At 48.0% G+C, this 246,348-nt stretch overlaps 3 protein-coding genes and 2 long non-coding RNA genes across 18 annotated transcripts; 2 read left to right on the top strand and 3 right to left on the bottom strand.

Moving 5' to 3' along the window:
- Nucleotides 1-6,701: 6,701 nt before the first annotated feature.
- Nucleotides 6,702-10,129, bottom strand: ACTB (actin beta). Its single transcript, XM_026516332.4, is given in 8 exon segments — nt 6,702-7,496; nt 7,617-7,798; nt 7,887-8,001; nt 8,003-8,049; nt 8,052-8,325; nt 8,772-9,011; nt 9,173-9,301; nt 10,023-10,129. Coding segments are annotated over 7 exon segments (1,125 nt in total). The 5' UTR covers nt 9,296-9,301; nt 10,023-10,129; the 3' UTR covers nt 6,702-7,352.
- Nucleotides 10,130-28,266: 18,137 nt separating this feature from the next.
- LOC113267962 (uncharacterized) lies at nt 28,267-34,653 on the bottom strand. The gene is made up of 3 exons (XR_003320975.4): nt 34,211-34,653; nt 30,038-30,177; nt 28,267-29,076 (listed from the first exon to the last, which is right to left on the bottom strand). It is a non-coding gene; the product is annotated as an uncharacterized LOC113267962 (long non-coding RNA).
- Nucleotides 34,041-37,297, top strand: LOC130544300 (uncharacterized). Its single transcript, XR_008960476.1, has 3 exons — nt 34,041-34,296; nt 35,728-35,848; nt 35,942-37,297. It is a non-coding gene; the product is annotated as an uncharacterized LOC130544300 (long non-coding RNA).
- A 14,137-nt stretch (nt 37,298-51,434) lies between these two features.
- FSCN1 (fascin actin-bundling protein 1) lies at nt 51,435-61,078 on the top strand. 2 transcript variants are annotated; one of them, XM_026516331.4, is made up of 5 exons: nt 51,436-52,401; nt 58,528-58,684; nt 58,780-58,901; nt 59,090-59,257; nt 59,703-61,078. In XM_026516331.4, exons 1-5 carry the CDS (start codon nt 51,570-51,572, stop codon nt 59,903-59,905), a joined length of 1,482 nt encoding a protein of 493 aa, XP_026372116.1. In that variant the 5' UTR covers nt 51,436-51,569; the 3' UTR covers nt 59,906-61,078. The 2 variants fall into 2 exon arrangements, with proteins under 2 accessions (XP_057171329.1, XP_026372116.1); XM_057315346.1 differs by having other exon boundaries at nt 51,435-52,401; nt 59,090-61,078.
- A 10,386-nt stretch (nt 61,079-71,464) lies between these two features.
- Nucleotides 71,465-228,754, bottom strand: RNF216 (ring finger protein 216). Of its 13 annotated transcripts, XM_048224787.2 has the most exons (18): nt 228,566-228,633; nt 227,446-227,585; nt 198,837-198,972; nt 192,922-193,055; nt 183,904-184,590; nt 182,919-182,995; nt 174,940-175,042; nt 173,164-173,328; nt 165,799-165,913; nt 161,976-162,115; nt 157,941-157,991; nt 156,884-157,021; nt 155,171-155,319; nt 154,596-154,674; nt 97,566-97,663; nt 88,777-88,999; nt 75,111-75,180; nt 71,465-74,498 (listed from the first exon to the last, which is right to left on the bottom strand). In XM_048224787.2, the coding sequence occupies exons 3-18, from the start codon at nt 198,901-198,903 to the stop codon at nt 74,179-74,181; spliced, it is 2,616 nt and encodes an 871-aa protein (XP_048080744.1). In that variant the 5' UTR covers nt 198,904-198,972; nt 227,446-227,585; nt 228,566-228,633; the 3' UTR covers nt 71,465-74,178. The 13 variants fall into 13 exon arrangements, with proteins under 13 accessions (XP_048080744.1, XP_044246094.1, XP_048080745.1 ...); XM_044390159.3 differs by having other exon boundaries at nt 183,904-184,761; nt 227,446-228,754; XM_048224788.2 differs by lacking the exon at nt 228,566-228,633 and having other exon boundaries at nt 227,446-228,187.
- Nucleotides 228,755-246,348: the final 17,594 nt, after the last annotated feature.

Raw genomic sequence — 246,348 nt, 5'->3', positions numbered from 1 at the left:
AAGGAAGCATCCCTTCTTGCTCTTCCTAGCTTTGGGTGGTGGCCAGCAATCCTTGGAGTCCCTTGGCTTGCCTCGGCATCACTCCAAGTTCTGCCTGTGTCTTTGCAGGGCCATCTTCCTTTCTGCACGCGCAAGGGTATCCTTTCTTGTAAAGACACCACTCCTGTCGAATTTAGGGTCCACCTTAATCCAACATGACCTTATCCTAACTAGGGACATACGCAAAGAGCTTATTTCCAAATAAGGCCGCATTCTGAGGTTCTGGGCGGACACGAATCTTTGGGGGACACGTTCAACCTACTACATCAGGTTTCATATGCTCTCCCCAGGCCTCATTTACTTCCCACCTCATTGGGTTAAGTCTGTTAGTATCAAGAGGCCTTTGATGAGGTCCTTCTGTGGGTGGACCATCCTGGGGGCAGGTACAGGCCTTGCCTCAAAGAGTTAGTGGTTTAGTCAACAGTTAAATACCACTTCAGGCATAATAAACGTGAGTGTTAATGGAGGCGCCATTGTTTACAATCAAAGGCTTGACAATGAAGCCCAACTATGACCTAGGCAGGCGTCTGGAGTTCAGAAGCCCACGGTTCTCCTCCAGTCCTAATTCCTGACCCATTCCTTCTTTTCCCCCCCACAATCTGTAATCAGGTATGTTTTTCATCATGGGGAGGTGTTTATTTTCTGTCCCCAGGGAAGAGGCCGCTGTTAGGCAAACAGGCTTTAGCAATGGAATGTAGAAAGGGCCTACAGCGACCCCCTGGCTGAATACGGACAGGCCCCTCACGTGACACACCTCGGACTCTCCCTAGTGACACACCTCGGACTCTCCCTAGGCCCTAACTCGCCAATGGACTACTTACAACCGGGCACAGTTACCAAAAAAGGGAAAATGCCCTATGTCACCATACCTCCTCACCTTCCCCCTTTAAAAACAGCCCCCACCCACTGCCTCCTGGCAGACAGTCTCTGCTTTGCTGTCCTGCCTGCCACTCCCTTGCAGGTGTATTCAATAAACTTCTGTCTCCTTTGTTCTGCCTCAGGGGAATTCTTTCATGGCCTGTGCCACCGGCTTCCTCGCGATCTTCGCCCCACATCTGGGGGCCCCCATCCGATCAGGAAAGACACCACATTTAGACACCGCACCCCACAGAACAGAGCTTCCCAATAACAGGCCCTCGATAAACCATGGTCAACTAAATGACTGATGACACGAGATGATCCATTGAGTGTCCCACACAGAAGAGTGATTCACTAACTACAGAGAGTCCCACATTTCCTGGGTGATCCAGTTCTGAAGAGCATTTCGTTGGAGACCACTGAGCGTGGGCTCCCAGCAACCAAGCTGGGGAGGGGGTTCCAGCGGCCTCACTGTTCTTACGCCCTCAGGGGTGGTTTCCAGGTTTGGATGACACTTCCTCACAGTCTCTCAGAGAAGCCACCCCTGCAGTGCCTGGCTGGCCCCCGGCCGTGGGTTCCCCAAAAACCTGGAGTAGAGGCTGGAAAGGATGCAGGAAAGGTGTGATCTCTGTTATCTCTCAGCCCCTCCAATTCACCTAGATGTGGGGTCTGGGGAAAAGCTCTTTCCTAATCTCAATGACAACGGCCAACATTCCCCACACCAGCGCCTATCACTCACGCTTTCCACATGGGACCCTATTAGAAACATCACTGAAGCCTGGTGGGTAAACCCTATTATTACCCCATCTTGCAGAAGAGGTCGCAGGTCCAAGTGAGTAGTAAAACTGGGACTGGAGCCCGCATTGTCTCTACTTCAGAACCCAGGGACTTGGGAGAGGCAGAGCCAGTCCTCCAGTTCTAACTCCTTAGGCGTGTTGCAGGGAGCACAACCTCTGAGCCCCAGGACGCTTCAGTGAGGGGGTGAATGGAGCTGCGGAAGGTGGTCAAGGCGGGAGAGGCCCACCGGGAGAACCTCCACGCCTGCCCCAGCGCCAAACCTTTAAGAGGACCTCATCCCACCAGAAGAGTTTTTGAAGGGGCCAAATCTTCCCTAAGCTCCTCCCGCTGTAGCCAGAATGACCTTTTATTTTATTTTTAAAGATTTTATTTATTTGAGAAAGAGGGAGAGAGAGCACAAGTGGGGCTGTGGGGGGTGGAGAAGAAGAGGGAGACGCGGACTCTCCAGCGAGCAGGGAGCCCAACACGGGGCTCGATCCCAGGACCCCGAGATCACGACCTGAGCTGAAGTCAGATGCTTAACCGACTGAGCCCCTCAGGGGCTCCCAGAATGACCTTTTAAAACTGTGTGTGTAGAAGTGAAAAGTGAGTTTCGCAGATGGGAGCACACAGATGCTTATTGTAGCTTTCTTCATAATTTCCAAAACTTAGAAGTGACCACGATGACCTTTGGGAAGTGATGGATAAGTAAATGGCATTCCGTCCAGACAATGGAATTTTTTTTTTTTAGATTTTATTATTAAGCAATCTGTACACTCAACATGGGGCTCAAACCCACAACTCCCAGATCAAGAGTTGCACGCTCCACTGACTGAGCCAGCCAGGCGCCCCCAGACAGTGGAAATTTACTCAGCACTAAAAATAAGTGATCTATCAAGACATGAAAAGACACGGAGGAACCTTAAATGCACGAAAGGGAAAGAAGCCCGTCTGAAAAGGTTGCATATGGTATGATTCAAACTGCACGGCACTTTGGAAAAGGCAAAACTTTGGAGTCACAAAAAGAATCCATGGTTTCCAGGGGTCAGGGAAAGGGAGAGATGAACAGAGGGAAACATCAAGTCCAGGGCGCTTCAGTGGCTCAGTGGGTTGAGGGTCTGACTCTTGGTTTCAGCTCAGGTCTTGATCTCAGGGTCATGAGTTCAAGCCCTGCCTCGGGCCCCAGCATGGTGTCTAGTTAAAAAAAGTAAAAGTAAAAACACCAAAAGAACACCAGACCCATACAGCGTAAGCAGCAAGAGTGACCCCAACATCGACTATGGATTCTGGGTGACAGTGGAGTGTCCGTGTAGGTTCATCGGTGGGAACAAACGCATCACGCTGGGGGGGCCGTTGATGGTGCGGGAGGCTGTGCACATGTGGGGGCAGGGCGCACATGAGAAATCTCTGTACCTTCCTCTCAATTTTGCTGTGAACCTAAAACTGCTCTAAAAATTAAAGACTATTAGTATTTGTGTATTGAGTATAGTTGACACACAATGATGTTCCATTACCTCCAGATGTAAAAAAACCTCTCTTCATCTTAAAAATATTTTCTTTTTAAGTAATCTCTACACCCAATGTGGGGCTCAAACTTACAACCCCGAGATCGAGAGTCGCACGCTCTACCCACTGAGCCAGCCAAGCGCGCCTGAATTCTTCATTTTAATCAATTTGTTTATTTATTTATTTATTATTTATTTATTTATTTTAAGGTTTTATTTATTTATTCGACAGAGAGAGAGACAGCCAGCGAGAGAGGGAACACAAGCAGGGGGAGTGGGAGAGGGAGAAGCAGGCTTCCCAGGGGTGCAGGGAGCCGGATGCGGGGCTCGATCCCAGGACCCTGGGATCACGCCCCGGGCCAAAGGCAGACGCTTAACGACTGAGCCACCAAGGCTCCATTTTAATCAATTTTAATAATTTTGTTATTATATATATAAATAAATACATATAGAAATAAAATAAATTTTAATCAATTTAAATTTAAATGACCATGTGTGGCTGGTGGCCCCTGGGGGACAGGACCATAAGCTCCATGAGGGCAAACAGAAGTTGAATGATGAATGACCAAGTGAATAAGCATCAGGCACTTGCCAGGGGTCTCTGGATGGTTCCAGCCCCCACGTGCCTTGGGTGATTCCAGGCCAGAGCGGGCGTTCAAACCCCACCACTGCCACCCCCGAGCTGTGTTACCCTCCGAGCCTGTTTCCCCACAAGGAAGATGACTGCCCTGTGACCATGAACCGCAGGATCCAGGAAGAAATATCAGGATGAAGGGGAGGAACGGAGCCCCTCTACTTACCAGGACTCCCCTCCTCTCAGAGTGGCCTGTGGGGACCTAGTTCTGCCCAGGCAGGGCTGCTCTGCAGAGGAGGGACATTCCAGCGAGAAAGGTGAGCCTCGGTGTCAGAGCCGCCTCACGGGGGAGCCAGCCACCTAAGAAAGCAGGGAGCTTCCTGTCCCAGGGTCGGGCGAGCTGCAGAGAGGGCTGGGGTCAGCATGGCAGTGCGAGCCTTGGGGTGTCCGGCCCGCCGATCTGCCAGGCTTCAAAGGCATTAGGGCCCAGCTTTCTCACAGAAGGTCGGTGACCTGGGGCCAGCCGGTCGCCGTCCTCGTGGCTGCAGATTCGTCATGGGTGCACAGAGGAAGGCAGGAAGCAATGCAGCATCCTCTCACTTAGCCTGGCGGGGGCTGGGCTTCCTGGAAGGTGCGAGGCCTTTGCTCCAAGCCAGGCAGCAGATGGCCGGCTGCGCCTGGGAGGGAGAGAGAAGGGCCTAAAGGACTCTCAAGGTCCTGAGACACACGGGTGTCTTCCAGGGCCTTTCAAAGGAAAAGATTGATGGGACACCTGCTTACAACCATCTGAGGTGTTACTGATGTTCCCATTGCTCAGACACGTCCGCGGATGGGGATAGGACTTCCCAAGGCCACTAAGAGAAGACACGTGGCCCCAGTCACCTCCGTTCTGCCTCGGGGCTATGTCGCCATTCACCTGGTCTCCGATCCTGGTCAATCCACGCCTCTGTCCAAGATAAGCAAGCGCATATCTCCAGCTGCCCCGCTGACTCTGCCTCCCGGGCCGGCTCAGGCTGCCCTGCCCCCCTCCTGCTCCAGAGGGACAGCTCTCCGTTCCCCCATTCGCCCGGCTTTAGGGTCCTTCATTTTTATGTTCAAAAAAGACAAAATAATGAGTGCTTTTCCCTCCTTTTTAAAAAATCTGTATTTCTTAGTTGTTGGGGTTTTTTCCCCCCAGTTTTCTGGAGATGCGATTTGCCAGGTTTCGATGTGGGTGTGCACCTGCGACACCATCCCCCCGACCAACATCATGAGCACCTGTGTGCCCCTGTGGTCCCGCACCCCTCCTCACACGCAGCCTCTGCTCTTCCTCCTCGTCACAATCAGTCATTGTGCCTTCGCTCGGTGGCCTGATGTTTCCCAATTACACTGGGTGCCCCATGCGGGCAGGAAGCACGTCTGCTTTCTTCTCCACTGCACCCCCAGTCCCTGGCGCAGTGCCTGGTACAAGTAGAGGTTGGATAGAGGAAGGAAGGAGGGAGGGAGGGAAGGAGGAAGGGAAGGCCGGCTCAGCATACTCTGGGCCCTTAATCAATGCTTGTGAAGTGAATAAATGGCCCAAGGCGGAAACTTGCAGCAGAGAGCCCAGGGCACATCATTGGCCCTCAATGCAGTCAAAAGAGCTGGAACTGGCTTGGGGCGGGGGGGGGGGGGGGGTGTCTCTAAGATGGAAGCATCCTGGGCATGCTGCTATCCCAGCTCCTCCAGGCCAGCTGCCCAGCCGCGTGCAGGTCAGAGGTAGCCCAGGGCCCCCAAGGGACCGGGACTGCTTCTAGAGCCCTCGCCACACACCCACTGGGGTTGTTTTTTGTACTGACCCAGGGAAACCTGCCAAGGTGAGCTCAGGATCAGTCACAAGCTCCTGTTTGGTTTTGGAAGGTCTTAGAAGTCTCCTTCCCACTGACCAACAGTCACCTCCCACTGAGTAAAATTACTTGCGTCCCTCCCAACCTGCCACAATTCCATGAGACTTCTGCCCACGTGAGGGTCTCTGCTGTCTTCTGTAAGATGGGAGGCAGTGGGCCACATTCTGGGGGGACCACCGAGTGCTGGAGGGAGTCCTGTGTCCATGGGTCCCCGTTTCCCCCTCAAGGCCTCCTATCTAGGTTGGAATTGGATTCTGGGCCTCTTCCTCCCTCTGGAGACACGAGGGCAGTGGGCACCCTGGGTGGGGGGGTCCTCCCCCCACTTAACCTCCCAGTCATGGCTTCTAGCTGACAGCAGTCAGGCCAGCCTAGAAACACAGCATTAGATAGTCAGACCATGCCCCCCAGAGGCCCAGACCCTGCAGGTCCTTGGGAGGCCAACCCTGCACTTAACCCAGGACAGAGTGCACAGTAAGGGACCCATCACAAGGCACAATCCAGACCCCGGTAAGCCTCCCCGAGCTAACCGCAGCATTCTCTGCCAAACCAACATGCCCCCACCAACCCCAGGCCCTGGACACCAGCAGAGCTGGGCTGGAGTCCCAGCCCAGGGCCTTCTTCGGCTGCGTGGTGACTGACTCCTCCAGTGAGCCAGCGGCCGAGGTGGGACCACACCCTCAGCCTCACCGAGGTGGGACCACACCCTCAGCCTCAGAGTCTGTGTCCCAGGCCCATCAGGAAGGATGACGACAGCAAAGACCAAGGTCTATGTGGCCTAAGAGGCCCCACTCCAAGAGGACACCAAGCTCAGGTGCCCAGTGCCAGGTCATGGCACCTGGACCACCTGATTCCCCTTCTGCATAGCCCAAGCCCCCCACTTTTCTGAAGCATCTGGAACTCAGAACTTAGAAACAGAGGTACACAGTGGACAGGCAAAGGGCCAGGCCCCTTGATTCCTTCTACCCATCTCCCACCCTAGAACTATTCAATGTCAGGGTTCAACACACCCCGGGCCCCCTTCGAGGTAGGGATGGCTAGGTTCCCCGCCGCCCCACCCATCTCCAAGACACCCAAGAAGCCACATTTTTCTTTTAAGGTGTGCACTTTATTGAACTGGTCTCAAGTCAGTGTACAGGTAAGCCCTGGCTGCCTCCGCGCCTCCACCCCACTACCAGGGAGACCAAAAGCCTTCATAAATCGTAAATTGGAGGGGACAAAAAAAGGGGGCCATGATGGCAGACCATTCAAAATAAAACAAAAAGAACAAGTATTAAGGCGAAGATTAAAAAAAATTTGGACTACATAATTTACACAAAAGCAATTCTATCACCCTCCCGTGTGTGGACTCGGGCGAGGACTGGCCCTTCTCCTCAGAAATGGAGTGGCTTTTGGGAAGGCAAGGGACTTCCTGTAACAACGTATCTCACGGTATTTGGAATGACTATTAAAAAAAAAAACAACAAAAAAACAATGTACAATCAAAGTCCTCGGCCACATTGTAGAACTTTGGGGATGCTCGCTCCAACCAACTGCTGTCACCTTCACCGTTCCAGTTTTTAAATCCTGAGTCAAGCGCCAAAAAAAAAAAATAAAACAAAACAAAAAAAAAAAAACTGAAAAAATCCAAAAAAACAATTAAAAAAAAAATAAAGCCATGCCAATCTCATCTCGTTTTCTGCGCGCAAGTTAGGTTTTGTCAAGAAAGGGTGTAACGCAACTGAAGTAACAGTCCGCCTAGAAGCATTTGCGGTGGACGATGGAGGGGCCGGACTCATCGTACTCCTGCTTGCTGATCCACATCTGCTGGAAGGTGGACAGCGAGGCCAGGATGGAGCCCCCGATCCACACAGAGTACTTGCGCTCAGGGGGGGCGATGATCTGGGAGGGGAAGCAGACAGTGAGTGTGAGGATTCTGGAAACCACAGCCCCGGGGGAGGGGCCACGCCCCCAAGAGCCACCCCACACGCCCCCGCCAGCTCAGGCCAGCCAAGCACCCACCTTGATCTTCATCGTGCTGGGTGCCAGAGCGGTGATCTCCTTCTGCATCCTGTCGGCGATGCCGGGGTACATGGTGGTCCCACCGGACAGCACCGTGTTGGCGTAGAGGTCCTTGCGGATGTCGACGTCACACTTCATGATGGAGTTGAAGGTAGTTTCGTGGATGCCACAGGATTCCATGCCTGAGAGGAAACAAGCCAGACTTGGCTTCCGGGAGCAGCCAGGAGGGCGACCCTCTGAGGCAGGGGGAAGGCAGGGGGGCTCACTTACCCAGGAAGGAAGGCTGGAAGAGCGCCTCCGGGCAGCGGAACCGCTCGTTGCCGATGGTGATGACCTGCCCATCAGGCAGCTCGTAGCTCTTCTCCAGGGAGGAGCTGGAGGCCGCGGTGGCCATCTCCTGCTCGAAGTCCAGGGCCACATAACACAGCTTCTCCTTGATGTCACGCACGATTTCCCGCTCGGCCGTGGTGGTGAAGCTGTAGCCGCGCTCCGTAAGGATCTTCATGAGGTAGTCCGTCAGGTCCCGGCCAGCCAGGTCCAGACGCAGGATGGCGTGGGGGAGGGCGTACCCCTCGTAGATGGGCACAGTGTGGGTGACCCCATCCCCGGAGTCCATCACGATGCCAGTGGTACGGCCAGAGGCGTACAGGGACAGCACAGCCTGGATGGCCACGTACATGGCTGGGGTGTTGAAGGTCTCGAACATGATCTGTAGGGAGAGGAGCCAGGTCACGCGCAGGAAACCAAGAGGGGGTGGGGGGTCAGGCCAGACTGGGGACATGCAGAAAAGTGCAAGGAACACAGCTAAATGTGCTGGGGATCCCGGGATGGGGATTCACATCAGACCTATTGTGCACCTACTGAATACACTCCAAGGCCACTCGACACCAGCCTCGTCGGCTTGGTCACACGAGCCAGTGTTAGTACCTACAACCCACAGCATTTTATAACCTCAACACCTAATCAGAAAGGCAAACACGAGAAAAATGCCATCTGGGTAAAAGCAAATAGAACCTGCAAAGTTCCAAAGGAGACTCAGGTCAGAGAAGGAAGTCCTGGAGAATGGCAGAAGAAAGAACACGTGAGACAGGGCGTGGCACAGAAGAGCAAGGGAGGATGGGGTGGCCACCCACGGAAGGCCAGCGGGCCACTGACCTGGGTCATCTTCTCACGGTTGGCCTTGGGGTTCAGGGGGGCCTCGGTCAGCAGCACGGGGTGCTCCTCGGGGGCCACACGCAGCTCATTGTAGAAAGTGTGGTGCCAGATCTTCTCCATGTCGTCCCAGTTGGTGACGATACCGTGCTCGATGGGGTACTTGAGAGTCAGGATGCCTCTCTTGCTCTGGGCCTCGTCGCCCACATAGGAGTCCTTCTGGCCCATACCCACCATCACGCCCTGCGGAGGGAGGGGCGAGGAGCACTGAGCACGGACCCGGGGACACCGACCGCCACCCCGAAAGCCAAAGGCCAGGCCCTGCCCCCGAGAGGGAACCTGCTCCCGGGAGGGAAGGCCCCATCTACGCCCACCCCATGTCAGAGCCAAGACCGGCGCCCTACCTGGTGCCGGGGGCGCCCCACGATGGAGGGGAAGACAGCCCGGGGGGCGTCGTCGCCTGCGAAGCCGGCTTTGCACATGCCGGAGCCGTTGTCGACCACGAGCGCAGCGATATCGTCATCCATGGCGAACTGCGGAGGGAGCCGGGCCTTGAGCCGGGGGTCGGGTGGGGCCGCCCCCGCCCAACCCACTTCCGGCGCGCCGCGGCCTCGAGCCGCCAGGGGGCGCCGGCGCGCGCCCACATTGGGGACAAAGGCGGCCGGGCCGGCAGCGTTATTACCATAAAAGGCAAACGCTGGTTGGAGGCGGCCCCGCAGCGCGCGGCAGGAAGCCAGGCCCCCGCCCCCTCCCCACCCGAGCCTGGCTCCGCCCCCGCCCCGTTCAAAAAAGCCCCGGCCGGGCAGGCGCGCGGCGGCCACGCCCGCGGGAGCCGGCGGCACGGGAAGTGCGCGCAGGCGCCCTTGCGCCGCGGCGACCCCACCCCTTCCGGCCGGCCGCACCGCCCTCAACCCGGCCGCGGCTGCCGGCCCGAGCGCGCACGCGCAGCCGTGTCCCCAGCCCCCACTCGGCCGGCGGACCCGCCGCCGCGCCCACCCACCTTTCCACCCAGCCGCCCGAGCGAGCGAGCCAGCCGCACGCTCGGACAAAGACCCGCTGCCGCCTCGGCCCTAAATCAGTACGCCGGGGGCGCGCGGTGTGAGCGCAGTACCGGCCCGAGCGAGGGGAGCGCGAGCCCCCGTGCCGGTACCCCGCGGCTCTGTCCCGGCGCGAGGCCGGAGGCTGAGGGGGCAGTCGCCCGGAGGACTAGAAGGCGGGGGGCCGCAGCTCGCCCCGGCCGGCCCGGGAACCTACCTGGGGGTGGTGTAAACCGGCGGCGGCAGCGGCGGAGCGGCGAGGGCGAGAGGACTGTGCTCGCGGGGTGGACGCGGTCTCGGCGGTGGCTGCGCGTCGCGCCGCCGGGTTTTATAGGGCGCCGCCGCGGCCGCTCGAGCCATAAAAGGCAACTTTCGGAACGGCGCGCGCTGATTGGCCCCGCGCCGCTCACTCACCGGCCTCGCAGCACAGTGCAGCATTTTTTTACCCCCTCTCCCCTCCTTTTGCAAAAAAAAAAAAAAAGAGAGAGAGAGAGAGAACGAGCCGGGCTGGGAGAGAGCGAGAGCGAGATTGAGGAAGAGGAGGAGGGAGAGAGTTTTGGCGTTGGCCGCCCTTGGGTGCTGGGCCCGTGGGCCGCCGCCCCGCTGGGCAATGCCTGATCCGGCCCCTCTTGTGTTCTCCACTCCGGGACCCTCTGGGTGTGGACGTCACATGAGCAGTGAGCGCCCCGGTGGGCAAGGGTCAGCATGGATGCGAGGGTCCCTGGTTGCTGTGGGTGCATGCTTAAAGAGCACTTGCAGGGGAAGCATTGGTCCACATTAACTCCACTACCTAGAAAGCCTGGATTTGGGGGGGGTGGTCTCTGGCCAGGGGTGCTCAGCTTGCTAAGTGAGGGGCATTACTACTCAGACACCTGAGGCTGAAGGGTATGGTGTGGTGTGGGGGAGTCAGGGGTCTTGTGGTCACTTAACAGAGTTCTCAGGCCCCAGAGACAGGACAGGCATCAGGAGCAAGTGGCTGGAAGTGCCCCGTAAAGAGGGCTTGGAGCCTCCCCTGCTGTAGGCCTGGATAGGGGTGGGCTCTGTAGCACAGAGAAGCTGTTCCCATGGAGCCAGGCTGCCTCTAAGAGCTGCCTGGTCACACCCAGCCGAGCCAGGCCTGAGCCGTTAGCCCGTGACCCAGGCAGCTGCTGGGCGAAGGCAGGCAGGGCTGCTCAGTGCAGCTCTGGGACCCACCATCCATCGTCCGTCTGTCATGTGCAGCCACAGCTGAACTTCTGTCCTGGACCATCTGGAGCCTGCCAAGGACTCTTAATGCCCCAGAAATGAGTTAGGTTGAGGGGGGCGGGGTGGCAGGGACAGAAGCTGAAGACCAGCTGCCCTCAGAGAAGACCCTCTCCTTGTCACCCTTTCCTGCCCTGGGTCCCTCCATCAAACATTGGGCGAGATCTGGGTGCCCGGGAGTGTTCTGGGTGGTTCCCTTCTCTGAGAGCTGCCAGTCTGGCAGGCAGAGCCTGTACCCAGATGGTGGCCAACAATGATCAGTGTGTGGCAGACAGAAGCCCAGGGCCCTGGGGACCCCAGAGGGACGTCTGGCTCAGTCTAGAGGACCATGCACCTTCTTGGCGGTGGTGACAGGAAGCTGAATTTTCACACAGAAAACGGGAAGGGAGGTCTAGCTAGGGGTGCCAGCCTGTAGCCACCGGCCCAGGCCTGCCCAGGGCTTTGCTGCACGTAGTGGGTGCTCCTGCGCTGTGTGTTGAAACCAGTGACCCTTAGTCCATATATGGATGTGCGGTCTGGTCCTGCCCACCATAGGTGGCTGCTAGCAGGGCACTCGGAGTTGCAGAGGCCACAGCCGGGTGGGAAGGGGACCACCACCCAGTGCACAGCAGAACCCTCAGGCTCGGAGCCGCGCACCAGCATCCCCAGCATACTGCCAGGAGACTCCCTGCAGCTCTCCAATCACCGCTCCGGGCTCGGGGCAATGTTCCCAGCCCGTCCACTCCCTGCCTCCCGGGGACTGCCCTGTCCCTGGCCTTGCATCTCTCAGTCGTGGGCATCTGGCCAGCCAGCTGCCCTGGGGCCTACCAGCCCTGCACTTCAGGCGCTGGGGAACGACCCTCTTTTTGCCAGTGAGGGCTGCTTGTGGCTGTTTGCTGAGCCTGGAGGGCTGCTGGGCAGCCTGGGACTAGGGCTACAGGGCCGGGGACGGGAGGCTCTAGGATGGTTCCAGGCAGCTATGTGGGGTGGAGAGCAGGCCTGTTCCCCAAGCAGGACCTGTGCTGCCACCTCACCTCTTCTCCACCAGGGATGGGCTAAGGGGCAGGAGCACCAGCCCAACGTGACCTCAGACTGGAACACTCCTGGCCCTAGGTCTCCAGCAGCCGTTTCCTGGTGCTCTCCTAGGCATCCTTCAAGGCCCATCCCAGAAGGCCCCTCTGATCTGCCGCCTATACCCGCCTCCCACGGAAGACCCCTGCACTCGGATGGCCTTCACAACTCGGCCTCCCCTTCCAGACTGTGAGCCCTGGCACGCACCCCCTCCCACCGCACGGTCCCCGGGGCCCTGTGCTGGTGAATGAACAAGTGACTCCTTCGGTATCCTCCGGCCTCCGAAGAAAGGACCCTGGAGACGGAGGGCTGGGAGGGGGACTGGGCCACAAGCTTAGGGGGAGGGGAGGAGAAAAAGAGGAAGTGGAGCCGGCCAGAGGAAGGGGGAGGAGACATGCCGGAGAGGAAGTGAACAGGTTCTTGGCTTGGGAACTTTGCCCTTGCAGGGAGATTTCTGAGCTGTCACTAGGGCAGGCACACAGCCCCCGAGCCTTGGCCTGGCTCGGCCAAAGGGGACTTTACCTGCTTTCTGGTGCTTTTTTCCTTTTGTGGTTCCCCCACCCTACAAGGCGTCCAAGGAGGGGGCACTCACAGTCCTCCCAAAGGATCACTCCCTGGCCCTCTCTAGAGAAACAGCTGCCCAGCCTCCTTGCCCTGGGTGCTTGAGCCCCACTGCTGCCCTGTCAGGTGAGGACCCCAAGCTCCACTTCGCAGAGGAAGAAAGTGATGTGTGGCTTCTGGACCGTTGGCTCCAGGAGGGTCTAGATGCTGCACTCAGCAGGTGCTCCGTGAGGGCTAACTGATGAATGAGGGCACGGAACACTCTAGCAAACACACATCCTCTTTACAGATGAGGAAACTGAGGCAGGACTGGAGTCCAACGTGAAGGACACTAGGTGCAAGGCCCCAGGGAGCCTCCCACTGGCCCTCCCTGGTAAAGTGGCCCCTGTAATGCTCCAAAGGGACTGGGTCCAAAGGCTGTTCTGAAGTCTGAGTTCTCGGGTCCCACTTCCCTCCTCAGTGCTTATCTCCTGGGGTCCAGAGAGAACAGCCACCAGCCTTTGGTCACAGGGCAATGGGTCCTGAAGCCCTAAGCCTGCAGGCTCCTGCCACCTCTTTCCCCAGCCCTCCTCCCCTGTTCCTAGGATAGTCTCAAAAGGAGATTCTGGACCTCAGGGTTCCTCAGGGACTGGGCTTGGGTTTCCTGTGCCCCCTGCCCAACTTTTTGTATGCCTCCGGCACTCTGGGATGCCCTCACCAGGAAGCCTGTCACGATTTTCTCCTTCCACTACCGTAACAACAGCAGCTTTCCTGCTGAGGGGTGGTAGGGGACAACCCCACAGGGATCACACAGCAAGGGCACAGCCAGGTGCCAAACTTCCAGGATCACACTGCCCTTGCATCCAACACACGAGCACCAAGCAGCCAGGCGCGCTTCCAGAGTGCAACAGGACCGGGCACTGTTCTGAGCAACCCCCTGTAGAAAGCAGGTGTGAGCCCGGAGACAGACCTCAAATGAGAGAGCGAAAGAGAGCTTGCTCTGCCACCTACGAAGGAAAGTAGCAGGTTTCTTCGGGAAGGAGGGAGCTTCTTAAAGGGCAGTCAGGGAGCCCCCCCCCCCAGGTAAGCAGCCAGCTGAAGTGGGCCCCCCGGAGGCAGGAAGGCTAGGCTGGGCCCTGTGTGCTCTCCTGGGCAGCAGCCAGGGTCTTGGTCCCCACCCAGGCCTGGCCTCTAGCCAGAGTCTCCCAGGGCCTCAGCTGGCCTCGGGCTGCCCTGCTCCCCGAAAGTCATACCCCCAAGGGGGATCCCCGCCCTGGAGAAACTGGGAACTTCTGATACTTCTTCGGAGAGTTTTTAAAAATCCTTAAAAACTACCCATCTCTCTTCCTGTGCCCCAGGGCACTCTGAGAAAGGCCGGGCCCTCCTGGGAAGTTCCCAGCCTTGCTTACTCGAACTTGATTGAATTTTCAGAAATAGAAAACAAGGTTCCCTGGGCTCCCCCCCTTCTACACGCACCAGCTGAGCCCGTTCTTGCCCCAGACCAGCTGCTGGGAGGGCTTGCTGTCCCCATTCCACAGAGGAGAACCCCAGGCGACCCAGACAGACCCAGAGCGTTGACAGGGAGCCGGACCCTGGGAGCTGAAGACCCTCCCAGGCAAACTGGGGGTGTAGGGAGGCTGAGGCATCCGGCCTCCCCAGCAGTTGTCCTGGGAGGGTCTCGAAAACCACTCATCACCACAACTCCCCCCGAGCGGCTGGGGACCTGCCCAAAGGCACCTAGAGGCCAAGGTAGCCCTCAGACACCCGGCCCTTTCATTTTCCAGACCAGGGCCTGAGAAGCTGGTTGACAGAGGTCGGATCAAGTGGGGTGGGGTCAGCAGCAACTTGGAGGCCAAGTGGAGGCTCCCTGCGCGGCCCCCCTGGGGTGTGGGCAAACACACCCAGGAGGAATCCTGTCACTTCACGGGAGGTACTGCACACACCTTGCACCTTAGGCCTCTGTCCCTGGGCTGTGAAAAAAGGCAGGGGGGCATCTGGCACTCAGGGTGCCGAGCCCCCAGAAATCGGGTCAGTGCGGGGGCTCAACCCCTTCCTGGCTGGGTGGCCTTCTTCCTGCTGCTCTTCTGCCTGACCCAGGGGCCTGGAAGGCCTGAGTTGGGGGAGCAGAGGGGGCAGGGAGCGGAGGGGGGAGGGAGGGGCGCCCCTCCTGGAGGGCCCAAGGAAGTGAAAGGGGAACGTAGAAGGGGGAAGGAGGTGTTGGAAAGTGCAGGCGGGCGGGGCCGCTGACTCAGAGACCAGGCTCCCTCACCTCAGGGCTAAGCCTGGCCTCCCCAGTCCCCGAGAGTCCCTGAGGGCCTGCTCTGACCAGAGCCAGGCCTGCGTCACCACCCAGAAATCTCACCTCACCCCTGCCAGCTCAGCCGGAATCTCCCCATTTCTCAGACTAACAAACTGAGGCCAGTGACCACGGGACTTGGTCTTGCAGTTCGCAGTGCATCATGACCGGACCCCCACACTGCTGGTGGGCAGTGGCAGGCAGAGCCGGGCCCTGGCTGGCCGTGGGGCACACACTCAGGGCTCCACGCGGGGCGCTCCCCACCTGGCGCTGCACCTCCAGCCGCGGGGCGTGGGGCGCATCCAAGTGGAAACCCGATCAGTCATGGCCACGGAGCTGCGTCACCAGGCCCTGCCTACCCAGAAATCTCGGCTGCTGCCGGGCTGGCCAGCACCCTGAGCTGGCTGTGTGGCTGGGCTTCCTGACGTCTGCCTGTGCCTGGCCCTGTGCCAGCTGCTGGGGACACCGGGGGACCCCCTGGCCTGCCCTGTCCACTGGGGACACGGTCCTGCCTGGATGAGGTTGGTCCTTTGCAGCCCAGAGAAGGGACAGAAGTCGTGGGCTTCAGTTTGGTGGATCAGGCAGAGAAAGGGTTTCCCCAGCAAACTGGCCTCTGTGGGGGGCCGGTGGCAGCAGCCAGGGCTCCCCTTCCCCTAATTTCTGGGGTTCCTAGGGAATCATTTTGGCTGTCCAATGAAGTCACCTGGGCTGCTGAGACCCCTAGCATTGGCGATGACAGCGGGGGTGGGGGGTGGCACCCAGGTGTGCCCATAGTGAGGAAGGTGCAGGGTCGGTCCAGGCCCAGGTAAGACTTAGCAATAAGCCCGCTGCGCCCAGGGCTGAAAGGCCACGTGCTGTGCCTTCTTCGCGAGCCCCAGAGCAGGTGGGGTACCCCAGGAAGGAACATAGCATCTTCTCCCATCCATTAGGCCCCCCCCACAGAATAGTCAGCTCAGCACAATGTCTTATGGGGACCCCAGTCTTTCCTTCTTCAAACCACAGTGAGGCTCTGCGCTGAGATTCTGTTCTGTCACTCACCCATTGGACGTCCCTGGAAAGTGACTCAGCATCTCTGAGTCCACTGGGGTCCGTAAGACCATGTGTGGATGGCACTGTCTGGGTGGGCCTTCTGGGCCTTTCAGCAGCTTGTCACAGACACCCTCAAAGCTGGCCACCACTCACCCCCTTAACAAAAGAGAAACCAAGGCCCAGAGATGGGCAGAGCCTTGCCCAGTGTCACATAGCACGTGTGGCAAGCCAGAGCCTAGGCCTGGAAGGCTGGAGGTTTGCACTTTGCGTGCTGCTGGGAGGGCCAGGTGGGTCTGTCTGGAAGGGTGCAGGACTCTGCTCCCCGTGGCCGAAGCGATGACAGCTCCAAGGAGACCTGAGCAGGCCCTGGCTGTGTGGACAGCTCCCATGGCCACTTGCGGCCTGTCTGCCCAGGATGGAAGCTGCCTGCTCTGGCCTGGCCTTCTCTACCTGGCCAAAGCCAGTCCTGCCCACAGCCTCATTCCTTGTCACTCTCAGAGCACACGGACTTCAGGTCCCTCAAAGGGTCCGGCTCAGGAGGGAGTGGGGCCCCCCCTTGCTGCCCCCTACTTGCCCTGGGGTCCCCTCTCTTCAGGCTGGTGCATCGTGGCACTCAGCACCCAGCGGGCAGCAGGACTGCAGAAGCCGATGGAAAGTTCCAAGTGTCCAGCTCTGTCACTCCCCTCCTGGGGACACGGTGGCTAACCCCGTTGCGGCCTTGGACAAGTTGCTCACCTCCGGAGTGGCAGAGCTGTAGGGAGAGAACAGGAGAATGAACGGAAACGCAGGGCCTGCCCAGAGCAAGTACAGGGTAGCCACGTGCTGGTGACCTTGGGCCGGGCACACTGTGTCCCTGTGGTACGAAGGCCCTAATAGCTCTTCTTCATCCCAGGCTTGCGGAAGGGTCCAGGAGCGGAGCGGGGGGGCACTCACCAGCCTTGCAGCCAGCTCTTGGTTTGTTCCCCGCTGGGCCAGCTCCAGAGGCAGAGGGAGGGGAGTCCTGGGAAAAGGCCCTTCTGTCTGCCCCCCCCCAGCATGTGTGTAATGTGTGTGAGCTCACAAGACAAACCCATGCCTCTCGCTGGTCCCCAGGCTTGTCACACACAGAGCAGGGCCCTTGAGGGGTGGGTGGTGGGGAGGAGAGAACCAGGGACTGCCCCCCTCTCCCTCATGTCCTCCTGGATTGTTTTTCCACCGGAGAATACTGGCAGGACGTTTGGGTGAGGAGTGGCAAGGGAGGGGTGGGGGTGAGCAAAAGACTTGAACGGGCACTTGAAACAGGAGCCTACCCAAATCTCCAAACCACTGATACAGATAAAAAGATGCTCGGGGCGCCTGGGTGGCTTGGTGGGTTAAGCATCCGACTCTTGGGCTCGGCTCAGGTCTTGATCTTGGGGTCGTGAGTTCGAGCCCCGCTGGGCGTGGAGCTTACTTAAAAAAAAAAAAGACGTTCAACATCATGGGTCAACGGGAAATGCAAATTAAAACCACACTGAGATTCAGCCTCATCCCCCAGTGGGTGAGGTGAGGAGGACGGGCATATACCAAGTGTTACTGGGGACAAGCAGCTGCTCGCGGGGCTGGGATTTCCACAACCACCTTGGAAACTGTTCATAATGCCCTGAAAATATGACCCAGCAATTCCACTCCGAGGTTCTTCTCCAAGAAAAATGAGTCCACGTGTCCACAGAAGACATGAGCAGAAATGTCCGTGCATACTCGCATACAGTATCCTGTATTTACCAACGCCCTGAGCGCAGGCGAGCAATGGAAAAGAGAAACAAGGTGTGGTGTGTTCGCGCACCGGAATAAAGTACTGGCGGGCTCCGGTCGTGAGCCCGGGGAACACCCCGCTGAATGGAAGAAGCCAGACACGGGAGTAGATGCCGTGTGATTCAGCGTTACGGAGTTTACAGACAGGGGTGGGAGTCTGTGCTGAGGTCAGGATGGTGGCTGCCCTTTGGGGAGGAGAGACTGAAAAGGGCGCGAGGGAGCCTCTGGGAGTTGAAAATGTCTCTTGGTCGGGGTGCTGGGCCTAAGTGTTTGGTCTGGGGCAATTCATGCAGCTGCACGCTAAGGAGGTGTGCACTTTCCCAAAAGGGTAGCTAGTTTGGGAATGCGGCCCACCCCTGCCAGCCTCATCTCACGTGCCAGGCAAGCTGGCCTCTTGTCCTCAGAGCACCGAACTCCTGCCTGCCTCAGGGCCTTTGCACTTGCCTTTCGTTCTTGCTGCCATAATGGACCCCGCTCCCCAGGCACACCGTTTTTGCTTCTTTAGAGTCTGCTTATCCTTTAAGGCTCAGTGTAAATGTCACCTCTTGCAGGAAGTCCTCCCTGCTCTCTAGACAAGGGCAGGCTCTTATGCCTCCTGCGTTTCTTTGTCACGCCCATCACAGCTGATAATGAAGTGCATCTGTGTGATGACAGGTTTGCTTTCTCCCTCCCTGCTTCATAGGCAGGGACCCTATCTGTTTTGGTCACTGCAGGATTCCCAGCTCATAGTGCATGGTTAGTGAAGTTTTCAGTTTCCATCTGCAGACGGAAGGAAGAAGGAAGGAGGAAGGAGGAAGGAGGAAGGAAGGAAGGAAGGAAGGAAGGAAGGAAGGAAGGAAGGAAGGAAGGAAGGATCAATCCATCGATTCAGTTCTCCACAGAAGGGACAGAGGCGGCAGGAATGGCTGTGTTCTCTCGTGAGGGCGTGAGCATCCTGTCCCAGGAGGGTGTGGTGTCCCAGGACTGCCAAAGCTGATGAGGAATAGGCCTAGGGAGGAAAGGGCTGGCCACCTGAGGGCTCACACCTTCCAGAAGATGTTGGCAGGAGGAGAGTAGTGGTGTCATAGGAAGTCCTCAGGTCTCTGGGTTGTAGCTGACTCACCCAGCCTCTGATAACACTCACAGGTCAGACTCCAGCCTTGTGTCCCAGAGGTCCCCAGGGGAAACATTGTCTGATATCCTGACTGTGCGAGGGACTGACTGGGAGGACGGGCAGCCCAACCTGAGGGTCTGGCCTGGCTTTAGAGCGGAGGGGTCTTTTTGGTTGGGCTTTGAGGTTTGAATAGGAGACAAGTTAGAGAGGTCTTGATAGAAGGGTATGTTGGGAGAGCTGAAAACATCTGATGTGATCACTTCCATTCTGGCCAACACCCAGCAGAGAACAAGGAGGCCCCCAGCTGAGTGAACGGGTTGGGGTGGGCATGGGGTTGGGGGAGCCCACCCAGCACTGCCTGCCCCTCTATGCCCCGTTCCACCCAGGACACAGCTTGGGGAAAAGGAGGTAATAAAGAAGGGGCTGTCAGTCCCTACCCCTTGTGAGGAATGTATGGGGCCTTGAATTCAGGTTCCATTGGACAGATGGGGAGACTGAGGTGGGCGTGGACAGAGCCTAGGCTCACATACGTGGGTTAAGCTAGGGTTCGGGAGCCCACAAGGGCTGGGTAATTCCCAGACACAAGTTCACCATGCCAGCCTCTAGGACCCAGCCCTGGGACCTAGAACCTGAACCAGGCCTCCCAAGTGACAGCTGCAAGGCCTCTGGGCTTCCTCCCCCTAGAGCTGGTCAGAGGCCCCTTCCTCAGCTGATCAGCCTCAGCCCTGGCCCAGAGAAGGACAGCCAGCTGCAGAGCCACAGAGCAAGACAGCAGGAATGTGGTAGCACTGGGACTCAGCGGACACCCAGAACGCCTGGGGCAGGCGTCTTCTCAGAGAACTAGCCTGAACTCAGGAGCTGGACTTCGTCCTGCAAGGGTGACGGGAGCCATAGAGGGTGTAAGGAGCAGGAGCCGGGCAGGACCAAGTCTGATGCTTCAGCAGAAAGTTCCACATTAAGAAAGGGCCCAGGAGGGCTCCAACATAAACTCACATTTCAGATTTCTCTCTGCGCCCGGCTGAGTAGACGTTGGGACTAGAAATACTAGAGTTATGAGAACAATTATAATAATAGCAATGACAGTGATCACCTGTGTGTCTGTTCACTTTTCTGATGCTCTACATTTTGCTTTTGTCCCCATGGCAACCCCAGGAGGCAGGCAGGCCGGCTGTCATCATACTGTTGTTGTTGTTTGTTAAAGATTTATTTATTTGAGTGGGGAAGGGGCAGAGGGAGAGAGAGAATTTCAAGCAGACTCCGTGCTCGATCTCATGACCCTGAGATTACTACCTGAGCCAAAACCAAGAATCAGATGCTTAACTGATTAAGCCACCCAGGCACCTGTCATTACACTGTTTCACAGCTGTTGGTATCAAAGCCCACAGTCGAGGCTGGGGACCTGCCTGAATGAGGTGAGCTGGGGAGCCGCTGGCTGGGACCGACTGTTCCTTCACAACCAGATCTCTTTGCCAGCCCCTGGGAGCCAGGCCCTGTCCTGCTCACTCCTGCCAGCTGCTCCAGGCGGCAGGGGCCTTGCTGGTTCCCCAAATCCAGGTGAGGCCCAGAGGGGTGAGGGGACATGCCCAAGGTCACACCCAGCGAGGGAACCATGGTGAGCTGGGGCATGTCTGCCTTCTCCGTGATCCTGGGCAAGTCACTTTACATGGAAGGACCTCGATCTCCCTTTTAAAATAGGGGTGAGGGGCGCCTGGATGGCTCAGTCAGTTAAGCGTCTGCCTTCCGCTCAGGTCATGATCTCAGGGTGCTGGGATCAAGCCCCACATCGGGCTCCCTGCTCAGTGGAGAGTCTGTTTCTCTCTCTCCCTCCCCCTCTCTTTGGTCCTGTGCATACGCGCCCTCTCTCTCTCAAATAGATGAATAAACTCTTTAAAATAAAATAAAATACAATTGACCTACTCTAAAAAAAATTTTTTTTTTAATAAAATAAAATAGGGGTAAAAATGTCATGGACCCAGAGTGTGTGTTGAGGGGTCAGAAAAGTGCCACGCGGGGCCTGGCTGGCTGGGTCGGTAGCGAATGGGACTCTTGATCTCGGGGTTGTGAGTTCAAGCCCCACACTGGGTGCAGAGATGACTTAGAACTTAAAACAACAACAACAACAAAAACCTTCGAAAGAAAAGTGCCCAATGGAGGTGCTGGGCTGGAAAACGTTCCCTATGTTCCCAGGGAGGAACTGGGGGCCAGTGGCCTCTCCATGGGAGCTCCCCGAGGTCTGCTTTGGGGAGGGAGCCATGATCAGCTGACGGATTGAGCTTCCTGGCCTAGCCTCTTGCCTACTCCCAGGGGCCGCCTGAGCCGAGGGCAGAGAGCAAAGGGCAAAGGCTGGAGCCTGGCCTCTCCCTGTCCTCCTGGGGCCACTTGGAGACATTATCGAGGCCTAATCAAGATAGCCGCCTTTCCCTGAGGGTGCACTGGGTGTGGTGCCAGCCTTCCAGCTTAGTGTCTGTAAGTGGCCCCCTCACCTGTCCCCACCCTCGGACCCCTGGGCCTCGGGGTAGGGGGCCGGGGGAAGCTCTCTGTTCTAGTCTGAAAACGCAAGCCTAGGGGACTTTAGCAGCACCCATACTTGGGAAGGGCCGAGCCAGGACCCATGGCCAGGTGTGGCAGGCCCCCAGAGCCGGAGGCGACTGTGCAGGTGATGGAGCCGTGCAGAGGAGCTGGACCAGCGTCCTCTGGCCCCGCGGCTGCCCTGCCATCCATCTGACACTCAGCTCCTTAGGCCGAGGCAATGCTCTTGGAGGCCTGGGAATTTCTGGGGGACTCAGGAGAACCAGTCTGTCACAGGCCACTCATGGGGACCCCTGTGGCTATACCTGGGCCAGCGTTCCTAAGGTGGGGGTTCACATGGCCTGGGGCTGAAAAGCAGAACCCTCGCAGCACTCAGGTGCGCTGGGCCATGCCCTGCCGTCCCTGGGCCTCAGTGTGCTCACCCCATCGTGGAGCCCGGTGGCCTCAGACCAGCATCCAGGGCCCAGGGGCTCTGGCCCACCCGGATGGGTGGGATACTGAGTCAACGCAGCGCCACATGGCCAGGGTTGGAGGAGGTGACAGTTGAGGGTGCAGGAGGGTTTTCTCTGCTCAGAATCTGGGTCCAGACAGTGGGCTGCAAGACAGAGACCCAGACACTCACAGGTGGGGAGGGGTAAGGTCTAGGTCTAAGCAAATCAGAGGGTGGAGGGCCCCGCTGGACACCCCAGGTAGGTAACTGCCTGCAGTCCGGAGGTGAGCGTGGTCAGACCCATTCTGCAGACAAGCCTTCCAGCCTGGGGTGGTGAAGCCCAAGGCCAGGGCCCCCCGCTCAGCCTCGGGGGTTCAGGCGCCGCCTCTGCCCAGGGCTCGGGCGCTGAGGGCTGGGGTGGGGTGCTATTATCTGACGCTGCCAGGCCCGCGCGGCTCAGGCTCACGTGGCCGCGGCTCCGCGCCTCCCTCGTCCCGGGACCGAGTCTCCCGCGGGCAGATAAGCCCGGCGCTCCCAGAGCGTGTCCAGCACGGGCCGGGCCGGGCCGGAGCTCCCCGCGGGCCCCCTCCCCGCCCTCCCAGCTCCTCGGCCGGCCCGGCCCACTTGGCCCAACTTCCTCTCCATAAAAGGCGAGGTTTGGGAGCGCCCGGGGAGGGGGCGTTGGGCTCACACGCCCGGCTGCCGAGCTCTGCCTGGGCCGCCCCCCACGTCCTCCTGCCCCCAGGGAGACGGCGGGGGCCCGGGGGGCTCCCGGGCGGGAGGGTTCTCTAATCCCCGCCTCGCCCCTGCCCCTGGCGTCCCCCAGACCACCAGCCCGACCGCGCTCCCCTCCTCCGGACCCGCCCGAGCGCCGTGCACTTTGTCCCCACTTCGCGTTTGAACAGCCTGAGGCCCACAGCCAGGCGGGTCCGGGGAGCGCGGGGTTGGGCATCTGGACGACCAACGAGGGTCACAGCATAACTCAGCTCCGTGGAGATGCGTACGAGTCATAGTGGGGACTGTAGAGTGCATTTTAATACCTCTAGAGATTGGGTACTCCCTCCCAGGCAAACTTGTCACTTGGCTAGCTTGTGACCTTGGGCGCCCGTTACTTTGGCGCCCAGCCTCAGTTTCCCCGTCTGTTAACCGGGGGTGAGGCTTTTCCTCTCCGGAGTTTGTGCAGATGTAAAGCACAGCCCCCAGCCGACCCAGCGCGGGGTTAGAGCCGGAACCAGCGGGGGTGGGGGGCGCAGCCGTTTCCCCGCCCGCACCCCAGGCGCCCCTCCGGGGGTGGGGGTGCGAAGCCCTTAGGACTGCGTTGAGGCTGAGAGGCAGTGGATGCCGAGACAAACAGTGGGTGCTCAATAAATGCAGCCCCCCCCCCGTGAGTCATCCCCGTCCTGGCCCTGGGCCGGGGAGCAGGGCCATCGGGTGTCATCTGGTTCCACCCCGCCGTGCGGTGTGACCTCGGCAGGGCTCCGCCCCTCTCCGGGCCTCAGTTTCCCGCCGCACAAGTCCAGGGGAGGGCTGGGCCAGGCCAGCTGGGGGGCGCGGGCGGCCCCCGCGCGGCTCCCCCTCCCCGGCGCGGCCCGCGGTCCCTGCCGGCCCGGCCACGTCCGCTGCCCACGAGGCCGCCATAAAAGGCAAGCGGCCGCAGGTCGCGCAGCCAAACTTAGTCATCCGGCCCGCGGGCCGCCTGGCTGCGCGCAGCAGCTTCCTCCCCGAACTTCCCGTTTTCCGAGGGGCCCGGGAGGGGGCGGAGGTGCGGCCGGGCCTTTCGAAACGCCTCGGCTCCCAGTGGCCGGGGGCTTGGCCAGGGGGCGCCCCCGCTGGCGCTTTCCTCCCGGAGCTGCGGGTCCGCGCGGCGCCCAGGAGAGGCCTGCGAAGGAGGCCCAGGCTGCTGCCCAGATAAATCTCAGCCAGCAGCCAGGAGCCATCCGTGCCGGGTCGGAGAGTCCGGCCGAAACCACCCAGATAGCGTCCCTGGAGCAGGGATCGGTCAGGGGTATGGGACGGAATGCAGTGCAAAGCAGGGAAGAGCTCGCTCTGCTGCAGTGGCCGGCGGGTGCATGAACCCCAGGGGCCCCCCTCATGCTGTCTGCTTCCGGCTCCATTTACAGGCAAAGCTAACTCGTGGTGAGGGCAGTCAGGACAGCGGCTGTCCAGAGGGGGTGGGGGGCAGGTCCTGAGTGGCAGGGAGGCAGGGGCTGGAGCCTTCCCAGAATGGACCCACTCCCTGTGCTAAGTCGGGTGGTGGCCCTATGGCTGCACAGTCAAGGTTGGTGACCTCGACTTGTAGGGAAATTATACCTCGATACAGAACTGTAAAAAAAAAAAAAAAAAAAAAAAAAAAGCACACACAGGACACTCCCATACATTGTTTAGGGATGTCCACAAAGGTACAGAGGCCATAGGAACATGGGAGGGAGTCGCTGTTACAGCTTTGGGGTACAGGTGGGAGGGGGTGCAAGGAGACACATGGAAGGGTGGGTGCCCACTGATTCTGATCTCCTATATTTCTTTCAGAAAACAAAGCTGAAGGAAACACGGTAAGATGATGACTAGGTCTGGGGGTACATTATCTTCCTCTCTGTCCTTTTCTGTGTATTTGAAATATTGCCCACTTTTCACAATGAAAGGGGCAAAAAGCACAAGGGCTGGGAATTGGACATGGTGGTCAACCTCTTTGACCCTCGGTTTCTTCTTCTGTTCAATGGGGCAATCAATAATCCTTTTGGGGAAAGTTTACTGAGAATTATATGCAGTGATATATGCAAAATGCTGGGTATGAGCCCTAGGTATGCTGTAGATGCTCGATACAGGGGTCTGTATGGGGCTCCCCTTTTCCTAAGCCCCACCCTGGGAGAAGGGATGACTTGCTAGGGTGGGGGGCCAGGGTGGGAAGGTCTTCAGCCCACAGCTCCATGAGGCCAATGGCCTAGCCTTGCCTGGCTGGGAAGGCTTGTGTTTCTGACAAATGGGGCCAGCCAACCCCATGCCCTGCCTGTCCTGTCCTGTCCTGTCCCTGGGGCCAGGGTCACTCCAGGTGAGCGTACCGTCAGGACACAGGCCAGCAGGTCACCTGGCCTCGGATTCCAGGTGGCTGGATCCTCAGGAAGCCTCTGCAGGTGGTGAGGACACACAGGGATCGTGGGTGCCAGCCGGTCGGTCAACACTGTTGGGGACACAGAGCCCAGAGAGCCCCAGAGGGCTGTGGGCAACCCAGGCCAGCAGGAAGGAAGGGAGGAGGGTGCAGGGAGGAAGGGAGGAGGGGTTAAGAAAGGGCATCCAGGAAAGGAGAGGGAAGAGAGAAGAGAAAGCAAAAGGATGGTAGCCTGCTTTTCCTCCCACTATTTTGGAACCCCCATACATGGGCACTGCGTCTGGGCTCTCTGGTGAAAGCCTCCCATGACCCTCTTGGGGGATGGAGACCTCCAAAGGCAGCAAGTTTACATGACTAGGCCAAGGTGCCCCAGGCTGAGAAGGGCAGGGTCTGGGGGAGCGTGAACAAGAGAGACTGACAGAGATATTCTGTGGCCAGGGGGCAAGGGAGCCCGTGGTAGGGGATGTGAAACAGCTCAAGTGAAGGGGAGGCCTAGAGAGTGAGGAAGAAGGGGTGGGGGGCTGGCAGCAGGCTCTGGGCAGGACGGAGGCAGGACTGGCTGGAAGACACACCTCTCGGGTGCCCTCTAGCGGGGACATTCTCCTTCCTGGCTAGGCGGCCCTGTGTGTCCGCATTCCTAGCATTAGGGAGTGACTGGATTCTCCCTGTGCAACCCAGCCCACTAGGGGTCCCCCCCTCCATAGCACCTCATTTTCAACCCTCCCTCACCTCCTCAGGCTCTGCCTCACTTCAGGCCTTGCTGGACAAGAGGAGGCCGTGGGAAAACATCAAGCAAGAGGAACGCCCTTAGCCGCCCCAGGACCCAGCCATCAGCCACCCACCAAGAGGTCTGGCTGCAGTCTCCCAGCGACGCTATGGGGGGAGACATTTCTCTCCTCCTTTTTTAGATGAGAAATCTGAGGCCTAGAGGGTACACAGGCACCCCCTCTCTCCTGCACATGATCGCACTGTGGGGCTGGTCACCCTGAGTCTGGACATCTGGGTGAATGCACTGGAAGCTGGCAGAAGCTGCCCCTCCTCCAGTATCTGAGGAATCTAACCTTCCCTGCTGAAGACCCCGTAACACCCTCGTCTGAAGGGACCCTTTGCAGGCTCCCCCACCACCACCCTGGAATGAGGGTCAGATTTCAGCCTGCCCCAGGCGCTCAGAAGTCAAGGTTGACTCTGGAGAAAATAGCTTATACTCCAAATGTTGCTAATTTCCTTTTTTTTTTTTTTTTTTAAGATTTATTTATTTGTCAGAAAGAGAGAGAGTGAGTGAGCACAAGTAGGGGAGCAGCAGAGGGAGAAACAGGCTCTCCGCTGAGCAGGGAGTCTGACGCGGGGCTTGATCCCAGGACCCCCAGAGCATGACCTGAGCCAAAGGCAGACATTTAACTGACTGAGTCACCCAGCAGGCGTCCCCAAACGTTGCTAGTTTCCATCAGTAGGAAGGTAGGGGCTCTGGGTGGAGAAGGGCTCCGAGGTGTGAGGCCCAACAGGGTGGACTGGGACACTGCATCGGGGGGCTGGGTGTATGGGTATGAGCAGCCCAGAGCCAGAGTGTCAGGGGTCAGCTGGTGCGGCTGGAAGGGCCTCCAACAGTCTGCCAGGTCTGTAGACTGAAGTTTCAACCAACCCATTCATGGCCTACATTCAGTGAGGCAGATAGGCCAGAACTTTCCCCAGGGTTACGTGGGAGGAAGAGGCCAATGGAAGTGACTCGCCACGTGTGACATGCACGCCTTTGAGAAATACACTGGTGGGGCAGCAGCCTCATCCCTGCGCGGCTACCCTCTGGGTGCTGGCGGGGGGGTGTGGTATTCCACTGGGGTGGGCTCCTGATCTCAGGGGGCTGGTGGAACCCCAAATGGCAGAGCCTGAGCGGAAACTCTTTTTTTTTTTTTTTTAAAGAATTTATTTATTTATTCGACAGAGATAGAGACAGCCAGCGAGAGAGGGAACACAAGCAGGGGGAGTGGGAGAGGAAGAAGCAGGCTCACAGCGAAGGAGCCTGATGTGGGGCTCGATCCCATAACGCCAGGATCACGCCCTAAGCCGAAGGCAGACGCTTAACCGCTGTGCCACCCAGGCGCCCCCTGAGCGGAAACTCTTAAGCATTAGAGGCCAGGTGGGCGAATGACACAGAGATGAAGCTATTCCCACAAAGTTCGGATCTGCAGGAGTTTCTGATGGAGCTAACTGATCATGGTGTCCTTAGGAATGAAGTAGTGGGGCTCCATTACGGCGCTGCTTGGCCGATGTCATGGGAACACGCGAGGTCTGGTGGACAGAAACCCGACCGGAGGCCCCACAGTCTAGAGTTTCTAGGTTTGAGATATGTTATTTAATGCATGAATAAAGAAATGCATATATGGTGACAGGGCCACACGTTTGTACTTTCAACTTGCTGACAGCTGTAATCACAAAGTTTCCTTTGTAATTCTATGCATTTTATTGTATGAATCTAAAAGCATCATTCCGGGGGCACCTGGGGGGTACAGTCAGTTAAGCATCTGACTCTCGGGGTTTTGTTTTGTTTTGTTAAAGATTTTATTTATTTGACAGAGAGAGCGACAGCGAGAGAGGGAACACAAGCAGGGGGAGTGAGAGAGGGAGAAGCAGGCTTCCCGCTGAGCAGGGAGCCCCTTGCGGGACTCCATCCCAGGACCCTGGGATCGGGACCTGAGCCCAAGGCAGATGCTTAACGACTGAGCCACCCAGGCGCCCCTGACTCTTGGTTTTGGCTCAGGTCCTGATCTCGGGGTCCTGAGATCTAGCCCAGAGTCGAGTTAGGCTCCGTGCTTGCTGGGGAATCTGCTTGAGACTCTCGCTCCCTCTGCCTCTCCCACTGTGCTCTCACTCTCTCTGAAATAAATAAATAAATAAATAAATAAATAAATAAATAAATAAATAAATAAATAAATTTTTAAAAAGTGCCTCATTCTGACCAAGTGTCTGTCTATGATGAATGGATAAACAACAGGTACACGCAATGCGACAGAATTCCACTTTTAAAGGGAAGGGGATTGTGACACGTGCTAGGACACGGATGGACCTTGAGGACATGGTGCTGAGTGAATAAGCCAGCTGCAAAAGGACAAGTATCGTATGATTGCACTTGCACGGCATACCTAAAGTCAAACTTGGAAACAGAAAGTACAAGGGTGATTACCAGGGGGTTTAGGGGAAAGGAGAATTTAAAGGGTATAGAGTTTCAGATTTGCAAAGAGAGAAAGTTCTGGAGTGCTGTTTCACAACAGAGTGGATACTCATGACTCAACTCCACAGTTGAAATTGTTTAAGATGGGAAATGTTATGTTATGCTATTTTACCACAATTTTAAAAAGGCAGGATACAATAAAAACACAACTTAAAGGTTTCAACTTTTTTTTTTAAAGCACGATTCTGAGAAGGGCTCCCTATGTCATCCTCAGATGCTAAAGGCGACTGCAAAGTCCCCAGCATCCGAAAGGTTGAGTCCCGGCGGCTGCTATTGGCCGAACCCAGCAGGAATTCCGGGGGCGACCAGGGATTCTGGGAATCGTAGTTTGCAGCCCCCAGCCGGAGCCTCGCTGTGAAGGATGGGCTTGGAGCCGGGAGACAATGGCTGCAAGACCGGCATCCGGGCCGGTGGGGAATTCGCGTGAAGCAAGCTCAGTGCGCTGGGGTCTACGCTTTGCACAGGCAGCCTTGCACCGTCACACGGTCACGCACACCGGGCGCACACACCTGTCCACTTGCACCATACGGCACGTGGCGCTCCCAGTTAGTAGTTTGCATCTTTTCCAATCTAACTGCCCATCCGAGCATCTGCGGGTCAGGCTGGCAGCTCCCCCCCTTGCTCCTCTCTGAAACATCCCCACTGGAGCAGACGCCTTGGCAGTGACGGTGGGAAGGATGTGCAGGCTACAGGTGCCCAGGGGGGAGCGTGCCAGTCGGAGGGCACAAGCTAGTGCAAAGGCCCTGAGGCAGGAGCCTGCGTGGTCACTAGGATGGATGGGGGAGAGTGGCAGGGGACGAGGTGGGGTTGGCCTCGTTGGCCACGACGAGGCCTTTAGACAAGGTACGGGCCGGGTCTTCCAGGTGAGCGCTGAACCACTGCCTCGGGAATCGAACGATCCTTATTGTTCCCTCTGGGTCTGCCGCTGACGCCTCGGAAGTGACTCAGCGGAATTCCCGGGAGCTGGGGGCGGGTGAGAGGGATGCTCCAAAAGGGGCTGGGGAGGGGCGTTGCCCGCGCAGAGGCCCCACCCCCAAGCTCTCGCAGGCCTTGGAGCACACCCCTCCGGAGTTCTCCACCCACCGGCTCCAGGCTACCTCCGGCCCCATCCCGGGCGGGGTTGGTGGTGGGATGTAGCCTGAGGATTTAGGGAAGAAGTAGGGAGCTGGAAACCTGACGTGGGGAGGGGGCAGGGGGACGGGCGGTTCTCCCACCTTCCTGGCACCTCCACCCCCGAGCCTGGCCTTCGCTGTCGGTGGGGCCGACTGGAAGGAACTGGTGTGGGGTGGGGACTGACTGTTTCTAGTTCCGGGACCCAGGCCTTTGGAAAGGGGCTGGGTGGACAGACTTGGCCCTGTCTGAACTCCCTGCTGACTCAGCTGGGTCAGGCTCTCTCAGGGACTAACTCCCTTCCTCTAAATAAAGGGAATTGTTCAATAAACAGGCCTTCAAAGATGATCATAAATTCCCTGGTGGGACACTGGGCATGTGTGTGTGTGTGTGTGTGTGTGTGTGTGTGTGCGCGCGCGCGCAATGCCCCCATACACACCCAGGCTGGAACAGGCTTGAGTGGACCAGGGCAGCGGCACCAATATTCTAAGAACCAAGCCTCAGTTTTCCAATGAATAAAATGGGTATAAGGACCCCAAGGATGACACTTGCTGGAGTTAGCGGCAAGCTGCGCGCTGCCCACTTAATTCACCTAATTCACCGCAAGACCACACTCTGGCTCTTGCACCAGGGGCAGCTGGACTGAGAATGCGAATTAATAACTGTCTGCATGGCCCAGCTCCAACGTGCATCCTTAGGGAAGCTGTCCACGACTACCAAGACAAAAGATACAGCCTGCTTCCTCCTAGGCTGGGGAGAGGAGGGGACCCCACCCAAGACTCCGCAGCCCTCAGGGACCCTGCGCCACGTCTACCTCCAGATGGCGCTGCGGGGCTCCTGACGGCCGCCAGGTGGCGCTGGAGACGCGCCTGCTTCGCCAAGCTGGGTGGGGCCGGACCCGTCCTGGAATGGGGGTCCCTCCGGAAGCCTTTGCCTCAAACCTATTCAGAAGCCCTTTACACAAAAAAAGAAAAAAACAAAAAACACTGCGTTCAAAAAATGCATAATAAGAGTCAATACAGGTTTAATAACCGCCAGTCATTATATATTTATGTGGTCAAATTACAACTGAACTAGCCTTATTTGTCCTAGCCTGAGGCCCAGGAACCCCAGCATCCCTCCAAGTTGGGGGTCCAGAGCAGGGGCCTGAGGACCATGTCCTGGCTGAGTTAGAGGAGAGAGAACTGGATGGGGTGCTTCTCAGAGCAGGGAGGGTGAAGCCAGGCTTTAAAAGTGGGTAGAGGGGCACCTGGGTGGCTCAGTTGGTTAAGCGTCTGCCTTCCGCTGGGATCATTATCCTGGGTTCCTGGGATCCAGCCCCGCATGGGGCTTCCTGTTCAGCGGGAGTCTGCTTCTCCTTCTCCCTCTGCCCCTTACCCCTCATGCTCTCTCTCTTGCTTGCTCTCACTCTGTCTCAAATAAATAAAAATCTTAAAAAAATATTTATATAGGCTGGGAGGTAGAACTGGAACCAACAAGTGGAGTCGGTCACTCAGGCGGGTAAGAGGGGGGGTGCCTGGCAAGTGTGTGGGGCTGTGACGCCCTGGCATTGCCCAGCTTGGGACTGGCCATGCTTTGTCCCAGAGTTTCAGGGACCTGACCTCCATCAGGGTTTTAGGGACATTGAAAGAGGTGCTCCCTCAAGGGTGGTGTCCTGGCTCCACGGCCATCACACCCTGGACACCCTGGCACTGACAGATATGGGGGGGCCACCATGAGGTGTGCTGGGCCCTGGAGATACAATGGGCCTGCCTGTTTTCTCCCCCACATAACACCATCCATAGCTCCCCAGGATCCCTGAGATGAAATTGGGGGCCTCAGCGTGAACCTGCCTGTTAATGGCAGCTAGACATGCCCTGGCAGATGGAGGTCAGGCAGCTCTGTCTGTGGGGAGTGACCTCCAAGTTCCATGGGTCAGAGTGGCCTGGGCGGTGACTCTGACCCGGGAGCAGTGGTGGGGGAATGAATATCCAGGGAGACCCAGGTCTTGACCTCCTTCTAGCCCAGACCTGATCAAGGTGGGGGAGGACGGGCCCTGAGCTGGGAGATAGGTGTCAAAGTATGATTTCCAAAACCTAAAGTCTGAACCTGGCTGGTTCAGTCGGTAGAGCATGGAACCCTTGATCTTGGGGTTGTGAGTTTGAGCCCCATGTCGGTGGTGGAGATTACATTAAAAAAATACAATCTTAAAAAAAAAAATTAAAATCATGACTCTCATACAGTTAGACAGGAAGCATTTGTCAGAGATGTAATTCAGGGGTGCCTGGGTGGCTCAGATGGTTAAGCGTCTGCCTTCAGCTCAGGTCATGATCCCAGGGTCCTAGGATTGAGCCCCATGTTGGGCTTCCAGCTCAGCAGGGAGACTGCTTCTCCCCCTCCCTCTGCCTCTCCCCCTGGTTGTGCTCTCTTGCTCTCTCTCTCAAATGAATAAATAAAATCTTGAGAAAAAAAAAAAAGACGTAATTCAACTCATTAATTAATGAGGGAGCACCAAGATGGTAACTTGATGCAAAGAGCATTTGAGGAACTGTATTTTTCCCTCTCTCCCACCTTCCTGAGAAACTGGCATTTATACAATTAATTTAAAAATGCTGGGATAAGGGGCGCCTGGCTGGCTCAGTCGGTTAAGCATCTGCCTTCAGCTCAGGTCATGATCCCAGGGTCCTGGAATCGAGCCTACATTGGGCTCCCTGCTCAGCGGGGAGTCTGCTTCTCCCTCTCCCTCTGCCCCTCCCCCTGCTCGTTCTCTCCCTCAAACGAATAAATAAAATTTTTATTTAAAAAAATGCTGGGATAAGATTCCTAAATTCAATAAAAAACAAAACCTGACTAATGTCCTTTGGGGCAATCAAGAGTAACCTCTGAATGACAAATAGCATGTAATTTCACTTACATGTGGAATTTAGAAAACAAACACATGAACAAACAAGAAAACAAATGGGGTCTTAAATACAGAGAACAAACTGGTGATTACCAGAGGGGAGGTGGGGGGGATGGGTGAGATAGGTGAAGGGGATTAAGAGATAGAAACTTTCAGTTATAAAATAAATAAGTCACAGAGATGAAAAGTACAGCATAGGAGGGGCACCTGGGTGGCTCAGGTCATGGTCTCAGGGTCCTGGAATCGAGCCCCACATCAGGCTCCCTGCTCAGCAGAGTGTCTGCTTCTCCCTCTTCCTCAACCCCCGGCTTGTGCTCTCTCTCTCAAATAAATAAAATCTTAAAACAAAACAAAGCACCCCCCCCAAACCCCAATAGCAACTTTTGGTGTTATCTTTTCTATCAGACACAGACCCACAGGTTAACCTGTAACTTCATCGAGTCTGAGCCCTTAAAAGAAAGTAAATCACAAGGCCAACAGAAGTTTCCCAGAGTTAAATCATCTGTAGGTGCACTCGTTACACAAGGCAGTCCTGCTCTGGGCCTTATTTCCAGGTTTTGGATGACTTTTCCTGACACAGGAGATGTGAGTGCTCGGCCAGGCTGTGACACATGGCAAAGGGGGGAATACTTCTCACCCTTTCTGGCCTCAGCCTCCTTAGCCAAGGGGCTTGGACCACATCTTCAGCTCTGACAGCCTCCACCCTCCAAGACTGATTTTACCTCCAAGATGGACCCAAGATCCCCGCTTCATTTCATCTCCACCCCTACTGTTGCCCTGTTCTGGTCCAACTGTCTTAGGGACCTCAGGAAGGGAGGAATGAACACTGGGTTCGGAAGGACTTGGAACAGCCACAGTCCCCAGCTTTGCCCTCAGGTACTGTGTGATTCCAGGAGAACCCAGTTCCTCTCAGGGCCGCTATGTTTCCAGTTGGGCAAAGAGCAAGGCTTGGGGGGAGGGGGGCGGGGACTGTGGCTCCTCGCCTGCTATTCTGCTGTTTGGCAGAGGCTCCCAGATTTGAGAATTTTGGAATCCTCTTTGCCCTTGATTCCACTGAATGCCATTCAATTCAAAAGGACTGAGACAGTGGGGGAGATCTGATAAGCTCCTGGTGGTCAGGAGCTGGGAAACAAGGTCTGGTCTCTTAAGATAATGGGAGAGTCAGGCGCCCGGGTGGCTTAGCTGGTTGAGCTTCTCTGCCTTCTGCTTTCCCCTCTTCCTTCTGCAGCCCTCCTTGCTGTGTCTTTCTCTCTGTCAAATAAATAAATAAAATCTTAAAAAAAAAAAAAAAGATAATGGGCGAGTCGGAGACTTTTTGTGGATTCAGCAGGAAATAGTTTGGCAATTGATTGGTAATGTCTGCCATGAGTGCGAAAGTGAAAACAGACTGTGTGTGGTGTATTAAACCACTCTGGTCTAGCCAATACAGCATCTGATAGCCAGGATTCTGGTCCCAATTTTTTCACTGCCTTACTGAGTAAACTGAAGAAACTAGCTCCTCTGAGCCTCAGTTTCCCTAGCTATATAATGAGAGTTCGTACCTTCCCAGGATTGATGTGAGGATGGAATAAACATCGTCAATGAATATCTTCACATTGCAAGAAATGGAAAACACCACTGACTCTTGTCTAGAACAATGCATTTTGGCTTCTGTAACCGTCTAGAGATAATGAGACTTCAGGTATGGTTATGATCAGGGTTCTGGCTCAATTTCTTTGTGACTCTCTTAGCACTGTCTTTTGCATACCCAGCTCTGTCTACCAGGTGGCCAAATGCCTGCTACAGGGCCAGGTGGCACATCCACGGGCCACACTGACCTGGGGGAGACAGCGGCGTTCTGAGCCCGCAGGCTAAGCAACAGCCCTGAGGTTGTTCCTGATTGGGCAATTTCGGTCACATGCCCATCCCTGGAGCACTGATTGTTGTCTGGCTGGAGGGGTGGGGTGGGGTGGGGGGAGCAGCGAGAAGGAACAGGGCTGGCCCCCAGCTCAGGAGTTGAGGGGAAGAGTGAAACGTGGAAAGAAAACCAGTCAAAAGGAGGCAAGGGCTGGATGCTGGGCAGGAGCCCCTCGGAGAGGAGAGCACGGTGGATGGGGAAAGGACTACCTGACAAGAAATTCCTCCAGGCAGTCTGACGACGTTGCCGTGGGGCCGGCCGGCCCGGGAGGCGGGGAAGAAGCGCCACGGCGGAGGTGTGGAGGGTGGAAGGGGCGACTTTGGGGAAGGTGCCTCCGCGTGGAGGTTTCAGAAACCACGCCCTGCAGGAAGCCAGTCAGGCTGCCTGCCCGGAGCCTCCACGTCCCCCAGCCTCCGGCGGCGCGCTCGGCGCTCTCAGCCAGCAGGAAGCAGAGGCGGGGGCGGCGGTCCCGGGGCGCGGGGAGTGAGGGAAGTACCGCGGAGCAGGGGTCGCCCCCTTCCCAGCCAAGCCCACAGTTTGGAGGCATCTGCGGCCGCGGGCGGGACCCTTGCTCATTCGCAGCCCCCCACAACCCCCACCCCCCGGGCTTCCAGGCCCCCAGGCACCCTGCGCGGCGCCCGCACCCTCTCCCCGCCCACAACCCCGCCATTGGCTTCCCAGAGCTGGGGCCTCTTCGGATTGGTCCATCTCCGCGAGGCCGCGCCCCCTCAGCAGCACAAAGCAGAGGCCCACCCCGCCTCCTTGCGCTCAGACCCGCGAAAGCTGGGGACCGGCGTTCTAGCTGCCAGCTCCCCCGCCCCCGACGTAGGGGTTGTGAGCTCCAAATGCACGGACTTAGACCTTGGGGTCCCCGCCAGTGTCTCCCTACCTAGACCCCGCTCCCGGGGCTCTATTAACTCCCTGGGAGCGACTCCCAGGTCCCCTCCCAACTCTTCCATTTCCCCTTCCTGCCTGTAGTGCTGGGGGTGGAAGGTGGGCGGGCTCATTTGATTATTAGTGACTTGGTTATGAAGCTCTTACAGATGAGCGAATTGAGGCTCAGAGAGGGTAATCTGCCCCAAGTCACACAGCTGTCAAGGGTAGCCCATTACTAATCATGAGGAGTGGGTAAAAAGAGGAGAAGCCTGTGGGCGAGGTAATCATCCGTGCCCCACCCTCGGGAGGGGTCGTCAGGCTGAAAAGGATGTCCCCAGGCAAGCACCCAGTCTGTGGGTTGGGGGAGGGAAATTCAATAGGAAAATTTGGCTGTGGTATTTAGAGAGCCTGGACAGATTTTGTTCCCACCTCCCCCTCCCAGGCAAGTTTGGCAAAAAAAAAAAAAAAAAAATCCAAGGCATGTATTGCTTTTAGCTGTGGGTCTCTTTAGTTGGCTCGCATCTGCTGGACCTTATTTATTTGTTTGTTTGTTTGTTTGACAGAGAACAAGTGGAGGGGGGTAGCTGCAGGCAGAGGGAGAAGCAGGCTCCCCACTGAGCAGAGGGCACAACTTGGGACATGATCCCAGGACCCTGGGATCAAAACCTGAGCCAAAGACAGACGCTTAACTGACTGAGCCACCCAGGGGCCCCTGGATCCCTTCTTCAACCCATCCTTTCCTTTCATGACCTTGGCATTTTAAAAGGTTACAGAGCAGTTCCAGGCCAGGAGTGGTTTGGGTTTATCTGACTTTCTTCATGCTTTCTTTCTGATTTTGCCTCTTTGGCAGGAACATCACAGAGGTGAAGCTGCGTTCTCAGTTTGCCCCTTCCTGATACTGCTCGCTCCGATGATTCGATTAAAGGAGTTTCTGCTAGGTTTTCTCCATGGAAGCTTCTCTTTTTTCCTTGGTGAATAATCAGTCTTTTGGGGATGTGAAATTTTGTAAGATACTACATTCCTTCTCAAACTTTCAATTTATTCATGTATTTATATCTCTCTAGAATCTCTGTCGTCGTTCCCCGCTCCCCACTCACCCTCTGTCCCTGGAAACCACCCACCAGCTTTATGTCTCTGTGGATTTACTTATTCTGGAGATGTTGCTCAAGTGGAACCCTACAGTATGTGGCCTTCAGTGCGTGACTTCTCTCACCGAGCATCCTGTTCCCAAGGTCCATCCACACCGGAACTCGGATCAGCTCTTCAGCCCTCTTGATGGCTGCATACTATTCCAGCCTGTGCATACACCCTGTTTTGTTTGTCCTTTCCCCCTGTGATCCACCCTTGCATTCTTTCCACTTCTTGGCTGCAGTGAATATGAGTGCTGCTATGACCACCTGTGTACGAGTTTTTGTTTGAACACCTGTTCTCAGTGCCTCCAGGCATACACCTAGGAGTGACATGCTGGGTCACATGGTCATTCCACCGCCAGGCTGGTCTGCAATGTCTGCGCCATTTTACCTCCCCTCCCAGCAGCTAGGAGGGCTGCAATTTCCCCCACGTCCTCGGCAACACTTATTTCCCTTCTTATTTTGTTATTAGGGTCACTCTAGTGGGTGTGACGTGATGTCTCACTGTGGTTTTGATTTGCATTTCCGGACGGCTGATGAGAGGGAGAATCTTTCCATGTGCCTGCTGACCCCTTGTACATCTTTGGGGAATCCCGTATCCCTCTGACAGGTCCTCACTGGTTTGCACACAAGATGTCCCAGCAGAGATCAGTTATTTCTCCCAGGGGCTCCGGTCCCTTTTGTGGAGAAGAGGGATGTAGGCACGAGGTGTGGCTGCTTCCAGGCCCTGGGGGATGAGCTAGGAAATGTGAGCGTGTTCACACACGCAGCACATTCACACACACATATATATCAACTCCTGTGTGTACTGATCAATATTGAAGTTCCTGAGTTTACACTGATGCATCTCGGGGTTCTTTGTGGTTTCCTCCCTTTCTGTATTGATAGCTCACCTTCTCTGCCAGCGAGAACCCCGCTGCCGTTATTCTAATGTTCCTGTTTATTTTCTCAGCCCCCCAGATGCACCCCATCTCCCGTGGCCACTGGTGCCCTGACCACCTTGCAGAGGTCTCCCTCCCCTGCTCTGCCACCCCACCTGCACTGCCTCCTCACTCCATGTGGGCTTGGAGACCCCTCACCTCCCCTGCCTGGAGATGCTCTCCTCCTCCACTGAGCCCCCACTCCTGCACACCCCCCATGGAAGCCCTCTCCACCTGCCCGGACCGCTGCTCAGAGCCACAGTGCCCCCGCCACATGGGGGTGCCCGCCTTGCTCTGCCCCAGCTAATGGCCCCAGCAAATAGCTTTAGGACTCAGTTGTTCCAGAAGGGAAAGAAAAGGAGAAGGGGGCAAAGAGGAAGGGGTCCCCTCTGTTTCTTGCTTTATCTTGAGAACTCATGAAAAGTATGCAATTTATAATCAATGCACTTCCTTTTGCTTTAACAAGATACCCTATCCCTGTATGGTGACTAACATAATGTAATAAAAAAAACATTAAAAATAAATAAATAAAAGCAATGTTGAGAAAAGAAAAAAAAAAAAAAAGATACCCTATCCCTACCCCCCCTCAGCATACCTGCAGTAGAGTTGATGGGGGGAGGTGCAGTTCCAGGACCAGGGCTTGGGCTGCCGCTGGGGAGGGCTGGAAAGGGCAGGGTGGGGAGGGGGCGCCCTGGGGGAGGGCTGGGCTGGGCAGGCGGCCTCCTATCCTCTTAGCTTCCTCCCCAGACAATGGGCTGCCTTCTGCCACGGGAGATAAGGGCCAAGACAGCGGACAGAGGGAATCCTGGCCTCCTGTCTGCTGCCAGGGGGAGGGGAGAGGGCTGCTTCCCTGGGGCTGCCCCCCTGTACCCCCCAGCCTGCAGGGCTTCTGGTCTCCATCACCCTGGGCCTTTGAGAAAAGGAGGTGCTGAGGCCCTGCCTAGGCTCCAGGACTCAGCCACTCAAGGAGAATATTTTCTTTTAGTTTTAGTTAGTTGTTTTTTTTGTTTTTGTGTTTTGACTGAGGCTTCCAGTACCTGAAGTGCACAGACCTTTACAACTCCGTGTGTGCTGAGCCGTGTGTTGGGGCCAGGACTTTGGCCGGTGAAGCCCAGGACGGCCCCCGTGGTGGGGAGCACTTGGGCTGAGGGGAGGTGGCAGGGGGGTGGGGGGGAGCCAAAATGTCTCAATAAGTTTTATATTGGTTATATGTTGAAATGATCATATCTGAGGCACATTAATGGGTTAAATAACATATTATTAAAAATTGATTTCACTTGTTTAATTTTTCTTTTTTAATGTGGCTGCTTCAATTCAGGTTACATCTGTGGCTGGTATAGAAAGTTTCCAGCCCCCGCGAGGCCCTCTGGAGTCCCGCCCTGTCAGCACCTCCCCAGAGGTCACCTGCTGCTGTCACCCCAGACTAGCTTTGACTGTTCTTGAACTGCAGGTAAATGGGGTCACAAGCAAGGGCTCTTTCCTGTCTGCAAGAGTCATCTGTGGCGTTCGTGTGATGGCACGCTCACTGGGAATTTACTAATCCAGACCCTGGATGGGACAAGGGGACCCAGTGGCCACCACAACACTGGGTCCTTGCCTTGGGGAGCTCACAAATGACGGAAAGGATGCCTGGGGTCCCAGGGGCTGCAGAGGGGAAGGAGGAATTGAGCTGGGCAAGGCCCCCATGCGGACTGTATGGGGTTGAACTGTAGCTGCCCCCCCCCCCCATCTGTATCCACCTGGAACCTCAGAATGTGATCTCACTTGGAGATAAGGTCTTCGCAGCTGTCACTAGTTAGGGATCTCTGGTGAGGTCCTGGATTGTGGACAGCCCTAAATTCCATGGATGGCAGCGTCTTTGTGAGGGAAAGGGGGGATTTGGGCAGAGCGGGACATGAGGATCGCGGCCACGTGGGGACAGGGAAGAGACGGAGCCACACGGACACCAGCCCAGGCTGGCTGGTGGCCATCAGAGGCTGGAAGCGGCAGGAAGAGCCCTCCTCTAGAGCCTCCGGAGGGAGCGCAGCCCAATTTCTGGCTTCTGGCCTCCAGAACGGAGGGAAAATTCCTGCTGTTTTAAGCCACGCGGCTTGTGGTACTTTTGTTTTGGCAGCGCCAGGAAACTCATACATGGAGCGGGAGGGGAGCCCCTGCAGCCTCACCCACCCGGCAACAGAGGGGAAACCAAGGCACTGGGAGCAAGAGAGCGAGAGGTCCTCACGGAGCCCAGGTTTGGGGCTCAGCTCTGACTATCTGGGTCTCCCCAGGGAGGTCAGTGCAGCTCTCCGAACACCACTGTCTGTGAAGAACAGGGCTCCTGGGTGGTGTAGACGAGGTAAGAGTCTCCCCACCATCACCCAAACTGCTGTGCGGTCAGAGCCTGCAGCGCCCCGGGGCAGTGGCCTCTAAGACACTCTGTCAGGATTTGGCCTTGTGTCACTTTTACCAACAAGCCCCGTGACTAGAGCAGAGACTGGGCCAGGGAAGCCGCTGCCCTCTGTCCCCCATGAGCCCCCCCCCCCCCCGGCTGGGGGAGCTAAGGGGAGGGAAGGCGACTCTGCGGGCCCTTCCCAGCCTCTGCACCCCCATCTTCCCGTCAGCTGCCTTCCTCCTCCATCGGAGCCTAGGGGGTGGGGGTGAGAGAGAGCTGGGAGGCCCTGGACAGCAGCGGGAGAGGAAGGGACAGAGGGGTCCCCGCACTGTTCGGAGGCTGGGTCTGCAGGAGGGAAGCTGTTCAAGGTAACCACTCGCTGTGACCTGAGCAGGCTTGAGGCCCCCGGGGGACCTATGTGGCCCTGCTCATGCTCCCTACTAACAGCCCTTCTCATGGTGTCCGTTCTGTCCCCAAAACAGAAACTGCTTTCCAGGCACATCCTCTGTGTTTGGCTTGGCTGGCCCTTGAGGCCCTCAGAATCGGGGCCTCCAGCCCTGTTACGGAGAGTCCCCTCCTGCAGGCTGCGTTTCCTTCCCCACCCTCAGCCCCGGGCTGGCTCCTCCCAACCATCTTCCTGCAGGTGACAACAGAAGCAGGGCACACTCCCCCTCAAGCCTCCCATGGCTCCCCAGTGCTCTCAGGATAAACCCCTGAGCACAGGCCTGCAGGTCTGGCCTCTGCAACCCTGTCTCCCCTGCTCGGCACCCCAGATCTAACTCCAGCTGCCTCTCAACTCCTCCTGCTTCCCTGCTGTCTCCAGTGGGTGCATCCCCTTTTCCGGAACATTCCCCTACCACACTGTGGGGGACGCAGCACTGCCCGCTTTTCACGAACCACGGTCCCACTCGGAGGCTGTCTGTGCGCTGACTTCTATGGTTTTGGCTCGCAATTCTGTTCCAGGGGTCTGTGTTTCTGTCTTCTCCGAGGACGAGGACGGCGCTGTCTCATTTCCTGGGCGCCAGGGTAAGTCACGAAGTCGGGCGCAGCCACGTCTGTCCTTCATCGTCTGGCCTACTTCGCACAGTGTCCGCAAGGCTCGTCCACGTTGTATTCCTTCCTTTCGAAGGCTGAATAATATTCTCTTTATGGATAGACCACATTCCGTTTGTCCATCATCCATCACCGGACATTTGGGTTGCTCCCACCTTTTGGCTAGTGTGAGTCACGTTGCTGTGACCATGGCCGCACAAATCTGGAAGGCCCTGCTTTCAACTCATGGGGTATAGACCCAGGGAGAAATTGCTGGGTCATAAGGTCATTCTATGGGGCATGGTGGTTTCAGAGAGGGGCATGTTTTGCAACTTGGCTGAGAGAAGTCAGGGAAGATATGCTGAAGGGGCTGGGAAAGTGTTTCTTGCTCTCTCTCTCTTTTTTTTAAAGTAGGCTCCACGTGCAACCTGGGGCTTGAACTCACGACCCTGAGATTGAGAGTCACGTGCTCTACCAACCCAACCAGCCAGGCGCCCCAGTGTGTCTTCGATGTACAAAAACAGCCCTCCACAAAAAGCTGCTGGAATCAGGGAGTCCGGAGTCTGTGAACATGGGTGGGAAATCATCATGTGCTGCGTTTAGCACTTCCCTCCTTTATGTAAGTGAGCAAGGACCCCACCCAGGGCCTAGGCCTTGGTCACCAACAGTGTCACTGATGGGTTCAGCCCATGTTTCATTTATTGTGGAAATTTCAGAATATCATTTAAACTCAAGTCATGGTAGTTCTTTTTTTTTTTTTTTTTTTTAAAGATTTTATTTATTTATTCGACAGAGATAGATACAGCCAGCGAGAGAGGGAACACAAGCAGGGGGAGTGGGAGAGGAAGAAGCAGGCTCATAGCAGAAGAGCCTGATGTGGGGCTCGATCCCATAACGCCGGGATCACGCCCTGAGCCAAAGGCAGGCGCTTAACCGCTGTGCCACCCAGGCGCCCCAAGTCATGGTAGTTCTTAAATCCACCACTAGATATTATTATTTAGTGTATCATTAAGAAGGACATATATTAGCATATCACATTTAAACAATTTGTTGAAAACTTTAATGTAATTGATTTCCTTTGTAATCTTATGTATTTTGCCTTAACTGTTTAAAAACATGATACTGAGAAGGGGTTCATCAGTTGTCAAAAGCCTGGCTTAGCTAATGTTAGGAAGATGATGTGATGTCTGGAGCCCTGGCAGCCTTCTTTTGACTCTGAGGGGCTTAGCCTGCAGGTAAAGCTGACTCACTAAGAATGGCAGAGTGAGGAGTGGGGGAAGTTTAAGGGTCCTTTCCCAGCTGCTACCAGAATTAACCAACCCTGGAAACTCCCCTCTTTGGGGCTTCTCATTTCTTCCCATTAACTAATAGCTTCCTTGTTTGGCCAGCTGAGTCAGGATTTTCTTTCTTATGCATTGATGGTACCGTGACTGAAAGAGGGTGTTTCCAAAGGGGTCCAGGAACGGCCTAGGGAAAGATGGGTGAGGACAGAATCCTTCAGAGCCTTTGCATGAATTAGAAAAATGTGCTCCTCTGGGTACATGAAAAGTGCCCTAGCTGGGGGCTGTGACTTTGGGCCAAAATAAAAGCCCTTTCTCTTCCAGGCTGACACAGCCCCCAGGTGAGGGTGCAGGGCTTGTGGAGGGGGGCTTGAGCTGGCTCTCACCCCCATGCAGCTCTTGTGTAGGGTACAGATTGTGCAACTGTACATGGAAGTCCTAGAAGAAGACCCCCAGGCTGAGGAGGGCAGGTGGGCTTTCTGAAGGGGCACGTGGCCATGTGTCAAAGGCGGGGCCTGCAGAAGTCTGTTCTCATACACAGGCACTTGGGTTGCCCTTGAGGGAGACCCACAAATGGCCTGCATCCACAGTCTGCAACTCTTGTTCCCAGCCCGTGAGGACCTCGCTCTACCAGGGACCACCCTGCAGATGTACCTCTCGTTCATACCCCAAAGCTGCCCTCGGCCCCATCTGCATCTGAGCACCCCCATCGATGCCTGGACCCTTGTCCAGTGTCCTGGACATGCCCTGGGGGGACGCGAAGGACTGACTGTGCCAGCTCAGGAGCCCTGAGCCAAGCAGGTCTTGAAAGATTGCCCCTCCCCCATATGAGCATTTCAAACATCCGGGGCTGTTGTGCCCAGGACCCTGCCCGCAGGCTCTCTCTGGGAAGCAGTCAGAGTGCCGGTCTGGGGGGTCACATGCCCACTGATGGAAGCGTCGGGGTCTGCATTCTGGAGTCTGGAAGTTCTGCAGGCCAGGGAGGACTGAGCCAAGAAAGGCCTGGGGAGCAGGGAAGGTGAGGGAGGGTCTGGCCTCCTGGCCTGGCCGCCCCTTTCTGCCCCTCCCTGTTGCTGTCTGTCTCTTCTGGGGCTGCCCAGCTTGAGGGGGGAGCTCAGGATGCACTGGCGGGGCTTCGTGCAGCCCTGCTCTCCATGAAGCTGACGGGGGCACCACAGTGGCGGCAGGGGACATGGACGCAGCTGTGCCCAGTGGTGCTCCAGGAGGGCAGAAGTCACCAACAGTTTCCGGGGGTCCCAACACCTGCTGGCACATCTGTCGACTCACAGGTTGTCCCTCCAGTCCCCAGATTCTGCTCCAGCCTCCTGGGGGCTGCCCAGACCTGCACTGACTGATACAGTAGGCACTGGTCACGTGTTTTTTTTCACGTGTCAATTAATTTCAGTGATGTAAAATGAAAAGTTCAGTTCCTCGGTCCACATTTTAAAGGCTCAATAGCCACATGTGTGACTGGCGGCTCCCGTAGCGGACAGAGCAGATTCTAGAACATTCCATCATGGCAGAAAGTTCTATTGCTTGGCGTTGGGCCAGATGCCTGTCCTGACCCCTGGGACACCTAGGCCTGGGAGGGATACGACACAGCCTCCTCCAGGGCTGCTCAGGGAAGGAGCCAGGAGGCTCCCCAGAGGCTCCCCTGTGTCGGGCTCCCTGCTCAGCAGGGACCTGTTTCTCCCTCTCCCTCTGCCCCCTGCTTGTGCTCTCTTGCTCTCTTTCTCTCTCTCTCTGTCAAATAAATAAATAAAGCACTTTTTAAAGATTTTATTTATTTGTTTGAGAGAGAGCAAGACAGTGCATGAGCAGGGGAGAGGGGTAGAGGGAGAAGCAGGCATCCCGCTGAGCAGGGAGCCTGATGCAGGGCTCAATCCCGGGACCCCGGGATCACGACCTGAGCCGAAGGCAGACGCTCAACCGACTGAGCCACCCAGGTGCCCCTCTCTCTGTCAAATAAATAAATCTTTAAAAGAAATCACGAAGAAGAGAAAACACATTCAGCGAATCCACGTGTAGGTGCACCCACACAGTTCAGGGCCGCTGCGCGGAGAAGGGCGAAGCCGGCGGTGCACACAGTGTGAACGCTGGCGCCAGGGCTGAGCCACCGCAGCCCCGTGTGGAACAGGAGGGGAGGCAGGACAGGTGGACCGAGGCCAGACCATCAGGGACCCTGACATTCTGGACGCTGAGCACTGGGGAGCCACGGAAGACGTTTAAGCTGAAAGGGGCACAATCACACTTGCCTTTTTGGAAGCCACTCCGGCTGCCCCGCTGGAGGCCTTGCAGGCAGCTGTGCTAGGGAGACATGCTTGTTACCCGCCACCCCGGGCATCAGGATTGGATCAGAACAGCGCTCAGACCTCGCGGAACCAGGGAAGAGCGGACGCCTTGTTCCTCGCCCGAGATGGGCTCCGCGCGGGCTCCGGCAACAGCGGATGGCTGCTGAGGCCACAGACAGGCCTGTCTCGCTGAGGTTTTGCAGCACGGGTGGGGGGTGGGGGGAGTTCTGGAGGGCGCAGGCCCTTTGTAGCAGGAGTGGGGTGGTGGCCCGTGCGAGGAGGCGGAGGCTTGCCACCAGCCAGGGGCCTCTCCGTGGCCAAGGAATCCGGGCCCGCTCCTGGCACGGACGTCTTGGCAGGAGCGGGGCTCTGCCCGGGGTGCTAATGCCCTCTTAATTAGCCAGGCTCTTGCCAGGCACCTGCCGCCACAGCCTCACTTTGCAAAACACGCTTGGGCCTCGGGGCCGGACCCGCATCTGCCCTCCTGCCAGGTGAGGCATCCTAGGACAGCCTCTGAGCAGCCTGCTGAGGCCAATCCAGACAGCCTGTCAGGACATCAACATCCAGGAGGATGACAGGAATTAAAATGATTTCTAGGGACACGTTTCCAGGAGCAGAAACGGGACAGGCCAGCCTCCAGACTTGTGCTCCAGCCCTGCCTGCCTCTGTGCTCCTCAACTTCCCTCTTCAGAGTGGGCATCACCTCCTCCTGAAAGCCCGCCTGGATCTCAGGGTTAACTCTCGACTGCCCCCTGCCCAGGACAGTCCACCCTGGGGCCATGACCTGGGCACCCACAGATTTGGTTCCTGCCTTCCAGGAGCTATAGGTTAGGGCTGGGGTTCACAAATCTCTTGGCAAGTCTGATGAGAGTCACAAGCCTGGGACCCTGAAAACGGCCCATCCCCCCTTAGAGCTGGACCAGAGCCTTTCTGTTCTGCCCAGGCCTCAGTGGCCCTGTTTGTAACCAGAAGGCGCGACAGACAGAGATTGGGGTGTTGCGGAGATGGGGTGAGGGGGCGATGGCCCCCGTGCCCTCCTCCACTCTGTCCCGACGGTGCTAGGGAGAAGCCTGTGGCCTTGGATGGCACAGCTGTCCTGGAGTCCCACCCTGGAATCGCTCCCTCCCCCTAACAGGGCACCCTGGAGGGACGCAGGCCGTACCAGGCTGCCTTGAGGGGTCCCCAGCCACCACAGAACAACGGAAGCCATTCACAGGCTCCGGCCTCCAGGCAGGTCATTTATGGTGGGCTGAGCTGTGGACATCTGTGTGTCTGTGACGTGGACAGCCCTTCTGGCCCCTCATGCATGCCTGGGCCACATTTCCCCCCCTTCTGAGGGACAGGAAGCCCAGTCCCCATCACCCAGCTCTGAGGGCTGCTGGCTCAGAGCTCCCAGGACTACCTCATGCCAATGTTCTTTCGCAGACGAGGAACCAAGGCTTCAAGGAGGCTGTGAGGAGCCCAGGGCCACCGTGGGGGCCCCAAGCCCTGGTCTCTGGGTGATAGTCAAGAGAGGCTGGCAGAGGCCTGGGCAGGGCGGGAGTGAGGTCTCCAGCATCTCACTGGGTGAGGTGTGAGGCTGCCAAGCTGGGTGTGAAGGGGGAGCCCTGGGAGAGAGGTGTGAGGAGGCTGGGGACTGGGAGGCTAGGGAGGCAGTGACCCTTCCCCCATCCAGGGAGGGAGAGTAGCTGCCCAGGAGGGAGTAGCCAGGAGGAGCTCTGCGAGCGTGCCTGGGTCGTGAGCTGGAAGTCAACAGTCTAGGGCTGGAGTTCGGGTCCTCATACTGACACTGCTGTGTGATTTGGCTGTGTTCTTTTTTTCCCGTAAGAGTGATGGATTTTTTAAATTGAGGTAAAATTCACGTAACATACAACTTACTCTTTTAAAGTATATACTTCTGTAGCCTTTACTACATTCGTCAGCAGCTGTCCCTACCTCCAGAGCATTTCTCTCACCCCAAAAGGAACCCTGTACCCGCAAAGCAGTCCCTCCCCATCCCCCTGCAACCCCGAATCCACCTTCTGTGGGGTGTGATCCTTCACCTCATCTGGGAAATGGGGAAGACATCCAGCTTGCTGGAAGGTTAAAGCAGAGAAAGCTCTCAGCCCAATGCCTGGAGCTCTTAGGAGAATGAATGCCAGCCTCCCCCACCAGACACACTCTGTGCCCCGTGACGGCATAGTCCACAGAGGGTCCCCAGGGGCCGGTCAAGCTAGTGCCCAGCTCTCAGTCTGGGGAAGATTCCTGCCAGCGGGACCCCTGGGGAGCTGGGGTGCAGGAGGCCCTGGATAGCGAGGTTCAGCTCAGGGAGCAGTGGAGGTGAGCCTGCGGCTGGTCCAGGCAGTCATTGCCCCGGACTGAGCTGCAAGCGTCTGCCCGTAGGAACGTCATGACTCCCTACATGCCCAGTGCAGGGAGGGGTGCAGGCAGCCCTGGTGACGGGTTGGGAGGCTCGCTGGGAAGAGCTGCCAAGGGACGGAAGCAAGATGCAGAGAAAGAAGCAATAGCCAAGCCAAATCTATAAACAAGACCCTCGGAAATAAAGCTATGCATTTCTGTATCTAAGTATCTATCACTATCTCCTATCCATCTATCCATCCGCCAACCTACTATCTATCTACCCATCCATCTATCCATCTATTTATCTACCTATCCATCTGTCTATCATCTATCATCCATCTTTCTATCCACCTATCATCTATCAATCTATCTATCCATCCACCATCCATCCATCAATCCATCCATCCACTCTCAGTCATCTGTCTATCCATTCAACCATCTATACATCTATCAACCTATAATCTATCTACCTATCTATCTATCCATCTACCCATCCACCATCCACCCATCTATCACCTTATCGTCCGTCCATCCATCCCTCCATCCATCCATCCACTTCATCTATCTATCTATCTATCTATCTATCTATCTATCTATCTATCTATCTATCATCTCTCCACCTCTATTTATATATTTCCGAATCATCATAGAGAGGTCGGTCTGGTGGGCAGAGGTCGGAACCCCACGGGCAGGACTCTCACACAGAGCTACAGCACAGGTGAAACGAGGGCTTTACAACGTCTGCCAGTTTTATTATTGTTATGGAACACTTCACACATGCGTAAAAAACATTGAAGTATAGTGCACCCGCCTGTGCTGTCCCTGCACAGAAATCGCATTCCATCTACCCCCGCCCCGGACTCCCCCCCACACCATGTTTTTGGAGCGGTGCTGGGTATTTTATTTTTTATTTTTATTTTTGGTAGGTTTTCCTAAAACCTTTAATTATGGAAATGTCCACAAACATTTATTAAGGTAGAGACGATCACGTAGGGAACTGCACATATCCACACATATCCCTGTCTGGACTATTTTAAGGCAAATCCCAGGCATTCCTGCCATTTCATGGCAGAGCTTCCAGGAGCGAAGGTGAAGATATTTTGTTGTTGTTCTTACAGGACACTGTGCCAGGGTTGTATCTCCCTCTGCGTTTTCCTGAGATACTCTGCAGGCGCTACTACTCCCATCTGACAGGCAAGGAAACTGAGGCACCAGAGTGAAGTAATTCACTGAAGGTCCCATGGCAAGTATGTGGCTGGGCCAGGACCCCAGGGACTCCAGTGTCGCCTCCTTGACTTCTGTGCCTGGCGCACCTTGGGATTTCGTCTCAGGAAGCCCCTGCTCGTCAGGGGTGGGTGCAGGGATTCCCCCGAGGCTGCTCGGCTGGGGAGAAGGGGTCTGGGTCTCCGTGGCTCAGCATGCTTACCTGGGGAACTGCACTTGGGGCCAGCTGAGCAGCCCTTCCCAGTGGCCTCATTTCCCTCCCTGGATCAGGCACACGCCACAAGGTGGCCAGCCCTGGAGCCGCTCAGGTCTGGTTCCCGCCATGCCCTCCTTCCAGGGCAGCTCAGGTGGCACCTGGGCTCCCGTGGGGCCCGGGGACACAGCGACCGTGTTCCTGTCCTTCCCCAGAGGGACCCGAGGCGGGGTCTGCACACAGCACCGTGTGACCGTGCTGGACATAGAGGTGCCCAGTGTAACCGAGACGGAGGGGGGAAGGCCAGTGGAGGGCACACGGCATGGGCGCAGAGCAGTGGGTGACTTTTGAAAATGCTCTTTTGCTAAACTTGCCTGAGATTTTGTTCCTGTATTGGCTTCCCAACAATAATTAGTTATAATAATATATATATCTTAAAACAAAGAGGCTTCCGGGGGGCCTGACTGGCTCAGTCACAAAGGCATGCGACGCTTGATCTCAAGGTCGGGAGTTTGAGCCCCGCGGTGGGTGTAGAGATTACTTACAAATAAATGTACAAATTAAAAAAAAAAAGAGGCTTCCCTCTCTCACCTCCATCCAAGGATCTGTGGTTATGAGACTCAGACATGTGGTCGCTTGCCCTGTCCATTGGACACCCTCTCTCCTGGCAGCTTCTGTGGGCCAGGGCTCCCTCATTCCCAAATCTTCACCCAAGCTAGTGCAGGGCAAATACATACCACCCACATTGGCATTGGACAGAGGACGGAGTGAGCTTTGCATCACCAGAGGCATTCAAGGCAAGACTGGACAGCCTTAATTTTTTCCCCATGGTGCATGGGCCATGGCTGGGCAAGGGGATGCACAAAAACCTGCTGGTGTGTGGTTGAGGGCTGCACTGTTGGGAGGGGGTCCTGGCCAACGCAGGGCATCAACAGCAACGATCCAAAAGTCCATCCATACCTCACCAGTTAAACACACACAGCCCCTCCTGCTGTGGAATATTATACAACAGGGAAGAAGAACAAGGAAGCCACTTTTGCACTGAAGCAGAAACAGTGTCACGACTTACCAAGTAGGGGGCCTGCCTGGCTGGCTCAGTCCAGAGAGCATGCGACTCTTGATCTCCAGGTCATGAGTTCGAGCCCCACGGTGGGTGTTGAAGCTACTTAAAAAAAAAAAGATACATCAAGTGATAAAAGGGTAGAAAATAATGGAGAGAAGAATATAAACGCATGTTTGTAGAAAGACAGGAACACATAAGAAACAAATCTAACTGCAAGTAAGGAGCTGGTGGGGTGGGGGAGGCCGCTTTACGTTTTGAATATTTGAACCATGAGAACCTATCGTCCATTCTGAAAAAAAAAAAACAAAACAAATACTAGTAATTTAGTTCCACATCACTTCAAATTCACTTCAATGCTTCTTATACAGACCCCAGCTGACCTGGCGAGGTCCTGGGACTATGCAACCCGCAGGCTCGATTTTGTTCACTGGGACTGTCCTCGTCCTGTGGGCAGGTCCCAGGGGTCCTTCCTCCTCCTCCTCCCACCTGTGCCCTTTGCACCATTCGATTTTAATTTACTCAACAAATAGGCACAAGGCTCAGAGTTCTGGATGATGCATCCTAAAGCTTCCCACAGACTCCGCCTTTGCTTGACCACAGGACTAGTGTCCTGGAGATTCCTGGGGACCCTGGGGGCCAGAGGAGACGCGTCTGCGACCCCAGGATCCTCCTGTCAATGTTGTCAGTGAAGAATTAAAACAGCCGGCGTTTGCTGAGCACTGACCACGTATCAGCCGCTGTCTCCGAGGCGCCTGATGTCGAGTCACCAACTTTAGCTTCTACTGTCCTCTCGGCAGCTCTGCTGGGACAGGTGCTGTCACCATGCCCCTTTTAGAGATGGCAAAGCCGAGAGCCAGAGATGTGCATGTGAACCCAGACTGCCACCAACCCATTTGGACTCGCCAGTCTTTCTACCCATTGAAGCATCACCTGGGAATGCCTGGACCCGCTCCCACCTCTCACCCGATTGGGAGGCAGGAGCCCCCAACCCCAGCCCCCTTCCTGGCCTCCAGGCTGCAAAGCTGTAGGACGGGGGCCTCGGGCCAGAGCAGGGAACTGCTGACCGGAGGGAGGGGCCGCCCAGCCCTGATCCCAGTAGGCGGGTCTCAGCAAGCTCCAGTCCCGCTGCCAGCTGCAAGCCGGGCACCACACAGCCTTCTGGAAAATGCCTACAGCTATTCATCCGCCTCTCCTCTGAGCCTTGGAAGTTGGCCAGAGGTTTGGGGTCTTTCTAATTAGATGCACGGCTTCCTGGGGACTGGAATGGCTCCTGAGGGTGGACAGGGACATGTCTGAGCTCCATGCCCCCAGGGACTCTCAGACCATCCTGAGATCGGGGATTTGTATCTCTTCTACAAAATAGAAACTGAGGCCCAGAGAGGTTAAACAGCTTGCCTAAAGTCACACAGCCAGTGAGATCCTGGGTTTCAAGCCTAATAGATAACCTCAAAATGAGTAACTTTTGATGTTCTGGCTCTTGAGGGATGGGTTTTGTGGGAGGGGAGGCTATGGCCACTGCCTGCCTGGGGTTCCAGGCCCTGCCAGTAAACACAGTTGAGCCACAATGGTGAGAAGGGGACACCATCTTCCCCTGGAAGATAAAAAAATCCCTGGAGGGGTTTGCCTGGGGGAAGACAAGGCCCAGACCAACCAGTTGGGGAGCTAGTTCAGTGCTCTTTGCCTTTGGCCCCGAGACCTTGTGGGCAGCTTGTGGTCATGCTGGCATTCCAGGGGCTTGCTTGGCATGTGGGGAATGTCCCAGCAAAAGTCCTGGCCTTAGAAAAGGGAAGTGTTCCTAGAAGGGGGAGGATGGGGGTGGGGGTGAGCATCTGCAGGGAGTGTCCCCTTTGAGGGAGGACGGTAGAGAGTTGGGGTCCTGAAGGAGGAGGGCTTCTACCAGCTCAGCCACCTATGAAGTGGGAGCCTGGGGGTATAAAGTGAAGGGCGCACTGGTCCTGGAGCCCCGCCCCCGCCCTTCAGACTGTGGGGCCAGGAGTGGTTCCCCTCTGAACAGCCCACCCCACAGCCTGGAAGACCAGAACCCTGAGGATTCTGCATCCCCAGAATGGGAACAGCAGTCACTTGTCTCTGCCACTACCTCGAAGGACTATTTTAGGCCAGCGGGGCTGGGTGCTTGGGCCACAGGGAGGGGTCTGGGTGGCCTTCAGGGAAGTGTCATGCAAGGCCTGAGTTGGGTGAGTTGGGGTCTGCAGGCCCCTCCCCCAGCTCCTGGCCTACCCCCCACCCCTCTTTGACTCACCTGCCCCTGCGCGGTGGATGAGTGCACCCTCCCTCCTTTAAAGCTCTGCTCTAAAGCCACCTCCTCCGCGCAGCCTCCGGACCGTCTCCACCCAGTACTGATGTGTTCTGTGGTCTTTGCGGTCTCTGTCACAACCTCAAACCCTTCCTCCCCGCTAGGCTTAGGATGGGGGGCCTCCGAAGGGTCCCGAGCTCTGGGAGGATCCTCAGGCAGCGGCGCTGCGGGGTGGGGGGCCTTGGCACTAGGGGGGAGCGGGCGACGGCGCGAGGTGGGGGCGCTGCAGAGGCCGGCGGTGCAGAACCGGGGACACGCTGAGAGCGGAACCGCCACCCGCGCCCCTCCGGTCCCCGCGCCGCGCGCTCCCTGCGCCCCCTCCCCCGTCGAGCCCCGGGGCGGGGCGGGGGCGGGGCCTCGCGGCGCTGACGTCACCCCGCCTAGAAAGGGGCTCGCGCGCCGCGGGCCTGCTTTGTGGAGCGCTGCGGAGGGTGCGCGCCGGGCCGTGGTCGCGAACAAAGGAGCAGGGCGCCGCCGCGGGGACCCGCCACCGACCTCCCGGGCCGCGCCGGGGCCCTCCCGCTCGCCGCCACCATGACCGCCAACGGCACTGCCGAGGCCGTGCAGATCCAGTTCGGCCTCATCAACTGCGGCAACAAGTACCTGACGGCCGAGGCGTTCGGGTTCAAGGTGAACGCGTCGGCCAGCAGCCTGAAGAAGAAGCAGATCTGGACGCTGGAGCAGCCGCCCGACGAGGCGGGCAGCGCGGCCGTGTGCCTTCGCAGCCACCTGGGCCGCTACCTGGCGGCGGACAAGGACGGCAACGTGACCTGCGAGCGCGAGGTGCCCGGCCCCGACTGCCGCTTTCTCATCGTGGCGCACGACGACGGCCGCTGGTCGCTGCAGTCCGAGGTGCACCGGCGCTACTTCGGCGGCACCGAGGACCGCCTGTCTTGCTTCGCACAGACCGTGTCGCCGGCTGAGAAGTGGAGCGTGCACATCGCCATGCACCCGCAGGTCAACATCTACAGCCTGACCCGCAAGCGCTATGCGCACCTGAGCGCGCGGCCGGCGGACGAGATCGCCGTGGACCGCGACGTGCCCTGGGGCGTCGACTCGCTCATCACGCTGGCCTTCCAGGACCAGCGCTACAGCGTGCAGACCGCCGACCACCGCTTCCTGCGCCACGACGGGCGCCTGGTGGCGCGCCCCGAGCCCGCCACCGGCTACACGCTCGAGTTCCGCTCCGGCAAGGTGGCCTTCCGCGACTGCGAGGGCCGCTACCTGGCGCCGTCGGGGCCCAGCGGCACGCTCAAGGCGGGCAAGGCCACCAAGGTGGGCAAGGACGAGCTCTTCGCCCTGGAGCAGAGCTGCGCCCAGGTCGTGCTGCAGGCGGCCAACGAGAGGAACGTGTCCACGCGCCAGGGTGAGTGGGGACGCCGCCCCCCCTCCTCTCCCGGTCCGTGCACAAAGCGCACCCCACCCCCGTACCTCCAGCCTCCCGCCCTTTCTCGCCCGCGGCGCTGCTACAATCCCTAGCGACGCCCGGTGCGCCCCCGCTAGGCGCGCCCGCCACCCAGCCTCGTCGCGGGACGTGCTCTTGGGCCGGGAGGAGGGGGCGAGGGGTGGGGCCTTGCCCGTCCTTGGGCACCGCTGCACACCCCCACCCCGCGTTGGGGTTGCGGCTCCCTGGACCCCCGCGTAGGCGCCGCCCTGTGTGCTACCCTCCGAACCCCCTGCCTGGGACTCTTCACGCGCGCCAATCCCGCGGATCGCCCGGCCCAGTCCCGAGTAGGGGGGAAACGCCCCTCCCCCCTTTCCTCGTGCCCCTCCCTAGTCAGCGGGCCTGTAGCTCACGGGCGTTGGGGAGGGTCGCTACGCGCGCGGGGCGCACCCCCACCCCCCATGGCCCTCCCAGCGCAGGCGGGATGGGGGAGCCTTTGATCTCCGCAGGGTGCGCTTCCACCTTCCAGCCCTCCGGGCCTTTCTGCACCTCCACTTGAGCCCCGAAGGGTCGGGCCTCTGCTGGGGGGTGCGTCCCATGTGTCTGCCCTTCCCCCCCAACCCCTCCTCCCGTGTCTGCCCCGCGCTCGAGGCCGCGGCCTTTGTGAGCAGGGGGGCGGGCTCCTCCAGAGGGCCCTCCCTCGCCCCCTTTGTCCTGCTCGGTCTCTGCAGATGGGAAAACCAGATGCGGAGGGGCGGGAGAGGGGATCGGTTTTCTGCGGGTCTCCCCTGTTGAGGACCCCCCGCGCCGTCCCCGGCCTAGTGCCCCAGTCCGGAGCTTTTCCTGGAGGCGGGCTCCCTCCTCGCGCCTGGGTCCCGGGACGGCGTGGCGCGGATGGCGCCCTGCCAGGCACCCCGCCCTGCGCCCGCCGCACGTCTCCGGTCTGGTGCGCTCTGCTCTGCGGGCGTCGGGAGGGCGGACTTAGCGTGAGCCAGGAGACCCTAGCCCCGCTCCCTCGGGAAGCCCCCACCCTCGGGTGAACCCAACCCCGAGTATGCCTCCTGGAACAATTGAGTGCAACTCGATTCGTCGTTTCCCGGGCCTCCCGCTGGCCTGGCCATTTCCTACCGGCCCGCGCGCCAGAAGTGAGCCCCCCCCTTTCCCTTCTTAGATTCTCCCCCTGGGCGGTTTCTCTTCCTTCTGGCGCGTTCGTGCCTCCTTTGGCAAGGAAGAGAGTTGATTCTTTGCAGCCGGAGGCCCCGCTGGAGGGACCTGTGGGGGTCTTGCTCTGTTGAGTGGGAAGTTGGGCCCTAGCGTCTGGAGATGGCTGGATGGGAGCCCAGTCAGTGTCGCCCTCCTGGTAGAGTGGACTTCCCTGCCTATATCCTGATGGCCACCCTCCTGACTCTGGCGGGGACTGTGGAGAGGGGCTTGCAGTGGGTGGAGGCCTGGTGGGGTAATGGCTGTTCTGTGCCTGAGTCTGCTGATTGATTTGGGCAGTACTATTTCAGTTATACAGATGAGCCTGTTTGGCCCAGAGAGGTGAAGCCATTTGCCCAAGGTCACACAGCAAGTAAGCAACATGCAGAACTGGCTCTGTTTGACTACAGAATAGGCACTTTTCTGACCCCGCCCCATGCCTCCCAGCCTCCAGGGCACAGGATGTCTCTCCCCCCTCACACAGTGTAAGTGGGGCAGGACTCACCCCTTCAGCAAACATTGAGCCCCTTCCAGGTGAGAGATGTTCATTGGTGAACGTATGAGCATTTGTGCCTGGACCCTTCCCTGTTGTAACTGATGTTCCTCTTGGGACAGGATCAGTATCCCAGAGGTGTCAAGCAAAGGCCTGGGGTCCAGAAAGCACATCAGGATCTCAGATTAGACTGCGGGGTGGGGGAGACCTTCTGAAGAGGAGAGTGGATCTGACCTGAAAGGTGAACACAAGGTAGCATGTATCGGGATGTGGAAGTGTTGCAGGCAAAAGGCACAGCTTGTGCAAAGGCTCTGAGGCAAGCAGGAGCAGAAAGCCCAGTATGGCTGAGAAGGAGCTTGTGAGGTTGGTAGGTGGGACTGGAACCGCCAGTGGGGCCACCATGGGCACCCACCCATGCAGGCATGCCGAGTGCCTGCCGGGCTGCATCCGGTGTCTTCCTTGGGGGAGATGAGGAAGAGCGGGTGGCCCTGGCCCCAGCCCTCGGGGTCAGGAAGAGCAGAGCGAGTCTGGGCAGATGCCCTCTCCTCTTTATTAGTGCTTGCTGGGAGTGTCACAGTGTGATTCAGGCTGATGGGGCAGGGGGAGCCCGAAATTGGGCCAGGAGAAGTGTTGGCTACTAGTTTAAAGGTACAAGGAGGGTTCTTTGGAGGAGGGGTCTTTGGGGGCTGAGATTGGGGCTCTTTGGGCCTCGGATCTTGGGGTCCTCATCTTGTTCTCGTGTTAGCTGACAGCAAGGCTTCCTGCTGGGATGGGAGGAGACCAGAGGACCTGGAGCTGCTCCGGGGCTGGGGGCGTGTCTCAGAGGCCATTTTGCACAGGCCTGCGTGGCAAAGGAGGCCGTGTCTGTGCTTCTGACACATGTTGGGAAAAGCCAGCCAGGAAAGAGGAGGATCCTGCGCTTAGCTGGCAGGGGGGATGTGAATCATGCCCACAGGCTTGCACAGGCCTGGCCTGGTGGGGGTGGGGTGCTCCCTGCTGATGCTGCAACCTGCTCTCTGGCCTCAGTTTCCCCATCTGTAAAGGGCCGGCCCCGGGCTGCCCTGGACTAATTCTTTGAGCCAGGCTTCGTTTGTCGGAAGGGGGCCATCTCAGCCACCAGGCAGTGGGGTCCCGGTGCCTGAGGACTGATGGGACAGGCATTTGGAAGCCAGGTGACCACGTCACTGGTGAGGGCCTGGCTTGGGCAGGGATGAAGGGTGGCAGGGTGGCTGGGTGAGCAGCACTTCCCAGTGGGTGTGTGTGTGTGTGTGTCTCCCGGTGTTCCTTTGAAGTCTCACCTGCCCTGGACTCTAGCCACGCCAGGTTCACATTTCCCACTTGGTCTCTCAGCCTGCTTGCGTCTGGCCAGCTGTGCCCTGGGGCTCCATGCTCAGAAGTGCCTTGTCCCAGCCACTTAGAGGCACTCAGAGGCCAGGCTGGCTGGCCCGCAGAGAAAGGGCTGGTCAGGCTGGGCTTTTCAGGATGTGTAAGAGCTCTCCTGAAGAGGCAGGGCGTTTGAGGTAATTCAGGCCCTCATTCTGTGCAAGGATGGAGAAGGGGTCTGAGGTGGTCAGGTAGTGGAGAGAGGGGTAGGGGAAGGGAGGCCACAGAAGCTTCCAGGCCCCTTCCCCTAAACTGAATGGGGTGGTGGGGAGTGCCTCTTTTGGACAGCCAGGAGACTTTGGGAACTGCTAAGTCGGAGGGGGATGGAGTGCCCTCTCAGAGCCACCATAGGGAATGGCTCAGAGGCTGGTGACAGGAAAAGCCATGAGGCAGAGGAACGGGCAGAGTGGGGGAAGGGGGGAGGCAGGAGATGAGCTTCTTCCAGCCCCGCATCTGCCTCCCTGGGGCTCCTGTGGGCCTGTGACTCAGTGCTGCTGCTGCTGTTGATGAAAAGAAAAATCCCAAAGAAAACCCTGTTCCCATAGTAACCCAGCTCTAATTAGAGACTCCAAGGCCAAGTGGGGCCTCTCCTGTCTGGGCAGGGGCTTGGAGCCAGGAGGGGCCCCGCTGGATGTTGGGGAGACACCCCCTATACTCCTTCCTGTTGGGGTCGGAAGACCTGGTGTCAGCTTGACACCAGGGCCCTGAATCCTTCCAACCTCCTGGCAGAATGGAGAGACCCTTTGATAGGGATACGGGCTGAGTGAGGGGAAGGCACTTGCCGAGGGTGCCTGGCCCCCACTTTGGGTGGCTCCCTAGCTGGCCCAGGCCTTTCCATCAGACCATGTCCAGGACTGGACACGAGCAGCCGATGGGGGCTGAGCAGCCGAGCAGATGGCCGCGGCTGTGTGGCCCGGGGCGGGGCCTCCGTCTCTTTTCTGTGGGAGGAGGAGGTCAGTATGGATTCCGAGGGGCACAGGGCTGCCCCTGGCTAAGTCTCCCTGGGAAGGAGCCTCCTGATTTCCGCTTTACCTCCGGCTAGAGATTGGACTTCTAATCCAGGTCCCTTCCCTGCCCCTTTTGCCCCTCTTTCTGAGGTCCCCTTGGTCCTATCTGCTGCTGGAGTGTGGCCGTAGGGGTCTTTCCTCTTGTCTCTTCCCTCCTTCCGGTCAGCCAGTGCACCGCACATTGGGTAGGTGATGCCACGGGGCTGGGGCAGGCTGGCTCAAGGGTGGGTTTCTGCAGCAGTGGGGGTGAGGCACATCCGCCAGCTTTGGGGGACTCCGGCCCCATGTTGCGCTCCCCAGACCCTTAGGATGGTCCCGTACTTGGTGGTTCAGCTACCTAGAGGGCCCGGTCCCTGTGGACCCTCATCGTCACCCCGTGCTTCACTGGGGCTATGATGGTGGGTCTGGCTCACTACCTGCCTCCCAGCAGATCCCTGACAGGGCTAAGGGGGCCCAGTGGGCCTGGAGGCTTGAGACCGAGGAGTTCCGAGAGGAGCTCTTCAGGGCCCTGGGTCGTCCAGTTCATAGAGAGAGCATGGCAGGAGGCCAGAGTCTGCCCACTTCCCCTCCGGAGGCTCACCAGCACTCATCAGTTTTTCTCTGGGTGACCTTGGGCAAGGACATACCACCTCTGCCTCAGTCTCCCTCTTCGTGAAGTGGAGGTGAAGGTCCCCACTCCTGGTGCTGATGGGGGTTAAGGCAGGCTCACACCCTTCGGGCGCTCTGCTTGGTGCTGGAGAACTATGGGTGGGTCCCGGGAGGGAAACCGGGGCTCCCCCATCCACCAGCCTCCATCTGCTCATCTGAAGGGCCACCTGCCACCCCCCACTGTGGTCCCATCTTCCTAAAGGTGTCCAGACCCAAACGGTGACACACTTTCGAGTCCTGGGTCTGGGCAGCCAGCAGAGTGGGCAGATGTCCCTGCTGTTGCGGTTCTTAGAACCCTGGTGCTTGGGCAATGTGACTTTGTTCTGTTGGAACCAGGTATCCTACTTCCAGTTTGTAGCTGGAAGAGGCCACGCAGATGGGGCGCCAGAGATCAGCCCTGGGCACAGTGCGTGGGAGCACGGAAGCCCCCTGTGGTCACATGGGATGATTTAAGGACAGGGAAACGTGTGTGAGCATGTTGCCTAGATCACGTGGGAATCAAGATCTGTGGCCTGCATGCACTTGGACGTAGAGAAAATGGGTGTGTCTGAACCGGTAAAACGGCAAGGAGGGTGTCACCTGCTGTTTGCAGTGTGTTCTGCAGTGTGATGGGCATGGGGGTCTGTGTGACCTACCCCCCCCCACCCCAGAGAGAGACAGCACAGGTGGGGAGAGGGAGAGAGAATCTCAAGCAGGCTCCAAGCTCAGCGCAGAGACTCAGGGCTGGATCTCACGACCCTGAGATCATGATCCGAGCCGAAATCAAGAGTCAGGCACTTCACCGACTGAGCCACCCAGGCGCCCCTGTGTGACTCCATTTTTATCCATTTATGAGTTTTGTAAATTTTCTGAAACGAACGTGTGCTATTACATTTACTCTTAACTTCTACACACGTACAGGAGCAGAGCAGGAAGGATATAATCTTACCAGTTTCTCCCAGAGGCGATATTCTGCCATCTAGCTCCATCTGTCCCTATAGTCATTGTTTTTGATGGTATTTCAAGCAAATCCCTGACATCAGGGCATTCCATCTCGACATATTTGTCTGTATCTGAAAAATGAGGCCATTTTCTTACATAACTACAATATGATTAACAATAATCAATCCTTAATAGTTAATCCTGGGCCACATTAAGATTCTCCCGATTGTCTTCGTGCAGATGGTTGGTTTGGAAGGTATTCTGGCCTCTGAAAAAATGATGTGAGGGAGGAGGAAGCCGGCCTTGGTCCTTGCCTGGCCCTGCCTGGGGTCCCGGGTCCTGCCCCCTGACGTGGAGCCTGAGGCGTCTCGGCAGCCCTGCCGAGGTGGTATGTGAGGGCAGGGCCGTGGTTCGGGGTGCGGGGGTCCCCGTGCCAGTCAGAAGCTCTCCCCGCAGGTATGGACCTGTCAGCCAATCAGGACGAGGAGACCGACCAGGAGACCTTCCAGCTGGAGATCGACCGCGACACCAAAAAGTGCGCCTTCCGCACCCACACGGGCAAGTACTGGACGCTGACGGCCACTGGGGGTGTGCAGTCCACTGCCTCCACCAAGTGAGTGCCCTGCCATGCCCAGGCTGGCCCTTCCTGTGGGTCGGGGCCCGGGGACCCTGGGGCAGCCCCGCCTGACCCTGTCCCACCACCCCCAGGAACGCCAGCTGCTATTTTGACATCGAGTGGCGTGATCGGCGGATCACACTGCGAGCGTCCAATGGCAAGTTCGTGACAGCCAAGAAGAACGGGCAGCTGGCTGCCTCGGTGGAGACAGCAGGTAGCCACCTGTGGGCGCACCCCACTCCCAAGTTCTCTGGAGGGTCTGCCTACCTCGTAACCACCCCCACCGCCGTCCCAGCGCTGACGTGCTGGGTGACCCCAGACTCCCTGCCCTCCCTAAGCTGCCCCCTGATCATCCCAGTCCCACCCTGTGAGACTCACCGCCCCTCCCCTTTCCTGGGACAGGGGACTCGGAGCTCTTCCTCATGAAGCTTATCAACCGCCCCATCATCGTGTTCCGCGGGGAGCATGGTTTCATCGGCTGCCGCAAGGTCACGGGCACACTGGATGCCAACCGCTCCAGCTATGACGTCTTCCAGCTGGAGTTCAGTGACGGTGCCTATAATATCAAAGGTTGGTTTGAGGGGGTGGCCCCAGGGGGGTGCAGGGGCCAGTGTGGCGGCACAGGGATTGAAGCCCTTGTTCTACTTCGGGGCTCAGCCTGGCTGTCCTGTGACTTGGTTATCCTGTTACCACCAGGCCCCTTCCCCTCTTCTCTGTGTAGGACGGAGGACTCCCTGCCCCCGGCCCCCAAGCTAGAGAAGGGGGAGGAGAGCAGAGAGGGAGACAGGATTCTGGAAAGGGTGGGCAGGGAAGGTGTCCCGCACCTGAGTTATGGGACTTAAAGTCCGGGTGGGGGGAAGAGGCGTGGACCCCTGTCCAGCAGGGGTGGGAGGCTTGGGTGGGCATCACACAGAACCCACCCCAACTCCAGAAGCCGTGATTGCGAGGTGGGGAGCTGGACCAGGGTGGGGCCTGATAGGTCTCGCCACCACCACCCCCCCGCCCCCGCCCACAGACTCTACAGGCAAGTACTGGACAGTGGGCAGCGACTCGTCGGTCACCAGCAGCAGCGACACCCCCGTGGACTTCTTCTTCGAATTCTGTGACTACAACAAGGTGGCCATCAAGGTGGGCGGGCGCTACCTGAAAGGGGACCACGCGGGGGTCCTGAAGGCCTGCGCCGAGACCATCGAGCCAGCCACTCTCTGGGAGTACTAGCCTGCCGCCCAGCGCCCCGTCCCCGCCCTGCCCAGACCCTTCTGCTAATAACTCTCTTCTCCAGGAGGGCTCCGGCATGGTGGCAAGCCCCTTGCCTTTCAAACTGGAAACCCAGAGAAAACGGTGCCCCCACCTTTTGCCCTGTGCCTGGTCCTTGGAGGGATCTCAGACCCCTCTGTCCTCTCTTCTCTGCCGTGGGCGAGGCTGGCACCCCTTTCTTCTGACCTCAGACGACTCTGAGCCTTATTTCCCCAAAGTGGCCGAGGAGAGTGGGGGTGCTGGGAGGCCTTCCCAAGCCCCTGGGCCTGGTGGGGTAACTGGAATCTCCTGCCCCTTCCCGAGAGCCTCTGCCCCCCACTTCCCAGGAACTGGGTGCCTGCCCCCAGCCTATCGGCACCCCCCTGGCACACCATCCTGCGTCAGGGGAAGGCTGCAGGAGGGGGAGGGGGGACACCAGCGTGTATCGGCTGCTTGCCCCTCTGCACCAAGAGGGCCTGCCCACTGCACACCCCGCCCTGGGCTGGGGCCCTGCTGTCTCTCTTCTTTTCACCCTGGCCTGACTGGAAGCAGAAAATGACCAAATCAGTATTTTTTTTTTTTTAATTTTCTTTTTTTAATGAAGCATTATTGCTGGAGGCACCCAGGCAAGCCTGGTGGTAACCAGAGTGAGCTTCAAGGGGTCTTGTGGGGGAATCTTGAAACAGCATCTCTGGGCGTCGGTGCCCTCCTTGTCTGCTAGCTGTGTGTGGGGGGGGCACGGTGCTTCCCTGAGTCCAGAACCTGCCCTTACCTCCTTGGGAGCTCTCGCTGGCCCTCTCCCTCCTGCCTGCCCAGGCCTGTGTCCCCTTCTGGTTGGTGCTGAGCCCCTCACCGCCTCAGCCAGAGCCCCCGGTGTGATCGGTGCTCCCTGTCCGACTGGACTCCTCGGGTCTCGGGGTGGGATGAAGCTGGGCGTCACCTTCCACCGGGAGCCCCATGGGGAGCCCCCAGGCCCCTGGCTCCCAGCCCTGCCCCTGCCAACCCCCTTCCCCCCCGCCCCCCAGTTCATCTCTGCCATGCATCTCACTCTGGGTGTCTTGGTCTTTTATTTTTTGTAAGTGTCATTTGTATAACTAAACGCCCATGATAGTAGCTTCAGACTGGAAAAGCAAAATAAAATAATGCGAGTGTGCAGCCCTGAGCTGGCCTGTGTGTGTCTTGGGGATGAAGGTAGGTGGGGTTGGGGTGGGCCCAGGATCCCGTGGGTGCTCTGAGCAGCCTGGACATCTCTAGGAGTGGAGGAGGGCCCTGCAAGGGGTGGACTCTGACCCTAGAGACCTGTCTGGGGCCACCAGTGTCCCAAGCACATAGTGGGAGCTCCTGGGTAAGGAGGTGGCTGAATCTGGTTCCATAACTTCCCACCTCCGGTATTTGGAGGCCTGGAACAGGAATGCACTTGGGCTGAGCCCATGCACTGCACGCCTGTGTGCACAGGAGGTAGAGATCGAGGTGACAGGAACCCACAGATCCAGCTTCCTCCTCCTGCCCCCACAGATGCACCTTGACCAGAACTTGGAAGTATGGGGCCCTCTTCATACACTGCAAGAGGCCCCAAACACACCCCCGAACACGAGGCTCAGGTTCCCCAGGGGCTGGGGATTGTGTGGTCCAAGAGGCCCTCTTGAGGACCAGCACAGAGATGGGTGCAGATCCTGAAAGGAGTCCACCATCAGATGGGCTAAGCTTGGGGGCCAGGATGGGTGCCTACATCAAAGCAGGACCCCCAGGCTCAGCCCTGGGAGTTGGGGGGCACTTCTCCATCTGGCAGATATGAACCTGACGAAATTGCCAGCCCTGAGCCCACCCCGTGTTCTCGGCCCCTGGCAGACCTCCATGTGGCCAGCCCTGCAGGGACTGCAGGATCTCACTGAAGCCGGAACTTCCCAAGAGGGAAGAGACCGAGGTTCGGAGCAGCAAGGCACAGTCCCGCGGGTGGAGCGGGGCGGCCCATGAGTGTCCGATAAGCACACGGTGACAGGATGGATAGGAACGTGTGGGGTTCTGGGGTGGGGCCCCGGGCATGGGGGATGCTGGAGCGGCCTTGCTCCCACCTTGCTGCCTGAGGGGTCAGCGGAAGCGCTGACTGGCTGCTGGTGACGAAACCGGGATGCCTGTGCTGTGATTGGTGGTCCCTGGAGGCGGGAGTCTCGAGATTGACAAGGGCAGATGGCGCCACAAAGGGCTGTTGGGGCCCCAGCGGGGTCCTGGCGACCAATCCCCCACCCGTTAAAGCCAGGCTGGAAGCCAGAAAAGTCTCAGCTACGTGGAAGGAACAGATGAATCCGGCGGAGCCAAGTTCTTCCAGACCATGGGGGAGCGGGGAGGCCCACTGAAAGGGACTGGGGGGGGGGCAGTTGGAGATCCTGCAGGGTGAGGTGGTTCCCTCAGGAATGAACTGCCCTGGAATGACCCCAGGGTCCTCTAGCCGAATCTGAGCCTAGTCCGAGCCAGGCAAGCTAGGCACAGATTCTGAATTCACCATTCGTTTGGCAAAAATGGGCACCAGCCAGTGGCTGCGTGTTCTGGGGGCTGTGGGTGACAGGCGCACGGTGTGCTTGGGGAGATGCTCACACCTAGGGAAAGAGGACAGTACAGGGCCGGGAGGGACAGTCTGGGCAGAGGGGACAGCATAAGCAAAGGCCCTGCAGGGGGAAGCCCGGCAGGAGACCCGGTGGAGCCTCCTCCATCCTAGCTGGAGACTGGGTTTGAGCGAAGGAGGCTGGTTGGTTCCACACCCACCTGGAGGCAACGGGCGTCTTCAGAGACGGGAGACTCTCTTGGGGGCACATGAGGAACGTCTTGGGGACCGTCAGCCTTGCTCCCCGTTTCCGGGGCTTTCCAGACCTTTGGGTCTGTCTGTCAGAACTGGCTCTGGGGCCCGGACGTGGATTCCAGAGTGCAAGATGCCATTCTCACTCCTGCCAGAAGCAGCTTCCTCAGTTTCCCCATTCACAAGGGATTGGCTCATCACATGTTGCCCTGCATACGCACGGGTTTATGCACATGTGTGGGCGTGTGCAGGTGTGACCACAGAGTCCTGTGCACATAGACATATGTGCGTGCACAGACACAGACATGCTCATGGACACACAGACACGAGCACAGACAGACACACGCACCAGCTTCCGGGAATAATGAACTGAGTATCCCCAGAGGGCCCGGCCTCTGCGTCTCAGGGGTGCCCACTCCCCTCCACTGGCCCAGACCCCGACTGGCAGGTCTTCCTCGCCTCCCGCTGGGTCAGGACTCAGCAGGAACCCTGCAGTTGAGAAAGTGGGTGGGTCCTCTCCAAGCCCGCCATGGAGGAGGAGCAAGAGTCCAGCCTTCCATTGCTCAGATGGGGAAACTGAGACCTAGCAGATGCCCAGTGAGCCTGGGCAGGGGCAGTGGTGCTCTGAGTTACACATCACAGTTAATTGTGAGCCCCAAAGATCATGATTGAAGAAAAAATGAAATTTATAAGGAAGAAAAAAGAGAAGAGAGACAAGTGTTCTTCCCATGTGTCTGCCCTGTTGCCCTGTCAGGGCAGAAGGTGGCTGTGGGCCAAATGGCTTCAGGCAGGCTGCAAACAGGTAGCGGTGTAGCCAGAGGACACAGGCCATCCCAGGGCTGCACTCCAGTCCTGGGCCATCCCATTCCTGTCTGCTAGGGTCCCTGCACGCGTGGCCCTGTAGGACCCTTGTTGTGATGGGACCCCAAGCCCTGCAGGGGGGCCGTGGAGCTGTCCCTCTGTTGGGGGAGGCCTCTGAGCTTCCCAAGTGTGTCTCCTTGGGACACCCCTGCCAGGTAGCTCCCCTCCCCAGCTCAGGCTCCTCCCCGTTTATTTCTGGGGCTCAGTGGAGGACACCCCAGAGCTGGTTGGTCCCCACTTCCTCCAGGGTCAGAGCAGCATCTTCCGGAATTGGAAGGGATGGTAAGTGACCTCCAATGACCTCACACTGAAGCATAATGTAGGTGAGGCTGCAGAGGGATCTGGACTCTCTGCGGACCCTCTGTCCTCAGTTTCCCCCATTTGAGCAATGGGCAGTTGGTTACCGGGCAAGACTGTCCAGCTGGAGAAGGAGCTCTAAGACCCCTGGGACAGAGAAAGAAGGGAGCAGATGCAGTTTCCTCAGGCAGCAGGAGGCCTGGAGAAGCCCCCCTCCCCAAGAGATGCCTGGGTGGGGAGAGGTGGGGTGGGGTGGGTCGGGTGGAGCATTTGGCCTGAGGCCCAAGCCCCTTCGTGAGGCCCCTGGGCTTAACCAGGAGGACACTGATCCTCCAGGAGGTGTGAATAATGGAGACAAAACCTGCACAGACATGCGGGTGGGAGCTGCACTCCCCTCCCCCTCCCCGGGACCCATGCCTGACCCCCAGGACAGGAGAAGGAGACCCATCTTCCAGGCACCTCCAGCTGGTGCCAGGCGCTGGTAGGTGCTCTGAGAGGGTTACTACTTTATCATTGTTGTTAGTTTAAGAATTAAGGTAATAAAAGCATGGAGTCTGGTGTCAGAGGATGCCCCAGCCCCAGTATCCCCTCCCACCCAGGGGACACTGTTGGCAGTGGCTGACTCGTCCAGAAAATCTTGTTTTTATGTACAAGTATTCATCTATAGCCCTTGGCTATGTGCCAGGTACTCACCCCTTAACTCACTCTGTCCCCGTGATGCGCCGAATTGTGTCCCCCTGAGATTCATGTGCTGAGGCCGGAACCTCACGACGACGTGACTGTGTGCAGAGACAGGGTAGTTCAGGAGCTGATTAAGATTTAAAAAGGTCACTGAGGTGAGCCCCACTCCAGTCTGCCCGTGTCCTGGTAAGAAGAGGAGATTAGGGGGCGAATGTGCGCAGAGAGAAGGCAGGAGGCCGCAGAGAGGCCTGGGCAGACCCCGGCCCTTCTGACACCCGTGTCTGGGACTGACCACCTGCGGGGCCGGGGGAAAGTGTGCTAGGTTGTGGCACCCGAGCCCACAGCTACTACTACCGCCCTCATCTCAGTCCCGCAGGGGAGCGCGTCCGGCTACTTGCTTATTGCTGCAGAAATTGAGGCTCAGGGAGGTTAAGTAAGTTGCTCCCGGCTCGGGGTGCAGCTGGGATTTATATATAGAAACGTAACCTGTCTGCGCAAGCATGCACTCATCCACATGTGACTGGTTCCCCCAGAAACAGACACGCACATTCAAGGCCAAGTGGCTTATTTGGGAGGTGACCCCAGGGAACAGGGAGGGGGGAACATGAGCGGGTGGGGTACTTATCTTTCTGTGACCAGTGTCAGCGAGGTTCACCCGAGTCGTGGTGTGGGTCAGGATTCTCTTCCTTGTTACGGCTGACTCGTGTCTCGCGGGATGGACGGATGGACCGATGGACACTGGCTTGTTTCCAGCTTTTGGCTCTTGTGAATGCTGCCGCTGCGGACACAGGGGTGCAGATTTCTCTTGGAGTCCTTGCTTTCTGTTCTTTGCGGATTATACCCTAGAGTGGCCTTGCTGCTTCATAGGGTCATTCCAATTTTTTTTCGAGCGATCTCCATACACTGTTTTGCACAGTGGCTGCACCACTTTACATGCTTAGCGACAGTGAGTGGGGGTTGTAGTTTGCTTTTTTGCCCACTCGGGATCGTGTGTTCCCATGGCCCCCTCCCTTCAGTTGTCACCTGACACGTGTGCGTTTTCCTTACCTGCATAGGCAGACCTCGCTCTGGCTTCTCAAGGTCTGTCCTGCCCTGTCCCATCCTATCCATCTCGTGCCCCAGTCACGGACACTCCCGTTTGTTCTCCCTCGTTCTGAGCGGCGCATGCTGCTGAATGGAACGACGGTGGGCAGGAGACACTTTACGAGGCTCTCGTGGAAATTTCTGGAAGGGCAATTCTTGAGTCACTTGACATTTTGATAGATGGGGCCTGATCTCCACCCCAAAGACCCTCCCCACCCTGCCCAGCTGTGGATGAGTGTGTCTTCACGTTCTCCCCCTCCTGGATGGACTCATTCTGGAAGCTTCTTGCCAGGCCGAGGTGAAAGTGAGGGTCCTGCATAGGTCCGTAGTGCAAGGCTCACCTCCCATGGGTTAGTCTGTGCTAACAGGGAGCACCTAAGCTGGGAGGGGGCTCTCCACCTCGTCCTGCCCACCTGGCTTTCTTCTACCCTGGAGAACCATGGCAGATTTGGGGGGATGTAAATAAAAGCCGCCACATCTCCCAGGGCCCCAGATAAAGTCTCCCCCAAGAGCTGGTCCCTGCAGCTGCAGGTGGGCCTGTAGGGGCTCCACAGTGGTGGAGCTGTGATCGGCTGCTCCCCACCAAGCCCCAGGGCCTCCCCACAAGGCCCCCCATCTACAAACCCTGAGCAGCCTGTCCGGACCACTTCCTCCTCCGTGCCTCTGCCCTGTGGATCCTCAGTCTCCCCGACTTCTCAGGTCTGTCTTCTCCACTCAGGGAGGCCGCCAGTCTCTGCCAGGCTTCTGCCATTCCGGCTATGCAGCCCAAACCTTCCCTTTTACAGATGGGGAAACTGAGGCTCCAGTTAGGTGACTTGCCCACCACGGCACAGGTGGAAAAAGCACTCGCTCACATTTCTGATTCCAAACACAATTAAGCTGACATTTGTGTGGCTTCCGTAGCTCACTCAGTGACCTGCAGACCTCCTTCTGAGGTGGGTATTTTTGGTCTCATTTCATAGATTTATTCTTCCAACAACTATTTCCTGAGCACCCCAGGCCCTGACTGGGTGCCAGAGACGCAGAGCTGAGCAGAATGGTGCTCCTGGTCCTTCAGGGAGGCAGGCCCAGAGTAGACTGTTCCACGATAGGGAACGGGCCTGAGATGTCTCGGGAGGAGAGGCACAGAGGACTGGCCAGTGGCCCATAGCCGGGGAAGGGCAGAGATGGGCAGGAACCGTGTGCCCGCACGTCCTTCAGTGCCCCCAGCCTCCAGGATGTTCCAGCCTTCCTTTATGGCCTTGTTCCCCATCAGAGGCAAGAGAAAGGAGATGTCTGTGGGGGAGGCGTCAGAGTCGCCTGAGGTCCGAGGCTGAGGTGAGGGCAGCCATGTGGACGGGGAAGCCATGCGGGCCTTTCACTCAATGCCCCAGGCCCAGGCCTCCCCAGAGCCCCAGTGAGCGGGTGGCTCCCGAAGCCCATCGGGGCCTGGGGCCACCACACACAGTGGCTACGGCCAAGCTGGATCTGTTCCTTGAGGTGGGTCCCCAGGTCCCTGGGACAGGGGGCCGCCCCCGGGGCCTCCAGCAGGTCTTGGAGGTGTGTGCCGCCTGCGGAGCACCCCTCCTTGGAGCTACGGGCACGTGTTCACCTGATGGACACCGTGACCCTTATAACTCACGTGCTTCTCCACGTGAGCTGCCGGGAAGGGGGAAGCCGCCTTGAAAAGACTGGGCCAGGCTGCCCGGTGGGGGCGGGCTTCAGAGCCCCACTTCCTGCACTGTGTTCGTTTTAATACTGTAGCTTTGCTTCTGTTCCAGTTTGGTTTTTTTGCTTGTTTTCTATTATGGGTATTTTTTGGTAAGTGGCCTCAATCTTGATAGAAATGAGGAGAGATTGAGATACAGAGAGGGAGAACCAGACTTGGGACAGAGAAATGAGAGACCGAGAGCCCCCTAAGAAGGCTGCAGCCCTGATCTCCTTGCGGTGACGTCCTGGGCACAGGTGCATAGCCCCCCTCTCCCAGGCCATGAACGCTGCTTGCCCAGGGCTTGGTCTGGGGCAAGGTGGGAGTGGTGGTTTGTGGTCCTGTCTCTGCTTGGGAGGTGAGGGCTTCCCCCATTGGGGTAGCCCATGGCTGGGTTTGGCCAGGAGGATCCACGTGGATAGCTACTGTGCCCACTTAGGACTGGCTTCTTGGAGGTCGATGTCCTGCTGGAGGGAAGCTCCGGCCACGAGTGAGAGGCTGGGGCAGAGCAGCCCTCGGGGAGGCCATCTGGGGGCTGCAGTCTCAGCCGAACCGCAGCTGAGAGCAGAGCTGCCTAGTTGAACCCAACAAACTGCAGCGCTGTCAGAATCCACTCCTCTGGGCTGTCCAGGCTGCCACTGTGGGCTGTGCTCCCCCCACACCCAACGCCTGCCTTTTAAAGATTTTATTTGAGAGAGGGAGAAGGAAGGAGGGGGGAGAGAGCACAAGGGAGATTGGGGAGCAGAGGGACAAGGAGAAGCAGGCTCCCCACTGAGCAGGGAGCCCAACTCGGGGCTTGATCCTGGGATCATGACCTGAGCTGAAGGCTCTGGAGGAGGAGAAGGCGGTGGGGCTTTGAGGGGAGGGAAGGAGGGACAGCACGGACACAGGGTGCTCCTCCCGGGGACCAGAGGAACTGGAGGGCTTGTGACAAGGTTTGGAGGAAGGTCCGAGAATGCTGCAGGTGGGCACTTTAACCCAGCGCCGGGTCCTCCCACGGGGGAACCAGCTGTCCTCCCAGCTGGCAGACATGAACCCCGCGGTTTCCCCCTGCTGCCCCCACTGCCCCTCTGCCTGTCCTGTAATCAGGGTGGCCCTCAGGGCCTCGGCCTGGCCTGCTGTGCCATCCCCAGGCTTTCAGGACTGGGTCTGCAGTTGGACGACTCGTTGACAAACGCACCATCTGGACCAAAGACATGGCCTCCGCACTCCGCCCCAGAGTGCCTTGGTCCCCTGTTCCACCCACTGCCATGATGGGGCCTGAGCCTCCTCTCTGCAAGTCCCTGCTGGCGCCAGCTCCCCTGGGACTCTCCAGAACCCTCCCAGATGTGCTCCTGCCCGTTGGGCTCCCACCTGGAGGCCAGGCAGCGGCCTCCTCCCAAACTTCCCCTCCCAGAACTCTGCCAGTGTTGAGCTGTTGAAGATGCAGATTCCCAGGAACCACCAGCATCACCAGCCCTGCAGCCTGCATGTGGTCAAGCCCCAGGCAAGGAGGACAAAGAGCTAGGTTGGGGCCCCAATCTCAGCTCTGGGCACCATGCTGCCTTCCCAGCGCCTGGGTCACGCCCACCGCATCCCATCCCAGCTGCCTCGTTTCCCAGTTGAGTGGCGGGTCCAGCCCAGGCAGCTCCCGCTGGGTGCACACATGCAGCTGCGTGGGGCACGTGCGCCGGTGATTCCTGCGTGGGGCTCGGCGCAGCCCCAGATGCACTGCGGACAGGGCAGGTGGGTGGGGGGCACTGGACCTGCAGAGTGGTGAGAGGCAGCCGTCCGGGGATGTGCCTGGGTCTGGAACCCAGGCCCGCCTCTGGGAGTCGATGCCAAAGGGCAGCTGGAAGGGGACCCAACAACAACTCTCATCATGAGAGCCTTTAAACTCTTTTCCAGCTTTCTCGAATTCTCTCAGCCTGACGGAAAGGTGCTGTGATTATCCCCACTTTGCTTCAAGCAGCTGGCTTCAGGGACCTCCCCGGGGCCCCTCAGCTCCTCACCTGCAGAACCCGCAGGACGGCCTCAGGCCCAGTGCCCCACCCCCACTTAGGGAAGAGGCAGGTCCTGGGGATCCTGGTGACTCTGGTGACAGCCTGTGCTGGCTTTTGCTCCTTTAGTGAGGGTCTTAACTGGCATCGTCCAAGGCAAAGCCAAGCCGAGGAGGCAGTGATCAGTTCTGGACTGTCTTTGCCAAGATGTGCTGATGAAGGTGGAGGAAGCAAGGAGAGGAGCTGCTTCCGACTTAATCCTGAGAGAGAAGACCCACAGATGGGGCTCTGGGTGGGGCCACGTCCCCCCACGGGTCATGAGAACAAAGAACAGCAGGCTGGACAGGGGCAGCTGTGCACCAGCCTGCAGAAACGTGATCACAAGAAGCCCAAAGAGAAAGCTTACAAGCCTGCGGCAAGAGGTTCTAGAAGGAGCTAATTAAAAATCATATTTTGGAAACACTTGCTCATACCTTGCTAATGCTCACGATAGGATGCAAACCTGCACATCTGGTTTACTGTTTTTGTGAGACATTATATATATCACAGAGCAGAACAACCTGGAAGGAAATGCATCAAAAAAAAAAATATCAGTAGAGACGCCTGGGTGGCTCAGTGGGTTAAGCATGTGACTCTTGATTTCGGCTCAGGTCATGATCTCAGGGTTGTGAGATGGAGCCCCGAGTCAAGTTCCACAATCAACAGGGAGTCTGCTTAAGATTCTCTCTCTGCCCCTCCCCTCTCCCATGTGCTCTCTAATATATCAATCTTAAAAAAATATTATCGGTAGTTACCTTTGGATAACAGCACTTTTGTCTTGATCCTTTTCTGTGTTTTCAAATTTTTTCTACTTTAAAACATTTATAATTGGCCAATGTGTATACGTGTATATCACTTCAAGGATGGAGACATTAAGTTTGGACAATTACAAATGCACCTCACCTTAACAGCAGTTCCCTCTAAAGGAAGATGTGTCCATTCAAGTCTCCCCATGAGGTCAGATTCCAGGAGAGGGGGTCTTAGGACAGCTGAGGGCCCGTGGCGACAAAGATGTGCCAACGAAGGGTGAGAACACAGCCCAGGACGGGGGGTGGGGGCGTTGACACCGCTTTGTCAAGGCATCTGGCAAAAGCCACAGAAATACGCACCCCCACCCCTTTTACGCACAACTCTGCTCCCGGAAAACACATCCTTTGAAATATCCAAGAGGGTGCTCACTGAGGTGTGGAGGGGTGGCAGGAAGTGCAAAGCACCGGAATTTTTCCATGAGGATGGCACAAAAAGAACCAGTCAGACCGGAGGGCGCTCCATGGTTGCAAAGGGAGAAAAACAAGTCCCGTTTTGAAAGGTGTGGAATCTTTTTTTTTTAAAGTAGGCTCCACGCCCAACGTGGGGCTTGAACTTACGACCCTGGGAATTCAGGTAACTTTTGTCTTGGATTTATTTCAGTATACTTTTTTCAGAAATGAAAAAAAAAAAAAAAGCATCACTCAATAAAATTGCAAACAGCAGGACAGGATAGCCAACGTTTTATCAAAACGTTGAGCACAGTCTGAGCCCAGGGGTGCTGTGGTCTGCTGGCCTGGCTCGCGGCAGGGCTGCTGGGGCAGGCAGGTGGCTCCTGAGGACTCTGCTGGGGAGGGCTGTGCCTGAGGGCAGTGGTCCCCGTCAGCAGCAGGGACTCAATGCTGGGCTTCCCTGCCCAGACGCTCCGTTCTCAGGAACTTGGTCTTGGAGGGAGGACACGAGCTTCTTCCCATCTCACCCAACCTTCGCCTGGTCCAGCCTCTGTAGGCTGCTCTCCAGGCCAGTCAGTGGCTTGCTGCCCAGGCCTGAAAGAGGGGCTGAGCACTTTCTGGAAGCGGATTCTGTGCCAAAAAAACAACATCCCCCCCCCCTTTGTGCCCATGTGGGCCTCAGTAGCCACCCAAGCAGGGTCAGCATGAAACATCACCTGATCTTCCTTCTGGGGAGGGGAGACGGGGTCTCACTTCTCTCTGCAGCTCTCTGGTGGGAGCCGACGTCCACTCCCCGGGAGCGGTGGCATCGTAGGCCCAATCACTCCCTGGGAATCTGTCGCCTGTGTACGTAGCCCCTGTAACTTCGTGGGGGTGGCGGGGCCTGCCTGGTGGTGCCGTGCGGACAGACGAAACCGGAGGGAGCATAGTGCACAAACATTTATTTACAAAAAGTCCAAGTTACATATGATACAGGCTTTTTACACACAGTAGTTTAAACAGAATTATTTTGATGTATTTTTACTACCAGAAGGTACAGAAAAAAAAATTTAATAAACTAATAATTTTTGCTATTTTTATACAAAGTGACAGGTCATGCACACTTTTTTTTTTAAGTTTTAAAATCTTTTGCTAAGTGCAAATACTAGATTCCTCTCTCCAGTTTAAGGCAAGTAGAACGGGACTGTCGCTGGGCAGTCTCTGGCTTGGGGGAGCAAACACTGTCGCCCAGAGAGGGGAAGGTGCCAGGCTGCCTCTGGGATTCCTGTCTCGTCCCTGCCACTGGCTGGTCTCTGTCTGTGGGTCTCTTGTCATCACACCTTGCAGCCACTTGCTGGTTTGTCAGAGGATTAAGGCCTCCTCTCCCTTGAACACTCACTAGTGCAGACTGCTTCTCAAGAAGCTGGGGTCCTCTGGGACACAGGCACCTAAAGGATCACTTCACAGACAAGTGGGACCTCATGCTAGTATCAGAACTCGAGGCAATGACCTTCGCCCAAACAGCAACTGTGCTGCTGTGGGCCTGGGAGCTGCTGCACGGTCCGGCTCAAGGAGGAACGTCAGAAACCAGGGGCCCTTGGTTCCCTAGCAGCTGCGTGTGGCTATAAACAGCTAGAATTCATCTCAAAGAACAAGTCCTCAGTTTGGCCTTGGGGGGAGCCCATTATTCTGGTCTCTTCCTTTCTGTTCCAGGGGATCTTCACATGCCACCCACCTGGGGCCTGTCCTTTCAGCTGTCCAAAGTGCCCCACAGAGCCCTGTGCCTTGGCTACAGGGCAGAGGTGGACTGGTTTGTTCCCTCCTTGGATGAACTGGCTCAGGGGGCCCAGGAGGTTCTGGTGGGCCCATGGGGTGGGATGTTCGCTGGAAGCTCAACTGCTCTGAGACCTCCCCCCACCTTGGGGATGCACGGGGACCACTTTGTAAAGATACTTAGAACTGTCACTGTGCCCTGCAGTGCACCCCCAAGCAGGGCTCTCCCAAGGCACTGCCATGCGGGCTCCCGGCAGTGCAGGCCCCTCCTTGTGTGTCCCGCCCCACGCCCAGAGCATTCTGCAAAGCCCTCCCCTGGAGGAAAAGCAGGAGGAAGAACAGTCAACTTAGCAGATTTCTCCCCATTTTAATCCTTGAAATACATGAGAAACTGATGGCAGTGGGTGGCTGTGCACAAGAATGCATGGTCCTGGGGCACGGCCCTCCCCCAGAGATGGGGGATCGGTCATTAGGCTCACCCTTCCGAGGTCTGTGCACATGCGCTGGGAACTTCTGGGAACCCCACAGCCATCAGAGATACAGCAGCAGTGACAGAGGCCAACACTGGGCAGCCAGGCAGGGTCACTCCCCGCGGAGGCCTCTGCTCTGCACAGCGGTGGCTAGCGATGGGGCAGAGCCTCGGGTGAGCGGGGGCTGCACAGGAAAAGGTGAGCGGGAAAGGGCAGGGACCCCCATGCCGACCCAGAGCTAAACTCACCTGGCCTTGGGCAGGGGCAGCTCCATGGGCGGGTGCCGGGTGTAGTCTGGGTCCTCTGTCCCCCTGTGGAAACCCACTGCCACCACCAAACCTCAGGGGAGAAGCTGCTCATTACCTGACTACTGGGCTGCCTGGGAGAACCACCAAGCCTGTCACAGCCACCTCAAAAGGACCTTTTGTTTGGCAAGACTCAGGACCATCCAGCCCTCATTGGCTGCCTGGCGTGGGGTAACAGATTTGACTTTCCAGAGACTGAACGAGAGAAACTCTAGTAGGCCACAGAAAACCCAGTAAGTTCAAAGTGAGTAAATAGCAAATATTTCTTTAAACTACAAAACAGAACTGATAGCATGAGATGGCTCTCTGTGGTCTCATCTGAGTGGGCCAAGGACAAGAGAGACCTGAATAGTCATGGTGGCGGCGGCCTGGGGTTCTGGATTTGGGGGATATAGTCTGCAGCCTCCCCACCCTGAGTGGTGCTCCTAGGCCTGGACATGGCTCTGCCACCGCCTCACTGGGACCAACTGGCTTGGAGCAGCAGGGTGCACTCACTCGGGGTGGGCTGCAGTATCGGGGTGGAGGTGGGGGCAGAACCCAGCCTTCATGACATGGTTCAGATGGCTCAGCTCTCTCCAAACTCCAAACTCCCTCCAACTGGGACTTCCGCTTTATCACGAATCAGACTGTACTGCGGTAAGGAAGGCCTACGTGGTTAACTGAGAGACTTGTGAGGTCTGCCAGGGGGAGGGGAAGGGACGGACACAAACACTTCCCTCATCTCCGTCTGCAGGGACAGGACAGAGCAGAGACGGGCTACCTTGTGGTGAGGGTCCCTGCACTGCCGCTTGGACAGTGGAACTCTCCAGGGAGGCCCTACTGCCCCCTTATCTCTGGTCCAGCAAGTGCCAGACCAATCCTTTCACAGGCACCTAAGGGCACTGGCCCCCCAACCGCTCTTCGAGGGACAGTAGCCCTTCCCAGGAAGGAGCAGGAAAAAAAGCCAGCCTATCCTTTTAAGAGCCAAGTGCACGATCCCTACTTAGAAGGCATGGCCTTGGGGGCAAGGCGGGTATCTACGGAACACCCCCCCCCCCCCCCCCCCCCCCGCCCTGCACAGGCTGGGCTGCTCAGCAGCGGGGCTCTGGGGAGGAGGCACGACACATAGCTGTCAGAAGCGATGCCGTGGCTGCGGGCCAAAGTGCATAGGCAGGTTGTGCTCCAGCGGCACGTGGACGGGAGCAAAGTCGTAGTTGACGCGCACATTGGGCAGAGGGGGCACATAGGGTGCTGGGACAGGGCCCATGTTGAGAGGGAAGTTGTTGAACATGGGCCGGACGGGAGGCAGGGGGAAGGGCGGGTGCACGAAGGCATAGGGGGGGATCTGTGGCTGGTGCAGATTCTGCGGGACGGGCCTTGGCAGAGCTTCGATCCTCTGGACTTTCTCTGGAGGCTTCTCCAAAGGGGGCCCGATGCGTTTGAAGGTGTTTTCTGAACAGGAGATGGGATTTAGTAGAGAAAACAAAACCCACTGTGCTTGCATGTGGGCTGGGACTTGGGCTGCATATCCTGACCTCAGTCCCACCTGCCCCAAGCTGAGAGCCTAGAACATGGGGCCAAGCCACGAATGTCTCACGTTCAGCATCATTCTTACCTATGGACATAGGAGGGGTGGCCAGGCCACAGTGAGGCCGATTACCGTGTGCGTGCATACCAACCCCCCTCAGCTGTCCAGACCAAGTATTAACTCAGTGATCACCCTGGAAGGTGGTGGATTCCATGAAAGACTTTCTTTCAGAGCCAGAGCCTGGAAGGCCACTCCCAGAAACTCCATTTCATTCCTTTGTGACATCAAGAGAGGCCAGGGTGGGCCTACTGTCCAGTGTGGGTTCTGTCTGCCTCGTAAGTTCAAACCATCCCTTGGGACCTCCTGACCATCAGGGGGATGTTGAAACTCTCCTACGCTTCATAGCCTCTCCCATGTGGAGCTGGATGGATGCCTGGCCAGTCCCCGGCTGAGTGGAGGGCTAGCCATGAAACCCGCCCCCCGCCCCACATATGGAGTGCGCCAGGCACGGGGCCCCGTGCTGGGGGAGCGCTTGCCTCCATTCTTTCTCTTCTGCTCCTCTTCAGCCTCCTTCTGGATCTCCTCGATTAGCTTCTCATCATCTTCCTAGGAGAAAAGTAACAAGATGGTGAGCTTGCTCCAACCAGCTCCATGTGGTGCTGAGACCCCAATGGGACCTGGGGGAGGCCAGCTTGCTACCAGTCAGCAGACTACTCATTCCCAGACCCTGAGGGTCTCCTTGCTTCTTCAGTGGATGAGGCTCCCACAAGGAAGCCCATCTGAAAGGCCATGGCTGAGGAGTGGGGTTGTACACAGTGGTGGCCACGTGGGGGAGGGGCAAGAGCCTACTTTGTTCACTCAGCTGTAAAGCAAGCAGAGAGAGGACCTTCTGCAGCTCGGGGTGGGCAGACTGATAACCCAAGGGTTTGGGAAGGGGGTGGGTCTGGGGTGGGCAGGGCTTGAGGAGTTTCAGATCCAGAGTCTACAAACTCTGAGCACGGCACCCTTTTGTGCAAAGCCCAGCAGAGTCTTGCCGATTCTCTGACCTCAGGTGGACAAAGGCCTACTCAGGCCAGCTGAGCCCTGAAGCTGGCCTTTAGCTTCTAGACAGCTGGTAGGCTGTAGAAGGAGCTGTGTCCTGCCAGCAGAATGGCGGTCGGGGTGGGGGCCCGTGTGTGGGAGGAAGAACACAGCAGTTCCAAGAGCGAGGTGAAGGGAGAAGAACATCACCAACTGCGTGGATTTGAACTTAACGACAGGCAGGCTTGTTTCCTGGGGTCTTCCAGCTGCTTCTCCAGGAGTCAGCAGCAGTCAAGCTGGGGAGAAGTGTGAGGAGGGCACTGGTTCGCAGTATGGGGGCAGGAGGGCAGAGACAGTCCAGTACTCAAGGAGGTGTTTCCTAGACGAGGCATTGGAGCCTCCCCACATGGCCAGGTGTGTCCCAGGCTGGAATGGTTTCAGTGATAGCTCTGGATTTTTCACGTTGATCTGAGGCTCTGACCAACTGATGGCACCCAGGGAACTTGTGAGATGTGAATGGAGGACCATAGAAAAGGCATGTGAGCTGGAGAGAGCACCCTCCCTGGACCAGCGGAGAGCGTGGTGGTCCCACCTGAGTGATGGACAGTGTGCATGTTTACTTAGCACGTTATTAATGTCACTGCCAAGACTGCAGTCAGGGATTTCACCATACACTTATGAACCTTGAGGACTCAAGAGTCAGGAACAGCTTTTTTTTTTTTTTTTTTTTTTAAAGATTTTATTTATTTATTTGACAGAGAGAGAGAGACAGCCAGCGAGAGAGGGAACACAAGCAGGGGGAGTGGGAGAGGAAGAAGCAGGCTCCTAGCGGAGGAGCCTGATGTGGGGCTCGATCCCATAACGCTGAGATCCCGCCCTGAGCCGAAGGCAGACGCTTAACCGCTGTGCCACCCAGGCGCCCCCTGACATTTGGAAATTCTTAACACACAAGTCTTTCTCAGCCTCACCCTGCCAGGTGTTCAGAGCAAAGCAGAAGGAAGAGGAGAGAGAGCTACCAGGTGCTGAGAGGAACCCTCGAGGACGCCATGTCTGTCTCCCAGACACACAAATGCAAGACATGCAAATTCTCTATTAAAAACCCCAAGACATGGTCATCTAGCCTCTCTGTGAACATTCCAAAGGAGGGAACAGATTCCTCTACAAAGAACCACTAAGCCAACTGACGCAAAGGGCTTCGCTAACTCAGCACAGTTTGGTGGGCACAGTCTGAAGGTCTCTGTGAGAATGTAAAGACATGCTACCGATTATCTACAGAAGCTGACAAACCTCTTCATTTTGGTGCCAGTGGGAAGGTCCAGGAAAAAAAGATTTTTAATCTTAAAAAAAAAAAAAAAAAAAAAAAAGGAAGCGATCCAGAAAACTATCAGGTGGGAGAGCAGGTAGCTCCCACTAAGTGACTTGAACATCTCAGTCTCAATACCTCATCTGTAAAATGGGCTGCTGTAAGGACGAAATGAACTCAAGTATGTAAAGGACTTGGCACAGAGCACGCACTATTAAAGGCAGGAAGGTCATGGAAAACGGGAGAAATAAAGACTTTTTTTTTTAAGATTTTATTTGAGAGCGAGAGCACATGAGCAGGGGGGAGGGGCAGAGGAAGAGGGAGAAGCAGACTCCCTGCTGACCCAGGGGCTCGACTTGGCGCTCAATCTCAGGACCCTGAGATCATGACCCCAGCCGAAGGCAGACAACCAACGGTGCCACTCACGTGACCCTAAAGTGTTAGCTTTTATTTTTAAAAGATTTTATTTATGTCAGAAGAGAGAGGATGCAGCACAAGCAGGGGGAGCAGGAGGCAGAGGGAGAAGCAGGCTCCCCGCTGAGCAGGGAGCCCGATATGGGACTTGATCCCAGGACCCTGGGATCATGACCTGAGCCGAAGTCAGATGCTTAAGCAACTGAGCCACCCAGGTGTCCCAGAAATAAAGATTTTAGAAAGATGAGAAGCTTCAAGAAAAAGTGGTAAAGACTGGGAGATGCCCCCAACATTTGCCTCTGTGGCTTCTTCATGGGGCAGGTACTGGGCTTCCTGACTGTATTAATTACGGCCACTGAGTAAATTGTCAGTTGCATCTAGAATAAGGGTCAGATGGTTCAGATTTCAACTTCCTCCGACTGACTGGAGTCACAGGACACTTTAGAAACTAACAACGAAAACGCTTTTCAATATATGTATTTTTTAAAAAAGATTTAATTTATTTATTTGCCAGAGAGAGAGAAAGTGCGTGCACACAAGTGGGGCGGGGGGGGGGGGGGAGCGGCAGGCAGAGGCAGAGGGAGAAGCAGGCTCCCCGCTGAGCAGGGAGCCTGATGTGGGACTCGATCCCAGGACCCTGGGATCATGACCTGAGCTGAAGGCAGATGCTTAACCGACTGAGCCACCCAGGCGCCCCATGTATTTTTAAATTACATTTTTAGCCAAACATGTTAGACTCTAAGGTGAACACTTCTTACTTCATCTGGGGTGGGGGTTCCTTCCCAAGCAATTTCTCTTAAGCATTTAAAGCTCCTCAAGTCAAGAGTGAAGGCAGACTGAATCATACACTTTAAAAATGGCAAATCTTATTTTATACATATGTTACCATAATTAAAAAGAACTTTAACAAAAAGAGTGAATGTGGCAAGCTTAGGGTTGATTTTGAGATAAAACATGAAGACTGGTCCCCTTGGGTTTGGGCTGAGGGACAGATGGGCTCCCGAGGCCTTTCTGGAGGTGAGTTCCCTTGGGAAACATTCTAGGCGCCCTAAGTGTCATCGTTCATGGTGAACCAGGACACCTGCGAAAAAGGCTTGCCGCTCTGCAAATCTAGGACACACCTAGGCTGCTGGAAGTGGGGAACAATAGGAGGAAAGCAGATGAGAGAGCCGGGTGCAGGAGCTGGGTCGCCGAAGTACCTGACCTCCAGCACCCCCGGAAGGGGCTGAGTCACGCAGAGGAAATCCAGGCGTGCTGGAGCAGCCGGCTGCGGCAAGTCTTATCTTAAAGCAGCACTGGCTTCCTGACGGACAGGCAGCTGGTGCGATGAAAGAACTCCAGTTCTGGGGCTCCACAGAGCTGGGCTTGAGGACCCTGTTACCTTCTACAACCTGACCTGGAGCCCATTCACAGCAGGGTTACTGTGAGAGGCAAATGCTCTCTCTTTTACAAAGGGCCAAGCACAGCGACAGCAAGAATGGAAGTTAATGTTTATCGAGGGCTTACTACGTGCCAGCTTCTGTTGTAAGCACTTCACAGAGGCTGAATCTTCATAACCACCCCACTAGTAAGGCCCTATTAATTAATCCCCGTGTGACAGATGGGGAAACAGAGACTCTTCACCACATAAACCACAGCTTTCTGAACTGGAGCTTCTGGAGCAGGGACTGCAAGGCCCCTGGAACTCGGCCCGCCCGGCCCTGAGCACTGTCGGAGGCCCTGCCTTGTTCTAGAACGAGTGCATCTTATCCTCCTTGAAATACAAGAGGATTCCTACTCTCTGGGATGGGCAGAACTCCGAAATCTCCTTTTTCCACTAAATACAACACGAGAATAGGTCAAAACAAAATACCTCCATTCAAGAAGATGAACAGCCAACACAGCAGAGAAGGGGGTCACTTTCCTGGCAACTTTTAGGGAATTCTTTTCTTGGTCAGCTCACCCAGAAGTGCACATAACATCCCTTAAAAAACATTCATTCGCCAGTGTCTGACTGGCTTCCCTTGGCAGCTGGCCTTTGAGACAAAGCCAGCAGACCCCTCTCACGCAGACGGAGCCAGGAGCTCCAGAGCCCACAAATGTCACCTCTGGAGCTAGAAGCCCAAGGTGCAGGCCAGGCTCTACCACTGAGGCCCAAAAGGACTTACTGGCCCACAGCAGCAGGGTCTCCTGTTCCCTCTGACTGGGCCGCCGTTTTTAGCCCATCTCCAGAGTGGGAACACCCACTTCTAGATTTCCCTGCCTGACATGCTTTGTCCTGAGGCTACCAACTTACTTGCATATCACAGTTTTCCCAAGGAATTTTCTCTTTCTGCCACAAAAGATCAGTGTTTTGATTCTCATACACATTAAAGCAATTTTGGGAAAAAAAGTTTAATGAACACCCAAATAAAAAAGTCACCAGTAATTTCTCTCCAGAGAGGACTCCTGGGAATGTTTTGGCCCACTTCCCACTGGTTGTGTTTGCATCCCCACCTCACTCAGAAACCCCCCAAGGTTCTCTTCTGGAAGGCCAGCTCTGCACACTCAGGTCCTACCTCCTTGTGTCTTACTCTAGTTCACATGCACACGCCGTATCTTTCCCAGCCACGAGGGGCTGACAGAGATTCTCCCTGCGAGGAAACTGGCTCTGAGAAGCAGTTACATGCTGAAGATCACAGAGTCATGAGAGGTGAAATCAGGACCAGCACAGAGCCTGCTGCTCCTTCTGGGCTGGCAGCCCCCAGGGTGCCCGGGCAGTTAGGGCCCCTCCACTCCAGCTCCTTTGCCCTCTATAAGGCCAAACTGGACCCTCTTGAGACCCAAGCTCCCCTTCACACCCTGCCCATCCGGGCCAGCTGGGAACCGTGGGAGGAACAGACGGTTCTGTCAGTAGTCACTGCGATAGGCACCCCAAGCGGCCTTAGCGAACGGCCACTGAGGGTGACATGTCCTCCTGCACTCCTCCATCTGGCCTTTGGCATGGGCTTTAAGATGGATCCAGTAGGCCTGGATGATCTCCATTCTCTGTCTGCTTTCCGGCCCCTCCTAATCTTGGTGAAAATTTCCACACAGATCCATGGAATGTGCATATAAGCAAGGCTAGGCTGAAAGAGGAAGGAGCAGACACCAGTCGGTGGCAGTCAAGATGTCCCAGGATGGGCGGGTCTCAAAAGACCGAGTGTAACAAAACACCCGGATAGGGTTTAAGAGAACCACCTAAGCAGTTTTTATCGCTACCCATGGCCACTCTGGGCAGGGAGCCCATAGCCCACAGCCAGATGCAACGAGGACTGTGAAGGGAACACAGCACCCACGGTGGGCCAGTGCTCCCCAAATGCAGTGTGAAGATAAAGGAATACAGCAGAATGGGGCGTAGAGTCTCACTGCCCCGCAGATCTGGATGAATACTTTAAAGGAAGAAATGAGTGGGTTGCATCTTAACAGGAAGAAGGTTTTATTTCCTCTCCCTGAATTCCTTTGAGCTCAGCAGGACACAAAGTGTTGGCCTGACTCAGAGGACTTGGACACGCCTGCTTCACATGGAGGCGGCGGAGAGCACGGCGAGGGCACGAGGCTGATGGCAGGGGCCGGGCTTCTCCAAAACACAGACTCAGCATGGCAGTCGCTGGCAGGAAGTGAGGTAGAGCTTGCCAGAGAGGTTTTAATTAAAAAAAAACAGCCCAAACCTCGACTCTGTAACCTGCCCCTCAATAAGGAAGCTTCGCAGCTCCGCCCGAGCAGCAGGGTCTGGACAGGAGGAAATGGAGAAGCTGCAAATGGTTTGAGAAAGAGGAGGTTTCTGCCAATCAGACATTGACAATAATCGCCAGCACAGGCTGAAGGGCCCTAAAATAGACGTGTGAACGACTGGCTCCAGACTGCTCTTGCCAAAGCTTTGAAAAGTCCCTTTGAGCCTGTTTTCTTCAACATTTCTGATCACCGTGGCTGGCCGCCTGCTTGCCTGCTGTCCAGCCTCCTGTGACTGCGGAGGAAGGATGGGTGACTTTTCTTCTTCATTTAACTTTTCTCCCCTTAAAAAGGTGACTGGGAATTCCAAGTCAACTGCTGCTTCCCTCCTGCGATTTTGGGGGGGGGGGGGTTGAGGCTGGGATCCAGGTCATGTGTGGCCACAGCTGTTGTTAATAAACTTGCAATGATTTCATAAAAGGCTTCCAAAGGGCTGAGGATTTAGTTTCAAATTATTCCCAGATCGGCGAGCAACACCAGACCCTAACCCCCAACTCCAGCTGTCCCCCTGCAACAGGAAATTGGGGGGAGGAGGGTGAGGCACAGCTCGGAGTGGCACATGCTGTGCAGCTGTGGTCTGGAATGGGCCAGTGGGGGGCTGGACGACGTGCTGGGGAGGAGCAAAGACAGCCGGGCTCTTGGCTGGCCTCTGCAGCTATCTCCTTAGGTCACTGAGACCCAGCACCCAAATGCCGTTCCATCTAGAGCTCCCCAGCAGGGACCTGGAGGAAGCATGGAATGTGGTCATGTTTTGACTCCTGTCAGGGTCAAGTCCTCAGCCTGGGGCCTGCTGGCATTCGCTGAAGACGACACTTATCTACATGCTGCCACCCTCCTTGGTAAAGTCCTCAGTGACACCTAAATCCGATCAAGGACACTGTCAAGATTTGGAGATGCCAGGCCCCCCTTCTACCATTGGCGACTTGCTCAATGGGGAAAGGGTCCAGCGATGGTTCTACCCCTCTATGGAGGCCCAGCTAGCTCGCTGGGCTCAGGGACCCCGACGAGCACCTACTTGGTGAGCTGCCAAATTTGTGACCTGTCGCTCCAGCGCGTGGAGACTTCTACAGTAAAAGGAGCTGACATCTGGTCCAAGACTGGGCTTGCATGCCACTTTTACCAAGCGACCGAATCTCGTTTTCCTCATCTGTGGACCGGGAAAGTAGTCCCGTCTCCATGTTGTAACAGGAGGGTATTTAAAAGTGACCAGAAATAAGATGCTGAGGGAAGCTGGGTCGATGGAGCAACAAGGGGGCTCACATTACCATCTTTGTTTCTTTCGTAGAAGGTACATTTAAAAAAGTTAAGGAAACAGGGGTGCCTGACTGGCTCTGTTGGTAGAGCACGCGACTCCTCATCTCAGGGTCGGGAGTTGAAGACTCACATGGGGCATAGAGACTATTATTATTATTTTAAAAGATTTTATTTATTTATTTATTTATTTGAGAGAGAGAGAGAGAGAGAGAGACAGCCAGCGAGACAGGGAACACAAGCAGGGGGAATGGGAGAGGAAGAAGCAGGCTCCCAGCGGAGGAGCCTGATGTGGGGCTCAATGCCAGAACCCTGGGATCACACCCTGAGCCAAAGGCAGACGCTTAACGACTGAGCCACCCAGGAGCCCATATTTTTTAAGATTTTATTTATTTGATAGAGAGAATGTGTGCACAAGTAGACAGAAAGGCAGAGGGAGAGAGAGAAGCAGGCTCTCTGCTGAGCAGGCTGCTGACTTAGCCACCCAGGCGCCCCGGCATAGAGCTTACTTAAAAACAAACAAACAAATAAAAAGTTAAGGAAACAATGCTGAAGCCAAAATCCAGTTAATGACTTCACCTTTGGTCTACCTTTCCCATGGGCCTTCTGCCTCTCCTGGATCCACTCTGAAATGCTCTTCCCCTCTCCATTCCTGCAACACTCCCTCCTCCTTTCCCTGGCCACTTAAACACGGGTCTCAGAGTTGTGCGGTATCTTCTGCACACTGGCCCCGCAGGGAGATGCTGGGCACCAGGGTAGTGTGGGTGGTGCTGGAGCCACAGATGGGAGCAGCCAGGCGGGTGGCTTAAAGACGCCATGAGAAACAGCCTTGGCTGGAGCCCCGTGCCACGTTTATGGACCACAGTCTTTGTAGAAGTGGGATGACACGTCTGCCCTAGAGAATGATTACAGAATTAAATATATTAGCACAGGTCAATGTCAGGTTCAATTCAATGTCGGCCTGGGAAAAATAAATAAGTCTCCTCACCAAATGGCTAGGCGGTAATGGTATCAAATTATAAACTGGTTGTAAAAGCTCCAGGGTTTTATTTGAATCGAACAATCTTTTATATTCAAAAATCAAAGAAGTTATGGAAAATAATTCTGTGCAGTTTCTGGTAACCAACACCCAAGACAGACACTGACTTTGTTTTGTATTTAAAGAAGAAAAATGCTGTTAAGAATTCTGCCCCACTTCTTGAATCTAGACGGCCAGGTGACTGCTCTTCTGACTAAGGCCTTGCTAGCCCGTGCCGCTCAGTCAGCCGCAGTGGATCTGGATCCAGTCAAGCACCGGGGTACCTCTCCCTCCACTGCAAAACGACGTCTGCTCACTTATGTGTTCATATGTGGCTCTGCATTCTGCCCCCCAGTCAGAAAACTGTGGTTTGCTTCTTTTTTTCCTTCCTTTTAAAAACACATTTTGTTTTTTAAGACTTGTGGTTGAATGTTTTTGGCTTCATTTTGATAAGTAACAGAGAAGGCAAGTTACATTCGTCATTTTAGTTCTCATACGGAGTTCATTCAGGTTCCCAAGCAATCTCTAGTCATTAAGGGATAAAACTCAACTTCTTTCCAAACCACGAAGGGACGAAGAGATTCTTCCTGGCCTTGCTGGTTAATTAAGCTGGAGAATAGGCTTGGATGACAGGGCATGCTTTGTTTCCCTGAACTTCTGAATGGCTTTGTGTTCTCAGAAGCCCCAACAGATGCTGGCTTGGAATCCAATCAGTCTCCTGGTGAGAATCAAGGAAACGGGGCTGATCCCAGATTTGATGGGAATGGGACAAATGGAACCAAATCTCTGGCTGTGGCTGCCTGAGGAAATCGGAGGGATTTGTATTTGCCTGACCTTCCTTTTGAACTTTATTTTGAGCAAATACAGAACCTTTTTCAGGGTGGACGACAATTCAACAAGAAAACTTACGGCACCCAAATAAGGTCCCGGGACACAGAAAACCTTTAACCAATCCACGCATAGTAGGAAAAGGGAGGTGGCAGAAGGAACAAGAACGAGCGGGAGGAGAAAGGAAAACAGTGCTGGCCGAGGAGGAGAGGCCAGCGGCTGAACCGCTGAACACCTTCTGGCGTGTAACTCCACTCAGCTCTTTGTTTCCAGAAGGCAACTTGGGGAGAGGGGGGGCAGAGGGAAGAGAACTTTGTAGGAGATACAGCTGAAGAAAAAGAATCCTATTTCCTCATGTAAATTCTAGAGATGCTCAGGCCCCATATGCTGGCTGCACCGCACTGAGGAAGTGAGTCAGCAGAACTGCCAGGTCCCGGGAAGGTTTGTCCCAAAAGGCAGCATGTATCACACCCTGGTAAGCACTTGCCACCGTGGGCTGTACCGCCTTCCACTGAACCAAACCAACAACAGAAGGATGACCTGTCTGTTTACAAAGCCTGCCTTTTCCTTCAGTGATGGGGGCACGGTGGGGGTAGGGAGGAAGGCTTGCTGAGACTCTCAGCGGGTGGCAGAGCAATTCCTAGGTCCCTCAGCCCAATTTTCTGCCCAGTGAGGAGGTGGTTCCTGACAGTCACACACCTGGATTCCATTGAGGGCTCACCGATTTTCAAAACTGGGAGCTCCCAGGATTAGGGTTAGGCCAGGAGAATGGTTCGCTGTGGTTACCCTGACACCTCCTCTCATTGGGCATATTGGAGATATTTGAAACCAGGGGTAAAGTCTGATGACTAACGACCTATGCTTTGGCTTATGAAGTGCTGGCATGAATCATGTTTTAAAGATACTTGGATTAATGGCCAATCTTGAAAAATCGGGAGATATTAAAGTCCAGATTTCCACCTTCTCTGGAGAATCTAAAGCCATGGTAACCACGAGTACAATCTCACCTGGCGACAATCTGTGGGAACAGAGTAGCAGCCTTGGTCAGGGCCTACACCCTTTCCGGTATGCCACTCCCTCACCATATCCTATTGCTCCAGACCTGGCCCACTTTACATTCTCTATCTATCTATCTATCTATCTATCTATCTATCTATCTATCTATCTATCTATCTATTTAAAGACTTTATTTATTTGACACGAGAGAGAGAGACAGCCAGCGAGAGAGGGAACACAAGCAGGGGGAGTGGGAGAGGAAGAAGCAGGCTCCCAGCGGAGGAGCCTGATGTGGGGCTCGATCCCGGGACTCCAGGATCATGCCCTGAGCCGAAGGCAGATGCTTAACGACTGAGCCACCCAGGCGCCCCTCTCCAATCACTTATGTTACTATTTGCCTCTGTGGAAACTTGGGTCTGAGACCCCAGCTACATGTTGTTGGTGTGCTATGTGTAAATCCTTTCATGTATTTGAGTGAGAAAGAGAGCGAGAGCGCGTGCACATGTGCAGGGGGAAGTATGGAGGGAGGAGCTCGGAACCTGACATGGGGCTTGATCCCAGGATGCTGAGATCATGACCTGAGCCAAAATCAAAAGTCAACTGCTTAACCAACTGAGGCACCCTCCCACGTTTTTTTCCACCTTTTAAAATACAGATATATAGTATCACTTAAATTTTTTTTAAAGTAAACTCTACCCCAACTCTGTGTGGGCTCAAACTCACGATCTAGAGGTCAAGTTGCATGCTCTCCTGACTGAGCCGGCCAGGTGCCCCGAGCATCCCTCCTTACAGCTGCACACAATACTAACGTGAGCTTCTCACTCCTGGGTTGCTCACTGCGGTACTTACATGTGAGGAAAAATAAAATTCTATCCTGTCTAATCCACTGCTATTTTGGGCTTTCTGTAACTCACAGTCAAATTGATTCTTATTATTATAGCGATGTTTATTCATTTCTTAATGAATCATACTACTCTTCACATATTAATGTTTATCTGTATCATATATGTGTTACAACAATTTCCCCCAGTTTTTCATTTACCTTTATCTTTGTTTATGGTGCCCTTTGCCAAACAGGATTTAAGTATTTTTAGTCTGGCCTTGATGTAACAATAAGAAGGGTCTTCCCTTCCTAGGGAATGATACAAGTAATTTTCTTTTGCTTTCTTCAAGTATTTCCGAAGGGTTAGCCCAGTGTTCCGAAAGAACTACTGAAGGTTTCTCTCTCCACATGGTAGCCAGTGTGATCTTGAAAACTTAAATTAGGCTAAGTCACCCCACTATGTAAGCCCTGCAATAGTTCCCACCGTACCTGGTTAGACCCACTAACCAGGTCTGGCTGGGCCCGCCTCTCTGACTTTCCTCCCCTAGCTCACTACCTGCAAGTCACACCAGCCTTCTTTCTGTTCCCTGAACAGGCTGAATTTGTTTGGCTTCCCTGGCCTGCCTTGCTCTTCCTATTCAGGCAGGCCTCTCTGCAAATGCTGCCTTCCAGAGAGCCTGCCCAGGCTCTGGGCAACTCCATCTAAAGGCAACCTCCCTCCCTCCACCCACCCCCCACAGCCTTCCTCTCCTTGCTCCTACATAGCAGTAACTAGACGAAGGACCTGTTTCAGAGTGCCAACTCTACGATGAGAGGGCTTTTCTGCTTAGACTAGTTCTGGCAACACTGAATAGTTAAGAATAAAAGAACGAATGAATCTATCGTTTCTCCAAGTGATTTGAAATATCTTTAGAGGCGCCTGGCTGGCTCAGTCAGAAGAGCACACAACTCTTGATCTTGGGGTCATGAGTTTGAGCCCCATGTTGGGTATAGAGATTACTTAAAAAAAAAAAAAAAAAAAGAAAGAAATGATATTTTTTATCACACATTAAATTCTCAATTAATGTGTTTCTGGTCATTTTGTCCCTCTGATCTAGTTACTGGCTACATGGTTTTGATTAGTGTAGCTTAGTAAAAATTAGTCTCATTTTCAAAATTAGAGAAAATTTTTCAAGGAAAAAAAAAGCCCTACCGAATTTGAATGGGAATTGCAGCAAATGTCTAGATTTTAGATAGAAGTGATGTATCTGCAATACCAAGTCTTCCCTCTGAGGGACAAGGGTCTTCTCCATGATCAGGTCATCTTCCTTGTCCTAGGAAAGCTGAGGAGTCACTGGCTGTCACCAGGCCTCCAGGGCACTTTGGTGCACTTCCTCAGGCCTTTTGTTTGCTCCAAGTTAGCAAGGTTTTCACTTATACTCAATCTTTTTGGTAGAACAAATCCTGGCACATACTGCACTGCTATCCTTATAGCGAGTTGCAAACTTAAAAATTATCTTAAGAAGAACTGATACAGTTTATATTAAAACTTAAGAACAAAGCATATTTCTCTGTATGTTCATGTCTCTTGATGTCCTTCAATATAGTTTAACAGTTTTCTTCATATTTCTTGTTAAAGTTAATTTCTAGGATTTTATGATTTACATTGTGATATAATGTGAATGACAGTGAATAACATTCTGTATATTTATTTTGTTTCTAGCCATCTTTCTGCTGTTTCTAAGAGCTTTCCAGTTGATTATTTTCTTTTCTCAGGCTGATAAAGGTAGATTTCCCTTTCTTTATTACATATACAAGTGCTTACAACAGTGTCTGAAACACAGTGGGTGCCCAATAAACACTGGCAATTATGTTCTATTCTCTTAGCTAACTGAACTGACTAGCAGTTCCAAAACAAAACAGTGGTGATAGTCTTATATTTGATTTTTTGGTAATGCTTCTATGTATTTCACTATTAAAAACATGCTAAGGACTGTTCTCAAATATGGGGTTTAAAAAAATCATTCTTCTAGTACTATTCTTTAATCTTAAATCAAGAATAGATATTTGATTTTATTACATCTTTTCCCATTTAAAGATATCATATGGTGAGTTATATTAATAAAGCTCTTAATATGGAACCATCCCTGCATTTCTGGAACAATCTCACTTGGTTATAGTTTTCTTTTTTTTTTTTTTTTCAGATTTTTTTTTAATTTTAGAGAGAGACCAATATTGAGCGGGCGAGGGGGGGTAGAGAAAGAGAATCTCAAGCAGACTCCCTGCTGAGCACAGAGTCCCATGTGGGGCTCAATCTCATGATCCAAAGATCATGACCTGAGCCGAAATCAAGATTCAGACACTCAACCAACTGAGCCACCCAGGCGCTCCATCACTTGGTCATAGTTTCTATTTGCTGGTATTTTATTTAGAGAATTTAAAACCTATATTAAGTTAGAAGGATCTGTATTTTTCTTTTTTAGTGTTATCTCTGTCACATTTTGGTATCAGCATTATGTTGGCTTTATACAAACGTATATAAAACCATCTTTTCTTGTCTGTGCTCTGGGACTTATTTCAGATGGCACAGAAAAATTTTATTCTAAAGGACTTTATTCTAAATGCTTGAAAGAATTTGCCCATAAACTTTTTGGGCATGCTGCTTTTCTGAGGAGTAGCTTTCTGATTACTTTGTCATTTTTTCCCTGTGGTTACTGATCCATGTAATCTCCTATATTTTCGTAAGTCACGAGGTGTTATGTATAGGCAAAATCCCTTTCATTACATCACCTTACCACTATATTCCTCTACAAAGCAATAAGTAGCCATGCATTCACTTACGGTGGGGTCGGTCCAGAGAGAGCATCTTGAACACTCCTGGCAAGGGGCTCCCGGTGAGCGAGGATGCTGGCAGAAATGGTCATATCCACTGATAGATACTCGACAGAGGTAGCACATTTGGGCACCACAGCGGCAAGACATGCGGTTGCAGCCTTCAGATTTGATGAGGCCAGTCCCACACTTGTGGCATTTTCTAATGCGGGCTGCGGTCATTTTTTCTTCACTGAGAAAAGAACACATGAATGGAGACAGCAGGGAAGAAGACAAGGAAAGAAAAGTACTCTGGGCACTAAGTACGTCTTCCCAAGGGTGACTGCCTAAGCCCTTTTGGTGACATCTCGAGAGTGAAAAGAACCTATGCTTTGAAGCTGAGAACTACATTCAGTTCATTAGTTGTATGACCGTGGATAAAGTACTCAACTGCTTGGAGACTCAGTTCCCTCATTTTTAAATGAGACCCAACTTTTTTCATCATTTTTTTTTTAAAAGATTTTATTTATTTATTTGACAGAGATAGAGACAGCCAGCGAGAGAGGGAACACAAGCAGGGGGAGTGGGAGAGGAAGAAGCAGGCTCCTAGCGGAGGAGCCTGACGTGGGGCTCGATCCCATAACGCCGGGATCACGCCCTGAGCCGAAGGCAGACGCTTAACCCCTGTGCCACCCAGGCGCCCCATTTTCATCATTTTTTTAAAAAAAGATTTTATTTACTTATTTGAGAAAGAGAGCATGAGCAAGAGAGCACAAGCAGAGGGATCAGCAGAGGGAGAGGGAGAAGCAGATTCCCCACTGAGCAGGGAGCCCCACGCAGGGCTCAATCCCAGGACCTTGGGACCACAACCCAAACCAAAGGCAGCTGTCCAACTGACTGCGCCACCCAGGCGAACCTCTTCATCAAGCTTTGAGGATTATTACAGATAAGATAGAAAGTACCCTGGCACAGTGCCTGACACCTACCACTCAGAAAATTATTATTCTGTTTGTTAAAGGAGTCCCTGAAGGCTTAAAACGGAGACAAAAAAAACTCAGGGTCTTCCTTAAGAATGTGTTTAGTATACAAAAAGCTGGCTAATAAAGAGCCAGTAAGCCTAAACCTTAGTTATGTATACACTTTGGATTTTACCCATTTTTTTTTTTTTAAGAGGTGGGGGGAAGAGGGGAGGCTGGGAAGAGGGAGAGAGAGAATCCCAAGCAGGCTCCACGTCCAGTGTGGAGCCTGATGCAGGGCTCGATCTCACGACCCTGAGGTCATGTCCTGAGCCAAAATCAAGAGCTGGACGCTTAACTAAGCCACCCAGGTGCCCCACCCCCACCTTGGATTTTAAATACTTAGTGTGGAGTGGGGAGACACAGCTGGGGACAATCCAACAGCCAGTTTGTAACTTTTTCCTGTTGGCAGTCCCCACCTCCATGTCAAAATCCCACATTCCCAGACTCCCTTTTAGTGACGGTATTGGCTTGCCCTTAAGGAGGAGTTGGCCCTGGCCAATGGAAAGCTTGTAGGAAAGCTACTTGTTTCCAGAAGCACTTTAACTGATATGGAGGGGCAGATGACTAGAGCCAAAATGACACATCTTGGCTCTTTACCAAGAGCTGGCACTGCTGAATTAGTTTCTTCTGTAGCGCACTGTTCTTAACTCTAAAATAATACTTGCTACCCTGGCCTATAACTGTGTGTGTCTTCCTCTACTAAGCGAGTTCCTTGAAGGTGTCAAAAAGCATGCCTATGGAGACTAGGGAAGGCAGGAATGACCCCAAAGGTGGAGAAGCACTGAAACTGGGACTTAACTCAGTGCTCTGAGCACTTCTCTTCTTTCCAGGCAGGAACCCAGAGTGGTGGCCAGAGAAGTGCTTCCCTGTAAAGACTCTCAACAGTCTGGGGATGAGTTCTGACCTGCAGGCTCTTCCCTCACACTGAGAAACAGCTTCTTCCTCCCACGGCTCCCAGGGTTTCTGCTAAGTAAGGGAAGCCAGGTGAGTCTAAGGTCAGCCAAGTGTTTTTAATTACTGATATTTAGAAGACTGTTGTAGTTTGCTTCTTAGAAGCTAGATCATGTGCTTAAAAATAGAAAAATGAACTAGGAAAATTGGCTGCTATTCATTTAGGTCTAACTTTTGAATGGCCCAAAATGCAGGAAGGCTCTGGCTTGAAAAGAATTTAAACCCAGTTCAAGTTACAGAAGAACAAATGAGTTCTAAGTTTTGCTGAATAGGAAACATCATCAAGGAGACAAAGTTTAAATAAAGTGAATTTGTTATTGTCAACTTAGTAATATAGCACACATGTTCATGATTCGGTTATCAGCAACTGTGAAGACACTTCTCAATACTCCCTGTTAAGACTTAAAAGGTTCTGATGCAAAAGTTTCCAATATGAAAACCTGTGTTCAAGACACAACTGCAGTTTTCTATAGCACAAGGTTTCTGTGAAAGAGCATCTTCAAGACTGATGTGTGGCTTTAAGCTGTCATGCTCTGGGGGCCTGGGGCTGGCTTTTTCCCTGGGTAGCTGCTATGGCTATAGTATGGGAGAGAAGTGGATGAAAAGAACCAAGGTTGGGGCGCCTGGGTGCCCCAATCAGTGAAGTGTCCAATTCTTGCTCTTGGCTCAGGTCTCGATCTCATAGTCATGAGTTTGAGCCTTGCACTGGGCTCCATGCCCAGCATGGAGCCTGCTTAAAAAAAAACACCAAGGTTACGGAGTCCTTTCCTAAAGGCTTGGGAAGAGGGTGAATTTACTTGCTTGCTCGTTCCACCAAGCTGTCAGTCACCAAAGTAATAACGGATATGGGAAGGGAGAAAAGGCACTCCTAGATGAATGGAGCAATATGTAGAGTGCCCACCACTCAACATTGCTCTGAAGTTCACACAGATGTTCAACAGTACATGAATATCCACTCAAGGCCTCATTTCTGCACTCATACGACGAGTACTAGGCAGGGCCAGAATGACTCTGTACCAAAAAAAGACAGCTTTCATGGACTGTGGTGACCACCTATCCAGTTAACAAAAAGTGCAAAATGGGATGAGGAGAAATCAGTTGATTCTTTTGGGAGAAAACTGAATTGGGAACTAGATTCTAAACTAGGCAGGAAACAAACAGCCCACAGGATGTGTTTCTGGGCAGGACAGGAAGAGAAGCCTGAGCTGCAGCTGTGTCTCCTGACCTTGTGTTCAAACAGGAAGGTTCAGTCCTTCCCCTACATAACCACTCTAGACCTTAGAGCTCCATGAGTATTTGTTCTCACCACTTTTAAGTATGTTGGGAATTTCTGTTTGGGAGCACTCTTCATTTTTTGTGGCATACACTATTCAAAAAGTTAGATGGCTTTCCTTTGTGAATGTTTTTGTTTTTTTGTTTTTACTGTGGTAAAACGCACATAAAAATTCCGTTTTAGGGACGCCTGGGTGGCTCAGTCAGTTAAGTCTCTGCCTTCAGCTCAGATCATGATCCCAGGGTTCTGGGATCAAGTCCCGCATCGGGCTCCCTGCTCAGCGGGAAGCCTGCTTCTCCCTCTCCCTGCGGCTCCCCCTGCTTCTGCTCTCTTGCTGTCAAATCACTGCTATCTAGTTCTAGAACATTTTTATCATCCTCAAAGAAAACTCCACACCTATTAAGCAGTCACTCTCCATGCTCCCCTTTCCGCCGCAACCCCTAATGTGCCTTCTGTCTCTAATGGACTTGTCTATTCTTTACACAGGCAATCATCCACATGCCTATGGACCTTTCATATAAATGGAACCACATGATCTGTGGCATCCTGGGTCTGGTCCCTCTCACTGAGCAGGTCTCCGAGGTTCGTCCGTGCTGTAGGATGGACCTTCATTTTCTTTTTATGGCTGAATAATATGCCATTCTGCGGGATACTGAACTTTGTTTACCCTTCATCAGTTGAAGGACACCTGGGTTGTTTCCTTCTTTGGTTACTGTGAATAGTGCTGCTAGGAACATTCATGTACAAGTTTTTGTTGGAATACCTGCCTCATCTCATAGCAGTTATCATGCTGTATTTTATGATTCAGCAACAGTAAACAGCTTATAATCCCCTGTGTGTACCCTGCTGTTTCCTATTTTTTCACACTTGGCAACTGGCAGAGAGCCAGGGAGTAAGGACTACATGGTGGGGAAAGGAAGTGAAGACCTTGGAGGACCCCCTCTCTACAGAAATACCAGATTCCTCTGACATCTTTGAGATCGGTGCCACAGTCAAAGACTTCAAAGGCGCAGTAGCGCTGATTCTCAACACATCTCCTTTTACTTGTTTTACCTGTACGGAGAGTGGGTCTTGGAGAACATTACTGTACTGTATGTTCTGTTTGGAGAATGTGCATTACCATAAGCCTCACTGGGGGCTGACCCCACCTGCAGCTGCTGTTCCAGACGTCTTTTTACCAGGGCAAATAAACACAGCCTCTGGCAACTGTATGCAGCTTCTGATCTGGAACATGCTTTCTCTGTCCAATACACAGAGAACACCAGAAGCAGGTGACAAGGACCTTGATCATCTATCGTCCAAAAGGGCAATACGCTGGTCTACTATTAAAATAACATGCAGATAGAACCGGGGTGCATAAAAGTAGCAGGTACTCTAGATACAGTAATATGGTATATGCATGCCAGAAGATGGGAGATAAATCCCTTGGAAATACAGAGATCTGTAATCTCTCTGATGCTCCGGTGGTGTGGAGGTCACGCGTGTGTATGAGGCTACTCCATCCAAAGTTGAGCACGTTACTGTATCTTCTATCCCCTACCACGAAGAAAGAAGTGAGACATTTGGGAGGCCTTTCTGGATTTTGTTATTAACATATAATCACACTTGGATGTGCCAATCTGTTCCATTTACTGCTGATACGAAAGGCTGCCAGGTTTAATTAGGGCCCAGATCAAGACCCTGAATGATGCTGGTGGCAGGAACTGACAGGACAATCAGGATGGAGGTTCTGCTTCCAAAAGTAACCAACTCTTCTCCTGCTGAGAAACATCTCCTGACCCGTGACCAAGTCTTGGAGTAGTCCAAATGGCTGACCACGGGGCATGGAGAACCGGTTTATAGAGCTGGCCAATACTCCATCTCCAACTGTGAGTATAATACATATAACTTGAAGGAGTCCTAAATGCAAGAAGTCACCCGTTTAAGTGCTTGTGTCATGTCTGTAAATCAGGGCCTTCTGCTTCAACCAATCAACCAACCAACCAACCAACCAACCAACCATGAATGTTTATGGGAGATTTCGGTGCCAAGAATCATTCTGGGCACTTGGGCAGTTTCATCTTCATAATATGTAGATGCAAGTATGCTCTGTACTTAACAGATGAAGAAAAACTGAGGCAAAGAATGACTAAAAAATTTGTTCAAGGTTCTTAACTACAGCTATCCATAGAGATCACTCAATAAATCTGTACTGACTTTATCAGTAAGACATCCTTCTTAGGGGCAGAACAAAGGCTCAGGGGGCAACAAAAGAAAACCTCTGCTTCTCCTAATCCAAACCAGATATAACTTGTCCACAGTAACAAGAGCAAATTTTTTGGGGCAATGGTTCATGAACTGGCTGAAAGACAACTCCAAACGACAAATTTAGAGTGTTCTTGCAATAGCTCAAGTGCTGGACTAATAAGTATATTGCCTGACAAGATGAATACTTTGAAGAAAGAGTAATTTTGGACATGGCCATCACTTTAAGGCCATGCCACTGGGCAGCTGGTGGCCACTCTAAATCATAAAGGCTGGCTGCTAGGGGTAAGCCTAGATTTGAGGAAGTAACGCTAGACTTTTCTAGTTGGAGTGGCATGTGTGATTACTACGTATGTCATTGATTGTTGCCATAAACTTAATCACATCCACAAGGTCCCTTCGCCATGTCAGGTAAAGATATTCACAGGTTCTGGGGATTAGGCCATTCTGCCCACCACAGTCTGCCCTCCGGCCTCCAGATTCATACCCACCTTACACCCCTACAGTCATCTCAGCCCAGGACCCAAAGGTCTCAATCACCATGGTGTCAGCTCTGAGTCCCAAATGTCACCATCTAAATCAAGTACAGGTGAAGACTCTGGATATGACCCATTCTGGGACATTCTTCCTCTCCAAAAAGGGAGAAAATGGAAAGAAAAAAAGGAGCCATCACTTATAATCAATTTAGAAATCCAGCTGGGCAAACTCCCTCAGATTTCAGATCTGAGAATCCTCTGTGGTCATGGTGCTACTGAGCACACCTTCCTTTTCTCAAGAAAGGTAGCATGTTTGCAGCCGAGCAATTTTTAGTCAACCTGCTTCCTTTCTCTAGAGTTCTGGGCATCTGGTGGACTTCTTTCCTTCCACACACACTGTATGTCTCAGTCCAAGCTGGCAGTGTTTCTGTTGACACGAGCATTCTCATCCACACCTGGTGCCTAGACAAGCCCATCTCTACTTTCAGGCTTCTCCTGAGATGGCCGAGGGGTGATGCCTGAGTTTCCTAGAGGCTCCCTCGTCTGACTGAAGGGATCTGAAGTGTTCCCCCCCTTGACCTCCTCGCTTTACATGACCGAAGACTTTGACATCTGGAACACATCCTTGGTCTTCTAAGAGAATGCTTTTCCTGACAGCTTAAGTCTTAATTTTGGAGTCTTTTGTCACCTGGACGGGATGGCAGTTTCAGAAACAACCAAATCCTGTTTCTGCCCCTCAATCTCTCCTTCCGCTCGCACTTTCCTCTCGCCAGCGCTCAGCCCACAAGTTTTCTCAGCTACATGTCCAGACCCATCAACTACACCTTCTGCTTTCTGCACGACTGCAGACGAACCAGCTAAGCTTCCTGCCACCAAAACGAGAACACGCTCTGCGCTTACTTCTGAGGCCTCATCAGCAGACCTTCACGGCCACAGCTCCACGAGCAGTCTGTTCGTGGGGATTCTAGTATTCTCCAAGGCAATTTTGGCTTTGCCCATAATGCTCCTCACTTGCTTCTGAGCCCTCAAGGGGAAGGTTTTTAAAATCCCTACTTCCACTAGTTCAAGGCAATCTAGGATTTTTCTACCATGCTTTCCAAAATTGCTCCACCCTTTACCCAATTCCAAACCTACTTCCACATTTCTAGGTATTTGTTACAGCAGCACCCCACTTCTGGCCCCCAAATCTGTGTTAGTTTCCTACTGCTGCTGTAGCACACCACAATTTTATTAGCTTAATGTAATACAAGTGACCTACCTAATCTGTAGGTCAGAAATCCAACACAGGTCTCCACAGAGAAGAATCAAGGTGTCATTGGGCTATGTCACCTACTCTGGGGGAGAGACTCTGTTTGCTACTCCTGCAGGCTGTCAGCAGAATTCATTCTTTGGGGCTGTGGGACTGAGATCCCCGTTTTCTTACTGGCTGGCAACTGAAGGTTGCTCCTTGTTTCTAGAAACGGCCACATTCCATGGCTCACAGCCTTCTTCCTCCATCTCCAAAGCCAGCAGCAAGAGGTGGAGTCCTCACATCATTCTGGGTCTGCCCATCACTACACCTCTATCTGACCACAGAAAGGCTCTCTGCTTCTAAGGAGTCATGTGATTAGACTGGGCTCACCTCGATAATCCAGGATCATCTGTCCACCTCAAGGGCCATAACCTTAATCACATCTGGAAAGCCCCTTTGGCCATATAAGGTAACAGGCTCACAGGTTCCAGAGATTAGGGCAGGGACATCTTTGGGGGTCATTAGTCTGCCTACCAAATTTGTGGCAAAGAACAGTCGGGAAACCATTTGCTTAGATTTAAAACCCTGCTATGCCACTTACTACCTGTAGGATCAGGTGCAAGTTTCTTGGGCTCTATGCCTGTTGTATCGTTTTGTAAAACGAGGATAATCGTACCTACTTGTGGTGCACACTGGAAGACTGTTAACTGCCCCTAATAGTCACTTCCCACTTCATTCTCTTAGTAACAAAACCTACTTCTCACTCTTCGAATTTAAGCTGGACATAAAATCACCCAGCTAGAGATTACATATGGTGTCTGCCTTGAAGCTAGGTTGTGGCCACATGACTCAGTCTAGACCAATAGGGTAGGAGAAGTCATACACACACATACACACGCATGCACGCACCCTGCTTACAACTTAAAAGGTGCCTGGCTGGCAGCTTGTCTCTTTCTCCGTTTCTATGGGCTGGAGTGTAAATGTGGCTACAGTGCAGTCACCATCATGTAGATGGGAACACCACCTCAGGGAATGGTGAAGCAATGTGATAAAGGAACCTGGTCTCTGAATGACCTCATGGGAAAGCTCTGCCTGGTAAGGCTGGGCTATTATAGGAGAAAGAAATGGGCTTCTGTATTATTTAAGCCAACGTATTTAATGAGTTAATATTTGTAAAGTGCTTAGCCACACAGGGAGTGCTAAACAGTAATGGTGCTTATTATTACTGATTGCATTATTCTGCATTCTGGAGGCTATAATTCTGCTTAATGTCTCAGGCCACCAGTATCCTTTAGGAAACATGGATATAAGCAACATTAGTGCAATCTAATCTAGTTAAAATGTGTGATTTGCTTATTCGTTCAGATCATAAGGAGAAGAGGAACTAACATTTACTGAATTCGCAAATGCCAGGCACTGACTGTATCATATATGACTCCAGGCCCTGCTCTATGAGGCCAAAGAGACAAGGAAACAGAGGGGGTTAGGGTCACTTCCTGAGGTCACTCTAGATTGGGGTTGCCCGAGAACTTGTCCTTCCCACAACATTCACTGTTTCCCTGGCCAAACAGCAGGCTAACAGGGGAGCTAAGAACCAGTCACAAGCCCTGAATGAGGTTACTCACATGGAGGTTCGGTACTTGATGTCATCTTTCTCTGCCAGCTCTTCACAGGTGAGGCCATTGTGCTCTTTCCAGAGTCCCTGACACTTCCTACAGGTTTCCTGGGGATAGAGGAGAGACACAAAAACAGCTCCTGGTGAGGAGACATCATACAATTTTTTGTTCAACAATAAGAAATGCGGAACAGGCTTCATGTGGCTTGAGTTTTTTCTGACGATGGCTCTCCCCTTCAGCAGGGATATTTCTAAAGACAGCTCTCAAGAGAAAAGATAAGAATCATGAGAAGAAAGCATGGGGGAAAATGTGTTCTCCTTAGGGCAAAAAAAAAAAAAGCGTTGCCACATCACCCAATTGGTAAAAGGCCATCTGAACTACCAGGAGCCACCTGAAAAAAACCCACAAAATACAGCAGACAGACATATGATCTTGAGTTTTTCTTTTTTAAAGATTTTATTTATCCATTTGAAAGAGAGCGCAAGCAGAGGGAGAGGGAGAAGCCGACTCCCCACTAAGCACAGAGCCCTACGTGGGGCTCGATCCTAGGACCCTGAGATCATCACCTGAGCTGAAGGCAGACGCTTAACTGAGTGAGCTATCCAGGCGTCCCTGATCTTGGGTTTTTAAAAATGAAATATTGTAAGCCACTTGAGGGCAGGCTCTGTTTGGATCTCATTATTTTCTGTCATCCCCGTGCCCAGTGTTGGTCAGGCATAGATTTCATCTGTTGAACTGAAGAATGGTCTAGATTAGGATCACTAGGGGTCCTTATAGGAGACACCCCCGAGTCATCCCTTACTCATAAACACAGATATCAACCTAAGCAGCTTAACCTCATTTATAAACATAAATTTTTAAAAAGATTTATTTATTTGAGAGAGAGAGAGAGAGGGAGAGAAAGAGAGCAGGTGGGCGCATGAGAAGGAGGGAGAGAGGGAGAGAAAAACTCAAGCAGACTCCTTGCCAAGCCTGACATGGGGCTTGATCTCATGACCTGAGATCAGGACTTGAGCTGAAACCAAGCGTTGGACGTTTAACCAACTGTGCCACCCAGGTGGCACATCTATAAAGATGAATTAAAAAAAATTACTATTTATTCCAGAAGCTTTCCTACTTTACAAAATTTATGTGTGTCAGGAACTATTTCACATCTATAACAAGAATTTAAAGAAACATTAACCCAGTTAAATTTCCGTAAGTGGAAATTACAACCTTAATAAGTACAATGAAGGAAAAGTTGGGTGTTGTCAGCTTTAACCGGGAACCTGATCTAGTTTGGGGAGGGGAACGGTGAAGGCTTGAGGAAGTGGAGTCTGAGTTCTGAAAGATGAGTCAAAGATAGCGAAAGGAGACTAGCATTCCAGACAGAGGAAAAGAAAGAGAATACTCTGGCAGACGAAGCTGGGCAAGTCTGGTTCCTGCACTGGACTGCAAAGTGAAAACAGGCCTGGTAAAGCCTGCAGGGACCAGACAACGTGGATGCGACCATCAGTCTGGCCTTTGTCTTAAGAGTGCCAGGAAGGCCTCAAGAGGCATCAAGCATGGAAGCACCATGATCAGGTATGTGGTTTAAAAGATCACTGTGTGTGGACAACAGCCTGGAGGGAGCAAAGAATGGACATGCCAAAGACAGTCAGGAAGCTGGTAAAGTCACCCAGTACAGAGACTGAGAAGGCGCAGACCAGGGAGGTAGGTGAGGGCAAGAAGGAAGGTTCAATGACTGGAGAGAAACTCAGGAAGGTGTCAAGGATGGGATTTCTTGGTTTCCGGTTCGTGCAACCCAAGACACAGATGGAGCTTGGCAACAGTGGAAAAAGTTTGGCCTGTCCACCTGTGGGACAGCACTGGCGATGTCTGGCAGTGAGCTTGGTTATCATTGTTTAGCATTTGGGAGTGGCCGGGTTAGGGGTCGCCGGGAGACGTACTAGATTATATCCTGACGTCAATTCTAGAAACACTCCCATTGGTGTACTTGCCACTTATTGAACTTTCTCTACATATACTACTGAGATGACTCAGCAAGGCACAGGATGGTATGTACGGTATAGACGCTACCATTTCTACAGAACAAAGGTGGCGGTGGTGGTGGTGGAGGAGAATACGGTGACCTATAAAGCCAACCTGAAAGGTTACCTAAGAAACTGGTAGTGCTGATTGTCCTGAGTGGCTGGAAGGCACGGGTGAGACTTCTTACTGCAGACTTTTTTCATCTTTTGAATCTTATACTATATAAATGTACTATCTAATTAAAAAATAAATAACATTATAGAGAAGTGAAGCAGACTGCTTGGGGAGCTGAGAACCCGAGCAATCCTTTGGTGGATGTTGTAAACAGGCTTCGATCAGTGGAATGAGGTGGGTAAGGGTAGAGATGAGCCGATTAGGAATCTGGCATTACACACCACTGCTTCCAAGGGATGTGATGTTCTTTGGTCCCCTACCTACTTTCCCCGCCAGCGAACAGAGGCTGTATCAGTAGTGACTTAATTATTACACACCAAAATGTAAAGCAGTCCCACACCTGTTTTTAAAAGACTTTTGTGCTTGACTATTCTGGGAAACTGGAGGATAAACAACAGCTGGAGAATAGATGAGCTGGTATCTGGATCCTAACCTTTAAACAATACTAACCTAGCCACCCACCAGGAATAACAGCTTGACAACAATGCACAGCATTTAGACAGTGCTTTTTTAGCGTTTCTGGTGATGCAGTTATTAATTCATGGGACCTTCTTCATAAGGAAGAATCCATTTTCAAAGCGACACAGGATCTGTGACAGCAAGATGGCCTGGCCAAATGGAGTCAGTTGTGAGCAAGAGGTCAGAGGACGCTACCACTGACTTCTAAAATCACAGCAGTTCTCTGGCAAATCCAGGGGTGGATTTTCAGCCATGGTGTTTCTCACTGAAGGGCCCAGGGGTCTCAGAGAATAAAACGGAAATGTCTTTTGAGGAGACTAACCAGCTAAACACTGAAACCCATAATTAAAATAAGGCAGGAGAATAGCAATCTGGGTAAATTTAACATTTGGAGCTTTCTGTGTTGTTCCTTTAAAACGTACCCTTCTCTTGTAGACACCGTATTTCTCTGAATTGTAATTCTCTCAAGTACAGCTAGGCTTTGTTCCTCGACTCAACAAATGCTTAAACAACATTAGGCAGAAGAAACGTTCTTGAACATTTCTAACACAAAGATAATTACATTCTTCAAAGTGAGGTTAATGAGAAGGTCCCAAGGACCATTTTGGACGGCAGAGTACACTCTGCATGCAGCTTCAAAACACCCAGCACAAGCATATCCCGGCTATCAGATGTGATCAGCACAAGGACTGCTGTGGGTCTGGGTTCCTCATGGCAAAAGAGATTTCTGGTTAAGTTTTATGCTGCCCCTTCAGTCCTCAAGATGCTTCAAGGTGTTTGGACTACTCACTGAGGTCTCAGCTTTGCAATGTAAAGAAAACACACCATAGCCTCCCTTCACCCACTTTCTGCTGCTTAAATACTGTTTTATGGGCAAGGCAGAAGATTAAGCTCGGTTTCAGATGACCCTGTCAGAGAGCTGAGAGTTCTTCATTAAACAGCTTCCTCAAAGACCAGCGAACACCACCCTGGTCATCACCTTGTCTACGCATAGCTGAGCTTCCTGTGCTGGAAAAGAACCCAAGAGAAGATGAAACCAAGAGTCCAAGTCACCAGACTTTGTCCTCCTTGCTCGCCACCCCTCCAGGCCTACTCTGAAGTCGCTTGGCTCTCTGTGCACCCTGCATCTTACCTGCTGGACTTTCAGCCTTGTCTAGGAAGCGGAACATAGAAACTGCTCACTTATTTTTAAATGGCTCCTCTAGAGAAACTTCTAGATCCACTCTTCACCGTAGAGAAGTTGATGACCTAGATATGGGGCATGAGCTGCGGCTGATTCAAACAGAATCTCCGAAGCTCAAGCGCTCTGCTTTGCCATCTCAGGCACTCCAAAAACGGTGGCGTTGTAAAATCCCCAAACCCTTAAATCAAAAGATGAGGCCCGGGTACCTATCTCTTCACAAATGCTTAGCAAACTCCAGGAGCCACAAGGCCATGCGCATTCAGACCACACATGTCTCTGAGTTGTCAAGGTCACTGTTTCTTCCCCATCTCCAGGTCCAAATGACACATGGACACCAACTTAGTCCAGCAAGAGACTGATTTCAAGACAGGAAAAAAGACCAGGAGACCGATGCTGGAACCCTTGAGAATCAATAAAACTGGGCAAACTTAAAGCTCAGCAGAATCAGGGCCTTTCCTTCCTTTAAGGAAATCCAAGAACTTCTATTTTTCCCAGGGTAAGGGTGCACACAATCTCTTAAGGAAGTCATGTAAGTGAGGAGCCCACATGGAACACAGTGGAGTTAAGTGTAACGTAACAAAGACAGCAAAGAAGAGGGGGAGGAGCTAAGTCAGACAAGAGTTCTTTGAGGAGTTGGCATCTTCATGGGACTGAATAAAACAAATATCACGAGTGATGAGAACACCCAGGCAACCAACACAGTACTCCTCCCATCAGGACTGAGATCTCTTTGGGAAGTGCCTCCCCAGCTACAACAGCCACCAGAGCCAAGTATCAAAAATGTGGAACCAGATTGCCAAACATCTCAACAATGAAATGAACATACACTTAATGTCATATGCTGTGTGAGATGCTGGGGATAGCAATAAGCAAGTTTGGGGCAGCTGGGTGGCTCAGTCATTAAGCGTCTGCCTTCAGCCCAGGGCGTGATCCCAGGGTCCTGGGATCGAGCCCCACATCGGGCTCCCTGCTCTGCTGGGAGCCTGCTTCTTTGTCTCCCACTCCCCCTGCTTGTGTTCCCTCTCTCGCTGGCTGTCTCTCTCTGTGTCAAATAAATAAATAAAATTTAAAAAAAAAAAAAAAAAAGCAATAAGCAAGTTAGACTCAGTTTCTATTTTTTCTTTCTTTTTTTCTTTTTTAAAGTAAGCCCTATGCCCAATGTGGGGCTCGAACTCACAGTCCTGAGATTAAGAGTCACGTGCTCTACTGAGCTAGCCATGTACCCCACTACCTTTTTTCCCCCAAAAGATTTTATTTGAAAGAGAGAGACAGAGAGGGAGGGAGGGATCATATGAGTGAAGGGGGGGAGGAGCAGAGGGAGAGGGACAAGCAGACTCTGTGCTGAGTGTGCAGCCTGATGCAGGGCTTGATCCCATGACTGAGATCACGATCTGAGCCAAAACCAAGACTCAGACGCTCAACTGACTGAGCCACCCAGGCGCCCCCGCTCTCTGTAATACCCCCTTCAAGTGTATGTTTCAGTGAAGAAGAGAAATATGAAACAAACAGGACACAGCTACAACAGCAAGGGGAACATTTCAGACGAATAGCACTAAGTGCTGTTAGGGGTAAAACAGCAGTTACATTAGCTTGGAGACCAAGAAAGCTTTTTTGAGGATGTGACAGGAAAGCAGAGCCCTGAAGGGTGTGCAAAGTTAGCCAGCTATGGGGGAAAGGTGTTCCAGGCAGAGGGAAGAGGGTGTGAAGGCTTTGAAGCAGGAGAGGACCTGTCTCACTGGAGGAGCACAGAGGAAGTTGGTTTGGCTGGAGCTCAAGGGGCAGCGCTTGGAGTGGCCCGTGAATCCTGCTTCCTGCCACTTCCTGCTGCAGGCACTAAGGCTGGAAGGAAGAGTCTGGAAAGCCAGGGCGTGGGTGGGAAATGCAATGATCTGATTTACATTTACAAAGATGTTGCTGTTTGCGCAAGCAGAGAATGGCTCCTGATGGTAGAGACTAGATTGTAGGATCTTACAGCAATCTCCTCACTAAAATTCGGGCCAAGTAAATAACTCCTAGGGGAACAAGCCCTAGAGTCTGGATTTGATTCTTGGCCAGACTTTCTTCATAGACCTCCACCAACAAGGCTATGACCTAATTCCTGAACCAGGCTGTGCCAACACTGAGCCTGGCAGGGGTAAGGCCGGCCTGTGACTGGGGAAATGGCAATGGGCCTATCTTTTCTTGTTAGGAATAAGAGAACCACTTTTCCAACATGGGTTCAGAAAGGGGCTTTATTTGGAAAAGCAGATAGACAGATTTCCAGTTTTGGCTCTTTAGAGGAGTTGCCCACTGAAATGTTGTTTATACGTAAGGGAGCATCATTAAAAAAAAATTTTTTTTTTAAATTTTATTCCCAAGTTTTTTCTTAAATTAAAGTTAGTTAACATACAGTGTAGTATTGATTTCAGGAGCAAATTTAGTGATTCATCACTTACATACAATACCCAGTGCTCATCATAACAAGTGCCCTTCTTAATGGCCAACCCATTTGGCCACCTCCACCCACCTCCCCAAAATTTTATTTTAAGCAATCTCTACACCCAACCTGGGGTTCAAACCCATAACCCTGAGAGCAAGAGTCACATGCACCACCAACTGAGTCAGCCAGGTGCTCAGGAAGGGAGCATCTTTTTTCTCTTTTTAAAGAAGCTTTAGGGGCGCCTGGGTGGCTCAGCTGGTTAAGCAACTGCCTTCAGCTCAGGTCAAGATCCTGGAGTCCCAGGATCAAGACCTGCATCAGGCTCCCTGCTCAGCGGGGAGTCTGCTCCTCCCCCTAACTCCCCCCCCTCTAACGCCTCTCTCTCAAATAAATAAATAAAATCTTAAAAAAAAAAAAAGATTTGTTTATTTGAGAGATACAAAGAAGAGAGAGCATGCACTAGGGGAAGGGGGAGGGGCAGGGAGCGGGAAAGAATCCTAAGCAGACGCTGTGCTGAGTGAGGAACCCAACACAGGGCTTGATCTCATGACCGTGAGATCATGACCTGAGCCAAAACCAAGAATCACACGCTTAACCAATGGGACCACCCAAGCGCCCCAGGAAGGGAGCATCCCTAACATGCGTTTTGAACTCACACATCCCTCCTGCTACGCCACAGCACTGACTCAACGTTCCAAACCTATACATCTTCCTCTACACAGTGCTTTACACACACAGCTCTTCCCATCTTCACACCAACTGTACAAGGAAGTACTGGACTGTTATTATCTCCGTTCTTTTTTTTTTTAAATTTAAACTTATTTTTATTTTTTGAGGGGGGAGGGGTAAGGGAGAGGGAGGGAGGGAATTGAGACGTGGGGCTCAATCTCACGACACTGAGATCATGACCTGAGCCAACACTTCACCGACTGAGTCTTCCAGGCACCCCTTCATTCTTTTTTAAAAAAGTAAACGAGAAAAGGAAGGCTGAGAGAGGCAAATTAACTTAAGGCCATGAAGCTATGGACTCAGTCTGCTTGATTCCAAATCCACTTGCTCTTTCCACTGTGTTCTCACTGCTTCCCAGCGTGGTGTTTGCTAGCAAGAACAGGTCATTGTTTACTGGAAAACCCAAGGGCACGAGGCTATGAGACAAGCCCTGAGGTTACAATGGGCATCTTGTGTGAGAGCAGATGAAAGAGCGGCAAGACCGCGGAGAGCGGGCGTTAGGGTTTGGAGGGCGCTGCCGGCCAGCTGCAGCTGTGCAGGATGCCTGCTTCCCTGTGCTTCCTGGAGAGCTGGGAATAACCCAGCAAGAGGCAGGATGGGCTACGATGAAACCCAAGGATACCATTTCTTAATGATGATGATAGGAGCCTGCTAATCACTGCAATCTTAGACTGGACACATACGAGGAAGTAGCTCTTCCCGCTACCTGTGGCCAGCTGCATGTCTGGTGGGGCACCGGAGGAAGTGTGTTTTTAGATTCCCATTGGATGCGTAAACAGGCTCAAAGTGAGTGTTCCACACCAGAACCAAGTATCACTTGGTCCTTCTGTCACCCAGCCCCAGGGCCTTCATTTGTACATACTTGCCACTCACTTCCCCAAAGGGAGCCAGGACAATGATGTACAGAGACCTGCTAATGACAGTGCCTGAGACCATCATCCCACCATCACTGCTCCGCGTGAAGTTCCGTTCCCAGTCAGAGTGGTAAGGGAGACACTGCTGCGCTGAAAGGAATGGTTAACACTCTCCCTTTCCCTCTCTTGCCGCCTTCAACAAACACCTCCTGAGAGCCTGCCCCTTCGACCAGGCTCTATTCCCAGCAAAGCATCACTGAACAAATGAGGTCCCACTCCATAGAGTCTACATTCTGACAGACAAATAGATAAAGGTCCACTCTGCAGGAAGACCACGAACACCCTGGGCACGAGTGTGGGCGGGGAGGCTGCCATCTGACACTAGTGTGAAGGATAGCCTCGTGTCTGGGTGGCATTCCAGTGTGAACCTGAAGGGGATCGGGCAGGGTGGAAGCTGGGGGGTGAAGTCACCTGGGAGAGCAGGAGAGGAGCTCAGAGAAGCAGCCTCCGGGGCCAGCACAGTTGGCCTCCAGTCAATGACACACGCCTGACACTCTTAACCTCACAATGCTCTGCCTAGATGTCCTTTTTCTTCTGGCAACACCTACCCATCAGTTCTCATTTCAAACACTAGGGGCTCTGGGAGACCCAAATGGCCTGGGCAAGAGTTGGCTCCATTTCCCTGGACTCCTAGAGCACTTGGCTCCCACTCTATTACAGCACTTTTGTCTTGTAATTATCAGATTACATCACATCTCCAAGGAGCCAAGCCCTGTTTGCAGGCAAAGACTATGCTCTGCTGACTACTACAGACAGACTTGGAATGGAAGGTTCAATTAATCTATTTTTAAAAAAGTTACCCTTTGAGTGCCTCTTTTGCGTCACATGGGTATGCACTGGTGAATAAACCAGCAAAATTCTGGATCACAAGGTGCTTACCGCCTAGCACACAATGTCTCAGGTGTCTTTTGGATTTCTAGGGCCGTGCACTAGGTCTGACCCACACAAGGGACTGAATATATAAAAAACTTCCAAGATGAAGGCTGGCAACACAAAGCACATTCCTCTTCATGTGGAGTTAACAAACACACATCCCACCCTTACTCCTGGGACTTCTGCATTTTATATGTAAAAAAGGCATTTGAAATCTCTTAGTAAAATGAACCCCTTCTCCAAAGAACATTATCTCCTCCTTATCAGGTCTTCATATTTATAATCATGCAAAGTACAATGAGTTCATGAGAAAATCAAGTTCTATATAAGATACTTTCATTGGGGGGGCTTGCCTGGCTCAGTTGGTAGAGCATACGGCTCTCAAACTCAGAGTCATGAGTTCAAGCCCCATGTTGGGTACAGAGCTTACTTTAAAAAAAAAAAGAAAATCAACTGGATTTAATAAAACTTAAAAGAAATCAATATTACATAAAAAAAAAAAACTTTCAGGTTAAGTCATTATAGCTTGTGCCTTAAGGACACAGGTTATGTCTTTCTTACGGTGGTTTCTTTCTTTGCTCCCCCCTAATTCCTTTCCCCAATCCAATGCACAAAACTATAAAGACCAGTTATTACCAAGAAGCTAATGGCCAAATGCCGGCAGATGGTGCTTGACAAAGCGCTGCATCTTTTCAAATTACAATATTCTTTGTTGGCTTTCACCTATAACTTCAATATGTGGAAACATCTCTCTTCGATTCGGATGAGAGGTGCTTTGCAAACATCAGTGCTTACTAGGTCGTGCCTGTGAGAAAGTCAGGACTGAAAAATCTGTCAGCCTGGCTCTCTCCCTCCCCCACTCAGGGCTTGAGAAGGTCAGTTAGCACCTGAGGTCAGACCACATGTTCCTAGGGCTCCCACCCACCGGAACAAGACAGTCCAGCCTGCCTGGGTCCATTTTTCTTAAGAACAAACACAATGTGAGCATTAATTCTTTTAATGAGGTCCTGTAATTATCTGATTACATCCCATCTCCACAAGAAGTCATGCTCTCCTCACAGGGATTTCTCTTTCCCTCAAAGGCAGAAGAACCTTTGGATTTCTAAATGCAGAATTCAAATCCGGGCGTGGCCAGGCAACACCTCTGGGCAATGGTACCGAAGAATAGACTTCTCTGGGGAAGATTTCACACTGTTCTTATTTTTTGATGGTTATACATACACACACTAAATTAATTTTTTAAACATGTGTGCTTTGGATGCATACCCTCCCACTTCGAGATACAGAAGCTGCCTTTGAAAAAAGAAATCTCTAAACCTTACTCCTGCAGATTAGAAAGAAGCCAAGCATTCCTTTCTTCTAGATTCACTGGGATTAGGTGACAAATCACAATGGGTGGCTTCGAATTTGGTTTCTGTGCTAATGCTGCCCCCTAGGGATAGAAAGTTAAAAAGGTACTGAGACTTCTGGAGTCGCCCCGCCTGGGAGAGGAGAAATCCAGACTGGGAAAACCAGCTACATCATGATCACAGCGACCTGCTTTTTCACTCTGCTATGGGGACCAGGGCTTTTGAGATAAAGTGGGATGTAAAGGCTTCCTGGAATAAAGGTAAGTTTAATTTAATTTTACCTTTACCAGAATAACAAAAATACCAATTCCCTTACAGAGTTATTCAAATACTGATGACTGCTTCTCTCGAATGCCCATTTAACAGAATCCCTGGGACAAGATCAATACCAGGAGGTGGATGTTTATATAGAAATTTCGAGACAAATAGGTGAGTTCCTACTAGGTACTATGACTACTGCTCTGGGCACTGGGGAAGAAAAATGAACAAATACAACCCCTAATTTCATGGAGTTACTGGGGGTAACTTTACGTTAAATCAGTGAAATACATGTAAGACAGGATTTTATGTGCTAAGGAGAAAATTATAGGAAGGAAGAATATTCTGGGGTGCTGAGAGGCAGAGATCGTTCATAATTATAAAGTGGGTGGTTGGGGAAGGCCTGAGAAGGTGAATTTAAAGAAAGATTTGAGGAAGGTGAAGAAATGAGTTTTATGATGTCTGGGGGAAAGGACTCCAGGCCACTGGAACAGCAAGGAGTGAGGTGGGAATGCCAGTAAAAGGAGACTGGGGTGTCCAGGGCCTGGTAGGCGATGACGAGGACTGTGGCATGTACCCAGAATAAAGAGAGGTTGAGTTGAAGAGGATTTTCTCTACAAGGGCCTGAGTATGTGAGTCCCAAAGAACCCCTATGTGTGGGCACCCCTTTCATGGAAAGCTCTGAGCCATCCTGTCCTAGGGCCCTGGTCTCCTGCCTCCAATTTCTGTCTCTGAGAGGGCTGAAAGGGCAGGTGGGCAGGAGAGCAGGGGTCGTGACTAAGCCCAGTCCAAAGGGGCTTGCTCACAGAAGATGCTCAACACAATAGTACGAGTTTGTGGAATCAAAGTCACTTATAGGTATGATGTTTATACTATGAATTGCAACCCATTGGATGGGCTGTGAAATCATTTTAGTAGATTATTACCAGTGTTTATTTGTTTGTTTATTTTTCAAACTATAACAGAAAAGAAGATACTGGAGTGCACTCCACATGTCAGGTCACTGTTCTGTAAAACTACTGTTTTGGTTATATACAAGTATATTTACTTCCATACTGGTTTTACGGTTTAGGGGTCATTCGAAACAGTCTGAAAGCCATTAACTTAGGATTCATTCATTCATGAACCAAAAAGTTTACTTTCTATTTTTATTTTATTTTTCAAAAGATTTTATTTATTTGCGCAAGAGAGAGAGAGAGAGTGCCAGCGCACACACAAGCAGGGGGAGCGGCAGGCAGAGGCTACCTGTGGAGCAAAGAAGCCAATGTGGGACTCAATTCCACGACCCTGGGACCATGACCTGAGCCGGAGGCAAAAAGCTTAACCAACTGAGCCACCCAGGCATTCCAAAAAATTTATGATTTTTTAAAAAGATTATAGTTATTTGAGTGATTGAGAAAGAGAGAGAGAGAGAGAAAGCGAGCTCAAGAGCAGCGGGAGGGGCAAAGGGGGAGGTAGAAGAAGACTCCCTAATGAGCAGGAAGCCTGACCCAGGGCTCAATCCCAGGACCCTGAGATCATGGCCTGAACCAAAGGCAGACACTTAACGGACTGAACCACCCAAGTGCCTCCCAAAAGTTTATTATTTAAAAAAGACTGATTTATTTGAGAGAGAGCGCCAGAGACAGCGTGCCACGCGCTGGGGAGCATGTGTGTGTGTGTGTGTGTGGGGGCGCTGGCATTGGGAAGGGGGGGACAGGGGGAGAGGGAGAGAGAGACACTCTCAAGCAGACTTCCCACTCGGGCGGCAAGCCTAACATGGACGGGGCTTAATTCCACAACCCCAAGATCATGATCCGAGCTGAAATCAAGAGTTGGGACGCTCAACTGAGTGACCTAGGCACCCTGAACCAAAAAGTTTTTTTTAATTAACTGATTTATTTGAGAGAGAGAGAGAGAGAGAGAGAGAGAATGAGTTGGGGGGGGGGGAAGGGAGAGGGAGAAGCAGACTCCCTGCTGAGCAAGAAGCCTGATTCAGGACTTGATCCCAGGACCCTGGGGTCATGACCTGAGCCAAACGCAGACACTTAACCGACTGAGCCACCTAGGAGCCCCCAAAAAGTTTCTTTAAAGGATGAGAGGCTCTTTCTCAACAGGAGCTTCCAGGAAACACTGAGGAATTTAAAAATAGCCCCACCTCTGGTTTACCCTGGAGCTAATGCTTTTAGTGAGGAACAGTGCAGAACAACAGCCTTCATGAGAGCTCGTAGCAAAGCAATGTATTAGGAAGTGGTGAATCTAATAATAGATCATCTCAAACTGTCGGAAATAAACACTGCTAGGACTTGGGCAGAAATAAGCCCAAGCACATCTCATCTCTGCTCACTGCAAGGGCTTCTCCTGGGCTTCCTGGAGCTTCTGGGAATGCTGGCCTGGCAGGAGCAGCCAGCAAAGCCAGCTCTTGTCCTGCTCAGATTCCAGGAAAAACCAAAAGACGTATCCCCCACAATATGCTTCAGGACCACATCTCTTATTTTCATGTTGTTAGCTAACGGGACAGGGGTGTTGAGGGGAAGCAGACAATAAAAATACAGGCCCTCACAGCCCAGACCTCAGAGAGAAGTTACCCTCGCTCTCAGAGTTAACATGAGCACTCCAGCCTCCTGTGCAGCTCCACCTAATCTGAGGAATGGGAAGATGTTACCTGAGGCGAGAAAAAGGGGAAATCAGGAATATGCCAGTCTGACCACACTCCAAGGGAGAGGGAGGGCACCGGCCAGCTTGAGCATCTCTGGCCTTGTCACAGCTACCATCCTGCAGCAGTGACAACAACTAGCCATGCGCTCCCTCTCAGACGTGCATGCGGGGACAGATGGCATGTGCCGGAAGGCCAACTTGAGTGTGTGATAGTTCTGTGACTGAACTAGCATTCTGGTTTGTCTCTCAACCTCAACGTGTGGATTTGGTTTGGGTCAGTGGGAGGAAATTCAGCTTCTGGACCAATAGTGCCAGACAAACCCCTGGCCCTGGCACTCTCTGTGTTCACAAGGCTCACCAGGGCTGCCAATGAAAGATGCAGATCCCGACACTGTGGACCCGAGTGGGTCCAAGAACCTGCATACAGACCAACTTCTTGGGATATTGTTAGTGCAGGCTTACAGATGGTGTTTTAGGAAGCCCGGCCCCATTACAGCACTGCCTCCCTGTGAGGCCTTGCCTTGGGGGCTTTCCTCTGGGACAGTCATGACTACAGCTCCCTCACGGAGTTGGTTTCCCACAAGGGAAAAGCAAATAAATGCTAATTAATGTCCCATACCCAAGAGCCTGCTCAGTGTCCCTTTATGAAGTCTGAGTAGATACTACATACACTTTTGACACTTTTTTCCTCCTTGCCAAAGTCAGGGGGGGAAAAAAAGGCCTTCTGTACATACTGTCCACTTTTATCTTAACCTAAGGTCTGAGAATGTGCTGTGAATGAGCAAAGTAGAGAAACCAGGCCCTGACACTCAGGCCTGACAAGCAGGGATGAAGGCCATCTTGGCATTCCTATGCGCACCTGGTCTGGCAACAAGCTGGGAGATCTGTACAGCTGGGTTTAAAAAGTAGCAAAATATACATACATACATACATACATATATATTTAAGGTTTTATTTATTTGAGAGAGCAGCAGAGGGAGAGGGAGACGCAGACTCCCTGCCAAGCAGGGAGCCCGACACGGGGCTTGATTTCAGGACCCTGGGTTCATGACCTGAGCCGAAGTCAGATGCTTAACCGACTGAGCCACCCAGGCATCCCAGTGAAATGTATTTCAAAATACAATGAAAAAAGAAACAGTGAGACCTATAGCACACACCATTCATGTAAATGACAATCACACCGCTCAGACTACTTTCTCAAGGCGTACACACATTTGGGGATGTATACAAAATGCTTAAAGCGGGTGTCTCAGGGATGGAGGTAGGAGCAGGGATTGAGAGATGAAGAAAATAAAACAAGACAGGGGTTCTTGCACAGCTGATTCTGATGGTGTACCCTAAGAAGGAGTGTGGCTGACTCAGATTCGCAGACTTGGTTCCAGCCCTTACCCCCAGACTAAACACACTGCCCCCTTTGCCCTGGGTTACTGTCCTCATCCTCCCTAGCTTTAAAAACAGGTGTAGAATAACTGGATTAACTTCCATATTCACAAATTGAAAGGCAGAGTATTACCAACAGGGCATAAGCACAAAAGTACAGGTGTATTCTGGGGTGTATCTTTCACTAGTGCGTCTGTTTTGGTTAGGTTTGTGGATTTATTTCATCGACTTAGTCTAAAAATGACTCAGTTTTAGAATTTGAAAAACCCTGAAAAAACTCTGGATAGTAAAAAATCAAACTAGTAAGAATTAGCATATACTCAGAAAGATGGGTCCTGACAAGTGAGAAGACCTCATGGAATCTCTGATCCTGGGATACACATGGTTCTGTATTTTTTGGACAGCTTTATAGATATTAGGACTTAGCTTCCCCCTCCCCCCCCTTAACCATTTGGGATGGAATTCTTACAGTGGAGGGAACATAATCCAATCTTTTCCTGATTATTCACAGTTATGGTCCTGTGGTACATCCACGACTCTGAGCTGTAACCAGGAAAGCCACTGGAGTCTATCAAGATGTTTGGGCAGTCTGTCCCTACCCCAAATGTCCCCAGGCCAGTGGGCCCTTGGAGTCTTCCGTTTGGCTGGATGGTTTCTTCCCTGCTTTCAGGTGACCCCTTTTTGCTGCTGTTTCTATGCTTAACCTGACACGCTTCTTCTTTCTTCCCATCTATCTGTTAAAGAGCTGAAAACCAGATAACTATGCATTTTAGAACTGGGTCTCAAATAAGAATAGACTGATCTAAAGGCAAATCTCTAGTGTTCACCTTGGAGGACAGAGCATCACAGACTGTAATGCTAACTATTTTGGATGCTTCAAAGGCTTTTCAGATTAGCTCCTGCTACCAGTTCAGTGTAGAAGATGAGAAAAGGCAGCTGTGGAAAATTCTTCTCAAAAATGATGATTTTAAAAGCTGCTCTGGCTTGACCTTGATGGACCTCTCCTAACCTGATTATCTTCACCTCCTGGGCCAACACTGTGGGGGGATGGTACTCTCCGCCTTGGCAGACATGTCTGTGGGGACTGTGGGGGTACTAGGTCAATCCCCTCACCTTGTATTGTTTCTCTGAGGGTGATCTTCCAGCCTAGGCAGAGCGCCATTCAGACCAACACCACTCTTTAGTTATGGCGGTGAAGAAAGATGCCTATGTTTTCATAATTTACCAGACGACAAGCTTCCGTCTTGCCAGGACATATTCAATCAGTTCTCATCAACAGGCTTTCTCATGAAACCCAACCCACGGGGTTAGTGCAGCGGGAGACCCAGAAATGTTACAAGCCTTTTTAGATCTGGTGCCCAGGTATCACTATATTCACCCTAGTTTTTAGGGTCCCTGAACTTTAATGAAGCCCTCTGTCAAGAAAATAAAGCCTTAAAGACAGTACAGATACGCAGTATCTGGAACTGTGATAGCAAATTTGTGTTTAATGGGGTTAATCAAACAGGGCCTGGATTTATCTGTATTCTCTCATTTGATAAAATGGAAGAATAAGCTGGGGATATCTGACCCACCTTAAAACACCCCACAAAATAACCCTAGATTGTTATGAAGTGTATCTTAACACAATTCTAACTTAAATAAAGTCAATAACTTACCTTTGCAAAATGAGGACATGTTTTTCCCCAGGACTCAAGGAGAATGGAGTTACTCTTGAAGAAAGCATGACAGGTTTAGAGATCATGCGGGGGATTTTTTGAGAACTGCTTGGGAGGTACAGTCTGAGCCCAGATGTGGGCAGCTCTGGCATGTAGAAGGTGTTTAAAGACACAGTTTGGATGAGATCACCTGAGGCAGGTGGGGACAGATGCACAGGTAAGAGCCCCAGGGTGCTCCAGGAGTGGTGTGCAGGGCAGACAAAGGGAGGACCAGGAAGCTTCCCAGTGAGGGGGTAATTTAAGGTACTAGAATGGGTTTCTAAAATGGAAAGATGACAAAGGAAAGAGGGAGCGAGGGAAACGGATATGCACCATGGATTGGCAAGCTCTTTCTTTTGGGCTAGTTTGTAACTCTACATCCCTCTCTCTCAGCCTGAGTAGTGAGGCACATCCTACCTACATTTCTCTCTGGTGATGTCTTGTAAAATCTGAGACAGAATTTCTACCATTTTGTAGTCCTAGAGTGACAGAATCCAAAGCCCTTGCAAGTGGTGAGCTTCCTGGAACCAAGAGGAGGTACAAGTAACTGACTTAACTCTGAGCCCCATCCCACCACTAAATAACACAGATGATTCTTGGCTCAGATTCTCTTAATTATCAATGGGCTAGAACTGCAACATTCATGAAACATAAGATCACAAGTCAGTAGTAGCAGCTTCCCAGAACCACCAACTTCAGCTCTAACTAAACAAGGAACTCCTAGGTAGACATTCAGGGTGGAATGTATCAATATGCTCTTTCCAGTATGGTTGGCCTTGTGGCAGGTAGTCGTACCTGGGAGTGGATGTAGAGGAAGAATGGAGCCTCCGCAGAGTTGTTAAAAGTGGGTTACATGATGACCCTTTTTGATACCGAATTTGGACAGTGACTTCTGGAAAACTTGGGAACAGGAGAATGGGTTCTTAAAGGAGTGGCGGAGGTCAGGGTGGGAAACCACCAAAGCGAACAGTAAAGTGGGCTGGGGAGGCGCACAGTGCTCTACATCCCTTCTCTGCGGCGACTGCTTTCTCTCCGGCACTCCTGGGACAGGCCCTGTGCATCTGCATTTCTCTGTCTTCCCGATACCCTCCCTGCTGACCCTTCAATCCTGGTCTTTAATAATGCTCATTGCCCCTTTCCGAATTGGACTTTGTGAGGAGGCAGAGGCCTTTCCCTTGAACGTGGCCCGCGTTAATTCTTTGTTGACCAGTGCAATCTCTCTAGTTGCCTTTTGGTTCCTGTGCCTGGAGAAAGACATAAACATGTCCTGCTGAAAGGATTTTACGGCTCACCACTCCGGGTTGATGGCATGGAGGAAAAAATGACATGTAGGAAATTAAGTAAATGGCTTCTGGAGTGTGGTTTCAGGTGCACTTCTGGGCTGGTAATTGGAAAGTCCCCTTGGACTTCTTTCCATTTTTATTTTTAAAGCTCACCAGCCTTCCCCACCTGCTGTCCCAACTCCTGAAAGGAATGAAGACAACATAATATAGCAGAAGGAGCCCAGGCTTTAGACATTAAGACAATTTGTTGCTATTTATGCTATGGGCAGGCTCCCCGGTCTCTTCTCAAAGACTTACTCTTCAGATCTCCCTGGAGGAGTATAAAGACAAAATGAAAAAAATACGTGGCCTCGGGGATGATGTCTGGCACTCAGAAGCGGTCCCTCTGCTGCCGTCACGAGTGGGCTCCACTTTCCCGAGATACCTCTGACGACTCTGCCATTTCTGTTTCCAACTCCCGAAGGATTAGAGCATCAGCAACAAGCCTCATGTTCCCTGGGGCTTGTTTTCTATACTTGCATGTAGTGCAATCTGGGTATATGCCTGTTTTTTTTTCTTTTTCTTTCCTCATATGGTTTGCACAGCGGACTCTACGATGACACCATCCACTTACAATGTTTACTAAGTGCGCGCTGAGGATGAAGCAGAGAGCAGGGTGTCATCAGCAGTGCTTGATGTTATCGAACTGTATGCTCTCTTCAGGCTTCAAATATTAGCAACAACCCCACATAAGAGCCTAATCCTTCAGCTGTGAACCCTGGCAATACTCTGCTTGGACTACATCTGACCACAAAGTCCTTTTCTTTTGTGTTCAGGGCCTTGCTCACTGCCCAGGGAGTGGAAGGCCATTTATAAACCATTCACCTGCCCTCAGCCACACAGTTAGCTCCTGGAAAAGGGATGGAAATCAAGGGAACCACACATTTGTAAAAGTTTTTAGGATGACTTTCCTCCAAAGAATTCACAGTTCTCCCAAATTTTTATCACAAGGAGACAGAATTCTGTCTTCCCAGAAAGAACAAAGGTAAAGCAAATTTAAGAGTGTAATCACTTTTGGGGCACCTGGGTGGCTCTGTCGGTTAAGCATCCGACTCTTGATCTCAGCTTGGGTCTTTATCTCAGGGTCATGAGTTCAAGCCCCACACTGGGCTCCACACTGGGTGTGAGGCCTACTTAGGGGAAAAAAAAAGGTGTAATCACTTTTGATCCTTCTTGGCCACTTCAAAATTCACTAATTCTGGTTTGGTATCAACTGAGGAGGTATAATGATGGGCTGTTTAATTCTTGTCAAGGAGGCTAAGAAAACCAAGAATAACACGGCTTTTTGATGTGTTGCAGACGACAGTCCCCTTCCTCTAGTGCTGGAAGGAAGGTCCTGTCCTTGACCTTAGCTGGAAGTCAAGGTGATCCCATTCTTCACAAGTGCCATTTATGCAGCAGGCTTGCAAAAAGAATGTTGCTGCCCATGCTGGTAGTTTTTCACCTTCTCCTTAAAAAAAACAACAACAAAACAACCCTCCCGCCCTGTAAAAAAAAAACACACACAAATAAAAAAACCCTCTTCAGAGTAAACATCAGAGCTGGGCTTTCGGTCATTCCCTCCTGCTACTACTGAAGTACGACAAAAAGGAGTCTCTCTGGGGCACAGGAGGTATGAGTGGAGTATGCGGGTCAGAGAAGGGACGAACAAAATGCTAGCCTGACACTGTGGCATGATGAGCAGCGCGCGGGGGAGATTCCCAGCTTGGAAGGCACAGCAACAGGGCCACCGACACTGGTCTCAATAGAGAAACACTTCATGATAAACAGCATGGACATGCCACTACTTTTCTAATCCCCTATTCCTTTTATTTTCCCAGTTCATAAGCTTTGACAACTCCGGTTATGGTATGACTGTCTTTCACATATTTCTGTTACGGAAAATAGCACAACACTGTTTGGTTAGTACATCACCCACCGGAGGTCTCCGGACACCTTTCTTACATTCCTACTCACATGGCTCTTTCTCCAGTTGAAAACTAGTCCTCTTCTTCAAAATAGGAGCGGTTTGTTTAATCAACGATTTTTAGTTCTGCAGGACATAATACTATAAAGAATATTGGAGAACATTTAACGCAGGCAGGTGGCTACAGATGGTCCCCTCAGGGACAGTTATCTAGTCCCTTGCTCCTCAAAAGATAAGCAGCAATGTCTGTACACAAGCTCCTGGGTACGTGCAGAACAACCTGGGCTCTTCAGAAGGTCAGATTTTGCTATTGGCAATTATAGGGAAGTTGACTATATTCAATCATTATCCATTCGTGTACTCAACGCCCCTGAAATCATCACTCCATCTTGCTTCAAATGGAAGGTGATCAAAAGCCCTTTCCTGGAGGGCAAGAGTCCAGCAGTAAGACACCAGAAACGTATTAGAGAGTGAGGTGTCAGGAAGGGCTGGCAGTGAAGTCTACAACTGTTCATGTTTGTAAATCAAAGACAACTATCAAATTTAGCAAATATTGCTGAAAATGAAAATACTGTGAAAATGAAAATACCAATGCATTTTGGAAAGCACTCTTGTAAACGATGCTGACACAGCTTCAGGACTGTATATAAACTGTTCGCATTGAGCACTGTGGCTGCCTGCCGATGCAAGGACCTAGTGATGCGGGGAGGCAGGCTTGCCTGCTGCCATGTCATGCTGGGGCAGCTGCCAAGAGGAGATATTCAGGCCCAAGGGAGAATGCTGAGCTGATTGTCTGAAGACAAACCATCTTTTATTGTCTTGTTTGCTTATTCTTGGGTATACATTTTGGGTCCCGTTAGCTAGAGTGGCTTTAAGACAAACCTTAGGATGCCACTATCTCAAACACTGTCACAAAAGTTTGATAAGGGAGAAATGAAATCAATACTGAGTCCCTACCACTCTGATTCTAAAGCATGCTTAATCCCTACTCCTACTTTTTCATTAGTTTCTTCATTCAAACCTAAACATGACCTCTGGAAGCAGAAATGCAAGTAAAGTACTGATTGTGAGTACGTCTTCTAACACCGCATGTTGCCAATGTGACTTCCCTCCCGTCTTTTCCAAGCTGTCTTCAGGATTCATCCGCAGCCCCAGCTCTCAGTTCCTGTTACAAGGCCTGCACAGGGGGAATGTGCAGCGGTGGCCATACAAGCACCCCACCTACAGCTTTCCTGGAGGGCAAGAGTCCAGCCCAGGAAGGTAGAGCTGAAGGTCCACAGTAGCAACTGCCCTAGTCACACATCCACGTTCCTAGAGGGCTTACAGTGCTTCCCCTGAGCACCTGGCCCCGCAGAGAGCTGCCAGAGGACAGCCTGCTCTGGCACTGCTAGTATCTGTTTTCATTCTTAATTCTTTCCTCACAGCAACTGTTCAAAATAACAACAGATGGACAAGAGGATACAACTTCACTAGAAGCCACTGCCTTTTGCCAGGCTCCTCAAGCTCTGCTCTACTCAGGCTCAGAAGCAACTGCTCCATGTGCCTGGATGAAGGCTGACCTGGAAATACACAGGGGAGGCATTTGCTAATACTCTAATTGATTTGTCTTTGGCTCAATTATTAGTCCAATCATAACCGGTCCTGCTTTTTATTGCTCTCCCAACAATCTGACCCAGTAAAAAAAAAAAAAACAAACACAAAAAAACAAACAAACCAAAAACCCCACATCATTTATTTGTGGCTGTTATGGACTGAATGGTACCTCCTCCCCGTAAGTTCAGATGCTCAAGTCCTGACCCCCATACCTCAGAATGTGTATCTACTTGGAAATAAGACTTTTAAAGAGGTGATTAGGTTGACAAAAGGTACTTAGGGCAGACCCTAATCCAATCTGACTGGTGTCCTTAGAGCAAGAGGAGATTTGGACACACAGAGCGAAACCAAAGATGCGTGTTCCCAGTGGAAAGGCCAGGGAAGGACACAGGGAGAAGGCAGCCACCTGCAAGCCAAGGAGAGAGGTCTTAGAAGAAATCAAACCTGCTGACGCTTTGGTCTTAGACTTACAGACTTCAGAAAAATAAAAATAAATTGTGAAGTGTGAAAAAATAAGTTGCTGTTGTTTAAGCCACCCAGTCTGTGGCATTTGGCTATGGCAGCCCTTCAGCGTTAATCAAACACTAGATGGCGGTGCCTCCAGAGCACTCGTGATCCCCTCCTGCTGCCCTCCGATCTTCGTACACGCTTAAGACTCTAAGTCATGATTCTTGGGGGGACAGATGGGAAACACAGACTGTGGAGACTATGACTAAGTCCCAGAAAACTAAGAATGTCACCAATTTATTTCTAATCCAGATGAACACACGGCTTCCTGGAAGTAGCTGCCTCTAAACATGTGTTTACTTTGGGGAAACAATCTTGTAGTTATAGCCATTAATTAATAATTAATTAATCAAAATTTTAAACAAGTAATCTCTACACCCAAGGTGGGGCTCAAACTCACGACCCTGAGATCAAGAATTGGATGCTCTACCGACTGAGCAGGCGAGGTGCCCCTCTATCAGTTACTTTTGTTTTCACTAATGATGTCAAATACTCGCACCCTACAAAATGATCAGGCTGGAGAGTTATGTTTGCTAAATTTAGTAAAAAGAAGCAAAGCAACCAGCCTTAGAATAACCAACCCCACCACCTAATAGGAGTGGAGTGCTTGCAACGTGAAGAGACAGTTTATGCTAGTGACCAACTTTGACAGGAATGAGACTCTGAATATATTTTCTGGGAACAAAGAGAGGTCTCCAGAATTCACAAAATACATGTTGAATTAAATTTGCACCCATCTTCCTGTATCCTCTCGCCGGTACCAACAACAAATAATTAACGATGTTTAGGTGTGATTAATTACATCTATTTCAACAAATATTTACCAAGCAAGACAGACAGTGTGTTAGGAAGTGGAAATAAAACCACGAATAAGACTCTGTCCCTAACTTTGAGGAGATGGTAAGGTTCAAGAACCCAGCTGCCAAGCAAAAGTGAGATGCAGTTTGCCCAAAGTTTTAAATTTAAGAAAAGCCAGAGATCTGGAATTTTATACAAAATCTGATTTTATATATCGGAAGCTAATTAAAAACTAGTTCCTAATGTCGGTGAGGACTCCACAAGCATGGCTGTGGGCTGGATCTGGCGGGTGTGTGTGTCTACCTTACAACTTCTCGGTTTGCACGTCATGGGTCAGGCCTAGGACTGGATACAGCAGGGGACAATTACTGGCACCAAGGAAACATTCACAACCTTGGCTCTAAGCTGAGTTTGTACATTTTGTACATTCATCCACTGAAAACTGCTATACTTGCCAGCTGGTCCCCTATTGTCCTCACCACTCCTCACCCACCTTTGTAAAGGAATCACATGCAGTTTTCCTTAACTATTGAGTGAGGAAGGGGCCAGACTAGAAAGAGTGTCAGAAGCCTGGAGCTCTAGAAGCCACTGTAGGTTCTCCCTAGGTGATGTGAAGGAATAGCAAGGTTGACCTGGCATTACAGGGCAGCCAGGAGGGAGGAGACTGGGGGACGGAGTGCCAAAGACCAGGGCTTCAGTCCAGCATGAGACTCTGGGCCAGGTGGAACAGGAAGATGGAAGGTTCTGAAGAACCTCTTCCATCTGGCTAAAGAGAAGAAACCCAAACAACCCTAAGAACCCACAGCCTATGAGAAAAATCTGCTGCCCCAGGACTCCTAGGAAAGACTGTTCAAAGAGGTGCCGTTGCTCACTCACTTGTAGGAGCACGAGGGGAGCCTTTAAAGCAACGTGGATGCAAAACGGTTAGTGCTTCAGCTGTAACATGGTAGAACTCCCACAATTTAACTGAAAGCTTAATTTTTTATTTTAAGATAACAGCGTGGAAAGCAGCAATGGTCCTGCAGCACTCAGATGAGGCGCCATTTAGTCCGTGGCTGTTACGAGCTAGTTCCTGCACTTCCCGCCCACTGTCTCAGACGCCAGACCAGGGCCATCGTGGGCCCACGTGTGCAGCCCCAGGCTGCGTCTCAGTGGACGGGGAGAGGCGGAAGCACACAGATCCCGAGGCTAAGAGCACCAACTCTATCGAGTTCGGGTTCCAAACAAACTCCCTTTTCCCCAGCCCCGTACCTGAGAAGTTTATGTAAACTTTAACACAAAACAAAGCTGGCAGTGAAAGTGTTGACGGCAGGTGTAAAAAAACAAGACAAGCCCTGTCCCGGCAGACCTGCAGCAGAGCCAGTGAGCAGCTTCCCGCAGAAGAAACGGTGCAGGGCGCTCCAGGCTCACTGCTTCAGTCCAGTCTACCTGGCTGTGCGGCTCCCCCAGCTTCAGTGGTGCTCCTGGGACACAACCGACGCCCTGGACACCCTGAGAAGGCACAGGAGGGGGGAGAGACATACCTGGAAAGAGTAGCCCTGAGCCGGAAAAAGCTGATCCAATCTAAGACCTTATTTTTATGGAGGAACAGCACTTTACGCCTAACAACTGGAAAAAAAAAAAATAAAGGACTCACAAACACACAGGATAATATGAGAACCATGAAATACAGAAAAACCACCTGCCTTCCTTAGGTCTCAGGCTCAGAGTGCTTCCCCTCTAGCCATTGTCCCACGCTGTGATTTCAAGGCTGACCTTGGGCCCAGGACCAGGTGTGCGTCCAGCTGGGCTGCTCCCACGGGACAAGAGACTGCATGCAGGACACAATCTCACCAAGGTTCTATTTACATTGCTTTTTCTTTTTTTTCTTTTTTAATTTATTTGTCAGAGAGATTTTGTTTTCCTGCTGAGCAAGGAGCCTGATGTGGAACTCGAACCCAGGATCCTGGGACCATGACGTGAGCCGAAGGCAGATGCTTAACCAACTGAGCCACTCAGGTATCCTGGGGTTATTGCTTCTTAAAAGACAAACCAAGTAAAGCCGTGTTAAATGACCTTCTATTTTTTTTTTTTTTTAAAGATTTATGAGAGAGCGTGAGTATGGGGGGGGGGGGCGAGAAAGAGGGAGAGGGAGAAGCAGGCTCCCTGATGAGCAGGGAGACAGATGCAACTCAATCCCAGGACCCTTGGATCATGACCTGAGCTGCCGAAGGCAGACACTTAACTGACTGAGACACCCAGGTGTCCTGTTAAATGACCTTAAGAAGAAACCTAATCAGAGGCCCAATTTAAATAAAATACCACTACAGAATCTAAATGTGCACAGCCTTCCCACCCAACATTTTTTTTTTTTTTTTTAGAGATAGAGACAGCCAGCGAGAGAGGGAACACAAGCAGAGGGAGTGGGAGAGGAAGAAGCAGGCTCATAGCGGAGGAGCCTGATGTGGGGCTCGATCCCATAACGCCGGGATCACGCCCTGAGCCAAAGGCAGACGCCCAACCGCTGTGCCACCCAGGCGCCCCCCCCACCCAACATTTTAAGAGCACTCTGAAAGAGCTTCTAAGGTGTGGAAAGCTGCAAAAGACTTTACTTTGTATTATTTCTAACCTGTCAGGGTGTTCATTTCAGAGCAAGCACGTATTACTCGGGAGACTGCTGAGCACACATTTCTACTCATCACTTCCCTGCCTTCGAACGCTACGTGCTCTACTTGCTGTATGTGCGTCAATGTCTTCAATCTCACTAAAGGTGCGCGGGACAGAAGTCCTACCCGTCATAGGATGTGATTGCTAATGATATAACCATTCTTTTGGCTTTCTTACCATTTCCCCCACCTTTCTACCATAAAGGAAAAAAAATCTAAAAAAGAAAAAAATAAGATGTAGACCATGATTGAAATGTCCATATACAGTGTTTAGCAGATGATAATAATAACAAACCCTTATAAAGGCATTGTTGTAAGCACCTACAATCAGGATCCTCTGGGTGGAAAGAAATTACTAAGAACCAGTCTGGAATCTGGCCATTCAATTGCTAATACTGAGGGTTAAGAAGCCAAACAGCTAATCCCATTCTGGGCGTGTCTGTCATTACCTCACTACCATTTACTGTCCAGGGTCCTGGGACAGCTGCTCAGCACATTCCAGGAAAGAATCTGCCCAGAGGGTGGGTCATACATGCGGAGGCCATTAGGGTTACTGAATCAGAACCCAGGAAAAATCACAGCAACGGGATACTACAATGTGAAGGAGTTGGACAATTAATTTCCTGTTCCCTTCCTGGTTCCAGCAGAAGTCAGTGGATTACTCCTTTACACACAACAGCACACAATCTCACGCCCCACCCTCAAAGCAAAACCACACATGACTACCAGGTCACCAGATTCTGCAACTGTTCTTCTATAATTAACTGTAATGTCTACTTTCTGCTTGATTCCTATCTTGATCCTGGAGGTGCTGGAGTTTCCTCCCAGTTCAGAGATGAGCTCTCCAGTGCAGGCTTGCCTAAATGCATCCCTACTGAGCCAAAGGGCGCTGGCTTGAGAACTGGCAAGCATCCAGCCTGGGGCCAGAATCTAGGCTTTTTTTGTGAGGCTCTGGGGCCCTCTGCTGGCTGCCTTCTGTAACTGTTAGCTCCTCACTAGACTAGTACGAAAATCACTCTTGGAAATCTACTACCCATCTTGGGGCCATCGACAAGGCTTTCTATTCACTTAAAATATCCACGTACAGAGAAACACAACACAGCTTTATGTCATCTGAGCTCCTGCAATGTAAATATTTTATCCACATCTCATGAACAGGATCTGCAGAACAATATCTTGTGACTAGTCTCAGGAAAGGAAAGAACTGTCAACGGTCTGCCTGCCGAGATAATCCTCTGATGAGCATCACTGTCTCACCAACTACATAAGGTTAATCTTGTCACACAGACAAGTGGTATTCAGAGAGATGAGTGTGACAGGGCTCCCCACATAACCGGTGGTCAGGAATGCTGGGTACGTCTGAGTCCACTGACTCGTCCACTTACTAAATGGTGACCACAGGTGGGTGGGTGCTTCATCTCCCCCAGCTTCGGTTTCCAAATCTATAAAAGGGGATGTAACAGGGCTACGGGACTGAATGAGAACTCACGGGCAGCACGTACAGTGTGGCGGCACACAGCAGTGACTGTCCGTGTTAGCTGCTGCTCTGCGACGCTACCACGACTGCTCACCTGCTCACCGCCCTGCCCTTCCCGCCCGGTTGCAGAACACCATGCCCTAGGGCATCTCCAGCAATCAGGATGGAGAGGCCCCTCACACAGAAGGTGACAGAGCCTATTTCTGGACACTAGCTCACCAAGTGAGAGCTGGCTTCTCTCACTTAAAAAACAGAAGGAGACCGAGAGCTGACAGCACTGAGAGTGACAAAGGACTGGACAGCAGGTCTGCAGAAACAGCCGAGGAGACCGGACGCTGCAGGGGAGCAGAGTGTGAGCACCTGGAGACATGGGTGGCACGGGGGGTTTACCGGTTGCTTTCCAATACCCCCCCATCCCCCGGACTGGAAATGGCCCTGAGCAGAGCAACAGGGAAATGTATGGGAGCCCCAAGTATAGGATCTTGAAAAGAACACTGAGTAAGGTTGCCGAATCTGAGAGGAGGAGCTTAGATAATGCAGCAGGATGAGTGACGAAGGCCAGCACTGGATGAATGCTTATGGACTAAGCACCTTCTTACCTTAAGTCATTCAATTCTGGTAACAGACCCCCCCCCCCCGTCCCCCGCCCCGCAAGGGTGGTATTCTCCTCCCCGTTCTGCCACATGAGGAGACTGGCATAGGGTGAGGTGGGTGGCAGAATGCCACACTGCTACCGAGACAGGGGCCGGGGTCTCAACACGGGCAGAGCTGTTCCTGCCGAGTCCACCGACAGATTGACAGCCTGCTCTGCCACCACCTAGGGACTTTGGGCCAATCTCTCAGGCCCAGAATGGAGCTGCACAGGGAACACTGCTGCCTGGCCCACCTCCCAGGGACAGGCTGTGAGGACGCCAGGGAAAGTTGGGCGAGGCCTTCCGACAGAGGGGAAGCTGACCAGAGAGCCCCTCAGCAGTCCTCCCTGCCTGGTGTTTCTGGGAGCTGACGTCTGCACCACATAATCAGTTATTTGACAAGGCCTGAGCTCTAGGTGCTGTGGCAATGGATCACAAAATCAATCCACTGAAATCAAGCAAGTGAAAGAACATTCCTGTCATGGAATCCGCCAGTGAAATGTGCTGTTGCAGGATGCAATTAAAGAAGAAAGTGAGCAAAAGCAAAAGCAAAGCAAAGCACCAAGAGAAGGACCATATTTCTGTGTGTGCATTTAAAACACCCGGTCTTATGGGAACAGCCACAGGAGTGCCTTTAGAACTCGCCCGGGGGGGCGCCTGGGTGGCTCAGTCCATTAAGTGTCAGACTCTTGGTCTCAGCTCCGGTCTTGTCTCAGGGTCATGAGTTCAAGCTCCATGCTGGGCATGGAGCCTACTTAAAAAACAAAAACAAAAAACAAAAAACTGGCCCAGGAACAGCTAGAACATCACACAGAATCCAGAGCCAGCCCCCATCACACTCTGATAAAGCCAGCCGCTCCCCGCCAGCTCCACAGGCCAGCCCGCCCATGTCTGCCTTTCTGCTGGTGACAGATGGTCCCGCAATGAGGGTGGCAGTGCAGTGAGGCTGTACGAGGTGCACACTCTGTCTTCATGCCGCGAGCTGCCCTCACTGCTCTCCCCGCCTCCAACCTCTTCTCACCTCCAGTCCCTCCTTCAAACTGCTCTCAGAATATCCTTCTGAGACACTGAATGTGATCACGTCGCGCCGGTTTCCCACCTTGGATGGACTTCCCACAGGGACCGTCCCCCTCCCAGCCACGTCACCTCCCCACCCACCCTTGGAAACACTTTCAATATGCCACATCCTTTTCTGGGAGCCTCTCCGACTCCTCTGTCCCTCCCTACAGCAGCCTTCTAGGTCCAGTCCTGGAGTTCCTTCTCCACGATATCTGACTCTCCCAGGCAAAATCAGTCAGCAATCCCCCCCTCCCCATCCCTGCCATTGCCAGGCTCTGACGGCTCCCCTAAGCAGCCGGCTTGCAGCTCCACCTAGCTACAAATTTCTGAAACACGACCTGGGATCCCCTTGCCTCCCCACAAAGCTGTTCTTAGTCTCCCCTGTATCACTAAAGAACACTACTACCCACTAGCTAGTCCTTCCAACTCCACCTGAGATCCCCCCACTCCTGTGTCCTGAAACCACCACCATTTCTGGCTGAGACCACAGAAGGAGCTTAGATTTTGATTCTTACTATCTCTCCAGGGCCTGCCACCGTGTCTCCAACAGCTTCTACCCTTCTGGGAGGAAAACCACTAGCCCTATTCCAGCGCACATCTCTTTCTAGCTTATTCCAAGGGTTTTCTCAAAGCCTCAAGGGTCAGACAGGACCCTGAGCATCAAGGGTGGGTGTCTTCCTCCTTCCTAAGTCTACCAACTGACCACATCGTGAATGTTTCTCTGTGCACATTACTTGGGTAACGTCAACGACAAATTTCGTTAACTCAACTTGGGACAGTTTTATCTGGTGAGCTGGCCCAAGCCTCACTGGTCACAACTCCCACATGCCACAGACAGCCCACTGGCCTGCTTGAGTACATTATTCACGGGCCCGGGCGTCCAATCAAGTGCCACACTTCAGTTCTGAGTTTACCAATGGGAAACACTTCCAGAGTGGGAAGGGAAAAGACGAACTCAAAAGCAAGTTCAGAGCCAAGGCAGTGGCCTCAAAGTATGCATGCAGGATCTTCTAAAGAAGGTTACAAAGGTGACGGAAGGTGACAGACTCCCTGTGCCACCACCAACCACCTTGAGGGAACATGTTCACGCTCTCAAGACACAGCTTCACGGGCACAGCTGTCTTTGTTCTTCTCCCACTGTTTCGTCACCCCAGCAGCTGCTCTCCTCACGGCAGGGACAGTCAAGAGATGCCCGCACTTAAACAGCAAGCATGCCTGTCCACTCAGAGGACAGCCGAGAGCACAGGAGGTGCTGTGCTGCCAGGACAAACCGCACGGGCTTTCCCCTTTCTCAACTGCAAAGTTCGTGGATTCTGTACCTCAGGGCTGGCCCACACTGGCTTTTGCTCGAACATGGACTCTAAAACTTCCTATTTTGTTTTGAAATCCTTTGGAAACACCTCCAAAGCTACTTCACAAAGTAGCCCTTCACAGCTGTCAGTGTCCCTCTGGAAGGGCAGCCAGTCTGAGCTGAAGAACAGACTATGACACTTTTCCTTTTAAAATAAGCAGCATGTACTGGAGGAAAGAGAACTATGTGCAACCCTTTTGGAAAGAATTTTTGGAAGTCTCAAGAAAATGGATTTTCTTGGACCCAGGAGTTCTACTCTAGGGGTCTATTCTAAGGAATAATTCTAAAAAAGAAGAGGCTTTGTGTATAAAGCCCTGCACTGCATTATTTGCAGCAGCAAAAGTGGAAAACACTTTATACCCTGGACTCGGGGCACATGTCATTCAACCAAAGCACATCTGTCGGACGCAGGTTTACAAACAGTTTAAGAACGCAGAAGGTGTTTCTATCAGGCTAAGTGGAAAAAAAAAAAAAAAAAAAAAAAAAAAAAAGCTTGGCATGACACGGTACTTATGGAGCAATTACGATCATGTGGCAAAAAGTAAACGAGAGACCACAAGCTGAAGATACAGCATCTCACGTCAGGAAGAGGGAGATGGGGACCAGAAGGATCTGTGTGAGTCTGAGCAAGTCCTGCCCCCTCTGCTTCCTCATCAATAAAAATGGGGAAAGCAAGTACCTGGCAGGATCCCTGCAAAGATAAATGAGAAACTGTGTGCACCCCATAAAGGAGAGCTGCTCTTCTCACACAGCGATGAGAGGGACAGCTGGGGCCTCCCACATTCCTCGCCAGGCCAAGGTAGGTGCAATGTTATCTCCTTGCTCTCTGGGAGAAGTAACCTTGGCCACAGGCACCCGGGCATCATAACTTTATTTTTTAAAGATTTACTTATTTATTTGAGAGAGAAAGAAAGAAAGTGCGAGTGTGCATGCAGGAAGGGGCAGAGGGAGAATTAGAGACAGTCTTAATTAAGCACTCCATGCTGAGCGTGGAGCCTGACTCCGGGCTTAATCTCAGGACTCTGAGATCATGACCTGAGCCGAAGCCAAGAGTTGGACCCTTAACTGTCACTAGAACCTTCTAAACAGATGTGCTGGCCTCAATCTTGGCTCTGCCGTCTATGGTGTGTACCTTACCTCTGAGCCAGGTAGAGGCCACTTTTAGGCAACCAGGCTTGAATAATGGAAACGTGAGTAAGGCATAAGGGCCCACAGCAACCACCGGGCTGAATGCAAACAGGCCCATCAGGCGACCCATCTCGAAATAGCCGTAGGCCCTAACTCACCCAGGGGCTACTTGTGAACGGGCATAGGTACCACAAAAGGGAAATTCCGTATGTTCCCATACCTCCTCAGTCCCCCCTTAACTCTAGCCCCCCCCCCCATGTCCTGGCAGACAGCCTACCCTCCGCTGTCCTGTCCACCGCTTCCTTGCAGTGTGTTCAGTAAACATCTCTCTCTCTTGTTCTGCCTCAGGTAAATCCTTCCACCACCTGCGCCAGCGGCCCCCACCTGATCGGGTCACCCCACAAGCCTCAGTATCCCCATCTGGTAATAAGGGGGTAATGACATCTCTTTCAGAATTACTATGAAGCCTGGGGATAGTTTTTAAAGAGCTTAGCACAGCAGCAGATAATCAATGAATTGTACATTTATTGTGGGGGGATGTGGGGTACAGGACAGGGCAAGGGAAGCTTTTAAGGAAAAACAGTAACATTATGATATGACAAGTTACATATAGTGAGAAGGCTGGCCGTGGCTGAGATAAGGACTAGATAAAAGCAGACGGTGACGTGTGAAGAAGGGGGCAGAAAAGCAATTCAGCCTGGCCAGTATGTGACACTGATTTGTGATGGCCGAACATGGGGTTCCACTAGCTAGGCTTTCTAAGCTGAGCCTGTGCATTAAAAAGCAAAAACAATAACAAAGAAAACCATCCTGATGCTCAAACTACTGCCAGTCGTCGTTCTTCCTGACCTGCTGCAGGAAGCACCAGCCACCACTCCCGGAGTGTGATGCCCCTGGGGTTTCTGGAAAGAAAGCCTGGCTTATGTCAGTGGCTGCGAAGATCACCCCCAGGAGTTGTGTAGTGTTCTCAGGTCTGCTCAAGGCCCTGGGGCTTGTGCCCTGGTTGCCGAGAGGAGGGAACAGGGCAGCCTCTACTGATACCTTAACAGCCATTCCAATGGGCTCTCAAACAACTACTGCTCAAGGCACACCCTTAGCTTTTGTAGGGTACTCTCCTGTAGCAGGAAGGAAACGTGGAACTACTGCTGGGGCAGACTGTTGCTCCCCAAGCCCAGGCTCAGGCTGTGCAGGGAAGGGCCATCACTCAACACTTTGTTGACCTGCTCAGGCTGAGCCCAAGCGCCCACCCCTGCTGCCGTGGGCGGCACACCGGAGGAAGCCGGCTTCTGCTGGCTACGCCTGTGCATCCACTCAAGCCCGCCACCCTCGTTCCTGGCTGCTCATTCCACACTCTGCCCCTTACAGGGAGCCAGACCACAGAGAAAGAGAGTGAGCCTTCAGTGACTGGCCCCGGGCTGCAGGAACCAGGAAAGCCCCCCACAATTGTCATCCACCACAGATGTGGACACAAGGGTGGCAGCCCGAGGTGGAAAGAACACAGTCGCCTTGAACACAGACACCTCCTTCTCTTTGCCCCACAGGCTCTCAGGCCTCCTCTGCCTTCACAACTAGATGGGTAACTGCGATCCATGTCAGGAGAGGGGACTTCCACTGGCCCCTGTCTGGGGTCAAGCTCTGCTGCGGCCTGTGCCTATTCCTCCTCCTCACACAGGCCAGCAGGGTTGAAGGACCCAGGGTGCTAGACAGGATTTTTAAATCTCTGGAAGAGCAGGGCTGTAGAAATTGTTCTGTTATTTTATTGTCCTGGATGCCAAGGGATGCACACTAAATACTACTACTCTGAAAATACAGCAAGCTCTAAGATGAGCTCCGTAGAGGCAACTTCTACTACCTTTCCCTTTCTTCCCCCAACTGAAAGGACAAAGTGAGGAGCTGAAAATGAACGGGGAGGGGCTTGTTGGGTAGGGAAGCATGCCTGAGCCCCCTCCTCTCACAGACACATCCAAACAGCAAGTCACCAAGGCTGGAAACGCTGAGCTCAGGGGTAATTAAAATCAAATTAATCTTGGGAAAAGAGCTTTAAATATTCAAAGCCCCATTAATCCTCACGCCTTGTAATTAAATATGTATGTTAAGAAGGCTTGGACAAAAGCAAAACATTTTCAACATGTGAATTCTTTACATTCATAGCATTATAATGCGTTCTAAGTACTGATCTTGTAGAAAACTATGTGAAAAATTCAGTGAAGTACACGTTGTAAAAACATGGCAGAAAGAATGCAGCTACAATCTCTGGCCATCCTGAGCTTTAGAAAAATGAGCCTTGATAAACATCTTCACTGTTTTCAGGCTTCACATCATTTGCCCACTGATAATCCCCACTTAGTTTTAACTCTCCCTGGTCCTTACCCCTTGGGTCTCGACAGGGCAGGAATACCTCCCTCCCAGTCTTGGAAAAGTTCTTTGCTTCTGTTGTCCTGGGATCCTCTCTTCTGTTTTATTTTCTTGTTAAAACATCGATTTGTGTCATCTTCCAGGGATAACCTTCTCCTTGATAATCAACCACTGAAGAGACTGCGGTCACTCCAACCTATTGTGTCTTAGAGGGAAGATATCCAACTTCTGAAGATTAAAGGTGCCACCTAAGAACCTTACAAACATCCCTTTCTTTAACCTCAGACGACCCAGTGAGACAGGCAGGCATCACCATTACCCATTCTACAGATTAGGAAACCAAGTTACTAACAGAATGAAGAACTTGTCTAGATTACACAGATTATGCCCAAAATTCTTACTGTCATTCCATAATTAGCATACTACCATCCTGTTCTTTTCGGTTTTCCAGGAGGAAAAAAGCAGCTGTTCTGATGAGTTTATTTATGTTTGATGGAAGGTACTAGCTTTTGGAAATGAAACTAGAGAGGTGATTCGAGCAGTAAATAAACTTCAGAGGAATGGGTACATCCAATCAGCAAAGTCTGTTTTCCGTGTATTGATTGTGTTCCCTGAGAAAACTTACAACACAGATTTTAGTATCAAAAGTTTCTACTTCGTGAATCTCACTTCTGCACGGTTACCAATATGGACCCTGATACAAGTCTAGGTCTAACAGATGGAGGGAGCCAAGCAGTTCAAATGAGTAAGATGGAACTTTGAACATCGAAACTGCATGAAGCTCTGCCAAGCTTTCCTGGAAGAGTCACGAGAGTATTCTTAACAGAAGACATTCCTGCTCCAAGTCCTGGATTCCTACTGCTGGGCAGCGAGGACACCAGGCTCTCGTTCTGCTGTTAAAAGCACAGAACTGTGAAAAACTGAAGGGCACTTCCAGCAATGATTCGTCTTCTTTCAATTCTTTCACATAGAGAGAAGAGCGTAAAAAGCTATAAAAAGCAGACAGTTATTGAAGTAGGGTGAAAACTGTATATAATACCAGATACGTATCCAAAAGCTACAAAGGAATGGCAGCAGGAGCTACTGACTGATTCATTCCAGACAGACTGAATGTCAGGGGGAGAAGGGGTTTGGCTAAAACCCGTTTTCTGTCCTGGAGTTGTTGGGTGTTTTATTTTGTTTTAATCTCTGTTGATACAGAGATTACTGGTGAGAGCAAGGACACCCATGTACACGCTACTAAGAAACACAACAGGCATAAATGAAGACAAAGTGCACTCCTCTTGTTTTAAGCCTCCTTCGGCAGTCTTTCATTCCAGAAAAAAATAATACACATACTTAACAGATAAACCCTTCACATTTATACAAAAGGGGCCAAACACTCACACTGCACATACTTTACCTTGCTGTTTTTACCTTATAGTGCATTTTCTGGAGAGGTTTCCTGACCAGTACCTACAGATCAATCTTATTTTTTTGGGATGGGTTATGTAAAATTTTGTCGGTGACTCTAGCACTGGGTAATTCTCAATTTATCTATCTCACATTCTTTTAAAAGAAATTTTATTTATTTGTTTGAGAGAGAGAGAGAGAGATAACGAGTAGGGGGAGCAGCAGGCAGAGGGAGAGGGAGAAGCAGACTTCCTGCTGAGCAGGGAGCCCAAGGTGGGGCTCAATCCCAAGAGCCCCTAAGATGGTGACCTGAGCCAAAGGCAGACGCTTAACGACTGAGCCACCCAGGCGAAAAAGGGCTGCTTTTGATAAAGTATGATACAAGCCCCTAAATGACCATGGTTAACAATACCATACAGATCACTGTGCTTTTCAAAGTAAAATTTAATAGACTCTGAACTCGAATGTTGATTAAACGAGGAAACAGAGAAAAAGAGTTCAAAGAACTGAATAAAGGAAATAGCCTTTTTCATCAAATGGATCTACAAAGCTCAGGGTATGTAGGATTCTGCTGTGGCTCCATTCTTCGCGGCAGAACAGGAGGACAAGGCGAGGAGACAGCAGTTCCCGGTGTGGGGCTCGGCTGTCAGTGTGCACGTGCACTGGAGAGCCCACCGCAGGGCAGTGCCGCCTTGGGATGCCCACCCTTCCACACAGCCCGCTTCAAACACCTGGCTGGTGTGTGACACGTGGGAAAAAGCGACAGGATTTACTTTCAGTTTTGAGAACTGTGACTTACCCCAATACTCTGTCAACTATGGCCGCATTTGTAGTATTACAAAAAAAAAAGGGAGGAAAAGAAGAAAAGAGAAAGACAAAACATCTCAAGACCAGGAGGTAGGGCACCTAGAAATCTACCTCCTCTCAGTTCTACTATCAAGTGATCAATAATTCCTCTTTCATGAAGCTGTTTTCAAGAAAAATCTAAGCTATGTGTCCTCTAAAAATGATCTTTCATGCTTTTAAACAAATAGAAAATATTATTTCAAAGTAGTTTTCCTTTCCTCCTGTACTTTCTATAAGCAACTTTTTCACCGCTAAGAAATCTAGCTTCAGGACTGTAATTCCATGACAGTACACGAGTAAAATAATCTAGATATGCACAGTTCAAGAAAGTGGTATGTGAAGGGGCAGGGAAGTTTGTATTTTATGTTACTCACATCTTTAAAGTCCCTTTCTAATTCCTGTTCCTCTAGAAGACACAGTCAGTGTTCCTCAGAAGCCAGATGGGTTTTGGCTAAGGTCCCCAGGTCACAATAAAGGCCTGAGATTTGTCAGTGGCCGGGGTGCAGCGAAATGCTCCTCTCCCTGAAATATACACCGCTCAGGCCGTAGGAGGAGGTGCTGCCCTCACCACAAGGAAACTGCCACCACAGCTCACGTCGGGCATGTCAACCCATGTCTTCCACATACATCTGCCAGCACCAAACCACCCTTCCAAGTAAGCGGGGCTGGTGTTATCCTCACTCCACAGAGGAAAGGTGGCGGGAAGGGCCTTGGCTAGCTGAGGGCTGAGTTAAATTCAGGACCTTTCTCCTCTGACGATGCTCTTCTTCCCATATTTTGTGAGACGGGTAAGTGCATGTGCTTGGTCCCCCACAGCATAGACAGCGCACGGAAGCGTACTAACTCACCGAGTTGGGCTGGAGGGGACTTAACAGATGAGCAGACTCAGACCTGGAGGTGAAGGGCTGGTGGAGGCACAGGGCGCACAGCGCATGGCCCCGAGAGGACGAAGCCAGCCCTCTGCACTCTCCCCACAACTCTGCTGCGTTTCCTTCTGGCTCACACCGCCAGGGCAAAGAGTCTGTTTTCAAAAGTCTGTTCGGTTAGAATAAGAATTCTGGAGGTTTTTACGTACTGATAGAAACAAAACAAATCCCCTTCTCTAACCCCGTGTACAGACAGCGAGAGCCTGGGAAGAGCATTCATTTCCCCTCCTACCAGCTGGGTCTCTACCGGGTCAGCTTGTGGTGAAAGCCCACCTCCACCCCGAACGACAGAGTACAGACACCAAGCAATTTTGCCCGACAGCAGTATTTTATTGTTATGACACTGTCTTGTGACCCACTTTACTCCCTGCTCCTTACTTCTCGGTTATAAGCAGTAATTAGTAATGTCAGCGTTCTGGCTCGATTGCTCCTGGCCCATTAATAATGCAAGAGCAGGAAAAGGATGGATGCATAAGTGTACAACAGAGGTTTCAAGGTTAAAAGCAGTAATGGAGAGAGCAATGGCGGGGGTGTGGCGGTGGTGGGTGTGCAGGTGGTGTTGGTAGGGGAAGAGGAGAGGATATGTGTTTGGGGGGGGGAAGGAAGAGGGAGAGAGAAAGAGAGAGATTTAAACCTATTTTTTGAAATGCGCAGCTTCCCTTTAGGGCAATAGGTATGGCAAAGCACAACTTCCTAGTGTCCTCAATCAAGCTCACTCTCTCCTCTGGAGTGGATACATGTCTCTGGCCACCTGGCAGGGAGTGTGTCGTGCTAAGTCTCTGGCATGGGAGAGTTACTAGTGTATGAAATTGAGGTCAGAGAAAAGTACACGAGTATCTTTCAAACATATTTTTGATGTTTTAAATGACTTCTCTCATAAAAGGCAATGCCTGCTTGTTCAGCAGAACTGGTACCTTCCCACTTAATGCTTTTAAAGGAAAGTCAAGACAAGTGATGCAGAACAGGCTCTGGGTTTGGCAGCCAGGCCCTCCCTCATGGAAGACAAGACTGCGTTGTTACAACTGCTTCCGCAGCTCTGCAAATTCCCCGCACCACCATGGCTCCAAGGGGGATTTCAAAAGGTACAATATCCGACATTCCTGCAAAGAGCTCCGTAGAAGAACTGAATGACCACACACAAGCCTGCAAATTATACATGGAAAAGGATTAGAACAGCTATTTGAGAAGTATTTGCTTGGTAGGTGGGGGAAGGGCCACACAGCAAGGCCGACCGCCATCCGTGACTCCTGAGCTGCTCCTATCTTCACTGTCTTTTAAGCAGAGAAGGATTTGCTACTAAAGCTTTTATTTGTCCCTCTCATACCAAAAGTGAGCTGTTTTACATACTAGGAAAGTAACAACTTTATCTGCTAGTTTCACAACCAAGGGCAGACATTTTTAAAACTGGTCATCGTAATGCTTAGGTGAATCAGAACCCATTCTTACTTGTGAGTCAGAAATAGTCTCTGTGGGAAAAGGAAGCAGCTGGAAGCAGTCTTGAATAGTAACTAATGAAAGCTGTATTTATCCCCATGGGGCTGACTTTGGGGCCATGGTTTTCTCACTGGCTGCGTACTGTCCAGCAGCTCCTGGGCACGTGCTGTAGATGGGGCTCCTGCAGAAAGGCCAGTGAGAAGAAAGGCGGAGCTGCCGAGTTCTAGCCCTTTCCGCTTGCCCTGAAACCCCACCACCTCACCTATAATCTGAGGCCATGCACACTTTTTGAGGGAGGTAAAGTCAGCCCTCACAATGATCCAAGAGAAATGGCTATGGGCTTGAAAATACATAAGCACAATTTAAAAAAAATCACATTTCTACCTTCTTTTCAAGTTCCCTTAAAACCAACAAAACAAAATCCTTTTGCTTTAAAACTTCGGAGTTGACTGGGTTGATGAAAATGAATACACTATCTTTTGAACTGAAAAAGTAATACAGGCACAACTGCCCCATCCCCCACCTCCGTGGGCCTCCCCTGAAGCTACTCCCGGGGACCAGTGCAAGAAACTGCCCTTCCACACGGATTTTCCCAACATGTCAGCACACCTCTCCTCTGCTCACCTGAGACCCAAATATAAACACACCATAAGGACCCACTGTTCTACACCTGGCTTTTTTCACTTAACATCTTGGGGGCAGCTCCGTGTTGGCACTACTGGATCCATGTCATCCTTTTAAATCTTATTGTGTATGCCAGGGGCTGACTGACTGGAGCTCATGGGCCAAATCTGGCCTGCTGCCTGTTTTTATAAACGTAATCTTACTGGATCACAGCCACGTTCATTTGTTCATGCACCGTCTAGTGTCACGTGTGCGCTACAACGGCAAGACGGAGTAGCTGCGACACAGACTATGTAGTTGGAGAAGCCTAAACCGTCTATCTTGCCCTTTCTAGAAAAAGGCTGCCATCCCCTGGTGTATGCCATTGTACAGCTACACCAAAACGTACTTAACCTGTTTCCCGTTGATGGACATTCAAGTGGAAAATTTCCTTACTCCTTAAAATTCCTTAAGAATAAAATTAAACTCTGCAAATGCCGAGAAACATTAAGAAAGCTGAAGAAAGGAAGAGCAGGAACTAACTGGGAAGAGGCCAGCATGGAGGAGGAGGCTTAAAGAGGGAACTTCAGGGTGAGCTATAACCTCCCAAAGTGTCACTTCCTCTTTTTAGAGGAAGCAAGAGGCGAACTGTAGGTCTTTTGATAAGAGGAAATCCCCCTTTGCTATATCAAAGCTACTCCCTGTGTTTGTGTTTTTCTAAGTTTGGCAAGGCTGCCTGAAGCATACTGTGACCAAATTAGGAAGTGAGCAGGCTGATGTCTCTAAGCTGGTCACCACATGGCCAGGACGCCCAGGCATGCGTAGACAGTGATGGATGGGGAGGGAGAGGCTCCATCCAAGAAGGAAATGCTATGTGCTTGAGAAATTAGTCTTACAAAAATTACACTTAATAAGAGTAAATGTTCTCTAAGACGGAATTCTCTTGCTGCTACTGACAACAAATCAAAGGTTTCTACAAGGAAAGACTGTGTGAGATGGGCAGTGGAGACAAATTCTTTTGGGCGATATTCTGTTTATTACAAGGGCAGGGAAGATCTTGAGAAGTACCAGGGGAAAATATACCAATTAGCTCTTTAATAGATTAATAAAATATTTAGTTTTCTGCTATTGAGAAAAAAAGAATTTAGACAGGTCATGCTAAAAAAGAATTGTGTAAATGCTCCATTTTACCACTGCCTACCCAATTGCTTTATTTGCTGGAATGGTAAGATTTAAGCTCATCTTACAGTTTCCAACAAGGTCTAGGAATGTGATATTGAATCATTCATACTGTGCTTGTTTCTGCCATCTCTACTCAGTGATATTCTCTTCCAGGAATGACTTCTGAGTTAACTTTTGATTCCGAGCCAATGAGCTGAGAATCTATTCTGACCACCAGTACTATTGGGGTAATAAAGTTTAAACTTGAAAACCCTTGCTTTTCTCCCAAATTTCCAGATCAGCAAGATTCTTGGACATGGTTTTTATTACCTGAAGAATGTGCTTGGTTCAGGTCCAGCATCCACTATGAAAGCAGATGTACGATTAAGAGTTAAGGTAAGTGTAGGGGTGCCTGGGTGGCTCAGTCGGTTAAGCGTTTGATTTCAGCTCAGGTTATGATCTCACGGTCTTGGGATCAAGCACTCCATCTCAGGGTCCTGGGATAGAGCCCTGCATAGGGCTTCACACTCAGTGGGGAGTCTGCTTGTCCCTCTCCCTCCACAACTTCCCCTGCTCTTGCACGTGCTCTCTCAAATGAATAAATAAAATCTTAAAGAAAAAAAAAAGAGTTAAGGTAAGTGTAAACGACAAATCTTAGTTCTTTATAGGAAAACCTTCAAGGGAGCCAGGCAAAAAGATGTGGGCACAGTTCCTGGCTCAGTTTGAGAACCTGCTCTCTCCAGGGCAGTGGCCGCTCCAAGAGAAGGCAGAGGCCCAGGGCAGAGGTCTGTGCAGGTGGCCATGTTGCGGCATGGGGGTCCTGCTCAATGTGTGCTGAGTTGGTATTCTGGTTTCTTCACCAGGCTATATGGGGCAGGAATTCTGCAGCCACTCTAATGTTGTCAGAATAGCTAAATGTTTGCTTTCTTAGACTCCTATACTGATTTTGAACAACATTTATTTACAATCACCTAAAGGGTCCATGAATTTTATAGCTAACAACACTACAAAGAATACTTTCTGGAAGGCCCTGGCTGACTGACACATAATCCCACCAATTAAGAACTATATTTCTATTAGTCCAGGTCTCTACAGCCCACCATTAACTGAGGCAAACTATATACTAACGGACAACTGAGGACATATTCAGATTAGAGAACTATCCTGGAATTCAGAGTCCAAGTATAACTGAAAGACAGAAATTGGAGGATTTCCTCAAGCTACATGAACCTTGCACTTATCCTCTTCCTTTTATCTGTACAGTGAAGGTGTCAGGGTCATATGATCTCCCAGGTACCCCTTATAAATCCAGCACCTGCAATTATAAACCGAGAAAACCAGATGCCAGTATAATAGAACCACCTGGGCAGGCTCCATGCGGTTCCTCCCAACAGGGTTTGAACCACACATTCATGTGTCCCACTAGATGAGTATGAGATGCCAAGGATACCCACGCCTGTTCTGACCTCACCCTGCCCAATCAGATGGCACGCCTCCCACTCCCTGCTCTTGACTGCTACCATCACCCTGCAGCCTGGCCTAAGCGGGAGGTGTGCTCCGCAAAAGCACGGCCGTGCTCTCTCCCCGGCTGTCTTTTGCTTCCTCACTGCAGTGCAGAAGGCACCACGGCTCTACACAAGCTTCGTTGCCCTTTTATGGTAGAAAAATGAATTGCTTGCCCAGCAGTGGAGCTGAGAGAGATGACAGAACGGAAAGTTGTCATTTGTTGTGGTTTTGGCAGCAACAGAATAGAGCGTTCTCCCCTCAGCCACCCTTGGATGGACAGTGCACGCCAGGCATTCAGCAGGGAAAAAGCAAACCATAGCCAAACTGCTCCCAGATGCATTCCTTCCTCGCCTTGCCTGCAAAGGGATGTGTTTATTTATGAACAGTGTCAAACCTTATTTTGGTGGAAAGGCACTTTTTACAAAACAAGGTATAAAAGCCGTCTGTGTTCTGCTGGAAGACCTAAGCAGAGGTGCCCCAGAAAACACGGTTCCAATCAGATCACATCCCAGGAACGGCTTCATTTCCTTGCCCAACGAATCTGTGGGACTGGAGCTGGGCAGGGAGGTGACCTTGCTCAAAGGAGGGGCTGCAGCTGTTGGTGAAGCCCAGCCCAGCCCGATCCCTGTCCCCCGAAAGCCTCAGAGGGATGGGGGAGTCGCCACTGACTCCAGATAAATACATTCCTGGGAAAACACACCAATATCCAAGTCCCTGGGGTAATAAACTGCAGTTGGTACAGGGGGCCTTAAATTGTTTGCATTTCTGTCAGGAGGCTCACAGAAAAAAAAAAAAAAACCCCAAAAAACAAAAAAAAAAACCCCAAAAAACAGGCCTCCCAGCAGCTGGGAAAACATGTTGCAAAAGGAGAATTAGGCAATTCTCTGTATGCACATCGGAGTTAGGGAAATTAAGCTTATCTGAGTGAGAGAAATTAAGCTTATCCAACATGCTTTCAGCTGGAAAACAAGCCTTTTTTAAATGGGTGGGGAAAAACTTGTGATGGTTACATGGTTTCTTCCATATTTAAAGCATTCAAAGATTAAAAAAAAAAAAAAAAAAAAACCACTGGCGATGGAACTGGAACAAAGTAACAAGCACTAAATGAGGGGTGAAATGTCCGGTTCTCCTTTAACCAGCACTGTGGACCCCTCCACCTCAGCATCCCCTCTACCAACAGAGGGGTATGCTGCAGGGAGAGCCGGCCTCCTGCACACGTATGCCCGGGATCTACTGCTAACCTTGGACCGTCTGCCTCTACCGCTGCTCTTGAATGCAGCCACCTCTCCCCTCCGGCCCCCAGCCAGCCCTCAGAATTCTGACTGGTGTTTCTTCAGGCCAATTCACTTCCACCGAAGCCTTCTGGAGAAGCTTAAGAGAGTGCTAGCAAACGTCCACAGCACTGCACAAATGGGCTTTGGGACTGGAAGTTTTGTTAACCAAGGACCACAAGAACACTGTGTATCTCCAGGTCTTGAGTTGCTAGGTCACCAGAAATGACCAGATGTTCCAGCCCCCCTACCCCCTGTATCTAATCTCTCCCCACCACCCATGCCCTCTTTTGTGGCTCTACAAGATCCACCCTCCCTACATCAGGCTTGGTACCAGCTCCCTGGGGTGTCCAGAGTAAGAGTCAGGCCTTTGCTTTGTAAAGCCCTTTTTGAACTGAAGTCCATCCATCCTTCTAGTCTACTTTCCTCCTGTTCCGTCACACACGGCTACTGGCTGACCCCTCAACAGCTCTGTCTGCGTCACTCCCTGGCCAGGAATACGGATCTACCGGCACCCATCAGGTCCCGTTAGGACTCTGTCAGGCCAAGATCCAGCTCCTTCACAAAGTGTTTCCAGACTGTGCCCAATCACAGTGACTATCCCCTCTCACCTCTGGCTCCCTCCAGCAGCTCCCATCACCATCTCACTATTTAGCCATCTGCATAGGGAGGTGGCCTCCCTTGACCTCTCAGGGTAAGGCTGTCACTGCCTATTTTGTATTTCTTCAGGCATAGCAATACTCAATAAAAATCTGCTAAATTAATGACCAAATTTCAATCAAAGTCAACCAGCCTGTGTTGGCACAAGCCTATTCTGAGGGAGCAGCTAAGACAGCAAGGCAAAAGTTTTAGGAAGGAATGAGTCCAAAGAAGAAGGCAGGGGAGAAGGAAGCACTGCACAGCACACAGGGCCATGGTGACAGAGGGCTCAGGGGATGGGGTCTGCCTGGAGAGAAGGTCCATTCTGGGAGAGCTAAGGGGAGGTCAGAGTGGGTACCGGCCTTGGGAGAAAAGAGGAGACTTTTATGGGAGGTGAGAGGATCTGGAAGCTAAGAGGATTGTAGCAACTGGAGATGTTTGGAGCAGGAAATTCTCACTGAAGAGGGGAGAGGAAGGGGAAAGGACAAACTGTAGTCAAAGACAAGAGAAGAAAAAATTGTGTCTACATCATTCTCTTTGGGCTAGAATCTCAATCAGCTTCTCAGGTACAGGGAACTTAAAACGCTTTTCTCATATGAATTTCTGATGGAAAATAAAACTGAAAAGTGCTTATGCGGCTATAGGGATTTGATCTGAGAAACTCAGATTAGCTTATTTCTCTTTGGAAAGCAAATACCAATACCAGTTTGAAAACCCTCAGTACTGAAAACCAGGAACTCTGGATTGGACAGACACTCGAAAGGTCATCTGGTCTCTTCTCTGGCCTTGAAGCTGCACCATATGTTGGAAGTCATTCCAGAGAAAGGAGACTATCCATAGCTGTCCAAAAGCCCCCAGCAGGGCTTCGGCACAGGGCCCCAGGTTCCCAAAACCTGTTTCACTGGTTACAGTATAGTTTAGTGATCTATCTTGGATCCCTTCTGGGTAGCTGCAGTCCTTTTTCTCAGGGAAGCTGGAAAACACCAAGTCACGACCACTCCTACAAAAGAATCTTATACAAATAGAGAAACCACACACACACACACACACACACACACACACACACACACACACACGAAGCCTTCCCCCCTCCAAGATGACCCACACTTTCATCTTCCCACAAAGAGCTCCTGACATTTCCCTATTATGCAACAAATTTCCCTCATCTCTTAAAAAGGTGACCATGCCACAAAACTGGACATCTGAGTACGGGTCTTTGCAGTTCCCAAAACTGAGATGCCTTCAAACAATAAAGTAGGTAAGAACACAGATATAGAAAAGTTAAGTGAAACTAGGTTTTTTTCAGATGGTGTTTTAAAAATAAACTTTTTCCTAAGAAAAAATTTAAATATATAAAAAGGTAAGCAATAAACATGAGTGATGGGTCCCCACATACCCAACCCTCAGGTTTCATAATTATCAACTCAGGGCCAATCAGCTTTTTGTATACCCTCTTACTCTCCCATCCTCTTTTGCCCAGTGTAATTTTAAAGCAAATCCCAGATGATGTATCATTTCATTGGTAAGCATTTCAGTTTGTATCTCCAAAACATAAGGACTCTTCAAATCAGCCAACCCTACCCAAATCACACTTAAAACCACATTAACACCAAGTAAGGTAGTCCTGGATTTGACTCCTGATGTCCCCTGCTAGCTGTGACTGAGCAGACAAGGAGCAGAAAGTCCCTAAAAGAGGCTACTGGTAAGAGCTCCACAGACAGGCCCCTCAACACCTCCCTATTTAAGGTACTAAACCCCCACCTCACAGGACTCTGACAGCTTTTACTCTGACTTTCTGATAGAATGGCACCAGAACTGTGGCCATGCTTCTTACCCTGACCTCAGCAGGACTGGATTTACAGTTTGTCAGCACTGATCCTAGTCATCAAGGTCATTCTGAGCCCGTTTCCTCAAGGAGCATTGGTATGTGGTGCAGATACAGAGCACACAGTTGCCATTCCGTTTCAAGAGATGGCAGGACTGGCTCCTTAGCCTGTTACCGTGGAGACGAAGGGCAATGGGTTTTGGGTCTGGGCAGTTAATCCCACTTAGAACGGTAAACTGGCCCACAGATACAGACATGCATTTCTAATCGTGGTCTGGGAGAGGGCCATGCAGCCTCTGGGGACTGGAGAGGTGAAAGAGGCCCTCCTCATTCTCTGTATGCTTGTTTCAAAGTCAGGGAGGACACTGATGGTAAAACGCCATTTACATTGCTCACGCACTACACAGCAATAGGAAAATGACCTTGAATCCAACAGTACGCACCAGAAATTCTACCCTGCGACGGCTCCGCTCTGTGCTTTAAGCATTCCTCTTTGCTCCTGTTTCCCTTGCCCACATTCCTCCTCCCTGACACAGACACCCACAGGGAGATGGGGTGTTTTCATGCCTGTGTTATTACCATAGCAACAATTTCTCGTCTACCTGCAAGGGTGGAAGCCCTGCAGTGCTCTGTGCTGAGAACGCAGAGGGGACACGAAGGCTCTGCGCTCCAACACACACGTGCATATGTGCATACCACACGCACACATGATGCACACACATGCACGTGTGATGCACGCACACACTCCTCCAAGGACATTGCAATGAGAACCAGTAAAACGAATTAAATTAAACTGCTGACACCTGGTCACACAATTAGTGAACAGACAAAAAGAAGGCAAATGACTACAAAAAGATATTTTGTAGATGTCAATTCTTGAGGGGTTTTTAACGTGACATTTCTAAAGACTTTGGATCAAAATGCATCTCTCCTTTAATGAGGCCAGGCACACACAAAAAAACCATTAAGTTATTTTAACAAAACATACGAAGGCACTAAACAAATAATGTGTGGTTTCCAGAAGGACAGGCACTCAAAGCTTATGATCCCCTTATGGTTTGTGAACAGGGCTAGGCTGTGGTGAGTCTGATAAGCAATGGCTCACCGTGGCCACAAAAACCATGCGACAGGGTCAGAGTTTCAGTTTTAATAACGTGCCCATGCAAGTCTGTTAAAAATTCACAGGCTCTTTACATACCATAGACAACGTATCTTAGTAGAAACCCAAAAGACAAAAGAGAGACAGGAGGTATGTCCTTTCACCAGAAGGACAGTCAAAGTTGAGCAGCCCCGGCCTCCAGGGCTGCCTGCTGCACTGGGGGTGGGTGGGGTGGTCAAGACTCAAAGACCAGCACCTTCCCAAGAAGAGAAAAAACGTAACCCATGAGTCACGGAGACAAACCATGGATTTTTATCTTCACTTTGTAACTAATACTGAGTTCTCTAGCAAAATGTATTATCGTTTTTCTAGGTCCTTCCTATACTCATCTCTTGAAATATTATTCCCTGAGATGCCAATCCTTGAGAAAGGGATAAAAAAAAAAAAAAAAAAAACCAATGAGAAATCCAAAAGAAGGGACACAGCAGTGCTGCGGACCAAGCAACTGAGACTCGCAGGGCAGACCCACAGGTAGCCTTCATTAGGACACAGCTCTCCCCAGGGCAGCATGGGTCCTTCTCTGAACTTGAAAAATGTGGGCTAAAGTGACAGCAGTCATTTCTTACAGAACGTATCAGCACAAAATTTAGCTTAAAAAATCTATCCCCGGGGCGCCTGGGTGGCACAGCGGTTAAGCGTCTGCCTTCAGCTCAGGGCGTGATCCCGGCGTTATGGGATCGAGCCCCGCATCAGGCTCCTCCGCTATGAGCCTGCTTCTTCCTCTCCCGCTCCCCCTCCTTGTGTTCCCTCTCTCGCTGGCTGTCTCTATCTCTGTCAAATAAATAAATAAAATCTTAAAAAAAATAAAAATAAAAATAAAAAATAAAAAATCTATCCCCTTTCCATTGTGGCAGACTAGTTAAGAAAAGAGTTTTCTAAGTACATGATCTGAAAAGCTAAGGTATGTGAGGAGTCATGTTTTGGTCCCTGATGGGACTTTACATCCGCCCACCTCAGGGGAATTCTACACTCTTGTGGGAGATTTTAGAAATCTGGGAGAAGGTCCCCCTTTCCAGGAATGCCTCACCTGCACGCGCTGCTGGCATCGGTCTCTGCCTTCCCTGTGTGGCAGCTACTTTTTCCTGACCTGAGACGTGCCTGGCACGGCAAGCGCTTCCCCTACATTAGACTGTTCCCTCCTCCGCCCCCACTTTATGAGACACAAGTGACACGCCACTGACTTTTCACCAGAGATCTGTGAGGTAGGTGCAACTGTTTTCATTTTATAGGTTTCAAAACTGTGGCTCAAGGAGGAGATGTATTTACCCTACATCACAAAGCCAAGAAGTGGAAGAGCTGGAAGGAAAGCATGAGCCGGTTTAACATCAAAATCCCTTGTCTTCACCGTGACGCCAGACTGTCTTCTGAGCTGCCGCGCAGGCACTGGCCGCAGGCACCTTGCTCTCTGCAGCTTCACGGCGCCCAGCTCAGTGCTGGGTCCAGCGCAGCATGTCAGCAAATGCTTCTTACACAGCAATCTTTGAAAGAACCCGCAAAACTCAGAACTCACTAATAAAGCCCAGCACAAATGGCCGTTCCAAGCACTGCTGACGGGGAGGAACACAAAAGCCTCTTCATTCTGAACAGGAAGTTCTGTGATTTGTCTCCTGGAAGGTGGCAACATTTTAACCATCTAGAGCAGCTTCCCTGGGTGAGAAAAGAAGCACCGGAATGTTCTCTGGGGGACAAGGAATCAAGGAAATATGGCAAATACCCAAGTCCACACCAACAGCTCAGCCTGTCTGGACAGCCTGGGCTCTGAAATGCACTCCTTTGCCGGCTGGAGAGGCAGCGCCGACCTGAGTTTCCAGGGGAGAAGTGTGAGGGCTGCACCGGCCGGCTGGAGGCCGCCCCGCAGCAAGGCCCGTGCCTGCTCACCATCCTCTCAGCCTCCTCGAAGGCAGGCCAGGAAAGAGAGGCAGTTGTTTTCACTACTCAGTGCCCAGTATTGGGGGACAGAGAAGATGAAATATAGGAATAAAAACTACTCCTGTAGGACTAAGGGGAAACAAAAATAACTGTTTTATTCATATTAGCTTTTTCATTTAACCTGTACATGTATACTTATGTATACATACGTGTGTGTATATATATATTTAAAGATTTTACTTATTTATTTGTGAGAGAGAGGGATCGAGAGAATGAGTGGGAGGAGAGGCAGAGGAAGAAGTGGAGCAGGGAGCCTGACGCAGGACATGATCCCAGGGATCATGACCTGAACCGAAGGCAGATACCTAACCAACTGAGCCACCCAGGAGTCCTGTGTATATGTACTTTCAAAGATTTTGTATTTTTGAGAAATCTCTACACCCGACATGGGGCTTGAACTTACGACCCCAAGATCAAGAGTTGTAAGCTCTACTAACTGAGCCTGCCAAGAGCCCCCCCATGTATGTATTTTACTTTTCCTCCCCTTGGGTGGGTATCTACTTCCATTTAAATAAGTGCTGCAAACAACAGCAGATATGGTATTTATGTGGCTTTATTGGGAAGGCAGAATAGGAAGAGGGGTAAGCAATATTTGGCTTTTGTTGTTTTTATTCTTGAGAACACACACATATATATACACACACACAGAGAAAGAACCAGGTTCTCTAATCGTAGTGTTAGACATGTGAAGATGTTAAGTAACGAAGTGTAGTTATCAACCAAAATCTTCCAAGGCTCAAGAAGCCTATGATGAACACATTCACTGTGCTGTTTGCTATGAAGAATTTTAAAAACTGGAAAATGACAAAAATACTAAGTTAAAAATAGAGTTAGATCCTGAAACCTCATGGCCACACTGCCAGACGAGGGCGGCTCAGAGGGATGTTGCTTGGGATCTACTCTGACTGTGTCTGAGGTGGGGAGGCCTCCCTCCGGGTTTTCACCATTGGGTAAATACTGTCACTCCACTCCACACATCAGAGGCCACTTTTTAGGGTGGTTGGGGGGCACGCTGGGAGCTGAGAGCCCTGAGAGGCACCTACCCAACATGCCTGCATACTATGCAGACTGCAGTCTTAAGCTATTCTGCCAGAACCCTCCAGAACCCTCCAGTTCTGAAGGAAGTGACTCACCTTGTGAGCCGGGGCAGGCCAAATCGCCCGGAGGGAATTCCCACCCCACCCCACTTCTTTTGTGGACTTACATTATGAAGCATGGACTTCCACCCAGTGAATGAGCGCTCATTCTGGGACTTAAAAAATCCTTTTGTTACCCAAACATTCGGTTCTTGTCAACATAACTTCCTGAATAAAGATCCTCCCTGAATAAAGTGGGAACAAGAGGATCAAGCCTCATTCATATCTAGATAAATGTAAACGCCTGTGTTCAGCACAGGAGTCAGCTGACTGGCTGGGCCTCAAATTAGAGTGCTGCTAATAAGTGCCAAGCGTCCGCTGTCACAGCTGGAGCCGCCCTGGCACTGACAGCTGGTCCAGGCTCATTCACATTCTCTTCACGCAGCCTTCCGGCTACGGTAGGCTGCTGCAGATGCCTGTTTTTTAGCAACAAACTGGTTCATTGCAGATGTGAATTTTGGTTATATTTCACTGCTGTAGAGTCAATAACATTGAATGCTACAAAGGATAGGATGGGGCCTGGAAACGGTAGAAAAATAGGAGTAGAGAAGAGAAATGAGAAACACAGGAAAGAAGGGTGAGAAAGGCACAGGAAAACAAGTCCAAATGACACTGGGAAAAGACGTGTGGTTGTACAGCCACACTCACCCTCTTGGTTTCACTAAGGAACACCAAGCCAGGTGTCCTTCACAGTTCTTGGGACTGAAGTCTCACCACCTGATGGGTCTCCCTCCCTTAGCACCTACTTCATGAATAGCCTTAAACCTCCACCTTGTAGTTCTGGCTACCTTTCTGTAAAGCTCTACGTACAAACCTCTGAATTTATTAAGAAAAGCTATGATTCTGGAAAAGTAGAGAAAGACTCAACAGGGAAATTCTGACCCTCAGAATAAATATTCCAGAAGCATCGCTTTCAAATCTCCTTTTATCTAACACTCCACAGTCCCATACCAAACACATCCGATTCATTCCTAAAAGCACCATGCTGAAAACAAACTGATGAATTCTTTATCTGCAAACACAGAGGGCGCTGAGGGCCTTGACAAAAGCATTCCATCATATCAATGAAACAAAGACTCTCTCCCCATTTCATCAAAGATACAGTATCTTATTCTCTTCAGGGATTTTAGAAGAATGATTCCAGGCATTCAAGCCCGCCTCTAGATAATGCATTAATATAAATGCCTCATCTCAGAGTGGCAAGTTCCTGGAAATCTAACCGGAGTTTAGATTACTGGCAAAGACACTGCAATGAGGAAACAGATGCCCTTAGTCTCACACAGGCCAAAAATCAGTTTGTGGCTCATTTCTCAAACATTAGCAATCCTCAAGGATTAACGGTTGGTTTAGCCATCTAGCTGAAAAGAAACGATGTCAGAGGAGAATTCGTTTAAATGAAAAAGGCAAAAACCCAGGTTCTAAAAACAATGACATCTCTGATATTAAATTCTGAATGCACGTGGTGGTTTGCTTTCGTACTAAGCCTAAAAGAATTGTGTTTATGAGACACTGTCTTGCTGACTGACATACTTCTGAAATGCTTAACAGGAAAACCGTTCCTCATGGAGTATCAGTGCCACCTAGTGGTGACTCTCCATAGCGCCTCCATAAGGAGGGACCAGCTCACACCTAACTCTTAAGTTAGCTCTCCCCGCCCTCTGAAGGACAGGGCGAGAACTTCCCAACCTGCTGGACCTGAATCAGGTTCCCAAGAGACAGTTTTCACTTTATTTTCCACGGTGGGCCAAACGCTGCAGACCTTACCCTGATGGTGGAAAGTGTCCAGAACGTGGATGCTCTCATCTGCAGGGAGGGTCAAGTTCTGAAGCACTGTTACTGAAAATGCCTTATGATGCATTCTCTTTACTGGAAAACGTTACTGAGGGACATAAAAAGATCTGAATAAATGGACATACATACTTTGAACTTATCAGGACTCACTTTAATGATAATAATTTCCCCAAACTCATCTATGAATTTGATGAGATTCTAAATCAAAATGCTATCAGCACTAACTCCTGTGACCTACTTCTTAGATGCCCTGCTGCACGCTGTCTGTGCTCCCAGCTGCATTCCCTGTCCCCAGGGCTCCCTTCTTTCAATGCTTCTTACTCTTGACTACAAAATTTTCCTATAGCCTAGACCTCGCCTCATGTTCCCAACCCTAGTCACTTTCTAAGTAATTACTGAGCACCTACTATGTGGCAGGCATTAGCAAAACATACACATACTGGACACCTCCATCCTCAAAACTCTACATGTCTAAAACAGAATCAACTGACCTTCTTCTCTCCTGCAATCCCTTTCTATTCTTTAAGAGAGAGGAAGGAAGAGGCAGAGGGAGAGGGAGAGAATCCTAAGCAGGCTCCATGCCCAGTGTAGAACCCAACATGGGACGGAATCTCATGACCTCGAGATCACAACCTGAGCCGAAATCAAGTGTTGGACGCTTAACTAACTGAGCCACCCAGGCGCCTCTCTTTTTCTATTCTATTTGCAATTGTATGTGAATAGCATCATCACCCACTTAGTGGCCCAAGCCAGAGAAGTCAGTCATCTGGACTTCTCCCCACCCTTACAGTCAGAATATCTCCTTCTAATCCTATCTCCCCATTACCTTTTTTTTTTTTTTTTAAGATTTTAATTATTTATTTGACAGAGAGACAGGCAGCGAGAGAGGGCACACAAGCAGGGGGAGTGGGAGAGGAAGAAGCAGGCTTCCAGTGGAGGAGCCTGATGTGGGGCTCGATCCCAAGACCCCGGGAATCACACCCCCAGCCGAAGGCAGACGCTTAACGACTGAGCTACCCAGGCGCCCCTCCCCATTATCTTTCAAATCTGTTCCTTTTCTCCACCCTCATCATCCGTTTGGTTCTCATGATTTTATCAGTCAGGACATGCTAGGTTATGCTGTTGGAACAAACTCAAACTTCAGTAGCTCAAAATAGAGACTTATTTCTACATGTCCACCTTGGCAGAAGGAAAAGAGACAATAAATCACTAGCTCTTTTTTGTTGTGTTAAAAAAAACACATTACATGAAATCTACCCTATGAACAAATCTTACAGTGTATGGTACTCTACTGCTAACTAGCTATGCACTGTTATACAGCAGATCTTGAGAACTTTTGCTTCTTGGGTGACAGAAATTTCACACCCATTGTATGGCAGCTCCCTGTTTCCGCCTCCCCTAACCCCTGGCAACCACCATTCTATTTCCTGCTTCTCTGTAAGTGCAGTAAGTGGAATCACACGGTGTTTGTCTTTCTGTGATAGGCTTATCTCGCTAGCATAATGTTTTCAAGTTCACCCATGTTGTAGCATGACGGGATCTCTTTCTTTTAAAATCCTGACTAATGCTCCATTGTGTGGACAGACATTTCCTTTAGCCATTCATCCATGGATACACATTTAGGTTGCTTTTATATCTTGGCTACTGTGAACAATAATGCAATGAATGAGTACAAATAGCTCTTCAAGATCCTGTTTTCAATTGACAAATACTCAGAAAGGATTACTAGATTGTATGGTAGTTTCACTTTTTAATGTTTAAAAAGGATTTTATTTATTTACCTCTCCCACCCCCACCCCCACCCCCAGTGTGGAGCCCAGTGTGGGGCTTGAACTCACAACCCTGAGATCAAGACCTGAGCTGAGATCAAGAGTCGGATGCTCAACCAACTAAACCACCCAGGCGCCCCAAGATGTTTTTAAGTGATCTCTACACCTAATGTGGGGTTGGAACTTACAACCCTGAGATCAAGAGTCACACGCTCCACTGACTGAGCTGGCCAAGCACCCCTATTTTTAATTTTTTGAGGACATACCACACTAGTTTCCATAGGGGATGTACCATTTTACATTCCCACCAACAACACACAATCGTTTCAATTTCTTCACATCCTTATCAACACTTACTATTTTTTTTCCCGTTTTTGTGTTAGTGAGCATCCTAGTAGATGTGAAATGACCTCACTGTGGTTTTGATTTGCATTTCCCTGATGATGAGTGATGCTGAGCACCTGTTCATATACCTGTTGGCTATCTCTAGGTCTTCTTTTTTAGAAATGCCTATTCTAGTCCTTTGCCCATTTTTAAATTGGCTTATTTCTGATTGGTTGTTACTGAGTTATAGGAATTCCTGTGTATTACAGATATTAACACTTTATCAGAGAAATAATTTGCAAATACTTTCTCCCATTCCATAAGCTACCTTTTCACTGTTGATGGTTTCCTTTGCTGTGCAAAGGATATTCCAGTCTGATGCAGTCCTATTTGTCTATTTCTGTTTTTGTTGTCTGTGCTTTTAGTGTTAGATCCACAAAATCACTGCAAAGACCAATGTCAGGAAGCTTCCTGTGTTTTCTTCTAGGAATTTTAGATTGCATGTTTCAGTTTTTAATCCACTTTGAGTTGATCTTTGTGGTGTATGATGTCCAATTTCATTTGTTTGCAGGCAGGCAGCCAGTTTCTCTGGCACCATTTGTGAAGCAGAATGACCTTTCTCCCATGGTGTAACCTTGGTGCCCATGACCGCATAGGTGTGGGCTTCCTTCTGGGTTCTCTGTTCGCTTCCACTGGTCTGTAGGTGTGTCTTCATGCCAGTACCATCCTGTTTCGATTACTGTAACTCTGTAATATACTTTGAAGCCAGGAAGTATGAGGCCTCCAGCTTTGTTGTTCTTTCTCAAGACTGTTTTGGCTATTTGGGATTCTTCGCAGTTCTATATGGGTTTTAGGATTGTTCTGTTTCTTCAAAAAAAGCAGTTGGGATTTTCATAGGGATTGTGATTAAATCTCTAAGTGGCACTGGGTAGGTATGACATTTTAACAATATTAACTCTCCCTGATATTGGGTTGGTTCATTTAAATTGGGGCCTATCTGGCTTCTTGAATCCGGATATCCATTTTCCTTTCCCAGGTTTTAGAAGTTTTTGGCCATTATTTTCTCAAATAAGCTTTTTCTTTCTCTCCTCTCCTCCTGAAACTCTTATAGCACATACACTGGTTCACTTGATGGTGTCCCTCCCATTGGTGCCTCAAGCTTTCCTTATTCTTCATTCTTTTTTTTCCTTTCTGTTCTTCTGACTAGGTAATTTCAAATGACCTGTCTTTGAGTTCACTGATTCTTTCTTCTGCTTGGTCAAATCTGATGTTGAATCCCTCTAGTGAAATTTTCCATCAGTTATTGTATTCTTCAGCTCCAATTTCTCCATATTTTCTCTCTGCTGATATTCTCATTTTGTTCACGTATCATTTTCCTGAGCTTGTTGAGCATCTTTATGATGATTATTTTGAATTGTCAGGTAATTCACATACCTCCTTTTCTTTAGTGTCCTTTCTGGAGATCTACTTTGTTCCTTTGGTTGTACCAGGTTTCTTCCTGTGCCTTGTTGCTTTGTGGCAGGATCTATACGTTTGAAGAAATAGTCACCTCTCCCCGTCTATACACACTGGCTTTGTACAGGGAAACACCTTTACCAGTCAGCCTAGCTAGAGACTCCAGGAGCCTTTACTTTGGAAGCGTCTTCTCTGGACTTAACATGTGTAAATTCCTAGCTAGAGAAGTTTTGCTAGTTTCTTTTTTCAGGAGCGTATAATCTCTTTCTCCCTCTGGTGTCTGTCTATAGTACTGCAGGTTCTCTGGAGCTGCTGTAAGCAGTCCAAATCCTTTTTGTTCTCAGCAGCCCTCAGGCATCTAGAGCATGCTGGGTCTCACCAGTGCTGAGGTGGGCAAGAGAGAAAACCTTCAAAAACCTCCTCCCCCAAGACGCTAGAACACTAAGTGCATGCTCCACTCTTCCTCTCCCCAAGGGAGAAGCTGCCAAGCTGTATCAACGCTGCCTTTGTCTGAACTGTGGGTCCTTTGGGGCAGCAGCAAGCCTCCCAGCTCTCATGCTCTCAGAGGGATCCAGGCATCTAGAGTACGCAGGGTCCTGTCAGTGCACTGAGTCAGGTGAGACAATAACTAGCCCTTTAGGCAGTACTCCCAAAAGCCAGAATACCGGACACATACTTCAACTCTTTCCCGCCCAGGGAAGAAGCCAGGAGTTGGGGGTTTTCTCCAGTTCTTTGCACACTAAACTGAGGGGAAGGGCAATGGTGGGCAAGTATATGTTAGCTTAAAATGTTGCCTTTGGGGGCACCTGGTGGCTCAGTTGGTTGAATATATGACTCATGAGTTCAAGTCCCATGTTGGGCATAGAGCTTATTTAAATAAAAATAAGTAAATAAACAGAACGTTGTCTTTGTTCTCAGCAATCTCCAACCTGGTGCCCCTTCCTGTCAGTGCTTAGAGTCAGGAAAGACCAAAGCCAGTCCTTTGGGTAGCTGCTCAAGAAGTCTGAATGCTAGATTATGTTCAAGTCTTCCCTTTCCCTCTCCCGGGGTGGGGTGGGGGGGGAGCTAGGATTTAGGGGTTTTCTGCACATGCAGATGGGAGGGTCCCTGGGAAGTGAGTTCCATGAATCTTCCTACAGGCTTCAATGTAGCTGGCTTTGCACTGTCCAGAATGCAGGAGCCTCTTAACGGGTTTCTAAACTTCTCCCGAAGGGAACTGGTCTGTGTACTATTGATCAGTGTTTCTGTAGGGGGCTGGGGAAGGAGGGTCTGGGGCTGCCTACTTGTTGATATCACCCCAAATCATGTTTTTACCACTTCTTCTGTAAGCGACTGACCTTATCCACACTGACATTTCATTGACCAAAAGAAGCTACGTGGTCACCCCCAAGTTCAACAAAGTATGTATATCTCTTTTACAGAGAGAAAGCCAAATATTTGATGTTTCTGCTTCAGATCTTAAAAGTCACTGGGACACTTTCACTGACATCCCAGGTTGATGTTCTGAAGACACACACAGGACACTGTTCAGACTCATGTGTGCCCTTCTGACCACCTGTAACTGTCTTTGGAGAATAATGGCCTCACTTTCTCTTTGGCCTTCCAAATAGTCTGTGAGCACTTTTATCAGTAGAGTCTAATTTGGAATTCTCGGAGGAGATGGTAGTTCCCAGCTCCATCTTAGCAATTCATGGAGATTCCACAGGAGGTGGCAGTGATGTGCACCTCTGATCTGGACTACAACAGCCAAAGAGATCTCCCTGTTATCTCAGTCCCCTTGTTGTTCCCCCCTCTGCCACCTTAGACTGGTGTTCAAGACCTGCATAACCTGGCCCTACCAAACTTGTGAGCCTTCAGGATGCTATTGATCTTCAGACCTACAACATTCCAATAGCTTTGCTTTTTTCCCACCCCTACTGCTCCTTCCATTGGCTACTGCCTCCCCAGGCATTCCAGTGCTGGGAGCATGGGGAGCACACAGGGCAGTCAGGGGCTCCACTTAGTTCCATGAGTCAGACTGTTGGGACAACTGTTATAGCAACAGTCTGAGGGTGGGGACAAATTATTAAATGGACACATAAGTTCTAAGAATACACCGAGATTTTACAAAGAAATGTGAATGCTGAAAACAAAAGGAATAAAATTTAGTCCATTAGTTGAGTGTTTTCCTCCTTTCTCAATGACTACTTTTCATTTCTTCATTCCCACAATAAGGCACAGATTTTATAATGTTCAACTGTGGTCATGCTATTTCCTTTTTTTAATTCCTAATTTCTTTTTGAAGATTTTATTTATTTGAGAGAGAGAAAAAGAGAGAGGGAAGTGAGCACAGGCAGGTGGGGGGGTTGAGGGAGAGAGAAGCAGTCTCCCTGCTGAGCAGGGAGCCTGATGCAGGGCTTGATCCCAGGACCCTGAGATCATGACTTGAATCGAAGGCAGACGCTTAACCAACTGAGCCACCCAGGAGCCCTGGTCATGCTATTTTAGAACAATGGCTTAAAACATACTTGTCTAGGTTGATGCCAGGCACTTAAAAATTCTAAGTGGCTTGTAAATAGCGGACACATTTTAAGACAGTCTTAGCTCACAGGGGAGTCTAGTTAAAAAGATGATTTTTAGCAGCGAGGTGACTGGATGGCTTTGGCACCCAACACAATCAGTTCTTACAAGAACAGTTAGTGAATAATAACTGTGTGACAGATGTGACAGAAATGCTGCTACCATGATGCCCAGGCCTTTACCCCTTCATATTTTACATTATGACATCTGCCCTCATGGGAAGGCGGCCCATGACAGGAATCTAGAGCTTTGTGACTGGAATTCCACAGGTGGCCCCCATCTCTGCAACCATGTCAACCACGATTCACCAAGTACTGATCTTCATTTGCTTTCATGAAAAGGAGAGCACACAAATCCTTCTCACAGTTTAGCACGCAGATAACCAGCAGATATCTGGCCATTAGTGTAGTCTGTAACACCAAAATTCAAATTAATCTGGAAAAAAATTTACTTCCCTACCTTTCGGCAGCGAGGATTGGGACAACTGAACCTCTTCACATCACTGTCCAACAGAGCAGGAAAGCTGCAAGAGGGGCACCTACAATCAAAACAGCACAAGGAATATTACTCAGAATATTAAATTGGTTCCATGTTCATACTAAGATGGACTTTTAAGCTGGACAGCCATACCTCTTATTTTTAATTAAAACACGGACTGAGGCTCTCCTTTGTGCTGGCTCTTACCAGGAGATGCAGGTGCCATTCTGGGTCCTGCCTCAGTGCAAACCACTCAATAAACATAGACCCCACCTTTGTGAGAACTCCTTGCACATGTCACCTTTCCTCCATCCTCCAACCCAATGCGTAATGATTGTACCTATAAGCCAACTGATTAAGAGGTACCAAGGAATATGAGTAAAAATGTGAAATGTGGATTTTCCCATTAATAAAATTATTCCCTAATTGCTCAGAAAAAAATGCCAGAAGACCTGGAATATCTAGCTTTGTTATAGATTTTCATCATCTGATGAAAGTGTTCAAGCAGTCTTCATAATGGGGAATGAGGTGACAGAGGACACTCTCTGAGAACTCACCTGACAAGCTCATCTGCGTAAGCTGCGGCAACTTCTTCTTCAGCTTTCCGCTCATAGTATTTATACAGGATGGTTTGGGGAAGTACCTTCTCCAGCTCACTGGTTGGGAATGAACACGTGCAACTGCCTTCCATGCAGCTGAGTTCTGACTGGAATTATAAGGTCAGGAGGCAAAAGATAAACAAAATAAAATCAATCAATCAAATTAAAAAAAAGGAAACAAAGAAAGAAAATTCAACCAAATTTTTAGAAAAACAAAAGCCTCAGTGGTTCAATGCATCCCTCAACGGGAAGCAGATAAACAGTGGTTAAGAGACCACGCCCAAAACAAGGAAAGCATGATAAAACCCCACAAAGTCCATCTTTGATATAGCACCAGAGGGCCTCTATCAGTTTGAATCACAGTAAGGTAGAGAACAACAGGGAAGGTCATGGTGCAGTGTCTGAAAAGAAGGTATTTGTGAGGAGTGAGTTGATTTCCTCTAGAGACCCTGAAAATGTTGGAGGTCTAGACTTGAGGGAAGGTGGAGGCAAGCAGTAGAAGAGGCGACTGACAGGAATACATCCTAAAACCAAGGGGGTTGTTTGAAAACCCTCTGTCTGGATCCTACCCCCTTCAGATGGAGTCAAGGGACTAAAACTCTTCCAAGAGAAAGGAAGACAGCCTCTCGGACAGTTGCTCCAGTGGGCCCTGGATGTCATCTTCAAAGCCATCAGCAGCACATGGAGTCCGCAAGCACATCAGTCTGACCTCCTCTTCTGCTTCTCTCATCCATTTTTAAGGAACCTTGTGATTACACTGGCCCACCTGGATAATCCAGGATACTCTCCATTTCAAGGCCACCCGATTAGCAACCTTAATCCCCCTCTCCCATGTAAGGTAACATATCCACAGGTTCTGGGACGAGGACGGGGACCTCTCTGGGGGACCATTATTCTGCCAACCATACCATTCTGCTCATAACGGTTACTGCGTTCTTGACTAAACTGCATCTGATTTTAGAATAACTGATGCTGAATGATTTGATTATTGGTCAGGCATTTACAAAAAGTAATTCTGGTTTTTAAGTGCTCCTTAAGACAAAACAAAACAAAACAAAACTCCTTTTCATACTATGTTATGCTTGTATCAACAGACACTAACTTTGGACAGAGAAATATGACCTCGGGCAGTTATTCATTTTTTTTAAAGGCTTCTAGCTCTTTGTCTTTTTTTTAAGTTTGCTTATTTATTTTTAAGTAACCTCTACACCCAACGTGGGGCTCGAACTCATGACCCCCAAATCAAAGAGTCACATGCTCTTCTAACTGAACCAGCCAGGCATCCCAATAGTTACTCATTTTAATACAACTATAAAATCTTTAAAAATTTTGTTTAAAAAACTCCAAGAGCGCAGTATCATTCAAACAGCTGCAAGGATCTCTTCGTTTTTATTACAAAAAGGATCAATAAGTGAAGAAGTCGGTGCTCCTGGAGTAGGCAGGGGGCACAGAGGAACGGCACCATTCCCCGACAAGAAATCTGCTCTGCTTACAACCAACACAATCACACCAGCCAGTGGCTGTCCAGGAATCACACACATAGCAGCATGTCCTAAAAGTTTCACCTCACCCCAGAAAGGGCAATTTCATGAGGCATTTACACTTGTTTATAAATGGGGTCTCATACTCTGTGAACATTTCCTGTGTGTGTACGTATTACATGATTCTTACCTTTCCAGATCCAAAGACCGCCTCTTGGGCATATCTGATGAGACATTCTTTGCAGAACAAGTGAGCATCTGCACATTGTGTAAGCTCCTCGAATGGAAACTCCCCATAGCAGCAGCGGCACTCAATCAGCTGGCCGTCCTGTGGGCCGTCAGAGATGCATGAGACGCCGTACAGTGCACCAGAGGGGCGGCTGGGTTTCACAGTCCCCCATGCCCAAACACATGCTGAGGTCAAAAGCTACCTCTAGAAGCCGTAAGACAACAATGAGCTGTCTTCTGCTCTGTACATCCAGTTTGAGGTGCTAGTATAAATATTAATATATAACTAAAGATAAGTGAGAATTTTCAAGGGTTTTTATTCTTTGGAGTCATCCTTTGTATAAAGCGATCATCTCATGAGTTCCATGTTATCAGCAGAAGTAGAACATCTATAATCAGATGCTAATATGACTATGAGAGTCAGGGACAAGTGACATGAGGGATGTTATCCCGAAAAGCTTCTGAGGTTGGATTTGGCTCTTCTTGTTAGAAGGCAGGAGTGTGAGGGGGTTGTGTCTCCGTCCACACTGTATCTTAAGGGACCATGAAGCCGGCTAGAGCAGCAACCTCCAGTACTGTGAGCACCACGAAACCCGCTCTTCTCACGGGCAGAGACAGACCCAGCCCCCAGTCCATTCCCACCGTGCTAGAAAAGGCCATGAGGGGAGGACAGCAGATAGCAGACAAAAGCCACCTGGTCCTGAGGTTAGATGTATCTCTTTCTTCTAACTTTTTGACCCCCAAATTCTAAATTTTCCTCTATAAATCTATTCAATGGATTCCAGGAAATGTTTTTTTTTAAGAGAAACAACTCTGTCGTTATCTGTGCTTCAATTCTGATCTAGTCCGGGGTTAGGACTGCCTATCATGATTCAAGCATCCAATTGTAACTTGGCTGAACCATAAATCCAGCAGATCAACAGGAGGTTATATGGGAACCAATTTGCCACCAGGAAGTGATAAGGGAAACAGGTCATATAAATATCCAAAATAAATCAATTAGTGAGATTTCAAACTACCTTCTGATACTGTTCTTCATTCATCTGCAGGGCAAGCAAAAAGTCTTCATGCTGAGGAACAAAAACAATACATGCAGATACAACTTTAGTAAAGATGCCACAGACATTTAACATTTATTTCCATAAACATAAAAGAACTCTACTACGAATAATCATCTCTTCAGTTACACAGTTTAGTACTAACCTTAAAAAGGTACCTCAGAGTAAATGTAAAATGCATCAGAAAGCTAAATATAAAAAAGGAAACCAAACAAATACTAGAAAATATGGGGGAAGCTTTCTTGAATTGGACTCAAAATGTAGAAGGAATAAGGGGAAAGAGAGTACATAAAAGCACTTCTGAATAGCAAAGAACAGCATAAGCAAACAATCAATCGAATGGGTAAAAACCAAGTTTGAGAACATCTTTTGTTGGTGAGGCTAGAGTGACACAGGCAGGCACTCCTGCACACTGCTGCTGAGAATGCAAACCAACACAACCACTATGGACAAAACTTGGCAGTATATAACACGTTACCTAAGTATTTAGGTACTTTGATTCATCCATTGCACTTCTAGGAATGTATCCCAAAGATACTCCGGGGCAGAAATAGGAAATATGGTATGCTCAAGGTTATTTACCATGGCACTATTTATAATAGCAAAAAACAATGGAAACAACCTCGGATGTAATCAAGGAGAATAACCGAATCAACAGTGCTACTGCAGACAATGGCACACTAGGCAGTTTTAAAAAGGAAAGAAAAACCTCTGGTTTGTTTAAGAGTGACCATCAGGATGAATTGCTAAGTTTAAAAGCAAAGAGCAGGGGTGCCTGGGTGGCACAGCCGTTAAGCGTCTGCCTTCGGCTCAGGGTGTGATCCCGGCGTTATGGGATCCAGCCCCACATCAGGCTCCTCCGCTATGAGCCTGCTTCTTCCTCTCCCACTCCCCCTGCTTGTGTTCCCTCTCTCGCTGGCTGTCTCTATCTCTGTCGAATAAATAAATAAAATAAAATCTTTAAAAAAAAATAAATAAAAGCAAAGAGCAGAAAAGTGTGCTACCTTTCAGGTAAGAAAAATAGGCAAAGCCAAAAAAACCCCAACACCCCCCACTTCCCTATATTCACTTTTACAAAAAGTAAGGAAAGACAACCCAAACTATTGACAACGGTTATATTTAGAAGGGCACCTGGCTGGCTGTCGGAAGAGCATGTGGTTCTTGATCTTGGGGTTGTGAATCTGAGCCCTACATTGGGTAGAGATTACTTAAATAAACTTAAAAAAAAAAAACTAAAAACCAAAAACCAAGGGGTGCCTGGGTGGCTCAGTCAGTTAAGTGTACACACTCAGCTCAGGTCATGATTCCCGAGCCCTGGGATCGAGCCCTGTGTTGGGCTCTCTGCTCAGTGGGGAGTCTGCTACTCCCTCTCCCTCTGTCCCTCCCCACCATTTGTGTTCTCTCTCAAATAAAAAAAATATTAAAAAAACAAAAAGCAAAACCCAAACAAAACAAAAAAACAATGGTTATGTACAGAGAGAGTTAAGGGACATGGGAGCAAGGGATAGGACAGAGAGGAGATCTTTCTGTTCCTTGTTTTATAGTTTTGACTTCAGAACCAAAAATATTTTACATAATTAACAAAATTAGACAAAAACAAAAAACCAATTCCTGGGGTGCCTGGGTGCCTCAGTTGGTTAAGCGTACAACTCTTGATTTCGGCTCAGGCCACGAGGATCTCAGGGTCTTGGGACTGAGCCCAGGTCAGGCTCAGCAGGGAGTCTGTTTGAGATTCTCTCTCCCTCTCCCTTGGCCCCTCCCCCTGCTTGCGTACTCTCTCCCTCAGATAAATAAATCTTAAAACAAAAAAACCAATACCTTAAAACTTGAAAACTTGTTTATCATTTATAGTATCAAAACTTCATTGGTTTATCAGCTTAATGGCATAACCACATAGACTTATTCCAAATGACTTTATAATATTTTGATTTCATATTCCTAATCTGATATAATCTGATAAGAAAATTATAAATAAATCTTAGACTGTATTCAGTAGCCTTATTGGTAATAATGTGGACTGCTGTTTTGGAAATATTAAGTATATAACAAAGGATAAAGAAAATAAGTCATTATATTAATATTATGAAGAATCAAGATTTTTAGCATAAAAGGAAGTACAAATATAAAATGAAAGAAGTAAAAAACCCCCGTAAACCAAATTTGAAACAGCAGTCTCAGTATGAATTCCCACTAAAGGAAAATAAGGCGCACTGGAGAGGTTGGTGATTCCAGGTTCAGGTCAGGAAAAGCAGAGACTGAACCTGGGTCACCCTGCGTGCCAGAAAGGAGGGGTGCGGTCAAGAACGACTGAGGCCAGGACAGAGGCAATGACCCGAAGGGGACACCACTGGCCAGACATGGAACAATATGGATGAGGATAATGACTACAAAGAACCATCCTGCCAACACAAATTTTAACACTTTTCCGATGAGAAATTAATGACTGCGATGTTCTGATACTGTGCATGGAATGTGCCAACATCTGGAAGACCGACATAACTCACAAATCAGTGTTTTACAGGCTAAAATCACACGTGTTCCAAATCCATTGAAGTGCAAGCTACACCGAGAGACTATAATGTAACAGATGAGAAGTAACTGTGACAGATGGATCAAAAGTTCTAATTTCTGCTTGAGTCTAGAATTTTATCACTGGCCATAAATAATCACTTCATTTTTGAGATTACATCTGCCCAATGCCTACTCCTGGACAATCAATTTATCTGTCAGCATTTTTTCAAGTAGAAATAGTGTTCTTTGGTGGGGGGAAGGTACCTCATTTGGAAGCTTGCAACTCAAAGGCACAGGGGCTTCTCAGGACACCATCACAGTCAGGATGCAGCAGAAACACTTTGTGCGGACTTCCCATTTTGTCACACAGAGCAGTGAAAAGGTAACGTGTTCAAGGGTCAAAATTTGATAAAATGAATAAATTTTACTGTTTCACCGAAGGCATTATTTATTTTTTATTATTTTTTGAGAGATACCATGTGCGCACATGCATTGGGGGGAGGGGAAGAGGAAAGAGATTCAAGCAGGCTCCACGCCCAGTGCAGAGCTGGATGTGGGGCCCAATCTCGAGACCCTGAGATCATGACCTGACCTGAAATCAGGAGTCAGACGCTTAACCAACTGAGCTGCCCAGGCACCTCTCATCAAAGGCATTTTTATTTATTTATTTATTTATTTATTTATTTATTAAAAAAGATTTTATTTATTTGGCAGAGATAGAGACTGCCAGCGAGAGAGGGAACACAAGCAGGGGGAGTGGGAGAGGAAGAAGCAGGCTCCCAGTGGAGGAGCCCGACGTGGGGCTCAATCCCACAACGTCGGGATCACGCCCTGAGCCGAAGGCAGAAGCCCAACCGCTGTGCCACCCAGGCGCCCCTCATCAAAGGCCATTTTTAGATAACACAGACTTCTTTTTAAAATGTGAGTGCGTGGTGGTGAAGAGAGAGATTACTAGTACAGCCTGCGGCCACCGACCTCATTTATAGTGAGGCACCACTGCTGCTGTTGAGTCGGGACAAATTCAACAAAATGAAACAGGCAAATAACGTCTCATCAGGGTAAGAGATCTGATCTCAGTCTCGGGGAGCCCAGAGGTTCATGGGTCAAATGTGAAAGCTACTGGTCTAGAACATATGTAGTGACCCACCAGTACATATACACTGAGGCTGTCTTGCACATTTGACAGTTTATTTAACTGAAGAGCGGATCTTTCTCCAGTTCTGTTATGAGAGGCTGAGCGAGGTGAAATAGATATGTTCACTAAACTCCAATTAAAAGTTTCTAACATAAATCTGATTTATGGAACGGTGAACTTTGGTCAATATCCTTACAAAACCCAGTTTTGTTTTTTTAAAGGCTTTATAGTTTATTAGTTTATTCAAACCAACTGCTTCAAAGAAAATGTAAATCTTAAAAGATAGTTTTATATTAAGCCCTAAGAGCAAACCAGAATGCCAGAAACACACCCCAAACCCATCCTCCTACCTCTGCCATTTCTTTGATTTTCTGCTCATAGAACTCCTGCTCTTGCTGCACAGCCGGGAGAAGGGCACGCCGGTCGTATGACCTACAATGTCGCCGCTTATTTTCCAGAAAGAACATCCTCTTTTCTATTTTTATGTCGCCTAGAAGACATGTGACAATGCAAAGTCATGGAGACAACTGTTCTGAGGAATCCAGGGCATCCATTCCAGGCTCCTGTGGCCCAGTCCCCCACACACCCCCCAACAGTACATTTCTGACTCCAATAACGGAGTCTGCATTTGGGAAAATTCGGCTCCTTATCACTCCCTAACTTATTGTGCACATATTTTGACTTTCATGTTTTCTTTTTCCTTGTTATGCTCCAAATGGAAGGTCCCTCCTATCCTGGCAGTACTGCACTGTGTGAATATACCACACTTTATTATTCATTCTACTGAGGACAGCTGGGTTTATAGTTTTGGGTTACTATGAACAGGGTTGCTGAACGTGTCTGTAATTCAGCAGAGCATACACGAAGGAGTGGAAGTGCTAGATCACAGATATGCATATTTGAAGCTTAAGAAAACAGTACCAGTTTTCCAAAGCAGTTGTGCCAAACACGCTCCCTCCACTGGCAGTGTGTGATACCATGTCCTCATCACCTATACAGTCAGCTTGTAATTGTAGCCATTCTGGTAGGTGCATGTGTGTCTGATGAACGTTTTTTAAACTTTTTACTTTGAAAATCTTCATATAGAAAAGCTGAAAGAGTAGTATCTAAATCTACAATAAGTAACATTCAGAATAAAAGAGAACAGAATGATAAATATCAGAACATGTAATTGGCCTGTTCAGCTTTTTTCTTTCTGTGGATTTGGTCATTTGTATTTTCTAGCAAACTGTCTATTCCATGCAGATCTTTTATTCACTCTCTAAAGTCTCTTCTTCATAAAACCTTTTGGCTTTATTAATATTTACCCTACTGGTTCTACTGATACTTCTCCCAGTTCATTCTCTTCAAAAATTATTTTGGCTATTCTAGTACCTTGCCTTTCCATATAAATTCTAGGATAAATTTGCCTGTAGCTACCCAAAAGTTTTGCTGGGATTTTCATAGGAGTTATGGTAGGTCTGTATATCAATTTGGGGAGGATTTACATCCTTACGATGTTGAGTCTTCCCACCCATAATCACAAAACAGGTCTCCACTGACTTCTACCTTTGGTCTCTTTCTTCAGTGTTTCCTAGTTTTTATCACAAGTCTTATACATGTTTTGTTACATATAAACCAAGTATTTAATAGGAGGGGAAGTAATTATAAATAGTACCGTACTTTATTTCCACATACTCATTGCCAATATGTAGACATATGATCAGTTTTTGTAGGTTGACCTTATACCTTGCAATGATACTGAACTTATTTAATGATTCTAGAAGATGTATTTTCAGTAGATTCCTTGGAGTTTCCTCATTAGCTATAACTTCCAATTCATGCTGAACAGCAGTAAACAGAAGACATCCTTCCCCCATTTCTGATTTAGGGGGAAAGAATTCACCACTAAATACAATATTAGCTTTAGAGTTTTCTTGTAGATGTTATCAAGTTGAAGTAGCTCCTCTCAAGCTCGTAATTTTCTGAGTTTTAATCATGAATAGGTGTTAGATATTGTTAAACGCCTTTTCTGCATCAATTAATATGGTCATGTAATTCTCCTTCTTTAACCTGTTAATACGGTGGATTATACTGACTGTTCCTCAAAATATTAAACCAGCCTTGCACCACTGGAATACACCTGACTTGCCCACGGCACATATTTTTTTTAATATATTGCTAACTTCTACTCGCTGATATTTTGTTAACGATTTCTGCATGTCTATTCATGAGGGATATTGGGTCTGTAGTTTTTTGTGCTGTCTTTGCTTTTGTTATCTGGGTTAATACTGACTTCATAAAATGAATTGGACAGTGCTTCCTACTCTTTTATTTTCTAGAAGCTACTATGTAGAATTAGTGTTAATTCTTTCAAACTTTTTTAGAAGAATTTTCCAGTGAAACCAAATGAGGCTGGAAATGTTTTTTTTTTTGGAGACTTAAAATAATGAATTCAATTTCCTTGAGAGCTACAGGGCTATCTAAATTATTTAAACATGTGTAAGTCTTGGTATTTTGTGTTTTTTGAGGAATTGGTCCATTTAAGTTGTCAGATTTGTGTGTGTAAAGTTGTTCATGGTATTCTGCGTTGGCTGTTTGGAGGGATGAGATCCCCTATAAAAGGTGAAAACTCCTTCCTGATACTGGTAATTTGTATCTTCTTTTTTCTTGGTCAGCCTTGTGAGATGGTATGTTGTATTTTTTACTGATGCTTAGTCTACATCCAGATTCTACCCAGACTCTTCATGAGAAGACTGTCTACTGGTCAGCTCATAAAATCATAAAAAGGACAGTGAAGGGAGAATCCCGACTCCTTGTTTGAGCTGAGCAACGTATAACCCAAATAATGGTGCTTGGGTAGAAAAATGGACAAAAAGGTGAAAAATTAGATTCCTGGAACAGATGGAGGACTCTTAGACTATTTTATACTTGTAAATTGCTGTCAAGGAAGGTTAAGTGTGTCTGTTAGCCGTAAATATTAATGCTGTGTGTTGTCTCTACACAGCAGACTCATCTGGAGTACTCTGCTCATCCGGACTTTCAAAGATTCTGACAACCTAGAGGAGGCACACGAGAAGGGCAGTCAGAAAGACAAAGCAGCAACAGATTCCAAGTCTTTTGAGAGACAAGAACTACACCCATGGCAAGAAATTTCAGGAAGGTCCATTTCGAAAGAAATTTCTAAAAGACAGAGTTGACCAACAAAGGAGTGGACCATCTTGCAAAGTGATACTTTCTTTTCTCTTGACCACTGACAGAAACAAATATGGAATGACTGTATTTGGGATGCCAAGTCTAAACTGGATAAATTTAGCTGAATGAAGAACCACCTACACACTGCCCCCACTTTCTCATTCTTTGGCAGACCTGTGAGAACGTCAGGGCAGGAGAGCACTGCACCACAGACTAGCTCGGGGACCTCAGGAGTCAGAGCCTAGGGGTTTCCTTTTAGATCCTGAGGAGCTGAGAACCCCAAAAACTTTCCAAATCTATGGTTACCTCACAGATTTTCCATTTAGTCAAACCTGAAATCAAGTTATATAACTACAGATTTAAAAGAAAGACAAGTAAGAGAAAGCAAAAGGAAAATATTCCTATTTATGACATAATGTACAGAAAAAGTTACAGTGGGCTCTCTTCTCGGACATAAGCAACTCAGATCAGATTTGATGTAAAATTCAACATGTTTACCCCGGGGGTGTCTCTGGAAGGGCTCTCAGCAGTTATGTCATCAGTAACAGACCGTTCAGCACATGAGCGGCTGTTCAGGAGCTGCTGGCTTTTCCTGTGCAGAAGCCACTCTCTCAGGTGCACGAGGGACACCTCTGCAGTGAGCAATTAATCTCTGGTCTAGGTAATTTTACCAGAGATAAAGCTAATTCTTGTCAAACCTTCAAGACCAACCCCCCACCCCTCAGCTTGAGTGTGTCCCCAAACACTTTCCCACGTGAGTTCTTTGCCACTGCACACAGTGTTCTGGTCATGGTGTACCCTAGGCAGAAAGGAGGAGGGTGGCAACCACAGCCACTTCCTAAACATACAGATGTGTCCCCAAAGCAGGCCATGCAGTCAGTCCTTGGGCTGGTCTGGCAGGGTGGCCTGCCACAGCGGCCTTTACAGGCTGTGTGGGAAGGAGAGGGCTCCGCACAGCCGCTTCACACACTGTCAGCAAAACTCAAGGCTGGCCATTACCTTGTTCAAACTTGAAATCTATGTAAGAATACTGATTCATTTCTTTTCTCTTTTTTCTTTTTCCACTGGTTTCTGGCGATAGCTCCTGCCATTTTTTAATGGCATCAGAAAAGGCCTAAAAATTGAGAAACAGAAAAGTGACTGTTGTAAACGCGACACAAGAACACAGGAAACCCCGGCAACCCCAAATCTCATTCTGACTCACAGTTTCAGCTAGGTCCCCTGCATAGCTTACCAGAAATAGGCTGCAGCAAAACGAACAGGGAGTGTTTTGTTATTTTCTATTTCTGACTTTCATAAACTGCTACGAGGGCAGAACCAAACGCTTACTGACAAAGGGCAACATAAGAAAACAGCAAGTGTGCAAGCCCTCCTTGGCTACGTAGAGGGTAGGTCACCGAAGAGATGGCTGGCGAGTCAGACTCTACAGGCAGACTCTAAATGGCATACCTCTGGCCAACACTCCCCCATCCGCTTTCCACCAATACTCCCATATTCCTTGTGGCTTCACTGCGTCCCCTTTTTGTACAGCACATTGGAGGGCAAAAGTCTTATGCCAGTGATAATCCCTTTTCTTCTGTACCCTCAGCTTCTCTCTTTTTTAAATCTTTCCAATTAACATTTCAATGTGCTCATCTTTGCCATCTTAAAAAAAAAAAAAAAAAAACCACTCCTCCCCTAGCCTCCTTCCCCGTTCAGGTACCAGCCACCACACCCCAGCCCAAACTGGTCAAAGGGGCCATCTGTCCATGTTTGTTCATCACCCCTTATGTGCATTTCCCAACTCCCTCCAATCGGCCACTGAAGCCACTAGCTTATCTACTTGGGAACAGGAGGCAAACTCCAGCCCCTAGGTCTCAGTCCTCATCTCACCTGGTCTCTAGGCACTACTCATAACACTGACTGCTCCCCGCTCCTGGCGTCCTGCCTCCTCTCTGCCCACTCCTCCTTGCCACCCTTTCACCACTTGGTCTTTACATGCTGGGAGGCCTCCAGGCAGTCTCGGCTCTCTCTCTGTGCCTACCTCATCCAGGCTGGCGAGGTCACCCTGCATCTGCTGATGACCCTCACGATCCCACCTCTTTTGGCCATTCAAGCACCCAAATGAATTCTTTGTACTTGGATGTTTCACAAGCTTCACTGAACAGGCTGGCAACTCAATGCTTCCCAGGCTGAATTCATGATCCTTTCCCTCCGAATTAGCTCCTCTACAGTATTCTTCATCCCAGGAAAGGACACCCCTCAAACTTCCCCTACTGAACTCCTACTTATAGAACACTCAGGTTTATGGTTAAATGTCTCTTGCTCAGGGAGGCCCTCCTGGAGCCTTTTGGTCCACCCTAGGTCCTCCTGCTACATTCTTTCCAAGTACCTTACATTTTTTGTTTGAAAGGCTGATAACAGTAATGATACACTTATTTGACTCTGTTTCATGTCATCCCCTCCAGTGGACGATGGGCTTCTGGAGGACAGAGAAGGTGACCAAAGCCCAGGCTGTATCCCTGGCAACCTGCATGGTTTGCATTTCATACTCATGGTGAGTAATAAAACGTTACAGGGGTATCTATGTGTCACAGGAATGTTGCTAGTAAGTCACACTCTGAATGTTTATCTTAGGAAAACAGCTGTGTGTCCCTCTGGTAAAATGAAAGCAAGAGAAAATAAGTATTTTAGCTAGAGAAGAGGGACAGCTCATCCTTCCATCTTCATCTACCTTCTATCCCCTCTTTTCCAAAGCTCTCAAGTTTGGGAACAGGAAGGGAATCACCATGTGTTTATATACCTCTGTGAGTGAAGCACTCTGTGTGGGTCTGGCAATCCCTCAGGTCATGTGATTCTCACAGCAACCCTCTTAGGGAGGGGTTCTTTCACAGCAGAGGGAAGCAAGACTTATAGACAAGAACCCTGCCCCCAGTCAAATTAATTAAAGCTAGGATACGAATTCAGGCCAGTCGCAGAACTAAGGCTCCTTCCTCTCTTTGACATCACCCTGTCCTCACAGAGCGGTTCAGGGAAACCCACCAAGAGGCGGCCAACAGAAGTCACCCTACTACCTCTTCATCTCCCTGATCAACATCCTCCCTTGCTTTGTTTCTTCTTTCTGGAGTGCGGACTATCCGAAGTGTTCCCCACAAACCCTTAGGTCCCAATCTTAAAGTCATATGTTTGTACTCTGCGGCAAGACCACTAATTTCTACCAAGTTTTACCTAGAGGTGAACACTTCATCCTTGAACCAGGTCTATTTGCAAAAACCCAGGAAAAAAGGCAGGACAAGTTATGATAACCAGAATTTTATAAATGAGGTGATTAAAAGGGTAAATGTCATTTATCAGCAACTAAAGAAATAGGAATGTGAACTCAGAGCTTGTAACTGGTAGCCCACTGGGTCTTCAACCACATTCCCCTCCTGTCTGGAGACGAAATGAGGTCATTACCTTGGTCCCATTTAAATACTATTTCTAGTTAGAAGGAAAAAAATCCATACTGGCCCTTTGTCAGGAAAATTTTATCTTAAAACAAATGTTGCCGACAACTTAAAGGAGCCTCCAAAATCTTACTTCAGGGGTTACGACAACCATTCCTTATCTTAACTAAAGATCTAGTTAAATAGATCAAATACAATTATAAATCAGAGTTCTTCTCTTTCGAGAACTGCTAGTTATAATTCACACCTACCCAAAGGCAACATGGTTACTCTTTTTTGCCTCTGCACGTAAGATTTCTCTAGCGAAAACATCTTTCCCTTAAGATCCTGTTCAAATGACACCCTCCTTTCTTTCCTAGTGCTCTCATGTACCTTTATTTGCTCTTTTGTAACACTCGTCACACCGTTTTAATCTTCTCAGAGGGACTGAAGGCTCTTTGGAAGGAAGCTAATTTGTGTTCTACAGATGCCATTGTCTTCAGGGTCTGTCTGAAAACTATCACAAAGTACTCAAAAAAACCTACCAGGAGGAACACAGGAACAACAGATACTGAAGATAATTTTTCCTTTTACACTTATCTGGCATTTCTCCCTCCAGCTTGCTCACATTCCCAAATCAATCCCCACTCAAGGTACTGGTTCTGAGAACCAAGGATACAGTCTGCTAGGATATCTTGACGATGGCCAAAACTCCTTTAAGGGATGACCTAGAAATACTACAATGCGTATCTGATGAAACAAAAGCTGAGGAGTGGTCACAGACTCCTCTGTGGAGCCTGGTGGAGGTGTCAGTTCCAAAAATGCAGACGTTGTCACCTGTAAGGAGATGGAGGTGATGATTAAAGTACACAAGGGAGAAATCTGGGGAGGCTGGGGAGTGCAGACCCTCAGAATGAGCACATGTCAGAGAACAGAAGTTAAGGGGTGATTAAAGTAGAGGACACTGTCCACTAGTATTAAGCTCCACAAGGGAAGGGGCCTTGCACTGTTCACTGTGATTTTCCCAGTGCATGGCCCACAGTAGGCACTCAACATGCTGTCTGAATGAAAGAGACAGTTACATCTGTGGCAGGATTATTGAGGAAAAACTTGGCAGAGAAATAATTTTCAACCCAGGGGAACTACTAGCCAAGTTTGAGTGTGTAAACCAAGACAGAGAAAGTTGTCAGGATCTAAAACACAGAGAATCAAGCTTTGTCCAAAGGCAAAGGGAACTCCCAAGTGGACAGCTATACACAGGCATGGAGGAGGAAGAGAAAAAAATGAACTGAGGACTGATGGACAGGTTTGACAACAGGCAAACTGTGATGAGAACAGTGTTTTAGAGTTGCCGGCCACGAAAAAACAGCCACAGCATCAAAAAACAAAGAAACAAAAACAAAAAAGCAAAGAAAAGATGGAGGCAACCAATTTTAACTCCAAGAAAAAAAGAAAATGCAAGAAAGGAGACATTATCATACACCTTACTTGCCCTAGCAGTGAACATTTCCAGTCATAATGATAAAAACTTTAAAAACAGATTGAACAAAAACTGTATATTGAAAAGGTAAATGTATATGGGTGCGTAACATCTAGAGCCCCATCTACCATAGGAGAAAACTAAAGTAATTTCTAAAACTAATCAAGCATAAGCATGTGTTCATAAATGTGGAGGTAAGTACCAGGAAAAAAACCAAAACAGATAAGAGTCGAGCTGTGTCCAGAAAAGAGAGAAAGTGGGTGAGGAAGGGAGCTTCAGCATGTGGTTTAAAAAATTACAAATAAGCACATGGGGCACCTGGGTGGCTCAGTCGTTAGGCGCTTGCCTTCGGCTCAGGTCATGATCCCAGCGTTCTGGGATCGAGCCCCGCATCGGCCTCCCTGCTCTACAGGAAACCTGCTTCTCCCCCTTCCCTCTTCCACTTCCCCGCTTGTATTCCCTCTCTTGCTGCCTTCTCTGTCAAATAAATAAATAAATAAAATCTTTAAAAAAAAATTACAAATAAGTGTTTTGGCACTAATTGATTTTTAAAGTTATGGCCATAAATTACTTTGATAAAAATCAACATTCATTTTAACAAGTAGCTTCTGTCATGAATTTTAAGGATGATCTGTTCCCTCCAGTTTAAAAAGTTACTCATTTTTGAGAGCACTTTTGTCCCTAACAGAGCTAACAACCAAAAGAAACATGACTGCAGCTGCACTGTGGCCTCCAAGAAACCTACCCATGGGATACGTCCATGAAGAGTTGAGCTAAAATATCTTCAACCACACACACACTGGGGGCAGAGTCTTCTTGCACCCTGGGCCTCCATACCAAGGCTGGGAACAACAGAGCAGGCCCTCGGGTCGCAGGCCCCTCCAGCGTGAATTCAGCACTGTGAACCTAAGGAGGTTGTATCACAGGAGGCTCTTGCTGTATCACTCTAAGGACTGACTCTTAAGGTCATACTGTAAGGCAGGCTCCTGGGAAATTTCTAAATGCGGAGGCTTGACAACTGTTCCTTAGCAAATGGAAGGAACTTGTTACTGACACCTGATTCACACAGCACTGTGATGGGCTTGCTCTACACTGTATCCCACCTAATTCTCCTATCAGCCACATAAAACATGCACTATTCACCAAGAGAACTGAAGCTCTGCACGTTCAAGACACAGGCTCAAAATCAGAGATCCAACTGGGAGAAATGGAACTAAAATTCAAGTGGGGACAAAACTTAAACCTGAGTTTGATCAAGATTCTACATGTAACTATCAATTTATAGGAAATACAGCACACCAAAGAACCAGTTAATGATGCCACAGGGTACAATCAGCAAAAGCTAGATTGTCAAACCTGTAAGATAAACAACCAATTTTTTTAAACAAATGAGCAGCAAAAAAAAGTAAAGGGAGGAGGAGGAAAGAGAACTTAAGAGATTAAGAGATGTAAGTAACTATCAGCGAACTGCAAGAAAGAATCTTACTTGGAACTCAATATGACCAAAGGTTTCTGTTTTTGTTTTTTTTTAAGGATTTTATTTATTTATTTGACAGAGAGAGACAGCCAGTGAGAGAGGGAACACAAGCAGGGGGAGTGGGAGAGGAAGAAGCAGGCTCATAGCGGAGGAGCCTGATGTGGGGCTCGATCCCAGAACGCCGGGATCACGCCCTGAGCTGAAGGCAGACGCTTAATCGCTGTGCCACCCAGGTGCCCCAATATGACCAAAGGTTTATGACACATCCAGAGAAATTTGAACAAAATGAGTAGATATCTAATAATGTTGCTTTTTAAGGTGTGAAAATGGTATTTTGATTGTTTTTCAAAAAAAGAATCTATCTTTTAAATGTAAACCTAAAATAGTTAATGGATTTAAAGAAAATGAAACAATTCTTGGAGTTTGCTTCAAAACAGTCAGGGAGGGAGGAAGTGGGTCATGTGGTTGATGAAACAAAACTAGGCAGGAGCGGACAGTGACTGAAACTGGGTGATGGGTGATGGGTAAGCAGGCACTTGTTATAGTACAATCTCTAATTTTATGTGTGTTTGATGTTTATAATACAAAGGAAAAAAAATCCAGGCAAATGTGACTGTCTCCAGTGAATGAACAAGCGCAAGCGCGCGCACACACACACACATATATATATATATCAGGAGACTAAGCTATCATCATGTCTGGGGAGTGGCACAGGGAAGATGTGCTATGACCATAATTAGAAAACATCTCTGGGTATGCTTCCCACACCCAGTCCACAAGAGCATCACCGTCCACAGGGCAGAACCCCTGGGCACCATTTGCATATAGCACGGAGAAGTTCTAACTGAATGCAACAGGTTTTAGCTTCTGCCAAACAGTACTTCCCCATAAATACCCCACTTTCATTCAAACGGTCCAGCCCAACCCCATTTCAAAACGCTGTAGATTTTCCAGCTACTCACCAAAACCAGCAGACACCATAAAAAAACATGACAGACCAGAAAGACAAAGAAAGGGGTAAGGAAGATATAAATAATAGGTGAGCCACAAAACCCTACAACCTCCCACCCAAATGATGAGTGGGCTGTGGGACGACCAGGGAGAAGCATCTGCTAGCCAAATTTCTTTTACTGGTCCCAGGACAGTGGTAGGGACATTGCTAACAGGACCAACCCACCCCCAGGCCACAGGAACTGGCTCCTGCTGCTGCCCTTTCCCGCTTCATCTGGGCTCCCTGGGAGCTCAACAAAGGTGTCAGGAAGCCCTGGAGCAATGAAGATGCCAGGAGGGCCTGAAGTTGCGGTCACTGTTTTTTTTTTTTTTGGGGGGGGGGGGGAAGCTCATTCATTTTTCAGTGACAACACAGCATTCCCTATTTGGCATGAGGAATGAGATTCAGAAATAGCACTAACTCTGTGTTCTCCTCAGAGTATTTTACCTAAGATTAACCTACAATTAGAGGAGTTTGTTGACAGCTGCCTGGATCTTCCTGGCCACATAAGGGGGAAGGGGCCTAGACTAAGGGTGAGGCCACCTTCACTAGGAGACCTGCCTCCAGCTGGAGAGGAAAGCAGGGAGGGACGCTGGAACACAACTTTCGCACCTAGTCATCTTGCCCTCCACAATCATATTCACTACCCTCCATGTCTTCATGGACAAACCAGAACCTCCCTGCTGCTTTTTTGAAACATTTTTTTTTTAAAGTAGGCTCCATGCCCAAGGTGGAGCTTGAACTCACAACTCTGAGTTCAAGAGTCACATGCTCTACTGACTGAACCAGCTAGGCGCCCTCAGAACTTCCCTGCTTCTAATCTATTATTTCTTTTCATTCAGTTCCTCCTGATCAGCAAATACCTTTGTCTATTTATCTTCACCCTGACAAACTCCTTAGCTCTTTGCCATCATAAACCATCCCAATTTCCGCAAGCTGAACTCTTTATTCTGTTATCACGGGAAGAAGTAGTCAAGAGGTGTGACCCCACCAGGAAGAGCAAGTAGAGCACCTTTCGGGTGATTGCATAGTGTCCTTTGAGTTCATGCAGGGCCCACTTGATGTCCTGACTGCTGAGCATTTTGAAGTCGGCCATCAGGAGGTCAGCAGCTTGGATGAAGCAACGCTGGTCAAGAGGAACCAATTTAGAGTAGTCAAAAAAGTCTATTTTAGGCAACTGAAACGAGAGAGACAGACAGAGAGAGAAAGGGGCACAACATTAGGAGGCCAGATAGTACATTTCCCATGAGGGGGTATCACACTTCACGAACTGCTTATTACAAAACAGAATCATCTCACTTGTATTCATGATTATTCTACAGAGGTTACCAGTCCTGTACAGAGATGAAGAAACTGGTGGTTCAGAGATGTTAAATAAGCTGTCTGGAGTCTGGAAACTACTTGTGCCAGTCAAAACTAGTAAAAAAGTATAGCTGTGGATTTGAAACCCATCTTTCAGCCAACTTCTGTCCACAAAACGTTTAGAAAAAACTAGCATTTCTCTTGCTACAGAATATGTAAAACAGACGGTCGAAAGACCGTGTGGGGAGTAGAAGGATTAAGCAGCCATAAGCAGTTCTGATCTACTTTCTTTCACCACTTGACACATTAAATGCTAGTTAGGATTACAAATAAAAGTGATGATTAAGATTTAAAAACATCAGGGGCACTTGGGTGGCTCAATTGGTTAGACATCTGCCTTTGGCTCAGGTCATGGTCCTAGGGTTCTGGGATCAAGCCCCTGCGTCGGCGGGGGGTGGGGTGGGGTGGGGTGGGGTGGGGTGGGGAAGGGTGGTGTCCCCTGCTCAGCAGGAGTCTGCTTCTCCCTCTGCCCCTCCACCCACTTGTGCTTGCTTTCTTCCTCCCTCAAATAAATAAAATCTTAAAAAAAAAGATTAAAAAAAATCAAATTGTTTTTAATACAGGATTTGGCTATAGAGGTGTAGGTGTTGTATATAAATCTTACATCAAAAGAAAAACTATAAACAGATATTGAACTCTAAGTGATGAAAGGCATGCTAAAGTATGTATGTATGGGACAGTGTGTTGTTTTTGTGACTTACTTTGAAATACATCATAATGAAATATAAGAGAGATGCACTGATGGACAGAGGGATGGATATGTGACAAAGTGGATATAATAAAATGTTAACTTTCAATAGTACTGCTGGTAGATATATAGGTGATCAGTGTAAAAATTTTTTTTTTTTTAAGATTTTATTTATTTATTTGACACAGAGAGAGAGACAGCCAGCGAGAGAGGGAACACAAGCAGGGGGAGCGGGAGAGAAAGAAGCAGGCTCCCAGTGCTCCCAGCGGAGCAGGGAGTCTGATGTGGGGCTCGATCCCAGGATTCTGGGATCACGCCCTGAGCCAAAGGCAGACACTTAACGACTGAGCCACCCAGGCGCCCCAAAATTCTTTTGACTTTACTGTATGTTTGAAAATTTTCATAATAAAATATTGAAAAAACAAAACAACCAAAACAATACAAAGGACCCTGGCCAATTCTTGTTTCATTTTAAAAACTTGTTTTGTAAGACTAAAGACATGGAGGGTTTAACTTTTTGTGGGAAAGAGACCATGGCATTACAACAAAAGAAGTTAAATACAGAATCCAAAGTGGCTCAGGTTGGGAAAACCCACGGAAGGCATAAGTACATTCTGAAATTCTATTTTCCTGGCTAGTCTTTAAAAAATGTGTCCCAATGAAGCACTTTCTTACCACAAAGATGAAAAAAGCAGAGCATTTCTAGGCAGACTGCAAAACAAAGAGCACAACACTTGCCTTTGCCTCATCTTGGCTGGCAAGCAGGCTGCTACTGGGGTTGATAATGACTCTGTCTTCTCTCTTTGGATAGTCTGGATTTTCCAGAAGAAAATTACAAAGTCTGCAAAAATAAATGATGTTATTTTCACAGTGCTTCCAAATTCCACACCTGCCACTGATTTAAATACAACGTCTAAAAAAATAATGTGTCTCATCATAAGTGATGATTGGCCTATTAAAATGTTTGTAGATCAGAAAAATGAAACAAATAAACAAATAAATAAAAGACAGATATACTTAATTTCTATTTTTGCTTCTAGTTTTAAAACCAAGAAACATACTAATGAATGCACACTTCTCTGTGAGTCAGGTGTCAATGTCATGAAGTCACTGAAATTCTTACTGGCTGAACTATACGGAATTGGAGAATTCAGATGGAGATTATCTACTGTTTGTCAAAAACTGTAACAAACGAGGGGTGGCAAATGTATCCACAGTCGCAATTAAAAACAGTTTGCTTCATCCTGGAAAACACTATGGAGATTTCTTAAAAAGTTGAAGATAGAGCTACCCTACAACCCAGCAACTGCACTACTGGGTATTTACCTCAAAGATACAAATGTAGTGAAAAAGAAGGGGCACCCACACCCCAATGTTTATAGCAGCAATGTCCACAACAGCCATACTATGAAAAGAGCCCAGATGTCCATAGACAGATGAATGGATAAAGAAGATGCGGTACACACACACACACCCACCCACACCGGAATACTACTCAGCCATCAAAAAAAGAAATCCTGCCATTTGCAACTACATGGATGGAACTAAAGGGTATTAGGCACAGTGAAATAAGTCAATCAGAGAAAGACAATTATCATATGACCTCACTCATATGTGGAATTTAAGAAACAAAACAGAGGATATTAGGGGAAGAGAGGAAAAAATAAAACAAGAGAAAATCAGAGAGGGAGACAAACCATAAGCGACTCTTGATCACAGGAAACAAACTGAGGGTTGCTGGAGGAAAGGGGGTGGGGGTGTGGGGGTAACTGGGTGACGACATTGAGAGCAGGTGATGTGAAGAGCACTCTGTATTATATAAGACTGATGAATCACTGACCTCTACCTCTGAAACCAACAATACATTATATGTTAATTAACTGAATTTAAATAAAATAAAAAAACACAAAAAAAGTTTGCTAAGTAAATAGATGAAATATAAAAGACCTTCTGTTAATTCATTAATACTTTTTGTAACCCTCTGGTAATACAAATACCCATGAGGAATTTCAGTGACATTCAGTTTGCCCAGCTGCAAGGGTAAAGGAACAGATCACGTCTGCTTAAGAATGGACTCTCTTCATGCCAAACCCACAGCCTTGTCCCTTTCACTATTATGAAATACATTTAAAGGTAAGAATATAGAGTAAGATAACACACACTGATGTATCATGTCCGGATTTAACAAATGTTAACCAGCAAGGTTCTTCACCCTGTAGCAACCAAATACAGCAACATACTGAACTCTTGGGATGATTCCACAGAGATAAGAACAGCCTGGGGGGTGTGCAGCACTAGCCACTGCAGTAGCAGGAAAACTTCTTGGCGCAAAGGGCCATGGGAATTCCCCTCTCCACCTTTCTCCCTTTCCTTGCTCCTACAGGTTCTTAGGATGACTCCATCCCATGATTCTTGAAACCCTCCTTCTTCCCAGGTCTCTCCTGTCCAATGCCAACAGTGGAACCTTTAATAGTAGGACAGGTCTAGCAGGAAGAAGACAGAAAAAGCACTCCCCTTCTCACCCATGGGGCAGAGTGTCTGGGAACAGAACCTGGGAGACGCATGCTTCTTCTGCAACCCCTTCTGCAGGTTATACAGATCTTTGCAGGCTGACCTGAGAATTAGCCACCATCAAGAATCCAGGATGTATGGGGAAAGGCCTCAAGGTCTAAACAACTCTGTTTACATGCACGTCCAGACAAAGTACAAGCCAGACATGGAGCAGCTCCTCCATTTCAAACATGCCTGTTTGTAATGTTCTGATAAGTGTGGCTACCACAACCCAATAAACTGTCAGACATCAGGAACTCGGGGAAAGATAAAAAGGTCACTCAGTAAAGAATCTTCTTTGAGAGAATGGCTACCCATGAGTGAAGCCAGTGGTATCCACATGGGGTCCACGGAAGATGATCTGCTAGGGTACTGGAAGAAAGTATTACAACTCCTATTTTTTAAAATCTCATCGTTTAAAATTTTCTACTTTTATTTATTTTCTAAAGTATATGATACAGAATTACAGTATATGACACAGAGGTAGAAAAGTAGGTGTAATTTCTAGCAAACAAAGCAAAATAAAAAACCAACCATATTTTAGGGGTTCTTCTCTGACCAATTCATTTTATATTTTCAATATTAAGAAGATCACATACCGAAACACTGCAAGATAAGGAATTCCACATGGCAGAAATCAAAGGCTCTCGTTCTGTTACATATTTATGTTTCAATCTCAATCAAATCTGTTTAAGATGCAATCTTTTTCTTTCTTTTAAAGTAATCTGTACACCTGACGTGGGGTTCAAACTCACGATCCTGAGATCAAGAGTCAGAGGCTCTCTACTGACTGAGACAAACAGGCGCCCCCAGAGGCTCTCTTTGAACTGTCAAAGTCATTTTTTTTTTTTTTTAAAGATTTTATTTATTATTCGACAGAGATAGAGACAGCCAGCGAGAGAGGGAACACAAGCAGGGGGAGTGGGAGAGGAAGAAGCAGGCTCATAGCGGAAGAGCCTGATGTGGGACTCGATCCCGGAACGCCGGGATCACGCCCTGAGCCGAAGGCAGACGCTTAACCGCTGTGCCACCCAGGCGCCCCAAAGTCATTTCTGTTTTAATATCTTTACCCTTACCAACAGAACTTTCCGGAGGTTAAATGACATTCAGTGGCTCAGGTAATTAAATACAAAGTTTCTCTTCTATAGAAATGAACTATAACCGAAGACATCAATATTTACCGCCCGGGGGAAAAGGCAGTGGGAGGCTTGTCAGAACTCAAGTCTGCCCACCTATGTATATTATTTCATACCTGATCTGACCTGACAAGCCGAAGGGTCACAAGAAAGCACTCCTGCTAAAAGAGCCAGGCTGGTGTTCCAAGCTTTTATTCCTTACATAGTTGTTGTTGCCTTGATCCAATTTAAGATTCATCACATGTGAGTGAAAAGTCTTAGTAATCAGCTCAAAGAGATTACCATCACAGGAGGTTCTCTGGTGAATAAATCCCTCCTGCTAAGATAACCAGCTGGTTATGTCTGAAGGTGATTTAAAGACACACATAAAGTAACCGAGAGTCAGCCACACACAATGCCAGCTTGCTCAACTTTGCTTTGTGCCTCCTTCTGGGTCTACATTAACAATATTTAGCTTAGCTGTGGGAATGAACACCTCAGTCCCAAGAGCCCAGGGACAAAAGTCACGTCAGGAAACTCAGAAGACTACAGGTCTGGGGGCGCCTGGGTGGCACAGCGGTTAAGCGTCTGCCTTCAGCTCAGGGCGTGATCCCGGCGTTATGGGATCGAGTCCCACATCAGGCTCCTCCGCTATGAGCCTGCTTCTTCCTCTCCCACTCCCCCTGCTTGTGTTCCCTCTCTCGCTGGCTCTCTCTCTCTCTGTCAAATAAATAAATAAAATCTTAAAAAAAAAAAGACTACAGGTCTGAAAAGATTTAATAAAATTACTGCACAGTCCCCTTTCTTTGGATTTCACAAGAATTTTTATATGTTTAAGAATGAATATTTGCATCTAAGTGATGTGAAAGGCATGGAATCAGAAAGTCTCTAGAAAAAAGGGTATGCATGAAACTCAGGAGGTAAGAGAACAAACTGTCACAGAATCTATCAATTTGATCACATTTTACTGATATTTCACAGAAATTAATCTTGCAAATACTTGAAAAATGATATGTTCATTTGTAAAATGAGAGGGAAACATTAAAGTACACTAAATTTCTAAAGGGCTACTTAATATTTACTATAAATTATTAAAAAATACTTAAACTTGGCATTTCCTATTCAAATCAGTATTCTACATTCTTCTGTATATTCTACAGTATGCGTAGCTATGTGTGCTAGGTTTATACTTAATCGTTTATATTTTCCAAACTGAACAAACAAGTATTGTGTTTCATAATCAGGAAAACATGAACAACAAAAGAATTCAGTGAGTAAAGGTGCAAACAATTCACATAGGAGAGAAATAGAATTAAAACAAATATATGAAAATAGCCATGCAGCCCATTATCAAAGAAATAAACTAAAATAGTAAACTACTTTATGCCTAGTTAACGCCACCACTCTGCGTTATCACTGAGAAATTGCTAACGCAATTCATATACATCTCCAACAGCAACATAAACTGGTACAACTCCACTGGAAATCTATTTGGAAATATGTTTCAACGACCATAAATCTGTTTATAATGTCCAACCCTGAATTTTAACTTTTAGGGTTTCAGCATGTAGCGAGTATACAGAAAGAAAAGGCAAAGTGCCATATGGAGACAAATTAGAACATTGGTGAAAACTATGAACAAAGTATTTAACAAAAAGGAAAACTCAATAAAACTGTTATTAAAGGTGATCATTAACATCATAAAGAAAAAATGGAAAATATTTTTTGCTTATTTCATAAATAAGATATCCAGCATTGCATTTACCCTCTGAAAAAATCGTGTTCGTATTCCAAGAAGAACTAAAAGGTTACATAAAAATAAATTTAGTTGTTTTTTAATTGAGGGGAAGTCTAGGAGATACTTTTTATTGTAAAAATGTACTAGCTATTTCCATTCAATTTTGCTATGAATCTAAAAATGCTCTAAAAAATTTATTAGCTAAAAATGTAATTATTTTATATATTATTTTATATTAATATAAAGTCATTTATATATTCAAAAAATATTTTGAAACCTTAGAAAAAAAAGGCACTTTCATTTTTAGTAATGGCAGACCAATCTTCCCAAAGATGAGAAACAAGATAAAAAATTCAGAAATGAAAAATTTCTGCTTGAAAATATCAGTAGCCCGAAGCGCCTGGGTGGCTCATTCAGTGAATCATCTGCCTTCGGCCCAGGTCATGATCCCAGAGTCCTGGAACTGAGCCCTGTGTTGGGCTCTCTGCTCAGTGGGAAGTCTGCTTCTCCCTCTCCCTCTATGCTCTCTTTCACTCCTCTCTCTCTCAAGTAAATAAATAAAATCTTAACATACAACAACAAAAATAGCAGTAGCCAACAGGATGGCAAAGAAGGCCATATTTGGTCAAGACTGGGGGCTCGGGAGGCATGTGGAAGTATGGTTCAAAGGTGCATTATTTGTGAAAGCCAAAAAGTGCAAACAACTCAAATTCTAACTAAAGTAGAGGGAAAAATTACAGTACTTTGATACAAATGGGATACCACATAGCAATGAAAATGAATGAACTACAGTTATACAGAGCATGCGTAAACCCCAGAAACATAATGCTGAGTGAAAGAAGCCAGTCACAAAAGAATAGAGACAACATGAAATCTTCACAAAATCTTTAAACAGTGTTCAAAGATGGTGGCAATGTTCTATTTTTTGAGGATTTCTAGGTAGTAGTTATATGATGTTTGATTCGTAATAAATTGTTAGGCTATCTTTATTTTGTGCATTTTTCTGTATGTGTGTTATAGTCCACAATAAAAAAGGTTTAAAAAACTCTGAATATTAAAATAGAACTTGCAAAGTACATCGAATTAAAATTAGGAGTTCCCAGAGTCCAAACCTAAGTGCAGGTGAAACCCCAGAGGAGTAAGTTAAACAGAAGCAAGATTTTCCTGAGTGCACTCATCAAGTCATTTATATATTCAAAAAGAAAATAATGATAATGATAATAATCATCATCTTCTCGAGCCCTTACCTCACAGGGCACACAGACAAAGCTCACAGACCACAAGGAGAAACATGCCTTAATACTGACGACAAGTGGATGGAGAGGAAAACAAAATGCCCTCTGAGAATTGGTGAAGATTATACCCAGTCCTCATCCAAGACTAAATTCTTACTATCTCGATGACCCAAAACCTTGCAGACAACAATCTAAAGTATAAAGTAGTGTTAGACCGACACTGCCCCTAGGCACATGATGAAAGAAAGCGAATCCTCCCCGAAGGAACCGTTTCTGTCAAAACCCCAAGAAATGAGCTTACAGTTAAAATTTACAAAATGCACAAGGAAAACATGCACATCCAAACTAGTGATGACATGCTAGTGGCAAAACCTTGGATTTCTTGGGAGAAATGACCACATTCCACGTTTAGGGTAGAAACATTAAAGTAAGCCCAGGCAACTCTGTGTTTTAGAAAGCCAAGACATGCTCAGACTCACAGGGTCATGTCAAAATAACACAGATGCATCTTAAGAGGCTCCTATCGGTCAAACTTAGGATAATTCAGTAGCAAAAACAAAAAAGGTTGTAACTGATTGTAAAATACCACTTCTATAAAAAAACGTTAAGTCTAAAGTAACTTGGAAAAAGAGCAAAAAGAAGTAAAAGCACAAGATCTTACAGCAGAATGCCAGATAATAATCCAGGTGGTGGATATATGGGTGTTCCTTGTTTATCTTTCAACCTATGTTAAAAATACTTGAGGCGGGGGGAGGAAATCAATGACATTAAAAAAAAAAAAAAGTGGGGGATTGTTCTAGATTAAGAAGCTAAAGAGATAAACACATTATGAAACTTTGACTCAATTCTGGTTTAAAAACTGGTCACAGGGGCACCTGGGTGGCTCAGTCGTTTAAAGCGACTGCCTTTGGCTCAGATCATGATCCTAGGGTCCTGGGATCGAGCCCCTCGTTGGGCTCCCTGCTCAGCAGGGAGTCTACTTCTCCCTCTCCTCCCCGCTTGTGCTCTCTCTCGCTATCTCTCTCTCTCTCTCAAAAAAAATAAAATAAATAAAATCTTTAAAAAAAACCATACACACACAAAAAACTGGTCACAGTGGCTATCCTTGGATAGAGGGCGACAGACGGGGTGGCCAGTGGCACCAACAGTGTCTCTACGAATTAGAAAAGAGCATCTCCTCTGGCTGTTGACCTGGGAAATGGGGCTCCTCCCGCTTGGCTGTGGTGGGGAACAGCTCTCACTTGCACTCCTGAGGACTACAATACTGGGCATAATCTTTTGAGGACAGAGGTTTAGGTATACTACCTCTTCTGTTCAACGGATGTGATCTGTATTAATTAACTGAAAATTTTATTAGTTTCAATATTCCGTTCTTCACAAATCTACAACTGTTTCACCTCTGCAGACCAGAGGGAGGGGAAAGAATATAAAAGGAAAAGGACTTATTTTGTTTTCTTTGGCACACTTCAAGTTTTTAAAAACTGTTATCATTTTTATGATAAACACTAAAGAAACACTTCCATACACTTCTCCAAACAGGCAGAGTGGCTGCAGAACACTTTCTGTTACAAATACAGGGAAGAAAAACTCCTTAACAACCTGATCAAAACACAGGTAGTATCAATGCTCAGAATTAACAAAACACCTTAATTCCATAAGCATGCAGAATTAAGTAAAACCCAGAAAAGTCTGTACATGACTAAAATCAGAACTTTTCTAACAGGATCATTAAAGAAAACATAATGCTAAGTGAAATAAGCCAGTCACAAAAGGACAGATACTGTGTTATTCTACTATTATAAAGTCTCCGGAGTAGTCAAATTCGAGGAGACAGAAAGTAGAAGTGTAGGTCCCAGGGGCTGGGGGTGGAGGGTGGGGGGTAAGGAGTTAACGTTTAATGGGGACAGTTCCAGTTTGGGAAGATGAAAATGTTCTGGAGATGGCGGTGATGGTTATGCAAAAACGTGGAGATACTTAATGTCATTGATCTGTATACTTAAAAATGATAAAAACAGCAGATTTTTATATTCTGTATATTTCACTACAATAAGAAAAACAAAAGGCATGTGGCATACTTACACATTCAAATCATAATAATTCTTCATATGAATTATCTCCTCAATATAGCCATTTGCAACATCTGGAAATCTTGCTTCCTGAAAATGAATAAAAATATTATTTTTCATCCACTAGAATGGCTTCAAATTGCAATAAAAACCAGATGGCAAAAAGTAAAATGACTAAAGACAAGAAAGGAGCTGTACAGCAGGTCCGTTCCTAGACTTATGTGTTTACACAGACTGTGGACTCTAGAAAGGACCTAGAGACTGTCTGGTCCTCTGCCACTTTCCATAGCCATTCTTCACTCTTTCAATTAATGCTGAACATCTCTGCCTAGGCAAAAGGAGTCCAAAAAGGAGTAAAGCACTACCATGAGTTAATGTGCCACATGAAAACATCTGGGGAAAGAAGGGTTAAAAGCTTGTTCAAAGGCAATGAGCAGCTGAGCCAGAAGCCACAGCCCTGCATCACACTACACCAGGGATATCCAACAGAACCTCATACAATGATGGAAATGTTCTATTCTGTGCTTTCCAGTATCGTAGCTCTTCAGCCCCATGTGACTATCAGGCACTTTAAATGTGACTAGTACCACTGGAAATGGAGTTTTAAATTTTATTTAATTGTAAGACACTTAAACAGGCACATGAAACTACATGTGGACAGTGCAGCTCCAGATAATCTTATAAACCTGCCTTATGGGTTTGAATTGGAATTAATGCAAAATCCTTTTAAAACCAGGGGGATTGCTCATATGACAGCACCAGGGTACCTATGATCTGCAGCTAAAATCCCAGAGGGCTTGCTGGGGGTTAAGGCTAGATTATGGAATCCTGATTTAACTTTCCTATCTTCAGAGTCTTTCTTCTTCTGTTCTATGTATCCAGCTATAGATCCCCTAGGAAAATAAGTGCCTCCACCCCCACCCCGCTGTGATTTTGCAGTAAAAGAAAACTCAGTACATTTAGTGTCTAATTATTCACGTAAATAAAATAAAACTTACTGTTTCTTTCACTAAAAGTGCAACGAGTTCTTGATCTACCTCAGTAGCTTCTTGCCCCCAAAGGTTTTCCAAATTGGGCTCCTGAGATCCTTGCAGTGGAAAGGCTGGCCCTGGCTCTTCATCATCTATTGCTAATTGTTGGTCTTCAAGCTCTCCTAGAGGATGGGCAGGCTGAGGAGAAGAGGGGCCTGGAATCCCATCCTGTTGGGGTTCTGGTCTTGGAAAAGCCGGCCTTGGAAAAGCCAGCCCCGGGGGTTCATGCTGATACAACAACGGGCCCAGTTCTGCTTCAGGCTGCCGCTCCTGAGGAACAACCTGGTTTGTTATCTCACGGGGCTGTTGGTTTAGGGACTGGAAGTAAGGATGGTCTAACCAGCAGTCTTCTCCGATGGCTTGATCATCTAGGATAGTAGCTGATTCTTCAAGGTTTGATAAAAGCTCGGTCTCTGAATCTTCGGATGACTGGTTCTCAGTGTCCAGAGGATCGCCTTCTGGTAAAAGAAGACCACCTTCTTCCAAGATAACGATTTTCTGCTCTGATCTCGGGTTGACGATGTCATTTGCTGCTTGGTTATGACTTGGTCCAGGTTTCGGTTCTCTTTCTGTTTGGCCACTTGGCTTCATGAATTCAGAAACTCCAGGAGGCCCAAGATCCAGAAATTCACCGTAGTCCTCCTCAGAATCATCCTGTGCCCCAGAATCAAACAATGAGCTGTTACACACTGAAAAATAGCCGTTCTTATCTGATTCAAAGGCTGCTCTAGACTTTTTAGGCCTTTCTTCTCCCAATCTTTTGAGATCTTGCCACTGGGCAGCTGGTTTGATGAGATTGGGTCGTGATGTCTGAGGTTTATTTGTCTAAGAAAAAATGAAATTTTAATAATTCAATTTCTTTCCTAGGTCTATGTCTCCTTGTGTACTTATGTTGAGCTTCGGAGACAGGACAGGAAAGAAAGACAACCCAAAACATCCTACCCCACAAAACCTATTCTTCTCAACATTTCTCTTAACATCGAAATTTGATCACAACTCTAAGAATCAAAGTAACCATTCAAAGACTGGAACCTGAGTTACAGTTTGAATTATAATTTCACCTGAGACCACTAAAAAACAACTGCATAGCAAAGAATGAAAGAACGACAAAACAGCAAAGGAATGAGGATTGTTCAAAAAACGAAAAGAATTTAAACTTCATTAGTAATTAGCAAAATGCAAATTTAAAAAAAGACCTCCGCCCCAAGACTGGCAGAATTTTTAGTTAGATAATATCAAACACTGATAAGGATGTGGGAAAACTCTCAGGCTATCATTCACTGCGGGTGAATTTAGGAGAGCAATCTGACATTACTGATTAAATTAAAAATGTATACCCTTAGGATCTATCAATGTAACCTTTTTACATCTATTCTACAAACCCTTATGTATCTAAAGGGCACATATATTACAGATATTCACTGCCACATTGCTTGTAACATAAAAAGAAAAAAATCGGAGACATTCCACAGTTTACGCCCAAGAGAGTAGTTAAAAGGTAATGCAATACAGATGCCTCTGACCTTTCTCTTCTCTGAAATCACCCCAATCCAGGGAGAAATGAGACACAGAACTGAGAATCTTTGATGAAACAAACAGATATGTGCAATCCCAAATCACAACATCTAAGAGGAGGAGCCAATAAATGCAGTGATAGAAGTACCACCACAGATTTCAGGCAAGGAAGAAAAAGCTTCAGAAAGCCAGAAAGTTTTCCAAAGATGGTGATGTGCCCTGGGGGGATAAGACCAATACCCTGTTTGGAACAAAGGGAACTACCACTCTACTTGACAGGAGTTTCAGGGGAGCTTAGACTATAAGGGGACAAACACCTCTGTGGGGGGGGGGGGGCAGGCTGTCAGTGACACAGGATGGACAGAAACTCTGAAATGGGCTTCTCTGGAACCAGCCATCTCTGCCAGGTCGTAAGAAGAGAAGGCTAAATAAATTAAGTCCATGTGCAGAACACCTCCTGCCTACACACATACCCTCTGGTAAGAGAAAACTCCTGCTAGCCAACAACGGTACCTGAGCCTTTCCCCAAAACTGCCTACAAAGAGCTGGTCCAGGAACACTTCAGCTGCATTCATAGTTGAGTAATAAAAACCAACTAGAAACTATATAAAGATACCCAACTTCTAAAAAAAGAAATGGCAGACGAATAACACAATGAGAAAATTAGTACTACACAGCGGGTAAAATAATGACAAAACAGAAACACAGACACAAAGAAGTAATAATCATTTCTTTAATATAAATGTTTTAAATCATTGTTGAGTAGAAATAAGGTAATCATCAAAAGCTGGAAGGTGAAGTGAAGAACCCAGGGGTCCAAAAATACACTTAAAGCTGATAAATCAACTGATACACGTAAGGACAGCATTTGAAACTATAAAAGCAATACAAGAAGAACTAAAAAGAATAAAACAAAGGATAAAAAGCTTTCAAAAAGAGAAAAATTAAAAAAAAAAAGTCTTCAAATTATCAGCTAGAACACGGCCCCAAAGTAAGTAAAAACAAAACCTCCAAGATGCAGGGAATATACAGTGAAAGATTATTATTTCTTAAAAAGATGTATTTATTTATTTTTGAGAGAGAGCATGTGAGCACATGAGCTGGGGGGAGAGAGGCAGAGGAAGAGGAGAGAGGGAACCTCAAGCAGACTCTCTCCTGAGTGTAGAGCCTGACACGGCTCAATCCCACAACCATGAAATCGTGACCTGAGCTGAAATCAAGAGTCGGATGCTTAAATGACTGAGCCACCCAGGTGTCTCTGAAAGATTATTTTTAAAAGCAGTAAAAATGTAAAGCAAAATAAATACTATAAGAGAACTAAAAACGAATTATAACAGTCACATTAATAAATATAAATGAGGGGCTCCTTGCTGGAGTCCGGGGAATGTACACCTCTTGATCTCGGGGTCATGAGTTTGAGCTCTACCTTGGATGTAGTGATTAAATAAATAATTTAATATAAACAAGGTCAATTCCCCTATTAAATTTAAAATTCTCTTTAAAAAGAACCCCTAAAGCAAAATCCAAACATACACTCAATCACATAACCAAGTTACTGGCACACAGTGATTCAGAAAGGACGTGGGTAAGGACACAAAAGTGGACTTCTGTTTCTAGCAATGACATGCTAGATCATTTTGAACAACCTTCTACTGAGTAAAAGCAGAAAACTTGGTCAAAATATCAAAGCAACATCCAACATCTAACTGAAGGCCTCAGAGATATAGGGGGACAGGAACCAGGAAGAAGTCGTCCAGTAAAATGAGCCCCACATTGGAGTACTTTTCTCTTATAGCTGCATTTGCTATCGCAGACCTAGCTGAAGAGGAAAGACAACACTCTGACATCATTACTGAGGAGCTACAGGCACCAAAGGTGGAATTCAGAACTCACCATCGGGAAGGGTTCTGGTAAATCTCAAGCTCAAGGCTGAACTGGAAATATGCTGGACCTCTCTGGAAATGAATCCTAGTTTGGATAGTTTAAATTCCTCCATCTGAAATTGCTCGTCCCCTAACCTTGTTTGAAAAATAAATGTGAGGGGTACCGGGGTGGCTCAGTCGGTTAAGCATGTGCCTTCGGCTCAGGTCATGATCTCTGGGTCCTGAGATGAATCCCATGTCTGGCTCCCTGCTCATTAGGGAGTCCCATGTCTGGCTCCCTGCTTCTCCCTCTCCTTCTGCTCCTCCCCCTAACATGTGCACTCTCTCTCACAAATAAATAAAATCTTAAAAAAAAAAAAAAGGAAGCAGCTTAAATAAGACATAGATACAAAATGATTGAAAATTAGGTAAGAAAACAGCAGTAATAAAGACTACAGTGAAAAGGTTTTACCAACTATGCAAGTGGAGTTCTGAAAGAGAGAGGTAAGAAGCAATATTTGAAGACCAAAATACAAATGTTCAGGAAGGACAGTGGCTTGATTTGTTTTGAAGATGTAAGCAGGATGAATTAAAAAACCCCACACAACAGAAACGTAAGTATAGCACAGGAAGACTTCAGAAATCAAATATGAGATAAGTTCTTAAAAGCACGTATTGCTTTCAAAAGAAAAAATAAGACTGACTTTTCAACACAAAAATGAAAGCCAGAAGACACTGGAATAATACGTTCCTAGTGTTAAAAGAAAAGAAATACCACATAGAATTTAACGCTCAGTGAAAAGACCAGATTTACTGTAAAGGAAATCCTAAGGAGTGTTCTTTAGGTAGAAGAAAAATAATCTGCAAGGTGCAGAAAGAGGTAAATATTTGGAGGAAGTGAAGTGGATGCTGATCATATAAAACAAAAAAGATTGTGTAGGGTTTAAAAAAAAAAAAATGTATACAGGGGCGCCTGGGTGGCACAGCGGTTAAGCGTCTGCCTTCGGCTCAGGGCGTGATCCCAGCATTCTGGGATCGAGCCCCACATCAGGCTCCTCTGCTAGGAGCCTGCTTCTTCCTCTCCCACTCCCCCTGCTTGTGTTCCCTCTCTTGCTGGCTGTCTCTATCTCTGTCAAATAAATAAATAAAATCTTAAAAAAAAAAAAAAAAAAAAGATTCTCTCTCTCTCTCCCTCTGCCCCTTCTCCCACCTCTCTCTAAAAAAAAAAAAAAAAAAAAAAATGTATACAGAATTAAAATATATTTAAAGAACAGTATTTCACTTGGGAGGTGAATAAACAGAATTATAAAGTGTTCTAAAGTCTTTCTCCAGGAAGAGTTTAAAGTGCTAAATTTATATTAGCACTGAGGCACCTCTGTGATGTGAGGAAGCCTGAACAAGCCCTTAAAACAGATCATATGTATTAGGCCTGACACCAAAAACAACTGACAATGAAAGAATAAACTGAATTTCACCAAAGTTTAAAACTTTTATGCCCCAAAGGACACCATCAAATAGTGAAAAGACAATTCACAGAATGAGAAAGTACCTGCAAACCAGGTATCTGATAAGGGTACACTACCCAGAATATACAAAGATTCAATAGTACAAAGACAATCCTGTTTAAAAATGGGCACACGATCTGCATAGGCATTTTTCCAAAGAAGATATGCAAATGTCCAATAAAGCACATCAAAAGAGGCTAAATATCATTAGCTGTAGGGAAATGCAAATCAAAACCATGAGATACCACTTCACATCTACAAGAATGGCTGTTAATAAAAAAGATGAAACTAACAATTGTTTGAGAGAATATGGAGAAACCAAAACCCTCATACACTGCTGGTGGAAATGTATGACAGTGCAGCTGCTGTGGGAAACAGTCTGGTAGAGTAAAACAGAGTTACCATATAATCCAGCAAGTCCGTTCCTAGGGGTATAACTGCTATGGTCTGAATGTTTGGGTCAGCCTCCCCCACCCTCATGAATGGGATTAGTGCCTTCGTAGAAGAGGCTCCAGAGAGATCCCTACCCTCTTCCACCATGTGAGGACACAAGTGAGAGGTGCTAGCTTTGAACCAGAAAGAGGGCCTTCGTCAGAACACAACCATGATGGAACCCTGATCTCGGACTTCCCAGCCTCCAGAACTGTGAGCAATAAATTTCTGTTGTTATAAGTTACCCAGGCAGCGTTATTTTGTTATAGTGGCTGGAATGGACTAAGACAATAACCAAGAGAAAAAAAAAACATACATCCACACAAAAACTGCTACATGAATGTTCACAGCAGCATTAGTCATAACAGCGAAAAAGTGGAAGAATCCCAAATGTCCATCAGCTGATGAATGGATAAACAATGTGTGATACATCCATACAATGGAATATTATTTGGCAATAAAAAGGAATGAAGTACTGATTTATGCTACATCACAGATGTAGATGTAGATCAACGTTATGTTGAATGAAAGAAGCCGGTCACTAATAAAATCACATACTGTATGATCCCATTCATACGGAATGTCCATAAGAGAGGCACATGTATACAGACAAAAGTAAATTAGTGGTTTACTAATTAGCAATTAGTAAATTAGGTTTACTAATTAGGGATTAGCAATCACTGTTAATGGGCATAATGGGTTTCCTTTTGGGATAATGAGAATGTCCTAAAATTGTGCTGATGGTTGGAAAACTCTGTAAATACATGAAAAACTACTGAACCATATACTTTTTTAAAAAAAAGTAGGCTCCACGCCCAGTGTGCACCCCAGCGTGGCGCTTGAACTCACGACCCTGAGATCAAGACCTGAGCTGAGATCAAGAGTTGGACGGTTAACCGACTGAACCACCCAGGTGCCCCAAACTGTATACTTTAGATGGATGAACTGTATGGTATGTGAATTATATCTCAAGAAAGTTGTGTTAAAAAGGGAGAGCGATCCTATGTAGAAGTCCCAAAGACAGCAATGGCTGCTGGCTTCCAGCTGCTCCGGTCCCCTGCTGCCCCAGCTCCAGCACCATCTGACAACAGTCACACAAGATGTCCCAAGCCAGAACAATCCAGCTGAGCCCTTCTTAAATTCCTGATCCACAGAAACAAATGACTGCAGCTGCTTTAAGCCATTAAGTTTTGAGGTGACAGGTTACATGGCAATGAGTAAAATAATAATATAAAAGAATGAAGAATGAATAACTCAAGAAGTCAGTAAAAGGGACCATAAATGCCAAAGAAGCATGTTAAATATGCTAAAGCAGAAGGAAAGCATTCAAGACAAAAGCAGAAACCGATTAGGAAGAAAACAAACGGGAGCACTATAACACGATTCTCAAAGTGGTTTCTTTAGTGAAGCAGGAAGAAGAGGGGAGGAAGGAAGGTAATGTTAGTCATCAAATCAGGGAAAGGGGATAAAACACAAGTACACAAAATAGAAAATGAAAATGGAGGAACCACAGACTCAGAGGACAGAGAGAAAACAACAGGTTATTTTATTTAATTTTATCAAATACATTACAAAAAAAACCTTAAAGAAATTATTTTGTAGGAAAATATCAGTGAACAGAACTGATATTAAAGTGACAGAAGGGGTGCCTGGGGTGGCTTGGTCAGTTAAGCATCCAACTCTTGGTTTCGGCTCAGGTTGTAATCTCAGGACTGTGAGACTGAGCCCTTCGTTGGGCTCCATGTTCAGCGCAGAGTCGGCTTGAGATTCTCTCTCTCTGCCCCTCCCCCACTCTCTAAAATAAATAAATCTTAAAAAGAAAAAAAAAGAAGCGACAGAAGGGGACGCCTGGGTGTCTCAGTCGGTTAAGTGTCTGACTCTTGATTTCTGCTCAGGTCCTGAGCTCACCGTTGTTGAGTTTGAGCCCTGCGTTGGGCTCCATGCTGGGTGTAAAGCTTACTTGAAAAAAAAAAAAAAAAAGAAAAGAAAAAAAAGTGACAGAAAATCTAGACATGTTAATTACCATAGAGGAAGCTGAGACAGTTTCAAAGAACTGGCCTCCAAGTAAAGCAACAGGCCAAACGCCTGTAGGGTAAATTCTACCAAATCTGTAAAGAACAGGTAACTCCAGTGTTATTTAAAATAGTAATATCAAAGCAAAGAAGAAGAAAGAAAACTTCTAAATTCTTTTGACGAAATCAGAATCAATCATGTTTATAAAAACCCTGTCAAAGACAGCACAGGCACACGCACATACACCTACAGGCCAATCTCACTCATGAGATCTATGGAGAAAACCCTAAATAAAATCTTAGCAAATGGAATCCAAGGGCATATTACCATTACATCATAATACCATTACCAAGCAGAATCGATCCAGAGAAGAACAGAATTTAAATTAATAGATCGAAGAAAAATATGATAATCTCTACACATACTGAAATGGAATTTGATAGAATTTTATATTCACTAACAAAAACTTAAAGTAGATGGCTACTTCTTTAACATACTTTAAAAAAATGGCATCTCAGAGGCTCCTGGGTGGCTCAAGTTGGTTAAGCATCTGCCTTCAGCTGAGGTCACAATCCCAGAATCTCAGGATCGAGCCTCACATCAGGATCCCTGCTTGGGGGAGTCTGATCCTCCCCCGTTTGTTCTAATAAATAAATAAAATCTTAAAAAAAAGAAAGGTATCTCAAGCAAAAAGCCACCATCTCACTTAGCGAAGAAACATTACAAGTATTCCCATTTATGTCAGTGGGTTTTTTTCTCATTCCTATTACCACTATTAAAATTTTTGAGAAGGCATTATTTAATATAATTAAACAAGATAAACACAAATATAAAAACTGGAAAGGAAGAAACTGCAAGTATCATTATCTGCAGATAGATCAGATGCCATCCCTTGAGAAGTTCATAGGGTCAACTGAAAAACAACTACAGACAATAAAGATAATGTGAAACTAATATAAAATTACTATTAAAACCAAAAGACTCCTAAATTTAAAAAAACAAAGGTTATAAGGTACAGTGGAAGAAAAGATACCACTTACAAAAGTGACAGAAAAGATAAAAAAACCGGGAAGAAACTAAACAAAAAATGTTTAACATTTATAGTTAAGAAAAATTCAAAATGCTCTCGCTGAGGGATATAAAGGAAGGCTAGACCAGATGGAAGAAAAGTTAGAGAGGGTCCAAATTATAAAAAAATTGTTCTTTAATAGTAAGATTTGTTTTGAATTAATTGATCTACCTATTGGAATCAGAAAAGCTGAGCTCAAAATTTATATAAAAAAGTAAGCACGAAAATATCCAGGATGATTCTGAAAAATGTAGAGTAAAAAGGGGAGATGACACTACCTGATATTAAGATACACAATAAGGTTGTTGTAATTGCAACATGCAGACTAGTGCATGAATAGTCAGAGCAATAGTGCAGAAGTCGAGAAACAGACCAAACCTGCGGCATCTAAAGCTCCAGGGGCATTATCAAGGTAGAAAGGGGCTGTTTTCAGAGATGCAGGACCACAGCACACACAGAGAGCCACAGTGCAACAGAAGTGGTGCTCTCAGCGTTCCTAAGAGGCCCCAAAAACCACTGCTGCAGGGCCAAAGAATCAGATCACTAACTTGCAAGAATGCCTCATCATGGTAAGTTTAAGAAAACTCACTTCTGTCAGGATGACATCATCATCTAGGTCCTCTTCGTCGTGTTGCTGAGGAGCCGGGGTGACCAGCATAGGAACCCCTTCCTCATCAGAGGAGTCAGATATGGTGATGGGTCCATCTCTGAGATTGATCCAGTCTAAAAGGAAGCAGAGAACATGGTTACCAGGAGATGAGCATGATCACATTCAGTCTTTTAATTCAATTTTGGCACGAAAAGGGTCAAGCCTAAAGCCAAGTTCATGGCTACTGGTGTGTTAGCTTAGGTAAGCTAACACCTGCACCCAAGTATTAACAGCCAGGTTTCCGTGGTGAGCCTTGGCCGTAACGCATTTTGGGGATCAACAGAGAAAATCTGATAACATTATCAACTTTTTTTATACTAGGTCTGAGAAATCTCTTGGTAAAATCTTGATTGCCAATTTTTAAAAAGTGAAATCATGGTCTCCCACCTCATCTCTATTCCTCCCAGGGAATAAAACATTGTTTTATTCAACTGATTAAACTGAAAAAACTTTCACTCAAAACTAGTAAAATTTTCATTTAACATTTAAAATACCAATTTGCTCACCTTAGACATAAACTTTAAATATAATTTACATATAGTTCAGTGTTTCAAACACCCATTTAGCATCTATGACCGTAAACAACAGAACCTTCCTAATTTCCTTTTATTTTTTAATTTTTTTTTTTTTTTAAAGATTTGAGAGAGTGTGTGTGCACGCACACGTGAGGGAGCACTTGAGCAGGAGGAGCAGAGGGAGTGGGAGAAGAGAAACAGATGCCCCGCTGAGCATGGAGCCCAATGTGGGGCTCGATCTCAGAACCCTGAGATCATAACCTGAGCCGAAATCAAGAGTCGGACGCTTAACCAACTGAGCCACCCAGGTGCCCCATCCTTTTAAGTATAACTAGAGTTAAGTTAACTATCTGGATATAGTAATTATGTTCAAAGTTTCTAACTTCTTGTATTCGTTTGAAAAAAGAGCATGTCTAATATGAATTACTGGATAACACAAACTGTTAATTTTTTCCTGCTTGGCTCATGGGAATGTTAAAGGTTAAAACAGGCAATGAAGACAAAATGCATTAAGGGTCCTAGAGAAAAGGTTAGGGGGAAAAAAACCACAATGAGAAAAGAGACATCATCAATTATAAATGTTGAAATTTCTCCATTAAAGCTCTAATATCTTTCTCAAGGCTAATGCCTCATTTATTTTTATGGCATCCAACAATTTGAAAAGCAATCTAAAGTCAATTATCTCACTTCAACCCTGTAACAGAGCTGTGGTGAGCCAGGGACAGCAGTCTGTTAAATCTAAGGTCAGACCGCCTGGGTTCAAGTCTCCGCTCCACCATATGCCAGCCACGTGATGCTATTACCTAACTCAACAAGCATCCACTTCCTCAACATTAAAAAAAGGTTAACAGTGATGGTTTGAGGGGAGAAGTCTCAAACCCACAGCCTGCAGGGGAGACAGCCAACCAGAGTTAGCTTAATTCATGTGACAGAATTCCAGATTTTCCTGAATGTTCCCAATCATTATATTCCTTTGGTCATTTCCAGGTATTAAATGGTTGTTTTTGACAATTTTGTCTAGTTTTTTTTGGAAGATCTAATTGGCTTTATTAACCAATTCATGATTTGGGCAGCACCCCATTTAGCAAGCAGAGTGGAGCTCCGGAGAGTTTTATCTAATTTTACTAGTTTTGGAGAGAATTTGCCAAGCTCAGTGAGCTATTCCAAAAAAAAACCCACCCCGTGGAGGTCCATTATGAAGAGACACTAAGGCAGAGGCACTAGACACCAGGCACAGGGTCAAGAGAGGAAAGGGGTGCCAGTGAAACAGCACAATGAACAGCTGCCTTCTGCTGCTTAGTTCCCAGAATGCTGGCAGACAGTCTCAGATTCCATAGGCAGGAAACAGTACATTCCTCTCTGGAAGAACTGGCCCAAGAAAAGAACACTTACCGACAATCTTGGGAGACCCAGTGAAAAAGCTGGCTTGAAACCTATCACCTCACAGTGGAAGCCCAACGGTTGACAAGATATTCCCCCAACACACCATATATAAATATATTAGCCTTTAAAAAATTAAAGTGGAACAAAGTCTGTGAACCAAATGTATAACTCTATGAATTAATCAAAAGGCCCATACCTGAGTGACCATCACCAAGGTCAGTCAATACAACATTTGCAGCGTATTAATAGTCTCCTAACTCCACAGACTAGTTTTGCTTGTTTTTTGAGTACACATTCATTTGTTTCTGGCATTCTTGTAAATACTAGGTCCATGTATCCATGCTGTGGCATGTGCTGTAGCTCTCTGCTGTATGTAATCCACTGTATGACTACATCACAAGTTATTTATTTTTCTGTCAATGAACATTTGGGTTGGTTCCAGTCTTGGATAACACTGTCTTGAACACATTTTTTTTTTTTTTTAAAGAGAGAGAAAGAGAACGAGGCAGAAGGAGAGGGAGAGAAAGAATCTTTTTTTTTTTTTTAAAGATTTTATTTATTTATTCAACAGAGATAGAGACAGTCAGCGAGAGAGGGAACACAAGCAGGGGGAGTGGGAGAGGAAGAAGCAGGCTCATAGCGGAGGAGCCTGATGTGGGGCTCGATCCCATAACGCCGGGATCACGCCCTGAAACGAAGGCAAACGCTTAACCGCTGTGCCACCCAGGCGCCCCGGGAGAGAAAGAATCTTAAGCAGGCTCCATGCCTAGCACGGAGCCCAAAGCGGGCTTATCCCACGACACTGAGATCATGATCTGAGCCAAAATCAAGAGTTGGATACTTAACTGATTGAGCCACCTACGTGCCCCTAATGCTGTCCTGAACATTCTTATACACGTCTCTTGGTATATTCATTAGGTTGGGTACATGCTAGAAGTGGGAGTGCTGAACCATAGGGAAAGCGTTATGTTCAATTTTAGTGGACAACGCCAAACAATTTTCCCAATTGTGCTAATACACACTCCCACCAGCAGTGTGGGGTGGGATGGTACCTGCTACTTTAAGTCCTTATTGGAACATAGCCATGCTCGTTCATTTATCTATCATCTATAGCTGCCCTCACATTACAATGGTATAGCTGAGTAACTGCCAACAGAGAGCACAAGACTTGCAAGGCAAAAATGGTGACTGACTGACTTTTGAAAGTTTGCTGAGTCCTCCTTTATTCAGTTTTCTTCAAACATGACATTAGATGCATCTCATAAGCTTCAACAGATTGTATTTTCATTATCATGCAATTCAAAGTATTTTCTGATTTCCACTGTGATTTCATCTTTGAATCATTAAGTCATTCTGAAATGCATTCCTGTGTTCCACACATACAGGGATTTTCTAATTATATTTCTGTAATTGATTTACAACTTAATTCCAACATGATCAGAGAATATAACCTATATGATTTCAATCCTCTGAAACCTGGAACTTGTTTTATGGCTCAAATATGCCCAATTTTGTTAAATACGTTGGGTGCAGTATTCCACTTATGTCTTTTATGTCAAGTTTGTTGATCGTGTTCTATAGTCATACAAATGTTGTATATGCTTCCTCTCTGTCAGTTAAAGAAACATGTTAAAATCTCGCATTATAATTGTGGATTTATCCATTTCTCCTTTTAGTTGTCAATTTTTGCTTTATATTTTGACAACATGTTACTGAGTATATAGAAGTTAGAACTGTTTATCCCCCCAGTGCACTGACCCCTTTGTCATTATAAACTCTTTATTTATTAATACTTCTAACGTGTCCACTTTATCTCATAATACACAGACATACCAGCTCTTTTTTGTGCTATTTGCATAACCTCTCTTTTTTCATTCCTGTACTTTTAACCTTTATTTATTTTACCTTCATTTTTAGCCTATTTTTACTAGGTACGGAATTCTTGCAATTAAATACTACTCAGCAATAAAAGGGATTTAATTGATACATGCAACATGGATGAATCTCAAAACATTACGTTGGGCAGAAAAATTCTGGCATAAAGAGTATACGCTGTATGATTCCATTTATATGAAACTGTAGAGTGTCAAAAAGCAGATCAGTGGTTTCCTTAGACTAGGAGTAGGGTGAGGACTGATTGCAAATGAGGCATAAAGGAACCTTTCTGGGATGACAGAAATGTTCCACATCATGAGTAGAGGGGGTGGTTATATGGGTATATTCGTTTTTCAAAGCTCATTGAACTATATGCTTAAAATGTGTGCATTTAAGTAAATTATACCTCAATAAAAATGATTTAAAAATAAAAAATCCTACAGGGGTTGGCACAATAAAATTAATATAGATCATAAAAACAAAATAACTCTGCATGCCTGATAAAAATACTCATGCTGGGTGCAAAATACACAAAACTTGTCTAACAGAAAAATATACCTCCAAAGTGAACAGTTTCCCCAAAGGAATTAGCTGTTCTGAAACTCTGCTCAAGTATATTTAAAATCCAGTTAAAAAACAACTACAACGGGGCGCCTGGGTGGCACAGTGGTTAAGCGTCTGCCTTTGGCTCAGGGCGTGATCCCAGCATTCTGGGATCGAGCCCCACATCAGGCTCCTCCGCTATGAGCCTGCTTCTTCCTCTCCCACACCCCCTGCTTGTGTTCCCTCTCTTGCTGGCTGTCTCTATCTCTGTCGAATAAATAAATAAAATCTTAAAAAAAAAAAAAAAAAACAACTACAACATTAACTTGATATATATGTTCAAAAAATTTGGAAATGATCCCATATACAAATCACAGCTAAGATTTAAAACTTTCTGAGTCACAATAAATTATGGTTCTCTTACTACCAAGTTAAACTATTAATAAAATCCTTAAAAAGTTAGTACTTCTTTTGCACTCATAATTTGCATAGTTTAAGCATTTTATTTTTCTCAATTTATTTGCTTAATAAAATGTGCTAAATTTTAAATGCTCTCTGAAAGCCAATGTATATAATTTACCCTCTGCTGGGAAAAAAAATCATCTTCATAAGCACAAAATATTATTGGGGGAAAAAGCCAAAAAAATGGTATAATTTCTTCTATGGAAATTTTTTTTTAAAAGATTTTATTTATTTGAGAGAGAGAGAGAGAGCACACACACACACATCCCCAAGTGGGGAAGGGAGGGGACAGAGAGAGAGAGGGAGAAGCATACTCCTCAATGAGCAGGGAGCCCGACTCAGGGCTTGATCCCAGCACCCGGAGACCATGACCTGAGCAGACACTTAACTGACTGAGCCACTCAGATATCCCCTTCCATGGAATTTATACTTGCAAAAAATACTTTTCCTACTCAGCAGCATGAATTTTTTCCTCTCAGCCTAAGTGTGAATGTGAATTAGGATCTGATAGGAAATTTCATATGCATTTAGGAATGTCACAGAAATGCAGGCTCCCTTCCCTTTTTGAATCAAGAACTTCCCCAAATTTCAAACACTGTACAATGAAAGAATATGTGTTCTAAAATTCCGTGTTAAGAATCTTTTGGCAAAAAATAAATTAAGCATCATATGAGGGGGTAAAAATGCTATAGCAGCACTTTCAGATCAAACAGGCCTGGAGGAGCACTCCTTTGAAGACCCGATTCCCCTTCAAAAATGGAACTGCCACAGATCCCAAACTCTCACCTCTTGAGATCCAGTGACTGCACATTCACAGCTTATTTTGGCTTGCTCATTAATAGCTTAATATTCCACTTGTGATGAAAGATTCTTAAACTTCATTCATGCCAGTACGTGTCACCACTTGACACAAAATTCTAGTCTGATGAGTCCATTACACCAGATGTTCTGAGGTCTAAAAATGCAATGTTTCTGGGTTCCACATGGTGCAAAACAGGTTCATTTCAAAGAAACTATGACTGTACCATAAAGAGAAAAAGCAATGATGAAAGGGAGAAAGTGAGAACAAACACTTACCTTGTCCCCTGTGGCAGTGAAAGTTGTTCAAGTGAATGACTTCTTCATTATTGTTTCCCTCTGCCATTTTCAAATGCAGACATACACATATGTACTTCTTAATATCTAAACATGGTGACTATCTGTTCAAAAGGGTCTGAAAAAAAAAAAAAAGAACATTAAGAAGGAAGGATTGTCAAAACCCTTCCAAATATTTGGTGAAGGTGGCATTCTAAGCTTATGGTGAAAACACCACCAAAGGGAAAAATAAAAGAATGCATAACTAAAAAGCTGATGGGGAGGGGGGAGAAGAATAATAGAAGAGGAAGAAAGGATCAAAGAACAGATGGAACGTACAAAGAAATAATAAAATACACTTAAAAACTCAATCACAGCAACCTACGGAATGGGAGAAAATATTTGCAACTCAGTATCTGGTAAGGGGTTAAAATCCAAAATATATAAACAACTCCTACAACTAAATAGCCAAAAAGCAAATAATCCAATTTTAAAATGGGCAAGGGACCTAGACAGACATTTTTCCAACAGGATATTCAAATGGACTACAGGTACATGAGAAGGTGCTCAATATCAGTAATCACCGGGGAAATGCAAATCAAAACCAAGGGCTATGGCCTCCCACTTGTTATAACAACTATCACCAAAAAGGTAATGCTGGTGAGGACATGGAGAAAAGGACTTTCCAATTGTACACTACTGGAGGGAATGTAAACTCCCTCTGTGGAAACTAGTATGGGGGTGCATCAAAAAATTAAAAATAGGGCACCTGGGTGGCTCAGTCAGTTAAGTGTCTGCCTTTGGCTCAGGTCATGATCTCAGAGTCCTGTGATCAAGTCCTGCATTGGGGGGGGGGGGGGAAATCCCTGCTCAGCAGGGAGTCTGCTTCTCCCTCTGCCTCTACCTCTCCCCCCTGCTTGTGCTCTCTCTAATGCTTTCTCTCTCAAATAAAATATTAAAAAATATATATAACAACAACAACACATAAAAAATAAATAAAACTACCATATGATCCAGCAATTCCATTTCTGGGTCTATAACTAAAGGAAAAGAAATTATTAATGTTGAAGAGGTATCTGCACTCCCATGTTTGCTGCAGCATTATTTACAATAGCCAAGACGTGGACACAGCCTAAGTGTTCATTCAGTGAATGGGTAAAGAAAATAGAAGGGCACCTGGGTGGTTCAGTCAGTTAAGTGTCCGACTCCTGGTTTCAGCTCAGGTCATGGAGCCTGCACTGGGCTCTGCACTGAGCATGGAGTCTGTTTGTCCCTCTCCCTATGCTCCTCCCCCTGCTCTCTCTTAAGTAAATGAAAGAAAGAAAAAAAAAAAAGAAATGCTAGAAAATAGACTACTACTAAGCTGTAAAAAAGAGGGAAATCCTGCCATTTGCAACATGGATGAACTATGAAGGCATTATACACTACGTGAAATGAGACAGAGAAAGACAAATATATGATCTCACACGTGGAATCCAAAAAAAAAAACCAACCCAAAACCCTCGAAGACCCAAACTTTAGAAAGTGATCACATGTGGTTACCAAAGGTAGGAGAATTGGATAAAGAGGGTCAAAAGGTACAAACTTCCAGTTATAAAATAAATAAGTAATGGGGCCATAAGGTACAACATGAGGACTACAATTAACACTGCCGTAGGGTGTATTTGAAAGTTGCTATGAGAGTAAATCCTGAAAGATCTCATCACAAGGAAAAAAAATGTTTTTCTCTTTTTTGGGAGGTTATCCATATGAGATGATGGATGTTAACTAAACTAAACTTCCTGAAGTAATCACTTTGCAATTTATATAAGTCGTTATCCCATACAACTTAAATACAATCATACTGGACATTGTATTACATAAACAGACAACATAAATGCTGTTAAGTATAAGAAAAAGCTTTGAAGTAAAAGGATGGAAAGCAATATACTGAACATCAACAACTCATAAGATACTTTATTTTTCAGTCATAAAATGTCCATCTGATTTTTAAAAATAAACTCCAATTCTATGCTGAAGCTCTCTTTTCAACTATTTAATCTTTTCCTTTTTTGGGGGGGGCAGAAGGGGTACAATAAAACCCATAAAAAAGTCTATGAATAGACTAGTATCAGACAAAATTGACATAAGTAGTATTAGAGATGAGTAGGGAGATTTCTTCCAGTTAAGAGGGTCAACTCACAGAAGATATGATAATACTAAATGTATATTAGGAATCTAATAACATAGCTTCAAAATACGTATACCTGAAACTGACAGACCTTAAAGAAGTAACACAAATCCACATTTATAGCTGGACAGAAGACCTGAATAGCACTATCAAACCACTTGACCTCAATGACATTTATGGACCACTCCACCTAACAACTGTAGAACACATACTCTTTTCAAGTATATAAGGAACATTTACAAAACGGATTGTATCCTGAGTCATAAGCGTCTCATGGGCTTGAAATCATACAGTATATTGTTAGCTAACAACAGTCAGTAAAAAAAAAGATAACCAGGAAATTTCTAAATATCGGAAATTAAGCAAACTAAACAACTCACGGGTTAAAGAAGAAATTATGATGAAAATCAGAAACTCCTGTATTTTGACTTGATGAACCAAACGCTAATCAAAACAAAATACATCAAAAGTTGTAGGCTGGAGTTAAGGCAGTATTTAGGGGGCAATTTATACATCCAAATGCTATTTTAGAGAAGAAAAAGGACCAAGAAATCAATGCTCGAAGCCTCGATCTCAAGAAGCTAGAAAAAGCACAGTAAATCAAACCAGAAAAATAGAAGGCAATCATTGCAATCATTAACAACAGAAATCAACAAAACAGATACAAACATACAGTGAACAGTCCAAACAAAAAGTTGTTTCTCTAAAAAGATTAAAAACACTGACAAATATCATAATTGATCAAGGAAAAATGGGAGAAAACACAAATAACCATTACCAGGAATGTAAAAGATTCTACAATATAAAAGGAATATTATGAATAATTTTATACCAATTAATTTGAAATTGTGAATGGACAAACTCCTTGAAATACAATTTATCACAGCTGAACAAAGAAAATTTATTTGTTCATTCATTCATTTATTTATAAATTACTTACTTAAGTAATCTCTACACCCACCGTAGGGCTCAAACTCACGACCCTGAGATCAAGAGTCACATGCTTTGTGAACTGAGCCAGCCAGGTGCCCCTGAACAAAGAAAATTTTAAATCGGAACAGAACTCTACCAAATAAGGAAACTGAATCAGTAATTAATAACTTTCCCACAAAGAATACTGTAAAAGCCCTGAAACCAGTAAAGTCTTCTAAATATCTGAGGAAGAAATGTAATTAATATTTAAAAAATTCAGAGAACAGAAAAAGAACAAACATTATTTCTGAATCATTTTATGAGGTCTGCATAATTTTGATACTAAAAGCTTGTAAGAACAGCACAAGAGAGACCAATATCTCTCAGGAACACAGACACAAAATCATAACCAAAGCAAAGTAAGTTACATAACTGGAATAAAGAAAAAACTATATAATCATTGCAGTAGGTTGGGGGGAAAAAGCATTAAAATTTTAACACCCGTTCATGATTAAAATCTCTCAGCCTATTGGTTATTAGAAAAGACTTCCTTCATCAAGTTAAAGACATTTTAAAAACACTAGAGCAAACCTCACACATAATAGTAAAACACTGAAAAGCTTTCTCCCTGAAATTGGGGAGAGTTTTCACCATTTCTTGTCTAACTGTAGTGGAGGTTGTAGCAAGTGGAGTAGGACAATAAAGAGAAATAAAATATCAAGCTGAAAGGAAGAAATTAAAGTGGCATTATCTGCAGATGATAAGATTGTATACTGATGCAAAGACAGACAGGAAAGTACAATAGAGGGCTCAGAAACAGACCCATATACATTTGGTCATCCATATAAAAACAAAGGTGCTACTGCAATGCAGTGGGAAGAATGGTCTTCCAATATACATTCCTGGGCCAAGTGGGTATCTATATAGGAAGAAAATGAGCCTTGATTCACTCCTTATACTACACATAAACATCAATTCCAGATGGATTATCAAAAGATAAACAACAAGGGCACCTGGGTGGCTCAGTTGCTTAAGTGTCCGACTCTTGATCTCGATCTTGGGGTCTTGAGTTCAAGCCCCACGTTGGTCATGGAGCCTACTTAAAAAATTTAAAAAAAATAAAATAAACCAGTAAAATACTGAAAGATAACAACAAAATTATACATATTTGTATACATGACTGTACATAGGAATACCACTGTAATGAGTAAGTGGAATGAATAACAAAGTCTCTGGATACAAGGCCAATATAAAAAAAAGGAACACCACACTACTAAGAAACAATTAGAAAATAGTATTTTGAAAGGATACTCCTTAGAGTAGCATCAAAAACTATCATATACCAAGGAATAAATGCAATGAAAGATGTGCCAGACCTCTATATAGAAACCAAAGAACTGAGAGAAACCAAAGAACACTAATGAATAGAGAGAAACATACCACATTCATGGGCTCAATTTTGTAAAGATGTCAATTCCTCCCAAATTGATCTACAGATTTAATATAGCCTTAATCAGATTTTAAAAAGTGGATATATACTAGATGATTCTAAAATCTACAGGAAAATGCAAAGAGCCAAGAATAACCAAGGCATTCATAAAGAAAAACAAAAGGTGGAAAATTTACACTATCAGAAAGCAAGTCTTATTATTACAGAGCTACAGTAATTAAGACCACATGGTATAGCAAAAGAAGAGAAAAACAGACCAAAGGAACAGAGTCCAGAAACAGATTCATTCATAACATGGATGTCTGATTTATGACAAAAGTGGCATTACAGAGCAGTAGAAAACATGTTTTTACTGTACGATGCTGTACTAGAAAGCTGTATGGGGGGGGGCAAGAAGAATGAGGAACTAGGTCTCTTTCTCATGCCTTAGACAAAAACGACTTTAAGATACCCTAAAAAAATACCTTCACAAACTTGGGGTTGGGAAAGATAGCTTAAATAGGATATAGAAAGTACTACCCATAACAGAAAAGACTGAAATATTGTACATTAAAAATAAAAACTTCTATACACAAAAGAAATTATTAAGAGTGAAAAGGCAAGCCACTGGGAGAAGGAATTTGCAATATATATAATAAAGGCTCCTATCCAACAAATATAAAGAATGCTTACATGGTAACTGAAAGACACACAAACAAACCAGACAACTTAAAGGAAGAAAAGTGGGCTAAAAGATTTGAACTCCCAATGTTGAGTACCCTGAGGAAACCCAAAAGGCCAGTTAACAAATGAAAAAGTGCCCAACATTATGAGACATCAGAGGAACGTAAAATGAAACCACAAGGAATTCTGGGAAGACAGCAGCACCATAGTTTTTGAATGTACCCAAATTCTCATCTAAAAACAAAAAAATTCCAAATTAGAAAAAAACCTAAGAAACAATCACTACAAAGTCCCAAATACGAACCCTCGAGGACAAATCATCAAGTGCCACGAGATCTCTGAAGTACCATTTGTGCCTCAGAAATCACAGGGAATCATTCAGACCTGAGAAGAGGACAACCCCCAACCAACCAACAGGTATTCACTGAAAAGCACACAGGCCAATCTGAGAAAGCTGCGAAACACCAGGAAGGGGCTTGCTCAGTTCAATAGCAGGTGAGTGCAAGGAATTCAAGTTAAGATCTGAGAATGAAGCAGTCTAGGACCCAGGAAGTTTCAAACCTGACCTAGCAAGGCGCCCTTGCAGGACAGGGCCCCACAACGGGGAGATGAAAAAGTGGGAAGAATGAAACTGAGTAAGACAGAGACAAAGACAAAGGACAGGGCGCCTGGGTGGCTCAGTCATTAAGCGTCTGCCTTCAGCTCAGGGCGTGATCCCAGAGCCCTGGGATCGAGCCCCACATCAGGCTCCTCCGCTGGGAGCCTGCTTCTTCCTCTCCCACTCCCCCTGCCTGTGTTCCCTCTCTCACCGGCTGTCTCTCTGTCAAATAAGTAAATAAAATCTTAAAAAAAAAATAAAGAAAGAAAGGAAAGAGAAGGCAGGTCTACATAACAATAGAGGACAAAGCCAGGAAATCTCAAAATGCAGCTGTCATATTTTGAACACTGCATGAAAAGGGAGTTCTGTGAAGTTAGAAAAGCTATCCTAAACTACCCTCCTTCAAAGTCCAAGAAAACTAATTTCATTAAAAATGAGCAGATTATGGCTTGCAAAGTTTCTGCTGAAAAATAAAAATAAAAATGAGTAAAGAAAAGAACTGATGTCAGAACTCCTATACAGTTATAAGAAAAAGCAGCAGCAAAACAACATCCCTAGAACAATGAAAAAAATGCCAGAAAGATTTAACAACTTAAAGGACACTAAGAAAATACTACAAGACACAAAACAACACTATAAATCAGAACTAGAAAACTCAGAAAAGGAATGAAAGATCTTAGGAAAGAAATAAAAATTTAAAAAGTTTCAGGAGTGAGGACTAAATTAGAAGGAACACAACCGTGAATACAACACAACACATACTGCTTAAGAGACCTGAAAGGTAAAAGGAGGAAAATTTTACTTTTTTATTTTTTTTATTTTTAAAGATTTTATTTATTTATTTGACAGCCAGAGAGACAGCCAGAGAGGGAACACAAGCAGGAGGAGTGGGAGAGGAAGAAGCAGGCTTCCCGGCGGAGCAGGGAGCCTGATGGGGGCTCAATCCCAGGCATGCCCTGAGCCAAAGGCAGATGCTTAACGAATGAGCCACCCAGGCGTCCCGAGGAAAATTTTAAATAGAAAAATAAAGAGATAGGGGCGCCTGGGTGGCACAGCGGTCAAGCGCCTGCCTTCGGCTCAGGGCATGATCCCGGCGTTCTGGGATCGAGCCCCACATCAGGCTCCTCTGCTATAAGCCTGCTTCTTCCTCTCCCACTCCCCCTGCTTGTGTTCCCTCTCTCGCTGGCTGTCTCTATCTCTGTCAAATAAATAAATAAAATCTTTTAAAAAAAAAGAAAAATAAAGAGATAAAGGAACAAATATTCAAGACAAAGACTGTCCAACATAACAAATAGCAGCTCTTGAATAAATTGAAAGGGAAGAGAATGCTAAAAATTGTGACAGAAAAATTTTTTTTCCTAAAATAAAAATGTTAAGACTATCTTTCAAAAAAAATGCAGTTAAGTATCTAAAAAGACAAAAAACAAAAAAACCCAAAAAAAACCAAAACAAAAACCACCCCAAATGACAACTACCAAGACACACACACTTTAAAGAAAAAAAATCCTTTTAGGACCTGGGCCTGAGACACTGAAAAGAAAGAAAATTAGATTATTAACAGACTTTAATAGGGATGCTTTATGCCATTAGAAAATGGTATAAGATACTTTTTAAAAAAATATGAGCCAGAGATTTTGTAACCAGCAAAAATAATTTCAAAGAAAAGGAGCACAAACAAATTTATCAACATACAAGAACTTATGGATTATTGTTTGTTTTTACAGGATGGAATTTGACAGAAAAATAAACTTCAGGCAACCAAAATGACTAAAGACACCAACACAAAGACTGGCAGTAAACATTACATATGTAATTACTTATAGCACAAAGATTAAAGGAGAACTAAGGGGCTCCTGGGTGGCTCAGTCATTAAGCATCTGCCTTCCGCTCAGGGCGTGATCCTGGAGTCCTGGGATGGAGCCCTACATCGGGCTCCCTGCCCCGCTGGGAGCCTGCTTCTTCCTCTCCCACTCCCCCTGCTTGTGTTCCCTCTCTTGCTGGCTGTCTCTGTCAAACAAATAAATAAAATCTTTTTTAAAAAAAATAATAAAGGAGAACTAAAATTACGTATACAGTACAATTATAAAAATTATGGGGAAAGGAAGCATATGCAAAATTTTTAAGTCATGTAATCATAATGGTTGTGACATTCTAAGACTTTCATTCTGACACTTTTGTGTTTAACAAGTTAAAAAGATTAACAGTTATGGAATATTCTAATTCTACTAATCCCTGTGCCCCCGAGAATCAAGAATTTCAGTGTAAAAAAAAAAAAGGAATTTTATTTATAATCAGAAGCAATGAACATGCATAGTGTCTATATTATGGTCTTGAAATACTATTTCCCACCAAAAGAAACCAGGGCGTTTTTGGAGAAATTACTAATTCCAATTCTGGAGGCAAGAATCTTACAAAATGAGCCTACAACACCTTGTCATATCAGATATCAAGGAAGCGATCAAAAACTACTTATCAAAGACTGGGTTCTGTCAGAATAACTCAGAAAAAAAAATCCTGAAGAGGCTTCCACTGGCCAAACACAGGATATTTTGAGCTCCAAGGAAGATAATATGGGATGAATCTCTTTTAAGAAAACATACAAATGAAAATGCTCATAATTATTTTTAAAAAGGTCATTTTCAAAGGATATCAACCAATGCATTATCTTTAAAACTGGTAAAACAGGGGTGCCCCGGTGGCTCAGTCAGTTAAGTGTCCCTCTCAATTTCGGCTCAGGTCAGGATTTCAGGGTTGTGAGATCAAGCCCCATGCTGGGCTCCGTGCTGGGTGTGGAGCCTACTTAAGATTGTCTCTCCTCTATAAATACATAAATAAATAAGTAGGTAAAATAAAGGCGAAGAATCAGATACTTTCTTGCCTTTTCTATATGAACTATATGTCACTGGATAACCAAATAGTAGACAAGAAAATGATTTCTTTATAAAAATATTCCAGTATTGGGGCGCCTGGGTGGCTCAGTCGTTAAGCGTCTGCCTTTGGCTCAGGGCGTGATACTGGCGTTCTGGGATCCAGCCCCACATCGGGCTCCCCTGCTGGAAGCCTGCTTCTTCCTCTCCCACTCCCTCCTGCTTGTGTTCCCTCTCTTGCTAGCGGTCTCTCTGTCAAATAAATAAATAAAACCTTAAAAAAATATTCCAGTATTAATTTTAAAAATCCAGTTAAAGTATCACTTGCAATCCTCAATGAATTACTGGATCTAGACCTTGGATATCACTGGCAGCTGCTAACGTCATAGAGACATGAACTAAGCGCCTTCTGCTATCTATAGTCTTGTGAAAGAGATGGAACCAGAGTTTGGACAAGGATCTGGACCCAGCCACAGTTTTTGAGAATAGAGGCTAGAGGAAAAATTAAATTTCTGAATCGCACCATAAGTATGCAACCCAGATCATGTACTCTCAATGGGAGTGCTTTTGCAAGTGTGTGAAAAGACCTTAAGATACAAGTCGTTTGTGACCATCCAAAATTCAGTCCCATCCAGCAAAATCTTATTGCTTAGTATTTAATGAGGGAGGATTAGAAAAAAATGTTTAAAAAGGCTCTATATGGGAATAATTTTTTAGAAGTCTGACAAACACCTAGCTAAGCTCTGGGAAACTACAGGTTAAATGATTCAGGTTCAACAACAGATAAATTATAAGGAAAAATGAAAAGGAATGGAAGAGGAAACTTAGGTTTAAAAAACGTATCAAAAATTTTAAATGAGATTACAATATCTCGGGATGTATTCTTAGGTGATAAAATAAAGAAATACGAGAAAATGATTATAAAAGTCAGACTAATAGTTAATTTTAGGGGGAAGGAATGAGTTATGATCAGGATAGGATACATGGATGGGGCTTAGAGATGGTCTACTTCTTAAACTGGGTGGTGGATATAAGCATCTTGTAATAATTTATTAAGCCATACATAATGGTTGAGTGAAGGAATCCAAACGTAAGAGAATATACCTTGAATGACTTAAGATGAAGCTGCATAGGCCTAAACTTAGTTTGGGGTCAAACTTCTTTGTGTGTACTCTGATTCAAAATGGGAAAGTAAGGGGAACAAAAGCCATCCTAAGAGAAAAGAAGTGGCTGCCTCTGTGAAACAGTAGTACTTTGACTCTTGAACCATTTTCTTGTTTATTCTGATGATAATAACTAAGAACCAATGTTTTTGGTTCTAAGAAAATCTCAATTTTCTTTGCCTTCCTGGGAAAAACCACATGCCTTAGAGAAAGTAGACCCCAGACTCTGGCTTCTCATGTAATGTCTACAAGGAGTTAAAAGTCAAGGAACATCAGCATTTTTCCAACTTAGAGAATACTAAATTGTGTGTTAAGACTAATTTAAGTTTTATAGTAAAACTTTCTGGTATCTATAACTGGACAAAGGTATCTCGATTTTTAAAAATTACAAATCTCACTTGAAATAACAATAATGAATAACATCAATTATAAATAGCACGGTAGAAAGAGCTCTAATGTCAAATTTGAACTGTACTCAAAACTTTACTTTTCTTTCAAATACAATTTTTAAAACGTATTTTGAACATAATTCCACTAGACACATTTCTTGTTCCTTCTTTTACCACAACAAGGTTCTTTCAATTTTATACTGGAAGTCAAAAGGAAGTGTGATTCATTTTACATTTACTTAATTTAGTTAGCATGTCAAGCTTATAGTTCAACAGATTACTACTGGTGCTTTAAAAGCAAGATTCTTCATGAGTGAGTGGTATATACAATGGCTCCAAGCTTCAGTGAGAAAAGGAGTCTGACAAGGGGATTTCTACTCCAGACTAGCTTCTAGTGAATGACTAAAGGTCATTCAATCCCTGACATTCACTCCTCTCATCTGGGCTTCAGATCAAACTACCTAAGCACAAACCCTGGTTTCACCATTTAGTAATCAGTGACTGCATAAATTGCCTAATCTCTTGGACTTAGTTTATTTGTAAAATGAGAATAGTTTTAAAATTAACTGAATTAAATATAAAGTATGTACCATAGTGCATGTCACATTATGACTACTATTATTCCCTATGAAATGGAAACTGCTATTCTTACCTTGTAAGGCTGTGTTGGAATATGAGAAGCCACTTTGTAAATGGTAAATGCCACCAAAACAGGAGCTTGTTATCAAAAGTACACAGTAGATGTACAGTGTTTATTAGTAAGTTGACAATACAGCCAAATGTGGGGGGAGGGCTTTATTTTCCTCTTCCAGGTTACTTTTTGCTAATTTTACTATAACTACTCACCGTTAAACTTTTACTTCCTTCTATAAGAAACTTCATTTTTCCTCTGGCTGTAGCTTCTTCATCAGACAGCTGAAGAAAATAGCTAAACAAATGTGGAATCCAGAAATGGGAAATGCTACCTAACAGAAACTAGTTCTTGCCTCTTCCTTTTACGTAAAAATTATCACATGTACATTTGTGACTATAATACTCTATAGTCAATATATCAGATAACGCTTCCAAATTAGAAAGGAAAACTAGCATACATTTTATCGCTTCCTTAAATCGTATGTAGTACTATATTGTAAAAACTTAAGAAAAATGAGGGGACAATTCTATATTCTCTTCTACCTCCTACAACTGTCCTCATTACCTTTTTTTAAATCCCCTTCTCTTCCATGGATGGATATATCAACACATGAGAAAGTTCACAGTTGAATTGTATTCTCCATATGCCCTTGACTATATCTTATTCACAGCTGTACTTCCTGTGTCCTGCACAGTTGCTGAATGAATGAGTGGCTCCAAAAACATCTTCATCCCTCAGAAACTGGAGCTGTTCATCAGAGCTATATATAGCCAGAGCCAGGTATCATGGCTTAAGTGACAACAATCAGTTTATCAGGATTTTCTTCAGTTATAAATTTCTTCTCATCCTTCTATTTGTGTTATTATCTCCATTTTTCCTTCCACGTGCTCCTGACAGAATACTGCATGGTCCTGGGGTTTTGTGGTGTTCCTGCTTTCCAGAGTAATCTCCATAAATATGTCTGTCACTTCTGCAACACTGATCTTGGGGTAATAAAAGATGTTTTCAATTTAATGAGTTAATCTCTTTGAATATTCCAGGGAAAGGTGGGCAAAGCAGAGCCAGGCACAAGCTGGAAGAAGCTGACGTGCGCACGTCATACCACTCCACAACACTGCTTCCCAACATCTTTTTCTGAGTGACTATAAGTGACTATTGCTCTTCATTCAAATCCTAGCTCCTCATCTTAACCATTATTTGGATATCCATTCGTTGTAAGCCTATACTAAGGTTTAATCAATAATAAATCAACACAACAAAAAGTTAATGGTCATTTCTAAATAATAAGTTTAAAGTAGTTATATTTTTTTGCTTTGTTATATTTCCTGATTTTTCTATACTGAACTGAAATTATTTATATTATTATTATTATTTTTTAAGATTTTATTTATTTATTTGACAGAGAGAGACAGCCAGCGAGAGGGGGAATACAAGCAGGGGGAGTGGGAGAGGAAGAAGCAGGCTCCCAGCAGAGGAGCCTGATGTGGGGCTCGATCCTGGACCGCTGGGATCACGCCCTGAGCTGAAGGCAGACGCTTAATGACTGCGCCACCCAGGCGCCCCTACTATTTTGTTTTTTAAGTAGGCTCCATGCCCAGCGTGCAGCCCAACATGGAGCTTGAACTCAGGACCCTGAGATCAAGACCAGAGCTGAAACTGAGTTGGACGCGTAACTGACTAAGCCACCCAGGTGCCCCTACATTATTATTTAAAATTAAAATACATTAAAGAGTTCAGCAGATATTTATTGTGGTCTTGCCACGTGGTATAAAACAGTTGTGGGGCGCCTGGGTGGCTCAGTTGGTTGAGGGTCTGACTTTGGCTCAGGTCATGATCCAGGGGTCCTGGGATCCATCAGGCTCTGCACTCAGTGGGGAGTCTGCTGCTCCCTGCCCCCCCGCCCCGGGCTTGTGTTCTCTTTCAAATAAATAAAACCTTAAAAAAAATTGTGTTACACATCATGGGAAATACATACATAGAAAATCCAACATGGATCAAAAAATTTGCCTCAAAAAATTTGGGAGTACAATTAGTGAGAGAAACTCTGCACACAATTAAGTACACTATAAATATAAAGAATTAGCACAATAAAGACACTATTCCAGTTGGGAGAGGGCAGGTAGTCAGGGAAGCTTAGCCCAGATAGCTGTGTTTAAGCCAAACTGAATGCTGTGCTAGCTCCAAACTTTGCCTTTAAGAGAGTAACTTTAAGCAGCTTCCACCCAGGGCTCCTGGAGCCCAGAATCACCACTAAGAAATCTGACTCCTGATGGAGAGATCACATGGAAAGCCCTGACACTACCTGGAGAAAGAAAATGTAGCTGAGCCCAGCCTCCCAGCAGTCCCTGAGAAGGCATGGCAGTGAAAACGCATTTTGGAAGTGGAACCTCCAGCCCTACTACCTCTGTTAGCAGCATGTGGATCAGAAAAAAACAGCCCAGATTAGTTCTTCTCAATCTCCTGACTCACAAAATTGTCAACAAAATTGTCATATTAAGTTACTAAGTTTGGGGGTGGCCTGCTCTATGTATCTATGGATAACTGAAGTACAGCTCAAATTTTATTTTCTAACCAATAAGAAGCAATACAGAGACTTGTACTTTAGGAAAATCAACCTAACTGCAATGCGTAAGACTGTAAAAAAACATCTGGTAGCAGAAAACCCAGGAAACAAGAGGCAGTGAAGTATGAACTAGAGATAATAAGCAGGGAGAGGAAAAAGATACAAGATGCCAACTACCGTTAGATTCAATGGGATTTTTGTATGTGAAGAGCCATGAGGCAAGGAGGAGGAGTCAAAGTTGACCTAGATGTTGAGGACACCTAGATGTTGGGTGACTGGAGGATGGCGATACTGTTAAGAACAAGGCGAGTGATGAGTTCAGAATAAGAGAATGCGATGTGTGTGTATTTTAATATGTAGACAAAATGAAAGAACTAAGATAAAAAAGCATCCATAATTACAGACAGAATTATGTGGACAATTAGTCTGGAGTTTAAGCAGAGTTTGAAAGAGCTCTAAAAATCCTCTTATCAGTGTCTTTCTACAATAGGAAAGATTTTAAACCAATAATTAAACTCGAAATCTTCACTGGGTAGGCTAAAGAGTTTAACATATAACCTTAAGATTCTCCTCAAATGTCAAATGAAAACTGGTTCAGAAAGTGGAATAAGTAAGCACATCCTCATCCACAAGGGGGAAAAAAATCAATGTTTTCAACGATCTTTTTACAGGTGAATCCTCTGTGAACTCATGATACACTGCTCCTTCTATCCTAATAGTGCCTACAGGTCCTACTTTCTGACATATTTTCATACAGCACGGAGGTTTGTTTTTTTAATCATAAAATCTCATCATGGTAGAACCAAAATCTCATGGCCTGTGAAACGTTGCCTCATAGAGCCCTTGCTGACCTAGCTAGACTCACTTTACACCTCTCCCCCATTCACAATTAATGCTCCTTCCTCTTCCCTCTAGCTGGCTGATTATTTTTCACTGCCTCTGACCAAATTAACTCCATTCATCCTTGAGTTTCTCATCTTAAATATCACCTCCTCAGAAAAACCTTTCCTGACCACCCCCACTGTTCATTCACACAACATATCTCAATCCTTCAGAGTACTTGGCACGATAATAATCTACAATTACTCAGGAAGCTATGTTAAATAGCTATCTCCTCTGCAAAACAAGTTCTAAGGATGTGGGACCCCGCATCTTATTCATTCCCATAGCCACAGGACATAGCATACTGCCTGGCACCAAGTAAATACTCCAGAACTTTTCCAAGAAATATCATTCGCAGGTACAGCAAAATAATTAGGAGCATAAACTATGGAACCAAACTGAGTTCAAGTCCCAGCTCTGACCCTTACAAGCTTTCTGACTACATAAGTTATTTTTCAGTACCTTGTTTTCTTCCTTTTTAAAATAAGGATAACAGAACCCCCATCATTGACAACTAAGGGAGTTAATACATAAAAAATACTTAGAACACTATCAGTACACAGTTACTAGCATCATGTTTTGTCTTACTGACAATGAAGATAAAATAACACTGCCATCTGAGAATTAGTTATAAGGTCTGAAAAAGACCCTAACACAGCCTAGAATATAACAAACACTGATTAAATAGAAGCCATCAGAGTTAGCAAACACAGGCGCTCTCCTCTACCTTATTTCATAAACTTTGTCTCCTTGACTCATATTTCAACTTCCTTTATTAGATTCCTCCACAGAGGCTGGAAGGCGGCTTTTTTACTTGCTGCCCCCTAGCCTCTATTTAGGTTTACGGGGGAGATCCCAAATCTGGCCCCAGGTTCTCCAGCTATTTCCTCAGATTCACACCACTCCCTACCTCCAGGCCCAATAAATTACCTATACAATAAACACGACAAAGCAAGGCTGTTTCTTGGCAGTCTTTCTTCAGGCAAGCGTCCTAAAATTGAGGTCGGTCCTAAAATCTTCCCTGTCCCTTCCCAGCTCCCAGAAGGGTAAATAAATCTCTCTGCATTAGCAAAGTACCTAGAACCAGCCATACCCAGGCACTTATCACAACGTATTCAAGTTATTTACAGGCCCCTGGCTGGTTTACACTGGACCCCGCAGGCACTCGGGGAGAGGGGGGTCTCGCACAGGACTGAAGTGGCCCAAAGTTTTGAGACAATCGTTCCACGCAGTCTCCAGCCACATCCCACGCGGGAACGCCAGTCTCGTTCACTGCGCGGCGCTCCAGGCACATTTGTCGGGTTCGCGTTCCCCGCGCTGCAGAGGGTTTTGACGCACTTGGATGTCCTCACGAGGGCTGGGTGACGGGAGTCGTCGGCTTTCTCGAGGAGACAGCCCTCCTGACCCGAGTCTGGAGGGTTGGGGACTGAGGCCCGGCGCCCCTTGGCCGGGGGCGCCGGAGTTCAGAGTCACAGTGCATCGCCGCCCGCGCGCTCCAGGCCGCGCTCGGCTCCACCGACGCCGCCTCCCGCGAGCTCCCGCCGGGGAAAATCGGTCTTTCGGCGCTTTCGCCCTCGCGCAGCAGGCCGAGGGACCGGCCCGCGAAACTTCCCGAAGTGGCGGGCGCGGGGGAGGGTCCGCCGGCCGCCTGCGCCTTTGTGGCTCCCGCCTCGCCGCCGGCCCCGCTGCTCGCGCCGCCCGGCGCTTGGCGGCGCCCCGCGTGGCCCCGGGCCCGCTCGCGTTCGGGCGGCCGCCGGGCCAGGCCCGCGCCCCAGACTCTGCGGCCCCGCCGCCCCTCACAGCCGTGGCCCCCGCCCCCACCCCGGGGCTTAATGGAGGCGCCGGGCTGAGACGCCACTCGCCTCACGCGGCCTGCCGAGGAGCCCGGTGCGCCCCGCGGCCGACACTTACTCGCCACTCAGCTCGCGGGCTCGCCAGGCGGGCTCGGCGGCCTCTGTCGCCACGGCTTTTAGTCACCAGGAGCCGCCGCCGACAGCTTCGTCGCCGCCGCCGCCGAGGCTGCCGCTGCACTCCTTCCGGCCCCGCCGCGGCTTCACCCCGCGCCTGCGCACAGCGCCCCCTCCCGACTAATGACAGGAAGAACCATAGAGGCACGCCGGGTGCTAGGGAGGAGGGGCCTGGGGAGTAAGACCATAGAGAAGGACCTCTGTCCGCTCACCGCCCACTTAGTCTTGACTCCCCCACGAGGTGGGAGGACGAAGGGAACTGAGGTGCCGTTCCCCCAACCCCAGGAAGTGTCGCCGTCTCCCTAGAGATGAAAGGAGAGGTGTGGGGGGATGTTGGGGAGGAGCAGGTGCCTATGAAATCTACTGGATATGCACTTACTTGCACCCCTTGCCTTTGGCAAGTCATTCATTCAACACATATTTTTGGAGAGCTTCTTGTGTGCCAGGCACTGTTCTAGGAATCAGGGATACAACGGTATGGAGGGTCCCTGTTCTCCCAAAGCTATGTTTTAGTGGGTGAGTATATAACCAACTAGTGAACTCACTAACAGACGAAATACTGGCTGAGGCAGGAAGTGTAAAGGGGAAGAAAAAAAAAAAAAACCCCACAGGAGAAATAAAGCAGAGGAAGGGGTAGATGGGGATGCCAATGTGGTCAGGGAGTCTTCTGAAGAGGGGACATTTGAGCAGAAAACGGAATGACATGAGGAGGTGAGCTATGGCGACCACCCAGAGGAAGAACACTTCAAGCAGTGGTGATATGCCTGGTGTGTTAGTGTTAACTGCGTTCCTGCAGTGCAGTGAGTGAGACAAAGAGTGGTAGGGAATGGGGGTGGGCCAGGGAATGGGGGGGGGGCCAAAACAGAGGAGGTCTTAATAAGGAATATGGATTTTATTCTGTGATGGGAAACTACTAGAGAATTGGGAGTGGGGGCGTGGGTTGATTTTTCCAAAGAGGACTCTGGTCCTAGAGAGCTAGAGTAGAAGCAGTAATGCTAGTTGGGAAGAGATTTCAGGAGTCTAAATGATACTCGATGGTGACTTTAACCAGTATGGTCAGGAAGGAAGTGGGGAGAAATGATCAGATTAGGGATTTTTTTTTTTCAGGTGGAATAGAGAGATTTGCAGATGGATCGGATGTGAGGTGAGAGGGAAAGGAATCAAGGGTAACCGCAAGGTTTTTGGCATGTGCAACTGGGTGAATGGTGGTTTCAGTCACAAATATGGGGGGAAATTGGGAGGGACAGAGTTTGGTCAGAGTAGGGAGAAGTGAACATGTTTTGGACACGTGAAATTGCCAACTATACCTTCAAGTAGAGACGTCAATAGGCAGTTGGATATTTGAGTCTGCAGCTTCTGAAAATCAGGATAACTCAGGCTAGGAATTTAAACTGGGGATCACGGAGATAGAGATAATGTGTAAAGCCATGGGACTGGCTACACTCATGCCAGTAGATAGGGGTAGAGGAAAGCTGAGGATGGAGTTCAGGATCACTTAACCATTTGGAATCTAGAGGAGGATGCTGAGGAGGAAAACCAGGAGAGTTACGGTATCTCAAAGGCCAAAGAAAGAAAGTCTTTCGACAAGAAGGTAATGATCAGCGTTGCCAAATGCTGCTCAGAGACGCAATATGATGGAACTGAACCTCATGGAAACGAGGAGGGACGTTAGCTGAGAGTGAGGTCAGGAGAAGATCTGGGAGTTTTGTGAAGGAGAGAGCAGAGAGCAAAATGACCAGCCGAATGCAGTAGTGGAGTTCTGTGATCAGAAATTTAAAGTAAGGCCAGGCAGCAAGGATGTGGGTCTTTCTCCAGCAACCTGCTTAGACGCAGGGGAAAGAAAGGAGCTGGAGACATAGGAGGGGGTCAAAGAGGGGTATGCTTGACACCGAGATTTTGGAGATGATGCACTTGTTGGTAATGATGAAGCCCATGGTGAGACTATGAGAGTGGCTGAGGTGGAGAGGAGATGTACATCATCCAAGGGGAGGGATCAAGAAACTAAGGCCTTGGTGTAGATAGATTATTTAAAAGGATATTAAATCATCAAGAAAGATGTCAGAAATGGGGGCAGGGCATGGAATAAGACAGGTCCTAAAATCTTCAATGAATGAGAAGGAAAGACCAGTTGCACAGGGAAGGGGCTAGTATGGTCTGATGGCACATGCTTCTGAAGATTCAGTTAATTGTCATTGTTGTTGCTGATTTGCTGGCCCTGCTCCATCTTTTTTTTTTTTTTTTTAAGATTTTATTTATTTGTCAGAGAGAGAGAGAGAGCACGTGCACAAGCAGGGGGAGTGGCAGAGGCAGAGGGAGAAGCAGACTCCCCACCTAGCAGAGAGCCCGATGCAGGATTCCATCCCAGGGCCCTGGCATCATGGCCTGAGCCAAAGGCAGACGCTTCACCGACTGAGCCACCCAGGTGTCCCTGGCACTGTTCCATCTTATCAGGATGCCACAGATGAGCCCACACCTGCCCTCTCATTGAACCACAAGGCAGCAGAGCAGGAAAGGGGACAGTCTTTAACAAACCTCAAACATATGAGCAATATAGCAATACCACAATATTTGCTTGCCTAAGCCACCTATTACTCATACGTAATATTTTGTCCTTTAGATGGATTCATTTTTCATCAAAATATATTTATTTTTTAAAGGAAGCCTTCTATCACTCTATAAATAGAAAACAAGTCTCACTTTCAATAAGCAGAAAGTGACCATAAAAATAGAGTCCATGATAGGGATGCCTGGGTGGCTCAGTGTCAGTGGGTTAAGCGTCTGCCTTTGCTCAGGTTGTGATCCCAGGGTCCTGGGATTGATTAAAAAAATTAGGGGCACCTGGCTGGCTTCATCAGTACGGCATGCGACTCAATCTCGGGGTCGTGAGTTTGAGCCCTCGTTGGGTGTAGAGTATACCTAAAAACAAACAAACAAACAAACAAACAAACAAACAAACAAAAAACAGGGATGCCTGGCTGGCTCAGTTGGTTGAGTGTCTGCATTTGGTTCAGGTCAGGATCCCCTTCTGCATCGGCTCCTTGCTCAGCAGGGAGCCTGCTTCTCACTCTGCCTGCCGCTCCCCCTGCTTGTGCACGTGCTCTCTCTCTCTGACAAATAAATAAAATCTTAAAAAAAAAAAAAGATGGAGCAAATAAATCTGGCAAATAAATAAATAAAATCTTTTTTAAAAAGTAAAAAAATTAATTTAATTAAAAAAAGAGAGAGAGAAGGATGGCATCGTTTGTGATCAGCCGGAAGCAAAGGGATTCTCCCTCCCTGTTTTTAGTTTAAGGAAAAATGAAATCCAGTGTCAATAAGAGGGGTCACTTTTTTCCTTCTTGTCATGTTAAGCAGCACCAAACAATCCAAAAGGGCAGAAGATATCTGCCTGCAGACAAAACTATTGTCAAGAAGCGATGCTTTGCTGTTTTCCCGGGAAGAAGCATGTGAATTCCATCCATGGAAACTCGTATCGTGTGTCCTGGCTAGGCTTCCACGCAGTCATGGCAGAAGGTGTGAAACCTACGAGCGCTCTGAGCATTCCAGAAAGCTGGGGTATAACCCATACACCTCTGTGAGTCATCACAAGACTGCTACCTTTGTTTCATTTTGTGGTTACAATTAGTTGAATGTGCCTGCCACCTGTAAAATTGTCCATAATCATAGAGGACCGCCATTTCCACCATCATCACTTTGTTCCCGAGGGCTGTAAGGATTGCCGTCAGTTTTATCTAGATGAAGCTGTGCTAGTCTGGCCACGGAGGAAATTATTCCTGAACTCTATCTGCTTGCAGAAGCAGTAATTTCCTGCTATTCTAGCACACTGCTTTTTTTTTTTAATCACTGTTATTGCAGGATGATTTAAATGCATTACAATGCACCCAGTTTAAGTGCACATTTCTGCGTTTTGACAGATTTATATGCCTGCGCGTATAACCACTACCACCATCAAGATAGAGATCATTCCCATCACCCCAAAATATTCTGTGGTGCTCTTTCCTCGACCTGTGATGGTCGACCCACCACCTCCAACCCTGGTGCTAGGCAACCACTTATCTGCTTTCTGCCACTTTAGATCAGAATTGCTTTTTCTGTAGTTTCAGATAAATGAGATCATAAAGCATGTACTTTCATGTCTGGTTTCTTTTGCTCAACATATGTTTATTTTCTCGATTATTTTTATTGTGGTAAAACACACATAACAAAATATTAAAGCTTCACCATTTTTAAGAGTACCCCTCAGTGGTGTTAAATAAATTCCTAACATATGTTGTGCAACCATCATCACCATCCGTGTCCATAACATTTTTCATTTTGCAAAACTGAAATTCTCTACCCATTGACCGATACCTCCCCAACCTCTGGCCACCACCATTCTGATTTCTGTCACTATGATTATGATGGCTCTAAGTACCTTACGTAAGTGGAACCCTGCAGTATCTGTCTGTGCCTGGCTTACGTCCCTTAGCGTAACATTCTCAATGTTCATCCACATTGCAGCATATGTCAGAATGTCCTTCCTTTTTAAGGTGGAATAATATTTCATTATGTGCATTACCACATTTTGTTTATGCTTTCATTGTCAATGGACACTCGGTTGCTTTCATGTTTTAGCTATTGTGAATAATGCTGCTGTGGACATGGGTGTCCAATGATCTCTTTAAGATCCTGCTTTCAATTCTTCTGAGCATATACCCAGAGTAGGATTGCTGGATCATACGGTAATTCTATTTTTAATTTTTGAGGAAACGTCATGTTGTTTTCCACCATTTGACATTTTCATGGACTGTGTACAAGGGTCCCAATTTCTCCACACTCTGGCCCATACTCATGATTTTCTGGTTTTTGATAGTAGCCATCTTAATGAGTGTGAGAGGATATCTTTTCGTAGTTCTGATTTACATTTCCCTAATGGCTGATGATCTTTAGCATTTCTTCATGTGCTTATTGACCATCTGTATATTTTCTTTGGAGAAATGTCCATTCAATCTTTTGGCCATTTTTGTGTGGATTTGTTTGTTTCTTGGTTGTTGAGTTTCAGAAGTTCTCTATATATCCTAAATATTAATCCTTTTTCAGATATATGATTTCCACAGTTTCTCCTATTCTGTGGGTTGCCTTTTTTTTTCCCGTTGATATTGTCTTTGATGCACACAATTTTTAAATTTTCATGAAGCCCTATTTGTCAGTTTTTTCTTTTGTTGCCTGTACCTTTGGTGTCATAGCCGAGAAATCACTGCCAAATCCAATGTCATGAAGTTTTTGCTCTATGTTTTCTCCTAATTTTATGATTTTTGATCTTACATTTAGGTTGATCCATTTTTAGTTCATTTTCATATATGGAATTAGGTAATTCATTTTTTTTAAATTTGCATGTGGATATGCACTTTGCCCAGCACCATTTGTTGAAAAGACTCCTTTCCCCCATTAAGTGGTTTTGATATCCTTGTAAAAAAATCATTTGACCATATATTTGAGAACTTATTTCTGGACCTTTATCCCATTGGTCTATGTCTGTCTTTATGCCAGGACCACACGGTTTTGAGAACTGTAGCTTTGTACTGAATTTTGAAATTAGGAAGTGTGGCGGTGCCTGGGTGGCTCAGCTGGTTAAGCGTCCAACTCTGGGTGTCAGCTCAGGTCATGATCTTGCAGTCATGGGATCGGATCGAGTGCCGTACTGGCCTCTGTGCTCAGCGTGGAGTCTGCTTCAGATTCTTTCTCCCTCTGCCCCTCCTCACTCTCTCACACACACTCTTCTCTCTCAAATTAAATAAATAAAAACTTAAAAAAAAGAAGAAATTAGGAAGTGTGACTCCTCTGGGCTTTGTTTTTCTTTCTCAAAATTGCTTCGGCTATTTAGGGTCCATTGGGATTCCATATAAATTTTAGGATGGGTTTTTCTGTCTCTTTAAAAAAGCGTCACTGGGATTTTGATAGAGATTGCATCGAATCTGTAAATGTCTTTGGGTGATATTGACATCTTCACAATATTAGTGCTTCTAGTCCATGAATATGGAATGTGTTTTCATTTGGTTACATCTCTCAGGAATGTTTTGTAGTTTTCATCGGACAAGGCTATGTCGGCATGTGCTTTTTACGTTCCTCTGTGTCGTTTATATGTGTCAATAGTTTATTCCTTCTGTTGCTGAGTGGAATTCCATTGCATACGGTTTGTTTATTCATGCACCCATGGATGGGCATTGAGTTGTTTCCGGTTTGGGGCTATTTTGTATAAAGCTGTTGGGAACATTAATGTACATGATTTTTGGGGTGAATATGTGTTTTCCTTTCTCTGGGTGTGGAATTGCTGAGTCATGTGTTAAGTGTCCAACTGTTTTCCAAACTGGTTGTACCATTTTACTTTTCCAGTGGCAAGGAAGAGAGTCCCAGATGCTCCTTATTCTCATCACAGTCTTTAATTCCAGCCATTGTAATGGATGTACGGTGGTGTATTGGTGTGGTTTTTAATTTGAGTTTCCCCGGATGGCTAATTGTGTGGTGCATCTTTTCTTGTGCTTACTGGCCTTTTTACACCTTCTTTTGTGAAGTTTTTGGGCTTTTTTGGGGGGGGCTATTATTTTTTTAAAAAAGATTGGATTTTCTAAAAAGATTTATTCATTTGAGAGAGAGAAGGAGGAAGAGAGAGAGCAGGGGCAGGGGCAGAGGGAGAGAGAGGATCTCAAGCAGACTCCACGTGGGGCTCGATCTCATGACCCTGAGATCATGACCTGAGCAAAAATCAAGAGTCAGGCGCTCAACTGACTGAGCTGCCCAGGTGCCCCCTAAAAAGATTTTATTTTTAAGTAATCTTTATACTCAACCTGAGGCTCGAACCCACAACCCCGAGAGCAAGAGTTGCACGTTGCACCAACATTGCCAGCCACGGGCCCCTTGACTCATTATTTAAATTGAGTTGTTTGTCTTCTTATAATGAGTTGTAAGAATTCTTTTTATATTTTGGATATGAGTCCTTAGTATTGTGTATATTTTCTCTCACTCTCTTGCCTTTTCATTTTCTTTCTTTTTTGGGGGCAACATAATTAACAAGCTTGATCTAACGAACATATACAGAATATTGCATACAGCAGAGGAAGAGATATTCTTTTCAAATACATATTTATGAAAACTAATTTATGAAAACTAGATCATAAAGCAAGCACCAAAACCTCTGATAAACAGTACTTATAAGCATTATTAGTGGTATAATAAATGGAACATACTATGTTCAAGTAAAGGATTATCCAATATTCTAAAGATCAGTTTTCCCCAAAATTGACCTTTAGATACAGTGTAATTCCAAACTAAATCCCTACAGGATTTGGGAGGAATTGGTGAAGCCGATTACAAAATTTATACAATAATGTGAAGAGCAAAAAAAAAGAAGGTCAAGACACTTCTGATGCAGAATAAGGTAAGAGGACTTACTCCACTGGATTTCAAGACTTATAAATACACAGTGAGTAAGACAGTGTGGCAATAATAGAGGAACAGACCAGTGGAATAGATCAGAGAGACCAGAAACAAATCCATGCATAAGTGGAAACCTGACAGAGGACAGCTGGCATTGCAGGGAAGAAAAGAATGCCCTCATCAATATATGCTCTTTTAAAAAAAAATTTATTCATTTATTTGTCAGGGAGAGAGAGAGAAAGAGAGGGCACAAGCAGGAGGTGCAGGAGACTCTGCTGAGCAGGGAGTCCGATGCAGACTCCAAACCAGGCCCCTCTGGGATCATGAGCGGAAGGCAGATGCTTAACTGACTGAGCCACCCGGGCATCCCTCTCATTGATTTCTAATTTAATTTCTTTGTGGCTAGAGAACATGCTCTGTATTCTGTCCAACTTTTAAAAATTCATTAAGACTCGTCACATGGCTGGGGAACTTTTGGTGCATTTCCCATGTACATGTGGAAAGAATGTGTATCCTGCTAGCCTTCGGTGGAACATTCCATGCATGTCAACTGGGTCAATGTGAAGATCTACATCCTTACTGATTTTCCACCCTCTTGTTCTTGCACTTAGTGAGAGTCGAGTCTTGAAAACTCCAACTAGAACTGTAGGTTTGTTGACAGCATATAGTTGGGTCTTGCGTTTTTATCCAGTCTCACAATCTCTGTCACTTAATGGAAGTGCTCAGATCATTTTAATTTAATATAATTCTTGGAACGATTGGGTCTAAATCTATCTAGATGGTCTTGTGTTTGTTCTCTATTTGACCCTCTGCTTCCTTTTTCCTGCCCTCTTTTGGATTTAATTGAGCAATTTTGAAATTTCCATTTTCTCCCTTATAATTGGCTTATTAGCTGGTCTTGCTCATATTACTATTTTAATGATTTCACCGAGGTTCATAACATGCACGCTGACCTTATCACAGCCCCTCTTCGAACATACCTCTTTACGCTTAATCTGAGACCCTTACAAGGATATACTACCATCTCTCCCTCCATCTTTTGTGCTCTTACCTCCACATATAATATGAACTCCACGATTCTGCCCTTTCTAAAATCATGCCTTCTGATTTCTAGCTGCCTGAGTCTCTGAGTTCTGATCTCTATCTCCTCCACTCAATAAGGCGCCTGGATTCTGATTAGATTTCCCCTCCTCATGCCTCTCGGGTCCGGAAATTGCTCCCAGGCAGAAGCTGGGGTGGTTATAGGGCTCAGCTCATTTGTTATCCTACTCTTGGGCACCCAGTCCTGCGCTGCATGCTCCCAATGTCTGAAAACTGCTGTTTCATGTATGTGTGTATATATGTATCTCTCCAGTTTTCCAATTGTTTGCTGTGGGAAGATGACTCACCAACTTAGGAAGTGGAAGTCTTAGTGCTATTTACCTTACTCTTCTCCTGAGCAATACTGTTTTTTGAAATCATGGGTTTTAGGTTGTACTTATATTGCTTGTATTCATATTAAAATAAATAGCTATTTTTAAAAAGATTTTATTTTTATTTATTTATTTGACAGAGAGAGAGACAGCCAGCGAGAGAGGGAACACAAGCAGGGAGAGTGGGAGAGGAAGAAGCAGGCTCCCAGCATAGGAGCCTGATGTGGGGCTCGATCCCAGAACGTCGGGATCACGCTCTGAGCCAAAGGCAGATGCTTAAGGACTGAGCCACCCAGGCACCCCTAAAATAAAGAGCTATTAACATGCAAACATGTACCAGTTACAATGATTTTGCCTAGCATTAGTGGCAGATGTGTCTCCTTCGGAAAAGCCGGAGCCAGTCTAATCTCAAAGTATTATAAATCGGGGGAAAACAGAGGGCTAGTGACATGCCCAAGGTCACACAGACTATTAATGTCTGATTCTGATCTGAAACCCAGAAGGTCTTCCGATTTCCAGATGATTTCTCCTGCAACCCACACTCCACGCCCCATTGCTCTTGCTTCTTTTTCTCTTTTCACAACGACACTTTTACAAAGGAAGCTTCGAGGGGAAGATTTAGACCCTACAAATGTGTATTGAGTGCCTACGCCTTACCTGTTCATCATTCAGTTATTAGATCAAATGCTATTTTTCTCATGGAAACCTTCTCTGACAGATCAGTTTTCCCTTTGAAACATTCTTTTATAGCTCATTTACCATTTGTTATTACGTACGGGTTAGTGATTAGTTATTGTTTGAGTAATGCTCTCTCCTCCACTGTAGCACACTGAATGAGGACAGGTGCTGGGCTGGGTTCTTTCTTTTTCTTTCTTTCTTTCTTCTCTGCTCCCCACTCTTCCTCCAGTGCCCAGTGCCTAGCACATAGAAGCCACTCAGTAAATATTTGTTGAATAAATTTGGTAAAGATAGCATCCATAGAGAAGCTGTAAACCACTCAAAGTCTCAAAGAGATGCCTGAGTAAGATCTGATCAGGACTTGCTGGTTGCAATCCAAAAAGCAAAGAAGCTGCCGAGCACGTCCCCAGATCCATCAAAATGACCCCAGTACGTGAGGTCTGGTCCCGTACCCCCCTCCAGGGCAGACGATGCCGGCTATCTTTCAGTCACCACCTTGGAATAATGCCAGGCCACACTCAAGCCCCAAATTAGCTGACATCACCAGGGGATGTGAGGCTCAGTATTGCCCTGAGATCCAGCCATCAGAGACCACCCACCGGAAATCCAAACTCGAGACTATCATGGGACTCAAGACCGGGGGAAGAAAAGGATTGAGAACCAAAGAAGCAATCTTTACATGTAGCACCAGATGGAGGGACCATCTCTCAAAGAAAGGCCATGAAGATTGGCATCCCGACAGTGATCTTGGGACTCTTCCTGCTCACTGGCCATGGGTAAGCAGGAGAGGAAGTGGATACAGAACTCCGAAAGACAAAAGCCTTCTTGTTGGCACTCAAAGTACCTAGACAGGAAGATGCCCACGTGAGGGGCTTGCTGCCTAGAACACCAAACCGCCTACTCCAGAGAACGACAGTACACCAGTGACTCCCATGCTCTCTGCCTGCCCCTGAGAAACTCTGCAGAGCTATCACCATCACCCTATTCACCTTGAGAGCCAACAAGGCCCCTGAGAGGTGCAGAAGTGATTTCCTTCATGTTCTGGTTTGAATTTAATATAGGCGACAGACATCCTGTGTTAGACTTCAGAAGGTAAACACGGTACATCATCTCTGATAATAAGCTTAGTGTCAAGTTCTTAGTAGGATGATGTTATGGGCTGAGTTGTGTCCCCCAAATATTCATATGTTGACATCCTAAATTTCTAGGACCTCAGAACGTGACCGTATTGGGAGATGGGATCTTTAGAGAGGTAGTTAAGTGAAAATGATGTCATCAAGGTGGGCCATAATCCACGATGACTGAAGAGATCAGGACACGGACACATACAGAGGGAAGACGGTGTGAAGAGAAGACGCAGAGGGAAGGTGGCCATCTCAAGCCAAGGGTAGAGGCCTCGGAAGAAACCAAATGTGCCAACACCTTGATCTTGGCCTTCCCAGCCTCCCGAACTGTGAGAAAATACATTTCTGTTGCCTAAGTTGCCCAGTGTGTGTACTTGTGATGGTACCAATACAGGCAACTGGCAGTACTAATCAAAAGAAACGATGAGAAGTGCTCCCATGGGAAAAACTTCGTTTATAAAGATAGTGATGCATGTACTAAAAAAAAAAACCAGTGGTTGTCTTGAAGAAAAGCCTTTGCACAATCATTTGTCATGAGCTGCACTGGCCACCCACCCCCCCTTTTTTTTTAATGGAACACCATCTTTTAAGAACAACTGGCCAACAAAGTATGATTCTTCAGACTTGAGTACTTGGCAGACTTTTTCTCGAAAACGAGTGAAAGAAAATAACCGTGTATTTATTGCCAGCAATAAAACTCGAGCTTCCAAGAGAAAATTAGAATTTTAGAACATTTGTATCTGCCACCATGAGCTTGACAGTTTCCCAATACTTAAAAAAAATGTTTTGATGAGATGGGTGGCGGTATTAACGAATGTGATTCTCTTCTACTTTATGAAGTGTGTCAACATTTGGGAAAGCTGCATAACTCAGTGAACAAATATTTCCTAAATGAGCAAAGCCTGATATGACAAAATCATGCATATGTAAGAGATCCATTGCAAAATGCGAGATAAACCAAAAGATTTATGTATGTGGATATGGTTTTAGATTACTTGCTGCAGTTAGCCTTTTTTTTTTTTTTAAAGTAACTTCTACTCCCAACGTGGGGCTTGAACTCATGATCCCAAGAGCAAGAGTCATATGCTCTACCAACTGAGCCAGCCAGGCACTCTGCAATTAACCTGTAAGAAACTTTACCACTTGTCAAGTTTTAGTAAGATACCAAAGAAGAATATACACAATTATTTGACGTGGCTGTTAAAACACTCCTTTCCTTTCCGATCATATATACATGTGTAAGGCCATAATTTCTTCACACACTTCAACTAAAGCAACATATTGCAACAGACTGAATGCAGAAGGAGGTATGAGAATACAGCTGCTTCCTACGAAATCTGACATTAAAGAGATTTGAGAAAATACAAAACAATGCCATTCTCCTCACTAATACTTTTTTTGGGGACGGGGGTTATTCAGGAAAATACAGTTATTTTCCATAGCAATAAAAATTTATGTTACTCTGCAATGAGTTCATTATTATTTTTTGTTGTTTTGTATGAGTTCATCATTGTTATTGCTAAATGAATTGATTAAGTCAACATTTAAAGAACTCTCAGTTTCAATTCCTAATACGGTAAACACGATAGGGCTTTGGGGTCTCAAAATTTGGGTAAAGGGCTTAGGAAGCAAGTAAGTTTGAGAAATCGTGCTGCACCACATTTTATGAAAGTAAAATTTTAACTGCAAAAAGGATTTATTTCCAGTTAATTTTTTTTTCCAGTTACCTGGGGGAAAGGCCATCATTAAAATTCTGGGTCCCGCTGGCTAACAGCGCTCAGCCAGAGCGGAAGTTGAGGACAACGCCAGGTCCTGAGCCAGATCGAGGATACTGGAACCTGGGGAGTTTCTCCAAGAGTGGGCTCAGCTATGGAAATGGAAATCAAGGGCTGTAGCAGGTTGTTAGAATAACGACACCCCCCACCCCCATGAATTGCATGTCCATGCAATTTGTGGGGTGACTTTGTCCCTGGATCTGGGCTGGCCTGGAGACCAGCAGAATGCCACAGAAGGGACGCTGCACAGTGGTCATCTTAAAAATGTTGTCAAGGAAGGGAGGTTGAACTCTGAAACTAGATTCCTGGAAGAACGACTGAATGCCTCCCCTGTGACAGCACAATCCCTTGCCTGTCTTGGTGATCTGAGGATGCGTTGGCTGGGATGCCGGTCCGGGGTTAAGGGAGAGACGTATTCACCCCCAAAGCCAGAGTTGGGGGATTCTTATTGGAGATTGCTCATGAAATCAACAAGATTGGGGGCAGGGGGCGGGGAGCCTGGGGTCCTAATGCCAATGACAAGGTTAGTTAAGTCATTGGACCCAAGAAGATTCAGGGCCAGTATCAACGCTTCAGCAGAGGGCTGATTTCTTAAATTTTCTGGCAGGCTCCTGTTGTAGGGATGGGCCAAGCTGGTAATGCCCAAGGCTGGGTCATGGAAGCGAAGTTTGTTCTGTGAGCACGCACGCAGCCCTTTTCATCCGGGATCTCCAGGGTTTCCCCTAGGGGCGCACTCCGCATTGTGTTTTATTGCTTCCTGGACGCTTACTCTTTCAGCAGGGTTGGCTGGATCACGGGAGCTAGTGTGGGGCAGGCACACACGTGTGCTCCCACTGGGCGTAGCCCCCCGGTCACCGCCCTCAATGTGTTCTGGGCTCTCCCCAGCTGTGATAGGCACATGACAGAGGGGGCTTTCTCCAGCTACGATCAGATGTGGATCTTTTCCTGACACGTTCACACTTCCTCTTTTTCCGGGGCCAACTTTGTACCAGAGCATAGTGGTTTGCTGGGAAATGTTTAACAACCTGCCATCCGGTGGCGGGGCGGGGGCGGGGAGGGGGACATGACTTACATTGTTTGATGATTTCTATGGGTAAATCCTTCCTCCATGGCTGATCTCAACCACCAACTTGTTGTCGACCGACCTGCAAAACTCTTAAAAATGTAAAAGCCATGGAACGCCTGGGTGGCTTGTTCGGTTAAGCGTCTGCCTTCAGCTCAGGTCATGATCCTGGGGTCCTGGGATTGAGTCCCATGTCGGGTTCCCTGCTCAGTGGGGAGTCTGCTTCTCCCTCTGCCTCTGCCGCTCCCCCTGCTTGTGCTCTCTCTCTCTCTCTCATTCTGACAAATCAATCAATCAATCTTTTAAAAAAAATAGTAAAAGCCAACTCGTGCAAGCTGGTGTGAGCTGGATTCAGCACCCCATGGCCTAGACAGTGGGTATTTTGGAATCTCCTATTCTCCTGGAGTCTTAAACGATTCCTGCTATCTCAGGCCATATTCCTAATATGCTGGGATAAGCCCTGGTTACCCTGTGGGTAACCTCCGTCCTCACCTCCTGCCCCTCCCTCTTCTCCCCGCTCCCCACCAGTCCACAGCTGCTTCTCCATCCTGAAGTGCTGGCTCCGTCTCCATGAGCACGGCACTTGAGGCGCTCTCTGGAATGATGAGGCTGCACGGCCTGCCTTTGCACAGCTGCTGACTGAACACATCCAGCCTCTGAGAAAAGCCTGGAAAGCCTCCCGTGGCTGCAGAGAGAGCTCTCCCAACAGTGTGGGTGGAGGCCACTGCAACTCATGGTCTCTCACTCCGCTGCACTCAGGGGCATTCCACAAGTCCTCATTTGTCCTCTGTCACTGCTCTGTCACATTTCCCACACCAGTCTTTCCAGTGTTCCGTATCTGTTCGTGCCCGCCCATCGTCATCGGACCTTACTTTTCCATGATGCTCAGGAAAATCACACATCTAATTCACGTCAATTGAAAGGCTGTATTGGGATACCCTGCATAGACTCCCTTCCCCATAGATTTCTAGAAGGGCCCACTATCACTCCCTATCCTTCTGCTTTGAGAAGGTGTCTTTTTTTTTTTTTTTTTTAGATGGGAGAAGGCGCAGAGGGAGAGGGACGGCGGAAATCTTAAGTAGGCTCCACACCCAGCACGGAGCCTGATGCAGGGCTCAATCCCATGACCCGGACATCACAACCCCAGCCAAAACCAAAAATTGGATGTTCAACCGACTGAGCCACCCAGGTGCCCCAGTTGTTAAACTCGTACTAGCACCATTAAATCATCAGGTGGTCTTCCTTCAAGGCAATGACTGACCTCCCAACTGTTTAGCTCATTTCCAGATCTTTCTCTCACTTGCCATTCAATAAAGTCTGAGCCATGTTCCTGCTCTGTGTGAATTTTCCCATTGCTGCCTCAGGTGAGGCTTGAGCTAACTCCACCATAACCTTCTTGGTGGCCATCATTAACCAAGTAGAATTTCTGGGGCTGAGATCATTAAAGTGGCCTCCATTTCTGGATCTGAAATTCAAGAATTATGATGGCAACTCCAAAGGAAATCGAGCAATATTTAGAACAGAATGGGAATAAAAGCCACTTCAGGTCAACGTTTGCACAACACCGCAGACAATTACATAATGACAGTTGTTTAAACACATGTACGAGGAAACAAAAACAGCTAAATGATGAACTCTAGAGGCAAACCCAAAGCAGCAAGAAGAAAAAATAATAAAGATAGGGTCAACTCAGGGATCAATCATAGAGATACCAGAAGAAAAAAAGGTTCTTTGAAACTGATTTTTTTGGGAAAAAAAATTAAGATGAACATAACTCTGATCAAGAAAAGAAGAGTTTACGGGGCGCCTGGGTGGCACAGCAGTTAAGCTTCTGCCTTCGGCTCAGGGCGTGATCCCAGCATTATGGGATCGAGCCCCACATCAGGCTCCTCCGCTATGAGCCTGCTTCTTCCTCTCCCACTCCCCCTGCTTGTGTTCCCTCTCTCGCTGGCTGTCTCTATCTCTGCCGAATAAATAAATAAAATCTTTTTAAAAAAAAAAAGAAAAGAAGAGTTTAGGTGCAAATGAACTATAGCCCAATAGAAGTTTATATACATATGTTTTTATATATGTTTATGTACATCTATAAGTTTATATATATATTAATATTCCTATATCTATGTATATCTATGATTTTATATATAGTTTATATATTTATATTATAATAACAATATAATGTATACTATTTAATTATAATATATAAATTATAGGTATTCATACATATGTATAAGTAAACCGGAAAATTTAGAGAACATGCTATCTTGGTTTGTGTTCTTCTCAAAGACCCCGAGACAAGGATTGGAGTGCCAGTGGCATTTTTGGAATGTGATTTCTTTTTAAAGATTTTTTTTTAAAGATTTTATTTATTTATTTGACAGAGAGAGAGAGAGAGAGCACACAAGCAGGGGCAGAGGAAGAGGGAGTAGCAGGCTTCCCACCGAGCAGGGAGCCCGATGCGGGGCTTGATCCCAGAACGCTGGGATCATGACCTGAGCTGAAGGCAGACACTTAAAGACTGAGCCATCCAGGAGTCCCTTTTTAAAAGATTTTGTTTATTCATTTAACAGACAGAGAGAGAGAGATAGTGAGAGATAGTGAGAGAGAGAGCACAAGCAGGGGGAGCAGCAGGCAGAGGGAAAGGGAGAAGCAGGCTCCTCGCTGAGCAGAGAGCCCGAGACCCTGAGATCATGACCTGAGCTAAAGGCAGATGCCCAACCCACTGAGGCAGCCCGGCGCCCCTGGGATGTGATCTGAAGTAATGCCCACCGGGAAGTGGGGAGGTGGGACAGGAAGGAAGGCTAAAGAGCGTGCTCTCAAGCCAATTACCCCCGGAGCTTCACCCCATCAGGGACTTCTGGGAGACGACGCAGAATGCATCTCAAAGTTAGCCCGCCTGAAGGAAGAAGAGGCTGGGAGTTTTATTCACCAACTCACCACCTGTCTTTGTGCACCAGCTGCTTCCAGGGGCATTTTCTTTCCAGCATCTCCAGCATCTTCTCTCCTGCGTGGTCTAGCCGCGTTCCCTCCAGAAGCCAGTAGAATGGCTGGGAGGCGGAGAGTTGCAGGTTGTTGACGGCACGCAGCCTTTAGAGCACAGAAGGGGATGTCGATGTGTCGCTGGTGAAGCACAGACAGCTCGTCCTTCAGGTCACACTTGATCCTGTCACTGATTCTTCAAAGTGGTAGCTGGTCATGACCTTATTAAAAAAAAAAAAGGCTTAAAATGGGATTATTGGGATAGACTACTATCTCTATGACCGCAATGGGTGTTTTGACATCTGTGGCCTCCCTCTTCTTCCACCCCATCCCTCATCTCCAGCCAGCACGTCTGTTGGTGAACGTTAATTGCTGGGTAGGGTAACTCTCCTTCCAGAGAGGTCCGAGCCCTGGTTACCACACCCTTGTCAGGCCTTTGTTATTGCTGCTTCCTGATTATCGCTCCGCATAGAAGCCCAAAGAGGCGAACCAGTGCATACACTCTTTCCTGCTCCCAACACACATCAGTAACTATGTCTCAGGGTCATCAGGGCCTAGGGTCCCTGCCAGCGAAGGAAGTCCTTTCTTTGCCTGCTGGTCTGTTGGCATACGGAGCCCCAAATGACCAGGTGGCAGTTGTACCTTTTGATTAAGTGGATCCTCACTACGTACCCTGGTATAAACACCTCCACACCCCAGCTCCCAGGAGCCAGGACCTAGAGTCCAGCAGAGTCTAAAACTGTTGCGACAGAAAGCACAAATCTGCAAGCGGGTCCCCGGTCTCTTCTACTTCTACCCCTTGGCTTGCAGACCTATCCATTTTTTTTTTTTAATTAAGGGAATAGTCATATAGCATAAAATGAACTTACTTCCCTCAGGCTCCTGTTTGACCAGACGAGCCATTTGCTGTTTCCCAGGGGTCCGTGTAAATGCTTACCTCTGCTCACTGCTCCTTGCACACCCCATTACCAGCAAATGCACTGCCCAAAACACCGCTCACTCGGAGGAGTTCCCATCCCTGCTTGATTTCAGGGTCACCCCTGAACAACACAGCAGTGGGGCGGTGGTCCTTTTTCAAATGGCATCAACAGTGACCCAGGCTTAGTGTTTCCCCCTCCATCATCCACTTTAAGTGATCCGCCAGTTAGGCCATAGATGAGTTGAGCAACGGGCATTGCTGCAACAAAAGTAGGTGACGTGGGAGTCAGTCTGGCTTCCTTATACATGTAGCTTATTTTTGCGATGTTGACCTGCTCAGGCCTAATGCTAGAAAATAGCATTTCCATCCTAGAATGGACTGTGGCTTTGCCCACCCAATTTTATCCCTTGGTGGGTCTGGTCATGCACAACTCCTGATGGGCAGCTCTGGTCTTCTACTCACTTGATGCCCTGTGGTCAAGGGCTTAGTCTCTGCTAGGAGCCGGTAGCATGCACAGAGCTGCCTTTGAATTATGAATGTGCTGAAGATAGCAGAGATCCTAAGTATCTGGGCTGCGGCTTTTCCATCGGGGCTTGCTAGAGGCTCCACACACCATTGCCATCTCTAGCATCATGGCGCCCACCGTGGGTATACGGAGCACCATGGGCCATGACCTGTCACATAGGTCAAAGGCTCAGGCAGTAGGGCCTTTGGACCCCAGCCTGGACCTGCAACAGAGCTCTCTCTTACTGAGGCAGCACTCATAAATGTCGGCCTTCTGAGTCACCTAAAAAACAAATTATAGCACTGTCCTCATGAGTGATGTGCTTGTCTCCCAAATCTGGAGAGGCCTATCAAATGCTCCTTCTCAACAGTAGGAGATAAAAATGTATAATAACTAGTCTTTTATTCGGCCATACTGCACTGTCTTGAGTAATATAAGCTGTCTACTCTATCCGTTAGAAACCTTAGCGCATGAATCACGGTCCTTGTAAATTCCCGATCTGATGATTCCAACATCCCTGCTTGTGGGTTTCTGCTGGGGTGAACTCTATTCTTTCTCCCCATTCGCCTGTGTGTCTGTCTGATTTGGGGGGCAGTAGCCTACCCTATGACCTCACTTCTCTCATGGGTCTAAGAAAACTTGTTGTTTTCAGTTTGTTCAGCTTTTTAAAAAAATATTTATTTATTCATTCATTTATTTATTCATTTTAAAAGATTTTATTTATTTATTTAACAGAGAGAGACAGCCAGAGAGAGAGAACACAAGCAGGGGGAGTGGGAGAGGAAGAAGCAGGCTCCCAGCGGAGGAGCCTGATGTGGGGCTCGATCCCATAACGCTGGGACCGTGCCCTGAGCTAAAGGCAGACGCTTAACGACTGAGCCACCCAGGCGCCCCAGTTCATTCAGCTTTTTACTTGTTAGGATGGAATACCACTTTCCAAGCTCCTGGCGTGCCAGACTGAAAGCAGAATCCTATCCCTATGGTGTTAGGCAGTTTTGTCCTCCTTTATGTAAATGTGGAAGTTTGTGGGTATCAAACACACAGTTGGTGGGTCCCCTCTCCCCCACTATCCTCATTGATTTTGTTCACTTCTTTAGGAGCGGGAAGACTGGAAACCAACCTATCCCCAGGCTCCTGTCACACAAAAACATTTTCCCCCAATGCCTAATACATGCCAGCAATTGGGCTAACCACTGTGGATACAGCAGCGAATAAGACCCTGTCCCTCCCATTTGGCACTCGCCTGCCTGGGTGCCTGGAGGGGACGCATGCATCCTTCAAATGACAACCTCCCATGCTCCCTGCTCTGTAAATCTCAGCCGACAGCGGGCTCCTCACAGGGCCCAGAGACACCGGCCCCCTCCCGAGTTCTTGGTACTGAACGAGGTCCAGATGCATGGACGAGGCAGAACAGATACCAAGGGGAGGTGTCACCTCCCCAGATCCCCTGTTTACGTTTCAGATTGACTCATCCCCTGACCTGGAGAGCTGCCTTGAGGCCAGGAGTCCAAGGTGTTCTGACTGCAGAGAAATATTTTCCCATTACTATCGGCACCTCCAGCTGATAAAAGGGAAGGTCATTCCCTGCACACTAACCTCGATGGCAGAAGGACGATGCCGTCTTCCGTAGGAAGATGCATCAAGAGATAGATGAACGAGAAATTCTTGCCTCGGCTCTGTGGTCTTCGGTATCAGGGTATCTCCATTCTTCTCTGGCAGACTCGGTCTGCCTCCATCAATCAGACCACGCTCCTTTGTTCCTCAGACTGTGGGACGAAGCTTTGGATTTGAAATCAGCTCCCAGATCAGCAGCCAAAATGGACACTCACAGGCTTATCCTCTCTGAATCAACACTTCATATTAAAAACAATCCAAAGACTATGAACAAGAACATGAAGGCTATCTGAACAGTAAATGACATTTTGGGGGGGGAGTTGTTTTTCTGGTGTAATCTAAGGGGTTGGACTAAAGTGGGTGTTATTGCCACTGGGCCCCAAAGGATCGTGAGTCTGTTCTTCTCTGTTGCCATGGGGATGGGTTACATGATTCACGCGCACGGCATGTTCTCTTGCCGAGGTACTCAAGGGCATCTGCACCCTCTCTCTCAGGGCTGGCTTTGTCATAGATATTAGCCACGGGACAAAATAAGCGTGGGGCCTCAGGTGCCGAGAGAGAGAGAAGGGAAAATCAGCTCTGTGGGAGGCTTTGCAGGCGATGAAAAATTCCACCTGCTGGCTGACCTGGGTGGTCCCCGGTGACAGCCAGAACCGTGGATGGCCTGGTGGCAGGTGTCTTCAGAAAGCTAGTGCCGGGGAATGAGTCGGTGACTGCCATTTCACAGGGGCCTGTTGGTATCATGCTAGCTGCCGGCGGGACCCAGAAGGCTCGAGTGCTCCAGAAGGTGTCAGAACCTTCCAGACCATGGGGCAAGGTGTCTGTGGGGAGGGCATAGCGTTGGAGTAGGAGTTAGGGGAGCACGGTTCTAGTCCCCATCTGGTCACTAATTCACCGAACACTAAACTCTCTGGGCTGCCGTTTGACCCAGGTGCACAATGGGGCTACCGAAGCTCAGGGCCCCCCATGAGGGGACAAAGCACGCTGGAAGTCTGCAGCAAGGAGAGGAGGAGCTCTGCAGCAGAGTGGACCAGAGGCTGCCCAACCTGAAAACAGTGGGCGCAACGTAAAATGCTTGTAGCTCTGAGGCACTCAGGAGTCTCCGTGGCTTCCGTGTTGGGGGGGAATCAAGAAACGAATCAGGTGTGTGTGTGTGTGTGTGTGTGTGTGTGTGGCAGGGGGGACTATTTTAGAACAAGGTGGTCAAGTCGCATTCTAGCTCTGCCACTTCCGATCTTGTATGATCGGACCAAGTCCTTCTTTTGTTTCTCCAACATCTCCAAGTATTGGGTGCCAAAGCTCTCTGAGCCTCGGTGTACCAACTGTGAAGTGAAAAGCGCCATAATAAAAATTCGGAGGAGGAGAGGAAGGCAGTGGAGAAGTGAATGTAAGTGTTAAAGAAACTGTGGAATTTCCCACAGCCTGGATTTTGTGGATTGTCTCATCGTGGGGTCATCCTGACACATATTTCTGCTGCTCCTTGTTTTTCCTGTAATGTGACTAGTTAGAGCCACAGGGTTGGCCAGGATTTTTTTTGGGGGGGGGGTTTGGTTTGTAGTTTGTTTTCAGGACTACTCACAGCTGATGTAGCTTATGACCATATAGATGAACGGAACATCTGGCTTTCTCATTTTTTGTTTTGTTTTGTTTTGTTTTTTAAAGATGTCAGCAGTGGTTGGTGATCATTACCTAAGGGTTCATTAGGGATTACAAAAATGATAACTAGTATGATTCGAACAGTTCTGAATTTACAGATTACCCCCTATCAGTTATCTGGTTACCCAAGGGTACTATTTATATAGGAATGAGAAGATAATTTCTCCTCCTATATATACCCGTTCTAAAAATAATGACTTGGTCTTCTAATATCTTCCAAAGATAATTAATAAATATTTTTTAATGTGTTGGCAAACATGGGTTTTTGTCAATCCAACAGGTGAGAAATGGCCTCCCCTCACATCTCCCTTATAATGAATGAGGTCGAGCAATTTTTCATATGTCTAAGGGAACTTACTTTTTTTTTTCTGTGAACTGTTCCTATCTAGTACCCATGTTTAGATAGGGTTTTTGTCATCTTCTTCTCTAATTTTTAGGATCTCTTTCCGTGTTAGGCAGAGCAACTCTTTTTTTATGATCTGTATCACAAATATTTTCCCTGGTTCATCATTTGCCTTTCTACCCTGGCCGTGGTATCTCAAGCTTTGTAAATGTTTTCTATTTTCATTTGGTCAAATTTACTAATCTTTCCCATTATTGTGTCTGGATTTTGAGTCATATTTATAGGAAAGTTTTCTTCATTCCCAGCTACAGAGAAATTTCCTCATGTTTTCTTCTAATATTCATATGGTTTCGTTTTTTGTTTGACATTGAAATCTCTGATTCATTTGAAATCTATTGGGTGTATCGTGTGAGGAATGGATCTAATTATATCTAATTCCATTAGGACAGCCAGCTGTCCCAGCTTTTCATGTTGAAAAGTCCTCTATCCCCCTCACTGATTGGAAATGGTGTCTCTTATACTTTGTTTTGCATCTGCAGTTGGCTCTGCTTCTGGATTTTCTCTTCTGTTTCTGTGCCCTTCTGCCTGTGACTAGGCCAGTGTCTCATTTTAATGACTAAGGCTGTATATATGTTCGAATAAACTTGGAATCTGGCTGTATTTCAAGCACTATGTGGCCATTCTTATTTCTTCTTGTACAAATTATAATCTCCTTGCTTTTAATTCCAGGGGAAGAAAACTAATGGTATTTTTTTTTTTTTGAGATCTTGTTAAATTTATAGATTAACCTAGGGAGGACTGACATCTTCATGATGATCCTATCCAGGAATATGACACAACTTTTCATTCATTTAAGCTCCCCTTTTGCCTTTCAGAAGTGTTTTTACAAGCTTCTTATATGAATTTTAGATATTTCTTTTTAAGATTATTCTTATGTTTTCTTTTTTTTTTTTTTATCACCATTAGGGTCATCTCTTCCATTATATCTTTTTTCTTCCAATATATCTTTTTTTATTAAAGATTTTATTTATTTATTTGACAGAGGGAGACAGCCAGCAAGAGAGAGAACACAAGCAGGGGGAGTGGGAGAGGAAGAAGCAGGCTCCTAGCACAGGAGCCTGATGTGGGGCTTGATCCCAGAGCACCGGGATCATGCCCTGAGCCAAAGGCAGATGCTCAACTACTGCGCCACCCAGGCGCCCCTCTTCCAATATATCTTTTGAATGACTTATGTTTATATAGATTTTTGCATGCTGGTTTTAATACTTGCTTCTTTTACAAAATGCTCCTTTTTAAAAATATTGTATTTATTTATTTGAGAGAGAGATAGAGATAGAGATAAGGAGCCCGACATGTGGCTTCATCCCAGGACCCTGGAATCATGACCTGAACAGATGCTTAGCTGACTGAGCCACCCAACCAGGAGCTCCCAATGTCTTTTAAAATAGGATTCTGTTTACTAATATTTTAGTTAAGATTTTAGACTATTTCGGAAACAAAGTGGGTCTGAAAGTTTCTCTCTGGTGTGTAATCTTTGTTAGCATTTGGCGTAAACGACATACTTGCTTCATAGAAATATTTTGGAAATTTTCCTACTTTTTCTATGTTCTGAAAAGGCTTGAGAACAATTGGAATCATGTGATCTTTAAAGGTTTGGTGTAGGGGCGCCTGGGTGGCTCAGTCGGTAGCACGTGTGACTCTTGATCTTGGGATTGTGAGTTCGAGCCCCACATTGGGCCTAGAGCCTACTTAAAAAAATTATTTTTAATTAAAGGTTTGGTATAATTTCTCTATTAAGAAACAATGTGGACCAAGTGCTTTTCAATTATTTTCCTCTGTTTCTTCTTTGGTAATTGATCTATTCAGGCTTTCTGTCTCCAGTGGGGTCAACTTTGATAAATGGCATTTTTCTAGAAAACCATAAATTTCTTGTAGGTTTCCTAATCTTTGCATAGGGTTCTGGGGTTTCTAATTTATTTGCATAGAGTTGTGCAAAATAAACTAGTGTCTTACCATTTTGCAAAATATCCCTGTTTTGGTAGCTAGTTCCCCTTTGTCCTTTCTGATGGAGACTCACCAGATTTAACTGAAGGCACCCTGCGTGTACCAGGGGGGTGCTCCTAGATTAAATCCACACGCAACTCAGTGTCATTCAGGTGCAGAGAACGAGTTAAAGTGGGAACAGAGACTGAAAGGCCTAGTTTATATGGGAAAGAACATTAAGCAGGAGAAAGTAGGTACTGTTACACATTTGTTAATTTTTCAAGGAGCATTATTGATAAATACGTGCGTGGGTGTTGCCCCCAACCCCGGCTCCTTCCCACATGCTTATGGGGGAAGCCTGGTCACCATTAACCTTTCAAAGGTGTATTTCCCTCAAATGAGTTTTAAGTTCGTAGGTTAGAAATCCTAGATGACCGGTATCTTGAAGAGGAACCCAAGAAAGTTTTCCGTTTTGCTCCTGCTCTATCTACTCTCCTACCCTTCTGCTCTGGGTCACGGGTGAAAATCCAGGTGTAAACTGTAGAGCACCGTCCTTCAGCGTGCTGGCTGTGAATTCAGAAAGGCTGACTTTTTAATCTTGGTTTCTAACTATGTGAGTTTGCACAAGTCATTTCATTCCCTCTAAACCTCAGGATCCTCATTTGTAAATCGGAGAGTCTAGCCATACCTGTCTCGCAGGTCCTAGTGAGAATCCAACAAACCCTGCGTGGAGACCATTGGTCCAGCAGCCGGTGCTCAGGAAGGAATCCGTGCATGTGAATCAGGAATGCTGGTGCGTGACATGGCGGGGCAGGCTCATGGGACACTGTTTGACCTACAAAAGGGGATTTGGATGTCAGATTTTATTTTTATTTTATTTTTGTAAGATTTATTTATTTATTTCAGAGATGGGGGAGGAGCAGAAGGAGAGGGAGAGAATCTCAAGCAGACTCCCCGCTGATCTCATGACCCCGAGATCATGACCTGAGCCGAGATCAAGAGTCCGACACTCAATCGACTGCACTACCCAGGTGTCCCTGGCTGTCAGATTTTAAGCTGCTGTGATGACGGTCACTTTGCTGCATTTTCTTGATTGTGTGGGTGGGGGGCTTGTGCTGTGGTTTTTTTTTTTCCTCAAAGTCATCCTTTTATAAAAAATTATTTTTTGAAAGATTTTATTTATTATTTGACAGAGAGAGAGACAGCACAAACAGGGGAAGCAGGAGAGGGAGAAGCAGGCTCTCTGCTGAGCACAGAGTCTGACCTGGGGCTCGATCACAGGACTTTGGGATCATGACCTGAGCCGAAGGCAGATGCTTCATTGAATGAGCCATCCAGGCATCCTGCAACTTTTTTTTTAATTGATGAAATTTTTATTTTATTTTATTTATTTATTTTAAAGATTTTATTTATTTATTTGACAGAGAGAGAGGCAGCGAGAGAGGGAACACAAGCAGGGGGAGTGGGAGAGGAAGAAGCAGGCTTCCTGCTGGGCATGGCGCCCGATGAGGGGCTCGACCCCAGAACGCTGGGATCATGACCTGAGCCGAAGGCAGACCCTTAACGACTGAGCCACCCAGGTGCCCCTAATTGATGAAATTTCTAAAGAGCAGTTTTAGGTTCACAGCCTCTTGAATGGGAAGTGTAGGGAGTTCCTATATATGCTCTGTTCCCACACACGCATATACTAGTAGTCTATATGTAATCGTAGTCTCCCCTACTATCGCCTTTCTGTATCACAGTGCTACACACGTGACAATCAATGAAGCCACAGCGACACATCAGAATCACCCAAAGTCTATAGCTTACATTAGGGTTCACGCTTGGTGTTATACGTTCTATGGGTTCGACTGAATGTATAGTGACATATATCTACCACCATAGTATCACAGAGAATCGTTTCACTGCCTTAAAAATCCTCTGTGCTCCACCTATTCATCCCTCCTTCCCTCCTAACCTCTAGCAAGTGCTCATCTTTTACTGTCTCCATAGTTTCGCCTTCTCCAGAACGTCACATAGTTGGAATCATACCCTATGCAGCCTTTTCAGGCTCCCTTCACTTGGTTATATGCATTTAAGGTCCTTCCATGTCTTTTCATGGCTTCATAGCTCATTTCTCTTTTAGCACTGAATACTTTCCCACTGTCTGGATGGACCACAGCTTATGTATACATTCACCTATGGAAGAACATCTTGATTGCTTTCAGGTTTTGGCAATTATGAATAAAAACTGCTATAAAAATCAAGGTTCCACATGGACATAAGTATTCAACTCTATTGGGTAGATACCAAAGGGCGTGATTGCTGGATCATACAGTAGGACTATGTTCAGTTTTATAAGAGACTGCCTAACAGTCTTCCAAAGCAGCTGCACTGTTTTGCATTCCCACCAGCAGTGAATGAGAATTCCTATCGTTCCACATCCCCTGACCAGTATTTGGTGTTCTCAGTGTCGGATTTTGACCATTCTCAGAGATATGAGACCGTTGTGTATCTTGTCATTGTTTTAATTTGTGATTATCTAATGGCATATGGGTGCAGGGTGGGTGGATTCACAATAAATCCCTCAGTTTTGTTTGTCTGAGAGAGTCTTTATTTCTCTTTCACCTTTGAAGCATAATTTTGCAGGTTACACAATTTTAAATTGGTGGGTTATTTTTCTTTCAACACTTCAAATATTTTCCTCTATCCTCTTCTTGCTTGCATGGTTTCTGAGAAGTCAGATTAATTCTTATCTTTGTTCCTCTATAGGTAAGCTGACTCTTTCCTCTGGCTTCTTTCAGGACTTTTTCTTTATCTTAATTTTCTGAAGTTTGAATATAATATGCCTAGATATAGTTTTTTGTTTTTTATTTGTTTGTTTTTGTCTGTTTTGGCATTTATCCTGTTTGGTGTTTTCTGGGCTTCCTGGATCTGAGGTTTGGTGTGTGACGTAAATTTTGGGAAATTCTCATTTTTGTTTCAAATATTCCTTCTGTTCCTTTCTTTCTTTCTTCTCCTCCTAATATTTCCATGACATATATGTTACATCATTTTTATATACACAGTTCTTGAATATTCCATTCTGGTTTTTCTTTTTCTTTTTTCTTTTTCTTTCTTTCTTTCTTTTTTTTTTTTTTTTTGCTTTGTTTTTAAATTTTTGAGATTTCTACTGAGATGTCCTCAAGCTCAGCAGTTCCAGTCTACCTATAAGCCCATCAAAGTCATTCTTTATTTCATTTGTGGCGATTTTGATTTCTAATATTTCCTTTTTATTCTTTCTGAGAACTTCCATCGCCCTGCCTACATTATTCATCTGTTCTTACATCTTGTCTGCTCTTTCCATTAAAGCCCCTACCATATTAATCACAGTTTTTAAAATTTTTTGGTCTGATAAGCCAACCTTTCTGCCTTACTGGATTCTTGATCTCTTCAAACTTTTTTTTTTTTTTTGCCTTTTAGTATGCCTTGTAATTTTGTCTTGATTGCTAGATATGACACACCTGTTAAACATTCTGCTGCAATGGGCCTTTAGCAATTTGGTGGGAAGGTGTCAGGGAGGAGACGCACTTAGAGTCTAATGATTAGGTCTCAGGTTTTTAGCCAGCCTGTGCCTCCGGACTGTGAGCCTCTCAGATGCTGCTCAGTCTGTCTCCCCCTGTTGGGTGGGATAGTATAGCTTGAGTGGGCTGGAGATGAGTATTTCCCTTCCTCCTTCAATTAGGCTCTGATAAAACCCCAGTAGGTTAGGCTCTGGTTAACTAGTTTCTCCTGAGGGCAGCCTTGTTAAGAAGACCAGAATGCTCTGGTGTATTTCAAAATGGTTACATTTCCCTCCCCCCTGCAAGAAGCATGAGGCCATTTTCCTCCCATATTCACTGTGAGCACCGGGTGGAACTCCTGAGGTAAACATCATGAAAGTTGTGCCCCACTCAAGGTTTGAACTCTTGGGCTTCTCGACACTGAGCCTCCAGCAATTCATCCACTACAGTTCAGGTTTTCTTAACCTGGACTGGCTGATGTGGAGGTTTCTGCTCCGGTAAGTTGTGATTCTTAGAATCTGCCTGCTCTTGTGTATCTTCAGTTTGGGGGCCAGTGGCGTGCCCTGTGACCTCACGTCACTGATGGATCTAAGTAGAGTTGTTGATTTTTTAGTTTGCTCAGTTTTTAACTTGTTGTTAGGCTATGGTGGCAACTTCTAAGCTTCTTAATCTGCTGTGGTATTTCTAGATATACAGTTGGCTTGTCGGGATCTTGGAAAAGTGGGACCGCAATAGCCTCGGCGGAGAATTGATCCACCTTGGAGATGCTGAAGGAAGCATTAGTTTCAATGAAAGACAGTGCAGACTTTAAAGAAGGATGTCAGATTCTATTTAGGTACCCGAGACCCACATAGGTGGGGCTATGCAGAATTTTTAAAATCAGGGTTAAGAAATTAGGTTATTTAAATTTTTCTAAGAAGGAGGAGATTTCAGTAGGGGATATTAATTCCTCAGCTGAAGCTTGATGATATCAGGAGTTCATAATCCTGAAATCTGGACTTTTTCTAGCGTGGGCTTTGTGTTATTTTAACTGTGCTGTCATTGGCTGTTTGTTAAATTGTTATGGGTTGTCTAGCAAAAGCATGGGGCTACCTTTTCATTGGGGTAAGTTGCCATATTTGGAAAGAGGTTTGATGCTGAACCTGAGATCTGGAGCTGCTGTCGGGGGCAGTATTTCCCACAGGAATGAGCAACAAACCCTTTTGTATAGTTGCATTAGGGATTCCAAGTCCAGCTCCCAAATGGAGGTGCTGAAGGTGGGAACCCCATCAGTTCCCATGGAAGATGGCCCAGGCTTCAGCTATGGAAAAAAGAAGACATATTCTATCTGGCAAGCCACATACCCTAGACTCAAGTTTCTCATGATTTAAATCTCTGGTGTGATGAGGCTATAACTCCTTGGCCAATTTGCATAGGCTAGTTCATTGTATTAAACTAGTGGTTCTCCATTTGGGACACTTTTTCCTCCCTGCCCCTCCCCCACACACTCCAGGGACATTTGACAATGTCTGGAGACATTTTTGGTAGTCATAAATGTGGAGGGTGCTTCTGGCATCTGGGTGCTGCTAACATCCTACAATGCACAGGACAGCCCCCCCTACAACAAAGAATTATTTGGCCCCAAATGTCAATAGTGCCAAGGTTGGAAAACTCACTCATCAGTATGTACCTAAAGGTAAGATTACTGGAGAACAGTGTACATTCACACTCATCTTTTTTTTTTTTTTTTAAGATTTTATTTATTTATTTGACAGAGACAGAGACAGCCAGCGAGAGAGGGAACACAAGCAGGGGGAGTGGGAGAGGAAGAAGCAGGCTCCCAGTGGAGGAGCCTGATGTGGGGCTCGATCCCATAACACCGGGATCACGCCCTGAGCTGAAGGCAGGCGCTTAACCGCTGGGCCACCCAGGCGCCCCATTCACACTCATCTTTACTACAGCATACCAAAGCGTTGCCCCGTGTGGTTGTATTAATATCCGCGCTCACCAGTAATGAGTGTTCCAGTGGTTTTGCAGCCCTTGCTTATCCTTGGTGCTGCCCGTGTCAACCTGGTGGTTTGTAGTTTGCTCTTCCTTGATCATTACTAATGTTGAGCATCTCTTTGTATCCTGAAATGCCCATTTGGGTGTTCTCTTCTGGAAAATATCTGTTCAGGTTTTGTTCTGGTTTTTTTTTTTAATCATTTCTTTTTCCCATGGCATCATTTCCTTTTTTTTTTTCCTTAATGATTTTTAGGAATTCTCAGTTATTCGGGTGAGTCTTTGTGAGTTATACATATAATAGATATCTTCTCTTCTATGCCATGGTTAGTTCATTCATCCTCTTTATGGTGTCCTTACTCTTGACGCAATCTTACCAATCTATTCCTTTGTAGTTAATGATTCTTGTGTTTTTCTTAGGAAATCATCTTCCTCATTCTAAAATAGTGAAGATACTCCATACTTTATTTTTTTCAATTTATTTTATTTTTAAAGTAATCTCCACACCCAACATGGGGCTTGAACTCACGACCCCGAGATCAAGAGTCACACGCTCTACTGACTGAGCCAGCTAGGCACCCAGAAAATCACAAAGATACTCATTATCTTCTCAAAGTGACACAAGTCTGTTTCTCACCATGAGGTCTTTCGGATTAGGTAATGGGTGATTTTCCTGAGTATCACGGAAAAGTAAGGTCCGATGACGATGGGCGGGCACGAACAGATACGGAACACTGGAAAGACTGGTGTGGGAAATGTGACAGAGCAGTGACAGAGGACTTGTGGAATGCCCCTGAGCGCAGCGGAGTTAGAGACCATGAGTTGCAGTGGCCTCCACCCACACTGTTGGGAGAGCTCTGTCTGCAGCCACGGGAGGCTTTCCAGGCTTTTCTCAGAGGCTGGATGTGTTCAGTCAGCAGCTGTGCAAAGGCAGGCCGTGCAGCCTCATCATTCCAGAAAGCGCCTCAAGTGCCGTGCTCATGGAGACGGAGCCAGCACTTCAGGATGGAGAAGCAGCTGTGGACTGGTGGGCGGGGAGGGGAGTGCAGGGAGAAGGGGGTGGGGCAGGAGGTGAGGACGGAGGAGGAAGCTCACAGGGGTAACCAGGGCTTATCCCAGCATATTAGGAACATGGCCTGAGACAGCAGGAATCGTTTAAGACTCCAGGAAAATAGGAGATTCCAAAATACCCACTGTCTAGGACGTGGGGTGCTGGATCTAGCTCATGCCAGCTTGCTTTATTATTATTTTTAAAAAGATTTTATTTATTTATCAATCAGAATGAGAGAGAGAGACACAGTGAGCACAAGCAGGGGGAGCGGCAGAGGCAGAGGGAGAAGCAGAGTCCCTGCAGAGCAGGGAGTCTGACATGGGACTCGACCCCAGGACCCTGGGATCATGACCTGAGCTCAAGGTAGATGCTTAACCAACCGAGCCACCCAGGTGTCCCATGGCTTTTACATTTTCAAGAGTTTTGCAAGTCAGTCGACAATAAGTTGGTGGTTGAGATCAGCCAGGGAGGAAGGATTTACCCATGGAAATTATCAAACAATGCAAGTCATGCCCCCCCTTTATTTTCATTTATTTTTGATTTTATCAGTTTATTACCCAGTCTTATGACCATTGTCCTTCTAATTTCTTTGGGTTTAGTTTTCTGTTTCTTTTCTAAAATTCTTAGTATGGAACTGCAAAAATATTACACTGAGAAAAAAAATAAAGGCAATTTCTTTGCAGAAGAATAAATCCAGCAAGTCAGAATAAAGTGAATTCAGACATTTTTTAAGCGCTGAGAGTAAAAAACCAAACTCTGTTGACCTATCATTCTATATCCAGTGAAAATATCTTTTAAAAATGAAGCTAAACTTCTGTTTCCGGTGAAGATAGTGTAACAGAAACCGGATTTACCCTTCCATCCGAAAAAAAACAACAAAACCTAACAAAAATATGTGAAACAATTATTTGGGAGACATTGGACACCAGGCAGTGAACAGTCTTTCCTGAGGGTGAGGAATCAATGAGGGAACCCCACGATTGCCCCCGCTTTGCGAGAGTTTTCAGGGTTAGGTATAAAAAGGGTAACCTGGGTGAAGTCTGGTGGGCTCCCTGAGTTGAGGAGCCCAGGGAGACCAAAGTAGTTAGAGGTCTCAGGACAGAGTGCCAGAGAGCGCTAGATAGTTTGTCCTAGAATATCACTGGAAGGTCACTCATGAGAAGTTAAAATGCATACTGTGAATCGAAAGCAACCACTAAAAAAAAAAAATAAACAGTTACAGCTAATGAGCCAACAAAAGAGGT

This window comes from Ursus arctos, unplaced genomic scaffold, assembly GCF_023065955.2.
Source record: "Ursus arctos isolate Adak ecotype North America unplaced genomic scaffold, UrsArc2.0 scaffold_2, whole genome shotgun sequence".
Taxonomy (NCBI): domain Eukaryota; kingdom Metazoa; phylum Chordata; class Mammalia; order Carnivora; family Ursidae; genus Ursus; species Ursus arctos.
This window is presented reverse-complemented; position numbering and strand designations above follow the sequence as displayed.

Bases quoted from the DNA above. Each gene is read 5' to 3' on its own strand.
- FSCN1 (XM_057315346.1), top strand. From the start codon at position 51,570: ATGACCGCCAACGGCACTGCCGAGGCCGTGCAGATCCAGTTCGGCCTC. The intron at 58,685-58,779 runs GTGAGTGCCCTG...CACCACCCCCAG, and splicing joins CAGTCCACTGCCTCCACCAA to GAACGCCAGCTGCTATTTTG. The intron at 58,902-59,089 runs GTAGCCACCTGT...TTCCTGGGACAG, and splicing joins TGCCTCGGTGGAGACAGCAG to GGGACTCGGAGCTCTTCCTC.
- RNF216 (XM_044390159.3), bottom strand. From the start codon at position 198,903: ATGGCAGAGGGAAACAATAATGAAGAAGTCATTCACTTGAACAACTTT. The intron at 193,056-198,836 runs GTAAGTGTTTGT...GCTTCCTTTTAG, and splicing joins TCACTGCCACAGGGGACAAG to ACTGGATCAATCTCAGAGAT. The intron at 165,914-173,163 runs GTGCTCTACTTG...CTCAATTTTTAG, and splicing joins ACTATGCAATCACCCGAAAG to GCCTTTTCTGATGCCATTAA.